Source organism: Bos mutus, chromosome 12 (genome assembly GCF_027580195.1).
Source record: "Bos mutus isolate GX-2022 chromosome 12, NWIPB_WYAK_1.1, whole genome shotgun sequence".
In the NCBI taxonomy this organism is placed as follows: domain Eukaryota; kingdom Metazoa; phylum Chordata; class Mammalia; order Artiodactyla; family Bovidae; genus Bos; species Bos mutus.
This window is the reverse complement of record NC_091628.1, coordinates 69,864,833-70,153,190: the sequence shown is the minus strand read 5'-3', so window position 1 is coordinate 70,153,190 and position 288,358 is coordinate 69,864,833. Positions and strand designations below refer to the sequence as shown.

Genomic DNA, 288,358 nt, shown 5'->3' with positions numbered 1-288,358 from the left:
CAGGATTACATAGGAATCAGGCACTGAGGGGTAGAGGGGGACTACAGTCTCATTTATGATCTGGAGATCTTGAACCACACACCAGATTCCCTCCTTTTTCTTTACAGGGAAGATCGAGGTGTTACATGCTGAATTGGTGGGGACCAATAGCCCACAGGCAAGGAATTTATTTATTAGAGGCTGTAGTCCTTCCTGAGCTTCTCTTCTGAGGGGGTATTGTTTCTGATTTGGAAACTGAGTGGGGTCTCAGGACAATGACAACCAGTCCAGCTCAGTGAGCTCGTCCAGGAGTCTCCTGATCCCACACCTAGGGGTTAATTTTGTCCTCTCAAAGATTTTTTGCCCAATTGGAGAGGCTATAATGGGTTCCTCAGCAGTAATCAGGAGCTGCAGAGCCCTAGGGGCTGAAAACTTCGAATCATAAATATGGTTCCTAGCTTGATGAGTATATCTCTTCCCAATAAGGGGGTAGGGCACTCAGGGACCACCAGAAACTAATGGGAAAACATTTATCCACCCCAGCAACAAAGAAGTGCTCAGATGAATCTTTTTGTAATTGTTTTTCCCATAGCACTCAAAATGATAGAGGTTTGGGAGGAGAAGGCTCCAGAGTAGGAGGTCAGGACAGAGGAGGTAGCCTCTGTGTCAACCCAGAAATTCTTGGACCTACCTGTCACATCCACTTGCACTCTTGGCTCCAGCCCCATGATGGTTATATGTGACAGATGGGCTGGCTGGAGAGGCCTGCTTCAGTCCTATTGAACCATCGTGAGGGAAGGTTTGGTACTTGACTTTTAGGCTCTTGGGTCCCCAGGGCAGAGTGCCACCCAGTGTCCTGACTGATGGCATTTGTGGCAAGCTGTTTTAGGAGGCTTGTCATGATTTTGACAATTTGGCCCAATGTCCTGCCAGGACAGATTAGGCATTTGTTTCATGCCCTGTCATTTAAGGATTCAGGGTTTGCCATAGGGCTTCCCTGAAGGGTGGCCAGGGTCTAGGCATGCTTTATCTCTTTACTTCTCTCCCTTTCCTGGGTCTTGGCTTTCCTCTCCTGTTCTCTGTTATAAAAGGTGTTGGTGGCTGTCTGGACCATCTTGTCTAAAGAGGCAGTAAGGCTCTGTTGCTATAGCTGGTTACTTTTTATTGGGCTGTCTTTAATCCTGAAAGTGAAAGTGAAGTGAAAGTGAACGTTTCTCAGTCGTCTCCTACTCTTTGCGACCTCATAGACTATACAGTCAATAGAAATCTCCAGGCCAGAACACAGGAGTGAGTAGCTGTTCCTTTCTCCAGGGGATCTTCCCAACCCAGGGATCGAACTCAGGTCTCCTGCACTGCAGGTGAATTCTTTACCAGCTGAGCTACCGGGGAAGCCCATCTTTAGTCTTGCCTTTACACAAATCAGAAAATGTTCCTTTTCCCAGATATGCTCAGGGTCATTAAGAGTTTCAGCTGGGATCTGAGGAAGGAACTGCAGTTTACCCCTTGACATGTAAAGTCCTGTAGCATGTTTTTGGGCTTCTTTAAAGACCCTAGTGTCCTTGGGGTCAGATAAAGTTTGGTCAAATAAAACCATGATGTTCACATCAAGTCAGAGGCCAAAGTCATGTGGTAGCATGTGTCTATATATTTGCCTGGGTCATCTATATAGCTTCCCAGTTCTTCCTTGAGTTGTCTTAATTCTAAGAGGGAGAAGGGCTTATGGACCTGGGTTGGTCTGAATTTCCCTCTGGTTTCAACTAAGGATGTACTCAGGCTGGCTCTTGTGGTCGGAATTCTCCTCCAGTTTCAATCAAGGGACATACTTGGGCTGGCTCTTGTGGAGGGAGTGCACCAGGGTATCGGGGCAATTTTGGATATAAGGGAAAAGGAGCACCAGAAGACTCAAGCCTTGAGATAAGCCTTCATGGGGGACTTCTTCCCTTGGTTGTCTGTGACTAACACCATTTGCCTAGTAGGCTAGCTTTTAGGCATACATCAATCCCACACTTAAGACAGAGTCCCTTCATGTCCCTTAGCTGAGAGAAAATTTGGACATAGGGGATCTCTGTCCATTTCCCTTGCTTTTTGCAGAGAAAGTTTAGTTGCAGGATGGTATTGTAATTTAAACTCCAATCCTCAGGTCAGTGTTCCCCATCCCCCAGTGAATATAGTGGCTATGCAGTGTGTGTGTTTTTTTTTTTCTTTTTAAATCTTTTTGCCTCTATATCTTTTTAAAATAATATTAATTAATTTATTTTAATTGGAGGCTAATTACTTTACAATATTTGGTGGTTTTTGCAATACATTGACATGAATCAGCCATGGGTATACATCCTGAAACCCTTCCCACCTCTCTCCCCATCCCATCCCTCAGGATCATCCCAGTGCACTGGTTTTGTGCCCTGTTTCATGCATTGAACTTGGACAGGTGATCTATTTCACATATGGTAATATACATGTTTTAGTGCTATTCTCTCAAACCATCCCACTCTCATCGTCTCCCACAGAGTCCAAAAGTCTGTTTTTTTGTATGTGTGTCTCTTTGCTCTCTCGCATATAGAGTCATCATTACCATCTTTCTAAATTCCATTTATATGCGTTAATATACTGTATTGGTGTTTTTCATTCTGACTTACTTTACTCTGTATAATAGTCTCCAGTTTCATCCACTTCATTACAAATGATTCAAATGTGTTTTTTAATAGTTGAGTAATATTCCATTATGTATATATACCACAGCTTTCTTATCCATTCATCTTCTGATGGACATCTAGGTTGCTTCCATGTCCCAGCTATTGTAAAAAGTGCTGCGATGAACATTGGGATACACTCGTCTCTTTCAATTCTGGTTTCCTTGGTGTGTGTGCCCAGCAGTGGGATTGCTTGGTTGAATGGCAGTTCTATTTCCAGTTTTTTAAAGGAATCTCCACACTGTTCTCCATAGTGGCTGTACTAGTTTGCATTCCCATCAACAGTGTAAGAGGGTTCTCGTTTTTCCACATCCTTTCCAGCATTTATTGTTTGTAGACTTTTTGATGGCAGCCATTCTGACTAGCATGAGATGATACCTCATAGTGGTTTTGATTTCCATTTCTCTGAAAATGAATGATCTTGGGCATCTTTTCATGGGTTTGTTGGCCATCTGTATGTCTTCTATGGAGAAATGTCTGTTTAGTTCTTTGGCCCATTTTTTGATTGGGTCGTTTATTTTTCTGGAATTGAGCTGTAGTAGTTGCTTGTATATTTTTGAGATTAGTTATTTGTCAGTTGCTTCATTTGCTATTATTTTCTCCCATTCTGAAGGCTGTCTTTTCGCCTTGCTTATAGTTTCCTTTGTTGTGCAGAAGCTTTTAAGTTTAATTAGGTCCCATTTGTTTATTTTTGCTTTTATTTCCAATATTCTGGGAGGTGGGTCATAGAGGATCCTGCTGTGATGCATGTCGGAGAGTGTTTTGTCTATGTTCTCCTCTAGGAGTTTTCTAGTTTCTGGTCTTACGTTTAGATCATTCATCCATTTTGAGTTTATTTTTGTGTATGGTGTTAGAAAGTGTTCTAGTTTCATTCTTTTACAAGTGGTTGACCAGTTTTCCCAGAACCACTTGTTAAAGAGATTGTCTTTTCTCCATTGTATATTCTTGCCTACTTTGTCAAAGATAAAGTGTCCATAGGTGCATGGATTTATCTCTGGGCTTTCTATTTTGTTCCATTGATCTATATTTCTGTCTTTGTGCCAGTACCATACTGTCTTGATGACTGTGGCTTTGTAGTAGAGCCTGAAGTCAGGCAGGTTGATTCCTCCAGTTCCATTCTTTTTTCTCAAGATTGCTTTGGCTATTTGAGGTTTTTTGTATTCCCATACAATTTGTGAAATTATTTATTCTAGCTCTGTGAAAAATACCAAGGGTAGCTTGATAGGGTAGTATACTTTGGGTAGTATACTCATTTTCACTATATTCATTCTTCCGATCCATGAACATAGTATATTTCTTAATCTATTTGTGTCCTCTTAGATTTCTTTCACCAGTGTTTTATAGTTTTCTTATATAGGTCTTTGGTTTCTTTAGGTAGATTTATTCCTAAGTATTTTATTCTTTTCATTGCAATGGTGAATGGGATTGTTTCCTTAATTTCTCTATTTTCTCATTATTAGTGTATAGGAATGCAAGGGATTTCTGTGTGTTGATTTTATATCCTGAAACTTTACTACATTCATTGATTAGCTCTAGTAATTTTCTGGTGGAGTCTTTAGGGTTTTCTATGTAGAGGATCATGTCATCTGTAAACAGTGAGAGTTTTACTTCTTCTTTTCCAATCTGGATTCGTTTTCTTTCTTTTTCTGCTGTGACTGCTGTGGCCAAAACTTCCAAAACTGTGTTGAATAGTAGTGGTGAAAGTGGACACCCTTGTCTTGTTCCTGACTTTAGGAGAAATGCTTTCAATTTTTCACCATTGAGGAAAATGTTTGCTGTGGGTTTGTCATATATAGCTTTTATAATGTTGAGGTATGTTCCTTCTATTCCTGCTTTCTGGAGAGTTTTTATCATAAATGGATGTTGAATTTTGTCAAAGGCTTTCTCTGCATCTATTGAGATATTCGTATGACTTTTATTTTTCAATTAGTTAATGTGGTGTATTACCACATTGATTGATTGATTTGTGGATATTGAAGAATCCTTGCATCCCCGGGATAAAGCCCGCTTGGTCAGGTGTATGATCTTTTTAATGTGTTGTTGGATTCTGATTGCTAGAATTTTGTTAAGGATTTTTGCATCTATGTTCGTCAGTGATATTGGCCTGTAGTTTTCTTTTTTTGTGGCATCTTTGTCAGGTTTTGGTATTAGGGTGATGGTGGCCTCATAGAATGAGTTTGGAATTTTACCTTCCTCTGCAATTTTCTGGAAGAGTTTGGGTAGGATAGGTGTTAGCTCTTCCCTAAATTTTTGGTAGAATTCATCTGTGAAGCCGTCTGGACCTGGGCTTTTGTTTGCTGAAAGATTTCTGATTATAGTTTCAATTTCCATGCTTGTGATGGGTCTGTTAAGATTTTCTATTTCTTTCTGGTTCAGTTTTGGAAAGTTGTACTTTTCTAAGAATTTGTCCATTTCTTCCAAGTTGTCCATTTTATTGGCACATAATTGCTGATACTAGTCTCTTATGATCCTTTGCATTTCTGTGTCTTCTGTTGTGATCTCTCCATTTTCATTTCTAATTTTATTGATTTGATTTTTTCTCCCTTTGTTTCTTGATGAGTCTGGCTGATTATTTGTCAATTTTATTTATCCTTTTAAAGAACCAGCTTTTGGCTTTGTTGATTTTTGCTATGGTCTCTTTTGTTTCTTTTGCATTTATTTCTGCCATAATTTTAAAGATTTCTTTGCTTCTACTAACCCTGGGGTTCTTCATTTCTTCCTTTTCTAGTTGCTTTAGGTGTAGAGTTAGGTTATTTATTTGACTTTTGTTTGTTTCTTGATATATGCCTGTATTGCTATGAACTTTCTCCTTAGCACTGCTTTTACAGTGTCCCACAGGTTTTGGGTTGTTGTATTTTCACTTTCATTCATTTCTGTGCATTTTTTTATTTTTGATTTCTTCTGTGATTTGTTGGTTATTCAGCAGCATGTTGTTCAGCCTCCCTTTGTTGGAATTTTTAATAGTTTTTCTCCTGTAATTGAGATCTAATCTTTCTGCATTGTGGTCAGAAAAGATGCTTGGAAAGATTTAAACTTTTTTGAATTTATCAAGGCTAGATTTGTGTCCCAGGATGTGATCTATCCTGGAGAAGGTTCCGTGTGCACTTGAGAAAAAGGTGAAATTCACTGTTTGGGTGAAATGTCCTATAGATATCAATTAGGTCTAACTGGCCTATTGTACCATTTAAAATTTGTGTTTCTTTGTTAATTTTATGTTCAGTTGATCTTTCCATAGTTGTGAGTGGGGTATTAAAGTCTCCCACTATTATTGTGTTATTGTTAATTTCCCCTTTCATACTTGTTAGCATTTGTCTACATATTGTGGTGCTCCTATGTTGGGCATATATATATTTATAATTGTTATATCTTCTTGGATTGATCCTGTGATCATTATGTAGTGTCCTTCTTCGTCTCTTTTCACAGCCTTTGTTTTAAAGTCTATTTTATCTGATATGAGTATTGCTACTCCTGCTTTCTTTTGGTCTCTATTTGCATGGAATATCTTTTTCCAGCCCTTCACTTTCAGTCTTTATGTGTCACCTGTTTTGAAGTGGGTGTCTTGTAGACAACATATATAGGGGTCTTGTTTTTGTATCCATTCAGCCAGTCTTTGTCTTTTGGTTCGGGCATTCAACCCATTTATCTTTAAGATAATTACTGGAGATCAGTGGAGAAATAACTCCAGAAAGAATGAAGGGATAGAGCGAAAGCAAAAACAATACCCAGTTGTGGATATGACTGGTGATAGAAGCAAAGGCCAATGCTGTAAAGAGCAATAATAGGAAACTGGAATGTCAGGTCCAGGAATCAAGGCAAATTGGAAGTGGTCAAACAAGAGATGGTAAGAATGAATGTCAACATTTAGGAATCAGCGAGCTAAAATGGACTGGAATGGGTGAATTTTACTCAGATGACCTTTATATCTACTACTGTGGGCAGGAATCCCTTAGAAGAAAGGGAGTAGTCATTATGGTCCACAAAAGAGTCTGAAATGCAGTCCTTGGATGCAGTCTAAAAATGACAGAATGATCTCTGTTTGTTTCCAAGGCAAACCATTCAATATCACAGTAATCCAAGTCTATGCCCCAACCAGTAATGCTGAAGAAGCCGAAGTTGAATGGTTCTATGAAGACCTACAAGACCTTTTAGAACAAACGCCCAAAAAAGATGTCCTTTTCATTATGGGGTACTGGAATGCAAAAGTAGGAAGTCGAGAAACGCCTGGGGTAACAGGCAAATTTGGCCTTGGAATACAGAATGAAGCAGGGCAAAGACTAATAGAGTTTTGCTAAGAAAATGCACTTGTCATAGCAAACACCCTCTTCCAATAACACAAGAGGAGACTCTACACAAGACATCACCAAATGGTCAACACTGAATTCAGATTGATTATATTCTTTGCAGCCAAAGATGGAGAAGCTCTATACAGTCACCAAAAACAAGACCAGAAGCTGACTGTGGCTCAGATCATGAACTCCTTATTGCCAGATTCAGACTTAAATTGAAGAAAGTAGGGAAAACCACTAGACCATTCAGGTATGACCTAAGTCAAATCCCTAATATATACAGTGGAAGTGAGAAATAGATTTAAGGGACTTGATCTGATAGACAGAGTGCCTGATGAACTATGGACTGAGGTTCGTGTCATTGTACAGGAGACAGGGATCAAGAGCATCCCCATGGAAAAGAAATGCAAAAAAACAAAATGGCTGTCTGAGGAGGCCTTAAAAATAGCTGTGAAAAGAAGAGAAAACAAAAGCAAAGGAGAAACGGAAAGATATAAGCATCTGAATGCAGAATTCCAAAGAATAGCAAAAGAGATAAAAAAGCATCCCTCAATGATCAATGCAAAGAAATAGAGGAAAACAACAGAATAGGAAAGACTAGAGATCTCTTCACGAAAATTAGATACCAAGGGAACATTTCATGCAAAGATGGGCTTGATAAAAGACAAAATGGTAGGGACCTAACAGAAGCAGTAGATATTAAGAAGAGGTAACAGGAATACACAGAACTGTACAAAAATGATCTTCACAACCAAGATAATCATGATGATGTGATCACTCACCTAGAGCCAGACATTCTGGAATGTGAAGTCAAATGGGCATGAGAAAACATCACTATGAACAAAGCTAGTGGAGGTGATGGAATTCCAGTTGAGCTATTTCAAATCCTGAAAGATGAGGCTGTGAAAGTGCTGCACTCAATATGCCAGCAAATTTGGAAAACTCAGCAGTGGCCACAGGACTGGAAAAGTCAGTTTTCATTCCAATCCCAAAGAAAGGCAATGCCAAAGAATGCTCGAACTACCGCACAATTGCACTCATCTCATACGCTAGTAAAGTAATGCTCAAAATTCTCCAAGCCAGGCTTCAGCAATACGTGAATTATGAACTTCCTGATGTTCAAGCTGGTTTTAGAAAAGGCAGAGGAACCAGAAATCAAATTGCCAACATCTGCTGGATCACGGAAAAAGCAAGAGAGTTCCAGAAAAACATCTATTTCTGCTTTATTGACTATGCCAAAGCCTTTGACTGTGTGAATCGCAAGAAACTGTGGAAAATTCTGAAAGAGATGGGAATACCAGAACACATTACCTGCCTCTTGTGAAACCTATATGCAGGTCAGGAAGCAACAGTCAGAACTGGACATGGAACAACAGACTGGTCCAAATAGAAAAAGGAGTACATCAAGGCTGTATATTGTCACCCTGCTTATTTAACTTCTATGCAGAGTACATCATGAGAGGCGCTGGGCTGGAGGAAGCACATTCTGCAATCAAGATTGCTGGGAGAAATATCAATAACCTCAGATATGCAGATAACACCACCCTTATGGCAGAAAGTGAAGAGGAACTAAAATACCTCTTGATGAAATTGAAAGAGGAGACCAAAAATGTTGGCTTAAAGCTCAACATTCAGAAAATGAAGATCATGGCATCTGGTCCCATAATTTCATGGGAAATAGATGGGGAAACAGTGGACACAGTGTCAAACTTTATTTTTTTGGGCTCCAAAATCACTGCAGATGGTGACCGCAGCCATGAAATTAAAAGGCCCTTACTCCTTTGAAGAAAAGTTATGACCAACCTAGATAGCATATTGAAAAGCAGAGACATTACTTTGCCCACAAAGGTCTATATAGTCAAGGCTATGGTTTTTCTAGTGGTCATATATGGATGTGAGAGTTGGACTGTGAAGAAAGCTGAGCACCGAAGAATTGATGCTTTTGAACTGTGGTGTTGGAGAAGACTCTTGAGAGTCCCTTGGATTGCAAGGAGATCCAACCAGTCCATTCTGAAGGAGATCAGCCCTGGGATTTCTTTGGAAGGAATGATGTTAAAGGTAAAACTCCAGTACTTTGGCCACCTCATGCGAAGAGTTGACTCTGGAAAAGATTCTGATGCTGGGAAGGATTGGGGGCAGGAGGTGAAGGGGGCAACAGAGGATGTGATGGCTGGATGGCCTCACTGACTTGATGGACGTGAGTCTGAAAGAACTCCGGGAGTTGGTGATGGACAGGGAGGCCTGGCGAGCTGCAGTTCATGGGGTCACAAAGAGGCGGATACGACTGAGTGACTGAACTGAACTGAACTGAACTGATGATCCCGTTGCCATTTACTTTATTGTTTTGGGTTCGAGTTTATACACCCTTTTTGTGTTTCCTGTCTAGAGAATATCCTTTAGCATTTGTTGGAGAGCTGGTTTGGTGGTGCTGAATTCTCTGAGCTTTTGCTTTTCTGTAAAGCTTTTGATTTCTCCTTCATATTTGTGAGATCCTTGGTGGGTACAGTATTCTGGGCTGTAGGTTATTTTCACTCATCACTTTAAGTATGTCTTGCCATTCCCTCCTGGCCTGAATAGTTTTTATTGAAAGATCAGCTGATATCCTTATGGGAATCCCCTTGTGTGTTTTTTGTTGTTTTTCCCTTGCTGCTTTTAATATTTGTTCTTTGTGTTTGATCTTTGTTAATTTGATTAAAATGTGTCTTGGGGTGTTTCACCTTGGGTTTATCCTGTTTGGGACTCTCTGGGTTTCTTGGACTTGGGTGATTATTTCCTTCGCCATTCTAGGGAAGTTTTCAACTATTGTCTCCTCAAGTATTTTCTCATGGTCTTTCTTTTTGTCTTCTTCTTCTGGGACTCCTTTGATTCAGATGTTGTCCTTTTATATTTATATTTAAATATAAATATTTATATTTAAATATAAACATAAATATAAAAATAGTTATTATAAATATTTATATTTAATATTGTCCTGGAGTTCTCTGACATTGTCCTCATTTCTTTTAATTGGTTTTTCTTTTTTCCTCTCTGATTCATTTATTTTTACCATTCTATTTTCTACTTCACTAATCCTATCTTCTGCCTCCATTATTCTACTATTTGTTGCCTCCAGAGTGTTTTTTGTCTCATTTATTGCATTATTCATTATATATTGACTCTTTTTTATTTCTTCTAGGTCCTTGTTAAACCTTCCTTGCATTTTCTCAATCCTTATCTCCAGGTTATTTATCTGTGATTCCATTTTGATTTCAAATTTTTGGATCATTTTCACTATCATTATTTGGAATTCTTTATCAGGTAGATTCCATATCTCTTCCTCTTTTGTTTGGTTTGGGTGGCATTTATCCTGTTCATTTACCTGCTGGGTATTCCTCTGTCTCTTCATCTTGTTTATATTGCTGAGTTTGGGGTGGCCTTTCTGTATTCTGGCAGGTTTTGGAGTTTTCTTTATTGTGGAGTTTCCTTGCTGTGGGTGGGGTTGTACGGGTGGCTTGTTAAGGTTTCCTAGTTAGGAAGCTTGTGTAGGTGTTCTGGTGGGTGGAGCTGGATTTCTTCTCTCTGGAGTACAATGAAGTGTCCAGTAATGAGTTATGAGAGGTCAGTGGGTTTGGAGTAACTTTGAGCAGCCTGTATATTGAAGCTCAGGGCTGTGTTCTTGTGTTGCTGGAGAATTTGCATGGTATGTCTTGCTCTGGAACTTGCTGGCCTTTGGGTGGTGCTTGGTTTTAGTGTAGGTATGGAGGCGTTTGATGAGCTCCATTCAATTAATGTTCCCTGGAGTCAGGAGTTCTCTGGTGTTCTCAGGATTTGGATTTAAGCCTCCTGCTTCTGGTTTTCAGTCTTATTTTTACAGTAGCCTCAAGACTTCTCCATCTATACAGCACTGTTGACAAAATATCTATGTTAAAGATGAAAAGTTTCTCCACAGTGAGGGACACCCAGAGAGGTTCACAGAGTTTCATGGAGAAGAGAAGAGGGAGGAGGGAGATAGAGGTGACCACTATGAGATGAGGTGGAATAAAAAGAGGACAGAGCAAGCTATCCAGTAATCAATTCCTTATGTCCTGCTCCACAGTCTGAACCACTCAGAGATGTTCACGAAGTTATACACAGAAGAGAAGAGGGAGGAAGGGGACAGAAGTGGCCAGGAGGATAAAGGGGGAAATCAAAAGGAGAGAGACGGATTCAGCCAGTAATCAGTTCCCTAAGTGTTCTCCACCGTCTGGAACACACAAAGCGATTCACAGAGTTGGGTAGAGAAGAGAAGGGGGAGGAGGGAGATAGAGGCGACCTGGTGGAGAAAAAGGAGAGTCCAAAGTGGGGAGAGAGCAGTCAAGCCAGTAATTTCACTCCCAAGTAAAAATTTGTACTAAAGATTGGGTTCTTAAAGGTACAAATTGATAACAAATACAAAAAAGCAAAGATTAAAAATCTAGAGTAGGGGTTGGATTTTCAAAAATACAATATTAAAGAAAAGAAGAAAAAACATAAGAAAACAAAACAAAGTCACAAAATTATAAAAAAATATATATATGCATATATGAAGTTTGCTTTAAAAAATAGGGTTTTTTTTTTTTTTTTTGTAAAGTACTAGTAGGTTATAAAAATGAAAAAGGAGTAATAGAGGACTTAAAAATTTAAAAAAAATTAAAAAAAAGAATGATCATGAAAATAGTAAAAATATATCTAGGACTATCTCTGGTGTTGTGGGCAGTGTGGGGTCAGTTCATTTTTGTATAGTTCCTTGGTCCAGGTTATATTTCTCAAGATCTATAGGCCCCTTCCTATGTAGTTGGTACTAACGCCAGGGTTTTAATCTATTGCACCTATCACTTCCAAGCTGGTTCCCAATATTTTAGCTTCTTCTGTTTGCTGGTCTCTTCAGTTTCTGATTTCCACCCTGACACAATGGGGGCGGTGTGGACACTTTTTTTAGGCTCACTTGTTCAGTCGCGCTGTGGGGAGGGAGGGACGCTGCAAACAAATAACACTGGCGTGTGCTCGCAGTGTCTCAGCCACACTGGGCCTGCTCACAGTGCATGTGCCCTCCCTGCCCACACTGCTGAGGCTCTAGTTTGCTCCGCCGGGAACCGTCCAAGGCCTGGCCTGGGCTGCATGCACCTCCCAAGTCTAAGCTGCTCAAGTTCAGACACTCAGGAAGTCCTCAGAGGCGCAGACTCGGTTGGGCCTGCGTTTTGTGCCCTTCCCAGATCCGAGCAGCTCAGGTGATGAGGTGTTTGGCGAGTGCAGTTGCTGAGACTTATCGCCTCCTCCATCCCTGCCACTTGGTTTTTTGGGTGTACAACCGGCACACCTTCTCAGGCGGATGTTGACTGTCCAGAACCCCAAGAAGTCTTAGTTAGCAAAGAAGCCTGCTTGTGGTTTGGTAGATAATGTCTCTCTGGGGCTGTGATTGTCCCCTTCCGGCTCTGGCTGCCTGTCACCGGAGGATGGTCTGCAGCCGAGTAACTCTGTATAGTCCTTTGTTCTGTGAGCAGGTCTGGTGGTGTATTATGTTAGGGCTTTTTGCGTGGTAGCTATCCCACAGTCTGGTTTGCTAGCCCAAGTTAGTTCCCTCAGATTGCTCCTGGGGCATTCAGGCCTGGTCCTTACTCTAAACAATGCAGCCCGTGCCTCCCTGCCCAGCCCCCGCTTGCTAGTGGGGGGGAGGTGCAGGCGTCTGCGCTGATTCTCCACTGGGGGAGTTACCTTTGGGCATGTAATCTGTGGGTTTTAATTATTTATTTATTTTTCCTCCCAGTTATGTTGCCCTCTGTAGTTCTAAGGCTCGCCACAGACTCGGCAGTGAGAGTGTTTCCTGGTGTTTGGAAACTTCTCTTTTTTTAAGACTCCCTTCCTGGGATGCAACTCTGTCCCTACCTCTTTTGTCTCTTTTTTTGTCTTTTATATCTTTTCCTACCTTTCTAATGTATTTCTTTTCTTTAAGTTTCATCCATTGAGACAATGGACTGCTTTTCTGGGTGCCTGATGTCCTCTGCTGGCATTCAGAAATGGTTGTTTTTTTGTGGAATTTACTCAGCATTTAAATGTTCTTTTTGATGAATTTGTGGGGAGAAAGTGGTCTCCCCATCCTATTCCTCCTCCATCTTAGGACCAACCCCTGTTTGTATTTTTAATTTATTTTTGCTTTTATTTCCAATATTCTGGGAGGTGTTTTTTCCCTGTAGTTGACATCTAATCTTACTGCATTATGATCAGAAAAGATGCCTGAAATGATTTCAGTTTTTTTGAATTTACCAAGGCTAGACTTATGGACCAGGATGTGGTCTATCCTGCAGAATGTTTCGTGTGCACTTGAGGAAAAATAAATTGCTTTGGGTAGTATACTCATTTTCACTATATTGAAATGAACATGGTATATTTCTCCATTGTGAAATTCATTGTTTTGGGGTGAAACGTCCTATAGATATTAATTATGTATAAATGGTCCACTGTACAATTTAAAGTTTGTGTTTCCTTGCTAATTTTCTGTTTGGTTGATTTATCCATAGGTGTGAGTAGGGTATTAAAGTCTCCCACTATCATTGTGTTACTGTTAATTTCCCTTTTCATCCTTGTTAATATTTGCCTTATGTATTGAGGTACTCCTATGTTGGGTGCATATATATTTATAATTGTTATATCTTCTTGGATTGATCCTTTGATCATTATGTTGTATCCTTCTTTGTCTCTTTTCATGGCCTTTATTTCAAAGTCTATTTTATCTGATATGAGTATGGCTACTCCTGTTTTCTTTTGGTCTCAATTGCATGAAATATCTTTTTCTAGTCCTTCACTTTCAGTCTGTATATGTCCCTTGGTTTGAGGTGGGTCTCTTGTAGACAGCACATATAGGGGGTCTTTCTTCGTATCCATTTGGCCAGTCTTTGTCTTTTGGTTGGGGCATTCAACCCATTTACATTAAGGTAATTATTGGTAAGTATGATCCCATTGCCATTTACTTTGTTGTTTTGGGTTCAAGTTTATAAACCTTTTCTGTGATTCCTATCTAGAGAAGTTCCTTTAGCATTTTGTTGAAGAGATGGTTTTGTGGTGCTGAATTCTCAGCTTTTGCTTGTCTGTAAAACTTTTGATTTCTTCATCATATTTGAATGAGATCCTTGCTGGGTACAGTAATCTGGATTGTAGATTTTTCTCTTTCATCATTTTAAGTATGTCCTGCCATTCCCTTCTGGCCTGAAGAGTTTCTATTGAAAGATCAGCTATTATCCTAACGGGGATGTTACTTGTTGTTTTTCCTTTGCTGCTTTTAATATTTGCTCTTCGTGTTTGATCTTCATTAGTTTGATTAATATGTGTGAACTGGGATCTTTATCCTTGGGTTTATCCTGTTTGGGACTCTCTGGGTTTCTTGGATTTGGGTGGCTATTTCCTTCCCCATTTCAGGCAAGTTTTCAACTATTATCTCCTCAAGTATTTTCTCACAGCCTTTCTTTTTGTCTTCTTCTTCTGGGATGCCTATGATTTGAATGTTGGAATGTTTAACATTGTCCCAGAGGTCTCTGAGATTGTCCTCATTTCTTGTGATTCTTTTTTTCTTTTTTCCTCTCTGCTTCATTGATTTCCACTATTCTGTCTTCCACCTCACCTATCCTATCTTCTGCCTCAGTTATTCTACTGTTGGTTTCTTCCAGAGTACTTTTGATCTCCGTTATTGCATTATTCATTATTCTATGTCTTTGTTAAACATTTCTTGCATCTTCTCAATCCTTGTCTCTAGTCTATTTATCTGTAACTCTATTTTGTTTTCAAGATTTTGGATCATCTTTAGTATCATTATTCTGAATTCTTTTTCAGGTAGACTCCCTGTCTCCTCTTTTTTTGTTTGGCTTGGTGGGCATTCATCATGTTCCTTTACATGCTGTATATTTCTCTGCCTTTTAATTTTATTTAGATTGCTGTGTTTGGGGTGGTCTTTCTGTAGGCTGGAAGTTTATGGTTCCTCTTTATTGTGGAGCTTGCTCTCTGTGGGTGGGGAGGACTAGTGCCTTGTCAAGGTTTCCTAGTTAGGGGAGCTTGTTTCTGTGTTCTGGTGGGTGTAGCTCTGTCTCTTCTCTTCTCTATGAAGTGCAATGGAGTGTCCAGTAGTGATTTCTGGGGTGTCTATGGGCTTGGTATGGCTTTGGGCATCCTGTCTTTTAGTGCTCAGTGTTGTGTTCTTGCTTTGCTGGATAATTAGTATGGTATATCTTGCTCTGGAACTTGTTGACCCTTTGTTGGAGCTTGGTTTCAGTGTAGGTATGGAGGCTTTTGGATGAGCTCTTGTCTATTAATGTTCCCTGGAATCAGGAGTTCTCTGATGTTCTCAAGTTTTGGAGTTAAGCCTCCTGCCTTTGGCTTTCAGTCTTATTCTTACTGTAGCCTCAAGGCTCATTTTGAAGGGAACAGGCTGCCTTTCTGGGTGCCTGGTGTCCTCCACCAGTGTTCAGAAGTTGTTTCGTGGAAGTTGTTCAGCATTCAAATGATCTTTTGATGAATTTGTGGGGGAGAAGGTGGTCTCTTGGTCCTATTCCTCTGCCATTTTGGGACTACCCCCTGCAGCTATGCAGTTTTACAAAATAATCTCAAGCATCTTAGCCTTAGAGTCTTAGGGTCGAAGAGCTTCCAGTTATCAAGGATGTATCTCAAGGGCATCTGTGGGAAGTGGATTTTTTTTCCCATCTAAAGTAATCACAGGAAAAGCTAATAGGATCCCATGGGTGGACTTCTCTGGGCTGACGCTTATCCTTCCCAGCACTGGGGCAACCTGAGAGCTGAGCGTCCTTGTGTCAAGATGCAGATCCCTGGGCAGGTGAAGGGAGGTCAACCTCCTGGGATCCCAGAGGTGGAGTTAGGCATTCCCAAGGTCTCCAGCATGACTAGTGCTGAGTAGGATTAAGACATTGTGTTCTGAGAGCCAAGCATCCCTCAGTCAGGACATGGATGCCAAGGGAGCTTGAGAGACTTCTTGGGATCCCCTTTACTGGAATTGGGTGTCCCCAGGGTTTCCAGAGAGGAGTGTCACATGGACCTGAATGGGAGAAGTGGTCAGACTTGTTGTCAGTTTGTCCACCTCAGTTGGAAATAAATAGCATGATGAAGAGCAATCCAAGCCTATGCCCTGAAACTGGGAACTTGACGAAATAGCTGCAAATCTAATTTTGTATTGTCCTGAGGGATGTAGTCATTGATTTTTCAATTTTTAAGAAAAATTTTCTGAGTCAACCAGTTAGAGCCTTGGAATGGAGAAATCCCCCAAGGTAACCCAGAAGTGCTAGACATAGATAACTGGCCACAAACCCAACAATTCGATTGATTTTTTAAATTAGCATAGGATCACGTCTATGATAGAAAAATATTTGATTTAAATGCAAAGATCTAAGAAATCAAGAAATCATTATAAAAAAAACATGATGAATCATATGAATCAAGGCTCTTGAATGAGTTGTCCTACTTCTGATGTCATCTTTTTATCCTCGTGTGAGTGAAATTTTTCCCTCTGTTTGAGCATTGTTTTAAGGTGATTTTGAGGTTGCAGTTCTCTCTATAGGCCATTCCAGTGCAGGGACCCTTTGTCAGTGGAAGCTAACCCTAGAGTTAATTTTCTTTTAGTTTCACTGTACGTGAGCCAGTTAATACCTGATAAGGGTCATTCTGTCCAGGTTGGTAATAGTCCTTTGCATTGTGTCTTTTCCAGAACCTATAATCCTCTGTTGTAGGCCACAGGGCATCTGATTGCCCTCCAAAGACATTACTGAGATAAGCTTTAGAAACAAATTTAGAGTATCTCTTAATAACTCAATTAAAGTTTTTAGTAATATGAGAAAACAGAAAAGGAAGAGCTGGGAAGTGAGCCTTGGCAAACATAGACCTTAATTAACAAAATTAGAATTTAATATTTAGTGAAACATAAAGAAAATTTTCCTTCATAAGGACAGATTAACTCTGCAGCCAGGGAGGCTTTATCCCATCAAATAAAAATGAGATATGTTACACGGCTGGGGAAAGCCAAGTGACCATCTTGTGTTTCCCACAACCCAACTTGATTTATAGTTAGTTTACCCATTTTAATTTCCCCAATTTAGGAGTAGACTGTTGCCATGTTTTAAGGACATTAGGATAGCAGGCATCTGACAATGAGGGATTAATTTTTGTAAAAGCAAAATAAAGATCATGGTCAGTTCAGTTAGTCAGTTCAGTCGCTCAGTCGTGTCTGACTCTTTGCGACCCCATGAACTGCAGCTTGCCAGGCCTCCCTGTCCATCACCAACTCCCGGAGTTCACTCAGACTCACGTCCATCGAATGGGTGATGCCATCCAGCCATTTCATCCTCTGTTGCCCCCTTCTCCTCCTACCCCCAATCCCTCCCAGCATCAGAGTCTTTTCCAATGAGTCAATTCTTTGCATGAGGTGGCCAAAGTACTGGAGTTTTACCTTTAACATCATTCCTTCCAAAGAAATCCCAGGGCTGATCTCCTTCAGAATGGACTGGTTGGATCTCCTTGCAGTCCAAGGGACTCTCAAGAGCCTTCTCCAACACCACAGTTCAAAAGCATCAATTCTTCGGCGCTCAGCCTTCTTCACAGTCCAACTCTCACATCCATACATGACCACAGGAAAAACCATAGCCTTGACTAGACGGACCTTTGTTGGCAAAGTAATGTCTCTGCTTTTGAATATGCTATATAGGTTGGTTATAACTTTCCTTCCAAGGAGTAAGCATCTTTTAAATTCATAGCTGCAGACACCATATGCAGTGATATTGGAGCCCAGAAAAATAAAGTCTGACACTGTTTCCACTGTTTCCCCATCTATTTCCCATGAAGTGATGGGACCAGATGCCATGATCTTAGTTTTCTGAATGTTGAGCTTTAAGCCAACTTTTTCACTCTCCTCTTTTACTTTCATCAAGAGGCTTTTGAGTTCCTCTTCAATTTCTGCCATAAGGCTGGTGTAATCTGCATATCTAAGGTTATTGAGATTTCTCCCGGCAATCCTGATTCCAGCTTGTGCTTCTTCCAGTCCAGCGTTTCTCATGATGTTCTCTGCATAGAAGTTAAATAAGCAGAGTGACAATATAAAGCACTGATGCACTCCTTTTCCTATTTGGAACCAGTCTGTTGTTCCATGTCCAGTTCTAACTGTTGCTTCCTGACCTGCATACAGATTTCTCAAGAGGCAGGTCAGGTGGTCTGGTATTCCCATCTCTTTCAGAATTTTCCACAGTTTCTTGTGATCCACACAGTCAAAGGCTTTGGCATAGTCAATAAAGCAGAAATGGATGTTTTTCTGGAACTCTCTTGCTTTTTCCATGATCCAGCAGATGTTGGCAATTTGATCTCTGGTTCCTCTGCCCTTTCTAAAACCAGCTTGAACATCTGGAATTTCACGGTTCACGTATTGCTGAAGCCTGGCTTGGAGAATTTTGAGCATTACTTTACTAGCGTATGAGATGAGTGCGATTGTGCGGTAGTTTGAGCATTCTTTGGCATTGCCTTTCTTTGGGATTGGAATGAAAACTGACCTTTTCCAGTCCTGTGGCCACTGCTGAGTTTTCCAAATTTGCTGGCATATTGAGTGCAGCACTTTCACAGCCTCATCTTTCAGGATTTGAAATAGCTCAACTGGAATTCCATCACCTCCGCTAGCTTTGTTCGTAGTCATGCTTTCTAAGGCCCAATTGACTTCACATTCCAGGATGTCTGGCTCTATGCCAATGATCACATCATCATGATTATTTGGGTCGTCAAGATCTTTTTCATACAGTTCTTCTGTGTATTCTTGCCACCTCTTCTTAATATCTTCTGCTTCTGTTAGGTCCATACCGTTTCTTTCTTTTATCGAGTCCATCTTTGCATGAAATATTCCCTTGGTATCTCTAATTTTCTTGAAGAGACCTCTAATCTTTCCCATTGTATTGTTTTCCTCTATTTCTTTGCATTGATCGCTGAGGAAGGCTTTCTTATCTCTTCTTGCTATTCTTTGGAACTCTGCATTCAGATGGTACATGTAAATAAAGCTCAGCCTTATTTACTTTACCAGAGTAAGAAAAGCTTTTAAAAACAAATATAAATCAGTTAAAAGCAAAGAAATTCACACTGTCTGTTATTAAATACCGCATTCCTAGATAACTTTGTTTTCTTAACAGAAAGGAAAAAAAAAAAAAAAAAACAGTCTGGCACCAGGTTACTATTAATTATAAAATTTGTTTATCTGGTTAATCTTAAAAAATGTTTACCATAAACCTTAAAGAAGCAGTGGTATTTTTGCAAAAGCATCAGAAATGAACCACAGAAGACATATTTAGAATCTGATTACATTGCAGTTGACAAAGCAACCTGGTTATTGCTGTGTCATGTAACACTTTAATATGATAATTAGAATTATAACTGACAATATTTTTGCAGGACATATCAGATCTTTATGAATTTCACATAATTTTTAGACTACCTGCATTAGTGTCATTTACCATATAATATAGCCTGAAAAGATTTGTTAGTTATTGACAGTACTTCCCATGTACCTTTAACATATTAAATGAACCTAATTAGTTTAATATCCTTCTTTGGGATGTGTCAGGGACCCTCAGAAACACCTCAAGGTTAGCTAGAAGTCAAAACAACTTCTGGAGAAGGCAATGGCACCCCACTCCAGTACTCTTGCCTGGAAAATCCCATGGATGGAGGAGCCTGGTGGGCTGCAGTCCATGGGGTCGCTAAGAGTCAGACATGACTGACCACTTTTCACTTTCATTATTGGAAGGAAATGGCAACCCGCTCCAGTGTTCTTGCCTGGAAAACCCAGGGGCGGGAGAGCCTGGCGGGCTGCCATCTATGGGGTCGCACTGAGTCCTACATGACTGAGGCGACTTAGCAGCAGCAGCACCAGCAGCAAAACAACTCCATTCGACTTTAAGGAAGTTTTTCCAAAAATATGTAAAAGGTTTATAACATTCAGTGAGATAGGATCATGCAGTTCACTGTGAAACAACAGTTATTCACTTAGCAATAGTAACAAGAGATTTCAAAGGTAAACACAGAACAGATCATTTAAAAGGAAAATAAACAATATCCATTATCAAAAGCAATTTAACATTTTAAGAAAACTTGTACCATGCACCCTACATCTCTTAAGAAACCATGAAATATCCTTTATATCAGTACAGTACTCTATAGATTGGTAAATATAAATCACTTAAAGCTCTTACCTCATTTGCATTTTCTTTCCTTTAAAGTTTCTTTGCATCGTCACTTTCTTTGCTGACAATTTGCAACAGATATAAACCTATGCACAATAAAAGTATTACACAATGTCAATGACTCAAGACACGTCTCTGTTAATTAGATCAGCAAACAAACACAAACAGTTCACATGAACCTGAAATTCATTTAGTTTAATTTTTTTGAATTTAGAATTATTTGATTTGTAAGCACTTACTTTTCTTTAGGCCAACTAAATTAGAGCTCATTTATAAATTAGCCTCAGTAATATTATCCAAAGACAAAGATACACACTGAAACATACATATATATCCAGATAGAGACTTTATAATTTTTTTGTTTGATCAGAAGAACCTGACAGGGTAAAGAAACTGGGTAGGGGAAGGAGTGAGGGAATCTGGGCTCTCCTTCCCCCTGAGAGATAGGAGAATTTAGATGGGAATTCTTTATGATGTTAGGAGAGTTTTCTGATTTTTTAGGCTATGGATTATAGGAGAAAGTCCTAGTATTTTAACAGAGGATTTTTGAACACAGAGTAAGGTGGGAGATTGTTCTTCCCAAGTAGAGTGGGTGAGAAAATCCAAGGAAAAAGTAAAAAGCAGAGCACACTGGATGGTGAGATGGTACAAGGACTAGCAAGCTGCTCAGGGAAGAAAGATTCTGGGAGGCAGCAGGACCTGGGGGAGGTAAATTTTTTTTTTTTTTAATCTCAGGAAAACAAGTTTGTCATTCAGTAGTGCAAATTTGTTGCAGGTAGCAGGGCGCCAAGTTCCAACTCCCAGCGCATTGTTTGCCCTGTTGAGAAAAACACAATCCTAGTGCATAAGGCATACTGGGGATTGTAGTTTAGGCAGAGTGAGAGAAAGAGGGAGAAAAGTCAGAAGTCTCCAGCCGAGGTTTGGGCGAGACCTGCAGTTTACCTTACATCTGAGGCATGGCACCAAATTGTCAGGTGTGGTTCTTTTTCCTCCATCTTTGTCTTGTTGTAGTAAAAAAAATAAAATTACAGATCAGGAAAGCTCATGCAGGCAGAATTTATTAAACAAGTGACACGAAACACACTCTTGAGTTGTGAGAGCAGACTGACCTCTGTAAGAGTGGTCCCAGCCTGTCTTAGGCTTTCTTTTAATGTCCTTTGTTCCGTCTCCTAAGAAGTCCCTGGAGTCTGATTTGTTCTGCCACATGTCAAACAGCTAGTTGTGATTTTGGTGTTCTTGTAGAAAATGAGCACATGTCCTTCTATTCTGCCATCTTAAAGATATTACTAGCAATATCACAAGGTTGCCAGGGGAAGTGTCAATAACCTTAGATACACAGATGTCACTACTCTAATGGCAGAAAGCAAAGAAGAACTAAAGAGCCTCTTGATGAAGGTGAAAGAGGAGAGTGAAAAAGCTGGTTTAAAACTCAACATTTAAAACACGAAAATCATGGCATCTTGTCCCATCACTTCATGGCAAATAGATGGGGAAACAATGGAAACAGAGACAGACTTTATTTTCTTGGGCTCCAAAATCACTGTAGATAGTGACTGCAGCCATTAAATTAAAAGATGCTTGTTTCTTGGAAGAAAAGCTATGACAAACCTAGACAGCATATGAAAAAGCAGAGACGTCACTGCCAACAAAGGTTCATATAGTCAAAGCTATGGTTTTTCCAGTAATCATGTCTGGATGTGAGATTTGGACTATAAAGAAGGCTGAGCACCAAAGAATTGATGCTTTCAAACTGTGGTGCTGGAGAAGACTCTTGAGAGTCCCTTGGACTGCAAGGAGATCAAACCAGTCAATCCTAAAGGAAATCAATCCTGAATATTCATTGGAAGGACTGATGTTGAAACTGAAGCTCCAATAGTATGGTCACCTGATGTGAAAAAGCCAATTCATTGGAAAAGACCCTGATGCTGGGAAAAATAGAGGCCAGGAGGAGAAGGGGATGACAGAGGATGAGATGGTTGGATGGCATCATGCATTAAATGGACATGAGTTTGAGCAAGCTCTGAGAGATGATGAAGGACAGGGAAGCCTGGTGTGCTGCAGTCCATGGGGTTGCAATGAGTCAGAAAGGACTGAGTGACTGAAGAACAACAGCAGTGTCAATCAGGGTTTGTACCTGAGACCAACCAGGGAAGGGGTCATGTTGGGTGTGTTTTTCCCACCAATGATTTTTACTCCAGGCTGCAGAGTTTTCCTTTGTTTTATTTTACTCAGGCTTTTTTATTTCTTTGTTTGCCTTTTAGTTGCCACTTTTTAACTGCCATTTTGGACTCCTTTCTCAAACCACCTAACATTTCCTTATATCTGTAGAAACACAGATTAAGGACTGGTAGTATTTTAGACAAAACCTCAAAATTATAACCCATATGTATCAGTTTGTGTGAATGTGTGTGTTCAGTGAAGTCCGACACTTTTGCAACCCCATGGACTGTAGCCTGCCAGATTCCTCTGTCCATCAAATTTTCCAGGGAAGAATACTGGAGTGGGTTCCCATTTTCTACTCCAGGGGATCTTCCCGACTCAGGATTGAACCCACATCTCCTGCCTGGACATTCATTAGTTTACTCAATGTTATAGAATTAATCATTTTTACTAGCATTTTCATGAAGTGAGAAATTCCATTAAAATTTAAATATCTTACCTGGTTCAGCAGCATGATATAAAAGTTTTAAGAAACCTGTTCTTGTCAGAAGTCCTTCCTGTGACTCTTCTTAAAGATGGAGCAATTTGGAAAGCCTCAGCTTTAACTGTCTATAGATGATTAAAGACTTAAAAAAGCAAAGTTAGAGATCTGATTACAGTGTTTTTTGACAAGGAAGTTTAACCAAGTTGTTGGGACATCTTGTATTTTAAGATAACAACTAGAATTATGACTGATACAATTATACCAGTACATATCCAAATTTCAGAAACTTTAACTTTTACCATGTCTATGTTTGGAGAAGGCGATGGCACCCCACTCCAGTACTCTTGCCTGGAAAATCCCATGGACGGAGGAGCCTGTTAGGCTGCAGTCCATGGGGTCACAAAGAGTCGGACACGACTGACTGACTTCACTTTCACTTTTCATTCATGCATTGGAGAAGGAAATGGCAACCCACTCCAGTGTTCTTGCCTGGAGAATCCCAGGATGGGGAGCCTGGTGGGCTGCCCTCTGTGGGGTCACACAGAGTTGGACACGACTGAAGCGACTTAGTGATAGAGATGTCTGTGTTAATAACATTCATTCATAAAGTATACTCTAAGTAGCTTTATCACTCATATGATAATGCTCTCCAGTAATTTTATGTACCAAATAATACTAGTTAAGAATTTCTCTTAGATGCATCAGGGGCTCTCTAAAGCATTTTAAAGCTGTCTGGAAATCAAAAGAACTTTAATGAAAATTGTATATTTGGAAAGTTTGTGAAAATTTTTCAAAACACTTGGTCAAATAAGGTCATAGATCACTGTGAAACATTACTTTTTTCTTAACCAAAGTGAGAAGACATCTCAAACGCAAATACAGATCACTTCAAGGCACAGAAGTTCACACAATCTGTTATCAAAGTCAGCATTCCAGGAGAACTTTGTCCTTCTAACAGAAAGAGAAAACCAAATCTAGTCTTGTACCAGTTTGCTTTTAATAATAAAAGTCATTTACTTAATTAAATTCAGTATAAACTTAGCCCATCTGTACCATGCACAAAAGTTCTTTTTCAGTGTTGCCTTTCTACAAACCTTTCATCATTTTCTGTATCTATGTTATTTTGTTCTTAAATTATCCCATGTTGAAACAACTGCATAAACTTCCATCATTTAACTTGATTTAGCACAACTCTAAAATTTTACATTACCAAATATCTGTAGAGATCATTTATATCTAAAAGGCACAAAAAGAGAAATGCAAATTTCTCTTCTAACTCATTATACAAAACTCAATCATCTTGGCTATTTTCAGGAAATTTTTTTCTCCAGTTCTCAAATATCCATTTAAGTTTTAAAAAACAGATAATAGTAATAGACAGTAATGTATATCATTTGCTCACATTCACATGGCTCACTTTAAGCAAAACCAGAAAGAGGGAACAGGATTTGGACTCAGGCAGGAAGACAACACAGACAGCCACACACATATCCTCCAATATAAGCCAAATTGCAAAAGGCCCATTTTGATACAAAAGCAGAGCCATTATGGGTCATTGTTCTCCAGATCTTAGAGAATATTGAGCATACACAGTGTTACAATAAAAATACAGTTTTCTTTCATTTACATGAACAAAGCTGAAGATCTCCCAGTTTTGTAACATATACCCTAGCAGAACTGTAAGATGGAACAGAGCTCTGATCATCCATTATTCATGGCTGGTGTCATCAAATATCAAGCAAACAACAATTCAAAATGTTCTCTCAGTATCACAGTTCCCTAGCCCCAAACAGGGAGATTCCAAAACCATGTCCCTTTAGTCAAAATGGGGAGAACCTCAACCAACATCCCATCAGAAATAAAACTGAATGAATGACCAAGGCTAGTCCAAAAACGAAAATGCTAACAGTGCTGCACCACAGGCAAAGCCCAACTCAATGCATCATCACACATGAGCTGCACTATTCACCAAAGACATCTCAGTTGGCCAGTGCAAGTACTGACACACATATAAACAACAAACGTATGGTCCCACACACAAAGAATCAGCCCAGGTATAGCCCCCAAATTCCACCTCCATTTCCAGATGGAGGCAGCAGAGTGACCTGGCTCCCAAAAGAGAATGGACACAAATGACTCACCCCAAAATGATACAAAAGCATATGAAATATGGTTGCACAGACAGAAATTCAGAGGAGGTGTAAAAATGTTTATATCCATACCCAGATAGAGGTCTCTAAACAGATTGGCCCAGCTCTCTAAAGAGAACAGACCCAGAGTGGCTCACTTCCTGTAAGGGAAGCAGCCTAAATGGAGTAGAGAGAGTTCCCAGCCTACACAAGTTGGAATGACTTACCTTCCAAGCAACACTGAATATGGGCTGCAGCTCTGGACATTTCTTTGCTCCAAACAGTCTTGTGCCATGAGGCAGTTGGTACATCTCAAGGACAGTGCCTCCCAGTTCCCTGGAGCAAATGAGCTCCAGCAGCCTCTGGGGACTCAGAGAAGGGGCTTTCTGTGGCTGGAGTTGACCTACTGTGGGCACAGACTCTTGGCTGCCTTGCCAAAATTGTAACTGAAAGCAAGTTCACGTGCCTGATGTACAGTGAGGCCAAACAATAAGGAAATGTCAGAGTTTGGAGCAGAGCAAGGTTTATTGTAGGGCAATGCAAGGAAATGGGTGGCTCATGGTGCCAAAACTCCAAAATCCCCAAAGGATTCCAGGAAGGTATTTTTAAAGGCTAGATAAGCGCAGGCGGCTGCGACGGGTGCGCTAAGCGCGGCTGAGAGGAGCCACCCCGTGTCCGAGGTCAGGGGCAGAAGCCCGAAGGACCCCATGCCCGAAGGGCAGCGGCCAAGAGGAGTTACCCCACGTCCGAGGTCAGGGGCAGAGGCCAAGAGTACCAGACTGCGACGGCACAGGAATGGCAGAGAGGAGCTACCCCGTGTCCGAGGTCATGGCGGGCGGCCGAGAGGAGATACCCATCGTCCGAGATCGGGGCAGCGATGAGAGGAGTTACCCCGCGTCCGAAGTCAGGGGCAGCGGCCGGGAGAAGATGACCCACGCCCCAAGCCCGAGGCCAGGGGCGGCGGGTAGGAGGAGCTACCCCACGCCCCTAAGCCCAAGGCCAAGGGCGACGGCTGGGAGGACCAACCCCACGTCCAAAGAGCCATGGCTGCGTGGGCGCAGGAGGGCCTAGAAGAGCTATTCCACATTGAAGGTCAGGAAGGGCGGCAGTGAGGAGATACCCCTCATCCAAGAAAGGAGCAATGGCTGTGCTTTGCTGGAGCAGCTGTGAAGAGATACCCCACACGCAAGGTAAGAGAAACCCAAGTAAGATGGTAGGTGTTGCAAGAGGGCATCAGATGGCAGACACACTGAAACCATACTCACAGAAAACTAGTCAATCTAATCACACTAGGACCACAGCCTTGTCTAACTCAATGAAACTAAGCCATGCCCGTGGTGCAACCCAAGATGGGCGGGTCATGGTGGAGAGATCTGACAGAATGTGGTCCACTGGAGAAGGGAATGGCAAACCACTTCAGTATTCTTGCCTTGAGAACCCCATGAACAGTATGAAAATGCAAAATGATAGGATACTGAAAGAGAAACTCCCCAGGTCAATAGGTGCCCAATATGCTACAGGAGATCAGTGGAGAAATAACTCCAGAAAGAATGAAGGGATGGAGCCAAAGCAAAAAGAATACCCAGCTGTGGATGTGACTGGTGATAGAAGCAAGGTCTGATGCTGTAAAGAGCAATATTGCATAGGAACCTGGAATGTCAGGTCCATGAATCAAGGCAAATTGGAAGTGGTCAAACAAGAGATGGCAAGACTGAATGTTGACATTCTAGGAATCAGTGAACTGAAATGGACTAGAATGGGTGAATTTAACTCAGATAACCATTATATCTACTACTGAGGGCAGGAATTCATCAAAGAAATGGAGTAGCCATCATGGTCAACAAGAGAGTCTGAAATGAAGTACTTGGATGCAATCTCAAAAACGACAGAATGATCTCTGTTTGTTTCCAAGGCAAACCATTCAATATCACAGTAATCCAAGTCTATGCCCCAACAAGTAACGCTGAAGAAGCTGAAGTTGAACGGTTCTGTGAAGACCTACAAGACCTTTTAGAACTAACACCCAAAAAAGATGTCCTTTTCATTATAGGGGACTGGGATGCAAAAGTAGAATTCAAGAAACACCTGGAGTAACAGGCAAATTTGGCCTTGGAATATGGAATGAAGCAGGGCAAACACTAATAGAGTTTTGCCAAGAAAATGCACTGGTCATAGCAAACAGCCTCTTCCAACAACACAAGAGAAGACTCTATACATGGACATCACCAGATGGTCAACACTGAAATCAGATTGATTGTATTCTTTGCAGCCAAAGATGGAGAAGCTCTATAGAGTCAGCAACAACAAGACCAGGAGCTGACTGTGGCTCAGACCATGAACTCCTTATTGCCAAATTCAGACATAAATTGAAGAAAGTAGGAAAAACCACGAGACCATTCAGGTATGACTTAAATCAAATCCCTTATGATTATACAGTAGAAGTGAGAAATAGATTTAAGGGCCTAGATCTGATAGATAGAGTGCCTTATGAACTATGGAATGAGGTTCATGACATTGTACAGGAGACAGGAATCAAGACCGTTCCCATGGAAAAGAAATGAAAAAAAGCAAAATGGCTGTCTGGCGAGGCCTTACAAATAGCTGTGAAAAGAAGAGAAGCGAAAAGCAAAGGAGAAGAGGAAAAATATAAACATCTGAATGCAGAGTTCAAAGAATAGCAAGAAGAGATAAGAAAGCCTTCTTCAGTGATCAATGCAAAGAAATAGAGGAAAACAACAGAATGGGAAAGACTAGGGATCTCTTCAAGAAAATCAGAGATACTAAAGGAACATTTCATGCAAAGATGGGCTCAATAAAGGACAGAAATGGTATGGACCTAACAGAAGCAGAAGATATTATAAAGAATACACAGAAGAACTGTACAAAAAAGATCTTCATGACCCAGATAATCACGATGGTGTGATCACTGACCTAGAGCCAGACATCCTGGAATGTGAAGTCAAGTGGGCCTTAGAAAGCATCACTTCGAACAAAGCTAGTGAAGGCGATGGGATTTCAGTTGAGCTATTCCAAATCCTGAAAGATGATGCAGTGAAAGTGCTGCACTCAATATGCCAGCAAATTTGGAAAACTCAGCAGTGGCCACAGGACTGGAAAAGGTCAGTTTTCATTCCAATCTCAAAGAAAGGCAATGCCAAAGAATGCTCAAACTACCGCACAATTGCACTCATCTCACACGCTAGTGAAGTAATGCTCAAAATTCTCCAAGCCAGGCTTCAGCAATACGTGAACCGTGAACTTCCTGATGTTCAAGCTGGTTTTAGAAAGGGCAGAGGAACCAGAGATCAAATTGCCAACATCCGCTGGATCATGGAAAAAGCAAGAGAGTTCCAGAAAAACATCCATTTCTGCTTTATTGACTATGCCAAAGCCTTTGACTGTGTGGATCACAAGAAACTGTGGAAAATTCTGAAAGAGATGGGAATACCAGACCACCTGACCTGCCTCTTGAGAAATCTGTATGCAGGTCAGGAAGCAACAGTTAGAACTGGACATGGAACAACAGACTGGTTCCAAATAGGAAAAGGAGTACGTCAAGGCTGTATATTGTCACCCTGCTTATTTAACTTCTATGCAGAGTACATCATGAGAAACGCTGGACTGGAAGAAGCACAAGCTGGAATCAGGATTGCCGGGAGAAATATCAATAACCTCAGATATGCAGATGACACCACCCTTAAGGCAGAAAGTGAAGAGGAACTAAAAAGCCTCTTGATGAAAGTGAAAGAGGAGAGTGAAAAAGTTGGCTTAAAGCTCAACATTCAGAAAATGAAGATCATGGCATCCGGTCCCATCACTTCATGGGAAATAGATGGAGAAGCAGTGGAAACAGTGTCAGACTTTATTTTTCTGGGCTCAAAATCACTACAGATGGTGACTGCAGCCATGAAATTTAAAGACGCTTACTCCTTGGAAGGAAAGTTATGACCATCCAGATAGCATATTCAAAAGCAGAGACATTAGTTTGCCAACAAAGGTTCATCTAGTCAAGGCTATGGTTTTTCCTGTGGTCATGTATGGATGTGAGAGTTGGACTGTGAACAAGGCTGAGCGCCGAAGAATTGATGCTTTTGAACTGTGGTGTTGGAGAAGACTCTTGAGAGTCCCTTGGATTGCAAGGACATCCAACCAGTCCATTCTGAAGGAGATCAGCCCTGGGATTTCTTTGGAAGGAATGCTGCTAAAGCTGAAACTCCAGTACTTTGGCCACCTCATGTGAAGAGTTGACTCATTGGAAAAGACTCTGATGCTACGAAGGGTTGGGGGCAAGAGGAGAAGGGGACAAAAGAAAATGAGATGGCTGGATGGCATCACTGACTCCATGGACGTGAGTCTGAGTGAACTCCGGGAGTTGGTGATGGACAGGGAGGCCTGGCGTGCTGCGATTCATGGGGTTGCAAAGGGTCAGACACCACTGAGCGACTGTTCTGATCTGATCTGATCTGAAGGGAGAGGGGTCACAGGGTATGTGATCAGCTCATGTACAATTCTCTGGATTGGTTGATGGTGAGGTAAAAGGACAGTGTCACAGGGGTTAACGTTATCAATCCTTAGGCTTCAAGGGACCTGAGAGCTATATGCTCATGGTCATCAAGTAGTTAACATCTTCCTTTAGGTCGGGTTTTTCACATCTGTAAAGCAACTCAGGAAATATGATTCAAATACTGTCATTTGGTGCTTCAGAGAGGAGTTAAAAGAGAGGATGTGGGGAAGGGATCTGTCTTGGGAAGACCCCATAGGGTCCTGATCAGTTACAGATAAAGGCCTATGAAGGACTGGGGTGGATGCAGAGTGGGAGGATAAAGGTAGGTGTGTCAGTGAGTATTCAGGAACAAGATGGAAACCAACCTGGCTGTGAGAAAAGATTCCTGTTGGGACAGAGGGATATGTGATGGGAAAAGCAGGTTGGGGCTATTGCAAATATGCAGGCACTCACATTGGTCCTGATTGTACTGAGGCAGGAGGCTTGGCTTTGCAAGCTGCATAAGATGACATATCTCCTAAATTCACCTAAATGCACTGATGTTTATTTCTCAGGGACTGATAAACTTTGAGCAATCTGTTAAAGCACCAAGATAACTCACAAGATTTTATCAGTTCTTTGGTCTTGAGTTGTGTCCTTTAATTAAGAAAATATGAATTGCATGTTCATGTGCATTTAATTCAGGTTCTGGAATGATTATTTGATCCAAGTAAAGTAGTTTCTTTCTTATGCTTTGGTTTCTCAAATCCCAGTGAGTGGCATCAAAGGCTTGCTTGGGTAGGCAGATATACTCCATACTTTCAGGAAGGATACCTGGAACTTGGAAGCAAGAGCTCTGTCATTCCTCATGGGGAAGAATTTTAATAGTTTAGTAGAAAGTGGTTGATTGGAACAGATACTAAAGACCAAATATTCTGTGGTGAGTTAGAACTAGGCACTCAGAAGGACTTTGGTGATGAGTGAGTCCTGTACCTAGTGGTGGCCACACCTGTTTCATGCAGGAGGGCATCACCTGCTCGTTGCTTACTGGTTCCAATCAGCAGTACTTTAATCCCATCACAATGCTGGGAGTTGGTCAGCAAGAACAGTATTTTAGTTGTGACTCCTCATTTTTTGCTCTCACTGTTACTGAATTTTTGCAAATATATCAAATGTGTGTGTCTTTTTTTTCTTAAAGAAGAGGATTTAAAACAGTTATCTGTGTGTAATAGTAGATTCTTGGTGTTAGCTGTAGTGTGGGAAAAAGTGTTGAGAATATGTGTGTTGATAAGACAAGGGACACTGTGAAGAAGTAAAGTCTTTGATTACCTGATAGGAAAGAAGGGAGACAAAAGGCCAGGCATGAAGCAGAAAAGGCCCAGAAGTTCTGAGGCAGGAAGTCTCTGCAGTGCCCACAGCCTGGTGGACCCCAGGGCAGAGGGTATGGAGAAAACTGGAGAGCCTTGGGGAGGGTGGGGCATGCAGCCTGCACTGCTGCTTCAATTATTTTGAAGTGGAAAGAACAGAGAGTTGATGAAAGGGGAAGGGATGAGAAAATGGATTTTGAGCAAGTTTTAGGAACCAAGGCAGAGGAAAGGAGAGAAGATTCTAGCTTGAGCATTGACACTCATGACTAATTGGATTTGGCTTGGGTCACTCTGAGAAAGCCAGGGTGGTGCCCCATAGCTCAACAGCAATGTGGGTGTTCTGATATCCTCCTGGATGGGTTCCAGTGACATCTGTGCTAGGCACTGTGCTTGGTCATGGAGATTCCATGTAGTATGTAAGTAGTCATTGCCCTGAAGGATTGTGGTCTCTGGTGGGACAGTTAGTGGGAAATACTGCTGCTGGATGAAGAGTTGTAGGAGGAGAGGGAAGGAGAAAGGATCATGGTGGAGAGGATAATTCTTGGAGTGGAACTGGGTTGGGGGATAGCTCATTCAGCATTGGTTGAATTGTTGAGTATATGCCCTCAGGGATAAATTGGAATTAAGGAGTCAGATCCAGGTCTGCAGGTCCAAATCCTTATTTAGGTGGTGACATGTGATTTAGGTTCCTGTCAGTCCTCTAAAGGAGGTGAAAATCTTCATCCCTTGATGGTATCCAGAGGGCTCTGTCTGGCATTTTGAGATTTGGCAGCAAAGGAATTTGTGAAAGTTCTTAAATCAAGAGCCATGGGGAAAGAAATTTGCCTAATTGAGCAAATTAATTTCTTTTCTGCATGGGATTACTCAAGAGTGGTGTCCTGGTGACAGCTGTCTGACTTTGTCTGACAGAGCAACATTGTCCTTTCAATAACAACATTGATCCTTTCAAGTTTAAAAATAAAATAAAATTAAAAAAAAATAAATCAACAGCCCAGGTGGGTGTTATTATCTCCAGGTGTTCTCCCCACTTTCCAGAGACTGATACTGAAAGGTTACTTGACTAGTTCAAGGTCATACAACAAGAGAATGGTAAAACCTAGACTCTAACACAGGAAGATTTCCGCCTGAGGTACAACAAGTACAATTTTTTTTCTCTTTAAATTTTAAAAAATAGTGGTAAAATGCAAAAACCATAAATTTACCATCTTAACTACTTTTAAGCATTTGATTCAGGGTTGTTATGTACATTCACATTATAATACAACCTATTTTCAGAACCCTTTTCATCCTGCATTAGTGTGTCATTAAACACTAACTCCCCAGTCCCTTTCCAGCTGCTGGGAATCACAGGGCCACTTTGTTTCTCTCTAAATTTGACTGCTCTGAGTACCTTCATGTAAGTAGAATCATACAGTATTTTTCCTGTGTCCATTTTACACCCCCTCCCTCACCATCAGTGTGTAACGGCCCAGTTTCTTCACATCCTTGCTAAACCTTCTCTTTTCTTCTTTGTTTTCCCCATATTAGTTCCTCTAAAATGTGTGAGGTAGTGTCTCATTTCCCTGATGGTTAGTGATGTTGAACATCTTTCCTGCTCAAGCAGAATTTTACAGAGGACCTCTCAGGCAGGATGTCATTATCTGGGTAAGTCCCAGTGCTAATTTCCTGAGTGATTTCTGTGGGGAATAACTGTAGGATAAATGACCCAACATCTTTTAAGCAAGTTTGATAATAAAACTCATAGATTTATACTTTTGTTTTGGAAGGAAATTGAGACCTAGAAATATTAAGGGTCATGAATGTACTGAACTGGAATGGAGTAGGGGAGCAGTGGGGAGGTGGACCTTTAAGGCCCTGGGTCCTCATTACCACTGCTGGGAGTAGAATCCAGTCTTCTGACTCCTGGACCAGGGTCCTTTAGGCATGCCAGGCAGGGTTTGCACAATCTGAAGCTCAGTCTCTTATTGCTTATTTAATAATTCATAGACATTCATTTATTTAACATATAATTATTGAGCATCTTCTCTGCACTATATATTGTGCTAGAAATAAAGCAATAGGTATAAGAAATCTGATCTCCACTTTTACAGGTTACTATTATTTCACCTTGAAAATTTCCTAACCCTGGCAAAATCAGTAAATTGATCTTAGTCTTTGGGCTATCTCTGCATATTAATTATTATCACTTACACAGTGCATACTGGATTTGAATGGGGTTTTGTGGGGTGATCTTCTATTTAGTTACTGTTTTCTCCTGTTAAAATTAATAAATAATTTGCAGAGAAATAATTTGAGATTATATAAATATCATACTCCACATCAAACTTTTACCCATTAGTTTTAAGTTCCATGGATAATTTTCTAACTCCATTGTTGCTTCTATGTTTGTTTGCATTCTAGAATGGAAAAGCTTTCCCTTCTCTCTTGTTTATGTTACAGTAAGGATTGGTGGATTCATTCATTATTTAATGAGTTATGATTCATTGCCATATATTTTATTTTTTTTTTTTCTAAAGGCAAGATTGTTTCTTTATTATTTCTGGCTGTGCTGAGTCTCTATTGCTGTGTGTGGGCTTTCCTTGTGAAGAACAGGGGCTACTTTCTAGTTGTGGTTTGTGAGCAGTGGTCTCTCTTGTTTCAGAGCATGGGCCCTAGAGTGAGTGAGCTTCAGTAGTTTCAGTTCTTGGGCTCAGCAGTTGCATCTTAGGGCTCTAGAGTGCTGGCTGAGTGGTTATCCTGTGACATGTGGGATCCTCCTGGACCAGGGATCAAAGCTGTCTTGCCTGCATTGGCAGGCAGATTCTTTAACACTGAGCCACCAAGGAAGCCCCATTTATTTATTTCTGTGCTTGAAGTATCCCAGGTTTGTCTAGTGAGAGCCCTGCAAGTTGACTTCTCTGTCCTTTCTACACATCCTCATGATTCTGTTGAAAAAAATCTGCACAACATGAAAGTTGGGAATTACAATTTATTTGCCAGCAAATTTGGAAAACTCAGCAATGGACACAGGACTGGAAAAGGTCAGTTTTCATTTCAGTCCCAAAGAAAGGCAATGCCAAAGAATGCTCAAATGACTGCACAATTGTACCCATCTCACACGCTAGTAAATTAATGCTCAAAATTCTCCAAGCCAGGCTTCAGCAATACATGAACCATGAACTCCCAGATGTTCAAGCTGGTATAGAAAAAGCAGAGGAACCAAAGATCAAATTGCCAACATCCGCTGGATCATGTAAAAAGCAAGAGAGTTCCAGAAAAACATCTATTTCTGCTTTATTGACTATCCCAAAGCCTTTGACTGTGTGAATCACAATAAACTGTGGAATATTCTTAAAGAGAGGCGAACACCAGATCGCCTGACCTGCCTCTTGAGAAACCTATATGCAGGTCAGGAAGCAACAGAACTGGACTTGAAACAAGAGACTGGTTCCAGATAGGAAAAGGAGTACATCAAGGCTGTATATTGTCACCTGTTTATTTAAAGTATATGCAGAGTACATCATGAGAAATGCTGGGCTGGAAGAAGCACAAGCTGGAAACAAGATAGCTGGGAATATCAATAACCTCAGATATGCAGATAACACCACCCTTATGGCAGAAAGTGAAGAGGAGGTAAAAAACCTCTTGATGAAAGCATATTAAAAATTAGAGACATTACTTTGCCAACAAAGGTCCATCTAGTTAAGGCTATGGTTTTTCCAGTGGTCATGTATGGATGTGAGAGTTGGACTGTGAAGAAAGCTGAGCGCTGAAGAGTTGATGCTTTTGAACTGTGGTGTTGGAGAAGACTCTTGAGAATTCCTTGGACTGCAAAGAGATCCAATCAGTCCATTCTAAGGGAGATCAGTCCTGGGTGTTCTTTGGAAGGACTGATGCTGAAGCTGAAACTCTAATACTTTGGCCACCTCATGGGAAGAGTTGACTCACTGGAAAAGACCCTGATGCTGGGAGGGACTGGGGGCAGGAGGAGAAGGGGACAACAGGGGATGAGATGGCTGGATGGCATCACCAACTCGATGGACATGAGTTTGAGTAGACTCCAGGAGTTGATGATGGACAGGGAGGCCTGGCGTGCTGCAATTAATGGGGTCACAAAGAGTCTGACATGACTGAGCGACTGAACTGAACTGAACTGAACTGATCTGAATTGAGGCAAAATGAGGACTGTGGCCCGGGAGACAGCTTTCAAGAAATGGCTCAACGGAGGCAAGAGGAGGAGCTAGGATATATAGGAGTTTTGAAACAAAGGGCAAGTAGCCAGGAACATCAAAAGATTATTGTAAATTAAAGTAAATCCAATATCCCAAGTTAAGGAATTTAGTGCTTTTATATATATGGGAAGACAAGAGTCTGGGCTCACTGAACTTATTTCTTTGATATGTATCTCTGTTATCTGGAGCCAGTATCCTGTGTTTTCATGTGCTGAGTTTCCTTAGGGCTCATCACAGGGAATGGCTGCAGAGAGTGGCTGAGGTCTAATGGCTACTAGGTGGCAGGTATTCTTTTCCTTCTGAATTTCCTCAGGGCTCACCAGTTCCTGCTGATGTTTGTGACATCCTTGTTTACTGATATTGCAGGAAATATTTAATTTCTTAAAATAATTTCATCTTTCAATTCCTTGCTTCCTTATTTTATGGTGCAAGGTGTTCCAGGCCCAGCTTGTACTTTCTCTGGCTGTTGTTTTTCACCTACTGATAGTGGTTCTGCTACTGGAAATGCCTGGGACTTTGCTCACCTGAGTTCATACTAGTTATAGTAGCACCCACAGATGTTCCTTTTTGGAACCAGTCTTGTGACCTGACCTGTACTTGAGTTCTTAGGATTGTGAGATGAGTCTCAGCAAGAACCATTAGGGAACTTTGAAAAGGCAAGGTTTATCACTCACATGTACACGTTGGGTGACAGAGTGATGTCCTGGATGAAAGAGAGAGAGTTCAGTTCAGTTCAGTTTACTCAGTCAAGTCCGAGTCTCTGTGACCCCGTGGACAGCACACCAGGCTTCCCAGTCCATCACCAACTCCCAGAGCTCACTCAAACTCATGTCCATCGAGTTGGTGATGCCATCCAACCATTTCATCCTCTGTCATCCCCTCCTCCTACCACCTTCAATTGTTCCTAGCATCAGGGTCTTTTCCAAAGAGTCAGTTCTTTGCGTCAGGTGGCCAAAGTATTGGAGTTTCAGCTTTAGCGTCAGTCCTTCCAATCAATATTTAGGACTGATTCCTTTAGTATGAATTGGTTGTATCTCCTTGCAGTCCAAGGGACTCTCAAAAGTCTTCTCCAACACCACAGTTCAAAAACATCACTTCTTTGGCACTCAGGCTTTCTTTATAGTCCAACTCTCACATCCATACATGACTAATGGAAAAACCATAGCTTTGACAAGATGAGCCTTTGTCAGCAAAGTAATGTCTCTACTTTTTAATATGCTATCTAGGTTTGTCATAGCTTTTCTTCCAAGGAGCAAGCATCTTTTATTTACAGATGGCTGCAGTCACCATCTGTAGTAATTTTGAGCCCAAGAAAATAAATTTTGTCACTGTTTTCATTGTTTCCCCAACTATTTGCCCATGAAGTGATGGGACTGGATGCCATGATCTTTGTTTTCTGAATGTTGAGTTTTAAGCCCGCTTTTTCACTCTCCTCTTTCACATTCATCAAGAGGCTCTTTAGTTCCTCTTGACTTTCTGCCATAAGGATGGTGTCATCTGCATATCTGAGTTTATTGATATTTCTCCCAATAATCTTGATTTCAGCTTGTGCTTCATCCAACCTAGCAATTCTCATGATGTACTCTGCATATAAGTTAAATAAGCAGGGTGACAATATATAGCCTTGACGTACTTTTTTCCCAATTTGGAACCATTTTGTTGTTCCATGTCTGGTTCTAATTGTTGTTCTTGACCTGCATACAGATTTCTAAGGAGGCAGGTAAGTTGGTCTGGTATTCCCATCTCTTGAATAATTTTCCACAGTTTGTTGTGATCCACACAATTAAAGGCTTTAGCATAGTCCAGGGAGAGAGTATTTGGATCTGGGTTTCTGCCTCTTTGGGGTTGAGAGTGTGGTGTCTAGTATTCAACAGGTTCACTCTTTAATGGTTAATTAAAACATGAGAGTGGGACTTAAAAAAACAGGAAGGGAGGAGCAAGCAGGCAGTGAGATAGTCTGTTATCATGTCAACCTGAGTTTTCTACAAAAGGAACTTCGTGGGTAAGCTGGCCTGGCTCTTTATCTAGTCGTGTAGCTGGCATGTGTTCATTGGAGGTGAATGTTTTTGAAATGGATGTCTCCATAGCTTGATGTTAGGAAATTACATTATAATCAAAACAGCTAATTGTCAGGTGTTTGCACACAGTCTCCCAACCTTGGAGTTAGCCATTGCTTCAAGGAGCCTGGTTCCTTTTAGGAAAAAATGTATTAAAAACCAGGATCTAGGTGAAGAGGAACAAAAGGCACAAAATTCCAGTTACAAATAAATCATGAAGACTTAATGTCCAGGTTAGTAACTGTAGTTAATAATACTGTATTGCAGACTTTCCTGGTGGTCCAGTCATAAAGAATCCATCTGCCAATACAGGGAACACAGTTTCAGTCCCTGGTCTGGGAATACCTCACATGCTGTAGGGCAACTATGCTCCCGAATAAGGAAAGCCATCACAATGAGAAGCCTGAATACCACAACTATGGAGTAGCTCCTACTCAACACAACTCAAGAAAGCCCATTCATAGCAATGAAGACCCAGTGCAACCATAAATAAATAAAGTTAAAATTACCTCCCCCAAACTACTAATACATTGAAAAATTACTATATTGCATATTTGAAAGCACTGGCACCCCACTCTGGTACTCTTGCTTGGAACTCCCATGGACAGAGGAGCCTGGTGGGCTGCAGTCCATGGGGTCGCTAAGAGTCGGACACGACTGGGCGAATTCCCTTTCACTTTTCACTTTCATGCACTGGAGAAGGAAATGGCAATCCACTCCAGTATTCTTGCCTGGAGAATCCCAGGGACAGAGGAGTCTAGTGGGCTGCTGTCTATGGGGTCGCACAGAGTCAGACACGACTGAAGCGACTTACCAGCAACAGCAGCAAAGTGCCTAAGGGAGAAGGCAACGGTAACCCACTCCAGTACTCTTGCCTGTAAAATCCCATGGGTGGAGGAGTCTGGGAGGCTACGGTCCATGAGGTCGTGAAGAGTCGGACACGACTGAGCGATTTCACTTTCACTTTTCACTTTTATGCATTGGAGAAGGAAATGGCAACCCACTCCAGTGTTCTTGTCTGGAGAATCCCAGGGACGGGGGAGCCTGGTGGGCTGCCGTCTATGGGGTCACACTGAGTCGGACATGACTGAAGCTACTTAGCAGCATCAACAACAGCAAAGTACCTAAGAGAGTCGATTGAGAAAAAATTGCAGAGCCTAAATATTGACAGTTATGTTTTATTCAGTAGATATTCTTAAGACTTCAAGTCTAGAAGGAAGTATCTCACGTAACCCTGAGAAAAGTGCTCTGAGGAGGTGAGGGTGTAGAGCCCAGTTATATAGGAGTTTTCCCCTAAAGGACAGGTAGTCTGAACGTCAAAATATTCTTAATGAAAGAAAACCAGATATCTCAAATTAAAGAATGTAGTGCTTTTCTTTGAATGGGAAGATGCAGGAATCTGGGCTCATGGAAATTATTCCTTTGATATGTACCTCAGTTACCTGGGGCCAGTATCTTGTGTTTTGTCATCCTGTGCTCCCTCTGGGATCATTATTGGGGGTTGCTGCAGTTTGACTGTTGCTGGGAAGGATTGAGGGCAGGAGGAGGAGGGGCAACAGAGGATGAAATGGTTATATGGCATCATTAGCTCAATGGGTATGAGTTTGAGCAAACTCTGGGAGATCGTGAAGAGCAGGAAACCATGGCGTACTGCAGTCCATGGGGTCACAATGAGTCACACATGACTGAGCAACTGAACAGCAACAACATATTGCAGGGTTTTTTGTTTGTTTGTTTGTTTCCTTCCTGTGTTCCCAAAGAACTCACCATTTCACTCACTCAGAGGGAGGTGGCTGCAATCATTGATGACTCTGATATCCTTTGTTTACTGGTATGGGAAGCAGTATTTTATTTCTCAACTGTGAAAGTTCTCATCACGAGAAAAATATTTTGTAATTGTGTAGGTTAAAGAAACAAAACCCCTAACATTTGGGAGCTGGAATGTTCTTTGCAACTGGTGTGTCTTTGCTTTTAGGACCCCTTCAGTGTGTAGAGCTAGGGCATATATATGAATGTATTGTTGTTTAGTCATTAAGTTGTGTCTGACTCTTTTGTGATGCCATGCACGTTAACCTGACAGGCTCCTCTGTGCCCGGGATTTCCGAGGCAAGATGCTGGAGGGGGTTACCATTTCCTTCTCCAGGGGATCTTTCTGACCCAGGGATCGAATCCATGTCTTCTGCATTGGCAGGTGGATTCTTTACCACTGAGCCACCAGGGATGCCCATATATTCCCCCCAGTCATATATCTATATATTTAAAATGTAGAATTTTCTTTTTAATAAAGCCCATTAATATAGGGTTATAATTAGAGATTGTTACCAAGTCCAAGCTCACTATGCTCACCTCACAATAGGCTGATGAATCTGACAGATGAGCTGCTGAGGCAAGGTACAGACTTTAATTGGGGAACTGACAGAGAAGATGGTGGGCTCAGTTCAGTTCAATGGCTCAGTTATGTCTGACTCTTTGTGACCCCCTGAACCACAGAATGCCACGCCTCCCTGTCTATCACCAACACCTGAAGTTTACCCAAACTCATGTCCATTGAGTCAGTGATATCATCCAACCATTTCATCCTCTGTCGTCCCCTTCTCCTCCTGCCCTCAAATTTCCCAGAATCAGGATCTTTTCAAACGAGTCAGCTCTTCACACATCAGGTGGCCAAAGTATTGGAGTTTCAGCTTCAACATCATTCCTTCCAATGAACACCCAGGACTAATCTCCTTTAGGATGGACTGGTTGGATTTTCTTGCAGTCCAGGGGAACTTCAAAAGTCTTCTCCAACACCGCATTTCAAAAGCATCAGTTCTTCAGCACTCAGGTTTCTTTATAGTCCAACTCTCACATCCATACATGGCTACTGGAGAAACCATAGCCTTGACTAGATGGACCTTTGTTGACAAAGTAATGTCTCTGCTTTTCAATATGCTGTATACGTTGGTCATAACTTTCCTTCCAAGGAGTAAGCTTTCTTTTAGTTTCATTACTGCAATCACCATCTATAGTGATTTTGAAGTCCCAAAAAATAAAGTCAGCCACTGTTTCCACTGTTTCCCCATCTATTTGCCATAAAGTGACAGGACCAGATGCCATGATATTAGTTTTCTAAATGTTGAGCTTTAAGCCAAGTTTTTCACTCCCCTCTTTCACTTTCATCAAGAGACTCTTTAGTTCTTCAATATCTGTCATAAGAGTGGTGTCATCTGCATATCTGAGGTTATTGATATTTCTCTCACTATCTTGATTCCAGCTTGTGCTTCTTCCAGCCCAACGTTTCTCATGATGTACTCTGAATATAAGTTAAATAAGCAGGGTGACAATATACAGCCTTGATGTAGTCCTTTTCCTGTCTGGAACCAGTCTGTTTTTCCATGTCCAGTTCTAACTGTTGCTTCCTGACCTGCATACAGATTTCTCAAGAGGCAGGTCAGGTGGTCTGGGATTCCCATCTCTTTCAGAATTTTCCAGTTTATTGTGATCCACACAGTCAAAGGCTTTGGCATGGTGAGTAAAGCAGGAATAGATGTTTTTCTAGAACTCTTGCTTTTTCAATGATCCAGCAGATGTTGGCAATTTGATCTCTGGTTCCTCTGCCTTTTCTAAAACCAGCTTGAACATCTGGAAGTTCATGGTTCATGTACTGCTGAAGCCTGGCTTGGTGAATTTTGAGCATTACTTTACTAGCGTGTGAGATGAGTGCAATTGTGTGGTAGTTTGAGCATTCTTTGGCATTGTCTTTCTTTGAGACTGGAATGAAAACTGACTTTTCCAGTCCTGTGGCCACTGCTGAGATTTTCAAATTTGCTGGAATATTGAATGCAGCACTTTCACAGCATCATCTTTCAGGATTTGAAATAACTCAACTGGAATTCCATTACCTCCACTAGCTTTGTTTGTAGTGATGCTTCCTAAGGCCCACTTGACTTCACATTCCAGGATGTCTGGCTCTAGTTGAGTGAACACACCATCGTGATTATCTGGATTGTGGAAATCTTTTTTTTTTTTTTTAATTTAAATTTATTTATTTTCATTGGAGGCTACTTACTTTACAATATTATATTGGTTTTGCCATACATCAACATGGCTCCTCCAGGGGTGTTCCCCATCCTGAACCCCCCTCCCACCTCTCTCCCTGTACCATCCCTCTGGGTCATCCCAGTGCAGCAGCCGCAAGTATCCTGTATCCTGCATCAAACCTGGACTGGTGATTAGCTTCTTATATGATATTATACACGTTTCAATGCCATTCTCCCAAATCCTACCACCCTCTCTCTGTCCCACAGAGTCTAAAAGACTGTTCTATACATCTGTGTCTCTTTTGCTATCTTGCATACAGGGTTATCATTACCATCTTTCTAAATTCCATATATATGCATTAGTATACCGTATTGGTGTTTTTTGTTCTGGCTTACTTCACTCTGTGTAACAGGCTCCAGTTTCATCCACGTCATTAGAACTGATTCAAATGTATTCTTTTTAATGGTTGAGTAATACTCCATTGTGTATGTGTACCACAGCTTTCTTATCCATTTGTCTGCCGATGGACATCTAAGTTGCTTCCATGTCCTGGCTATTATAAACAGTGCTGTGATGAACATTGTGGTACACATCTCCTTCAATTCTGGTTTCCTCAGTGTGGGATTGCTGGGTCATAAGGCAGTTCTATTTCCAGTTTTTAAGAAATCTCCACACTGTTCTCCATAGTGGCTGTACTAGTTTGCATTCCCACCAACAGTGTAAGAGTGTTCCCTGTTCTCCACACCCTCTCCAGCATTTATTGCTTGTAGACTTTTGGATCACAGCCATTCTGACTGGCATGAAATAGTACCTCATTGTGGTTTTGATTTGCATTTCTCTGATAATGAGTCATGTTGAGCATCTTTTCATGTGTTTGTTAGTCATCTGTATGTCTTCTTTGGAGAAGTGTCTAGTTCCTTGGCCCATTTTTTGATTGGGTTGTTTATTTTTGTGGAATTGAGCTGTAGGAGTTGCTTGTATATTTTTGAGATTCGTTGTTTGTCATTTGCTTCATTTGCTATTATTTTCTCCCATTCTGAAGGCTGTCTTTTCACCTTGCTTATAGTTTCCTTTGTTGTGCAGAAACTTTTACGTTTAATTAGGTCCCATTTGTTTATTTTTGCTTTTATTTCCAATATTCTGGGAGGTGGGTCATAGAGGATCCTGCTGTGATTTATGTCAGAGAGTGTTTTGCCTATGTTCTCCTCTAGGAGTTTTATAGTTTCTGGTCTTACGTTTAGATCTTTAACCCATTTTGAGTTTATATTTGTGTATGGTGTTAGAAAGTGTTCTAGTTTCATTCTTTTACAAATGGTTGACCAGTTTTCCCAGCACCACTTGTTAAAGAGATTGTTTTTAATCCATTGTATATTCTTGCCTACTTTGTCAAAGATAAGGTGTCCATAGGTGTGTGGAATTATCCCTGGGCTTTCTATTTTGTTCCATTGACCTGTATTTCTGTCTTTGTGCCAGTACCATACTGTCTTGATGACCTTGGCTTTATAGTAGAGCCTGAAGTCAGGCAGGTTGATTCATCCAGTTCCATTCTTCTTTCTCAAGATTGCTTTGGGTATTTGACTTTTTTTTTGTATTTCCATACAAATTGTGAAATTATTTGTTTGAGCTCTGTGAAAAATACCATTGATAGCTTGATAGGGATTGCATTGAATCTATAGATTGCTTTGGGTAGTATACTCATTTTCACTATATTGATTTTTCCGATCCATGAACATGGTATATTTCTCCATCTATTAGTGTCCTCTTTGATTTCTTTCACCAGTGTTTTATAGTTTTCTATATATAGGTCTTTAGTTTCTTTAGGTAGATATATTCCTAAGTATTTTATTCTTTTCATTGCAATGGTGAATGGAATTGTTTCCTTAATTTCTCTTTCTATTTTCTCATTATTAGTGTATAGGAATGCAAGGGATTTATGTGTGTTGATTTTATATCCTGCAACTTTACTATATGCATTGATGAGCTCTAGTAATTTTCCGGTGGAGTCTTTAGGGTTTTCTACGTAGAGGATCATGTCATCTGCAAGCACTGTGAGTTTTACTTCTTCTCTTCCAATCTGGATTCCTTTTCTTTCTTTTTCTGCTCTGATTGCTGTGGCCAAAACTTCCAAAAATATGTTGAATAGTATTGGTGAAAGTGGGCACCCTTGTCTTGTTCCTGACTTTAGGGGAAATGCTTTCAATTTTTCACCATTGAGGATAATGTTTGCTGTGGGTTTGTATATATAGCTTTTATTATGTTGAGGTATGTTCCTTCTATTCCTGCTTCTGGAGAGTTTTTTTTTTTTTTTTTTTTTATCATAAATGGATGTTGAATTTTGTCAAAGGCTTTCTCTGCATCTATTGAGATAATCATATGGCTTTTATTGTTCAATTTGTTAATGTGGTGTATTACATTGATTGATTTGTGGATATTGAAGAATCCTTGCATCCCTGGGATAAAGCCCACTTGGTCATAGTGTATGATCTTTTTAATGTGTTGTTGGATTCTGATTGCTAGAATTTTGTTAAGGATTTTTGCATCTATGTTCATCAGCGATATTGGCCTGTTGTTTTCTTTTTTGTGTCATTTTTGTCAGGTTTTGGATTAGGGTGATGGTGGTCTCATAGAATGAGGTTGGAAGTTTACCTTCCTCTGCAATTTTCTGGAAGAGTTTGAGTAGGATAAGTGTTAGCTCTTCTCTAAATTTTTGGTAGAATTCAGCTGTGAAGCCGTCTGGACCTGGGCTTTTGTTTGCTGGAAGATTTCTGATTACGGTTCCAATTTCCGTGCTTGTGATGCGTCTGTTAAGATTTTCTATTTCTTCCTGGTCCAGTTTTGTAAAGTTGTACTTTTCTAAGAATTTGTCCATTTCTTCCACGTTGTCCATTTTATTGGCAAATAATTGCTGATAGTAGTCTCTTATGATCCTTTGTGTTTGTGTGTTGTCTGTTGTGATCTCTCCACTTTCATTTCTAATTTTATTGATTTGATTTTTCTCCCTTTGTTTCTTGATGAGTCTGGCTGATGGTTTGTCAATTTTATTTATCCTTTCAAAGAACCAGCTTTTGGCTTGGTTGATTTTTGCTATGGTCTCCATTGTTTCTTTTGCATTTATTCCGCCATAATTTTTAAGATTTCTTTCCTTCTACTAACCCTGGGATTCTTCATTTCTTCCTTTTCTAGTTGCTTTAGGTGTAGAGTTAGCTTGTTTATTTGACTTTTTTCTTGTTTCTTGATGTATACCTGTATTGCTATGAACTTTCCCCTTAGTACTGCTTTTACAGTGTCCCATAGGTTTTGGGTTGTTGTGTTTTCATTTTCATCCGTTTCTATGCAAGTTTTTATTTCTCTTTTGATTTCTTCTGTGATTTGTTGGTTATCAGCAGCGTGTTGTTCAGCATCCATATGTTGGAATTTTTAATAGTTTTTCTCCTGTAATTGAGATCTAATCTTAGTGCATTGTGGTCAGAAAAGATGCTTGGAATGATTTCAATTTTTTTGAATTTACCAATGCTAGATTTATGGCCCAGGATGTGATCTATCCTGGAGAAGGTTCCATGTGTGCTTGAGAAAAAGGTGAAATTCATTGTTTAGGGTGAAATGTCCTATAGATATCAATTAGATCTAACTGGTCTATTGTATCATTTAAAGTTTGTGTTTTCTTGTTAATTTTCTGTTTAATTGATCTGTCCACAGTTGTGAGTGGGGTATTAAAGTCTCCCACTATTATTGTGTTATTGTTAATTTCCCCTTTCATTCTTGTTAGCATTTGTCTTACATATTGTGGTGCCTCTGCGTTGGGTGCACATATATTTATAATTGTTATATCTTCTTCTTGGATGGATCCTTTGATCATTATGTAGTGACCTTCTTCGTCTCTTTTCACAGCCTTTGTTTGAAAGTCTATTTTATCTGATATGAGTATTGCTACTACTGCTTACTTTTGATCTCTATTTGCATGGAATATCTTTTTCCAGCCCTACACTTTCAGTGTGTATGTGTCCCCTGTTTTGAGGTGGGTCTCTTGTAGACAACATATATAGGGTCTTGTTTTTTATCCGTTCTGCCAGTCTTTGTCTTTTGGTTGGGCATTCAACCCATTTATGTTTAAGGTAATTATTGATAAGTATAATCCCGTTGCCATTTACTTTATTGTTTTGGGTTCAAGTTTATGCACCATTTTTGTGTCTCCTCTCTAGAGAATATCCTTTAGCATTTGTTGGAGAGCTGGTTTGGTGGTGCTGAATTCTCTCAGCTTTGGCTTGTGTGTAAAGCTTTTGATTTCTCCTTCATATTTGAATGAGATCCTTGCTGGGTACAGTAATCTGGGCTGTAGGTTATTTTCTTTCTTCACTTTAAGTATGTCTTGCCATTCCCTCCTGGCCTAAAGAGTTTGTATTGAAAGATCAGCTGTCATCCTTATGGGAATCCCCCTTGTGTGTTTTTTGTTGTTTTTCCCTTGCTGCTTTTAATATTTGTTCTTTTTATTTGATCTTTGTTAATTTGATTAATATGTGTCTTGAGGTGTTTTTCCTTGGGTTTATCCTGTTTGGGACTCTCTGGGTTTCTTGGACTTGGGTGATTATTTCCTTCCCCATTTTAGGGAATTTTTCAACTATTGTCTCCTCAAGTATTTTCTCATGGTCTTTCTTTTTGTGTTCTTCTTTTGGGACTCCTATGATTCGAATGTTGGACCATTTAATACTGTCCTGGAGGTCTCTGAAGTTGTCCTCATTTCTTTTCATTTGTTTTTCTTTTTTCCTCTCTGATTCATGTATTTCTACCATTCTATCTTCTACTTCAGTAATGCTACCTTCTGCCTGTGTTATTCTATTATTTGTTGCCTCCAGAGTGTTTTTGCTCTCATTTATTTGATTATTCATTATATATTAACTCTTTTTTTTTTTTTTCTTCTAGGTCCTTGTTAAACCTTTCTTACATTTTCTCAATCCTTGTCTCCAGGCTATTTATCTATGATTCTATTTTTATTTCAACATTTTGGATCATTTTCACTAGCATTATTCAGAATTTTTTATCAGGTAGATCCCCTATCTCTTCCTCTTTTTTTTTTTTTTTGGTTTAGTGTGCATTTATCCTGTTCCTTTACCTGCTGGGTATTCCTCTGTCTCTTCATCTTGTTTATATTGCTGAGTTTGGGGTGTCCTTTTGGTATTCTGGAGTTTGTGGAGTTCTCTTTATATGGAGTTTCCTCACTGTGGGTGGGGTTGTACGGGTGGCTTGTCAAGGTTTCTTGGTTAGGTAAGCTTGTGTCAGTGTTCTGGTGAGTGGAGCTGAATTTCTTCTCTCTGGAGTGCAATGAAGTGTCCAGTAATGTGTTATGAGATGTCATTGGTTTTGGAGTAACTTTGGGCAGCCTGTATATTGAAGCTTAGGGCTGTGTTCCTGTGTTGCTGGAGAATTTGCATGGTATGTCTTGCTCTGAAACTTGTTGGCCCTTGGGTAGTTCTTGGTTTCAGTGTAGGTATGGAGGCGTTTGATGAGCTCCAATTGATTAATGTTCCCTGGAGTCAGGAGTTCTATGATGTTCTCAGGATTTGGACTTAAGCCTCCTGCTTCTGGTTTTCAGTCTTATTTTTACAGTAGTCTCAAGACTTCTCCTTCTATACAGCACCACTGATAAAACATCTAGGTAAAAGATGAAAAGTTTCTCCACAGTGAGGGACACCCAGAGAGGTTCACAGAGTTTCATGGAGAAGAGAAGAGGGAGGAGGGAGTTAGAGGTGACCCGAATGAGATGAGGTGGAATCAAAAGAGGAGAGAGCAAGCTAGCTAGTAATCACTTCCTTATGTGCACTCCACAACTGGACCACTCAGAGATGTTCACGGAGTTATACAGAGAAGAGAAGAGGGAGGAAGGAGACAGAGGTGGCCAGGAGGGTAAAGAGGGAGAATCAAAAGGAGAGAGACAGATCCAGCCAGTAATCAGTTCCCTAAGTGTTTTCCACCGTCTGGACACACTGGTGATTCACAGAGTTGGGTAGAGAAGAGAAGGGGGAGGGAGGTGACCTGGTGGAGAAAAAGGAGAGTCCAAAGAGGGAGAGAGCAGTCAAGCCAGTAATCTTGCTCCCAAGTAAAAATGGGGAGTGAAGATTGGTTGCTTAAAAGTACAAAATTGATAACAAATACCAAAAAGCAGCGATTGAAAATCTAGAGTAAAGGTTGGATTTTCAAAAATACAATACTAAAGACAAGAAGAAAAACGAAACAAAACAAAGTCACAAAAATTATATGCAATTTATAGATTCAATGCAATCCCTATCAAGCTACCAACGGTATTCTTCACAGAGCTAGAACAAATAATTTCACAATTTGTATGGAAATACCTAAAATAGCCAAAGCAATTTTGAGAAAGAAGAATGGAACTGGTGGAACCAACCTGCCTGACTTCAGGCCCTACTATAAAGCCACAGTCATCAAGACAGTATGGTACTGGCACAAAGACAGAAATATAGATCAATGAAACAAAATAGAAAGCCCAAAGGTAAACCCACGCACCTATGGACACCTTATCTTTGACAAAGGAGGCAAGAATATACAATGGAGAAAAGACAATCTCTTTAACAAGTGGTGCTGGGAAAACTGGTCAACCACTTGTAAAAGAATGAAACTAGAACACTTTCTAACACCACACACAAAAATATACTCAAAATGAATTAAAGATCTAAGCGTAAGACCAGAAACTAGAAAACTCTTAGAAGAGAACATAGGCAAAACACTCTCTGACATAAATCACAGCAGGATCCTCTATGACCCACCTCCCAGAATATTGGAAATAAAAGCAAAAATAAACAAATGGGACCTAATTAAACTTAAAAGCTTCTGCACAACAAAGGAAACTATAAGCAAGGTGAAAAGACAGCCTTCAGAATGGGAGAAAATAATAGCAAATGAAGCAACTGACAACCAACTAATCTCAAAAATATACAAGCAACTCCTACAGCTCAATTCTAGAAAAATAAACGACCCAATCAAAAAGTGGGCCAAAGAACTAAATAGACATTTCTCCAAAGAAGACATACAGATGGCTAACAAAGACATGAAAAGATGCTCAACATCACTCATTATCAGAGAAATGCAAATCAAAACCACAATGAGGTACCATTTCACGCCAGTCAGCATGGCTGCAATCCAAAAGTCTACAAGCAATAAATGCTGGAGAGGGTGTGGAGAACAGGGTACCCTCTTACACTGTTGGTGGGAATGCAAACTAGTACAGCTACTATGGAGAACAGTGTGGAGATTCCTTAAAAAACTGGAAATAGAACTGTCTTATGACCCAGCAACCCCACTGCTGGGCATACACATTGAGGAAACCAGAATTGAAAGAGATGTGTACCCCAATGTTCATCGAAGCATTGTTTATAATAGCCAGGACATGGAAGCAACCTAGATGTCTGTCAGCAGATAAATGGATAAGAAAGCTGTGGTACATATACACAATGAAGTATTACTCAGCCATTAATAAGAATACATTTGAATCAGTTCTAATGAGGTGGATGAACCTGGAGCCTATTATACAGAGTGAAGTAAGCCAGAAAAAAAACACCAATACAGTATACTAATGTATATATATGGAATTTAGAATTATGGTAACAATAACACTGTATTCGAGACAGCAAAAGAGACACTGATGTATAGAACAGTCTTTTGGACTCTGTGGGAGAGGGAGGGGGTGGTATGATTTGGGAGAATGGCATTGAAACATGTATAATATCATATATGAAATGAGTCGCCAGCCCAGGTTCAATGCACAATACTGGATGCTTGGGGTTGGTGCACTGGGACGACCCAGAGAGATGGTACGGGAGCGAGGAGGGAGGAGGGTTCAGGATGGGGAACACGTGTATACCTGTGGCAGATTCATGTTGATATATTTCAAAACCAATACAATATTGTAAAGTTTAAAAAAAAAGGCAGAGAAGAACAACAATAACAAATATATATATATATATATATATATATATATATTTTTATATATGAAGTTTTTAATAGTTCTTTTGTGTATTCTTGCCACCTCTTCTTAATATCTTCTGCTTCTGTTAGGTCCATACCATTTCTGTCCTTTATTGAGCCCATCTTTGCATGAAATGTTCCCTTGGTATCTTTAATTTTCTTGAAGAGATCTCTTGTCTTTCCCATTCTATTGTTTTCCTCTATTTCTTTGCATTGGTCGCTGAGGAAGGCTTTCTCATCTCTTCTTGCTATTTTTTTGGAACTCAGCATTCAAATGGGTATATCTTTCCTTTCTTCCTTTGCTTTTCGCTTCTCTTCTTTTCACAGCTATTAGTAAGGCCTCCTCAGACAGCCATTTGGCTTTTTTGCATTTCTTTTTCTTGGGGATGGTCTTGATCCCTGTCTCCTGTGCAATGTCACGCTAATGCCTCAAAATAACCATCTTATTTGGGTCTGGATACCAGATTCTTTTATAGATCACAGAGAGAAAAACAATAAGTAGCTAAAGGCAAAAGGCAAAATAGAGAGGGAGAGGCAGTAAAGTAAAAGGGTCTTCAGTCTTGCAAAACATCTCCATGGGGATGGCCAGCCTTTGAAGGGGTGTGTTAAGCTCTTCTACTCACAGGTAGGGAGGGACAAACTATCTCTCCATGAGCTGAACAAAGGCACTGTAGTTTACAGTCAAGCAGAAGGGCAAGGGTTCTTTTAGGAGGCCATTGTGTATGATTTTACTAATAAAAGCAAGTCAAAGAAACAGTTTTCAACATGGAGTCAGAATTGGCTTCTTCTCTGCAACAAGATGTGTAGTTTGAATTTACATCTCTCTTCTTTTCTCTTAATTTTTAACAGGTGGATAAATCCCTTGTTTAAAATTGGTCACAAACGGAGATTAGAAGAAGATGACATGTACTCGGTGCTTCCAGAAGATCGCTCCCAGCACCTTGGAGAAGAACTGCAAGGGTAAGCACAGGCAGCAGGGAGAAGGGGAGGAAGAGTGAGAATTTCCACATGGGGCTAAAGGTGTGTGTGTGGGGCTTTGCCTTCCTCTGGGTTCTTCTGAGCCTCCTCCCCTGACCTCGCATGCTCACCCATCTCAGGCTAACCCTGGTCTTAGCCCACTTTGGAGGTTCAGGGAATCTATGTTCCCTGTGCATCTGTGCAAGTGGAGGGAGCCCACAGTCGAGGCGTTGGAGGCTGAGCTCTGTCCTGGGAGGTGGGGTCCCTGGAGTGTTACTGAGTCCAAGCTCACTCTGCTCACCACATGACGGACCAATGAATCTGAGAGACAAGGTATTGAGGAAAGGAATATAACTTTATTCAGAAAGCTGGCTTACCCAGAAATGGCAGACTGGTGACTCAGAGTAACCATCTTGTGGAGGTCTGGATGCCAGGTTCTTTTGTAGAGTCAGAGAGAAGGAAGCAATGAGGAACTAAAGTCAAAATGCAGAGTAGAGAGGGAGAGGCAATGGGGAAGAAAAGTGAAAGGATTTTCAGTCCTATAACACATCTCCAAGGGAATGGCCAGCCTTTGGAAGGGGAGTGTTAATCTCTTCTATTCACAGATGGGGAGGTCAGATTATCTAGTAACTGAACAAAGGCACTTTAGTTTACAGTCAGGCAGAGTGGCAGTGTCCTTGAGGCAGGCCATTATGTATGACTGTAATAACAAAAGCAAAAAAAGCAAGTCAGAGAAACAGTTTCAAACATGTAGTCAGAATTAGCTTTTTTTTGCAGCAGGAGGAGGAAGGTGTTTGCCCTCTTGAGCTGTTCATGGTGCTGTGAATCCAGCAAAGTTTGGCAGGAACTCATTTCCTGAGACTAGGACTTTTCCCTTGAAGGCTTATTGAAGGGAAACAGGCCTGGTGCTTCAGGGTCTGCACCTTTTATCTTTGCTCACAGAAGCCCTGTGGGCAGTTAGCCAGCATCTATAGGGTAGCCACAGGGTGCCCTGTAGTGAAGGCTCATCTTCCACTCCGCCCCTCCCCTGTTTTCCCTTTGTGGACAAGCTGTTTTTACTGTGCTTTGTTTCTTACCACAGGTACTGGGATCAAGAAGTTAAGAGAGCTGAGAAAGATGCACGGGAGCCTTCTTTAATGAAAGCAATCATAAAGTGTTACTGGAAATCCTATTTGCCTTTTGCAATTTTTAAGCTTTTTGAGGTAAAAGCTTTTATATACAGTGCATTACTGTATACATGCAGATCAGTACTGAGATGGATGCAGCTGGTAGGGAAAGAGGCCAGAGGTTTAACATCAGAGGATAAAATGTCTAGGAAACATGATGTAGCTCAATGGCTGTATTTATCTTTACAATACAAAGATATTTAAAGGACTGGATCTCTGGGGGATTACTCTTTTCCTTTTAACTGATTAAAATGTAGTATTCTGGAAAGAAGGACTGAAAAGAAAAGACATTTTATTCCAAGTTAGGATATTGTTCAGTTCAATTCAGTCGCTCAGCTGTGTCATACTCTTTGTGACCCCATCAACTGCAGCATGCCAGGCCTCCCTGTCCATTACTAACTCCTGGAGTTTACCCAAACTCATGTCCATTGAGTCGGTGATGCCACCCAACCATCTAATCCTCTGTCGTCCCCTTCTATTCCTGCCTTCAATCTTTCTGAGCATCAGGGTCTTTTCAAATGAGTCTGCTCTTCGATTCAGGTGGCCAAAGTATTGGCTGAAGTATTCAGCTTCAACATCAGTCCTTCCAGTGAACACCCAGGACTGATCTCCTTTAGGAGGGACTGGTTGGATCTCCTTGCAGTCCAAGGGACTCTCAAGAGTCTTCTCCACCATCACAGTTCAAAGCATCAATTCTTCAGTGCTCAGCTTTCTTCATAGTCCAACTCTCACATCCATACATGACTACTGGAAAAACTATAGCCTTGACTAGACGGATCTTTGTTGGCAAGGTAATGTCTCTGCTTTTCAATATGCTGTCTAGGTTGGTCATAACTTTCCTTCCAAGGAGTAATCTTTCTTTTAATTTCATGGCTGCAATCACCATCTGCAGTGATTTTGGGGCCCCCAAAAATAAAGTCAGCCACTGTTTCCACTGTTTTCCCATCTATTTCCCATGAAGTGATGGGACCAGATGCCATGATCTTAGTTTTCTGAATGTTGAGCTTTAAGCCAACCTTTTTGCTCTCCTCTTTTACTTTCATCAAGAGGCTCTTTAGTTCTTCTTCATTTTCTGCCATAACGGTGGTGTTATCTGCATATCTGAGGTTATTGATACTTCTCCTGGCAATCTTGACTACAGCTTGTGCTTCTTCCAGCCCAGCGTTTCTCATGATGTACTCTGCATATAAGTTAAATAAGCAGGGTGACAATATACAGCCTTGACGTATAACTTTTCCTATTTGGAACCAGTCTGTTCCATGTCCAGTTCTAACTGTTGCTTCCTGACCTGCAGACAGGTTTCTCAAGAGGTGGGTCAGGTGGTCTGGTATTCTCATCTCTTTCAGAATTTTCCAGTTTATTGTGATCCACACAGTCAAAGGCTTTGGTATAGTCAATAAAGCAGAAATAGGTGTTTTTGGAACTCTCTTGCTTTTTACATAATCCAGCAGATGTTGGCAATTTTTCTATGGTTCCTCTGCCTTTTCTAAAACAAGCTTGAACATCTGGAAGTTCACTGTTCCTGTATTGCTGAAGCCTGACTTGGGGAATTTTGAGCATTACTTTACTAGAGTGTGAAATGAGTGCAGTTGTGCAGTAGTTTGAGCATTCTTTGGCATTGCCTTTCTTTGGGATTGGAATGAAAACTGACCTTTTCCAGTCCTGTGGCCACTGCTGAATTTTCCAAATTTGCTGGCATATTGAGTGCAGTACTTTCACAGCATCATCTTTCAGGATTTGAAATAGCTAAACTGAAATTCCATTACCTCCACTAGCTTTGTTTGAAGTGCTGCTTTCTAAGGCCCACTTGACTTCACATTCCAGGATGTCTGGCTCTAGGTCAGTGATCACACCATCGTGATTATCAGGGTTGTGAAGATCTTTTTTGTACAGTTCTTCTGTGTATTCTTGCCATCTCTTCTTAATATCTTTTGCTTCTGTTAGGTCCATACCATTTCTGTCCTTTATCGAGCCCATCTTTGCATGAAATGTTCCCTTGGTATCTCTAATTTTCTTGAAGAGATCTCTAGTCCTTCCCATTCTGTTGTTTTCCTCTATTTCTTTGCATTGATCGCTGAGGAAGGCTTTCTTATCTCTCCTTGCTCTTCTTTGGAACTCTGCATTCAGATGCTTATATCTTTCCTTTTCTCCTTTGCTTTTCACTTCTCTTCTTCTCACAGTTATTTGTAAGGTCTCCCCAGATAGCCATTTTGATTTTTTGCATTTATTTTCCATGGGGATGGTCTTGATCCCTGTCTCCTCTACAGTGTCATGAACCTCAGTCCGTAGTTCATCAGGCACTCTATCTATCAGATCTAGTCCCTTAAATCCACTTCTCACTTGCACTGTATAATCATAAGGTATTTGATTTAGGTCTCATACCTGAATGGTCTAGTGGTTTTTCCTACTTTCTTCAATTTAAGTCTGAATTTGCCAATAAGGAGCTCATGATCTGAGCCACAGTCAGCTCCCGCTCTTGTTTTTGCTGACTGTATAGAGCATGTCCATCTTTGGCTGCCAAGAATATAATCAATCTGATTTCTGTTGACCATTTGGTGATGTCCATGTATAGTCTTCTCTTGTGTTGTTGGAAGAGGGTGTTTGCTATAACCAGTGCATTCTCTTGGCAAAACTTTATGAGCCTTTGCCCTACTTCATTCCATATTCCAAGGCCAAATTTGCCTGTTACTCCAGGTGATTCTTGACTTCCTACTTTTGCATCCCAGTCCCCTATAATGAAAAGGAGATCTTTTTGGGTGTTAGTTCTAAAAGGTCTTGTAGGTCTTCATAGAACCGTTCAACTTCAGCTTCTTCAGCATTACTGGTTGGGGCATAGACTTGGATTACTGTGATATTGAATGGTTTGCCTTGGAAACGAACAGAGATCATTCTGTCATTTTTGAGATTGCATCCAAGTACTGCATTTTGGACTCTTTTGTGGACCATGATGGCTACTCCATTTCTTCTGAGGGATTTCTTCCCACAGTAGTAAATACAATGGTCATCTGAATTAAATTCACCCATTCCAGTCCATTTTATTTCACTGATTCCTAGAATGTCGACGTTCACTCTTTCCATCTCTTGTTTGACCACTTCCAATTTGCCTTGATTCATGGACCTGACATTCCAGGTTCCTATGCAATATTGCTCTTTACAGCATCCGACCTTGCTTCTATCACCAGTCACATCCACAACTGGGTATTCTTTTTGCTTTGGCCCCATCACTTCATTCTTTCAATGAAGTTATTTCTCCACTGATCTCCAGTAGCATATTGGGCGCCTACTGACCTGGGGAGTTTCTCTTTCAGTATCCTATCATTTTGCCTTTTCATACTGTTCGTGGGGTTCTCAAGGCAAGAATATTGAAGTGGTTTGCCATTCCCTTCTCCAGTGGACCACATTCTGTCAGACCTCTTCACCATGATCTGCCTGTCTTGGGTGGCCCCACAAGGCATGGCTTAGTTTCATTGAGTTAGACAAGCCTGTGGTCCTAGGGTGATTAGATTGACTAGTTTTCTGTGATTATGGTTTCAGTGTGTCTGCCCTCTGATGCCCTCTTGCAAAACCTGCCTTCTTACTTTGGTTTCTCTTACCTTGGACATGGGGTATCTCTTCCCGGCTGCTCCAGCAAAGCCCAGCAGCTGCTCCTTACCTTGAACGAGGGTTATCTCCTCACCACTGCCCCTCCTGACCTTGAATGTGGAGTAGCTCCTCTAGGCCCTCCTGCACCTGTGCAGCCACCAGTCCTTGGACATGGGATATCTCCTCCTGGCAGCCGCCCTTGGCCTTGGATGTGGGTTAGCTCCTCTGGGCCACGCTTGTGCTCCTTTGCAGCTGCCCGCACTTGTGCCATATCTAGGCTCATGTGTCATAAGCCTAGATATTTAAACAGTGGACATTTATCAATAGGCCTGTTGTCATACCCTGATAAACATAATGGGATTTATGACTTTGTTCTGTTACAGAGATAATTAGCACATTCTTTTAGGTGACTGGAGAGTCTAGGTACAAATCCTGAGGCTCCTTCCTCCTGGGGGTCTGGTTTTCCATTGGTATGTTGTTTCCATAGATACTGGGCATGTAGCTCAAAGTCCACAGTCCAGCCCAAGATGGAGTCCTGCTTTCAAGATGGAGCCTGTTCTATTTCCTCCTTCAATAAATGAAGGTTATCTTTTCAATCCACTTTAGTCTTCTTTTTAAAAGCATGTATAAGTTTTTATTATAGCATTAAAAATTAAAAAAATGAAGTATAATTGACTTACAACATTGTATTAGTTTCAGGTGTGCCACATAGGTTTTCAAGAATATTTCAAAAATACAAAAACAGTATAGGATTACAGGGCAGCATGTCACCCCAGAACATGCATCTTTGAATTGTTTTGAGCTGATTTTTTTTTTTTTTTTTTTTTTTGAGACTAGACACAGAAGAATCTCTGAAGACAGAGTATAAACTAACCTTCTGTGAGGGACATTTACATTGATAAAGGAAATTCCATTTGTAAGGGTGTCTCTCTCTTTGTACCAGAAAGATGGCTCTAAATCACCTAAGAATCCTGTCAATGGAAAAGTCTTCCAGAAGCCTTAAATCTGCATGACACACCCAGTCCCACCATGTTGCTTTTCCTATTAATCTCTTATAAGTACTACCTCACTTTTCTGTTTGTCTTGAGCTCAAGATGGTATTTAAGGTAGTGAATTGAGCCAGGAGATACCTGAGTATCTCCCAGGTATATAGGAGGTCTGAATATTAATAAACTTCTGTTTCTTTTTCCCTTGTTATTCTGTCTTTTATTACAGGGAGTGTTAGCTAAAAACTCAGATGGTAGAGGGAAAATAAGCCTCTATGTCATCATAAGTCAGCTTCAATAGTTCCCAACTCATGAGCAGTCTTGAATCATCTGAACCTCTACTCTCACTTCCCCAAATTATTTTGAAGCAGTAACTAGATATCACATCATTTTTATTCTGTAAATATTTTAGTCTGTATCTTTAAAATATGTAGAATTGTCCCTTTATATAATTCTATTCCCATTATTATGCCTAAACATTAACTTTCAGTTCAGTTCAGTTCAGTCACTCAGTCGTGTCCGACTCTTTGTGACCCCAAGAATCGCAGCACGCCAGGCCTTCCTGTCCATCACCATCTCTTGGAGTTCACTCAAACTCATGTCCATAGAATCGGTGATGCCATCCAGCCATCTCATCCTCTGTCATCCCCTTTTCCTCCTGCCCCCAATCCCTCCCAGCATCAGAGTCTTTTCCAGTGAGTCAACTCTTCACATGAGGCGGCCAAAGTACTGGAGTTTCAGCTTTAGCATCATTCCTTCCAAAGAAATCCCAAGGCTGATCTCGTTTATTTATTTATTTTTTATTTTTTTATTAAGTTTATTAATCCCAGCGCTCAGCCCCAAGCATCCAGCATCGTTTAGAATGGACTGAACCTGGACTGGCATCTCGTTTCATACATGACATTTCACATGTTTCAAATGACATTCTCCCAAATCTTCCCACCCTCTCCCACAGAGTCCATAAGACTGTTCTATACATCAGTGTCTCTTTTGCTGTCTCACACACAGGGTTATTCTACCATCTTTCTAAATTCCATATACATGTCGTTAGTATACTGTATTTATGTTTTTCCTTCTGGCTTACTTCACTCTGTATAATAGTCTCCAGTTTCATCCACCTCATTAGAACTGATTCAAATGTATTCTTTTTAATGGCTGAGTAATACTCCATTGTGTATATGTACCACAGCTTTCTTATCCATTCATCTGCTGATGGACATCTAGGTTGCTTCCATGTCCTGGCTATTATAAACAGCGCCACATGAACATTGGGGTACACGTGTCTCTTTCCCCTCTGGTTTCCTCAGTGTGTATGCCCAGCAGTGGGATTGCTGGATCATAAGGCAGTTCTATTTCCAGTTTTTAAGGAATCTCCACACTGTTCTCCATAGTGGCTGCACTAATTTGCATTCCCACCAACAGTGCAAGAGGGTTCCTTTCTCCACACCCTCTCCAGCATTTATTATTTGTAGACTTTTGGATCGCAGCCATTCTGACTGGTGTGAAATGGTACCTCATAGTGGTTTTGATTTGCATTTCTCTGATAAAGAGTGATGTTGAACATCTTTTCAAGTGTTTGTTAGCCATCTGTATGTCTTCTTTGGAGAAATGTCTATTTAGATCTTTGGCCCATTTTTTGATTGGGTCATTTATTTTTCTGGAGTTGAGCTGTAGGAGTTGCTTGTATATTTTTGAGATTAGTTGTTTGTCAGTTGCTTCATTTGCTATTATTTTCTCCCATTCTGAAGGCTGTCTTTTCACCTTGCTAATAGTTTCCTTTGATGTGCAGAAGCTTTTAAGTTTAATTAGGTCCCATTTGTTTATTTTTGCTTTTATTTCCAATATTCTGGGAGGTGGGTCATAGAGGATCCTGCTGTGATGTATGTCAGAGAGTGTTTTGCCTATGTTCTCCTCTAGGAGTTTTATAGTTTCTGGTCTTATGTTTAGATCTTTAATCCATTTTGAGTTTATTTTTGTATATGGTGTTAGAAAGTGTTCTAGTTTCATTCTTTTACAAGTGGTTGACCAGATTTCCAGCACCACTTGTTAAAGAGATTGTCTTTAATCCACTGTATATTCTTGCCTCCTTTGTCAAAGATAAGGTGTCCATATAAAAAATTTATCTCTGGGCTTTCTATTTTGTTCCATTGATCTATATTTCTGTCTTTGTGCCAGTACCATACTGTCTTGATAACTGTGGCTTTGTAGTAGAGCCTTCAGGTAGGTTGATTCCTCCAGTTCCATTTTTCTTTCTCAAGATCGCTTTGGCTATTTGAGGTTTTTTGTATTTCAATACAAATTGTGAAATTATTTGTTCTAGCTCTGTGAAGAATACTGTTGGTAGCTTGATAGGGATTACATTGAATCTATAAATTGCTTTGGGTAGTATACTCATTTTCACTATATTGATTCTTCCAATCCATGAACATGGTATATTTCTCCATCTATTAGAGTCCTCTTTGATTTCTTTCACCAGTGTTTTATAGTTTTCTATATATAGGTCTTTAGTTTCTTTAGGTAGATATATTCCTAAGTATTTTATTCTTTCTGTTGCAATGGTGAATGGAATTGTTTCCTTAATTTCTCTTTCTGTTTTCTCATTATTAGTGTATAGGAATGCAAGGAATTTCTGTGTGTTGATTTTATATCCTGCAACTTTACTATAGTCATTGATTAGTTCTAGTAATTTTTTGGTGGAGTCTTTAGGGTTTTTTATGTAGAGAATCATGTCATCTGCAAATAGTGAGAGTTTGACTTCTTCTTTTCCAATTTGGATTCCTTTTATTTCTTTTTCTGCTCTGATTGCTGTGGCTAAAACTTCCAAAACTATGTTGAATAGTAATGGTGAAAGTGGGCACCCTTGTCTTGTTCCTGACTTTAGAGGAAATGCTTTCAATTTTTCACCATTGAGGATAATGTTTGCTGTGGGTTTGTCATATATAGCTTTTATTATGTTGAGGTATGTTCCTTCTATTCCTACTTTCTGGAGAGTTTTTATCATAAATGGGTGTTGAATTTTGTCAAAGGCTTTCTCTGCATCTATTGAGATAATCATATGGTTTTTATTTTTCAATTTGTTAATGTGGTGTATTACATTCATTGATTTGTGGATACTGAAGAATCCTTGTATCCCTGGGATAAAGCCCACTTGGTCATGGTGTATGATCTTTTTAATGTGTTGTTGGATTCTGATTGCTAGAATTTTGTTAAGGATTTTTGCATCTATGTTCATCAGTGATATTGGCCTGTAATTTTCTTTTTTTGTGGGATCTTTGTCAGGTTTTGGTATTAGGGTGATGGTGGCCTCATAGAATGCGTTTGGAAGTTTACCTTCTTCTGCAATTTTCTGGAAGAGTTTGAGCAGGATAGGTATTAGCTCTTCTCTAAATTTTTGGTAGAATTCAGCTGTGAAGCCCTCTGGACCGGTCTGTTAAGATTTTCTATTTCTTCCTGGTCGAGTTTTGGAAAGTTGTACTTTTCTAAGAATTTGTCCATTTCTTCCACGTTGTCCATTTTATTGGCATATAATTGCTGATAGTAGTCTCTTATGATCTTTTGAATTTCTGTGTTGTCTATTGTGATCTCTCCATTTTCATTTCTAATTTTATTGATTTGATTTTTCTCCCTTTGTTTCTTGATGAGTCTGGCTAATGGTTTGTCAATTTTATTTATCCTTTCAAAGAACCAGCTTTTGGCATTGTTGATTTCTGCTATGGTCTCTTTTGTTTCTTTTGCATTTATTTCTGCTCTAATTTTAAAGATTTCTTTCCTTCCACTAACCCTGGGGTTCTTCATTTCTTCCTTTTCTAGTTGCTTTAGGTGTAGAGTTAGGTTATTTATTTGACTTTTTTCTTGTTTCTTTAGGTGTGCCTTAGGACTGCTTTTACCATGTCCCACAGGTTTTGGGTTGTTGTGTTTTCATTTTCATTTGTTTCTATGCAAATTTTGATTTCTTTTTTGATTTCTTCTGTGATTTGTTTGTTATTCAGCAGCGTGTTGTTTAGCCTCCATATGTTGGAATTTTTAATTGTTTTTCTCCTGTAATTGAGATCTAATCTTACTGCATTATGGTCAGAAAAGATGCTTGGAATGATTTCTATTTTTTTGAATTTACCAAGGCTATGATCTATCCTGGAGAAGGTTCCATGTGCGCTTGAGAAAAAGGTGAAATTCATTGTTTTAGGATGAAATGTCCTATAGATATCAATTAGGTCTAACTGGTCTATTGTATCATTTAAAGTTTGTGTTTCCTTGTTAATTTTCTGTTTAGTTGATCTATCCATAGGTGTGAGTGGGGTATTAAAGTCTCCCACTATTATTGTGTTATTGTTAATTTCTCCTTTCATACTTGTTAGCATTTGTCTTACATACTGCGGTGCTCCCGTGTTGGATGCATATATATTTATAATTGTTATATCATCTTCTTGGATTGATCCTTTGATCATTATGCAGTGACCTTCTTTGTCTCTTTTCACAGCCTTTGTTTTAAAGTCTATTTTATCTGATATGAATATTGCTACTCCTGCTTTCTTTTGGTCCCTATTTGCTTGGAAAATCTTTTTCCAGCCCTTCACTTTCAGTCTGTATGTGTCCCCTGTTTTGAGGTGGGTCTCTTGTAAACAACATATGTAGGGGTCTTGTTTTTGTATCCATTCAGCCAGTCTTTGTCTTTTGGTTGGGGCATTCAACCCACTTACGTTTAAGGTAATTACTGATAAGTATGATCCCGTTGCCATTTACTTCATTGTTTTGGGTTCGAATTTATACACCGTTTTTGTGTTTCCTGTCTAGAGAATATCCTTTAGTATTTGTTGGAGAGCTGGTTTGGTGGTGCAGAATTCTCTCAGCTTGTGCTTGTCTGAAAAGCTTTTGATTTCTCCTTCATACTTGAATGAGATCCTTGCTGGGTACAATAATCTGGGCTGTAGGTTATTTTCTTTCATCACTTTAAGTATGTCTTGCCATTCCCTCCTGGCTTGAAGAGTTTCTATTGAAAGATCAGCTGTTATCCTTATGGGAATTCCCTTGTGTGTTATTTGTTGTTTTTCCCTTGCTGCTTTTAATATTTGTTCTTTGTGTTTGATCTTTGTTAATTTGATTAATATGTGTCTTGGGGTGTTTCGCCTTGGGTTTATCCTGTTTGGGACTCTCTGGGTTTCTTGAACTTGGGTGATTATTTCCTTCCCCATTTTAGGGAAGTTTTCAACTATTATCTCCTCAAGTATTTTCTCATGGTCTTTCTTTTTGTCTCTTCTTCTGGAACCCCTATGTCAATGTTGTAGCGTTTAATATTGTCCTGGAGGTCTCTGAGATTGTCCTCATTTCTTTTAATTCGTTTTTCTTTTATCCTCTCTGATTCATTTATTTCTACCATTCTATCTTCTAATTCACTAATCCTATCTTCTGTCTCTGTTATTCTGCTATTTGTTGCCTCCAGAGTGTTTTTAATTTCATTTATTGCATTATTCATTATATATTGACTCTTTTTTATTTCTTCTAGGTCCTTGTTAAACCTTTCTTGCATCTTCTCAATCCTTGTCTCCAGGCTGTTTATCTGTGATTCCATTTTAATTTCAAGATTTTGGATCAATTTTACTATCATTATTTGGAATTCTTTATCAGGTAGATTCCCTATCTCTTCCTCATTTGTTTGGATTGGTGGGCATTTATCCTGTTACTTTATCTGTTGGGTATTCCTCTGTCTCTTCATCTTGTTTAAATTGCTGATTTTGGGGTGTCCTTTCTATATTTTGGCAGTTTGTGGAGTTCTCTTTATTGTGGCTTTTCCTCACTGTGTGTGGGTTTGTACAGGTGGCTTGTCAAGGTTTCCTGGTTAGGGAAGCTTCTGTCAGTGTTCTGATGGGTGGAGCTGTATTTCTTCTCTCTGTTGCAATGAAATGTCAGTAATGAGTTATGAGGTGTCTATGGTTTTGGGGTGACTTTGGGCAGCTTGTATCTTGGGTCTGCCAGGGCTGTGCTCCTTTGTTGCTGGAGAATTTGCTTGGTATGTCTTGCTCCTGAACTTGTTGGCCCTGGTGTGGTGCTTAGTTTCCCAGTGTCGGTATGGAGGCGTTTGATGAGCTCCTGTCAATTAATGTTCCTTGAGTCAGGAGTCCCTGGGAGTCAGGGTTTGGACTTAAGCCTCCTGCTTCCAGTTATCGGTCTTATTTTTACAGTAGTTTCAAAACTTCTCCTTCTATACAGCACCATTGATAAAACATCTACGTTAAAGATGAAAAGTTTCCAGACCCCAAGTGAGGGTCACCCAGAGAGGTTCACAGCGTTTCATGGAGAAGAGAAGAGGGAGGAGGGAGTTAGAGGTGACCCAAATGAGATGAGGTGGAATCAATAGTGGAGAGAGTGGGGTAGCCAGTAGTCACTTCCTTGTGTGCATTCCACAACTGGACCACTCAGAGATAATCACGGGGTTATACAGAGAAGAGAAGAAGGAGAAAGGAGACAGAGGTGGCAAAAGAGATAAAAGGGGGGGATGAAAAGGAGGGAGACAGATCCAGCCAGTAATCAGTTCCCTAAGTGTTCTCCACCATCTGGAACACACATAAACTCACAGAGTTGGGTAGAGTAGAGAGGGGTTAGGGAGGAGACACAGGCGACCTGGTGGAGAAAAAGGAGAGTCCAAAGGGAGAGAGAGCAGTCAAGCCAGTAATCTCGCTCCCTAGTGAAAAATGGGTCCTGAAGATTGGGTTCTTAAAGGTACAAAATTGGTAACAAATACATAAATTAATTTCCAAAATTAAAAATCTAGAGTAGAGTTTGGAATTTCAAAAATACAATGTTAAAAAAAAAGCCTGAAGAAGAAACATAAAGAGAGAAAAAAACAAACAAAAAACAATATTGCAAAATTATAAAGAAAATACAGGTACAAATTTGATATCAAATACAAAAAAGCATAAATTAAAAATCTAGAGTAGAGTTTGGAATTTCAGATATACAATGTTATATAAAAAGAAGAAGAGAATGAAACAGAAAAAAGAAAAAGTCACAGAAATTATAAAAAAAACTGTAGGTACAAAATTGATAACATATACCAAAAAGCTAAAATTAAAAAAACCATAGCTAGAGTAGAGTTTGGAATTTCAAAAATACAATGTTAAAGAAAAACAAGAAGAAAAAAAATATCAAAAAATTATAAAATATGTATATATGAAGTTTGCTGAAGAAGAAAAAAAATAGGGTTTTTTTTTTTTTTTTTGAAAGTGCAATAGGTTATAAAAGTGAAAATTAAAGGAACAATAGAGGACTTAAAAAATTTTTTTAATTTTTAAAAAAATTTCTCTTTGAAAGAAATTTTAATTATTAATGATTATTTAAAAATAGTAAAAATATATATAGGACTTTCTCTGGTTTTGTTGTATTGTGGGTTCAGTTCATTTTTGGCTAGTTCCTTGAACCGACTTATATTTCTCCAGATCTATAGGCCCCTTCTATGTAGTCCCACTGCACTAACCACGGGTTTTAATCTATTGCCTGTAGCTTCCATTTATTTCCCTCTGGTATAACTTCTTCTGTTTCCTGGTCTCTTCAGTGTCTGACTTCTCCCCTGACACAAAGGGGTCGGTGAAACTTTTTTTTTAGGCTCACTTGTTCAGTCTTGCATAACAACAACCCTGTGGGGAGGGAGGGAGGATGCTGCAAACAAATAACACTGGCGTTTGTCCTGGAGTGCCTCAGCCACACTGGGTCTGCCCCACTTGGCGCTGTCCCTGTCCCCTGCCCACACTGCTCGGGCTCTGGTTGTTCCGTTCAATCCGGGGCCAGCCCTGGGCTGAACATGATTCCCAGGTCCAAGCTGCTCAGGTTCAGGCACTCGGGTAGTCCTCAGAGGCGATCCAACTCAGTTGGGCCTGCATTTTGTGCTCCTTTATATCCGAGCAGCTCAGGTGATGAGGTGTTTGGCGAACTCCAATATAAACTAGATAAAGTCCCGCCACTTTTTATCTGGGTGTAAAACTTTTCATGACCTTCTCAGGCAGATGTTGACCGTTAGAAAATGTTGACATTTTAGTTAGCAAAGAACCCTTTTTACAGTTTTATAAAATAAAGTCTCTCTGGGGCTGCGTTAACCCCTTCCTGCTCTAGCTGCCTGTCACCAGATGGGGAAGGTCTGCAGGGAAAATTCTATTTTTTAACAAAACTTTGTTCCCCGTGGGCCTTATTTTGTCTTAGGTTGGGGCTGGCTTTTTCCCGACCAGGTCAGTATCCCATATTCCGTCTGGTTTGCTAGCCCAAATTATTTCACCAGTGCTCAGGGTATTCAGGCCAGATTTTTTTACTTTTTTTTTCTTAATATATGCTGGTTGTCCTGCCCAGCCCCCACTTGCAATGTTTGTGATGTACAGTGCTGATTCAATCCGCTGGGGAAGTACTAGTATGGCTTGCAATCTGTGTTTTACTTGTTTATTTTTTCTCCCTGTTATGTTGCCCTCTGTGCTTCCAAAGCTCGGCACAGATTTGGCAGTGAAAAGGTTTCCTGGTGTTTGGAAACTTCTCTCTTTTTAGACTCTTTCCTGGGATGGAACTCCAGTCCCTCCCTCTTTTTCTCTTTTTTTGTCTTTTATATTTTTATACATCCTTTGCAAGAGTTGGGTTGCTTTTCTGGGTGCCTGATGTTCTCTGCCAGCATTCAGAAGATGTTTTATAGAATTTACTAAACCTTTGTTGCTTAAATGCTCTTTTTATTTTTTTGTGGGGAGAAATGTTCTAGCATTCTATCCATATCTTGGCTCAAACAGTCCAGTTATTTTTTAAAAAGTTCATGTTTTGTTCAATAGAGATATATCTAAAGCTCTGGAGAAAAAAAAGCAATACCTATACATTTGTATTTTTTGAAAAATTCCAAGATAATTCTGATATGCATCTGGATTTGGAAAATACAAACTAAAGGAAAATTGGGGCTGGTGCACTGGGATGACCCAGGGGATGGTTGGAGAGGGAAGTAAAAGGCAGGGGTTCAGGGTGGGGAACACATGTACACCCATAGTGAATATCTGTTGATGTAAAGCAAATCAATACAATTTGTAAAGTTTTTAAAAAAATAATAATAAAATTAAAAACAAAACAAAATCAAAAAAAAGTGGTAACAAGTTTTTTCTATTAAATTGTAGTTTTCATGATATAGAGTATTATTTTTCTGTTGACCAATCATGACAAAATGGTATTAAGTGAGTGAGGTGAAGTGAAGTGAAGTCGCTCAATCATGTCCGACTTTTTGCGACCCCATGGACTGTAGTCTACCAGGCTCCCCTGTCCATGGGATTTTCCAGGCAATAGTCCTGGAGTGCATTGCCATTTCCTTCTCCAGGGGATCTTCCCAACCCAGGGCTGGAACCCGGGTCTTGCTTTGTCTTTGGATGTGGGGTATCTTTCTTTTTTTTTTTTGGTATGTTCCAGCATCCTCCTGTCAATAGTTGTTCAGCAGTGAGTTGCAATTTTGGTGCTCTTGCAGGGGAAGATGAGTGCATGTCCTTCTATTCTGCCATCTTGAACTGCCTGTTTTTACATTTTAAAAACTAGTTTTCAAAATAGTGAGTTGCTTCTCCTCTGGGGATAATGAATTTTGTTGCTGTTGTTATTTTTTTTGTTTGTTTTGTCAAGCCCCAGAGTATTTAAGCATTTCTGATGTGCTTCAGTTGTTATGATGATTACAGTTGTTATGCTTAAGCCAAACTTTGGCCATCTTTGGCCAGTGGGAATCCATCCAGGTTGGGTCCTAAGTCTTTTGTACATATTCTAGTAGGCTTAGCTAGCCTTTTTCCTTTCTGGTGTGACAAGATATTTCTAGTTCATCTTGTACAGCTTTTCCCCTAGCCCTGGTATCAGAATTTCTTCAAACAAATCTGGCTCCTTTTGGTGGGAAATGATATCTAAAGTTTATAGTCTGAGCACTAGAGTTGCTCCTTGCTGCTTAATTGTTTATTGCTTCTCAGCTTTTTGATTGGAAAAAGAGAGAATACATTTAACAGTTTTTAAATTTGGTTTATTTTTATTTTTGGTTGTGCTGGGTCTTTGTTGCTGTGTGGGCTTTTCTCTGGTTGCTGCGAATGGGGGCTACTCTCTGGTTGTGGTGTGTGGGCTTCTCACTGTGGTGGCTTCTCTTGTTGCAGAGTACAGGCTCTAGGGCACTCAGGCTTCAGTAGTTGTGGCACATGGGCTTAGTTACACTCTGGCATGTGGAATCTTCCTGGGTCAGAAATAGAACCAGAGTCTCCTGTATTTGGCAGGTGAATTTCTAACCACTAGACCACCAGGGAAGCTGTAGAATACATTTTTTTTTTTTTTAATGTAAACATATCATGAGTCTACATGAGTATTTCCAATTCAAATCAGATTCAGGACATTAGTGTTTTTCTTCATCTCATTTTTCTTAAATCTATAATATATCTCTTTTTTCCAGTCATCTATTCTCTGTTGTCCCATATCTAATCCCAGTTTTCAATGATAACAATATAATTATATTCAAGTGTTTTACCTTATGATATGAACACCATCACCCATAATGTGACTTCTCAAAACAGTTTTAGAATTTTTTGCAGTTCATATTCTCTTTAAGTAGATATATCACACAGAGGGTACATTTTCAAATTATTTTGTTTTAAAACCATTTAAAAATAGTTCTTTTTAATATGGCTCTGCCAACCAATTGGATGAGTATATATTTAGTTACTTTTGTTTCATTTTACTCTGAGATTTTAGGAGTTGCTTTTTAAAAAAGTTGTTTTGTAATTATAATTCTGTATAATGGTTTCATGCTTCCAAAGTTAAATCAGCAGAAAAGCTACATTTTTTTTAAAAAAAGGTGATATCCTTGTTCCATTCTAATTCCTTCTCCTTTTAAAGGCAACTTAACAAACCCATTTGGATTCATCTTTTCATTTTGTGAATGTAGTGTTTTCTGAACACTCAATTTTTCCTACTGTGCAGAAAGGTCTTAATTTCATCATTGGAACCTCAAGACTTGGGGTCATAAAGATTTTTCTGGAAGTATGATATGTCATATTGAATTCTGATTAAAACCCTTTGTGGTAGACATCCCTGGTGCTCCAGTGGTTAGGAATCAGCCTGCCAATGCAGGGGACACTGGTTCTATCCTTGGTCTGGAAAGATTCCACATGCTACAAGGTAATTAAACCCCACTGCACCACAACTACTGGGCCTGTGTTCTAGAGGTTGGGAGCCACAACTAAGGAAACCCATGTGCAAGAGCCCATGCTAGGCAACAACAGAAGCCACCACAATGAGAAGCCTGGGCACTATAACTACAGACAGCCCCTGCTTGCTGCAACTAGTGAAAGCTTATTTTCAGTAATGAAGACCAAGCACAGCCAATCAATCAACCAACCAATCAACCCACCTACCAATCCAGTCAGCCTTTGTGGTACTTGTAAGTAGGTCTGTAGCTTTTCCAGGCTCAAATGCCATGACATTGTGGGAGAGGAGGATAGCAGATACTTACATGGGATTAGTTCCTGTACCCAGAATTGTCCATGGAGAGGGAACTCAGGATCCATCCTTAACCAGTTGAACCTAAACCAGATTATGGAGGCAGGTCTCAGTTCTTTGAGTGCTCTTAACTGCATTGTTCCCCTAGGTGATGCTAAGGTGCAGTCAGGATGAAGACCACTTTGTAAAAGAGGAGTGAAAGTATATCTAGGATCCTGATGGTTAAGATTTACCCAGATTCACTGCTTTTCCTCCTTAGTTCTGGATCTTTCTAAACTCTACTCTTGTCACATTTTCCCCATTCTAAAGATTAACTGCCTGTTCATTTTCCCACAAACTCACTCTTTTCTGCCTATGTTTGACTCAAGCAGTCTTTCTTTGCCTGATTTCTTATTTCTATATACTGTGTTTTATTTTTTTTTCTTTCTTTTTAAATCAAAGATCATGGAATTGGGCAAGAAATGTTTCATGGGGAAACACTGAGGAGGCATTGTACCCACTGAGGAAATTCTAGCATCAAACGTGTAAGAAGTTCCCTGAACCAAGACATGGGGTCAAACAGATGATGTTTTTAGAAGGCTGAATACAAAGGACTCCATCAAGAAATGTCTGCCTCAGAGACTCTGAGACTCTCAGAGAACTTTGAATGATGAGCATTGTGGAATTAAATTGGGCTCTTTAAAAAAATCTTGTATGGTTTTACAGTTGTGAAAATATTTGTGAAGGAATAAAACTATTTTTAGTTGGTTTGTGGAAAGAATTTTCATTGGGTCATAGATTCGTGTCAAAATGAAGGATTTATGAGGATGATTTTTGTCCTTGTTCCTACTTATCTGGTTAGTTTCAGGTCTGATAGTGAATATTTTCTCAGCTGTTGTATTTCTTACTAGTTGAGGTTCAGGATCAAGAATAGACAGAGGAGTTCAAGCTATGGGACATGAACTGGCATTGCTCTTTAATAAGACTGTTTTTTTCAACTGGGTTATTAAATGATACCTTTTAGTATAAAAATCCTGACACTTAAGCAGTAATGACATACCTTTATTTGCACTCCCCCCCACCCCCGAATTTGTTTCATCTGTTGGTATGCTCTTTGGTGGGTGATATTGCTCTTACTTTCTTTTATAATTACACCAATATTAGGCTAAATCAAAGAGCTGAGTAACAGGCAACAGTGACTCCCAGAGACAATCATAAGTTTCAGGACAGTTTGGGAAGGCAGGTGTTAGTGCTGGGCTTCTGGTGGAGAGCCCCAGGTTTGCAGACTGCAGCACTGGGCTGTCCTTGGCCATACCTGGGCTGGAACTGTGCCTGTGTCCAGTTTGACATTCTTGCTTCTCTGTGCAAGCCTCCCATTCCATCTCAGTAAACTCTATAAAAAGTGTGTTTTATCATCTATTGTATGAGGGGCTCTTTTAAGCTCTTCATGCCCCTTGGAATGAATGATGAAGCATGCTGGAAAGGTAATAGTGAGCCTTTGTGCTTTTGAGAACTGATCATCTTGCTCTGATTTGATCATCTTACTCATATTTAACTAAGCATTATTTGCTTACTTCTCTATTGTTGCTGTTTAGTTGCTAAGTCGTGCCTGACTTTTGCAATCCCATGGATCGTAGTCTGCCAGGCTTCACTGTCCATGGGATTCTCTAGGCAAGACTACTGGAGTGGGTTTCCATTTCCTTCTCCAGGGGATCTTCCTGACCCAGGGATCAAACCTGCAGCTCCTGCTGCATCTCCTGCATTACGGGCAGATTCTTTAACGCTGAGCCTTTGGGGAAGCCCTACTTCTCTATAGTAGATGAAAACTTCTGTGACCTCTTGGAAAACAAAGCAGTTGATACAGGGTGTGAACATGTGTGTGCAACAAAACAGGAGTGTTGGGGTTCAGTGTCACACCCATCTGAGGGATGAGAATAGCTTTCTGTACATATCCTGATTGGGTACTAGTTGGCTGAGCAGAAAATGCTTGTTAGTTTTGTCTTATGTTTGGTGTTTTGGATTCTACTTTCCCTTCCTCTTGTGCATGGGTTCCCCAACTTCAGATAAAAGAAGAGAATTATCAAAGCAGGCCTGTCAGTTGTTTACCTTTTCTGTGTTAGTAAGGAGATTGCTTAAAGGAAAAATTTATCTCAAAATGGAATTCCAGAAAGATTTCCAAACTTTTGGCATTTTGTCTTTTGATAAGTCTGTGGAGGAAATGATGTTGAGGGCCTAAGTGTTTACTTTTTGTAACTTGAATTCGTGTTGAGAGTTTGATTTTCCTTGCTGGGGAAAAAGGGTATTTTCTCAAGGTGTGACTACAGGGAAGAAGTAGTAGGATGTTTGGTGGAGTGGCTATTTGGCAGGGTGGGCAAGTGTTACTATTTCTTTGGGGAAAGACAATTGTTTTCTGTAAATGTCTTACTCAGGAGTTAAGCCCTAATGCCTCCCAACTTATTGGTTTAGTATTTTAAATTTTTTGCTCTGGGGAAGAAATCATTTTTTCCAAACCAACACCTGCAATGTGTGGCTGATGGAGAACCACAGACATTTTATTTTTAGCTTGTCTTCTGCTGTGTTTAATTTTTAACTCCAAGGAACATCCCAGCTTCTAAGGTCTAGAGATATATTGATGCAGTGCCACCTGGAGCTGAGAGTTTGGGAACCTCCCAAGCCTGGTTTATTTGTGATACTCCAACAAAAGCTAAAGTCTGATATCTTGATTTGCTGACATGTGGAATTCTGGCTGGGAAAGATTGGATCTGTTTTTTTGCCAATGTGTCAGTTCATAAAGGCTCTTAAAGCAAAGGATGATAGCAGGAGTGTGTCATGCCTACATGAGCCATCTTGACTTTTCTGCCAGGCTGGGATGTTGAGACTACAGGGGACAGGGGCAGGCTACCAGCAGGGCTTGTTCATATGGAAGCAAATCTCTTATCCTTCTTCTGTCACCTTTTCCTCATTCATCTTAGGCAAAGACTCACTTGGTGTTTTACTAAATGTGTTCTAAAACACTGGATGTAATATTTATTGAGCATCCACAGTGTACCAAACACAATGTACCAAGGATTTATTACCTTGAAAATGTTGGCTTAAGTTTAAAGCTATTGTCTGCTTGTCTTATAGAAGAGAGTGGATCTGTATATTTTCTTTTAGATTAGCCATGAGTGTAGCATTTTGTGAAAATGCCATTTTAATATGCTAATAATAAAGGTGAAGCTGGTTTGTATATAGAAATGCAAGAGGCTTATGGGTATTGATTTTGTTTCTTGAAAGCTTACTGAATTCATTGATGAGCTTTAGTAGTTTTCTGGTAGCAGCTTTAGCAATTTCTATGTATAGTATCATGTCATTTGCAAACAGTGAAAATTTTACTTCTTTTCCAATTTAGATTCCTTTATTTCTTTTTCTTCTCTGATTGCTGTGGCTAGGACTTTAAAAACTATGTTGAATAAGAGTGGCAAGAATGGACATCCTTTTTTTGTTCCTGATCTTAGAGGAAATACTTTCAGCTTTTCATCATTGAGTATGTTAGCTGTGGGTTTGTGGTATATGGCCTTTATTTTGTTTAGGTAGGTTCCCTCTATGCCCACTTTCTGCAGAGTTTTTATCATAAATGGATGTTTAATTTTGTTGAAAGCTTTTTCTGCATCTATTGAGATGATCATATGGCTTTTATTCTTCAATTTGTTAGTATAATATATCACATAGATTGATTTGCATATACTAAAGAGTCCTTGCATCCCTGAGATAAATCCCACTTGATCATGGTGTATGATCTTTTTAATGTGTTGTTGGATTTTATTTGCTAGTATTTTGTTGAGGATTTTTGTTCCTATGTTCATCAGTGAGATTGGCTTGTAATTTTCTTTTTCTGTGGTATCTTTGTCTGGTCAGCCAGACAAAGGTCCTGGACTGATGGACAAGGCCATCAGGTCCTGGGAAGCTTTTTGGGAAGTTTTTACTCACAGTTTCAATTTCAGTACTTATGATTAGTCTGTTCATATTTTCTATTTCTTCCTGGTTCAGACTTCAATCTTGGAAGGTTTTACTTTTCTAAACACTTGTCCATTTCTTCCAGGTTGTCCACTTTATTGGCATATATTTGCTTGTAATAGTCTCTCATATTTCTTTGTATTTCTTTAGTGCCCATTGTAACTTTTTCTTTTTCATTTCTAACTTTGTTAATTTGAGCCCTCTTCCTTTTTTTCTTGATAAGTCTGGTTAAAGGCTTATAAATTTTGCTTATATTTTTGATGAACCAGCTTTTAGTTTCATTGATCTTTTCTATTGTTTTCTTTGTCTCTTTAATTTCTGCACTGATATTTATAATTTTTTCTCTTCTCCTAACTTTGAATTTTTTTTGTACTTCTTTCTCTGGTTGTTTGAGGTATAAGATTAGGTTGTTTATTTGAGATTTTTCTTGTTTCCTGAGATAAGATTGTATTAGTATAAACTGCCCTCTTAGAACTGCTTTTGCTGTATCCCATAGGTTTAGGATCATTTTGTTTTCATTTATCTCTAGGTATTTTTTGAGTTCCTCTTTGATTATTTCAGTGATGCATTGGTTGCTTAGTAAAGATATTATTTAGCTTTCATATCTGTGTTTTTTTTTTTTTTTTTACAGTTTTTTCCTTGTAGTTGATTTGTAATCCATAATGTTGTGGTTGGATAAGATGATTGATATGATTTCAGTTTTCTTAAATTTATTGAGGGTTGCTTTGTGGCTCAGCATGTTAGCTATCCTGGAGAATGTTCCATGTACACTGGAGGAGAATGTGTATTCTGCTGCATTCAGATAGAATGTCCATATGGTCTAATATGTCATTTAGGCCTCTGTTTCCTTATTGATTGTTCTGTCTGTATGATTTGTCCATTAATGTAAGTGGAGTGCTAAAGTCCCCCACTATTCTTGTTCAAATATTGATTTCTCCTTTTATGAAAAGACAACCCACAGAATGGAAGAAAATATTTGCAAATGAAGTGATTGATAAGGGATTAATCTTCAAAATATATAACAGCTCATGCAGCTCAATAGATAAAAAGAACCCAATCAAAAAATTGGCAAAGGTCTAAATAGACATTTCTCAAAAGAAATATACAGATGGCCAAAAAGCATGTGAAAAGATGCTTAACATTGTTAATTATTAGAGAAATGCAAATCAAACTGCTATGAGTTGTCACCTGACACCAGTCAGAATAACCATCATCAAAAAGTCTGCAAATAATAAATGCTGGAGAAGATGTGGAGAGAAAGGAAACCTCCTACACTGTTGGTGAGAATGTAAATTATACAGTATGGTTCCTCAAAAAAACTAAAAAAATAGAACTACCACATGATCCAGCAATCCCTCTACTGGGCATGTATCCAGAGGAAACCATTATTTTGAAAAGACACATGCACCTCAGTGTTCATTGCATCACTACTTTACAATAGTTTTGAAGCAATATAAAAGTCTATTGACAGAGAAATGGATAAAGAAGATGTGGTATGTATATACAATGAAATATTACTCAGTCACAAAAAAGAATTAAATAATACCATTTGCAACCACATGGATGGGCTTAGAGATTATAATACTGAGTGAAATAAGTCAGATAGAGAAGGACAAATATCATATGGTATCAGTTATATGTGGAATCTAAAAAAATGATATAAATGAACGTTGTTCCAAACAGACTTCAAAAACAAACTTTTGGTTTTCAAAGGGGAAAGGCAGGAGGAGGAATAAATTAGGACTTTAAGGTGAACATATACACACTACTATATATGAAATATATATTAATAATTAACAAGGACCTACTGTATAGCATTGGAGAAGGAAATGGCAACCCACTCCAGTGTTCTTGCCTGGAGAATCCCAGGGACGGGGAAGCCTGGTGGGCTGCCATCTATTGGGTCGCACAGAGTCGGACACGACTGAAGTGACTTAGCAGCAGCAACTGTATAGCGTGGGGCTTCCTACGTGGTTTATTGGTGAAGTATCCACCTGCTAATGCAGGAGATGCAGGAGATGTGGTTTGGATCTCTGGGTCAGGAAGATCCCCTAGAGGAGGAAATGGCAACCCGCTCCAGTATTCTTATCTGGAGAATCCCATGGACAGAGGAACCTGGCAGGCTACAGTCCATAAGGCTGCAAAGCATCAGACAGTGAGCAGAAAGCACTGTGTAGCACAGGGAACTCTACTCAATAATCTGTGATAACCTATATGGGAATATAATCTGAAAAAGAATAGCTATATGCATAACTGAATCACTTTGCTGTACACCTGAAACTAACATAGCATTGTAAATCAACTGTACTTTATTGTGCCAATAAAGGTCCACATAAACAAAGCTTTGGTTTTCCAGTAGTCATGTACAGGTGTGAGAGTTGGACTGTAAAGAAGGTTGAGCACCTGAAACTAACATAGCATTGTAAATCAACTATGCTTTATTGTGCCAATAAAGGTCGACATAATCAATGCTTTGGTTTTTCCAGTAGTCGTGTACAGATGCGAGAGTTGGACCATAAAGAAGGTTGAGCACTGAAGAATTAATGCTTTCAAACTGTGATTCTGAAGAGAGCCCCTTTGACTTTAAGGAGATCAAAGCAGTCAATCCCAAAGGAAATCAGTCCTGAATATTTATTGGAAGGACTGATGCTGAAGCTGAAGCTCCAATCCTTTGGGCAACTGATGCAAAGAGCTAACTCACTTGATGCTGGGAAAGATTGAGGGCACAAGGAGAAGGGGGTGACAGAGGCTGAGATAGTTAAATGGCATCACTGACTCAATAGACATGAGTTTGAGCAAACTCTGAGAGATAGTGAGGGACAGGAAAGCCTGGCATGCTGCAGTCCATGGGGTCACAAAGAATCAGACATGACTTAGCAACTGAACCACAACAAAAATTAAATTTAAAAAAAATTGAAGTTTGTGATAAGAAAAACTGGTATGGCTTATATTTCTAATTAAGGTTTCTTTTCCTTTCCTTTTAGGAAATCTTCAGAGTACTATTACCAACATATTTTGAGGATTTACTTACTCATTTTAAAAACTATGATCCCTCTGATTCTGGGGTTTTGTTCAAAACCTATGGCTACACTGCTGTACTGAATGTCTGCTTTTTCATTTGAACATTCTGGTGCAACTTTTTCTTCTATTACACTCAGCGTATAGGAATGAGATTAAGAGTAGCCATGTGCCATATTATTTACTGCAAGGTAAGTGTCATTTGGTACAAAAGTTTGTACATCCTCTGAAGAATCAGAAACATTTGGGAAAGTTTTCTGTAGATTAAAAATTTTGTTGCTGTGTCATTTACTTCTTACCAGAGATACTTGATATTTGTTTCAAGCCAGTTTGTTGTTGTTTGAGAAAACTTTACCAATATATAATGAAAAGTTTTGTTTGGAGATCAGACCAGGGCTGCATTTGATAACTTTTATGTATAGGCTGGTGCATAATACCCACTAAACTTATACTGAAATCTAATTAAAAATTAGGTATCAAAATTATCAAACTGATTTTCAATGTTTTCTTGCCTAAATTTTATTGTGGTATTCATGGAAATTTTGTTGTTTTTCATTTAAACCTTCATTTACATCAAAGTCATGTTTAAAAGTGAGTTCAGTGATTGGATCTATAACATTAAATTTAGGAGAAAAATATGTTTTTAATAAAATAAATGATTATATTTTAAATAATGCATCTAGTCACATTTAATATAATTGTGCTTATTAAATAAAAATAGAAGTGAAATCTGTGCCAAATTAGATTTACTCATGATCTTCTGTAGTTACTGATTGTTTTTGATAATGTTAAAGAAAATGGTTGTTTTGGGAAAAAAATTGAAATTTTAATTTGTTTTTAGCAATTTTAGAGGGTATTTATGTTGCTATTCATTGAAGTTATTTTCTTAATGCAATATTTGGGGTTTTTTTAGTATGCATTATAGCAGCTTTAATAAAATCTGGTTTGATGTTTCTAGTGTTTTTGTATTGAGAAATGCTATAAAATTATTTTATATTTTACTCTAGTCTTATCTAGTATCAGATCAGATCAGTTAAGTCATGTCCGTGTCTTTACACCCCATGAATGCCAGATACATCAGGCCTCCCTGTCCATCACCAACTAAATGAGTTCACTCAGACTCACTTTCGAGTCAGTGATGCCATCCAAAAATCTCATCCTCTGTCATGTTGTTCTCCTCCTGCTCCCAGTCCCTCCCAGCATCAGAGTCCTTTCCAATGAGTCAAAAAAGATTCACACATGAGATGGCCAAAGTACTGGAGTTTCAGCTTCAGCATCATTCCTTCCAAAGAAATCCCAGGGCTGATCTCTTTCAGAATGGACTGGTTGGATCTCCTTGCCGTCATTAAAAATACTCTCAAGAGTCTTCTCCAACACCACAGTTCAAAATCAAAATTCTTCAGCGCTCAGCACTTCACAGTCCAACTCTCATATCCATACATGACCACAGGAAAAACCATAGCCTTGACTAGACGGACCTTTGTTGGCAAAGTAATTTCTCTGCTTTTTTGATATGCTATCTAGGTTGGTCAGAACTTTCCTTCCAAGGAGTAACATCTTTTTCTTATTTCATGGCTGCAGTCATCATCCGTAGTGATTTTGGAGCCCAGAAAAATAAAATCTGACACTGTTTCCATTGTTTCCCCATCTATTTCCCATGAAGTGGTGGGACTGGATGCCATGATCTTCGTTTTCTGAATGTTGAACTTTAAGCCAACTTTTTCACTCTCCACTTTCACTTTCATCAAGAGGCTTTTGAGTTCCTCTTCACTTTCTGCCATAAGGGAGGTGTCATCTGCATATCTGAGGTTATTGATATTTCTCCCGACAGATATCTTTACAAATGAACTGCCACAAATGTCATGTGCTGGAGAGCTCTTGTTAAATGAGATCTTAGATATCTCTTTGTCCTGGGCTCTTTGATTTTAGAAAATCCTTATTTAACCACGTTGTATACTTCAAATTTTCTGAGAGAGTAGATTATAAATGTTTTCACTGCAGACACAAAAAGATAGCTATACAAGGCAATGGATATGTTAACTGTTTTAACTATAGTAATCATTTCCCAGTGTACATTTATGTCAAACATCTTGTTGTGCACATTAATATATATATATTTCATTAAAAATAAAATCCTCATTGACAGATAAAACCAATCAATTTAAATGAAAACAAGCACTTCTTTTACTTGGTTGCTACTTATCTAGAGCTTCTATTTTTTAGGAATACTTTTCTCAGCCAATTAAAGATATCTTTCTTCATCCTTTTTTGAGCAGAGTCTTGTTAATCTTTGGGCTATGTGAACCTGATTAATGGACCTAACATTCCAGGTTCCTATGCAATATTGCTTTTTACAACATTGGATTTTCCTTTTACCACTAGACACATCCACAATGGGACATTGTTTTCACTTTGGCTCAGCCTCTTCATTCCTTCTGGAGCTATTTCTTCGCTCTTCTCCAGTAGCATGTTGGGCATCTACTGACCTGGGGAGTTCATCTTTTAGTGTCAAATCTTTTTGCCTTTTCATACTGTTCATGGGATTCTCAAGGCAAGAATGCTAAAGTGGTTTGCATTTCCTTCTCCAGTGAACCACGTTTTTCAGCTGAGCTGTTTCAAATCCTAAAAGATGATGCTGTTAAAATGCTGCACTCTGTATGCCAACAAATTTGAAAAACTCAGCAGTGGCCACAGCACTGGAAAAGGTCAGTTTTCATACCAATCCCAAAGAAAGGCAATGCCAAATAATGTTCAAACTATGGCACAATTGCACTCATTTCACATGCTTGCAAAGTAATGCTCAAAACTCTCCAACCTAGGTTTCAACAGTACATGAACCAAAAACTTCCAGATTTTTAAGCTAGATTTAGAAAAGGTAGAGGAACCAGACATCAAATTGCCAACATCCATTGGATCATAGAAAAAGCAAGAGAATTCCAGAAAACATCTAGTTCTGCTTCATTGACTACACAAAAGCCGTTTAATTTGTGGATCACAACAAACTTTGGAAAATTCTTAAAGTGATGGGAATACCAGAACACCATACCTGCCTCCTGAAAAACCTGTATGCAGGTCAAGAAGCAACAGTTAGAACCAGACATGGAACAATGGACTGGTTCCAAATTCGGAAAGGAGTACGTCAAGGCTGTATTTTGTCACCCTTGTTATTTAACTTCTATTCAGAGTGCATCATGCAAAATACCAGGCTGAATGAAGCACCAGATGAAATCAAGACTGCTGGGAGAAATAGCAAAAACCTCAAATATGTAGATGACACCACCCTTATGGCAGAAAGCAAAGAGAAACTAGAAAGACTCTTGACGAAAGTGAAAGAGGGGAGTTAAAAAGCTAGCATAAAACTCAGCATTCAAAAAACAAAGATCATGGCATCCAGTCCCATCACTTCATGGCAAATAGATGGGGAAACAATGGAAACAGTGACAGACTTTATTTTTGGGGGGGCTCCAAAATCACCACAGATGGTGACTACATCCTTGAAATTAAAAGATGCTTGTTCCTTGGAAGAAAAGCTATGACCAACCTAGATAGCATATTAAAAAGCAGAGATGTTACTTTACCAACAGAGGTCTGTCTAGTCGAAGCTATGTTTTTTTTTTTTTTTTTTCCAGTAGGCATGTAGGCATATGAGAGTTGGACCATAAAGAAAGCTGAGCACCAATAATTGATATTTTTGAACTGTGGTGTTGGAAAAGACTCTTGAGAGTCCCTTAGACTGCAAGGATATCAAACCAGTCAATCCTAAAGGAAATCAATCCTGAATATTCATTGGAAGGACTGATGCTAAAGCTGAAACTCCAACACTTTGGCTACCTGATGTGAAGAGCTGACTTATTGGAAAGGACTCTGGTGCTGGCAAAGACTGAGGGCAGGATAAGGGGATGACAGAGGATGAGATGCTTGGATAGCATCACCAACTCGATGGACATGAGTATGAACAAGCTTTGGGAATTGTTGATGAACAGGAGAACCTGGTGTGCTGCAGTCCGTGGGGTTGCAAAGTCGGACATGACTGAGCAATTGAAGAACAGCAACAAGTGTGAAAATGGGGGCCCTGGCATGTCACTGTCAGTCATAGACTGTAGCTGCTGCTGCTGCTGCTGCTACTGCTGCTAAGTCACTTCAGTAGTGTCTGACTCTGTGTGACCCTGTAGATGGCAGCCCACCAGGCTCCTCTGTCCCTGGGATTCTCCAGGCAAGAACACTGGAGTGGGTTGCCATTTCCTTCTCCAATGCATGAAAGTGAAAAGTGAACGTGAAGTCGCTCAGTTGTATCTGACCCTCAGTGACCCCATGGACTGCAGCCTTCCAGGCTCCTCCATCAATGGGATTTTCCAGGCAGGAGTACTGGAGTGGGGTGCCATTAAGTCACATCAAATGTGTCCGACTCTCTGTGACCCCGTAGATGGCAGCCCACCAGGCTTCTCTGTCCCTGGGATTCTCCAGGCAAGAATACTGGAGTGGGTTGCCGTTTCTTTCTACAATGCATGAAAGTGAAAAGTGAAAGTGAAGTCGCTCAGTCGTTTCCAACTCTTCGCGACCCCATGGACTGTAGCCTACCAGGCTTTTCTGTCCATGGGATTTTCCAGGCAAGAGTACTGAGTTGCCATTGCCTTCTCCACATAGACTGTAGAACATAGGCTAATTTGTTCCTAGGTGATGGGGAAATGCAACAATGCCCATATACTCCAGTCAAGCATCTTCCTTGTCCTCCATCATCATTTTTGTTATTCTGTTGCACCTTCTACCATTTAGAAGGTGAATACTCAGGTTTCCCTACAAATTATCTAGAAGTCTGTCTTTGCAGATAATGTTTAACTCCCATAACTAAATAAACAAATAGAAAATTTCACCAGAAGTGCACTATGAAAATCTTATATTAGCTGTGAGGTGGTGTTTTGCTCAAAGTTTACTCTTTGATGCACATGTAAGCCATTGTCCACCTGGTTTTCTTCCTCTTCACACTAGTGTTTGGAGCGTTACCTTTGAGAAATTGAACCCTTCCTGGCATGCCGCTTGAAAGTGAAAGTGACAGTCTTAGTTGCTCAGTCATGTCCAACTCTTTGCGACTCCATGGACTGTAACCTGCCAGGCTCCTCTGTCCATGGAATTCTCCAGGCAAGATTACTGGAGTGGGTTGCCATGCCCTTCTCCAGGGGGCATGTTGCTTACAAGAAAGTAAACATTTTCCAAAGGCATTAATTTGCCTACTTGATTAGCCTTAAGGAATTGTTTCTTTTTCCATCTTTTAGAAATTTTTATATAATATTTAAAGATTACACTCCATTTACAGTTATTATAAGATATTGGCTGTATTCCCTGTGTTGTACTATATGTCATTATAGGCTACCTTACTCCCAATAGTTTGTACCTCCCACTCCCCTATCACTATATGGCTCCCCCACTTCACTGGTAACCACTAGTTTGTTCTCTGTATCTGTGAATCTATTTCTCTTTTGTTTTATTCACCAGTTTCTTATATTTTTAGGCTCCAATTATAAACAATATCATAAAGTATTTATCTCTCTCTCTCTCTGACTTGTTTGATTTAGCATCAGTTCCATTCATTTCAGTCACTTAGTCGTGTCTGACTCTTTGTGACACCATGGACTTCCAGGGCTTCCAAGCACACCAGGCTTCCCTGTCCATTACCAACTCCTGGAGCTGGCTCAGACTCATGTCCATCGAGTCCGTGATGCCATCCAACTATCTCATCCTCTGTCATACCCTTCTCCTCCCACCTTCCATCTTTCCCAGCATCAGGATCTTTTCCAACGAGTCAGTTCTTGGCATCACGTGGCCAAAGTATTGGAGTTAGAGCTTCAGTATCAGTCCTTCTAATGAATATTTAGGATTGATTTCCTTTGAGATTGACTGGTTTGATCTCCTTGTAGTCCAAGGGACTCTCAAGAGTCTTCTCCAACACCACAGTTTAAAAGCGTCAGTTCTTCGGTGCTCAGCTTTCTTTATAGTCCAATTCTCACATCCATACATGACTACTGGAAAAACCATAGCCTTGACTAGATGGACCTTTGTTGGCAAAGTAATATCTCTGCTTTTTAATATGCTGTCTAAGTTGGTCATATCTTTTCTTCCAAGGAGCATGTGTCTTTTAGTTTCATGGCTGCAGTTACCATCTGCAGTGATTTTGCCCACCTGCCCCGCCCCCCCCAAAAGGTATGTGGATGGATACTTAGGTTGCTTGCATATCCTGACAATTGTAAATAATGCTTATATGAACATTGTGGTACATGTATCTTTTTTGAAGTAGTGTTTTTGTTTTTTTGGATATATCACAGGAAGTTGAATTGTTGGGTCATGTGGTAGTTCTGTTTTTAGTTCTTTGACAAGCCTTCATACAGTTCTTCATAGTGGCTGTCCAATTTACATTTTAACCAATAGTGTATGAGTGTTACCTCTCCTCCACATCCTTACCAGCATTTGTTATTTATGGTCTTTTTGATGAAAGGCATTCTGACAGGTCTGAGGTGATATCTCATTGTGGTTTTGATTCACATTTCCTCATTGGAAAAATGTCTATTTAGTTCTTTCTGCCTATTTTTAATAGGGTTGTTTTTTTTTATGAAGTTCTGTTATATAAATTGCTTATATATGTTGGATATTAATCCCATATAGGTCATATCATTTACAAATATTTCCTATGATTTAGTATCTTTTCTTTTCATTTTGTTGATGATTTCTTTCTCCAAGTGAAAAAGTTTTTAAGTTTAGTTCTGTTCTAGTTGTTTATTTTTTTTCATTTCCTTTACTTTGAGAGAACCCCAAAATACACTGCTTTTGTTTATGTCAAAGAGTGTTCTGCCTATATTTCCCTCTAGGAATTTTATAGTATCTGGTCTTACATTCAGGGCTTTAATACATTTTGAGTATATTTTTGTATATGGTATTAGAGAATGCTTTAATTTCATCCTTTTAAATGTAGCTCCAGTTTTCCCAGACCTTTATTGGTAAAGTAATGTGTCTGCTTTTTAATATGCTGTCTAGGTTTGTCATAGCTTTTCTTCCAAGGAGCAAGTTACATTTAAAAATAACCAAACTGATCACTTGAATCACAGCCTTGTCTAACTCAGTGAAACTATGAGCCATGCCATGTAGGGCCACCCAAAATGAATGGGTCATGGTCGAGAGTTCTGACAAAATGTGGTCCACTGGAGAAGGGAATGGAAAAACACTCCAGCATTCTTGCCTTGAGGACTCCATGAAGATATGAAAAGGCAAAAAGACAGGACACTGGAAGATGAACTGTCCGGGTCAGTAGGTGCCCAATATGCTACTGGAGAAGAGTGGAGAAATAGCTCCTGAAGGAATGGAGAGGCTGAGCCAAAATGAAAATGACACCTAGTTGTGGATGTGACTGGTGATGGAAGTAAATTCTGATGCTGTAAAGAATAATATTGCATAGGAACATGGAATGTTCTGTCTATGAATCATGGTAAATTGGAAGTAGTCAAATAGGTTATGGCAAGAATAAACATCAACATTTTAGGAATCAGTGAAATAAAATGAGCTGGAATGTGTGAATTTAATTCAGATGAACATTATATCTACTATTGTGGGCAGGAATCCCTTAGAAGAAATGGAGTAGCCATCATAGTCAATGAAAGAGTCTGAAATGCAGTACTTGGATGCAGCCTCAAAAATGACAGAATGATTTCTGTTCATTTCCAAGGCAAACCATTTAATATCACAGTAATCTAAGTCCACACCCCAAACAGTAATGCTGAAGAAGCTAAAGTTGAATGGTTCTGTGAAGACCTACAAAAACTTCTAGAACTAACACACAAAAAAGATGTCCTCTTCATTATAGAGGATTGGAATGCAAAAGTAGGAAGTCAAGAGATACTTGTAATAACAGGCAAATTTGGCCTTGGAGTACAAAATGAAGCAGGGCAAAGGCTAACAGCATTTTGCCAAGAGAATGCAGTGGTCATAGCAAACACCCTCTTCCAACAACATAATAGACAACTCTACACAAGGACATCACCAGATGGTCAATACCAAAATGAGACTGATTATATTCTTTGCAACTGAAGACGGGTAAGCTCTATACAGTCAGCAAAAATAAGACTGGGAGCTGACTGTGGCTGAGTTCATGAACTCCTTATTGCCAAATTCAGACTTAAATTGAAGAAAGTAGGGAAAACCACTGTGCTATTCAGGTATGATTTAAATCAAATCCCATATGATTATGCAGTAGATGTGGCAAATAGATTCAAGGCATTAGATCTGACAGATACAGTGCCTGAAGAACTATGGATGGAGGTTCATAACGTACAGGAAGTGGTGATCAAAATCATCCTCAAGAAGAAGAAATGCAAAAAGGCAAAATGGTTGTCTGAGGAGACCTTACAAATAGCTGAGAAAAGAAGAGAAGTGAAAGGCAAAGGAGAAAAGGAAAGATGTACCCATTTGAATGCAGAGTTCCAAAGAATAGCAAGGAGAGATAAGAAAGCTTTCCTAAGTGATCAGCTCAGTTTAGTTCAGTTGCTCAGTCGTGTCCAACTCTTTGTGACCCCATGAATCGCAGCACGCCAGGCCTCCCTGTCCATCAGAAACTCCCGGAGTTCACTCAGACTCACGTCCACTGATTCAGTGATGCCATCCAGCCATCTCATCCTCTGTTGTCCCCTTCTCCTGCCCCAAATCCCTCCCAGCATCAGAGTCTTTTCCAATGAGTCAACTCTTTGCATGAGGTGGCCAAAGTTCTGGAGTTTCAGCTTTAGCATCATTCCTTCCAAAGAAATCCCAAGGCTAATCTCCTTCAGAATGGACTGGTTGGATCTCCTTGCAGTCCAAGGGACTCTCAAGAGTCTTGTCCAATACCACAGTTCAAAAGCATCAATTCTTCAGCGCTCAGCTTTCTCACAGTCCAATTCTCACATCCATACATGACCACTGGAAAAACCATAGCCTTGTCTAGACAGACCTTTGTTGGCAAAGTAATGTCTCTGCTTTTGAATATGCTATCTAGATTGGTCATAACTTTCCTTCCAAAGAGTAAGCGTCTTAATTTCATGGCTGCAATCACCATCTGCAGTGATTATAGAACCCCCAAAAATAAAGTCTGACAGTTTCCACTGTCTCCCTATCTATTTTCCATAAGTGATGGGACCAGATGCCATGTTCTTTGTTTTCTGAATGTTGAACTTTAAGCCAATTTTTTCACTCTCCACTTTCACTTTCATCAAGAGGCTTTTGAGTTCCTTTTCACTTTCTGCCATAAGGTTGGTGTCATCTGCTTAACTGAGGTTCTTGATATTTCTCCTGGCAATCTTGATTCCAGCTTATGCTTCTTCCAGTCCATCATTTCTCATGATGTACTCTGCAGATAAGTTAAATAAGCAGGGTGACAATATACAGCCTTGACATACTCCTTTTCCTATTTGGAACCAGTCTATTGTTCCATGTCCAGTTCTAACTGTTGCTTCATGACCTGCATATAGGTTTCTCAAGAGGCAGGTCAGGTGGTCTGGTATTCCCATCTCTCTCAGAATTTTCCTAAGTGATCAGTGCAAAGAAATAGAAGAAAACAATAGAATGGAAAGATAGAGATCTCTTCAAGAAAATTAGAGACACCAAAGTTGGGCATAATAAAGAATAGGAATGGTATGGACCTAACAGAAGCAGAAGATATTAAGAAGAGGTGGCAAGAATACACAGAAGAACTATACAAAAAAGATCTTAATGACCCAGATAATCATGATGGTGTGCTCACTCACCTAGAGCCAGACATCCTGGAGTGTGAAATCAAGTGAGCCTTACTTAGGAAGCATTACTACAAACAAAGCTAGCAGGAGGTGATGGAATTCCAGTTGAGCTACTTCAAATCCTGAAAGATGATGCTGTGAAAGTGCTGTGCTCAATATGCCAGCAAGTTTGAAAAATTCAGCAGTGACCACAGGACTGGGAAAGTCAGTTTTCTTTCCAATCCAAAAGAAAGGCAATGACAAAGGATGTTACAACTACTGCACAATTGCGCTCATTTCACATGTAACCAAAGTATTATTCAAAATTCTCCAAGCTAGGCTTCAGCATATATGAACCAAGAATTTCCAGATGTACAAGCCAGATTTAGAAAAGGCAGAGGAACCAGAGATCAAATCGCCAACATCCGTTGGATCATAGAAAAAGCAAGAGAAACCAGAAAAAACATTTACTTCTGCTTCATTGACTACACTCAAGCCTTTTACTTTGTTGGTCACAACAAACTCTGGAAAATTCTTCAAGAGATGGGAATACCAGACCACCTTACCTGCCTCCTGAGAAACCTGTATGCAGGTCAAGAAGCAACATTTAGAACCAGACATGGAACAGTGGACTGGTTTCAAATTGGGAAAGGAGTGCATCAAGGCTGTACATTGCTACCCTGCTTATTTAACTCATATGCAGAGTACATCATGTGAAATGTTGGGCTGAATGAAGCACAAGCTGTAACCAAGATTGCAGGGAGAAATATCAATAACCTCAGATATGCAGATGACACCACCCTTATGGCAGAAAGCAAAAAGAAACTAAAGAATCTCGATGAAAGTGAAAGAAGAAAGTGTAAAAGTTACCTAAAACTTTCAAAAAACGAAGATCATTGCCTTCAGTCCCATCATTTCATGGCAAATAAATGAGGAAACAATGGAAACAGTGACAGACTTTATTTTCTTGGGCTCCAAAATCACTGCAGATGGTGACTGCAGCCATGAAATTAAAAGATGCTTGCTTCTTGAAAGAAAAGCTATGATCAATCTAGACAGCATATTAAAAAGCAGAGGCAGTACTTTACCAACAAAGGTCCATTTAGTCAACTATCATTTTTCCAGCAGTCATGTATGGATGTGAAAGTTGAACCATAAAGAAAGCTGAGTGCCAAAGTATTGATGCTTTTAAACTGTTGTGTTGGAGAAGACTCTTGAGAGTCCTTTGGACAGCAAGGAGATCAAACCAGTCAATCCTAAAGGAAATCAGTCCTGAATATTCACTGGGAGGACTGATGCTGAAGTTTAAGCTCCAACACTTTGGCCACCTGATGTGAAGAACTGATTTATTGGAAAAGACCCTCATGCTGGGGAAGATTAAAGACAGGAAGAGGAGACAACAGAGGATGAGATGGTTGGATGGCATCACTGACTTGATGGACACGAGTTTAAGCAAGCTCTAGGAGTTGCTGATGGGCTGGGAAGCCTGGTGTGCTGCAGTCCATGGGGTCACAAAGTGTTGGACACAACTGAGTGACTGAACTGTCCAATTTTCCCAGCACCACTTATTGAAGAGACTGTGCTTTCTCCATTGTGTATTCTTGCTTCCTTTGTCTTAAATTAGTTGACCCTAAGTGTGTGGGTTTATTTCTGGGCTCTCTATGCTGCTCCATTGATCTATGTGTCTGTTTGGGTGCCAATATCATACTCTTTTCCCTTGGGCTTCCCTTGTGGCTCAGCTGGTAAAGAATCTGCCTGTAATATGGGAGACTTGGGTTTGATCCCTGGGTTGGGACAATCCCCTGGAGAAGGGAAAGGCCACCCACTCTAGTATTCTGGCCTAGAGAATTCCATGGACTGTATAGTCAATGGGGTCACAAAGAGTTGGACATGGCTGAGTGACTTTCACTTCACTTTCATACTATCATTTTGATTACTATAGCTTTGTACTATGGTTGAAGTCAAGGAATGTGATTCCTCCAGCTTTGTTCTTCTTTTTCAATTTTGTTTTGACTATTTGTGTCATTTGTTTTTCCATACAAATTTTATATTTTTTTGTTCCAGTTCTGTGAAAAATTCCATTGGTAATTTGATAGGCATTGCATTGAATCTGTAGATTGCCTTGGTATGGTCATTTTGACAATACTGATTTTTCCAACCCAAGAACATGATATATCTTTCCATCTGTTTTGTTATCTTCAATTTCTTTCATTAGTGTCTTATAGTTTTGGGGGTACCGGTCTTTTACCTCCTTAGGTAGGTTTATTTCTAGGCATTTTAGCCTTTTTGATGCAGTGGTAAATGGGATTGTTTCCTTAATTTCCCTTTCTTATACTTTGTTAATAATGTATAGAAATGCAGCAGATTTTTGTACATTAAGTTCATATCCTGAAACTTTACTGAATTCACTGATGAACTCTAATAGTTTTCTGGTAGTGTCTTTATGATTTCCTATGTATAGTATCATGTCATCTACAAATAGTGATAGTTTGACTTCTTCCTTTCCAATTTAGATTTTTTGTATTTAAAAGATTGTCTTTTTACAAAGTCAGGAATTGCTGAGGTAAAATCATAGAGGTAATGTGGATTTCCAGAAACATCATTCAGTCGTGTCTAACTCTTTGCGACGCCATGGACTATACAGTCCATGGAATTCCCCAGGCCAGAATACTGGAGTGGGTAGCTGTTCCCTCCTCCTGGGGATCTTCCCAACCCAGGGATTGAACCCAGGTCTCCCCACATTGCAGGCGGATTCTTTACCAGCTGAGCCACCAGGGAAGCCCAAGAATACTGTAGTGGGTAGCCTATCCCTTCTCCAGGAAATCTTCCTGACCCAGGGATTGAATTTGGTCTCCTGAATTGCAGGTGAATTTTTTACCAGCTGAGCTACCAGGGAAGCCCCTCCAGAAACATAGGAGAGAGAGTTCCTCATGCACTTTCATGCATCTAGAATCCTGCTGAGGTGAAGAAATAAGACATTTCTTTTTTGTAGGTTACAGGTGGGCTGATTCTTTAGGGCAAAAGCTGCTGCTGCAGAGCAGCTTTAGAAGGCCCATCTGAATATTGCTGGTTTATGCTGAGGCCCTACTTGCTCTTCCTAGTCCTGGAAAGAAATCAGATTGAGTGATAGAAATGGAATGGCTGCTAAACTTATAGTCATAGTTTGTATTGTTGAATGATCTTGTGGGATGTATGATATATAGAAAATGACTTGTCTTTTAATTACCTTTTAATAACTGTGGTAAAATAACTTTTGGCTTTTGATCATTGATTTTATAAAAAATTGCAACAAAATATACAGAACAAAATTTACAGTTTTAACTCTTTTTAAGTGCAGCATTTATTTCCAGTTTTTTTAAGGAATCTCCACACTGTTCTCCATAGTGACTGTACTAGTTTGCATTCCCACCAACAGTGTAAGAGGGTTCCCTTTTCTCCACACCCTCTCCAGCATTTACTGCTTGTAGACTTTTGGATCGCAGCCATTCTGACTGGTGTGAAATGGTACCTTATAGTGGTTTTGATTTGCATTTCTCTGATAATGAGTCATGTTGAGCATCTTTTCATGTGTTTGTTAGCCATCTGTATGTCTTCTTTGGAGAAATATCTATTTAGTTCTTTGGCCCATTTTTTGATTGGGTCATTTATTTTTCTGGAGTATGGGGCCATGGTGGTTAAAAGATTTACAGTTAACCCAAAAGGACAAGATTCACTTCTTTTCTTTGTAGATTTCCAATCCTCTGATATTCCAAGTCACCTTTTATTAGCCCCTCAATATGACTCAATAAGACAAAAGTTTTTCTTATGAGAATTCAGGCTTCTAGAGTTTTTCTTTTTTCTATGTTTATAGAGCAAGTACTTTGTATGTCTTTTGGCATTTGGGAATTTTCTCTTCATTTCCTTATTTTTTTCTTTGGGAGTATTAATGTGTCTCTAATTGCCATATAAGAGCTCTTTATGTGTGTAGGATATTATACTTGTTTGACACAGCATTCAAGTATTTTTTCCAAGTTTCTCATTTGCTGTTTATTTTGGTTCACACACTTTTTGAAATACAATAATTTGATATCTTTTTTTTTTTTTTTGCAGACAAAGATATAAATCTTTTTCTTTTGCCTAATTTCTTATTCGACATTCTCCTGAAGAGCTTCAGGATGTCCATGAATCTTTCAGAAATGTATCTTAAATTAGATGTACATATAAGAGTATAAAATATACAAATAAAGTAGGTTCAATTTCCCTTTTATGGATTCTTATATACTTTGGTGTGTAGTTTTCTTTTCCAGTATAGTATAAGTTGGGTAGTAAGATAATCCTTCTCTACGTAAACATTTCCAAGCTGTTTTAAAGAGCACTGGCAATTACAAAGAAGTTACAGATTTGAATTGCAGAATTAGAGTGCAAGCAACTAATTAATAAAAAAGATTTAGAAGATAAAAAAAAATAAGTGCAGCATTTAGTGACATCAGGTACATTCACATTGTTGGGGAGTTATCACCATTATGCATCTCCAGAACATTTTTATCTTCCCCAAATCTACAACCATTAAAAAATAAGTTTCTACTCCCCTCCCTTCACCACCATCACCATTCTACTTCTCTTTCTGAATGTCACTACTCCAGATGCCTCATATATATAAGTGAAAACATATAATGTCCGGATTATGTCACCTAGATTAGTGTTTTCAAGGTTTATCCATGTTGTATCAGGTGTAAGAATTTAATTCCTTTTTAAGACTGAATGATATTTAATGATAGGTATGTACAAATAGCTGTGAAAAGAAGAGAAGTGAAAAGTAAAGGAGAGATATAAGCATCTGAGTGCAGAGTTCCAAAGAATAGCAAGGAGAGATAAGGAAGCCTTCCTTAGTGATCAATGCAAAGAAATAGAGGAAAACAACAGAATGGGAAAGACTAGAGATCACTTCAAGAAAATTAGAGATATCACGGGAACATTTCATGCAAAGATGGGCTCGATAAAGGACAGAAATGGTATGGACATAACAGAAGCACAAGATATTAAGAAGAGGTGCCAAGAATACACAGAAGAACTGCACAAAAAAGGTCTTCATGACCAAGATAATCACGATGCTGTGATCACTCACCTAGAGCCAGACATCCTGGAATGTGAAGTCAAGTGGGCCTTAGAAAGCATCACTACGAACAAAGCTAGTGGAGGTGATGGGATTTCAGTTGAGCTATTTCAAATCCTGAAAGATGATGCTGTGAAAGTGCTGCACTCAATATGCCAGCAAGTTTGGAAAATTCAGCAGTGACCACAGTACTGGGAAAGGTCAGTTTTCATTCCAGTTCCAAAGAAAGGCAATGCCAAAGAATGCTCAAACTACCGCACAATTGTACTCATCTCACACGCTAGTAAAGTAATGCTCAAAATTCTCCAAGCCAGGCTTCAGCAATACATGAACCGTGAACTTCCACATGTTCAAGCTGGTTTTAGAAAAGGCAGAGGAACCAGAGACCAAATTGCCAACATTCACTGGATCATGGAAAAACCAAGAGAGTTCCAGAAAAACATCTATTTCTGCTTTATTGGTTATGCCAAAGCCTTTGACTGTGTGGATCACAATAAACTGTGGAAAATTCTGAAAGAGATGGGAATACCAGACCACCTGATCTGCCTCTTGAGAAATTTGTATGCAGGTCAGGAAGCAACAGTTAGAACTGGACATGGAACAACAGACTGGCTCCAAATAGGAAAAGGAGTATGTCAAGGCTGTATATTGTCACCTGCTTATTTAACATATGCAGAGTACATCATGAGAAACGCTGGACTGGAAGAAACACAAGCTGGAATCAAAATTGCCAGGAGAAATATCAATAACCTTAGATATGCAGATGACACCACCGTTATGGCAGAAAGTGAAGAGGAACTTAAAAGCCTCTTGGTGAAAGTGAAAGAGGAGAGTGAAAAAGTTGGCTTAAAGCTCAACATTCAGAAAACCAAGATCATGGCATCTGGTCCCATCACTTCATGGGAAATAGATGGGGAAACAGTGGAAACAGTGTCAGACTTTATTTTTCTGGGCTCCAAAATCACTGCAGATGGTGATTGCAGCCATGAAATTAAAAGACGCTTACTCCTAGGAAGGAAAGTTATGACCAACCTAGATAGCATATTCAAAAGCAGAGACATTACTTTGCCAACAAAGGTCTGTCTAGTCAAGGCTATGGTTTTTCCCGTAGTCATGTATGGATGTGAGAGTTGGACTGTGAAGAAAACTGAGCACTGAAGAATTGATGCTTTTGAACTGTGGTATTGGAGAAGACTTTTGAGAGTCCTTTGGACTGCAAGGAGATCCAACCAGTCCATTCTAAAGGAGATCAGTCCTGGGTAATCTTTGGAAGGAATGATGCTAAAGCTGAAACTCCAGTACTTTGGCCACCTCATGGAAAGAGTTGACTCATTGGAAAAGACTGTGATGCTGAGAGGGATTGGGGGCAGGAGGAGAAGGGGACGACAGAGGATGAGATGGCTGGATGGCATCACCGACTCGCTGGACGTGAATTTTAGTGAACTCCGGGAGGTGGTGATTAACAGGGAGGCCTGGTGTGCTGCAATTCATGAGGTCACAAAGAGTCGGGCACGACTGAGCAACTGAACTGAACTGAACTGAACTGATGTACAATATTTTGTGTATTCATCTGTTAATAAACATATGGGTTGTTTTCATCTTATATCTATTGTGAATAGTGCTGCAATGAACATAGGTAAACAAATATCTGTTCAAGGTTGTGCTTTCAGTTCTTTTGTGTACATTCCCAGTAGTGGAAATGTTGTGCTATATACTAATCTTATTTTTAATTTTTTGAGAAACTACCATACCGTCTTCCATCATGGCTACATAATTTTATATTTTCTACTTGATCACTGATTTTTCTCTTTAACTTGAGAACTAAATGAAAACTTTTCATGAATTCTGACATTTTGTTTGGATCCGTGGCTCCAGTTGGTGGTCCACTGAAACATCTCACAGTGGTCACTTCAGATTTCTGATCTCTAGGGCATATTTTGGAACTTTTTTTTTTTGCCAAATAAAGGAATCATGTAAAACAGGCTATTTTTTGTAAAGTCAGGCATTAAAGGACATAAATTCCTCACCAGAATATTATTTTGAACATTATTCTCTGCTCATTTTATTGTATATTATTTTAAAACATTTTTAAAAGAATTTAATAAGTATTTATTTTTGTCTGTGCTGGGTCTTTGTTGCTTCGTATGGGCTTTCTCTTGTTGTTTCTCTTCTTGAGGGCTGCTCTCTAATTGCAATGTGCAGATGGTTTCTCTTATTGTGGAGATGGCTTCTCTTATTGCAGAACACAGGCTGTAGGGTACTCAGGCCCAGTAATTGTGGTGCACAGGCTTAGTTGCCCTGAAGCATGTGGGATCTTTCCAGATAAGGAATCAAAGCTGTGTCCCCTGCACTGGCAGCAGATGCTTTACCATGGAACCACCAGGGAAGTCCTCCGCTTATATTGGGATGAGGAAACTAAGGTCAAAGTTCTTAAATGATTTCTCATATGGTATTAATGATTGATTCCAAATTCCCTAATTTATAGTTCAAGTCCTCTAATTTCTTGCTTTAAGGCAGTTTCTCCACTCTCATCTAGTTAGGCTCAAATTTACTTTATTTTGCTCTTAAGTCTAAACCTCGGAGAAGGCAATGGCACCCCACTCCAGTACTTTTGCCTAGAAAATCCCATGGATGGAGCAGCCTGGTAGGCTGCAGCCCATGGGGTCGCTAGAGTAGGACACGACCGAGCGACTTCACTTTCACTTTTCACTTTCATGCATTGGAGAAGGAAATGGCAACCCACTCCAGTGTTCTTGCCTGGAGAATCCCAGGGACGGGAAGCCTGGTGGGCTGCTGTCTATGGGTCACACAGAGTCGGACACGATTGAAGCGACTTAGCAGTAGCAGCAAGTCTAAAACTATATCCTTTACACTTTGGGCAGAAACAGGGTGAGGGATTTTGTTTCTACCTCCTACTCCTCCCTTTGCTGTCCTTGTGGGTGGGGCTTCTGCCACATTAAGGAGATAAAGGGTGAACATGAGTCCCTAGAGCCCTGCTGTCATGGGTTATCCTGCTCATCCTGATACCATGCATGACCCCAAGAAAGTGTGATCCACTTTGCTATGTTTTAAGTATGAATTTGTATCAACACAGGAATCCAATTCTCTGTTTCCCTCTTATTTCAGACACTTCGCCTGAGTAACTTGGCCATAGGGAAGACCACCACAGGCCAGATAGTCAACCTGGTGTCCAACGATGTGAATAGGTTTGACTGGGTAAGTGCCCAGGGATCCTCTTTCATTTCTCACTGGGTTCAGCCTTTTTGGGAGCCAAGTGCCAGGGTTTGGTGTCAGCCAGGGTTCTGTTGAGAACCTAAGATAAGGGTTGTCATTATCCAGGTTTCATCTCTTCTATGTGCAACTTACATGTAAAAATATGTATTGTCCTGTGGATTAGAATTTTGTTTTTCTAATACTAGATAGGCAGCAGTGTTCTATCCCAGCTCGGTTAGCTTTAGTTTCCCTAAAGGTCCTCCTGGTGTAGTCCTTCTTGGCACATGCTGTCAGTGTTGCTGAACTGTCTTCCTCCTCCTCTGGATGATGAAGGCTTGGTGGGCAGGGATTGTTATTTCCCCTGTGCCCTGTTCAGTGCTGCTGCACAGGGAGCCTGTGAGGAATATGCCAAGTAGGTGGTCTCCAGACAGACTCAACTTCCTCTCAGCTGTCCATCCCCCACTCTTTCTTTTTTTTTTTTTTACATGTACCTTATGACTATTCAGTATTTGTTTCTACTGTTTCCCCATCAATTTGCCATGAAGTGATGGGACCAGATGCCAAGATCTTAGTTTTCTGAATGTTGAGTTTTAAGCCAAATTTTTCACTTTCATCAAGAGGCTCTTTAGTTCTTGTTTGCTTTCTCCTTAATTGTGGTATCATCTGCATATCTGAGGTTATTGATATTTCTCCTGGAAATCTTGATTCAAGCTTGTGCTTCATCCAATCCAGCATTTGTCATGAGGTACTCTATATATTTTTGGGCTCCAAAATCACTGCAGATGGTGACTGCAACCATGAAATTAAAAGGTGCTTGTTCTTTGAAATAAAAGTTATGACCAAACTAGACAGCATATTAAAAGGCAGAGACATTATTTTGCCAACAAAGGTCCATCTAGTCAAGGCTATGGTTTTTCCAGTAGTCATTTATAGATGTGAGAGTTGGACTATAAAGAAAGCTGAGTGCCAAAGAATTGATGCTTTTGAATTGTGGTGATTGAGAAGACTCTTGAGAGTCCCATGGACCACAAGGAGATCCAACCAGTCCATCCTAAAGGAAATCAGTCCTGAATATTCACTGGAAGGACTGATGCTGAAATTCTAATACTTTGGCCACCTGATGGGAAGAACAAACTCATTTGAAAAGACCATGATGCTGGGAAAGATTGAAGGCAGGAGGAGAAGGGGACAACAGAGGATGAGATGGTTGGATGGCATCACCGACTCAATGGAGATGAGTGTGAGAAAACTCCAGGAGTTGATGATGGACAGGGAGGCCTGGCCTTCTGCAGTGCATGGGGTTGCAAAGAGCTGGACATGACTGAGTGACTGAACTGAACTGAATGTAGTACTAGGATGCAATCTCAAAAACGACAGAATGATCTCCATTCATTTCCAAGGCAAACCATTCAATATCACAGTAATCCAAGTCTATGCCCCGACCAGTAATGCTGAAGAAGCTGAAGCTGAATGGTTCTATGAAGACACAAAAATTTCTAGAACTAACATCCAAAAAAGGTGTCCTTTTCTTTTTTTTTTTTTTTTTTTTCAGGTTTTAAATTTTATTTTATTTTTAAACTTTACAATATTGTATTAGTTTTGCCAAATATCAAAATGAATCCGCCACAGGTATACCTGCGTTCCCCATCCTGAACCCTCCTCCCTCCTCCCTCCCCTACCCTCCCTCTGGGTGTCCTTTTCATTATAGGAGACTAGAATGCAAGAGTAGGAAGTCAAGAAACACCTGGAGTAACAGGCAAATTTCGCCTTGGAGTACAAAATGAAGCAGGGCAAAGGCTAATAGAGTTTTGCCAAGACAACACACTGGTCATAGCAAACACCCTCTTTCAACAATGCAAGAGAAGATTCTACACATGGACATCACCAGATGGTCAATACCGAAATCAGATTGATTATATTCTATGCAGCTAAAGATGGAGAAGCTCTATACAGTCAGCAAAAACAAGGCCAGGAGCTGACTGTGGCTCAGATCATGAACTCCTTGTTGCCAAATTCAGACTTAAATTGAAAAAAGTGGGGAAAACGACTAGGCCATTCAGGTGTGACCTAAATCTAATCCCTTATGATTATATAGTGGAAGTGACAAATAGATTCAAAGGGTTAGATCTGATAGAGTGCCTGAAGAACTGTGGACAGAGGTTTGTGACATTATACAGGAGGCAGTGAAGACCATCTGCAAGAAAAAGAAGTGCAAAAATGCAGAATGGTTGTCTGATGAGGCCTTACAAATAGCTGAGAAAAAGAAAAGAAGCTAAAGGCAAAGGAGAAAAGGAAAGATATACCCATATGAATGCAGAGATCCAAAGAAGAGAAAGGAGAGATAAGAAAGCCTGCCTCAGCAGTCAATGCAAGGAAATAGAGGAAAACAGTATAGACTGGGAAAGACTATAGATCTCTTCAAGAAAATTAGAGATCCCAAGGGAACATTTCATGCAAAGATGGGCACAATAAAGGACAGAAATGGTATGGACTTAACAGAAACAGAAGATATTAAGAAGAGATGACAGGAATACACAGAAGAACTATACAAAAAGATCTTCATGATCCAGTTAACCACGATGGTGTGATCACTCACCTAGAGCCAGACATCCTGGAATGTGAAGCCAAGTGGACCTTATGAAGAATCACTACAAACAAAGCTAGTGGAGGTGATGGAATTCCAGTTGAGCTATTTTAAATCCTAAAAGCTGATGCTGTGAAAGTGTTGCTTTCAATATGCCAGCAAATATGGAAAACTGAGAAGTGGCCACAGGACTGAAAAAGGGTTTTCATTCCAATCCCAAAGAAAGGCAATGGCAAAAAATGTTCCAGCTACTGCACAATTGCAATCATCTCACACCCTAGCAAAGTAATGTTCAAAATTCTCCAAACCAAGCTCCAACAGTACGTGAACCATGAATTTCCAGATGTTTAAGATGAATTCAGAAAAGGCAGATGAACCAGAGATCAAATTGCCAACATCCGTTGGATCATAGAAAAAGGATGAGATTTCCAGGAAAATATCTACTTTTGCTTTATTAACTATGCCAAAGCCTTTCACTGTTTGGATAACAACAAATTGTGGAAAATTCTTAAAGAGATAGGAATACCAGACCACCTTACCTGCCTCCTGAGAAATCTCTGTGCAGGTCAAAAAGCAACAGTTCAAACTGGACATGAAACAACAGATTGGTTCCAACTGGGAAAGGAGTACGTCAAGGCTGTATATTGTCACCCTGGTTATTTAACTTATATGCAGAGTACATCAGGCAAAATGCCAGGCTGGATGAAGCACAAGTTGAAATCAAGATTTCAGGGAGAAATATCAATAACCTCAAATATGCAGATGATAGCACCCTTATGGCAGAAAGTGAAGAAGAACTAAAGAGCCTCTCAATGAAAGTGAGAGAGTGAAAAAGTTGCCTTAAAACTCAACATTCAAAAAACAAAGATCATGATATCCTGTCCCATCACTTCATGGCAAATAGACGGGGTAACAATGGAAACAGTGACAGACTTTATTTTCTTGGGCTCCAAAATCACTGCAGATTGTGACTGCAGCCATAAAATTAAAAAAAACACTTGCTCCTTGGAAGAAAAGCTATAACCAACCTAAACAGCTTATTAAAAAGCAGAGACATTACTTTACCAACAAAGGACAGTCTAGTCAAAGCTATGGTTTTTCCAGCAGTCATGTATGGATGTGAGAGTTGGACTATCAAAAAGCTGAGCCCCGAAGAATTGATGCTTTTGAACTGTGGTGTTGGAGAAGACTTTTGAGAGTCCCTCGGACTGCGAGGAGATCCAACCAGTCAATCCTAAAGGAAATCAGTCCTGAATATTCATTAGAACTGCTGATGCTGAAGCTGAAACTCCAGTTTTTTGGCTACCTGATGGGAAGAACTGACTCATTTGAAAAGACTGTGATGCTGGAAAAGATTGAAGGTGGGAGGAGAAGGGGATGTCAGAGGATGGGATGGTTGGAGGCATCACAGACTCAATGAACATGAGCTTGAGCAAGCTCTCATATTTGCTAATGGACATGGAAGCCTGGCATGCTTCAGTCCATGGGGTTGCAGAGTCAGACATGACTGAGTGACTGAACTGAATGAAGATGATGATGACCTCCTTCAAAAGGTCCTGTGTATGAACTGCCACAGTCGGTGTCTCCAATCCTGTAGCAGGGCACAGCCAACCCATGCCTCTGCCAGAGACTTTTGGACACTCATGGGCAAGTCTGGGTCAGTCTCTTGTGGGGTCACTGCTTTTTTTTCCTTGGTCCTTGTGCACACAAGGGTTTTTTTTTTTTTTTTCCCTCTTGCCCTTCAAGAGTCTGTTTCCCTAGTCCTGTGTAAATTTTGGTGGCCTTATGGTGGGGTTAATGGCAACCTCCTCCAAGAGGGCTTATGCCATACCCAGGTCTGCTGCACCCAGAGCCCCTGCCCCTGTGGCAGGCCACTGCTGACCTGTACCTCCACAGAAGACATTCAAACAGGCAGGTCTGGCTGGTCTGGCTCAGTCTCTGTAGGATCTCCTGGTGTGCACAAGATTTTGATGGCCATAGTACTGGAAAAGGTCAATTTTCATTCCAATCCCAAAGAAACTCAATACCAAAAAATGTTCAAACTATCACACAGTTGCACTCATCTCACACACTAACAAACTAATGTTCAAAATTCTCCAAGCCATGCTTCAACAGTATGTGAACAGTTAACTTCCAGAAGTTCAAGCTGGATTTAGAAAAGGCAGAGGAACCAAATTGCCAACATCCGTTGGATCATAGAAAATGCAAGAGAAACATCTACTTCTGCCTTATTGACTATCCCAAAGCCTTTGACTGTGTGAATCACAACAAACTGTGGAAAGTTCTTCAGGAGATGGGAATACCAGACCACCTGACCTGCCTCCTGAGAAATTTATATGCAAGTCAAAAAGAAAGTTAGAACTGGACATGGAACAATAGACTGGTTCCAAATAGGGAAAGGAGTGTGTCAAGGCTGTATGTTGTCACCCTGCTTATTTAACTTATATGCAGAGTACATCAAGCGAAATGCTGGGCTGGATGAAGCACAAGCTGGAATCAATCTCCTGTTGCCAGGAGAAACAGCAATAACCTCAGATATGCAGATGACACCACCCTTATGGCAGAAAGTGAAGAAGAACTAAAGAGCCTCTTGATGAAAGTGAAAGAGGAGAGTGAAAAAGTTGCCTTAAAACACAACATTCATAAAATGAAGATCATGACACCTGGTCCCATCACTTCATGGCAAATAGACAGGGTAACAATGGAAACGTTGACAGACTTTATTTTCTTGGTCTCCCAAATCACTGCAGATGGTGACTGCAGCCATTAAATTAAAAGACACTTGCTCCTTGGAAGAAAAGCTATGACCAACCAAGACAGTGTATTAAAAAGCAGAGACATCAAAGGACCTTTTCTGACAAAGGTCCTTGTAGTCAAAGCTATGGATTTTCCAGTAGTCATGTATGGATGTGAGAATTGGACTATGAAGAAAGCTGAGTGCAAAGAATTAATGTTTTCAAACTGTAGTGCTGGAGAAAACTTCTTAGAATCCCTTGAATAGCAAGGAGATAAAGCCAGTCAATCCTAAAGGAAATCAGTCCTGAATACTCATTGGAAGGACTGATATTGAAGCTGAAACTCCAATACTTTGGCCACCTGATGGGAAGAACTGAATCATTGGAAAAGACACTGATGCTGGGAAAGATTGAAGGTGGGAGGAGAAGGGGATGACAGAGGATGAGAAGGTTGGATGGCATCACCGACTCAACAGACATGAATTTGAGTAAACCCGGGAGTTGGTGATGGACAGGGAGGCCTGGCAAGCTGCAGTCCATGGGGTCGCAAAGAGTGGGACACCACTGAACGACTGAACTGGACAGAGATCTCTTCAAGAAAATTGGAAATACCAAGGGAACATTTCACGGAAAGATGAGCACAATAATCGATAGAAATGGCATGGACCTAACAGAAGCAAAACATATTAAGAAGTGGTGGCAAGAATACACACAGAAGAACTGTAAAAAGATCTCCACGACCCAGATAAACATGATAGCATGATCACTTACCTCGAGCCAGACATCCTGGAGTACGAAGTCAAGTGTGCCTTAGGAAGTATTACTACCAACAAAGCTAGTGGGCATGATGGAATTCCAGTTGAGCTATTTTAAATCCTAAAAAATGATGCTGTTAAAGTACTCCACACAAAATGCCAGCAAACTTGGAAAACTAATCGTGACCACAGGACTGGAAAAGGTCAGTTTTCATCCCAATCCCAAAGAAAGGCAGTGTCAAAGAATGTTCCAAGTACCACACAATTGCACTCATTTCACATGCTAGCAAGGTAATGCTCAAAATCTTTTAAACTAGGCTCCAACAGTATGGGAACAGAGAAATTCCAGATGTATAAGCTGGATTTAGAAAAGGCAGAGGAATCATAGATCAAATTGCCAACATTCCTTGGGTCATAGAAAAAGGAAGGGAATTCCAGAAGAACATCTACTTCTGCTTCATTAACTATGCTAAAGCCTTTCACTGTGTGGATCACAATAAAATGTGGGAAATTCTTTAAAAGATGGGAATACTAGACCACCTACCTGCCTCCCAAGAAACCTGTAGGCAGGTCAAGAAGGAAGAGTTAGAACTGTACATAGAATAACAGACTGTTTCCAAATGAGGAAAGGAATGTGTCAGGGCTGTATATTGTCACCCTGATTATTCAGCTTTCATACAGAGTACATCATGCAGAATCCTGGGCTGGGTGAAGCTCAAGCTGGAATCAAGATTGCTGGGAGAAATATCAATAACCTGAGATGTGCAAATGACACCACTCTAATGGCTGAAAGCAAAGAGGAAATAAAAAGCCTCTTGATGAAGGTGAAAGAGGAGAGTTAAAAAGCTGACTTAAAATTCAACATTCAACAGACTAAGATCATGGCATCCAGTCCCATCAGTTCATGGCAAATAGATGGGAAAACAATGGAAACAGTGGCTCACTTTATTTTCTTGGGCACCCAAATCACTGTAGATGGTAACTGTAGCCATGAAATTAAAAGATGCTTTTTCCTTGGGAAAAAAATGTTATAACAAACCTAGATAGCCTATTAACAAGGAGAGACATCACTTTTCTGACAAAGATCCATGTAGTGAAAGCTATGGTTTTTTTCACTAGTCTTATATAGATATGAGAGTTGGACCATATCATGAAGTCTGAGCGCCAAAGAATTAATGCTATCAAACTGTGGTGCTGGATAAAACTCCTGAGAGTCCCTTGGATAGGAAGGAGATCAAACCAGTCAATCCTAAAGGAAATCAACCATGAACATTCATTGAATTGACTGATGGTGAAGCCAAAGCTTTAATCCTTTGGCCACATGATGTGAAGAGTTGACTCACTGGAAAAGACCCTGATGCTGGGAAAGATTGAGGGGCAGGAGCAGAAGTGGACAAGAGAGGATGAGATGGTTGGATGGCATCACTGTCTCAATGTACATGAGTTTGAGCAAGCTCCTGGAGATGGTGAATGACAGGGAAGCCTGGTGTGCTGCAGTCCATGGGGTCACAAAGAGTCGGAAATGACTAAGTGATGAACAACAGCAACTTCTCTTTCAGTTACTCATCCATCAGACATGAAGTCAGGTACCTCTTCAGTTTCAGGGATAAATAAGGCTTAATTTCTTCCCTAGAGAAGTCAAAGCCCATCAGGGAGGTAAATACACAACTCATTACTGGAGGGAGTGGTAGGTACCATAATGTAGACTTTCCTGGGGTTGCAGGGAGCCCCAGGGAAAAAGGCGTCTAAATTTTGGAATGGAGAGAGAGTTTAGGGATACCCTGAGATCATCTTCATTGTTGACAAAATCAACATTTTCCTTCCAGTGTGCCTGTCTGCTTCTCCCTGGACATCCCTGAACCCAGCCTTGTGCTGCCCCAGAACAGCATCATCTGGGGAGGATGCTTCGATTTCTGCTTCAGCAGGTTTAAAACCCACTGAGATCATTTCTCGGAGAAGGCAATGGCACCCCACTCCAGTACTGTTGCCTGGAAAATCCCATGGATGGAGCAGCCTGGTAGGCTGTAGTCCATGGGGTCGCTAAGAGTCAGACATGACTGAGCGACTTCCCTTTCACTTTTCACTTTCATGCATTGGAGAAGGAAATGGCAACCCACTCCAGTGTTCTTGCCTGGAGAATCCCAGGGAGGGGGGAGCCTGGTGGGCTTCCGTCTATGGGGTCGCACAGAGTTGGACAGGACTGAAGCGACTTAGCAGCAGCAGCAGCAGCAGAGATCATTTGTATTTAGGTTCCTGTCTCTTCCTTCAGAGCAGATTGTTTCTAAATTGTGTGTTTATGGTTTTGCCTTTATACAGTTCTAAGAAGACTTTGTCTTTTTCTTTTAAGGTAACAATATGCTTGCACAGCCTGTGGATTGGGCCACTTATGGCTATCACAGTAATCATCCTGCTCTGGATGGAAATAGGAATATCATCTCTTGCCGGGATGGCACTCCTTATTATTTTGATGCTTTTGCAAAGCTTCTCTGGGAAGTTGTTTTTATCACTCCGGTAAGAGAAACACTGGTTTAAAAAAACAGATGATATGTACTTGGTGAATCCACAGTCTACTCTATGCTTTTGTTAAAACAACAACAACCACCTTCTCTGATCTCTTTTTTTGCATGTGTTATAGACCCTTCAGGCTTAGCTACTGGAGACTCCATCCTTAAAACAAAGACTGATCTTGAAAGGGGGAAAGGTGAAGCCATTTTCTGGCTCTTCCTGGAATTGCACTTGAATAAGTATAGTGTCTGTAAGCAGAATTTACCTAAGTCCAGGTTATTTAAACATTATTAAATAGTAATCATCCTATAGGCCCAATTCAAGCTGTGTATATTTTTGGTATGTTTGTTTTAGGATCATTTTCAGTTATTTAAGTTCATGTCTTGTTTTTAATTCACTGTTTGCATTAAGTTATCAGAACTCCAAGGGCATAAAGACATAAATTTATAAAGCCCCACAGTTTGTTTGTTCCCCACAGTACAGCAGCTCATGTGATAAAAGAGTATCTAGTGATGAAGGGTCTAATGGTGATGAATTAGACTTGAAATATATGTCAGGGATTGGAGCTGTGTTGTTGTTCAGATTGTCAGGTGATGGAGATGTTGTACTGTTTGAAGCACATTGAGCTCTTTTCCTTTCTTTTTTTGGTGACTTTATGCATGTTATTTTTCTCTACTTGGAATTTCATTTCTTATCTTTACCACAGAAAGATGTTCCTTATCCTTTGAAGCCCTGTTTGAGTGCTACTAGGTCTCTGAAGCTTTTCTTGCTCTCCTTTCCCAGTGGAATTCACAGCCCCATCTTTTCTGATCCTCAGCACTTTAATCCTATTTTATTAAAGCACTATGTCTTTCCATTAGATTTGGGTGTCTTCTGCCTTCCCTACCTGACCACAACCTCCTGGGCAGGTGGTTTGTACCTGACTTACTTCAGGTCTTCCTTAGCCAATACTGCAAGTTCTCCAAGTTACTTGTTGAATTGGGCTGAATGGTTGACTTCCTAACTGAAGTCTTTCTCCATTTGTACTTTGAGTAGGACCTGCCTGCATTGTCAGCTTAGGAGAGCTGTAGGAAATCATTTGATCCCTGGTCTCTGACTGTGCCAATGCTGCTGTCAGGAAGGAAATTTTGGCTGTGATCACTAAGGCTCATCTCTCATGTTTGTTCCCATAGGAGTAAGATTGCAGCTTTCACAGACACCAGGCTCAGGACCATGAATGAAGTTATAACTGGCATCAGAACAATAAAAATGTATGCTTGGGAAAAGTCATTTGCAGAGCTTATTACCAGATTGAGAAGGTAACTTTCTGTATATGTCAAACCACAGTTTGTACCTTTTTATTTCCTGTTTTTACTGAATGGTTTAAAAGTATTACTGTTTTTTTATTTACCATCCTCCTAAAAGAAAAATATATACACTTCTTTCTTATATAGAAATGAAATTTCACATATTAATACCCAAAACTCAAGAAAGCAATGATCTTAAGACGTTAGTATTTGAGTTGATGACATTTAAACTAAAACTACAATGTATGTTAACATAGAACAAAAGGGAAGATTGTAGAGATTGGGTATATTTGTATTGGGCCAAACTTTATGAATCAGTATTTTTTATTCCAAACAGAGCCATGAAAATACCATTCCTTTTGAATTTGCTTTAGGTTTATAGAAATTTTGTCCATCTTTCATTTAAATATCTGATGAGTGTTTATACTCCAGCACAAGGTATTCATAATTCTCTGGATGCATCCTGTTACCTTTCACCTTTGCACCTTTGTAAGGGCCCCTCCCTCTGCTGGGAATACACTCTCTCATCCTTCTTTCTTCTCTGGCTTCCACCAGCCCTGACTGACTCCCACTCATCTTCTCAGGGTCCATGTATTTGTGAATTGCCTGACTTTACTGCTCTGGGTTACACATCTCTGCTTTGTGCTCCCATGGGGGCCATGCTGGCTGCCTCTCTCTAATGTCTTGGTGGACATGTGAAATTTTAGTTCCCTGACTGGGGATCAAACCATGGATGCTGTGTTAAAAGCACAGAGTCTTAACCACTGGGTAACCCATCTTCTTTTTAAGTTCATGAACTCCTGGAAGGGACAAGTTCTCTCTCTCTGTCATCCTCAAGGTACCCTCCACAGGACTTGTGATTATGAATGCTTGTTGAATGAATGTTCAAACTCAAGTGTTATTGACCCAAAATGTTTAAAAGTGTGACATTAAGCCTCCATTTAGTTGGGAGAGTGAAGTGGTAATGAAATGTGTGGTCCTTGGGTCAGGGCAGAGCCCCAAGTGTGCATTGTATAGTGTCTCCATGATGTGAGGGATGGTTTATCTTAATCTGTGTCTACTCCCTAGAAAGGGGCCACTCACACAGGGCATTTGAATTCATAGCTTGGATGTTGATGCTTCTTTTAAAATCTATTTCCTTCTCTCTTTTACAGGAAGGAAATTTCCAAGATTCTGAGAAGTTCCTACCTTTATGGAATGCATTTTATATTCTTTGACACTGCAATCAAAGTCATCCTTTTTGTCACCTTTACCACCTATGTGCTTCTTGGCAACACAATCACAGTTAACCAAGTGTTTTTGGCCATAACACTGTACCAAGTTGTGCAGTTTACAGGCATCCTCCTCTTCCCCACAGCCATCGAGAATGTAGCAGAAACAGTCGCTAGTGTCCAAAGAATCAAGGTATGGTGACAGATAACTTTTTAAAGTTTTAGGTAGATTTTAGGTAAAATGGTTCCTTTTATTTGGTGTCACTGTGTGCCAGTTAGATGAGATTTAATGCTTTTGGGTATAACTGGTAGATGTTCCAAAATGTCATACATATTCCCCTCTCTTCTTTGGTAGAATAAATTACAAATAATGTAAGATCACTGCTCATTTATGAGCAGCAGTAGCAGAGGCACAGGGTTCTTGATGTACAAGTGATGGCTGCAGGGCAACTAAAATGTCTAAAAGCAAAAGAAGTAAACAGATTGCATCTCTGTGTTAACTTTAATGACTAGCAACTGTGTTCAGTCCTGGGGTGAATTGGATTCCTCTCTGAGTCTGGAGGGAAAGAACTTTGATGAGAGGTCTTGCTCCTTGGACAGGAAGAGTGGCCTCAGATTCACTTAATTCATTGTTTAAAAATGGTTTCTTTCCTCCACAGATGGTTTGCTTGTTGATTTCTAAACATGTCTTTTGGATCTGACTTGTCCTCTTTACCCTTACTCTTTAATCCTATCTCTAATTGGCTTCTTCCTTTCAGATTTGTGATTTCCACCATATCCACTGTCTCCTTTTTTTCTGTCTCTGTATTGCCAAGGGCAAATAATTTACATCACCAAAATAAGAGCCTGGCATACAGTAGGCTCTAAAGTACTTGCATGTTTATGAGTAGGTCTAAAATGAAGGTAAACTGGCTCTGTGAGCCAGCCTGGGCATGACTGAATATCTGGGCTTTATAAAATATTTAATTGCTTTTGTCCTTCTCCTCAGTGATGGACAGACAGTAACAGATCTATAGTGAAGTTAGATAGGTTTGGGTGCGATTTTATTTTATTTTTGGGTCTTATCATAAAAGTTGTATTTTTTTATGATGAAGTTTCTATATACTATAAAAAAATGATTACTCACAAAGCAGATCAGTCATACAGGGTTAGTTCTGGTCCCCTGAGTTTTATCATTCTTTCTGCCTGGGGCTTCTAGCAACACTGTTAAGGGATGGTCCATTCAGTTCAACAATTTTTTTTTTTTTTTAACTTTTGCATCTTGAAAGAAAACACTTAGGAATATTCCTGGACCATAGTCACATTGTCAATGACAGGGTAATGTGTCCAGATGGAGGCTTCATACATGTGCTGTACTGCTGTGATTTTGTTACAGCGCTGTGATTTTGACACAGCCACTATCTTTGATCGCTGTTGCCAGGGCTCACTGTGTGGTCTGGGTACATGCAAAGTCTTACAGGGTTTCTCATTTAATCCTGACAGCAATTGAATGAGATTAGCATGTGTCCCTGCTTTATAACTAAGGAAACAGTTTTCTGTATCAGGTGAAACAATACACCATCCTCAAATAGCCTGTAAATGACATTCTAGGATTCTACCCAAAGCCTGGTTTCTTAGCCATTGTTACAGTATTGTCTTCTTTGTACCTTCTGCTAAGTGGAGTAACTCCTTAAGTGTGATTTACATCAACTAGTCTCACTCTGAAAATATGCAAAGGTTCCCTGCTTCCTGAAAAATTAAACATTTTAACTGTTAGCTCCATTGGCCATTCTGTTTGTTTCCCAGCACTTTGACAAGTGAGGAGGGAGGGAGGTGGTGAGGTTGTCTCTGTGACTGCCACAGTCACCCCCACTTTGGGGTCTTGGCTTACTCTGTTGGGCCCCTGGGTTGCCTTCTCTTCTTTCATTGATTTAAGCAAATACTGCTGAGTCTCCAGCAGCCCCACGAGCCTCTTCAGCACTTTCATTCACACTGATCCAGGGCTTCCATTTATGTACAGCCAGTCCTGCGCCACCTAGCATCATGTCGGGTGGGCTGATGTTGACTCCCTGGTAGTGTTCCAAGCCCTGTGACAGCTGACTGTGTCTGGTAGACTGTGTCTGATTCTTTAATGTAGTGCCTGGACCATACTGGACATATCATGGGCATCAAATACATACTGGATTGATTGAAACAACAATTACAGGAAATGGCTGGGAGCCTACAGAGGCCCAGGGTGGCTCAACCTGCACTAGAAGCTGGAGAAATGCAGAGGGAGGGAGCAGACTGGGGTTGGCATTCCTGGAAGATTGATCTTTGGTGTGTATGTGGTGGTAGTGTGTTTCAACTTAGGGGAGCTGGATCTTATCAAGAGTGGAAATAGATCTGACTCTTCCCTTTGTTTTCTGTGTCTGTCTGTGCATCAAACCAGCCCAACTGGACTCAGTGGGCCTGCTCTCTAAAGAGAGGAGTTGTGGCTAGCACAGCCTGGTGTTCAATGAGACTCTGCTGGCCTGGCTCCTGGTCTGGGCTCTTGAGTCTTGTAGATAAATTAGGAACACTCAGTCTTGATTAACAAACTTAGTCTGAAAGTCTTGCCAGCCATCATGAGATAAAAAGATTAAAACCATCAGACTTTATGCTAAAATGTATCTGGAGTCCAAAGATGATCATGACACAGAATTTCCTCCTGTTTGGAGTTGGGCAGTCTTTTTTCTCTCTTTTTCTTATTTTCATTTTATTTATTTTTAATTGGAGGATAATTGCTTTACAATGTTGTTGATTTCTGCTGTAGATCATGAATCAGTCATAATTATACATATATACCCCTCTTAAACCTCTGACTCTTTTCAATCCCATGGACTGTAGTCCACCAGGCTCCTCTGTCTGTGGAATTCTCCAGGCAAGAATACTGGTGTTGGTTGCCATTTCCTTTTCTGGCAGTTCTTCCCAACCCAGGGATCGAACCCAGGTCTCCTGCAATGTAGGCAGATTCTTTACCATCTGAGCTACCAGGGAAGCCCTATTTTCATTTATTTATTTATTTTTAATTGGAGGATAATTACTTTACAATGTTATGTTGATTTCTGCCATGCAATGTCATGAATCAGTCATAATTATACATATATATCATCTCCCTCTTAAACCTCCCCCCCTCCACATCCCACCCCTCTAGGTTGTCACAGAACACCAGGTGGAGCTCCCTGTGTTGCACAGCAACTTCTCTCTAGCTAACTTGCTCAGTCATGTCCAACTCTTTGCAACCCCCTGGACTGTAGCCCACTAGGCTCCTCTGTCCATGGGACTCTTCAGGCAAAAATACTGGAGTGGGTTGCCATTTCCTACTCCAGGGGATCTTCCCAACCCAGGGATTGAACCTGTCTCCTGCATTGGCAAGTTGATTCTTTACTACTGAGCCAGCTCTGTTTTACACTTGATAGTGTATATATGTCAGTGCTATTTTTCTCTCTCAACCTATGTCCCACCCTCTCCTTCCCCTGCTGTGTCCACAAGTCTGTTCTCTACATCTGCTTCTCCATTCCTTCCATGCAAATAGATTAATCAAAATCATTTTTCTAGATTCCATATATATTAATTTATGATATTTGTTTTTCTTTTTCTGACTTACTTCTCTGTATATAACAGGCTGTAGTTTCATCCACCTCACTATAACTGACTCAAATTCATTCCTTTTTATGGCATTGCCAAATTTCTTGGATCTTACAGAAAGCAAGGCGATTCCAGAAAAACATTTATTTCTGCTTTATTGACTATGCCAAAGCCTATGACTGTATGGATCACAACAAACTGGAAAATTCTTAAAGAATTGGGAATACCAGACAATCTTACCTGTCTCCTGAGAAACCTGTATGCAGGTCAAGAAACAACAGTTAGAACTGGACACAGAACAATGGACTGGTTCAAAATTGGGAAAGGAATACAACAAGGCTGTATATTGTCACCATGTTTATTTAACTTAAATGCAGAGTACATTATGATAAATGCCAGACTGGCATTTGTGAGTTATAAACAGGAATCAAGAATGCTGGGAGAAATATCATCAACCTCAGATATGTAGATTATACTAGTCTAATGGCACAAAGCAAAGAAGAACTAAATAGCCTCTTAATGAGGGTGAAAAAGTAGAGTGAAAAAGCTGGTTTAAAACTCAGTATTAAAAAACTAAGATCATGGCATCTGATCCCATCACTTCATGATAAATAGAAGAGGAAAAGTTTTAAACAGTGACAGATTTTCTCTTCTTGAGCTTTAAAACACTGCAGATGGTGAATGCAACCTTGAAATTAGAAGCTTGTTTCTTGGAAGGAAAGCTATGACAAACCTAGACAGCCTATTAAAAAGGAAAGACACCATCTTGCTAACAAGATGTAAGGTCTGTATAGTCAAAGTTATGGTCCTTCTAGTAGTCTTGTATGGATATGAGAGCTGGACCATAAAGAAGGCTGAGCACCAAAGAATTGATGCTTTCAAACTGTGGTGCTGGAGAAGACACATGAAAGTTCCTTGGACAGCATGGAGATCAAACCAGTCAATCCTAAAGGAAATCAACCCTGGATATTCATAGGAAGGACTGATGTTGAAGCTGCAGCTTCAATAATTTGGCCACCTGATATGAAGAGCTAACTCAATGGAAAAGACTCTGAGGCTGGGAAAGATTGAGGACAGGAGATTAAGAGGGCAACAGAGGATAAGATGGTTGGATGACATCACTGATTCAATGGACTTGAACTTGGGCAAACTCTGGGAGATGATGAAGGACAAGAGAGCCTGGTGTGCTGCAGTCCATGGGGTTGCAAAGAGTCAGACATGACTTAGTGATGGAAAAACAACAAAAATATCCCATTGTATATATATACCACAATTTCTTCATCCATTCATCTGTCATTGAATATCTAGATTGCTTCCATGTCCTGGCTATTGTAAATAGTGATACAGGGAACATTGAGGTACATGTGCCTTTTTGAATTATGGTTTTTCTCAAGGTGAATGCTCAGTTGTGAATGCTGGGTCATACAGTAGTTTTATTCCTAGAACTTTAAGGACTTCCATATTCTTCTCCATAGTGGCTGTATGGATTTACATTCCCACCAACAGTGTAAGAGGGTCCCCCTTTCTCCACATCCTCTCCAGCATTTATTGTTTGAAGGTTTTTTGATGATGGCCAATCTGAGTGGTATGAGGTGGTACCTCATTTAGTTTTGATTTGCATCTTGAAAGGAAATGCAAAAAAACAAAATGGTTGTCTGGGGAGGCCTTACAAATAGCTGTGAAAAGAAGAGAAGCGAAAAGCAAAGGAGAAAAGGAAGATATAAGCATCTGAATGCAGAGTTCCAAAGAATAGCAAGAAGAGATAAGAAAGCCTTCCTCAGTGGTCAATGCAAAGAAATAGAGGAAAACAACAGAATGGGAAAGACTAGAGATGTCTTCAAGAAAATTAGAGATACCAAGGAACATTTCATGCAAAGATGGGCCCGATAAAGGACAGAAATGGTATGAATCTAACAGAAGCAGAAGTTATTAAGAAGAGGTGGCAAGAATACACAGAAGAACTGTACAAAAAAGATCTTCATGACTCAGATAATCATGATGGTTTGATCACTAATCTAGAACCAGACATCCTGGAATGTGAGAGTCAAGTGGGCCTTAGAAAGCATCATTACGAACAAAGCTAGTGGAGGTGATGGAATTCCAGTTGAGCTCTTTCAAATCCTGAAAGATGATGCTGTGAAAGTGCTGCACTCAACATGCCAACAAATTTGGAAAACTCAGCAGTGGCCACAGGACTGGAAAAGGTCAGTTTTGATTCCAATCCCAAAGAAAGGCAATTCCCGAGAATGCTCAAACTATCGCACAATTGCACTCATCTCACATGCTAGTAAAGTAATGCTCAAAATTCTCCAAGCTAGGCTTCAGCAACACATGAACCGTGAACTTCCTGATGTTCAAGCTGGTTTTAGAAAAGGCAGAGGGACCAGAGATCAAATTGCCAACATCCGCTGGATCATGGAAAAAGCAAGAGAGTTCCAGAAAAACATATACTTCTGCTTTATTGACTATGCCAAAGTCTTTGACTGTGGATCACAATAGACTGTGGAAAATTCTTCAAGAGAAGGGAATACCAGACCACCTGATCTGCCTCTTGAGAAATCTGTATGCAGGTCAGGAAGCAACAGTTAGAACTGGACATGGAACAACAGACTGGTTCCAAATAGGAAAAGGAGTACGTCAAGGCTGTATATTGTCACCCTGCTTATTTAACTTATATGCAGAGTACATCATGAGAAACGCTGGACTGGAAGAAACACAAGCTGGAATCAAGATTGCTGGGAGAAATATCAATAACCTCAGATATGCAGATGACACCACCCTTATGGCAGAAAGTGAAGAGGAACTAAAAAGCCTCTTGATGAAAGTGAAAGAGGAGAGTGAGAAAGTTGGCTTAAAGCTCAACATTCAGAAAATGAAGATCATGGCATCTGGTCTCATCACTTCATGGGAAATAGATGGGGAAACAGTGGAAACAGTGTCAGACTTTATTTTTCTGGGCTCCAAAATCACTGCAGATGGTGACTGCAGCCATGAAATTAAAACATGCTTACTCCTTGGAAGGAAAGTTTTGACCAACCTAGATAGCATATTCAAAAGCAGAGACATTACTTTGCCAACAAAGGTCCGTCTAGTCAAGGCTATGGTTTTTCCTGTGTTCATGTATGGATGTGAGAGTTGGACTGTGAAGAAGGCTGAGCACCGAAGAATTGATGCTTTTGAACTGCAGTATTGGAGAAGACTCTTGAGAGTCCCTTGGACTGCAAAAAGATCCAATCAGTCCATTCTGAAGGAGATCAGCCCTGCAATTTCTTTGGAAAGAATGATGCTAAAGCTGAAACTCCAGTACTTTGGCCACCTCATGCGAAGAGTTGACTCATTGGAAAAGACTGTGATGCTGGGAGGGATTGGGGGCAGGAGGAGAAGGGGACGACAGAGGATGAGATGGCTGGATGGCATCACTGACTCGATGGACGTGAGTCTGAGTGAACTCCGGGAGTTGGTGATGGACAGGGAGGCCTGGCGTGCTGCCATTCATGGGGTCGCAAAGAGTCGGACACGACTGAGTGACTGAACTGAACTGAACTGAACTGAGGTGGCCTCCACTGAACATAGAGTTGCCTATTCACTGGGCTGTCCAGGTTATTTCTGTAGGTACAATTTTTTTTTTTTTAACTTATTTATTTTTAAGTGAAGGATACTTGCTTTACAGTATTGCATTGGTTTCTACCAAATATCAACATGAATCAGCCATAGGTTTACCCATGCTTCTCCCACCTGAACATCTCTCCTACATCCCTCCCAATATCACCCCTCTAGGTTGTTACCCAGCCCCTGATTAGAGTTCCCTAAGTCAGACAGCAAATTCCCATTGGCTATCTCTTTTATATATGGTAATGTATGTTTCCATTTTACTCTCTCCATACATCCCCCTCCTTCCTCCCCCACTAGCCTTGTCCATAAGTCTGTTCTCTATGTTTGTGTCTTTATTGCTGCTCTGCAAATAGGTTAATCTGTATTATCTTTCTAGATTCCACATATGTGCATTAGTATTTGATATTTGTTTTTCTCTTTCTGACATAATTCATTCTGTATAATAGGCTCTAGTTCATCCACCTCATTAAAGGGAAAGGGAAGTCACTCAGTCATGTCTGACTTTTGTGACCCCATGGGCTGTAGACTACCAGGCTCCTCCATCCATGGAGTTTTCCAGGCAAGAGTACTGGAGAGGGGTGCCATTTTCTTCTCCAGGGAATCTTGCCTGACCCAGGGATTGAACCTGGGTCTCCCACATTGCAGGCAGACACTTTACCATCTGAGCCACCAGGGAATCCCATCCAACTCGTTAGGGCTGACTCAAATGCATTCCTTTAATGGCTGAGTAATATTTCATTGTATATATATACCACCACTTCTTTTTCTTTTTAGTTAATTTATTTATTTTAATTGGAGGCTAATTACTTTATAATATTTTAGTGGTTTTTGCCATACATTGACATGAATCAGCCATGGGTGTACATGTGTTCTCCATCCTGAACCCTCCTCCTACCTCCCTCCCATCCCATCCCTCAGGGTCATCCCAGTGCACCAGCCCTGAGCACCCTGCCTCATGCATTGAACTTGGAATGTTGATCTGTTTCACATGTGGTAATATACGTTTCATTGCTATTCTCTCAAATCATCCCACCTTCACCTTCTCCCACAGAGTCCAAAAATCTGTTCTTTATCTCTGTGTCTCTTTTGGTGTCTCAAATACAGGGTCATCATTACCATCTTTCCAAATATCATATATATGTATTAGTATACTGTATTGGTGTTTTTCTTTCTGACTACTTCACTGTGTATAATAGTCTCCAGTTTCATCCAACTCATTAGAACAGATTCAAATGCATTCTTTTTAATGGCTGAATAATATCCCATTGTATATACCTACCATGGCTTTCTTATCCATTTGTCTGCTGATAGACATCTAGGTTGTTTCCATGTCCTGCCTATTGTAAACAGTGCTGTGATGAACATTTGGGTACATGTGTCTCTTTCAATTCTGGTTTATTCTAGTTCTGTGAAAAATACCATTGGTAGCTTGATAGGGATTGCATTGAATCTGTAGATCGCTTTGGATAGAATACTCATTTTCACTATATTGATTCTTCTGATCCACAAACATTGTATATTTCTCTGTCTATTTGTGTCATCTTTGATTTCTTTCATCAGTGTTTTATAGTTTTCTATATACAGACCTTAGTTTCTTTTGGTAGATTTATTCCTAAGTATTTTATTCTTTTCATCGTAATGATGAATGGAATTTTTGCCTTAATTTCTTTTTCTGTTTTATCATTGTTAGTGTATAGGAATGCAAGGATTTCTCTGTGTTAATTTTATATCCTGCAACTTTACCATATTCATTGATTAGCTCTAGTAATTTTCTGGTGGTGTCTTTAGGGTTTTCTATGTAGAGGATCATATCATCTGCAGTGAGAGTTTTTCTTCTTTTCCAATCTGGATTCCTTTTATTTCTTTTTCTTCTCTGATTGCTGTGGCTAAAACTTCCAAAACAATGTTGAATAGTAGTGATGAGAGTGGGCACCCTTGTCTTGTTCTTGACTTTAGGGCAAATGCTTTCAATTTTTCACCATTTAAGATAATGTTTGCTGTGGGTTTATTAGATATGGGTTTTATTATTTTGTGGTTTGTTCCTTCTATGCCTGGTTTCTGCAGGTTTTTTTTTTTTTAATCATAAATAAATGTTGAATTTTATCAAAGGCTTTCTCTGCATCTATTGAAATAATTATATGTTTTTTATCTTTAGTTTGTTAATGTGGTGTATCACATTGATTGATTGTGAATATTAAAGAACCTTGCATCCCTGGGATAAAGCCCACTGGGTCATGATATATGATCTTTTTAATATGTTGTTGGATTCTGTTTGCTAGAACTTTGTTGAGGATTTTTGCATCTATGTTTGTCAGTGATATTGGCCTGTAGTTTTCTTTTTTGTGGCATCTTTGTCTGGTTTTGGTATTAGGGTGATGGTGGCCTTATAGAATGAGTTTGGAAGTTTTACCTTCCTCTTTAATTTTCTGGAAGAGTTTGAGTAGACTAGGTGTTAGCTCTTTTCTAAATTTTTGGTAGAATTCACCTGTGAAGTCATCTGGTCCTAGGCTTTTGTTTGCTGGAAGATTTTTTTATTTCAGTTTCAATTTCTGTGCTTGTGATGGGTCTGTTAAGATTTTCTATTTCTTCCTGGTTCAGTTTTGGGAAGTTATACTTTTCTAAGAATTTGCCCATTTCTTCCAAGTTGCCCATTTTATTGTCATATTGTTGCTGATAGTAGTCTCTTATGATCCTTTGTATTTCTGTGTTGTCTGTTGTGATTTATCCGTTTTAATTTTTAATTTTGTTAATTTGATTCTTCTCCCTTTTTTCCTTGATAAGTCTGGCTAATGGTTTGTCTATTTTATTTATCTTCTCAAAGAACTAGCTTTTAGTTTTGTTGATTTTTGCTATAGTGTCCTTTGTTTCTTTTTAATTTATTTCTGCCCTAATTTTTATGATTTATTTCCTTCTACTAACCCTGGGGTTCTTCATTGTTTCTTTTTCTAGTTGCTTTAGGTGTAAAGTTAGGTTATTTATTTGATTTTTCTCTTGTTTCTTGAGGTAAGCTTGCATTGCTGTGAACCTTCCCTTTTGCACTGCTTTTACTGAATCCCATGGGTTTTGGGTTGTGGTGTTTTCATTTTCATTTGTTTCTATGAATATTTTTATTTCTTTTTTTAATTTCTTCCATGATTTGTTATTCAGAAGCATGTTGTTTAGCCTCCATATATTTGTATTTTTAATAGTTTTTTTTTTTTTCCCCTGTAGTTGACATCTAATCTTACTGCATTGTGATAGAAAAGGATGCTTGAAATGATTTGAATTTTTTTTTTTTTTTTTTGAATTTACCAAGGCTATATTTATGGCCCAGGATGTGATCTATCCTGGAGAATGTTCTGTGTGCTCTTGAGAAAAACATGAAATTCATTGTTTTGGGGTGAAATGTCCTAAAGATATCAATTAGGTCTAACTGGCCCATTGTATCATTTAAAGTTTGTGTTTCCTTGCTAATTTTCTGTTTGGTTGATCTAACCATAGGTGTGAATGGGGTATTAAAACTCCCACTATTATTGTGTTACTGTTAATTTCCCCTTTATTCCTTGTTAGCATTTGTCTTACATATTGTGGTGCTCCTATGTTGGGTGTATATATATTTATAATTGTTATATCTTTTCCTTGGACTGATCCTTTATCATTATGTAGTATCCTTCTTTGTCTCTTTTCACGGCCTTTATTTCAAAGTCTATTTTATCTGATATGAATATTGCTACTCCTGCTTTCTTTTTGTCTCCATTTGCATGAAATATCTTTTTCCAGCCCTTCACATTCAGTCTGTATGTGTCCCTTGGTTTGAGGTGGGTCTCTTGTAGACAGCATATATATAGGGGTCTTTTTTTTGTATCCATTCAGCCAGTCTTTGTCTTTTTGTTGGGGCTTTCAACCTATCTACATTTAAGGTAATTATTGATAAGTATGATCCCACTGCCATTTATTTTGTTGTTTTGGGTTCGAGTTTATAAACCTTTTCTGTGTTTCCTATATAGAGAATATTCTTTAGCAGTTATTGGAGAGACGGTTTGGTGGTGCTGAATTCCCAGCTTTTGCTTGTCTGTAAAGCTTTTGAATTCTCCTTCATATTTTAATGAGATCCTTGATGAGTATAGCAATCTTGATTGTAGGTTTTTCTCTTTCATCACTTTAAGTATGTCCTGCCACTCCCTTCTGGCCTGAAGAGTTTCTATTGAAAGATTAGTTGTTATCCTAATGGGGATGTTATTTGTTGCTTTTTCCTTGCTGCTTTTAATATTTACTCTTTGTGTCTGATCTTCATTAGCTTGATTAATATGTGTCTTGGGGTCTTTATCCTTGGGTTTATCCTGTTTGGGACTCTCTGGGTTTTTTGACTTGGCTGGCTATTTCCTTCCCCATTTTAGGGAAATTTTCAACTATTATCTCCTCGAGTATTTTCTCTTGGCCTTTTTTTTTTTTTCTTCTTCTGGGACTCCTATGGTTCAAATGTTGGGCATTTAATATTGTCCCAGAGGTCTTTGAGGTTGTGCTCATTTCTTGTAGTTCTTTTTTTCCTCTCTGCTTCATTGATTTCCATCATTCTATCCTCCACCTCACCTATCCTATCTTCTGCCTCAGTTATTCTACTGTTGGTTTCTTCCAGAATGCTTTTGATCTCAGTTATTGCATTATTCAATATTGATTGACTCTTCTTTATTTCTTCTAGGTCTTTGTTAAACATTTCTTGCATCTTCTCAATCCTTGTCTCTAGTCTATTTATCTGTAACTCCATTTTGTTTTCAAGATGTTGGACCATCTTTACTTATTCATTATTGTCCAGGTATTCTCCCTATCTCCACCTCTTTTGTTTGGTTTGATGGGCATTTATCATGTTCCTTTACCTGCTGTATATTTCTCTGCCTTTTCATTTTGTTTAGATTGCTGTGTTTGGGTTGGCCTTTCTGTAGGCTGGAAGTTTGTGGTTCCTCTTTTTGTGAAGCTAGCTCCCTGTGGGTGGGGTTGGACAAGTGGTTTGTCAAGGTTTCCTGGTTAGGTGCTGGGACCAGCCCAACAACAAACTGACATGATGGAGTGGTGCTGCAGAAGAATAAAGAAAACTAAGACTCAGAAATAAGGTGAGGATCAGGGGGCTGATGCCATTTGTAGGCAAAAGCCAAGATCCTGATCCTTGCAGGCTTTTTATTGCTAACATCTACTTTCTTGTGTGTGCTCTAAAGATATCTGTTTTTTACAATTTCAGATTGGGGATAAATGATATACAATGCACAGTCCTCAATGTCAAACCTTCAGGCATTTCATGACTATGTTTAGCCCTTCAGCTAGTGACGACCTTTTTCAGCAACTCCCTCAAGGCTCTGGTCAGGAGAACAGTCACTAATATTTTTCCATCAATCACATCACTACTTCAGCATCTTGTTTTCAAGATGTTTTCCCACGATTTACTTTTTACTGCTCCCAGCCCTTTGCCTGGGGGTGATGAGAAACTCATTCTTATTTTTCAAAGAAGCCTTGTTAATTATAGTATAAGCCTGTGCATTTGCCTGCAAGAATATAATCAATCTGATTTTGTGTTGATCATCTGGTGATGTCCATGTATAGAGTCTTCTCTTGTGTTGTTGGAAGAGGGTGCATATTCCCTACATATCCCCCTTTTTAGAAGCTTATTTTTAATGATTATTGTTGATCATAGAAGCCAAAGTGATAGTCACTAATTGCTGTTGTTGTCCATCGACTTTCTTGGTAATTCACTGCCAGACTATGAAGAAACAGAAAAAAAGACATATAAAAATTAACATAAAACCAGCCATTTATCCTCTGATAGTTGTCAAGTATGGAATGGGATTTAATTGAGAAATCCCATTTGCTGCTGCTTCTAGCAGATTAGATCCTTGCAAAAGGTGTAGTTTCTGAGAGAAAGTTTCCATAATCTCTTGTTGTAAATTATTAATATCCAGAGATATATTACCTTGATTTAAGAGGTGTTGTTTAACTTTGTCTCAATGAAGTGAAGATTCATTATATTTGTGAGGAGTGACACAAAAAGAAGTTATGTGCCAATCACACTTAAGACGAATCTGTTTTTGCATACTATTTACTCAATCACCTAGTATAACAACCTTTGTAAATCAGCCATTTGTGCAGTGAATTTTCCATCTGTTTTTCTCTAGGTAGACCAAAGAACATCAGAGTCTTTATGCCATTCTTGCACAAAGTGTGCAGTCTGTTCACTCTGAAGTAATGCCACTCCTGCTACAGCTGCTCTAGTAGCTATAGCAATAATTCCTAAAATGGCAGCAATTAACAGTCCAATAAACCGTTTAGTGCGTTTTAACACTTTCTTAAGGATTTCTTCTGCAATATAGACTGTGGGGGTATCCTGCCATGGTCTATTCATTTTTACAGGAAGCCATACTCCAGATCTGATTTTTAGAACATATAGAGAATAGTCATTCTGAAACTGGAGAGAATAATTGATACAAGTGTAAAAGGAACAACTTTGACAAGTAAGTAACCCAGAAGAGACATTATAAAAAGTAGGTCTTATCAAAAATACAAAAGGTAAATGAACAGATGCTTTAATCCAATGGGTTGAATTTTTATCAAACTGTAAGGAATGACCAGATACTATTGAATTAAATTGCCCCTTCCATGCTGTTATGAGTTGGAAGGCAGCTGATATTTTCCACAATTCTGAATGTAAAGGCATATAAGGTAATTTAGGCAAGGGAGGGGAGAAGCTCCCTCCATGCCAATATATAGAGCTAATAACAATGTTATTGATGGAATCTAAAGCTGAAACTCCAGTACTTTGGCCACCTCATGCAAAGAGTTGACTCATTGGAAAAGACTCTGATTCTGGAAAGGATTGGGGGCAGGAGGAGAAGGGAACGACAGAGGATGAGATGGCTGGATGGCATCACTGACTCAATGGACGTGAGTTTCAGTGAACTCCAGGAATTGGTGATGGACAGGGAGGCCTGACGTGCTGCAATTCATGGGGTCTCAAAGAGTCAGACACGACTGAGCGACTGAACTGAACTGAATGTATTGTTTAATGATACAGGTAAATCCAAATTATTATTTTTGTCGAAAGGATCTCCTTTGGGACTCCAATCAGTAATTTCTCCATCAGTCTTCTTGGCACCACATGTCCAGTATTAGCATTACATAATTTCATTGTACCCAATGCTCTTCTTCCAACTCCAGATTTTATCAAAATAAAACAGTTAGGTAGATGGAATGGAAACATTTGTAGTAGTTTTTCTCCTGTGATATTAAAGGAAATGTTTCTAACAAAAAAAAATGAGTTTTGTTCCTTTGAAGTTCTTTAACTATAGATAACCAACTTTGTAATCCTCTTTTAAGACAGTGAGTTTCCACTCCCATACATATAGGGGTAAGATCTGGTCCCACAGTATAATTGACAGTAACATTTGAAAGTTGTCGGGCCTCTTCTTCTAGTTTTAAATGTTGAGCTTTAATATAGACTGTGAGGTGGGTCAAAAGAGCCACGTAACCAAGAAGAGTCATTTATGAAAATTGGAACAGAAGAATCCTCCCACATAATTGGCCTTAATAGGGGAGGATTGGGCACAGATGGAGAAACAGTGGAAACAGTGTCAGACTTTATTTTTTTCGGCTCCAAAATCACTGCAGATGGTGATTGCAGCCATGGAATTAAAAACAGGGTGACAATACTCATTGGAAGGAAAGTTATTTTTCAAACTAGATAGCATATTCAACATCCAACATTATTTTGCCAACAAAGGTCCATCTAGTCAAGGCTATGGTTTTTCCATGTGGTCATGTATGGATGTAATGTTGGACTGTATTAGAAGGCTTTCCATAATTTCCAATTGATGCTTTTCTACTGTCCAGTTTTAGAAGACTCTTGAGAGTCCCTTGGACTGCAAGGAGATCCAACCAGTCCATTCTGAAAGAGATCAGCCCTGGGATTTCTTTGGAATAATAAAAATGAAACTTGGTACTTTGGCCACTTCATAAGAGTTGACTCATTTTGAAAAGACTCTGATGCTGGGAGATGCTGGGAGGGATTTGGGGCAGGAGGAGAAAGGGACAACTGAGGATGAGATGGCTGGATGGCATCACTGACTGAAATGGACGTGAGTCTGATTTTAACTCCGGGCTCAGGTAAAAGGACATGGAACCTGGAGAGTGATTTATGAAAATTGAAAAAAAGAGTCAGACACAACTGAGCTGACTGAACTGAGAACATATGCCCAATAAGTATGATTGGCACCTACCATGGTAGTTACCACAGATAACATAGCCAAGAACATGGTAGCTGAGGTCAAAGGCTGTCCCTGTTCTTTGACCAATTTTTCCTATTCAATGATCAATTTCTTCAATTGACCCCAAGTGGGTGGTTTGGCTTTGTTGGTCCATGGAGCTGGTTCAGGGCAGTTGCTGATCATCAGTCTTGTTATCCCCATCACTGGTGGCTCTCCAGAGGATTGATGTCAAACCATGTCCTCTTCTTTCCTTACTTTGACATGCCTTCCTGGTATCCAATGGTGTTGTCCATCATCTGAAATGACAAGAGTGTAACCTTGTCCTTTCTTAAGTCTAAAGCCCTTACAACAATTGTTCATAGCATTTTCCAACCATACAGGAGTATTATCTGCAATCATTTGACCAGGAATATAATTTTCACTAAGAATGGTATTCTGAAAATGCACTGTTACTGCTGATGTTGTATGATCCAATTGTAAATCCAAAAATTTAAAGTAAATTAGCTTGGACTAATTTCTCTTTTGGTGTCATCAATATGCCATACTTTTCTCCCCCTTTCTGTTTAAAAAGCATATTTTTTAGAGTATGATGAGTGTGTTCAAGACCACAATGAGTGGTCTTGAGAATTATATGGAATACCTGTAGAATGAGAAATATTCCAATCAGATAAAATTTTTGCAAAACCATGACTCACATATGCAGGGCCATTATCAGTTTTAACATGTTTTGGTAGGCCCATGTAAGAAAAGGCCTTCAAAAAACGTGAGATAACATGAGCAGATGTTTCTTCAGAATGAGCAGAAGCATAAATCATGCATGAATATGTATCCACAGAAACATGAACAGCTCCCAAATGTCCAAAAGAAGGGACATGAGTAACATCAGTCTGCCAAATCATTGGGATAAAGGCCTCTGGGATTAACCCCTGTAGTTGTAGGAATGTGGTAAGTAAGAATATATGTAGGGCAGGCAGAAACAATATTTCTGGCCTCTTGTCTGGATAATTGAAATTTATTCATCAAGCCATGTATATTTATATATGTGAGTTGATGAAATTCATAATGAGTAAAAAAGCAATTAACAAAGAGTTGATGGAATCATTGCCCTTTGCCAATGGTCTGAGCAATATAGAATGAGATCTGATATGTATAATGTAAAAAGGGCAGAATGAAGCCTTAATATATTTTGTAATTGAGATAACATTGTAATAATAGATGATTTAGAAGAAGCCTTTTGTAGAGATATGGTTTCAATGATTTGTGTTATCTGTATAGCATCTTGAGAATCTGATATAATATTTAAAGCTGTAGAAACATTCTGTAATAAGGTAGCAATAACCTTTAATTCATCTTGTTGAACAGAGGCTAGGGTAGATTGACAAACCTTTGTTGTGATACAGTATAATCAGCTTTGAGAGTTTTATTTATGTCAGTAAAATACATGGGGCATTAGCAAGAAGAATTGTTTTAGTAATAATAGGAATTATCCACTTGTGTTTAGCAGCAATAGTAATCAAAGGTGACTTTGGAAAATGGTTATGAACCTCACCTATGAAATCAGCAATGGCAATTTGCCAATCCATACTGGTAACAAATAATCTATGGATTTGTTTATTAGTGAAAGGAAAAACAATTCATATGGATCATAATCAGAAAGTTGTATACATCTGGATCTCATTTTTGAAATAAGAAAGGAAATAAACATTATATAAGTAGTCATTATTTTCTTAGAAGTGTGGGATAAAATTTCCCATTCCAGGATACCCTGCAGTTGTCATAATATTCCTGTAGGGAAATCTAAAGCAGGAAGAATAAGTAAAGAAATTGGAACAGTCAGATCTACTTGTTTAAGTTGTCTTTGTTGTATAGCTTGATTTACAAGATTCAATTTCTGTTTAGCCTGTTCTGTTAGTATATGGGGTTTGTTTAAATCAAATTCTCCTTGCAGGATTTGAAATATATGTGTTAAGGAATGATTGGGAATTCCTAAAGATGGTTGTAACCAATTTATATCTCCTAAATAATTTCTTAAAATCATTTAAAATTTTCAAGGAATCAGTTTGAATTTATATTTTTTTGTGGTTTAATAATATTTATTTGCAATATATATCCTAAATAGGTATATGGTTCCTGCTTTTGTGATTTATCAACAGCAATATATAACCCATATTCTTTTAATTTAATTTCTGTATTTAAGAAAATGCGTTGAAGTTCCTCAGCAAAAGGAAAAGCTAAAATAATATCATTCATATAGTGGATAATATAAGCATGAGGGAATTGTTTTCTAATAAATTTAAGTGGTTGGGAGATGTATAATTGACATAATGTAGGACTATTAAGCATTCCTTGTGGCAATACCTTCCAGTAATACCGAGACACTGGTTTTTTTTTTTTTATTATTAAATTGATGGTATAGTAAAAGCAAAATGGAGAGCATTAAATTCTTGTAGAGGAATAGTATAAAAACAATCTTTAAGATCAATGATTTTTATTTTCCAATTTCGTGGTATCATAGAAGGTGACAGAATGCCTGGTTGTAAAGCACCCGTAGGTTTGATTATAGCATTAATTTTTCTTAAATCAGTTAACATTCTCCATTTCCCAGATTTCTTCTTAATAACAAAGACAGGAGAATTCCAAGGACTAGTAGTTGAGGCAATATGATTAAGAGATAATTGTTCCTCTACTAGCTGTTCAAGAGCCTGTAACTTTTCATGTGATAGGGGCCACTGGTCTGTCCAAGTAGGCTCATCAGATTTCCATGTCAACTTAAGTGCTGTTTTTGTTGTTTGCCAGTTCAGTTAAGTTCAGTAAAAAACCAGTTGTGTATTTTGAACAGGAGTTGCATCCCAGGCCTATTTATCACCAATTTTTTTAGTTCACTCAGACTCATGTCCATCGTAGGAAGTGATTACATCCAGCCATCCATTGCCTCTGTCTAGATCCCACCCCATAAATTAATAGGGATCCCAGCATCAAAGAGTCTTTTGTTGTTTGGGGCCTGAGTCAAAATCTTAGTACTTTTTGAATAAAGAAAATTCCAGATGCTGGGAAAGATTGAGGGCAGTAGGAGAATGGACTGAGGATGAGATGGCTGGATGACAGTCCAAGGACTCTCACATGAATCTTCTGAACACCACAGTTGGTGATGGACAGGGAGGCCTGGTGTCAGCTGTGATTCATGGGGTCCAACTGCAGATCCATTGGACATGACCACTGAAAACCTGAACTAAATAATGAATGATGTTGAACATCTTTTCAGTTGTAAACTAATAGTCATCTGTATTTTTCTTTATGCTGTATAATGTCTGGTTATAACTCTTTTGCCCAAGGATTAAGCATTTTTTTTTCTGGTATTGATTTGTATCTGCAGTGATTTTGGATTTTTGAAATTAACCCTTTGTCACTTGTTTCATTTTGTTTATTATTTTTTCCCATTCTGATGGGTTGTCTTTTGATCTTTGTTTATAGTTTGAGTTTTACTTTTTCAAAATCTTCTTTCAATTTCATCAAGTCCCTTTTTAATTTATTTTTTTTCTTTCTATAACTGTAGGATCTGGGTATCTGAGGTTCTTGATGATTTATCCCGCCATCTTGATTCCAGCTATGTTTTCCTCTAAGATTCTAGTGTTTATCTTATATTTAGATCTTTAATCCATTTTAAATTTATCTTTGTGACAATGTTACAGCCTTGATTTTAATTTCATTTTTTTATTTGGAACCAGTCCAGTTTTCCATGTCCAGTTCTTGAGGAAATTATCTTTGCCTGCATTGTATATTCTTGCATCCTTTGTCAAAAATAAGTCAGGTATTCCCATTTTGTTAGTGCCCTTTCCACAAAGATTGTGTCCACACAGTCAAAGGCTTTTGCTTACTAAAGCTTCAATGTACTGTAATAGATGTTGTTTTTAATGAATATTTTGGCAGAATGATCCATCATTTTTCAGGCCTCAGGTAAAAAGTATTATAATTTGAATCCTGACTGTGTTTATATTTTCAGTAATTTGTTTAGTCATGTCCAACTAGTTGTTGTTACATAAATTGTCCATTGCATCAATAGATCTGTCCATCATCAATTAATAGGGATTCTGCAACTCAAACTCATAAAGTCCATGTTGTTGTTTGATGCCATCCATCCATTTTATCCTTTTTGAATATTTTCCTGCCCCCAATCCTGATGCTGGGAAAGATTGAGAACAGGAGTCTTTTCCAATGAGTCAATGAGATGCCTGGATGGCATCAAATACTGGAGTTTCAGAGTTTGGGTGAATTCCTTCCAAAGAACACCCAGGACTGATCTCTTTAGAATGGACTGCATTGGGGTTGCAGTCCAAGGGACTCTCAAGAGTCTTCTCCAACACCACAGTTCAAAATCAATGATTCAGCGCTCATCTTTTCATGTAATTATTAGCCATCTATATCTTTTTTGGACAATGTCTGCTGGAAAAACCATTTGCCTTGACTTTTTGACCTTTGTTTTTCAAATTGATTTGTCTCTGCTGCTTTAAATTTTGAAATTAGTTTGGTCATCAGTTTCCTTCCAAGGAGTATCATTTTTTTATTCTGAGGGCTGTCAATCACCATCTGCAGTGATTTTGTGAAAAGCCAAAAAAAACTCTGCCCATTGTTAATTTATTTTTTTTTATTTGCTGTAGGAGGTGGGTCATAGGATCTTGATGTGATTTATCTTAGTTTTCAATGTTGAGCTTTAAGATTCTATAGTTTATGGTCTTATATTTAGATCTTTAATCAATTTTGAGTTTATCCATTTTGAGTTACATTCTTTTTCTGCCATAAGGGTTTCCCCATCTGCATATCTGAGGTTACCATCTTTCTCCCCATTGTTAATTCTTGCCTCCTTTGTCAAAAATAAGCCCAGCAGTGATTTTGATATACTCTGCATATAAGTTAAATAAGCAGGGTGACAATTTACTACAAGCTACTTGTAGTGGATACGTTAATTTATGCTGACAGATTTTTTATAATTAAATTTTTTCATCACAAGAATTTGTAAATAATGAAATTTCAAGGTTTATACTGTAGTGACAATGAATCAAATTACAAGATCATTTGATATTAACTAAACACAAGAATTTTAAAATTGATTTTGATATTATGACTGTACTGACAAAATTACCAAAAGTTTAAAGATAAAATAAAATTTAAAAAATAAAAGCTTTAAAAGTCATAATAATTTGAATGGTATAGTTATTACTACTATTTTAGAGAAGCAGAGATAATGTTTAATTTTCAAAGTTTGATCAACAATCATCCATTAGTTTGATAAGTTGAGTAACAGTAAACTGTACTTGTTTTTCAAACCATTTACAAACTGTAAAAAAGCAGCTGGTCACAAAATGTACAACCATTAAACTGCAGTTCTATTGACAATCCTTGGCTTGACAGGGCTGTAGGGACAGTCACCACTGGGAATTCTGCCAAATTTACAGTCTGTGTAAAAATATCACCCTGGGCAATTTATGTTCTGTTGTCTTCTTTGATGCACTTTGTGTATGGCACTGCCTCACTCAAGGTAGTAGAAGTTAGGAAAACATTTACTCCAGAGTTAAAAACATTCACAAAATCATTAGTAATGAGTCATCTCACTTTCTCTGCTTTGATAAAATAGTTCTCATAATTTTCTTTTAATAAGAAAGTTTCCTGAGAGGATTCTTCCCCACACCAAATCATTGAACTCTTCTTGTTTAGTTGCAGTTGCATGGCTTCAGTAGACACATCAATGTTAAATCAGTGACCATATTCTAACCTATCAAATCTTGCCATATTTGATGCCACTTCTGATGTACACAGTACATGGTAGCAGACAACTGAAAACTGGTTGGGGCAGGGACACTTCATTTACTTTGGCCCCCTCAGACTAAAAGAGATTAGCAGCTTTGGACCAAAAGATTGTACTTCACTTGACAATTCTGGTATAAGATATTCCTTTGGAATTCCTATACATCGTTTGCTCACATCTGTTAAACTGGGAAGCATAAATGGTTTTAACAGGATCTTGAATTTTGGTAGAATCTTAGAGATCCTGCCCAGCTAGTATACTCAACACAATGGTGCATCATCCACACCTCTAGTTAAGATTCTGGGCACATCATTGAATTCACCAGGGGAATGAGGCCATGACAAGAAACTAAGTCATAGCTGGATTTTAAACCAACAGCCTCATAGTGGGCAGCTGGATTGCTGGTTGATCCTCTGGAATCTGGTCCTAAAGCAGGGAAGCAAGTGAATGCTGACACAGCCACTGCACTCCCTCCTGAGCTTCCTCCAGTTATAAGCCAATTTGAATCCTTATTTTCACCTTGAGACTTCTGCTTCCTCTTTTCTCTATATTGTTTGAATAACTCCATGGGTTTTTAACTGGTCCAAAAATTCCATCTGTGCTTCTGTATCCCATAGCAGACTCATCTAAGTTTGTTTTTACCATTAACAAAGCTCCCTGATCCAACAACCTCTGTGGAATTTAAGGTGATACTTAACTTTTCAGTATGTTTGATGCACATGTTGTCTCAATGCCAGATGTGCTAAAGTTGTCTTTTACTGCAATAGGGATTTCATCTAAATCCCAGTGAGTGACCTTATATCTTTTCTCTGATTCTTCAACTTGCTTTAAGACCACCTCTTCTGATACAGTAACTTGGTCTTCTTGATAAAGGAGAGCTATCTTTGGCAGAGCTCAGCTGGAGTAACCTGGCCTTGTTCTAGTGCCACAGAAACTTCTTGGAAGGTCCAACCCAACATGGTCCTTGTGCCCTGCCTGCCACCACCAGGGCCTGGTGACAAAGGAGGAAGAGGAACAGTTGTTCTTTTGAAGTAGAAGGTGTTTATCAAATTTGTAGCTTTATGGCACAATAGATAAGGGTGTCAAGGTCTTGAAGGCTATTTATGAGGTTTAGGATAGTAGGTTACTATTCACGACCATTTTCTTTTTTGGAACATCATCACATGTTTGTTTCAATTGCCCCCTGTGTTGGTTAAAATTCTGTGCCTATAGGTCCTAGAATTATGCATGGTAAAGCCACTTTTCACAGAAATATAGTTTGTTTTTCACTCATGCAAGAAACCTTGTAAAGCTTTGTATCTGTTTTCTGGGCTGCCATGACCAAGTACTACAAACCAGATGGTTAAAACAATAGAAATTTATTGTTTCCCAGTTGTGGAGGTTGGAAGTTTGAAATCAAGGTGTCAGCAGGGTCACTGATCCCTCTGAATTCTGGTCACAGGGAGAATCTTTCTTTGCCTCTTCTAGATTTTGGTGGTTGCAGACAAACCTTGGGTTCCTTGGTTTTTAACTGCCACCACTCCAGTTTATGTTTTCTTCAGGTGGCTGTTTTCTGCCTGTGTTTGTCTCTGGGTATCCTTATAAGGACATCAGTCATCTTGGATTTAGGGCCAACCTGACTCCAGTATGATTGCATCTTAATCAGACCCTAATTCCAAATAAAGTCATGTTTTGATGTAACTGGAGTTCCTAGATAGGACTTCAGCCTATCATTTGGGAGAGGGATATAATTTAACCTGTAACAAGCTCCATGGCTAGTATGATCCTCCATGATGTCAAATGCATTGACCTTGACCATGCTGGCAGCCTCCAAGGCCCAGGCCATGGGGTGGAGAAAGAGCCTGGTTGTTGTCACCCTCCACTGACCTGGATTTAGCCATGTGGCTGCTCCTATTTGCTCAGAAGGCTGGAGAGAGAGAGGGCCTCTTTTCAGGTTGTCATGTGCAGCTAAAACCCAAGGTTTTGTTAGCATGGAAGAAAGAGAGCAAGAAAGAGAGGACAGCCAGTAGTCTCTGCCACATGTTCATAGTACTTGGGGTTGGGGGTGGGAGTGGTCTCTGTTGTTCATTTTCTTTCCCACTGTGTCTTTTCTCATTGAATTATTTTTAGCATTTAAAGATTAAGAGGGAGTTTCCTGTATATGATTATATTAGATTTCTAATGATTTTCAAGACTTTATTTTATTCAGCTAAATTGCATTGAATAATTCCTATTAATAATTGTTGTGGAAAATAGCAAGAAGTGGAAGATGTGATCATTCTGTTGAGGAGGAGAGGACTTTGACTAAGGATCAGAGACAAGTGTTTGTCAAAACATGCTTGTGAAAAGTAAGAAAGAGTTAGAGATTTAATAGCATTATCTTTTAAGATGATGATTTTAATGATAGTTAATGACAAGCAGTGATAGGGATTTGATACTCAGGAGGAGGAAAGCAGAGTAAGGCTTTCATTCAGAGTTTCTTCCAAAGGTCTTATGTTCCCAGCCTGTCCTTTTCCACCTGACTGCTGAAGGCCTGGGAATGACCTTCCTCTCTGTGTTCCCAGCAGTGTTGCATGGTGCTTGGAACCTGGTGGGATTCAGTAAATATTTATGGAAATCATTTTCTGTCAAAACCTGTGTGTATTATTAATGAAACAATAAATGTCCCAGTTCTTGATGTGTTCAAATTTGGAGACATATTTGTTTTTAAAGGGGAGCCAGTATACTTGTTAAAAAAGTTACAAAGATAGTTCCATGGCCTGGAACTATTTTGTGTGTGTGTGTGTGTGTGTGTGTATATACACACCATGTGTGTATACATACTATACACACTGCTATAATACTTTATACTACAGATTATTTAGTATACTGGATTGTACTAGATACATCTGTCTATATGGTTCTATAAAAGGAAATAGTTTATAAAATCAACATGGTATTATTTAAAGTACATGACTAATGATCTAACATAATGAAATACAGTTTATAAAATATATTGCAAATTTCATGGAAGCAATTATTTTGCTTGTGCTTTGTTCCTACAGTTTAAACAATTTGTGTTTTTTCTTTTTCTGTAGAACTTTCTGTTACTTGATGAGCTACCACAGTGTGATCATCAGCTGCCATCAGATGGTAAAACAGTTGTGAACATGCAAGATTTCACTGCTTTTTGGGATAAGGTAACAAATTCTTAATTTCATGATTGTGACTGCTAAAGGACAACTGTGACATAGATTTATTGGAGGGTTTTGAGATTTTACACATGATACAAAATGTGACTAGCCCATTTACTATGGAAGTATGTTATAAAAATTCTGAATCAGGAATGAGGTTTACAATTAACAGAGATTAAAAATAAAGATGGTTGTTTTGAGGCACTAGCCTGTAGTCTTCCTGGTCTACCAGCTCCCCAATTAAGGTCTTTTCCTTGCCTCAAAACCTTGTCTCTCATTTCCTTACCTGTCATGCAGTGAGCAGAGCAAGGTTGGACTTGGTAAAAATTTGGCTTATTCAGCCAGGAGCCTTGCTGCTTGTGGCTAGCCAGCACCAATCAGGGAATATTGGAGCAAGACCCTAGCAGCTGCTGGGTTCATTTGTCCTGAGGTTCTTTCCTTCAAGATTCCCTGAATGGGTACTGGCTTCCCTCAGCTTGACAATTGAGACAAAGAACTGACAAACTTCTAGAGTCAACAGACTTGATTTTGGTTGTAGGGTAAGTCTACCCAATTTGATAGCTGATTCAACCTGTTCACTTGTTTTGTGTGTCGTTTTGTGTTAAGAGCTGACAGGCTTGATTTCAAAGGGTAAGTTACTCCAATGTGCACACTGGGAACATTTTTTCCCCTCAATCTGGGCTTTTCCTTTACAGGACAAGCTAATTTGGTTGGGTACCTGTTTACAGAGGGGAGGTGTTGTTGGACTCTACCCTGAACCAGTTCATTGGGAACTAGTTCTCATGGGACAAGCCCACCATAGCTCATATGTAGGGTAAATTTATTTACCTGATTTGGGAACTGGTGCAGTTGGAATCAGTTCATTTGGGAGCTAGTTCTTGTGGGAGTGGGTAACCTAGATAGAATTAGTCCATTTGTTTTATAAGGTACATTTATTTACCCTGTTGGTGGTCAGTTCATCTGTGTGCATTGATGCTGGAATCTGTCTTGTACCATTTTTTGTTGGAAATTGTCTGCATCTTTTGTGTTTTGGTGCTTTGTGTTTTGCAAAAATGGGAAAAATATTTCATCTGTCCTGAAGGAAAGATCTTTGGGATGCATATTGGATATGTTAAGATCAAAAGAGCAATGGCCTCTGTATGGCTCACAATTAAACAATCTGGCACTCAGAAGTGCTTTACAAAGAACTTCTTTGTAAAGAAAAAAATTCCTCTGTTTACAAGGAGAGGAATGCTCTGGTAATGAACATGCCTGGAGGGGCCCTTGGACTTGAGGTGTCCAATTGTAATTTCCCCTACAGGGTCACCAAAGAAAGAAATGGCAAACCACTGTGGTATTCTTGGTTGGAGAATTTCATGGACAGAAGGACCTAGCCGGCTACAATCCATGGGATCACAAAGAGTCAGACACGACTGAGAAACTAACACTTGCTAACACTAAAAATAAAGTCAGCCTGAGGCATTTGACATATTATTATTTATCTCACTTTCAAGAGAACTTTCAAAGCGTTATCATATTTTGAACTTGAAGTAAATGCATTTATAATATTAGAATTTGTAGGATTGGAGATACAAAATGCTGCAGTATAGAAAGGGTTAACTAACAAATACAAAATCAGCTGTTAGAGACCAGAGACTTTGGATACAATCAGTGTATGTTTTTTGCCTTAATGTTATCAAATATCTTATTACATAGTGTGAGTGATTTGCATCTTTGCTGTGGGTAGGGTGGGGCTCCTCTATCCTAAGCTTCTGGATGGTTCTGGCTACTTTGGTGGCATCCAGGGGCAGGAGGAGAGAGCAGGTGGGCATAGTAAGTACCAGTTATTCCAAGTTGAAGGGTTGTACTGTGTGACAAGCTGACAGGGAGAACTGGTGATATCACAAAGATTTTCCCAGGACTTGGTTTATTTCTGAAATTTAGCAAATAGGAAAAACAATAGGAACCATTCTCCAAAAGTTCTCAAGTTTACACTCCCAGTGCAGCCCCATTACAGACAACTGAAAGTCTCCTCCCGCCTCCAGCTTTATAGTTCTTTGTGCACATCCTCCTGTATCAGTGTGGATTAATCAGGAGACCCAAACCTGCAGCAGGAGAGAGGGGATTCCATGCAGGAAATTAGTTACATAGGAGATGAAAGAACAAAAAAGGGCAAAGCAGTGGTGGATGAGGCAGCTCAGTGATTAGCAAAGGCAGGAAGCTGCTCCCACCCCAGGACTGGAAGGACTCAGGGAGGAGACACCTCTACCAGAGGGTCCACCCTCCAGAGCAGAGTCCGGGAGCCTGGCTAGTGTCAGAGTAGGGACCACAGAGCAAATATCCAGGCTCTGTAGACTCCTCCTGTCTTTCATGACAGTGACAATGTTGTGCCACCTGAATTGTGTTCACCTACTTCTGACCCTAACCTTTCATCTCCACCAGCAAGACAGTAATATGTTCTACATAAATATATAGAACAAATATATACAACCACATCCCTACACCTTTTGCATACAGGAAGTCATACAAGGTGACTGACCTACCCTACCTTAATAGAGTAGATTTGCCTCCTGCTTGATATTTCTTGTCATAATCCACTTGAAGCACTTATGGAAAGCACCACTAAAATTCCATTATGATGTTAACTTTATGTGGATGCTGACACATACTTACCTTGGGCGTGGGGTATCTCTTCATGGCTACTCCAGCAAAGCGCAGCCATTGCTCCTTACCTTGGACGAGGGGTATCTCCTCACCCCTGCCCTTCCTGACCTTCATTGTGGGATAGCTCCTCTAGGTCCTCCTGCACCCACGGAGCCACACCCAAGGTAAGAGAAACCCGAGTAAAACGGTAGGTGTTGCAAGAGGGCATCAGACGGCAAAAGCACTGAAACCATACTCATAGAAAAATAGTCAATCTAATCACACTAGGACCACAGCCTTGTCTAACTTAATGAAACTAAGCCATGCCCGTGGGGCAACCCAAGATGGGCGGGTCATGGTGGAGAGATCTGACAGAATGTGGTCCACTGGAGAAGGAAATGGCAAACCACTTCAGTATGCTTGCCTTGAGAACCCCATGAACAGTATGAAAAGGCAAAATGATAGGATACTGAAAGAGAAACTCCCCAGGTCAATAGGTGCCCAATATGCTACTAGAGATCAGTGGAGAAATAACTCCAGAAAGAATGAAGGGATGGAGCCAAAGCAAAAAGAATACCCAGTTGTGGATGTGACTGGTGATAGAAGCAAGGTCCGATGCTGTAAAGAGCAATATTGCATAGGAACCTGGAATGTCAGGTCCATGAATCAAGGCAAATTGATAGTGGTCAAACAAGAGATGGCAAGAGTGAACATCGACATTCTAGGAATCAGCAAACTGAAATGGACTGGAATGGGTGAATTTAACTCAGATGACCATTATATCTACTACTGCGGGCAGGAATCCCTCAGAAGAAATGGAGTAGCCATCATGGTCAACAAAAGAGTCTGAAATGCAGTACTTGGATGCAATCTCAAACACGACAGAATGACCTCTGCTCATTTCCAAGGCAAACCATTCAATATCACAGTAATCTAAGTCTATGCCCCAACCAGTAACGCTGAAGAAGCTGAAGTTGAACGGTTCTATGAAGACCTACAAGACCTTTTAAAACTAACACCCAAAAAAGATGTCCTTTTCATTAGAGGGGACTGGAATGCAAAAGTAGGAAGTTAAGAAACACCTGGAGTAACAGGCAAATTTGGCCTTGGAATACGGAATGAAGCAGGGCAAAGACTAATAGAGTTTTGCCAAGAAAATGCACTGGTCATAGCAAACACCCTCTTCCAACAACACAAACGAAGACTCTATATACATGGACATCACCAGATGGTCACCACCAAAATCAGATTGATTATATTCTTTGCAGCCAAAGATGGAGAAGTTCCATACAGTCAGCAAAAACAAGACCAGGAGCTGACTGTGGCTCAGACCATGAACTCCTTATTGCCAAATTCAGACTTAAATTGAAGAAAGTAGGGAAAACCACTAGACCATTCAGGTATGACCTAAATCAAATCCCTTATGATTATACAGTGGAAGTGAGAAATAGATTTAAGGGCCTAGATCTGATCGATAGAGTGCCTGATGAACTATGGAATGGGGTTCGTGACATTGTACAGGAGACAGGGATCAAGACCTGTTCCATGGAAAATAAATGCAAAATGGCTGTCTGGGGAGGCCTCACAAATAGCTGTGAAAAGAAGAGAAGCGAAAAGCAAAGGAGAAGAAGAAAGATATAAACATCTGAATGCAGAGTCCCAAAGAATAGCAAGAAGAGATAAAAAAGCTTTCTTCAGTGATCAATGCAAAGAAATAGAGGAAAACAACAGAATGGGAAAGACTAGAGATCTCTTCAAGAAAATCAGAGATACCAAAGGAACATTTCATGCAAAGATGGGCTCGATAAAGGACAGAAATGGTATGGACCTAACAGAAGCAGAAGATATTAAGAAGAGATGGCAAGAATACACAGAAGAACTGTACAAAAAAGATCTTCATGACCCAGATAATCACGATGGTGTGATCACTGACCTAGAGTCAAACATCCTGGAATGTGAAGTCAAATGGGCCTTAGAAAGCATCGCTACGAACAAAGCTAGTGGAGGTGATGGAATTCCAGTTGAGCTATTCCAAATCCTGAAACATGATGCTGTGAAAGTGCTGCACTCAACGTGCCAGCAAATTTGGAAAACTCAGCAGTGGCCACAGGACTGGAAAAGGTCAGTTTTGATTCCAATCCCAAAGAAAGGCAACGCCAAAGAATGCTCAAACTACCGCACAATTGCACCCTTCTCACATGTTAGTAAAGTAATGCTCAAAATTCTCCAAGCCAGGCTTCAGCAACATGTGAACCGTGAACTTCCAGATGTTCAAGCTGGTTTTAGAAAAGGCAGAGGAACCAGAGATCAAATTGCCAACATCCGCTGGATCACTGAAAACGCAAGAAAGTTCCAGAAAAACATCTATTTATGCCTTATTGACTATGCCAAAGCCTTTGAGTGTGTGGATCACAAGAAACTGTGGAAAATTCTTCAAGAGATGGGAATACCAGATCACCTGACCTGCCTCTTGAGAAACCTATATGCAGGTCAGGAAGCAACAGTTAGAACTGGATATGGAACAATAAACTGGTCCCAAATAGGAAAAGCAGTACATCAAGGCTGTATATTGTCACCCTGCTTATTTAACTTATATGCAGAGTACACCATGAGAAACGCTGGGCTGGAGGAAGTACAGCTGGAATCAAGATTGCCGGGAGAAATATCAATAACCTCAGATATGCAGATGACACCACCCTTATGGCAGAAAGTGAAGAGGAACTCAAAAACCTCTTGATGAAAGTGAAAGAGGAGAGTGAAAAAGTTGGCTTAAAGCTCAACATTCAGAAAATGAAGATAAGGGCATCCTGTCCCATCACTTCATGGAAAATAGATGGGGAAACAGTGGAAATAGTGGCTGACTTTATTTTGAGGGGTTCCAAAATCACTGCAGATGGTGACTACAGCCATGAAATTAAAAGACGCTTACTCCTTGGAAGGAAAGTTATGACCAAATTAGATAGCATATTAGAAAGCAAAGACATTACTTTGCCAAAAAAGGTCCGTCTAGTCAAGGCTATCGTTTTTCCAGTGGTCATGTATGGCTGTGAGAGTTGGACTGTGAAGAAAGCTGAGTGCCAAAAAATTGATGCTTTTGAACTGTGGTGTTGAAGACCATTGAGAGTCCCTTGGAGTGCAAAGATATCCAACCAGTCCATCCTAAAGGAGATCAGTCCTGGGTGTTCATTGGAAGGATTGATGTTGAAGCTGAAACTGCAATACTTTGGCCACCTCATGTGAAGAGTTGACTCATTGGAAAAGACTCTGATGCTTGAAGATGCTGGGAGGGATTGGGGGTAGGAGGAGAAGGGGACGACAGAGGATGAGATGGCTGGATGACATCACCGACTCGATGGACATGAGTTTGAGTGAACTCCGAGAGTTGGTGATGGACAGGGAGGCCTGGCGTGCTCTGATTCATGGGGTTGCAAAGAATCGGACACGAGTGAGTGACTGAACTGAACTGAACTGAACTGTTGACCATGTAAATATCATTAACTTCTAGGAAAAGTAGTGTGTAGTGATCACTTTTTTGTTTTTCATGAAAGTTCCTCCTACCCTTCTGAAATTTATCCATTTTTAATTTGATTAGTTTATGTATATAAGGCCATCAATAATTCATCTTTCCTCTTTCAGCTGCTTGTCAGTACTATTTTCCATGTGGCCAAAGGGCATGGGTAGTCTTCCTAATATTGCTTTTCCTGGAGCCCTTTCTCAGAGTTCTTATCACTCTGGTTGATTGTCACCAAGAACTTCATTGAACAACATATTCACTGTTTTGTTCCACTACCTTCTGCCATTTTCCAGGGAACTGCATAATTCCATCTTTTCAAAATTTTTTAATTTTTTGAGCAAAGAACTGTTCCAGATACCTTTTACAGTTTTACAGGGAATTGAATTTTTTCCATTAAGAGAATTTTGTAAAGACTGAAATAAATGGAAGTCCAAAAGTACAATGTCTGGTACAATACAGGGGATCAGTCAGAACTTCCCAGCCAATCTGTAACAGTTTTTTGCCTGGTCATCAAAGAAACATGCAGTCTTTTGCGTTATCCTGATGGGAGATTATACATTTTCTGTTGACTAATTCTGGATGCTTTTCATAGATAGCTGCTTTTGTTTGGTCTAATGGGAGCAGTATTTGTTGGAATTAATCATTTGATTTTCCTGAAGGAGCTCATAATAGAGGATTCCATTGCAATGCCACCATATACACAACATCACCTTCTTTGGATGAGGACTGGCTTTTGGTGTGGTTGGTGCTGGTGCATTTCACTTGCCCACAATCTATTCTGTTCCACAATATTGTATAGTATCCATTTTTCATCACCTGTCACAATTTGTTTTAAAAATGGAACATTTCTGTTACGTTTAAGTGGAGAACTGCATGCAGAAATATGATCAAGAAGGGTTTTTTTGCTTAACTTCTGTGAAACTCAAATATCAAGGTGATTAACATATCCAAGCTAGTGCAAACAATTTCCATTCAATACTTTGAATGAAATATTTGAATATTTTGAGTATGTCAGCTGTCTCCTGCATGGTATAGCATTGTTTGTTCTGAATGTCTTGATGTGATCTCTATCAACTTCAACTGGCATACCTAACAGTAGAGCATCGTCCGACAAGAAATACCCAGCACAAAACTTTGCAAGCACTTTTCATACATTTGATCAGTCACAGCACATTCTCCATACACTGCACAAATCTTTTTCTGCATTTCAGTTGCATTTTTACCTCTCTTGAAATAGTAAAGCAAAAAAAAAAAAAAAAAAAAGAAAAGAAAGAAAGAAGAAAATAGTAAAACATAATGTGCCAAAAATGTTGCTTTTTAATTTTAATATTAAAATGGCTACACAAAAATTCACCAATTTTAAAAAGTTTTTTTTAAATGCATGCTGATATGACAGCTGTCATAAACAATCTTAACAACATTGTTTTGAATAAAGTTAAAGACAACTTAGTACTACTAGATGCCGGGGTCCTGCCCTGGCTGATCCAGGGTATTCGAAGCGGGGATGGCGTCGGCGACCTATTTATTTAAATATTTTATCAAAGATATACAGAGTAATAGGATGAGGATAGCTCAGTAGGAAAATTCAGTGGAGAAAAGAGGCTGAGTAGCTTGGTTTACGCGGGAGACCAATAAAACTTCAAGACAAGAAGTTTGCACCACTTACGTAGGCCGCAGGCGTCCTTCCGTTCCCCCGAAGGAGAGGAGACACTGAGGCCTCCCCGGTCGGATCTTAGAAGCCCAGGCATAATTAGTAAGCATGGCGGGTTCCGCGCTCCAGATGGAGACTCAACCAGAGTGAGAGAGAGAGCGACATGGGGAGACCAGTATTTTGAGAAACTGATCCCAATTCTTTATTTTCCAGAGTCTGTTTTTATACACTGAGATGTTATACAAAAGTCACGTGGGGACAGCAGTCCTGACTTTTATCAAAGTCAGGTGCTTCACACAAATGCATACAGAGGTCTTGGGGGTGTTACATCATCTTCTGGCCAGGGGGCCTGCTGACAATTTATGACCCTCTCCTTGTGACAACGGTCAGTCAACCAGGACACTTATTTCTCCAGGGGTGATTATTCTTAAAACAGACGCCACCCAAATAAAGTTACATTCCTATAGGGTGAGGGTGTAGTGGGTTTTAGTTAAGGAAAGTATTTACTTAGCCTAAGGTCTAACGTGATTAATATCAAAGGTTAATACTTATTTCTTCTATATATTCATTAATGTGTGTAAGGGCAGGGGATGTGGAGACTTAGCAACAAACATTGGCTCAACAAATGAAAAACCCTTCACCAATACAATTTCTAATCAGCCCATTATACTTATACTAATAGTTTTCTAACTTTTCTAAGGAACCTGTTTTTAGAAGGTTTAAAGCATCTCATGCCTCTCACGGTTGGGAGGCTGTGAGCAATCACATGTGGCCGGACAAGCCTGTCAGGCAGGCTAGAGAAACTTCAGAGGAGTTTGTAGGTTAAAACACTCTTATCACGCCCAGGAATTATTATTAACTGGAGCTCTAAGTTAACTCCTTCTCCGAAAGAGGTGGTGGGGGACAGCCCCCCGTAAAGTCAGAGATGTAGGTGAGAGCACAAAGTACTAAAGTAAGCAGGCTCTGGTTATGGGGGTAGATGCTTGAAGATTTCCAGGGGGACTCCTGAGGCTCGATCCCACCTTTGCGTATGTCGAGCCTCCTTCCTCATGAACTTTGTCACGGGCAGAGTACCTCACTCTGGCCCCCAACAACTAGAGCCATCTTACAGAAAAAACTGAACAGACTTTTTGGCCAACCCATATTGAGAATGACTTCTTTATATAAAGTGCTCCTTTGCTTGCTGAGCATTACTGAGATTCTTTCTTTATCAAGTGAAAATGGAGAGATTAGTGGAGATTCAAATTATTTAAAGGGCCAGGTCTGCCATATACCTATGTAGCTCTCTTGTGGAGATTAATGAGATATAGTCAGTTAAAGCCAAGGGTCATAGCGAAAACTTATAAATGATTAAAAAACTTCACATACTGGATACTCTATGAAGTATATTATTTTAATAAGTTAATATGCATCATGAAGTTTTCACTTCATGTGGGTGCCTTGTCATTTCACCTACTTAAAATCTGTGGGTGTCTAAAGGCAACTAAAACTGATTGAAACTCCCGAAGAGATATGATTGGATGAAAAGGCCTCCAGGACAGGATGTCTTAAAACAGGCAGGAGAAGAATGTGGGTTAATTTGCATATCAATGAATATTATATTATTTTCTCCATTTTCTGTAGCATTTGGCATACTTTATTGAAATGGGTATGTTTTTATAAACTTTAATTTGCAGGAATTAAGAACCCCAGCTCTACAAGGCCTTTCCTTTACTGTCAGACCTGGTGAACTGCTAGCTGTGGTCGGACCTGTGGGCGCAGGAAAGGTAAGTTGTGGTGCCTTTTGGCAGCTTGATGCAACACTACAGTCCCTATTAAATTCTCAGAGTTGAGCCCAAAGCTGTGTGTACAATGTTTTTTTTTTTTTTTTTTTTTAACATGATAGTTTATTGAAATTGAATAATAGTAAAATAATTACAGTGAAACCCATCTCTGCATTGCCTCAGTTTTGGTCCCACACATCCATCTTGATTCTCAGAAAGTTTTACATGTACACAGTGTATTGATTCCTTATAATTTATAACGTCATATAAGAGATATTTGGTAAGGATTTCAGTGATTTCCATGAAACTTGCTGAGAAGAGCATGGAGAGGCCTGGCATAGTTTTCTCATGGGCACAGGCGTACTGGACAGTCATTGGAGGACCAGGGACCTTCTGAGCCAAAGTGTAAGTTCATTCCACAGAGGGATATATAAAGATTTACCCTCTTGAGATGTTGTTGTTGATCGTCACACTTGTGAAATCTCCATGATGATTATAGTCCATATCTTTCATTAAAAATGCTATTGTTCTAGGTTTACATTGTTTTAATAAGTCATCCATGCTCATTCTTTTTTTAAATTTATTTTTCAATTGGAACATAATTGCTTCACAATGTTGTGTTAGTTTCTGCTGTACAACAATATGACTCAGCTGTAAGTATGTGTATGTATATATATATATATATCCCCTCGCTCTTGAGCCTCCCACCCACCCTCCCCCATCTAACCCTTCCAGGTCATCACAGAGCACTGAGTTGAGCTCCTGTGCTGAGCTGTGCTTAGTCACTCAGTTGTGTCCAGCTCTTTGCTACCCCCATGGACTGTAGTTTGCCAGGCTCCTCAGTCCATGGGGATTCTCCAGCAGGAATACTGGAGTGGATTGCCATGCTCTCCTCCAGGGGATCGAACCGAGGTCTCCCTCCTAAAACAAGAACAAGGTGATGTTAGGAAGTATTCTAATTTCATTATTTTACATGTAGCTGTCCAGTTTTCTCAGCAGCACTTATTGAAGAGGCTATCTGTTCTCCAATGTATATTCTTGCCTCCTTTGTCAAAGATAAGGTGTCCATAGGTGCATGGGTTTATCTCTGGGCTTACCATACTGTTCCATTGATCTGTATTTCTGTTTTTTTTTTTTTTTGTGCCAGCCCCATACTGTCTTGATTACTATAGCTTTGTAGTATAGTCTGAAGTCAGAGAGCTTGATTCTTCCAGCTCTGTTTGTTTGTTTTTTTTTTCCTTCTCAAGATTACTTTGGCTATTTGGGGTCTTTTGTGTTTCCAAACAAATTGTAAAAATTTTTGTTCCAGTTCTGTGAAAAATGCTATGGTAATTTGACAGGGTTTGCATTGAATCTGTATATTGCTTTGGGTAGTATAGTCATTTTCACAATATTGATTCCTACAGTCCAAGAACACGGTGTATCTGTTCATGTCATCTTTGATTTCTTTCATCAGTGTCTTACAGTTTTCTTCATTGTGGTTTTTTGTCTCCTAGGTAATTTTTTCCCTAAGCATTTTATTCTTTTTGATACAATGATGAATGGGATTATTTCCTTAATTTCTCCTTCTGGCTTTTTGTTGCTAGTAACACAAATTTTTTTTTCCCTTTGAGAAAGATCTTTATTAGTTTTATGGACAAGAAGACAGAACTTTCCTTCAGCATCCATTGCAAGAATGTCTGCCTCTGGTTTACTTCTTCTTCTTCTTCTTCTTCTTTTTTTTTTTTGCTGCACCTATGAGGTATGTGGGATCTTCATTTCCAAACCAGGGGTAAAAACCATGCACCCCACAGTGGAAACGCAGAGTGTCAACCACTGTACCACCAGGGAAATCCTGCCAGTGGTTTTTTATTGGGGAAGGACTTTCCTTTGACTTTTTATGCTGCTATAAGGAAAACAGTTCTAATTAGATGTATCTAGAACAGCATTTCTCTAGGTGTGTTCTATGGAATTTTTATTTTACAAGATGGTTTCATGGCTTCCCTGGTGGCTCAGATGGTAAAGCATCTGCCTACAATGTGGGAGATCCAGGTTCGATCCCTGGGTCGGGAAGATCCTCTGGAGAAGGAAATGGCAACCCACTCCAGTACTCTTGCCTGGAAAATCCTATGGATGGAGGAGCCTGGTAGGCTACAGTCTATGGGGTTGCAAAGAGACACGACTGAGCGACTTCAGTGTTACTTTCACTTTCATGGCCACACAAATCTGGGTAAATGCACCTTATGTTTTCCTTCTTGGTGCTTCATGTTGTACAGTTGGAAACAGCTTGTTGGGAATTTGGACATCTCATTAAACGAAATTATTTATGTGACAGCTGTTCAGGATGGACAGAGACATGTGGACTTCCTTTTCATTACAGTGGCCTCTCCATGAAGTCTGGAGGTTGCAAAGGCTCTTCCAGGAAGCTCTGAGTGTTTTCTCATGTGACTTGACTTGGTCACATCAGTGTAGTAAAGGTGCAGCCATGTGCTGGAGCAAAAGATTTGGACGTGAGGCAGACCCTGATGCCTCTGCCCTCCAGAGGCAACCAGGTTCCTGGGTGAGACCAATACACAGGCAGATTATTTCAGCTTAGTGTGATGTGGACACACACATAACACATCTATGTGTTGTTAAAGATTTGAAGTAAATATTCAGCTGTCAGTTCAGTTAAGTTCAGTTGCTCAGTTGTGTCTGACTCTTTGCGACCCCATAGACTGCAGCATGCCAGGCCTCCCTGTCCATCACCAACTTCCAGAGTCCATTCAAACTCATGTCCATTGAGTCGGTGATGCCATCCAACAATATCATCCTCTGTTGTCCCCTTCTCCTCCTTCAATCTTTCCCAGCATCAGGGTCTTTTCAAAAGAGTCAGTTCTTAGCATCAGGTGGCCAAAGTATTGGAGCTTCAGCTTCAGCATCAGTCCTTCCAATAAATATTCAGGACTGATCTCCTTTATGATGGACTAGTTGGATCTCCTTGCAGTCCAAGGGACTCTCAAGTGTCTTGTTCAACACCACAGTTCAAAAGCATCAATTCTTTGGTGCTCAGCTTTCTTTATAGTCCAACTTTCATATCCATACATGACTACTGGAAAAACCATAGCTTTGACTAGATGGACTTTGTTGGCAAAGTAATGTCTCTGCTTTTTAATAAGCTTTCTAGGTTGGTCATAATTTTATTCCAAGGAGGAAGCGTCTTTTAATTTCATGGCTGCAGTCACCATCTGCAGTGATTTGGGAGCCCCCCAAAATAGTCTGTCATTGTTTCCACTGTTTCCCCATCTATTTGCCATGAAGTGATGGGACCAGAAGCCATGATCTTAATTTTCTGAATGTTGAGTTTTAAGCCAAATTTTTCAGTCTCCTTTTTCACTTTCATTAAGAGGCTCTTTAGTTCTTCTCTTTCTGCCATAAGGGTATGTCATCTGCATATCTGCAGTTATTGATATTTCTCCTGGTAATCTTGATTCCAGCTTGTGCTTCATCCAGTCCAGCATTTCTCATGATGCACTATGTATATAAATTAAATAAGCAGGGTGACAATATACAGCCTTGACATACTCCTTTCCCTATTTGGAACCAGAGCTGTACTTGGTCTGAAACAACAAAACATGGAAATCTAGATGTGAGATGTGCACACAAGAGAGTGATGATTTTCCCTTTAGGATGGACTTTTGCTCTTTGGACACAACTCACTTCAGAGTTTTTTAATAATAATCTTTGGATATATTCTTCACATGTAGGTTTTTAATAATAAGTGTTTGTCAAGTAAAGGATACCTGGATGCAGAAACAACTACCCGAAACATTGGATACATGAAATACACATCCTGCTACACTGCCCTGCTAGTTAAGAATGTTTAACATTCTTAGCTAGTCTTTTCTGAGTATAATTTTTTATTTGGGGGAAATTCTGAGCAGTGTAAGTTGTTGTAGTATTATACTGATGTTTCTTATCAACCATTAGTAGTACATGGACCAATGGGGTTCTTTTCTCTCTTTTTTTTCGCACTATTGCCAGGGATCTACTTCATCCTGTTCTAAATGAAAGGGTTCTATAGTGTATCAAGTGCAACGGTGGGGTCTGCTGTACTACGGATCTTGTTCTATCCTGAGTGTTGCCTGTTCATGTGTGTCTGTTGCCATCTGTTTCAGTCCTCACTGTTAAGTGCTGTGCTGGGAGAGCTGCCCCAAGCCAGGGACAGGTCAGTGTGCACGGGAGGATTGTGTATGTGTCTCAGAAGCCCTGGCTGTTCTCAGGAACTGTGAGGAATAACATTTTATTTGGGAAGAAATATGAAGAAGAACGGTATGAAAAAGTAATAAAGGCTTGTGCTTTGGAAGAGGTGAGTAATGACTTTTGAGTTGCATATACTTAAATTTCAAATAATGATAGTGTTGGTTTAAACTACAGAGTTTATTAAAGTTTTGTTTCAAATTTTGAAAGCTTTCTGGGTAAATATACACATGTAACCCAGCTGTTTCAATGGCCAATGTGATAGCAGCACTTACAGAAATGCCTTTAGAAAGTAGTGGGTGGTTGTTTAATTGTATAAGGTTTTATTCACTTTTTAATTTCTTTCTTTAATGAATGATTACAAAAATTTACAGAAATAGTGTAGTATAATGAACTCTCATGTACCACCCCCAGCTTTAGCCAAGATCAGCTGGTGGCCAGTTTTGCTGCATCTCTACCCCTGCCCCCTGCCAGCCCCACCCCCACCCCAAAGTATTCTGAAGCAGATCCTAGACATCAGATTTGTTCATCTGTAAACATATCATTAGTTTTCTCTACAAGATAGGATAGACTTTGGGAAAAAAATCACCATATTATTTCACCTGAAAAATAGCTCAAATTCTTGAATATCATCAAACTTGTAGTTTGTGTGTTTTTTTAATTAATTAACTTATTTTAATTAGAGGCTAATTATTTTACAATCGGAGAAGGTGATGGCACCCTACTCCAGTACTCTTGCCTGGAAAATCCCGTGGACGGAGGAGCCTGGTAGGCTGCAGTCTACGGGGCCGCTTAGAGTCGGACATGACTGAGTGACTTCCCTTTCACTTTCATGCTTTGGAGAAGGAAATGGCAACCCAGTCCTGTGTTCTTGCCTGGAGAATCCCAGGGACAGGGGAGCCTGGTGGGCTGCCGTCTATGGGGTCACACGGAGTCGGGCACGACTGAAGTGACTTAGCAGCAGCAGCATTTTACAATAGTGTAGTGTTTTTGCCATACATTGACATGAATAAGCCATGGGTGTACATGTGTTTCCCATTGTGACCCTCCCCATCCCATCCCTCAGGGTCATCCCAGTGCATTAGCCCTGAGCACCCTGTATTATAAATCGAACTTGGACTGGCGATTTGTTTCACATATGATAATTTACATGTTTCAATGCTATTCTCCCATATCATCCCACTCTCGCCCTCTCCCACAGAGTCCAAAAGACTGTTCAGTACATCTGTGTCTCTTTTGCTGTCTCACATGCAGGGTTATAGTTACCATCTTTCTTAATTCCATATATATGCATTAGTATACTGTATTGGTGTTTTTCTTTCTGGCTTACTTCACTCTGTATAATAGGTTCCAGTTTCATCCACCTCATTAGAACTGATTCAAGTGTATTCTTTTTAATGGCTGAGTAATATTCCATTGTGTATATGTACCACAGCTTTCTTATCTATTCATCTGCCGGTGGATGTCTAGGTTGCTTCTATGTCCTGGCTATTGTAAACAGTGCTGTGATGAACATTGGGGTACACGTGTCTCTTTCCCTTCTAGTTTCCTCAGTGTGTATGCCCAGCAATGGGATTTCTGGGTCACATGGCAGTTCTATTTCCAGTTTTTTAAGGAATCTCCACACTGTTCTCCATAGTGGCTCTACTAGTTTGCATTCCCACCAACAGTGTTAAGAGGGTTCCCTTTTCTCTGCACCCTCTTCAGCATTTATTGTTTGTAGACTTTTTGATAGCAATCATTCTGACTGGCATGAGATGGTACCTCACTGTGGTTTTGATTTGCATTTCTCTGATAATGAGTGATGTTGAACATCTTTTCATGTGTGTTAGCCATCTGTATGTCTTCTTTGGAGAAATATCTGTTTAGTTCTTTGGCCCATTTTTTGATTGAGTCGTTTATTTTTCTGGTATTGAGTTGCATGAGCTGCTTGTATATTTTTTAGATTAGTTCTTTGTCAGTTGCTTCGTTTGCTGTAATTTTCTCCTAATCTATGTTTACATGTTGTTAATCATATAATTGAGAAATCTCCTTCACCATTGTTGAAATCAGACTCTGTATGAGGTCTGTCCATTGCACTTGGTTGATGCCTTCTTGCTCCATTTCAGTCTCTAGGTTTCCCTCTCCACTTCATTTTTGACTTGTGGTTTAATCTTTAAAGAAAATGGAATGCTTTAACATTTCTTTTTAATACTGTATCTTTTACTATGGAGAGGTTGTTTTCAGGAATGGCACTGAGTTTCACAGGAAATGGCAAGATGAAATGTTTAACTGTACATTGGGATATAAATTAGTGAATAATGAAAAGTAAACCTACCTGATAGGAGAATATAATTTGGCAAAAAGAAAGAAAAAATTAAATACTGATAAATACTATATTACTCTCTTGGGTTAGAAAAATCAGTGAATAACACAGTTAAAGGGCTTCCCCTGGGGTCTATTTAGTGCAGTTTGGACATCTGATTTCTTTTATACCGTGAAGAAAAGGTTGGGACAGACTTTCAAAGGTGTGGGGTTGAAGGCTCCAGACCCACTTTCTGAGGAAATAGTAATTTTGCTTGAACAATGGCTTAAATTTCATAGATTGTATCAGGTGAGTCCCATTTTATGATGATGTGGACAAACAAAATTGCTTATTTAACTGTCTTATTCTTTCTCCTGGGTTATTATTAGTGGATGATTGTGCTTTTGCAGAAATGATGTTGTTAGCAGTAATTAACTAGATTTTTATTAAATGACATACATACTGTGTAAGAAAATAAGAGGGAAAGCAAATGTAAGACAGTGAGACAATAGCTCTCATTTATTGGGTCCATGTGCCAATCTGTTTTCTGTGTATCACTCACACATGCACACATGTACACAGATAAAAAAAAATATGAGTTATGAATCTTTTACCAGTGTCTTTGATGTTACCACCTCATTTTATAGTTGGTAAAACTGAGTCTTGGTGAGAAGAAATGACTCACCTCAACTGGCAGCTCAGGTTCAGAGCTGTTTCAGCAGCACTCTAGACTCCACAGTGCCATGCTACCCTTCAATTGAGGAAGTTTATAGGAACAACTTATTAAAAAATTGGGTGATTTATGAAAGTGGGATGGGAACTAAATAGATTTCAGGCATTTCATAAGAAATAGGTTAATAATTACCTTAATCAAGTTGAGTTTTTGATGTCCAGATCAGGCTCCAAAGACCCAGGCCACTGTGTGGCTGTTTCTTTTATGACCTTGCCTTTCTGGTAAAACTCAGCATTATCTTTTGCCCCAAACTTGAGCATCTCTGAAGAAGAGCAGGTACTGGGACAGTGGCTGTCATTCAGTATTTTCCCATGGGAGCTGATGCTTTGCTGCAGCCACATGCCACGACTGGGTGTCCTGGCTGGACCAGTAATGTGTGCAGTGTCCTGGGGGGAAGGGGACCCAGCCTTTCTGAAATGTCATGTGATTAGCAAGCACAGACCCTGGTGGAGAATCTTTTTGAATCCCTATATCAGGGACCTGATAGGACCAGCCTGTAGTTAATGATTCTTCTGAAAAGGCTATTTTGAGAGAAACAAGTGATCTTCTGTATGTGATGTGGTGTTTATAAACATGGACTGCTCTGCTGTTTTCTGCATGTTTGGGTCATGGAGTTGGGGCCCCTTGTGTCCATTTCCTCCCTTGGCAGGAAGGGAGGCATCAGAGAGCAGAGTCTTGTCCCCAGCTTTGTCACTTGCTCACTGTCACTCTGGTCATGTCCTGTTACCTGCCTGGACCTCTGATGTATCTGCAGCAAAACAAGGACTCTGGATCAGAGGGTATCCAGGAGGTTTTGTTACTGCTCTGAAATGTCATCTGTGACTATGATTAGCAAGAGGTCAGCAAGGTTTTTACACCTGGGAACCACCTAATGAGATTCTTTACTTATCTTTTTTTGAATCCCTATGTCAGTGGATGGGCATAATACTTTCATAGATAATAGGGGTTTCTAGAACTATTTTGACCTGTAGTTACAGAAACTGTATGTGTAGTAGAAAAGGCTTGGCTTTTGGAGAGAATCAATCTTAGTTATTAACTCTGGATGTTTATCTCAATTTCTTTTCTTACTGAATGCAAGGAGAGATGGGATTATTGTAAAGGCTACAGGCCATGCATGTGGAATGCAAACATGCCAGTGTTTCAGTAAATGGTAGCTATTTTTACTATTATAGCCCTTTCTCTACAAATATACATACATATAAATGAAGATGTCTCCTCACTGTTTTCCCTAACCCCACTGCCCCCAAATCCTGGAAGAAAAAAAACAGTAAAAAGAGCAAATTTTCTTGTATTACATATGTTAATTACAACATGATATATTATACTAGATTTAATTGAAGTAAACATTTAAGTTCATTGAGCTGAAAACATTTCTATTAATATGATAAAATAGGGAGAAATGAAGTAATCACAGTGGCAAGATCAATTCAGACTGATGACATCAACTTCAAAGAGTCAGAGGCTCAGGAATTGAGTCTGTTTCTCTGTTCACTAGGTGCATGATTCTTCATCTGTAAAATAGAGATAATAATACTATTAACCTCATAATGTTGTTTTGAGGATGAAATGCAGGAATGATTTTAAAGCACCTGATTGCTAGGGACATAACAGTCACTTTATAAATGTTAGAATAATTTTGAAAAAAATTTAGCTCTTAATTTTAAGCTCAGTAAGTTTTTGGTAAAACACATCCATAAAATATGACATGTAAGAAAGAAGATATTTGAATATTTAACTTCCATTATTTAAGTTTATATTTATGTAGGTGCTCTGTACATAGTACATTATGTAAAGGCATTCCTCAGAGCACTGATGTGACCTCACTTAGTCTCAGTTTCCTCATCTGTGAAATGGGGCCAGTACTTCCTGTATAGCTTGTTGTGAGGATTAGAGATAAACAGCATTGTGGTCCACCACAGATCTTACCCTCCAGGAGCTGAGAGACACCTTGTGCATGTGTACAAATGATGGACCAAATAAGACAGTCCTTCATGAGAGATGAGAGATGTAAACAGAACATTAGGAAATCAGCAGGAAGAGATGAATCCAGGATGGGTTCATGGGAGAGTGTGTTTTGGCTGAGCCTGGAAAGATGGGCAGGATATTGACAGGATGTGAGAGGAAGGGCGATTCCAAGTGGAAGAAAAGCTGTAAGAAAGGCAAGATGTCCGCTGTTTGGAACCCAGCCTCTGGAACCCAGCCTTCCTCTGTCAGGGCCTCATTAATGGTTTCAACAGTCTACTGTGTGGTGTTTCTACACTAAGTCTCCACCATCATTGAAGGCCTCTTCATGTTCTTCTGGATGGATGGCATCAAGAATCAGCATCACCATTTCCTAGTTTGCCTCTAGTGTCTGCAGTTCAGTGAGAATTGGTTAAATTTAACTTAGAGGAAAATAACGTGAATAAGAACACCTTCCTGTCAGTGGGAGGAACTGTAATATATGCTCAACTCAGGCTTTTCCCTTTAACCTAATCCAAAAATGGTGGCTGGGAATTAACCTGACTTGGATTTTACTTCAAATCCTTTGAAATTGTTTTCCCATCTTGGTTTGTCCATGAATAATTGTCAGAGTAATTGTCATTCTAGCAAAGTAATGTTCAAAATTCTCCAAGCCAGGCTTCAACAGTATGTGAGCTGTGAACTTCCAGATGTTCCAACTTGATTTAGAAATGGTAGAAGAACCAAAGATCAAATGGCCAACATCCATTGGATCATCAAAAAAGCAAGAGAGTTCCAGAAAAACACCTACTTCTGCTTTATTGACTATGCCTATTGACTATTGACTATGGAACACAACAAACTGTGGAAAATTCTTCAAAAGACCACCTTACCTGCCTCCTGAGAAATCTGTATGCAGGTCAAGAAGCAACAGTCAGAACTGGACATGGAATAATAGACTGGTTCCAAATTGGGAAAGAAGTACATCAAAGCTGCATATTTGTCACCCTGCTTATTTAACTTATATGCAGAGTATATCATGAGAAATGCTGGGCTGGATGAAGCATAAGCTGGAATCAAGATTGCTGGGAGAAATATCAATAACCTCAGATATGCAGATGACATCACCCTTATGGCAGAAATCCCAGAGGAACCAAAGAGCCTCTTGACAAAGGTGAAAGAGGAGAGTGAAAAAGTTGGCTTAAAACTCAACATTCAAAAAAAGAAGATTATGGCATCTGGTCCCATCACTTTTTGGCAAATAGATGGGGAAACAGTGAGTAACTTTATCTTTTGGGGCTCCAAAATCACTGCTGATAGTGATTGCAGCCATGAAATTAAAAGACACTTGCTCCTTGGAAGAAAAGCTATGACCAACCTAGATGGCATATTAAAAAGCAGAGACATTATTTTGCCGACAAAGGTCCATCTAGCCAAGGCTATGGTTTTTCCAGTAGTCATGTATGGATGTGAGAGTTGGGCCATAAAGAAAGATGAGTGCCAAAGAATTGATGCTTTTGAACTGTGGTGTTGGAGAAGACTCTTGAGAGTCCCTTGGACTGCAAGGAGATCCAACTAGTCCATCCTAAAGGAGATCATTCCTGGGTGTTCACTGGAAGGACTGATGTTGGAGCTGAAACTGCAATACGTAGGTCACCTGATGTAAAGAGCTGACTCATTTGAAAAGACCCTGATGCTGGGAAAGATTGAAGGCAGGAAGAGAGGGGACGACAGAGGATGAGATGGTTGGATGACATCACCAACTAAACGGACATGAGTTTGGGCAAGCTCTGGGAGTTGGTGAGAACTGAACTGAATTGTCAGAGTCAAGAAGGCACTCAAAGTCCTCCCACCAGACCTGGAGAGAGAGTGCTTGCATCTTATGCTTTGACTGTGCTAAATGAAGGAGTGGATTCAGGTGCCTTTTCTAGAGCATGTTTGAGATTGCTGTGCTACAATGTGGTGCTGTTTTGAGAAAGAAATGAAAACAACATAAAATCAAAGCATAAAAGCTAAGTGGAACAGTTTGTGAAGACTGTCAACAGTGAAACAGAAGCCAGGTAAACAGTTGTGTGTGTGTGTGTGTGTGTGTGTGTGGGAAACCTATCTTAAAATGTCCTGTTGTTTTTCATTAAAGCCAAAAGCATGAGATGATAATTTCTGAGCTCCACAAAGAAAGAAGGTAAAATAATGAATTTCCACAACAGAGCTATTGCTGCCTTTCATTGGATGCACTCCAGTTTAAGCTTTGAATGAGCAGGGAACCTGTGTGCCTGTATGTCTTTGTGGCTGTCAGGGAGGGTTATGATGGAGACAACCTTTCTTTTTCTTGTGGTCACATGCTTTACATATTGTGATCCAAACTATGAGCAGGGTCCCATTGTTGGCTTGATGTGAAAATAGGCCTCAGTCACCAATAGGAAGTTACAATCAATTCATGTCCTTTTTTTTATTTATGGAGGGTGTTCATATGTGTGTTTTGATTCTCACAGCATCATTGAGTTTAGTGACTCTTGTTTCTGCAGCACATTCTGTAGAAGATGAAAGTGAGACTTAGGGAGATCAGAAAACTTCTTATCCTGGAGACCCTACTGTGCCATGTGCTTTCTCCCCAAATTTGCTAAATTCTCCCCAAATTTTGCCTGGAAAATCCCAATGGAGTGGTTGGCTGCAGTCCAGACAAAAGAGGGCACTTTCATGCATTGGAGAAGGAAATGGCAACTCACTCCTGTGTTCTTGCCTGGAGAATCCCAGGGATGGGGGAGCCTGGTGGGCTGCCATCTATGGGGTCTCACAGAGTCAGACATGACATAGATTGATGCCTGATGGGTTTAGTAGATAACAAACTCCCCCAAACTCTGTTTGTCTGTGCCAGGATCTGTCCAGTGGTAATTACAGGCAATCTAAGATTTGTAATATAATGCTGTGTAACATAAACTTTGGTTGTTATCTTGTCATTTGGGGATGTTCTTATTATCTCCCCTCCCACCCCCACCAGATACTCTGATTTGTCTATTTAGTTCTTAAATAATGTTAAATTATAACTTTTGATAGATTTCCAGATTCTCAAGTTGAAACTTCATATCCTTCTTAGCTTTGAGTTTTTCCTGCTTCCATGAACAAGAATCTACTTAGTCCAGCAGTTTTTCTTGGTGTCCCTTGAGCACACTGTTTCTTTCCCTTTGATTTTTCATGTCAGACTGTTCCATCTTTTTTTTTTTATGCTTTATTTTATAGCAGTTTTAGGTTTATAGAAAAATTGAGCAGGCACTGCAGAGTTCCCATACACTCCATCTTCTGATTACCCCTCCCCAGTTTTTGCTATTATCATCTGCATTAGTGTGGTATATTTGTTACAATAGATGAACCCAAAACAATTTATTATTATTAACTAAAATCCACACTTTACATTAAAGTTCATTTTTTATTGTACATTTCTATGGGTTTTGACAAATACATAATGTCATACATTCAGTAGTACATTATCATACAGAGGTTTTACTGTCCTAAAAATCTGTGCTCTGCATCTTCATCTTTCCTCCTCACTCAACCATTAGTGATCACTGATCTTTTTCATGTATTTATAGTTTGCCTTTTTCATAGTGTTTTAGAGTTAGAATCAAATGAAGCATTTTCAGACTGGCTTCTTTAATTTAGTCAAATGCATTTAAGATTTCTCCACATGGCCTGATAACTCATTTATTTTTATTGCTAAATAATATCCCATGGTATGGTTGCACCTCAGTTTGTTTCTAAATGGAGCTAGTGAATGCCATCTTTCTTGCTTCTAGTTCTTAGAAATTATGAAAGATATTGATATGAGTATTGAGGTACAGGTTCCTGTGTGGACATAAATTTTCAATTCATATGGGCAAATATCTAGGAGAATGATTACTAGATCATGTAGTAAGCCCCATGTTAAACTTTGTAAAAAAAAGTGCCAAAATATCTTCCACAATGGCTGTGCCATTTCAAATCCCATTAGTAATGAATTATAGTTCCTGTTGCTCCACACCCTCTTCAACATTTGGTGTTTTCAATGTTTTGAATTTTAGCCAGTCTAATAGATATATAGTAGTATCTTGTTGTTTTGATTTGTAATTTCCTAATGACATTTTGGTCAAATATCTTTTCATATGCTTATTTTTTTTTGCTTCCATTTCTTGTACTGATCTTGTCAGTCTACCACTTGCCTTAAGTATCACTGTGGAAGACACAGGTCAGGTATTATCTCTTCAGAGAGCATGGGAAGCTGAGGCTGAGATCAGTAAAATGTTTTGTTTAAGACACATTTACTCCTTGATAAAGTAAGACCTGTGCCTTCACCATGGCACCCCACTCCAGTACTCTTGCCTGGAAAATCCCATGGATGGAAGAGCCTGGTAGGCTGCAGTCCATGGGGTCCCTAAGAGTCAGACACAACTGAGCGACTTCACTTTCACTTTTCACTTTGATGCATTGGAGAAGGAAATGGCAACCCACTCCAGTGTTCTTGCCTGGAGAATCCCAGGGATGGGGAGCCTGCATGTGACTGAAGCGACTTAGCAGCAGCAGCAGCAGCAGCAGCAGCAGCAGCAGCAGTAGCAGCAGTGCCTTCACCTCCTGGGCCACCAGCTCTCACACCTGTGTCTCTAGCACAGACCTTCACACCTGCATGCCCAGCTGCACTGTGACACCACTGGGAGGTCATCTTAGCTTGTCCACAAGAGAAGTCTCCTAAACCTGCCTCCACCATCTTCCCCAACTCAGTAAATGGAGACCCTGTCCTTCCCCTTCCTCACCCCAGACACCACAGTCCTTTCTCTTACAGCCCACACCTGTCCCGTCAGCAGGTCTTCCAGACTCCACATTCCAAGTGTGTCTGGAGTGTGATCCCCTCTCTCCATTCCTGCTGCTTCCACTCTGGTCCTGGCCACTGTCATCTCTCACCTAGATTATTCCAGTAGCCTCCTCACTTGTATCTGCCCTCACCTTTCTCCCATTATTGTCTGTTTTCCACAAAGGACAGGACTGATTTCTTAAAAATCTCAGACCATGTCAATACTCCCTTTACTTCTTTATTGGAGTGACCCCAGGCTCCTCCTGCTCTGTCTCCACCCTCACTCCCCTCATTCTTACTCTGCTTTGCTCTCCTGGCCTCCTTGCTTGTCTTGAACCCCTTGGGCATCTCCCCGTGGCCCCTGCACTTGCCCCTCCCTTTGTGTGGAGCAGCCTCTCCAGGTCTGCCTGAGCCCCCCCCCACCCCAGATCTGCTCACACCCTCTCTGAGCAGAGCCCTCACACCCCAATGTGGACTCACTTCTCCCCCTTTACTTTCCATCTGCCTGATCTGGCTTCCTTTTCCTTCTTGTCCTCAGTACTTGTGCTCAGGTTAATTTTCTATATCATCCGTCTCCCACCATGGAAAGAAATTCTGAGCATTTGATTCCTCATGGCTGAATTCTTGTGCCCAGAATGATGCCTGCTGTATAGTTGATGCTCAATAAATACCTGTTATAATGGTTAAATGCATAAATGCTGTGAAAAAAATATAGAATGAAAACACATTAAAAGCCCTGAGAAGTTTTTTTTTTTTTTTTTTTTTAATGTTCAAAGTTACAATTTAGTTGCTATGAAAATAAGCACACTGCTGCTGATCAAACACTTGTATGAATTACTAATGCTGAAGGGCTAAGATGGCAGGAGGACAACACATTTTAATTCTTTGTTTTTTCCCCTTTTCTCTCTGTATGTAGGATTTACAGTTTCTGGAGAATGGAGATCTAACTGTCGTAGGAGACCAGGAACCACACTGAGGGGGGGGCAGAAAGCCCGGGTCAGCCTCGCCAGGTAAATGGCATTTCAGTTGTCATCCTGCCCCTCCTTCTCCATGGCTCCTAGTGGACATGAGCACACAGACCCTGCTCACCGGGTGGGCCTGTGTCAAGCAGGGTCTTGGCTCTTTCCCTAGGCTCTTGGAATGAACATAAAGAGTTTTTGAACACTGTCACGATTTAGAGATGAGACTCAGGGAGTGTAAAGTGTCCTCTCCTGATGTCTCTCTACGTTTTCTAGAGCCCTGTATCAGGAATGCAGACATCTACCTTCTGGATGATCCACTCAGTGCTGTGGATGCAGAAATCAGCAGGCACTTGTTCAAACAGTGAGTTTGCTCCTGTTGTCTATCATTTCTGCTTTCCAGGAACTCTGTACAGACCAGGAAAGAGAGCTCAGGAAAGCCTTTGTACTTTGGGAGACTCAGCTCACTCTGCCTGGTGTCTCTCTTTCCCCTCCCTTCCCCTCACAGAAGATCCATCATAGAGAAATTTTGCATCATGCTGAGGTCAGGACAGGAAAATAGAGCAGGTGCTTCCACTGTGTGGAGGACAGTGGGGTCTGTGCTTTAGGCAGTGAGTGATAGATGGCAGATTTCCCCCTGCTATTTGTAGTTGCTGAATCCAGACCCCAGGGATAAGAAGGACAATGAATAGGGTGGTCTGGTGGTCTAGTGTTTAAGAATCTGCCTTGCAATGCAGTGGACATGGGTTTTATCCCTGTTGGAGAACTAAGATCTCTTATGCCATGGAGTAACTAAGCCCCTGGGTTACAAATGTTGAGCCTGAATGCTCCAGAGCCTGCACACACAGCTTGAGAGTCTGCATTGAAATAAAAGATGCTGCATAAAATAACTAAGACCTGATGCAGCTCAATAAATAAATAAATATTTAAAAAGAAGAAAGATGATGCATGCTTTTTTTTTTTCTTCTTCTTTTTTTTTTTTTATTTTGATTTATGTGTCAGGGGGAAATGTTCTGCATAATCTTGAGTCTAGAGTGACCTTGTGAAATTACAGGAGGCTCACCCTGCCTCTGGCATCACATGTTCTATACGCACAGCCCTGTGGTTTAGACATAGCCTTTTCTTAAAGTTGTCCAGGGCACAAGACCTCAGACTTCCCCCAGTCATCCATGCTGGTCCCAAACTCACCTCCAGTGCTTGGCTCATGCTGTCCCCTCTGCCTGACATCTCTTTTCTCCTCTCCTCACCTTCTAGTTCTTTTTTTTTTCCTCTGTGTAAGACTTTAGAGGTTTTTTTTTTTTTTTTTTATTTTTTTTAATTGGAAACTAATTACTTTACAATATTGTATTGGTTTTGCCATACATTGACATGAGTCCACCACAGGTGTACATGTGTTCCCCATCCTGAACCCCCTCTCCCACCTCCCTCCCTCCCCATCCCATCCCTCACTGGGATTGACCCAGAGGGATACATGCCTTTTAAATTGGAGAATGGGACTAAATGACCTACTACTTGGCTGCCAGTTCTTTTCCTCCATCATTTGTTTAAGGCCCATTAGAAGCCAAGTTTTTAGTACTGGCATGTGACTTCTGTGGAAAGGCCTTGTTGGTTTATTTTGCTTGTCATTCCATTGGTTTGAAATTCTTACTAAAATCAAGAATTTCAAAGTGATTTATTCCTCACCAGCATATGGCCTCAAACATTAAAATTGCTTCATTGATGCTTAGTAGAATGAATACTTAGACCCACAATGTAGGGTTAACTTGAATTTGAAACTAGGTATCTAGAATCTGACTCTTAATTTGTGTCTGGAATTTTTGTTGGTAGTTCTTGTTTGACCACTGAATCCCTGAGGTGAAAGACTCTGATGCTTTTCTGTGTATAATGTGTCCTAATACATGCTGACCGAGACCTCTGGTGGAGTCTAGATGGGTCTTTTGAAAGTCTCCCAAACTTTCTTTTTCTGAAGCAGCATTCACATCTACTCCATCTTGCTGTTGTTCACCTTGGTGAAGCCAACAAGTCCTTCCAGCTGCACTTATTAAAGCCCTGCTGTGTGCCCTGAGATCGATGCCCTTAGAGATGTCATTGCACAAAACCTCTTAGTTTACAAAGCAAGATGGTCAGCCAGAGAAGGGAAGGACCTACACTGGTCAGTATTAAGGGAGACCAGGATGCTCAGCTCTCATTCCTGCCTGTAAGGAACCTGTCTCTACATGGAGCTTGTTAAGACAGAGGGCTGGGAAAAGGTCAGCAGCTCAGTTCAGTTCAGTCACTGAGTCATGTTCGACTCTTTGTGACCCCATGGGCTGCAACATGCCAGGCCTCCCTGTCTATCACCAAATCCCAGAGTTTACTCAAACTCATGTCCATTGAGTTCATGATGCCATCCAACCATCTCATCCTCTGTCATTCCCGTCTACTCCTGCCTTCAATCTTTCCCAACATCAGGGTCTTTTCAAATGAGTCAGTTCTTTGCATCAGGTGGCCAAAGTATTGGAGTTTCAGCTCCAACATAAGTCCCTCCAATGAATATTCAGGACTGATTTCCTTTATGATGAACTGGTTGGATCTCCTTACAGTCCAAGGGACTCTCAAGAGTCTTCTCCAATACCACAGTTCAAAAGCATCAATTCTTCGGTGCTCAGCTTTCTTTATAGTCCAACTCTCACATCCGTATATGACTACTGGAAAAACCATAGCTTTGATTACCTGGACGTTTGTTGGCAAAGTAACATCTCTGTTTTTTAAGAAGCTGTCTAGGTTAGTCATAACTTTTCTTTCAAGGAGTGAGCATCTTTTAATTTCATGGCTGCAGTCACCATCTGCAGTGATTTTGGAGCTCCCCAAAATGAAGTCTGTCACTATTTCCACTGTTTTCCCATCTATTTCCCATGAAGTGATGGGACCAGATGCCATGATCTTCTTTTTCCAAATGTTGAGTTTTAAGCCAACTTTTTCACTCTCCTCTTTCACTTTTGTCAAGTCAACTCTTTCACTCTCCTCTTTCACTTATCCATTCATTGTCAAGAGGTTGTCTAGTTCTTCTTTGCTTTCTGCCGTAAGGGTGATGTCATCTGCATATCTGAGGTTATTGATATTTCTCTGCAATCTTGATTCCAGCTTGTGCTTCATCCAGCCCAGCATTTTTCATGATGCCCACTGCATACAAGTTAAATAAGCAAGGTGACAATAAACAGCCTTGACATACTCCTTTCCTGATTTGGAACCAGTCTGTTGTTCCATGTCCAGTTCTAACTATTGCTTCTTGACATTTAGAGGGTTTTAATACAGAATAGTAAGTGCTGAGTGAAAGCAGAAGTGGCAGCTGGAGGCTTTCACTGAAGTTGGAAAGTTCCCTGTGCCCAGGGCTGGGCAGGAAATGCCCTGGGGGCCTGCAGGCTGGGCTGGTGTGTGGAGCCTGAGAAGAGGACCCAGTTCTTTTTTTTTAAATTAATTAGTTAATTTATTTTACTTTACAATAGTGTATTGGTTTTACCATACATTGACTTGAATCTACCATGGCTGTACATGTGTTCCCCATCCTGCATCCCCCTCCCAATCCCTCCCCATCCCATCCCTCTGGGTCATCCCAGTGCACCAGCCCTGAGCACCTTGTATTATAAATCAAACCTGGACTGGCAATTTGTTTCACATATGATAATTTACATGTATTAATGCCATTCTCCCATATAATCCCTCCCTCGCCCTCTCCCACAGAATCCAAAAGACTGTTCAATACATCTGTGTCTCTTTTGCTGTTGCATACAGGGTTATCGTTACCATCTTTCTAAATACCATATATATGCATTAGTATACTGTATTGGTGTTTTTCTTTCTGGCTTACTACACTCTGTATAGTAAGCTCCAGTTTCATCCACTTCATTATAACTGATTCAAATGTATTCTTTTTAATGGCTGAGTAATATTCCATTGTGTATATGTACCACACGTTCTTATCCATTCATCTACTGATGGACATCTAGGTTGCTCCCATGTCCTGGCTATTATAAATAGTGCTGCAATGAACACTGGGGTACACATGTGTCTTTCAATTCTGGTTTTCTCAGTGTGTATGCCCAGCAGTGGGATTGCTGGGTCATAAGGCAGTTCTATTTCCAGTTTTTAAAGGAATCTCCACACTGTTCTCCATAGTGGCTGTACTAGTTTGCATTCCCACCAACATTGTAAGAGGGTTGCCTTTTCTCCACACCCTCTCCAGCATTTATTTTTGTAGACTTTTGGATAGCAGCCATTCTGACTGGCGTAAGTTGGTACCTCACTGTGGTGTTAATTTGCATTTCTGTGATAATGAGTGATGTTGAGCATCTTTTCATGTGTTTGTTAGCCATCTGTATGTCTTCTTTAGAGAAATGTCTATTTAGTTCTTTGGTCCACTTTTTGATTGGGTCGTTTATTTTTCTGGAATTGAGCTGCACGAGTTGCTTGTTTATTTTTGAGATTAATTCTTTGTCTGTTGCTTTGTTTGCTATTATTTTCTCCCATTCTGAAGGCTGTCTTTTCACCTTGCTTATAATTTCCTTTGTTGTGCAGAAGCTTTTAATTTTAATTAGGTCTGTTTGTTTATTTTTGCTTTTATTTCCAGTATTCTGGGAGGTGGGTCATAGAGGATCCTGCTGTGATTTATGTTGGAGAGTGTTTTGCCTATGTTGTCCTCTAGGAGTTTAATAGTTTCTGGTCTTACGTTTAGATCTTTAATCCATTTTGCATTTATTTTTGTGTATGGTGTTAGAAAGTGTTCTAGTTTCATTTTTTTACAAGTGGGGTTTTACCAGTTTTCCCAGCACCATTTGTTAAAGAGATTGTCTTTTCTCCATTGTATATTCCTTCCTCATTTGTCAAAGACAAGTGTCCATAGGTGCGTGGATTTATCTCTGGGCTTTCTATTTTGTTCCACTGATTTATATTTCTGTCTTTGTGCCAGTACCATACTGTCTTGATGATGGTGGCTTTGTAGTAGAGCCTGAAGTTAGGCAGGTTGATTCCTCCAGTTCCATTCTTCTTTCTCAAGATTGCTTTGGCTATTTGAGGCGTTTTGTATTTCCATATAAATTGTGAAATTATTTGTTTTAGTTGTCTGAAAAATACCCTTAGTAGCTTGATAGGGATTGCATTGAATCTATAGATTGCTTTGTGTAGTATACTCATTTTCACTATATTGATTCTTATAATCCATGAACACGGTATATTTCTCCATCTATTTGTGTCCTCTTTGATTTCCTTCACCAGTGTTTTATAGTTTTCTCTATATAGGTCTTTTGTTTCTTTAGGTAGATATATTCCTAAGTATTTTATTCTTTTCATTGCAATGGTGAATGGAATTGTTTCCTTAATTTCTCTTTCTGTTTTCTCATTGTTCATGTATAGGAATGCAAGGGATTTCTCTGTGTTGATTTTATATCCTGCAACTTGATTATATTCATTGATTAGCTCTAGTAATTTTCTGGTGTAGTCTTTAGGGTTTTCTATGTAGAGAATCATGTCATCTGCAAACAGTGAGAGTTTTACTTCTTCTTTTCCAATTTGTATTCCTTTTATTTCTTTTTCTGCTCTTATTGCTGTGGCCAAAACTTCCAAAACTATGTTGAATAGTAGTGGTGAGAGTGGGCACCCTTGTCTTGTTCCAGACTTTAGGGGAAATTCTTTCAATTTTTCACCATTGAAGATAATGTTTGCTGAGGGTTTGTCATCTATAGCTTTTATTATGTTGAGGTATGTTCCTTCTATTCCTGCTTTCTGGAGAGTTTTTATCATAAATGGATGTTGAATTTTGTCAAAGGCGTTCTCTGCATCTATTGAGATAATCATATGGTTTTTATTTTTCAATTTGTTAATGTGGTATATTACATTGATTGAGTTGTGGATATTGAAGAATCCTTGCATTCCTGGGATAAAGCCTACTTGGTCATGATGTATGATCTGTTTAATATGTTGTTGGATTCTGTTTGCTAGAATTTTGTTAAGGATTTTTGCACTTATGTTCATCAATGATATTGGCCTATAGTTATATATTTTTGTGGCATCTTTGTCAGGTTTTGGTATTAGGATGATGGTGGCCTTATAGAATGAGTTTGGAAGTTTACCTTCCTCTGCAATTTATCTGGAAGAGTTTTAGTAGGCTAGGTGTTAGTTCCCTAAATTTTTGCTAGAATTCAGCTGTGAAGCCGTCTGGTCCTGGGCTTCTGTTTGTTGGAAGATTTCTGATTACAGTTTCAATTTTCATGCTTGTGATAGGTCTATTAAGATTTCTATTTCTTCCTGGTTCAATTTTAGAAAGTTGTACTTTTCTAAAAATTTGTCCATTTCTTCCAAGTTGTCCATTTTATTTGCATATAGTTGCTGATAGTAGTCTCTTATGATCCTTTGTATTTCTGTGTTGTCTGTTGTGATCTCTCCATTTCCATTTCTAATTTTGTTGATTTGATTATTCTCCCTTGTTTCTTGATGAGTCTGCCTAATGGTTTGTCAATTTTATTTATCTTCTCAAGAACCAGCTTTTGGTTTTGTTGATTTTTGTCTCTTTTGTTTCTTTTGCATTTATCTCTGCCATAATTTTTGAGATTTCTTTCCTTCTACTAACCCTGGGATTCATAGTTTCTTCCTTTTCAAGTTGCTTTAGATGTAGATTTAGGTTATTTATTTGACTTTTTTCTTGTTTCTTGAGGTAAGCCTGTATTGCTATGACTGTTCCCCTTAGCACTGCTTTTACAGTGTTCCACAGGTTTTGGGTTGTTGTGTTTTCATTTTCATTCATTTCTATGCATATTTTGATTTCTTCTGTGATTTGTTGGCTATTCAGCAGCATGTTGTTCAGCCTCCATATGTTGGAATTTTTAATAGTTTTTCTCCTGTAATTGAGATCTAATATTACTGCATTGTAGTTAGAAAAGATGCTTGGAATGATTTCAATTTTTTTGAATTTACCAAGCCTAGATTTATGGGCCAGGATGTGATCTATCCTGGAGAAGCTTCTGTGTGCACTTGAGAAAAAGGTGAAATTCATTGTTTTAGGGTGAAATGCCCTATAGGTATTAATTAGGTCTAACTTGTCTATTGTATCATTTAAAGTTTGTGTTTCCTTGTTAATTTTCTGTTTAGTTGATCTATCCATAGGTGTGAGTGGGGTCTTAAAGTCTCCCACTATTACTGTGTTATTGTTAATTTTCCCTTTCACACTTGTTAGCATTTGTCTTACATATTGTGGTGCTCCTATATTGGGTGCATATATATTTATGATTGTTATATATTCTTGTATTGTTCCTTTGATCATTATGTAGTGTCCTTCTTTGTCTCTTTTCACAGCCTTTGATTTAAAGTCTATTTTATCTGATATAAGTATGGCTATTCCTGCTTTCTTTTTGTTTCTATTTGCATGGAATATCTTTTTCCATTCCTTCACTTTCAGTCTGTATGTGTCCCCTGTTTTAAGGTGGGTCTCTTGTAGACAACATATATAGGGGCCTTGTTTTTGTATCCATTCAGCCAGTCTTTGTCTTTTGGTTGGGGCATTCAACCCATTTACATTTAAGGTAATTATTGATAAGTATGATCCATTGCCATTTATTTTACTGTTTTGGGTTCGAGTTTATATACCCTTTCTGTGTTTCCTGTCTAGAGAAGATCCTTTAGCATTTGTTGGAGAGCTGGTTTGGTGGTTCTGAATTCTCTCAGCTTTTGCTTGTCTGTAAAACTTTTGATTTCTCCTTTATATTTGAGTGAGATCCTTGCTGGGTACAGTAATCTGGGCTGTAGGTTATTTTCTTTCATCACTTTAAGTATGTCTTGCCATTCCCCCCTGGCCTGAAGGGTTTCTATTGAAAGATCAGCTGTTATCCTTATGGGAATCCCCTTGTGTGTTATTTGTTGTTTTTCCCTTGCTGCTTTTAATATTTGTTCTTTGTTAATTTGATTAATATGTTTCTTGGGGTGTTTCTCCTTGGGTTTATCCTGTTTGGGACTCTCTGGGTTTCTTGGACTTGGGTGATTATTTCCTTCCCCATTTTAGGGAAGTTTTCAACTATTATCTCCTCAAGTATTTTTTCATGGTCTGTCTTTTTGTCTTCTTCTTCTAGGACTCCTATGATTCTATGTTGGGGTGTTTAACATTGTCCCAGGGCTCTCTGAGGTTGTCCTCATTTCTTTTAATTCCTTTTTCTGATTCCTCTCTGATTCATTTATTTCTACCATTCTATCTTATACCTCATTTCTGCCTCCATTATTCTCCTGTTGGTTCCCTCCAGAGTGTTTTTTATCTCATTTATTGCATTATTCGTTATATATTGACTCTTTTTTATTTCTTCTAGGTCCTTGTTAAACCTTTTTTGCATCTTCTCGATCCTTGTCTCCAGGTTATTTATCTGTAATTCCAATTTGTTTTCAAGATTTTGAATCATTTTCATTATCATTATTCAGAATTCTTTATCAGGTAGATTCCCTATCTCTTCCTCTTTTGTTTGGTTTGGTCCCTATCTCTTCCTCTTTTGTTTGGTTTAGTGGGCGTTTATCCTGTTCCTTTACCTGCTGGGTATTTCTCTGCCTTTTCATCTTGTTTATATTGCTGTGTTTGAGGTGGCCTTTCTGTACTCTGGCAGTTGGTGGTTCCTCTTTATTGTGGAGGTTCCTTGCTGTGGGTGGGGTTGTACGGGTGGCTTGTCAAGGTTTCCTGGTTAGGGAAGCTTGTGTCGGTGTTCTGGTGGGTGGAGCTGAATGTCTTCTCTCTGGAGTGCAATGAAGTGTCCAGTAATGAGGTTTTAGATGTCAGTGTGTTTGGTGTGACTTGGGCAGCCTGTATATTGAGGCTCAGGATTATATTCCCGTGTTGCTGGAGAATTTGCGTGGTATGTCTCTCTCTGGAGCTTGTTGGCCCTTGGGTGGTGCTTGGTTTCAGTGTAGGTATGAAGGTGTTTGATGCGCTCCTATCAGTTAATGTTCCCTGGAGTCAGGAGTTCTCTTGTGCTCTCAGGATTTGGATTAAGCCTCCTGCCTCTGGTTTTCAGTCTTATTCTTACAGTAGCCTCAAGACTTCTCCATCTATACATCACCAATGATAAAACATCTAGGGTAATGATGAAAAGTTTCTCCACAGTGAGGAACACCTGGAGAGGTACACAGAGTTACATGGAGAAGAGAAGAGGGAGGAGGGAGAAAGAGGTGACCAGGAGGAGAAGAGGGGGAATCAAAAGGGGAGAGAGCAAGTGAGCCAGTAATCACTTTCCTATGTGCTCTCCACAGTCTCGATCCCTCAGAGATGTTCACAGACTTAAACAGAGAAGAGAAGAGTGAGGAAGGAGACAGAGGTGGCCAGGAGGATAAAAGGGGGAATCAAAAGGAGAAAGACAGATCCAGGCAGTAATCAGTTCCCTAAGTGTTCTCCACAGCCCAGAACACACAAAGAGATTCGAGTTGGGTAGAGAAGAAAAGGGGGAGGGGGAAGATAGAGGCGACCTGTTGGAGAAAAAGGAGAGTCAGAAGGGGGAGAGAGCAATCAGGCCAGTGATCTCGCTCCCAAAGTTAAAGACTGGGTTCTTAAAGGTACAAAGTTGATAACAAATACCAAAAAGCAAAGATTAAAAATCTAGACTAGAGGTTAGATTCTCAAAATTACAATATTAAAAAAGTCACAAAAATTATAATATATATATACAAAGTTTGCTTTAAAAAATAGGGTCTTTTTTTTTTCAAGGTAATAGTAGGTTATAAAAATGACAATTAAAGCTGTAATGGGGACTTAAAAATCAAAAAAATAAATAAAATAATTTTTAAATTAAAAAATGACAATAGTTAAAATATATCTAAGACTTTCTCTGGAGCTATTGCGGTCAGTGTGGGTTCAGTTCATTCTCAGATAGATCCTTGGTCCAGCTTGTACTTCTCAAGGGCCATAGGCCCTTTCCTATGTAGTCGGTGCTAACTGTAGGATTTTAATTGACTGCACCTGTCACTTCCAGAGCAGTTCCCTCTGTTTATTTTAGCTTCTTCTATTTGCTGGTCTCTTCAGTGTCTAATCTCCGCCCTGACACAAGGGGCGTGATGGTGGTCACTTTTTTTTAGGCTTGCTTATTCAGTCGTGCTTTGGGGAGGGAGGAACACTGCAAACAAATATCACTAGCATGTGCTCATAGTGATTCAGCCACACTGGGTTTGTCCCCGCTCACAGTGTGTGTGCTTTTCCAGTCTGCTCAGACTCTAGGTTGCTCTTCTGGGAACTGTCTGATGCGGGCCCTGGTTTGCATGCACTTCCCAGGTCTAAGCTGCTCAGGTTCAGGTTCTCAGATACTCCACAAAGGTGCAGACTTGGTTGGGCGTGTGTTTTGCTCCCGTCCCAGGTCTGAGCAGCTCAGGTGACTGGGTGCTTGGCGCGCATAGTCTTCCCCAGTTGAAGGCTGTGGCTTATCCCCTCCCCCATCCCAGCCGCTCGGTTTTCTGGGTGTACAATGGGCGTGCCTTCTCAGGTGTGCTGTGTGTCGCTTCTGGGGAGCTAATCTCTGGCTGCGACCCTCCTGGCAGATGTCGACCATCCAGAATCCCAAGAAGTATTGGTTAGCAAAAAAGTCTGCTTGCAGTTTGGTATAGGATGCCTCTCTTGAGCTGTGATTGCACCCTTCTGGCTCTGGCTGCCATCGCCTGCCTTTCTCCGGTGGGGGATGGGCTGGTCCACAGCCAGCTAGCTCTGCTCAGTCCTTTGTTCTGTGAGCATGCCTGGCAGTGTCTTAGGTTAGGGCTTTTCACGGGGTAGCTATCCCACAGTCGGGCAGGTCATGGTGGAGAGGTCTGACAGAATGTGGTCCACTGGAGAAGGGAATGGCAAACCACTTCAGTATTCTTGCCTTGAAAACCCCATGAACAGTATGAAAAGGCAAAATGATAGGATACTGAAAGAGAAACTCCCCAGGTCAGTAGGTGCCCAATATGTTACTGGAGATTAGTAGAGAAATAACTCCAGAAAGAATGAAGGGATGGAGCCAAAGCAAAAACAATACCCAGCTGTGGATGTGACTGGTGATAGAAGCAAGGTCCGATGCTGTAAAGAGCAATATTGCATAGGAACCTGGAATGTCAAGTCCATGAATAAAGGCAAATTGGAAGTGGTCAAACAAGAGATGGCAAGAGTGAATGTCGACATTCTAGGAATCAGCGAACTGAAATGGACTGGAATGGGTGAATTTAACTCAGACGACCATTGTATCTACTACTGCGGGTAGGAATCCCTCAGAAAAAAAGGGAGTAGCCATCATGGTCAACAAAAGAGTCCGAAATGCAGTACTTGGATGCAATCTCAAAAACGACAGAATGATCTCTGTTCATTTCCAAGGCAAACCATTCACTATCACAGTAATCCAAGTCTATGCCCCAACCAGTAATGCTGAAGAAGCTGAAGTTGAACGGTTCTATGAAGACCTACAAGACCTTTTAGAACTAACTCCCAAAAGAGATATCCTTTTCATTATAGGGGACTGGAATGCAAAAGTAGAAAGTCAAGAAACACCTGGAGTATCAGGCAAATTTGGCCTTGGAATACAGAATGAAGCAGGGCAAAGACTAATAGAGTTTTGCCAAGAGAATGCACTGGTCATAACAAACACCCTCTTCCAACAACACAAGAGAAGACTCTATACATGGACATCACCAGATGGTCAACACCAAAATCAGATTGAGTATATTCTTTGCAGCCAAAGATGGAGAAGTTCTATACAGTCAGCAAAAACAAGACCAGGAGCTGACTGTGGCTCAGATCATGAACTCCTTATTGCCAAATTCAGACGTAAATTGAAGACAGTAGGGAAAACCACTAGACCATTCAGGTATGACCTAAATCAAATCCCTTATGATTATACAGTGGATGTGAGAAATAGATTTAAGGACCTAGATCTGATAGATAGAGTGCCTGATGAACTATGGAATGAGGTTCGTGACACTGTACAGGAGACAGGGATCAAGACCATCCCCATGGAACAGAAATGCAAAAAAGCAAAATGGCTGTCTGGGGAGGCCTTACAAATGGCTATGAAAAGAAGAGAAGTGAAAAGCAAAGGAGAAAAGGGAAGATATAAGCATCTGAATGCAGAGTTCCAAAGAATAGCAAGAAGAGATAAGAAAGCCTTCCTCAGCAATCAATGCAAGGAAATAGAGGAAAACAACAGAATGGGAAAGATTAGAGATCTCTTCAAGAAAAATAGAGATACCAAGGGAACATTTCAAGCAAAGATGAGCTCGATAAAGGACAGAAATGGGATGGACCTAACAGAAGCAGAAGATATTAAGAAGAGGTGGCAAGAATACACAGAAGAACTGTACAAAAAAAGATCTTCATGACCCAAATAATCATCATGGTGTGATCCCTCAACTAGAGCTAGATATCCTGGAATGTGAAGTCAAGTTGGCCTTAGAAAGCATCACTACGAACAAAGCTAGTGGAGGTGATGGAATTCCAGTTGAGCTATTCCAAATCCTGAAAGATCATGCCGTGAAAGTGCTGCATTCAATATGCCAGCAAATTTGGAAAACTCAGCAGTGGCCACAGGACTGGAAAAGGTTAGTTTTCATTCCAATCTCAAAGAAAGGCAATGCCAAAGAATCCTCAAACTACTGCACAATTGCACTCCTCTCACATGCTAGTAAAGTAATGCTCAAAATTCTCCAAGCCAGGCTTCATCAGTACGTGAATCATGAACTTCCAGATGTTCAAACTGGTTTTAGAAAAGGCAGAGGAACCAGAGACCAAATTGCCAACATCTGCTAGATCATGGAAAAAGCAAGAGAGTTCCAGAAAAACATCTATTTCTGTTTTATTGACTATGTCAAAGCCTTTGACTGTGTGAATCACAATAAACTGTGAAAATTCTGAAAGAGATGGCAATACCAGATCACCTGATCTGCCTCTTAAGAAACCTGTATGCAGGTCAGGAAGCTGGCATATGAGAGGAAGGGACTCACTGCAAAGGGGTACAAGGAATTTTGGGGGGATGATGAAAATATTCCAATCCATGACTCTGATGATGGTAAGCTACTGCATAACTTTTTAAACTTATTGATTTGTATAATGAAGTGCTGAATTTTATTTTTCATTTAATATTCTTCAATAAAAGTGATTAATATTTAAAAAAAAAAAAAAAAAAAAGAAACCTGTATGCAGGTCAGGAAGCAACAGTTAGAACTGGAAATGAAACAACAGACTGGTTCCAAATAGGAAAAGGAGTACGTCCCAGCTTATTTAACTTATATGCAGAATACATCATGAGAAACACTGGGCTGGAAGAAACACAAGCTGGAATCAAGATTGCTGGGAGAAATATCAATAACCTCAGATATGCAGATCACACCACCGTTATTGCAGAAAATGAAGAGGAACTAAAAAGCCTCTTGATGAAGGTGAAATTGGAGAGTGAAAAAGTTGGCTTAAAACTCAACATTCAGAAAATGAAGATCATGGCATCTTGTCCCATCACTTCATGGGAAATAGATGGGGAAACACTGGAAACAGTGTCAGACTATTTTTTGGGCTCCAAAATCACTGCAGATGGTGACTGCAGACATGAAAATAAAAGATGCTTACTCCCTGGAAGAAAAGTTATGACCAACCTAGATACAATATTGAAAAGCAGAGAAATTACTTTGCTAACAAAGGTCTGTCTACTCAAGGCTATGGTTTTTCCAGTGGTCATGTATGGAGGTGAGAGTTGGACTATGAAGAAACTAAGCGCCAAAGAATTGATGCTTTTGAACTGTGGTGTTGGAGAAGACTCTTGAGAGTCCCTTGAACTTCAAAAAGGTCAAACAAGTCAGTTCTAAAAGAAATCAGTCCTGAATATTCATTGGAAGGACAGATACTGAAGCTGAAACTCCAATCCTTTGGCCACCTGATGCAAAGAGCCAACTCATTGGAAAAGACCCTGACACTGGGAAAGATTGAAGGCAAAAGGAGAAGGGGGCAGCAGAGGATGAGATGGTTAGATACCATCATTGACTTAATAGACATGAATTTGAGCAAACTGTGGAGACAGTGGAGGACAGGGAAGCCTGGTGTGCTGCAGTCCATGGGGTCAAAGAGAGTTGGACATGACTTATGGACTGATTGACAACAATTCCATGAAAAACTTTAATACAAAAGCTGAACTAAGACATGTCAAAAGGTAAAAATAAATCTGTTTGGAATTAATGAAATGATGCTGAATGTGTCTGCATCCCAGGGTCTTTTTTCTGATCACAGACCCTGTGTCCAGAGTGTCCCCTCAGAGTTTTTCTATTCTGAGTCCAAAGCATATGACCACTTGTGGTTAGGGAGGAGTGGGGAAGGGAGCTGGCATTTACTGAGCAGATGGGTGGTTAGATTTCTCAGAACATGTGATTGTCATTGATGTTGTTCTGAGATGCAGAAACTGAGGCTTAGTGGCTTGTCTGATGGAACTGAGCTGCAGTCTACTGCCTCCAGGTTCTCCATCTGACTCATTCAGCAGGCTGAGCTCTGGCCCATGTTCCTGAGATTTGCTTTGTGAGGGTGCAGGGCACTCAGAGTACCTGCCTGGAGCCCTGCCCATGTTCACTGGGGCCTTGGACCTGGCTACTCACTTCTCTGAAGGGGTTGTGGACCTTGTAGGAAGAGACTGGGGCTGAGTTCCTTGGGGTCTGCGTTTAAAATGTAGGGGCAGTTTGAGGGGGTTGCTGTGAAAAAAAAAACTTAAGTTTGGATAGTTTGGGGGGGGTCTTGGCTAAGAGAATTGTGTGTCTTGAGCTGTTGGATTATTTCCTCTAATTTGAGCCATTTGGACTCTCATCTTTCATTTTCATATTCAGAAAGTTTTTGGTTCAAATGAAAAGTTTAATTCCTGGTTGGGATGGAATGTTGCAGAGATGTATGGAGGCCACATTAGCATTCATTTTCTGTCTAATGCTATTTGGGAAGAAGTGTCTAGAAAATGCACTCTGGCAAAGGTTACCAAGAGTCTATTAATTTGTTGTTGTTACTATGTACATTATAAATCATAAACAATCACTTAGAAAACTGCCTGAGAAAAATGTAAAGAGTTTTAAATGACATAGATTCCTCTTCTCCCATTCCTGTATAGTGATGAAATAGTATTTTAGTTCAGTTAGTTGTTCAGTATTGGTCAGTTGTTTATTATCATCAAATGTGTAAATAATTGATGAGTTTTTTGAGGAAAAAAAAAAAAAAAGCTGTTGGTGCCTCCTTCACTGGACTGGTTTTTAGAATTTTTGAACAGAGCTGGATTCAGGTTTGCTGCTGATGAATTTGAGGACTTAGTCAGATTTATTGATTTATATTGGTACTTAATTTGTATTATGTATTTGATATTTAAACCATGGATCTTCAACTCCTGTGTTGTCTTTGTCTCATTATGTTTTCAAAATATGTGTTTTCAATTGGAAGCACCCCCATTCATGTTTTTACATACTGTACCTTTTACGTTTGTAGGTGTATTTGCCAAGTCTTGCATGAGAAGATCACAATCTTAGTGACTCATCAGTGGCAGTACCTGAAAGATGCAAGTCAGATTCTGCTATTGGAAAAGGTAAGTAATTTCTAGAAGTCTGTGGAACTTGCTGACACTCAGGTGTGTTGAAGGTCAGACCTCCCAACAGGTCACTCTCTTTGGATTAATGGTAAATGCCCTCTTCTCCCTCAGTTGTACACTCCCTTCTTCTCAGAGCTGGTGGTATTCTTACATTTGAGGATGAATCCAAAGGCCTGTAGAAATGTCACTATTACACTGTAAGCCACATAAAGCTTAAAGTGTATAGAAGCACAACCACAAGGCTACTGAATCATCACTGTTCTAGTAAAATTGTTAAGGATACTGATGGCAATGTTTTTTAAAACTTTTTGTTTTCCTTTTCCAGGATTTAAGCCAAGTTGTATTGTTTGGAAATTAGAGATACTAAGACCTGTTTGTAGTCACATGATTGTCATGCAGTTTGCCTGAAGAGCATCTTCCATTAGTACAGGAAGCAAGGTTGGGTAGCCAAGCACCTGGGTCAGAGACACCTTCTCTGCTGGTGTTGCCAGTCGCTGGTCTCCCTGCCCAGGTCTCTATGTGCCCAATACATGTGAGAGCCTGTGCAGCAGGAGGACAAGGCCCTGCCCTCACGGGGCTCCTGTTCTTATGGGGACAGATATGACAAAGAAGGTGACATCCTGGCTGCCTCCCTGAGGAGCTGGTGCCTCACAGGTCTGAGTGACATGAAGGTGGGGACTGTGCTGTCACCTGGGAGGGGGAATCTGAGGCAGGGAGTCTTAAGGAAGGAGCTGACCTGGCAGGTTGGAGGAACATCAGGAAGACCAGCATGTCTGAGGAGACTGAGCAGGGGATGTGGAGGGAGCTGGTCTCTGAGCAGTGGGCAGTGAGCCCAGAAGTGAGATGGAAGCCTTGGATGGTCCAGAGCAGAGGAGGATGTGGTCTGATTTTTAAAAGATTCCTCTGATGGTCACTGGAGAGGTGACAGCAGAAGCAGTTACAAGGCTTAGTAAAGCTGAGAAGACAGAAGTGTGGGCTCAGGCTAGAGTATCAGTTTCTAGCTGCTGTAACAAAGTACTGCAAACTGGGTGACTTCAAACAACAGAAATTTATTTTATTTTCTTGAAATATAGTTGATTTTCAATATTGTATTAAATTCTGCTGTACAGTAAAGTGATTCAGTTATACATATACATATATTTATTTTTAAATATTCTTTTCCATTATGGTTTATTATAGGATACTGAATATAATTCTTTGTGTGCTACACAGTAGGACCTTGTTGTTTATCCATTCCATTTATAATGCTTACATCTGCTAATCTGAAACCTCATACTCAAAGTCTCCCCAGCTCCTTCCCTGTTGGGAAACTATAGGTCTGTTCTTTCTGTCCTAAAAACAACAGAGATTTATTGTCTCCCTGGTCTGGAGGCTACAGACCAGGCCACAGCCCTGCTAGTCCAGGTGCTGGCAGGGCTGTGTTCTCCCTGAAGGCTGCAGGAGAGAATCCTTCCTTCCTGCCACTGGTGTGTGCCCAGTTTTCCTTGTGTTCTTTGGCTTCCAGCTGCAGTATTGTGGTCTCTGCTTCTGATACCACGTGGCCATTATCCCTTGTTTGTCTGAGTCTCTTCTGTTCTCATAAGGACATCAGTCATTTTAGATTTAGGGTCTTCCTGCTCCAGTATGACCTCATCTTAGCTTGATTGCATCTGCAAAGACCCTGCTTCCAAATAAGGTCAATTTACAGGTATCATGTTTAGGGCTTGAACATACCTTTTTAAGGGGCTACCATTCAGTGCACAATACATCACATGATTGGGAGTGGGTTGGAGATTAGTGAGAATTTTTCAGACTTGGTAATTGTTTGATGTTTCACCCCTTAGTTTGTCTGTGTCTGTGCCTCAGCACCTCTGTTGTTAACCCTTGTCTCTTTCAACAGACCCATGGCCAAATCTCTCACTTATCAAATGAATTTCTGCTCTAAGAAAGATTATTAAAACATAGCATCTCTACCTCTCAAAGCAATTCCATATGTAGACTGTTCTCTACTCCTCCAGGAATGTGGAGCTCAGATTTCTTAAGCTTGAGACCAGTTAACTTCACATGCAAAGCAGATGATGTGCTGTGCTTGGTAACTCAGTCATGTCCAACTCTTTGTTACCCCAGACTCCTCTGTCCATGGGGATTCTCCAGGCAAGAATACTGGAGTGTGTTGCCATTCCATCCTTCAGGGGATCTTCCCATCCCAGGGATTGAACCCAGGTCTTTTGCATTGCAGGCAGATTCTTTACCATCTAGGCCACCAGAGAAGTCCAAGAATACTGGAGTTGGTAGCCTATCCCTTCTCCAGGGGATACTCCTAACCCAGGGATTGAACCAGGGTCTCCTGCATTGCAGGTGGATTCTTTACCTGCTGAGCTACCAGGGAAGCCCACAGAGCAGGTGATACTAGTATGTAAAACCCTGCATTGGCAGTATTGAGTACAGAATGGTGAGAGGCACAATAACATATTTAGCCAGTCCCTAGATGTTTTGGGGCCCCCTTATTGATTCTTTTGAGAATACCATCCTCAATTTTAGAACAACAATTTGTCCACTAGTGAGCACCCCTGGATGAGTTGGGGTCCATCCTTTCTATTTGTCTGATCTCTCTCACACCAGAGGGGGATGGCATGCCTCCTTGTCCCCTTGGAATTGTTAGGGCTTGGCTGCTGAGTGAAATTACTGTCTTTGTACCACTAGTAATTTCCTTGTGCAGCTTACAGATACTAAGTAGAAAGTGGTAATTTCATTAAATAAGGTGTATGTATTTTGTCTCTCAAGTGGCACAAGACACAATATATCTTGAATAAAATTCTAATTCTTCAGTATCAAATGGTTCCCAAAGGTTTCATAGGGTTTCTTCCAGGGGACCACCTCAGGAGATAGGATGAGAGGGGTCAAAGGTAGGGTCATGGGACACTTTCTTCTACTTGATCCACCTTAACCAGATTCCCTCTTTTGATTGGTTTTGCATCCTGAAATTTTGGCCTCATATTTTGTTTGCCACTGAGTGAATTAGCTGTGTCTTGTTTCATGGGGTTAGAAAACAGTGAAAGCACCTGCATATGGGAGTTCCAAAGAACAGCAACGAGAAATAAGAAAACCTTCCTCAGTGATCAATGCAAAGAAACAGAGGAAAACAATAGAATGGGGAAGACTAAGGATCTCTTCAAGAAAATTAAAGATACCAAGGGAACATTTCATGCAGAGATGGGCACAATAAATGACAGAAATGGTATGTACCGAACAGAAGCAGAAGATATTAAGAAGAGATGGCAAGAGTACACAGAAGAACTGTAGAAAAAAGATCTTAATGATTCAGATAACCACAATGGTGTGATCACTCACCTAGAGACAGACAGACTGGAGTGTGAAGTCAAGTGGGCCTTAGAAAGCCTCACTATATAAAAAAAAATAAAATTAAAAAATTAAAAAACAAAACAAAAAAAGAGAAAGCCTCACTATGAACAAAGCTAGTGGCAGTGATGGAATTCCAGGTGAGCTGTTTTAAACCTTAAAAGATGATGTTGTGAAAGTGCTGCACTCAATATGCCAGCAAATTTGGAAAACTCAGCAGTGGCCACAGGACTGGAAAGGGTCAGTTATCATTCCAATCCCAAAGAAAGGCAATGCAAAGAATATTCAAACTACCACACAGTTGCACTTATCTCACACTCTAGCAAAGTAATGCTCAAAATTCTCCAAGCTAGGCTTCAACAGTACATGAACTGAGAACTTTCAGATGTTCATGTTGTATTTAGAAAAGGCAGAGGAACCAGAGATCAAATTGCCAACATCCATTGGATCATTGAAAAAGCAAGAGAGTTCCAGAAAAACATTTACTTCTGCTTTATTGACTCTGCTAAAGCCTTTGTCTGTAGATCACAACAAACTGTGGAAAATTCTTCAAGAGATGGAAATACCAGACTACCTGACCTGCCTCCTGAGAAATCTGTATGCAGGTCAAGAAGAAACAGTTAGAACCAGACACAAAACAGAAGACTGATTCCAAATGAGGAATGGAGCATGTCAAGACTTTATATTGTCACCTTATATATTTAACTTCTATGCAGAGTACATCATGTTAAATACTGGGCTGGATGAAGCACAAGCTGGAATCAAGATTGCCAGGAGATTATCAATAACTTCAGATATGCAGATAGCATCACCCATAAGGCAGAAAGCAAAGAAGAACTAAAGAGACAGTCTCTTGATGAAAGTGAAAGAGGAGAGTGAACAATCTGGCTTAAAACTCAACATTCAAAAAATGAAGATCATGGCATCTGATCCCATCACTTTATGGCAAATAGACAGGGAAACAAAGGAAACAGTGACAGACTTTATATTTTTTGGCTCCAAAATCACTGCAGATGGTGATTGCAGCCATGAAATTAAAAGATGCTTGCTCTTTGGAAGAAAAGCTATGACCAACCTAGATAGCATTTTAAAAAGCAGAGACATTACTTTGCCAACAAATGTCCATCTAGTCAAAGCTATGGTTTTTCCATTAGTCATGTATGGATGTGAGAGTTGGATCATAAAGAAAGCTGAGCATGGAAGAATTGATGCTTTTGAACTATGGTGTTAGAGAAGACTCTTGAGAGTCCTTTGAACCACAAGGAGATCCAACCAGTCAATCCTCAAGGAAATCAGTCCTGAATGTTCATTGGAAGGAATGATGCTGAAGCTGAAGCTCCAGTATTTTGGCCTCCGGATATGAAGAACTGACTCATTGGAAAAGGCCCTGATTCTGATAAAGATTGAAGGCGGGAAGAGAAGGTGACAACAGAGGATGCAATGGTTGGATGGCATCACTGACTCAGTGGACATGAGTTTGAGTAAACTCCAGGAGTTGGTGATGGACAGGGAGGCCTGGTGTCCTGCAGTCCATGGGGTCTCAGAGAGTCAGACACGACCAAGCAACTGAACTGAATTGAACTGGAGGGAGGGAAACTGAAGTAAAATATCATGTATTTTCAAAAAACTTGATTAGATTGGCAGTAGCTTAAGCAGTTACCTGATCTGAGGAGGCCTGGTTATCTGCTTGTGATTGGTTGTTTTTAAGTTTTCCTCTCAAATTTGAAGAATCTCCACTGATTCTGGGTTAGGTTTTGGTTTGCTGCCAAGGCTTTAGAACCACTCTAGTGTCATGGCCTTCTTTTTAATGACTTGAACAGAAAGAATATTAAATTTGCAGTTGGGAACTTTCTGAGTTTGTGGGGAAGTTATAAAGACAGTGAAGACACAGATAATGGATTCTCTGTCCAGAGCTACTTTTTACAGGTCTTGTCCCAGCTGAACACATGGCTTCTGTGATAGTGACATGGTCAGCAAAGATTTGATGAATGATTCTTACCTATGCAGATGTGCTTGTGCCCATCTCTGTGACAGTCTCAAATTTGTTTCCTGGAATATCTTTTCCAATTGACTTTTTTAAAAATTCTGTTTGTCACATGAAATTTATCTGAATTGTCTAAAAAAACTCTTTTGATACTTCTACTGGCATCTATAGTTTTTGCTTCCCTAAGTGCCCACAGTAGTTATCTCAATGGCCTCCATTTTTAACACATAAGCACACATTTCTTTCATATCTGCCAGCATCTTACACAGTATTTGGTTTGGCAGAGGACAGAAGGCTTATACTGAAATAGATTTGTGAACTATAATTCCAGACCTAAAAATATTTTCTTAAAAAAGTTATAGTTTAATACCAGTTAACATTTCTTGATTAGTATTTAAATTAGATTATATTATCTAATGCAAGTACATTTATCTCAAGTTTAAAATTTTTATTTTAGGGTGAAATGGTGCAAAAAGGGACTTATGCTGAGTTACTGAAATCTGGGATAGATTTTGCTTCCCTTTTAAAGAAGGAGAATGAGGAGGCTGAACCATCTCCAGTTCCTGAATCTCCCACTATGAGGACTCAGACCTCTTCTGAGTCTTCAGTTCAGTCTCAACAGTCTTCCACACCCTTGTTGAAAGATGCAGCTGCAGAAGACCAAGATGTGAGTTTCTCATTCTGCAACATCCTGGTCTGTCTGCTTTTGATGGCTGTTCAGTCTTCTCCTCTCATGACATCTTGTCTCAAATTAAAAAAGTTTTCAGGGCCTTATTCCATGGAATTGGTAGAATTAAATTGCTCTCTGACCAGGGTTCTCCTCTGGGTATAGGATGATGAATCTTATCAAGATCAGTAGTGGGTACACTGCTATGAATTTCTGGGTGTATGTTTATAATGGCTTCCAGCTTCCCTTTTACATCCAGAGGCTTACTATGAAGACCCTCTCCTATCAAATCCTGCTGTGACCACATTAAATCAGCTATTTTTTCCTACATATTGGAATGTTCTGGCACTGCAGATGACTGATTGTCATATTCTGTCTTGGTGTCAGAAGGTTTGTGATAGACCAGAGATAACGTGTGCTAAGGACCTGACACACAGCAGACAATGATTAGTCCTCACATTCCACACTCAGGAATCACTGAAATTCAGGAACCACATAGATTCAAATCATATGCTGTCCTCCTGCTATCCAAACTCACCTTACTCCAACTTGTTGTGTGAACTCAGCTTATTGTATTTGAATAGTATTTTGAGGCCCAGCTATGTTTTATGTTTTCATCATTGAATGACACAAGTCATCTAGAAGGATACATTAGCTACATATCATTTTGTGTGTTATTTTGGAACAAACTTCTGCATTCATATTTGAATTGGATATGTTTTGCATGTGCTGAAAGTCATAATATCCTATTTTATTCTTTAGTCATATAATTTATTTTTTAATTGGAGTATAACTGCTTTACAATGTTGTGTTGCTTTCCATTGTGCAATGAGGTGAATCTGCTCTATGTATACATATATCCCCTCCCTCTTGGACTCCCTTTCCCCCCTACACCCCTGTCCCAAACATCTAGATCATCACAGAGCACTGCTACTTTAAGCAAAGCCACACAACAATGAATAACCTTGTGCAAATGATATTTCCTTATTTCTGATAGATAACTAGAAGTAGTATGGCTGGGTCCAAGAGCCAATGCATATATGGTTTGGTTAGATATTTTCATACCTTCTCCATAGGAGATGGACCATCTTGCACTCCTACCAGCATGTGAGGTGTGTCTGTTTTCACCACAGAATTGCAATTTAGGGCATTGTTGAACTTTTGTAGTTTTGTAGTTCATTATTTAAAATTTTGTCTTTCACTACCATTTTTCCCTCCAAGACTGAGAATATACAGGATACACTATCTGAGGAGAGACGTTTAGAAGGAAAAGTTGGTTTTAAGACCTATAAGAATTACTTCAGAGCTGGTGCTCACTGGTCTGTCATCATTTTCCTTATTCTAGTAAACATAGCAGCTCAGGTAAGTAAGGAAATTTGTTTTGGTGTGTTCCCTTAGCTTGATGTGCACATACTATTTATACTGTACCTATATTTAATTATTATTATGTTTCTGAAGAGATTTATTTAAAAAAAAAAAACTGGCTCATGAAGCTGTGGGATCTACCTGGGTGAATCTGAAAGCAGAAGAGCAGGCCTGCAGGCTGGAACCTCAGGCAGGAGCTGCAGTCTTAAGGCAGAATTTCTTCCTCCTCCAGGAAGCTTCAGGTTGTGCTCTTACAGCCTTCGACTGACTGGATGAGGCCCACCACATTGTTGATGGTTATTTTTACTTAAGGTGACTAATTATAGATATGAACCACAATCCACAAAATATACCTTCACATTAATATCTACAGGAGTGTTTGATTAAGTGACCAGAGACTAGAATGGCCAAGATGACACAGAAAACTGACCATCACAGTACTGTAAAGAGTCTTCCTTCAAAACACTGAGCATTTACACTCCTACTTTTTTTTTGACATGTACTTGGATTTGCACTCAAATATGCTATCTTTGGGTAACAAAATAAGTGAGGCTTATTGGTGTGTGTTTGTGACAGAGTCTAGGAAAAAAAAAAAAAGAATGCCTTTTAGAGATATTAAAATATAACATACCCTCCCCTGACCTCTCATCATCTGGGATGTGGGGCTTGACACAGACCTGAGTCGGAAGGACCATCTCCCTGTTCTCAAACCTTTCCGTCCCCCATCCTAGTGAGTGGGGTGTGAGGGCTCAGTAATGTCAGTGTGTGAGTGACTGTTGTTTCCTGTTCTAGGTTGCCTATATCTTGCAAGATTGGTGGCTTTTAAACTGGTGAGTGATTCCTGCTCTGGTCCAAAGTACTGTGAAGTCTACACAGAGCCTCACTTTCCCACAGGGTCAGGGGGAGGGGTGGGGATTGTTCAGCCTCCTCTTCTGACCCTCATGTAGTTTCCCTGAAGAAAAATCATAGTTCCTGCTGGACTGTGACCCTCCCATGGTCTCTCTCCATGTCTCACTCTCAGAAGCTTCCTCACAGACATTTTTGAGAATTGAAAGCTGTGATTCAAGTGGTATCTCTATAAGGTAGAGAGACATAGGGCCCTTAGAGCTGGGAACCATTTTCTAGCATTAAATTCATCTCCTAAATCAAGGTTAATTTTTTTCTGGTATATATGTATATTCTATCTATAGCATAATATTTTTTTCTTCCCTGTTCCATAGGGCAAATGAACAGGATACTCTTAATATCACGGCACATGAAAAAGGAAATATAACAGAGATGATTGATCTGGACTGGTACTTAGGAATTTTTTCAGGTAAAGCTGAATCATCTGGTCTATTATACTAGAGTTTGAGGTGCTTACAAGGAGCCTGTGTGAGCAACTAGGGCTTCCAGGAGAAATTCAGAAATACATCAACAAATAAGAGTCTGACTCGCATATTTACTCTATTAATTAATTGGAATAATTATTTAAAAAATCTACTAGAAGAAGATGAATGAAGACTCTTAATTTGCTCTGTATTGGATTTTGAACTTAAACTAGAATTGAACATCCAGAAAATCAGCCACTGGAAACGTGCTACTGTCTATTCTGATAGGTTGCTTTATCTAAATCTTATTATATGGATGGACAAGGGGATTAGAAATGGATCCCCACCCAGTGGTTTGAATTTTTCCAGTTCTGTCTGAATAAACCCTGTCTTTTATTGAACTTAGATGAATTCCTCTGGCAGCAAGGGCCCCCAAGCAAAAGCACTATTTTCTTGCAGGTATGCAAACTCCCCTTTGCCACACTGCTCATCTCATGGGCTTCACCAATTACTTAAGAGAGAAGCTAAGTAGGGAGAAATCCAGTGTCTGGGAATTAATTAGGATTCCTTCTCTTTCTTACCTTGAGATCACAATGTTATTGCACCTCCAATTGTATGATTAATTTAACATCTGGCTTGCCAGACTAATATTAATTAATATGGCTCTGTTTTCACAAGAGTGCCTAAAATATGTGTAGCATTGCATACTTTCAAAAGGAAATCCTCATCTAAAATTTTAAATTATTTGACAAGAAACATGCATACTAACTTTCTGCAAAGATACAGTGAATTAGATCTTTGTAAGAACTCACTCATTGAAATTTGGTATTTCTTTTGTTGATCACTTGCTAAGAAACCTAAATCCGTTAGTTGTTTACCTTCTGAATTGGTGGACTGTGGGGGCTTAAAGGAAGAAGGAAAAGATTCTGTTGTATATTCATTTAGGATAGTCAGCTAAGGCAGATACCTGTTGATGGAATTCAGGCATTTGAACAGCTTTCAGAGTTGGAATAACAGTGATGTGAAAAGCTGAAGGAGAAAAAATATTTGATGGAATATTTATAACAGAAGTTATTTCCAGTTTCCTTAGTATCATGGGTTCAAGAGATGTTTGAAGGGCTATTTTAATTTTTATATGCATAGTAAACACTTATTTATGTCATAAATAAAACAAATTTCAATAATTATGTGCATTTACAAATGCTTTTTGTTTCTATAAAACAATGAGAATAGATGCTCTTTTAGGTTAATTATCTTGTGTTAAGATATAATTTGTATTTTCTTGCAATTCAACTATTTAAGACATTTTCTACTTGTAACTTAGTATGGTATTTTCCTATTTTTAAAGCTACTGGGTATTTTGTACAATGAAATGAAATAATTTCTCCTGTTTCCCGTTAATTCACATGCTGGTACCAAAGCATACCACAATTTCACATTATGGAAAATTTTGTAAATAGATTTGAAACATGGAGAAAGAACGATTAACTACTTTTTATAATTAATTTTTCTGCTGAGTTTTTATTCAGTTCAGTTCAGTTCAGTAGCTCAGTCGTGTCGGACTCCTTGCGACCCCATGAATTGCAGCATGCCAGGCCTCCCTGTCCATCACCAACTCCTGGAGTTCACCCAAACTCATGTCCAAAAGATTCGGTGGCATCCAGCCATCTCATCCTCTGTTGTTTCCATTCTCCTCCTGCCCCAATCCCTCCCAGCATCAGAGTCTTTTATATGAATCAACTCTTCACATTAATGGCCAAAGTATTGGAGTTTCAACTTTACAATCAGTCCTTCCAAAGAACACCCAGGACTGATCTCCTTCAGAATGGACTGGTTGGATCTCCTTGCAGTCCAAGGGACTCTCAAGAGACTTCTCCAACACCACAGTTCAAAAGCATCAATTCTTCGATGCTCAGCTTTCTTCACAGTCCAACTCTCACATCCATACATAACTACTGGAAAAACCATAGCCTTGACTAGATAGACCTTAGTTGGAAAAGTAATGTCTCTGCTTTTGAATAGTTTTTATTAGAACTTGCAGATTGAGTTTGGAAAGCCTAGAATGAAATTGTAGTTTACACTTCACTTTTTCTTCACATGTGGTTTCTGTTTAATGAAAGTAAAATACTGATTTTCATATTCTTTTTAATGTCTCTTGTGAATGCATTAAACTCTTACAGAATCCATTCTATATATGTATCTAAACTTATTTATTTCAAATTCTATATATAAAATTTATATGTAAATTCTTTTTATAGTGGAAAATACATAATATCTTTATAAACTGCTTGCTGTACTTCAGTATCGTTGAAGAAAAGACAGAGATTTTATGTTATAAGTGACATTTCTTTATTTCAGGTTTAACTGCATCTAGTCTCCTTTTTGGTGTCACAAGATCTCTCTTGGCATTGTACATCCTTGTTAATTCTTCACAAACTTTGCACAACAAAATGTTGAAGTCCATTTTGAGAGTTCCGGTATTGTTCTTTGATAGAAATCCAGCGGGTAAGTCAGACACCAGTTTTCTCAGTAAATATATCTTAACACATTTAGTGCTTTGCCATGTTCTGGTATTTGAAAATGGAAGAGATGCTTGGAAGAAATCACTGTGTGTGTCGATTCATTTTCTACAAAAATCTTCACTGATATATTTCCTCTTACTAGAGAAAATTTGAATATAGGCGCATATAAGCTTTTCATTTATGTGTGTGGGGGAAGGTAAATCAGTGTTCACTTAGCAGAATGATTTAGAAATCCATTTGTTGTATGGCTTATGAAACACCATATATTTGTTTTAAAAATGTATTTATTTTAATTGGAGGGTAATTAATTTATAATATTGTGGTGGTCTTGCCATACATCATCATGAATCAGCCATGGGTGCACAATTGTCCCTTCATCCTGAACCCTCCTCCCACCTCCCTCCACCTCATCCCCCAGGATTGTCCCAGAGTACCAGCTTGAGTGCCCTGCTTCATTCATTGAACTTGCATTGGTCATCTATTTTACATATGGTAATATACATGTTTCAATTCTATTTTCTCAGATCATCCCACCCTTGCCTTCTCCCACATAGTCCAAAAGCCTGTTCTTTACAGGCTCTGTGTCTCTTTTGCTGCCTTGCATATAGGATCGTCATTACCGTCTTTCTAAATTCCATATATATGCGTTAATATTCTGTATTAGTGTTTGTCCTTCTGACTTACTTCACTCTGTATAATAGACTCCAGTTTCATCCACCTCATTTGAACTTACTAAAATGATTTTTTTTCGAGCTGAGTAATATTCCATTGTGTATATGTATCATAACTTCCTTATCCATTTGTCTGTTGATGAACATCTAGGTTGCTTTCATGTCCTAGGTATTGTAAACAGTGCTGTAAAGGACATTGAGGTGCATGTGTCTCTTTCAATTCTGGTTTCCTCAGTGTTTATGCCTAGCAGTGGGATTGTTGGGTCATATGGCAATTCTATAGCCAGTTTTTTAAGGAATCTCCACACCATTTTCCATAGTGGCTGTACTAGTTAGTGTTTCCACCAACAGTGTAGGAGGGAAATACCCTATATTTGATGTAAACATATTTAAATGTCCTAGACTAGTTGCTAAAACATGGACTCTTAAATAGCATTAAGTTAGGTTGTCCCATATGAAGAACCTTCTTACAAGTAATCTCCCTATAGGACACAGGCTATATATTTCTTTCTTTCATTGCCCTTTCATTCCTGGAATCACACAGCTCTGGCATGTTCTCCAGCTATGAGGTTTTCCTAATAAGGTAATGACTTCCAATTACATATAAGAGGCTTTGTATTATCTAACAGGTGAATCTTCAATAGTAAGTTTCGAATATGAGTGTCCCTGGAGGTTTACCAGTGGTTGATGCCTCCACCTTGAGGCCTTTCACCTGTCTTTGGAAGGTATCCTCCTAACTTGGGTTTCTATGAAGAGTTAGTTCATCAGTTAATTGGACACGTTCAGTCTGCCAGTTAATTAGACTTGTGCTGAGGCCCAGGGCAGCTTTGTTTTTGCAGGTGATGATTGACAGGACCTACTGAGGTACAGAGGTGGGCTGGAGGGAGGATGGAAGTAGTCTTGGACTGGCCATCAACTAGTCGTGTGATGAAGCCCAAAGCAAGTGCATACTACTTGGGCAGCCAAATATCAAGGCATGATATTATCATGATATAAGTATGGACTGTGGAGCCACCTTCCTAGGTTCAGTCCCAGTGCTAGTTCCTAATTGTGATAGCTGATTGTAGTTATGTTAATACTTATGTGTTAATTTCTCTGTGTCATAGTTTTCTCACCTGTAAAATAGAGATGCTGTTCATATCTACCATGTCACAATAACATGAAAATTAAACAGGTTAATATATTCAGAGGGCTTAGCACATGGTTAGTGCCTAATGAACCTTAGTGATGATGATGACATCATCACAAAGTCTGGGAACTTTGTCTTCTGTGGGATGGGAATAATGGCTGCCCTCCTTGTTTCATAAGACTTTTGTGAGAATTAAATAAGACTGTTTAGGGTAGTATCCTGTGAAAATTTATTCAGCACTTGTTTAGTTCAGGCACTGGATAAAACACAGGATAATAACCTGCAAAAGCCCACACAAATCTCATCTTACTATGAAACTGTAGACAGAAAGTGATTGGAGAAGTCTATGCTATTATGGCTGTGAACTTGTTCCACTTTGTCAGTTAATGCAAAAACTACAGTCATAAAGTTTGAAGCATTAAGTGGGACTGGATTTATTTCATCACAGCTTCTGAGTGCTCATGACCACAGTTAACCAGGTTCTTCATGTTCAAGACCTGTAGGCTTCTCCACATGCTGATTCATTTATTTTTCAAGGATTTGGGACCAAGTTTAAATTTTTGAGGTTGCTTATCTTAGAGCAGCTGGCACACTAGTGTTTATCTTGCTTCCTTTTCCTTGTATCTCTTAGCAGGACTTGATTGTTTCAAGAAAATAGAAGTCCAGATAAGTACTGCAAAGACAGGCCTAGTTTGCTCAAAAGGTTTAGGGGCAGAAAATTATTTATTTTCTCTTTTAATGATGTGTTAAATTAAACTCCTGTTTATAGTTTATTTTCAAAGTAGAATTTGTAATAAATTGTTTGTGGTGGGCTTTCTTTCTTGTATGTGATGGCATGAAGAGCAAACCACATATAGTGATTCTTTGGAACTTCTTTGGAAGTTCATAGATCCAGACTATTCAAGCTTCCAAGTTCTGTTGTCTGTCAATCAAGGAACTGAAACTGTTAAACAACTAATACATTTCCCTGGGGTTTATTTATGCTTTAAAAAAGTTTTGTGGGTTAAATATTTGATATCTGATAGTAGCTTTACCTCACAAACTTAGGCCTTTATGAAGTAAAGAGGAGGAATTATTTTTCACAGAGCTAGAACAAATAATTTCACAATTTTTATGGAAATACAAAAAACCTCAAATAGCCATGATCTTGAGAAAGAAGAATGGAACTGGAGGAATCAAATTTGGACTTCAAACTCTACAAAGCCACAGTTATCAAACAGTATGGTACTGGCACAAAGACAGAAATATAGATCAATGGAACAAAATAGAAATGCCAAGAGATAAATCCATTGCATATGGACACCTTATCTTTGACAAAGGAGGCAAGAATATACAATGGATTAAAGACAATCTCTTTAACAAGTGGTGCTGGGAAAACTGGTCAACCACTTGTAAAAGAATGAAACTAGAACACTTTCTAACACCATACACAAAAATAAACAAAAAATGGATTAAAGATCTAAACATAAGACCAGAAACTATAAAAAAAGCCTAGAGGAGAACATAGGCAAAACACTCTCTGACATACATCACAGCAGGATCCTCTATGACCCACCTCCCAGAATATTGGAAATAAAAGCAAAAATAAACAAATGGGACCTAATTAACCTTAAAAGCTTCTGCACATCAAAGGAAACTATCAGCAAGGTGAAAAAGACAGCCTTCAGAATGGGAGAAAAATAATAGCAAATGAAGCAACTGACAAACAACTAATCTCAAAAATATACAAGCAACTCCTACAGCTCAACTCCAGAAAAATAAATGACCCAATCAAAAAATGGGCCAAAGAACTAAATAGACATTTCTCCAAAGAAGACATACAGATGGCTAACAAACACATGAAAAGATGCTCAACATCAGTAATTATCAGAGAAATGCAAATCAAAACCACTATGAGGTACCATTTCACACCAGTCAGAATGGCTGCGATCCAAAAGTCTACAAATAATAAATGCTGGAGAGGATGTGGAGAAAAGGCAACCCTCTTACAATGTTGGTGGGAATGCAAACTAGTACAGCCTCTATGGAGAACAGTGTGGAGATTCCTTAAAAAACTGGAAATAGAACTGCCTTATGATCCAGCAATCCCACTGCTGGGCATACACACTGAGGAAACCAGAAGGGAAAGAGACACGTGTACCCCAGTGTTCATCGCCAGCAAATTTATAATAGCCAGGACATGGAAGCAACCTAGATGTCCATCAGCAGATGAATGGATAAGAAAGCTATGGTACATATACACAATGGACTATTACTCAGCCATTAAAAAGAATTCATTTGAATCAGTTCTAATGAGGTGGATGAAACTGGAGCCTATTACACAGAGTGAAGTAAGCCAGAAGGAAAAACACCAATACAGTATACTAATGCATATATATGGAATTTAGAAAGATGATAACAATAACTCTGTGTCCCTTGACAGCAACAGAGAGATCTGATGTATAGAACAGTCTTATGGACTCTGTGGGAGAGGGAGAGGATGGGAAGATTTGGGAGAATGACATTGAAACATGTAAAATATCATGTATGAAACGAGATGCCAGTCTAGGTTCGATGCACGATACTGGATGCTTGGGGCTAGTGCACTGGGATGCCCAGAGGGATGGTATGGGGAGGGAGGAGGGAGGAGGGTTCAGGATGGGGAACACATGATACCTGGATGGATTCATTTTGATATTTGAAAACTAATATAATTATGTAAAGTTTAAAAATAAAATAAAATAAATTTCTAAAATAAATAAATAAATAAATCACAAATAGATCCACTAGTCAATTGTTAAAATCAATAAATGATAAACTAGTACTTTAAAAAAAAATCAGTAGACATTTAAAATCTATTATTGGACAGAGAGTTGGGATGTAGGTGAAGATGCTATGACATCCCAGTTCTACTGAAACATAGCTTTGGAACAGCTGTGCCAGTCACTTTTCTTCTCTTGGCCTCAGGTTTTAACATGTAAGAAGTGGGGACCTTTTCACTCTATTGGTCTTCTACTAGTTGTTATTTGTGGACCCAAGCACTAGAGAAAAAGTCCCTGTCTTCAAGGTATTTGAAAACATAAATAATTGCAGACAATGGATTGATTTTTTTTTAATGTCATGTCAATATTCTTTGATTCCGTATGGAAAAGATACAGATCCAAAATTTAATATAGCTGTAGATTGGAGATCTCAATTCATACGTACACACAACATAGACACTTATAAGCATAGTCCTGTGGTGTATTTCTTTTTCATAGTCAATTACATAAGTTGTTGCCCTTATTTAAAAAAAATTTCTAAAAACTGTTCTGGAACTTAAAGATGAACGTTTTCAAAATGAAATCACACCAGTGGGAATGTGAGAGGAATTTAGGAAACAAAACTGATTAAAAAAAAAACAAAACAAAACAAAACAAAACTATCATCTCTAAGCTTACAGCAAACTCAGCTCAGTATCCAGACTCTTGATGATACTGAAATGCTTTCTTGAGCCACCAGGGACAATCTAGGTGCTAAAGCTAATCTCAGAAAGTGTGTTAGGGAAAGAAGAGGGAAGCCAGCACTTTCACTGTTGCCCTTGGTAATCTCTACACACACTTGTCTCTGGGCCTTTTAGAAGCATGTTACAAATGTTTTGACAGTAGGCTGAACATAAGCAATGATGTTTCCTTCATAAATACTGTCATGAAACTAACTGTGATCTGTTGAATGTTTTTTTTCATTCTTGGTAACTAGGATTAATTTTCAGAAATTTCTCCCTCAGGTGAAACTCTAATATATAGGAAAAAAGATGACAAACTTCCAAGTACACTTTGAGTGGAAATTTATTAAGAGATTGTTGAGTACAAAGCTATTATAAAATCAAAGTCTGTGTTCTGGAAATATTTTCCTTTCCTTTCTTTTTTGCAACTGCATTTTAATAGATTGTATCCCATGGGATTAGTTTTCATTCCAATCCCAAAGAAGGGCAATGCTAAAGAATGTTCAAACTACGGTATTATTGCACTCATTTCATATTCTAGCAAGGATATGCTCAAATCCTTTGAGCTAGAACAACTGACTAAGAATTAATCTCCAAAATATACAAGCAGCTCATGTAGCTCAATACCAAAAAAGCAAACAACCTAATAAAAAAGTGGACTGACTGAAGAACTGAACAGACATTTCTCAAAAGAAGATTTATAAATGGCTAATAAACACATGGGAAAATGCTCACCCTCGGTCATTATTAGAGAAATGCAAATCAAAACCAAAATGAGGTGTCATCTCAAGTTGGTCAGAATGGCCATCATCCAAAAGTCCACAAACAATAAATGCTGGAGAGGGTGTGGAGAAAAGGGAACCCTGTTGCACTGTTGGTGCGAATGTAAACTGATACAGCCATTATGGAAGACAGTATTTTTGTTGCTGTTCAGTCATTCACTCGTGTCTGACTCTTTGTGACCCCATAGACCACAGCACACCAGGCTTCCTGTCCATCATCAATTCCCAGAGCTTACACAAACACATGTCCGTCGAGTTGGTGATGCCATCCAACCATCTCATCCTCTGTTGTCCCCTTCTTCTGCCTTCAATCTTTCCCAGCATCAGGGTCTTTTCCAATGAGTCAGTTCTTCACATCAGGTGGCCAAAGTTTTGGAATTTCAGCTTCAGCATCAGTCGTTCCAATGAATATTCAGGACTGATTTCCTTTAGGATTGACTGGTTTGATCTTGCAGTCCAAGGGACTCTCGAGAGTCTTCTCCAACACCACAGTTGAAAAGCATCAGTTCTTCAGCACTCAGCCTTCTTTATGCTCCCAACACTCACATCCATACATAACTATGGAAAAACCATAGTTTTGGCTAGGCAGACATTTGTTGTCAAAGTTATGTGTCTTCTTTTTAATACACTGTCTAGGTATATCATAGCTTTTCTTCCAAGGAGCAAGCGTCTTTTAATTTCATGGCTGCAGTCACTGTCCATGGTGATTTTGGAGCCCCCCAAAATAAAGTGTGTCACTGTTTCCATTGTCTCCCATCTATTTGCCATAAAGTGATGGGACCAGGTGTCATGATCTTTGTTTTTTGAATCTTGAGTTTTAAGCCTTGAGTTTAAGTGAAAAAGTTTTAATTTTTTCTTCTCCTCTTTCACCTTTATCAAGAGGCTCTTTAGTTCCTTTTTATTTTCTGCCATAAGGGTGGTGTTATCTACATATCTGAGGTTATTGATATTTCTCCCAGCAATCTTGATTCCATCTTGTGCTTCATCCAGCCTGGCATTTCACATGATGTACTCTGAATATAGGTAAATAAGCAGGGTGATGATATACAGTCTTGAGGCACTCCTTTCCCAATTTGGAAACAGTCCCTTGTTCTGTGTCCAGTTCTAACTATGGTTTCTTGACCTCCATACAGGTTTCTCAGGAGGCAGGTAAGATGGTCTGGCATTCCCATCTCTTGAAGAATTTTCCAGAGTTTGTTGTGATCCACACAATCAAAGGCTTTGGTATAGTCAATGAAGCAGAAGTAGATGTTTTTCTGGAATTCTTTTGCTTTTTCTATGATCCACTGGATGTTGGCCATTTGATCTCTGGTTCCGCTGCCTTTTCTAAATATAGCTTGTACATCTGAAAGTTCCTGGTTCATGTACTATTGAAGTGTAGCTTGAAGTATTTTGAGTATTACCTTGCTAGCATGTGAAATGAATGCAGTTGTGCAGTAATTTCAACATTCTTTGGCATTGCCCTTCTTTGAGACTGGAATGATACCTGACCTTTTCCAGTCCTGTGGTCACTGTTGAGTTTTCCAAATTTGCTGACATATTGAGTGCACCACTTTCACAGCATCATCTTTTAAGATTTGAAACAGCTTAGCTGGAATTCCATCAAATCCAGCAGTTTTGTTCATAGTAGTGCTTACTAAGGCCCATGTGACTTCACACTCCAGGGTATCTGGCTCCAGGTGAGTGATCACACCATCGTACTTATCTGGGTTGTGAAGATCTTTTCTGTACAGTTCTTCTGTGTATTCTTGCCACCTCTTCTTAATATCTTCTGCTTCTGTTATGTCCCTACCGTTTCTGTCATTTACTGTGCCCATCTTTGCATGAAATGTTCCCTTGGTATCTCTAATTTTCTTGAAGTGATCCCTAATATTTCCCATTCTATTGTTTTTCCTCTGTTTCTTTGAACTGTTCACTTCATAAGACTTTTTATCTTTTCTTGCTATTCTTTGGAGCTCTGCATTCAGATGCATGTATCTTTTCTTGGCTCCTTTAGCTTTTTGCCTTCTATTCTTTTCCCAGCTATTTGTCAGGCCTCCTTAGACAGCCATTTTGCCTTGTTGTGTTTCCTTTTCTTGGGGGTCATTTTAGTCACCACCTCCTGTACAGTGTTATGAACCTCTGTCTATAGTTTTTCATGCACTCTTTCTATCAGAGATAATCCTTGAATCTATTTGTCACTTGTACTGTATAATCATTAAAGGATTTGATTTAGGTCATACCTGAATGGTCTAGTGGTTTTCCCTACTTTCTTCAATTTAAGTCTGAATTTTGCAATAAAGAGCTCATGATATGAGCCACAATAAGTTCTTGGTCTTGCTTTTGTTGACTATATAGAGCTTCTCCTGCACAAAAAGAGCTGGCTGCAAAGGATATAATCAATCTGATTTCAGTATTGGCCATCTGGTGATGTCCATGTATAGAGTCACAGTCTATGGGGTCTGAAAGACATGGACATAACTTATGGACTAACAGTCCCATAGGGAAATGGGGAAATGTTTCAACTTCTTGAACACTTGGAAAGTCTATTTTAGACTTGTTATATGTTTAAAAATCTCTATCTATATGTTATTACAAACAGTCATGCTTCTCATGATGGGAAAATCCTGCCTCCAAACCTGCCATTGAGAGAAGGCAGTGTTATATAGCAGAATGTTGTTAACAATTAAGTAGAAAACAGAGCAACGGCCCTGGGTGATTTTCTGTCTAAGTCCCTGATTTGGGGATTTTTAAGTGAACAATTAGTTAATTATTTCTTTCTGAACTTTAAGTGAATGTTTCTGGAAGTGTTCTTTTGATTCAGTGAGTAATCTTATCCTTCGCTCTGTTTGATTGAAGCATGTAAGCAAAAAGAAGAGAATCTTGAAGGTGTCATAAGAAAAAAATAATGCGGTCATTTCTTGCCATCCTACACAAAGAAAGATATTTGAACAGGTATTGCAGTGTATGTGGACTAGTACTTAAATACATTTTCTCACATAAATAATTCTATGTATCTAAATAAGCAGCAGTGCTTTGAATTATAGGCAGAATCATGGATTAATTGTTTTTTATTACCTTTATTTATTTTTAATATAAATTTATTTATTTTATTTGGAGGCTAATTACTTTACAACATTGTATTGGTTTTGCCATACATCAACATGAGTCCGCCACGGGTATACACGTGTTCCCCATCCTGAACACCCCTCCAACCTCCCTCCCCATACCACCCCTCTGGGTCATCCCAATGCACCAGCCCCAAGCATTCTGTATTATGCATGGAACCTGGACTGGCAATTTGTTTCATATATGATATTATACATGTTTCAATGCCATTCTCCCAAATCATCCCACCATCTCCCTCTCCCACAGAGTCCAAAAGACTGCTCTGTACATCTGTGTCTCTTTTGCTGTCTCGCATATGGGGTTATCGTTACCATCTTTCTAAATTCCGTATATATGCATTAGTATACTGTATTGGTATTTTTCTTTCTGGCTTACTTCACTCTGTATAATAGGCTCCAGTTTCATCCACTTCATTATAACTGATTCAAATGTATTCTTTTTAATGGCTGAGTAATACTCTGTTGTGTATATATACCACAGCTTTCTTAACCATTCATCTGCTGATAGACATCTAGGTTGCTTCCATGTCCTGGCTATTATAAACAGTGCTGTGATGAACATTGGGGTACATGTGTCTCTTTCAATTCTGGTTTCTTCAGTGTGTATGCCCAGTAGTGTGATTGCTGGGTCATAAGGCAGTTCTATTTCTAGTTTTTAAAGGAACCTCCACACTGTTCTCCATAGTGTACTAGTTTGTACTAGTTTGCATTCCCACCAACAGTGTAAGAGGGTTCCCTTTTCTCCACACCCTGTCCAGCTTTTATTGCTTGTAGATATTTTTTGGATAGCAGCCATTCTGACTGGCATGAAATGGTACCTCATTGTGGTTTTGATTTGCATTTCTCTGATCATGAGTGATGTTGAGCATCTTTTCATGTTTGTTAGCCATCTGTATGTCTTCTTTGGAGAAATGTCTGTTTAGTTCTTTGGCCCATTTTTTGATTGGGTCGTTTATTTTTCTGGAATTGAGCTGCAGGAGTTGCTTGTACATTTTTGAGGTTAGTTGTTTGTCAGTTGCTTCATTTGCTATTATTTTCTCCCATTCTGAAGGTTGTTTATTCACCTTGCTTATAGTTTCCTTTGTTGTCCAGAAGCTTTTAATTTTAATTAGGCCCCATTTCTTTTTTTTTTTTTTCATTCTTTTTTTTTTTTTTTTTTTTTTTCTTCTAATTTTATTTTTAAACTTTACATAATTGTATTAGTTTTGCCAAATATCAAAATGAATCCGCCACAGGTATACATGTGTTCCCCATCCAGAACCCTCCTCCCTCCTCCCTCCCCATACCATCCCTCTGGGCCGTCCCAGTGCACCAGCCCCAAGCATCCAGCATCGTGCATCGAACCTGGACTGGCAACTCGTTTCCTACATGATATTTTACACGTTTCAATGCCATTCTCCCAAATCTTCCCACCCTCTCCCTCTCCCACAGAGTCCGTAAGACTGTTCTATACATCAGTGTCTCTTTTGCTGTCTCGTATACAGAGTTATTGTTACCATCTTTCTAAATTCCATATATATGCGTTAGTATACTGTATTTATATTTTTCCTTCTGGCTTACTTCACTCTGTATAATAGGCTCCAGTTTCATCCACCTCATTAGACCTGATTCAAATGTATTCTTTTTAATGGCTGAGTAATACTGCGTTGTGTATATGTACCACAGCTTTCTTATCCATTCATCTGCTGATGGACATCTAGGTTGCTTCCATGTCTTGGCTATTATAAACAGTGCTGCGATGAACATTGGGGTACACGTGTCTCTTTCCCTTCTGGTTTCCTCAGTGTGTATGCCCAGCAGTGGGATTGCTGGATCATAAGGCAGTTCTATTTCCAGTTTTTTAAGGAATCTCCACACTGTTCTCCATAGTGGCTGCACTAGGTTGCATTCCCACCAAGAGTGTAAGAGGGTTCCCTTTTCTCCACACCCTCTCCAGCATTTATTATTTGTAGACTTTTGGATCGCAGCCATTCTGACTGGTGTGAAATGGTACCTCATAGTGGTTTTGATTTGCATTTCTCTGATAATGAGTGATGTTGAGCATCTTTTCATGTGTTTGTTAGCCATCTGTATGTCTTCTTTGGAGAAATGTCTATTTAGTTCTTTGGCCCATTTTTTGATTGGGTCGTTTATTTTTCTGGAGTTGAGCTATAGGAGTTGCTTGTATATTTTTGAGATTAGTTGTTTGTAGGTTGCTTCATTTGCTATTATTTTCTCCCATTCTGAAGGCTGTCTTTTCACCTTGCTAATAGTTTCCTTTGATGTGCAGAAGCTTTTAAGGTTAATTAGGTCCCATTTGTTTATTTTTGCTTTTATTTCCAATATTCTGGGAGGTGGGTCATAGAGGATCCTGCTGTGATGTATGTCGAAGAGTGTTTTGCCTATGTTCTCCTCTATGAGTTTTATAGTTTCTGGTCTTACGTTTAGATCTTTAATCCATTTTGAGTTTATTTTTGTGTATGGTGTTAGAAAGTGGTCCAGTTTCATTCTTTTACAAGTGGTTGACCAGATTTCCCAGCACCACTTGTTAAAGAGATTGTCTTTAATCCATTGTATATTCTTGCCTCCTTTGTCAAAGATAAGGTGTCCATATGTGCGTGGATTTATCTCTGGGCTTTCTATTTTATTCCATTGATCAATATTTCTGTCTTTGTGCCAGTACCATACTGTCTTGATAACTGTGGCTTTGTAGTAGAGCCTGAAGTCAGGTAGGTTGATTCCTCCAGTTCCATTCTTCTTTCTCAAGATCGCTTTGGCTATTTGAGGTTTTTTGTATTTCCATACAAATTGTGAAATTATTTGTTCTAGCTCTGTGAAGAATACTGTTGGTAGCTTGATAGGGATTGCGTTCAATCTATAAATTGCTTTGGGTAGTATACTCATTTTCACTATATTGATTCTTCCAATCCATGAACATGGTATATTTCTCCATCTATTAGTTTATTTTTGCTTTTATTCCCAATATTCTGGGAGGTGGGTCATAGAGGATCCTGCTGTGATTTATGTTGGAGAATGTTTTGTCTATGTTCTCCTCTAGGCGTTTTATAGTTTCTGCTCTTACATTTAGATCTTTCATCCATTTTGAGTTTATTTTTGTGTATGGTGTTAGAAAGTGTTCTAGTTTCATTCTTTTACAAGTGGTTGACAAGTTTTCCCAGCACCACTTGTTAAAGAGATTTTCACTTTTCCATTGCATATTCTTGCCTCCTTTGTCAAAGATAAGGTGTCCATATGTATGTGGATTTAATCTCTGTGCTTTCTATTTTGTTCCATTGATCTATATTTCTGTCTTTGTGCCAGTACCATACTGTCTTGATGACTGGGGCTTTGTAGTAGAGCCTGAAGTCAGGTAGGTTGATTCCTCCAGTTCCATTCTTATTTCTCAAGATTGCCTTGGCTATTTGATTTTTTTTTTGTTTGTATTTCCATACAAATGTATTTGTTCTACCTCTGTGAAAAATACTGTTGGTAACTTGATAGGGGTTGCATTGCATCTATAGATCACTTTGGGTAGTATACTCATTTTCACTATATTGATTCTTCCTATCCATGAACATGGTATATTTCTCCATCTATTAGTGTTCTCTTTGATTTCTTTCACCAGTGTTTTACAGAGGGATTGGGGGCAAGAGGAGAAGGGGACGACAGAGGATGAGATGGCTGGATGGCATCACTGACTCGATGGACGTGGGTCTCAGTGAACTACTGGAGTTGGTGATGTACAGGGAGGCCTGGCATGCTGCGATTCATAGGGTCGCAAAGAGTCGGACACGACTAAGCGACTGATCTTATCTGATGTGATATATAGGTCTTTAGTTTCTTCAGGTAGATATATTCCTAAGTATTTTATTCTTTTCATTGCAATGGTGAATGGAATTGTTTCCTTCATTTCTCTATTTTCTCATTATTAGTGTATAGGAATGCAAGGGATTTCTGTGTGTTGATCTTATATCCTGAAACTTTCATTGTATTATTGTATTCATTGATTAGTTCTAGTAATTTTCTAGTGGAGTCTTTAGGGTTTTCTTTGTAAAGGATAATGTCATCTGCAAACAGTGAGAGTTTTACTTCTTTTCCAATTTGGATTCCTTTTATTTCTTTTTCTGCTCTGATTGCTGTGGCCAAAACTTCCAAAACTACATAGAATAGTAGTGGTGAAAGTGGGCACCCTTGTCTTGTTCCTGACTTTAGGGGAAATGGTTTCAACTTTTCACTGTTGAGAATAATGTTTGCTATGGGTTTGTCATATATAGCTTTTATTATGTTGAAGTATGTTCCTTCTATACCTGCTTTCTGGAGAGTTTTTATCCTAAATGGATGTTGAATTTTGTCAAAGGCTTTCTCTGCATCTATCGAGATAATCATATTGCTTTTATTTTTCAATTTGTTAATGTGGTATATTACACTGATTTGCCGATATTGAAGAATCCTACATCCCTGGGATAAAGCCCACTTGGTCATGGTTTATGATCTTTTTAATATGTTGTTGGATTCTGATTGCTAGAATTTTGTTAAGGATTTTTGCATCTATGTGCATCAGTGATATTGGCCTGTAGTTTTCTTTTTTTGTGGCATCTTTGTCAGGTTTTGGTATTAAGGTGATGGTGGCCTCATAGAATGAGTTTGGAAGTTTACCTTCCTCTTCAATTTTGTGGAAGAGTTTGAGTAGGATAGGTGTTAGCTCTTCTCTAAATTTTTGGTAGAATTCAACTGTGAAGCCATTTGTACCTGGGCTTTTGTTTGCTGGAAGATTTCTGATGACAGTTTCAATTTCCGTATTTGTGATGGGTCTGTTAAGATTTTCTATTTCTTCCTGGTTCAGTTTTGGAAAGTTGTACTTTTCTAAGAATTTGTCCATTTCTTCTACGTTTTCCATTTTATTGGCACATAATTGCTGATAGTAGTCTCTTATGATCCTTGGTATTTCTGTGTCTTCTGTTGTGATCTCTCCATTTTCATTTCTAATTTTATTGATTTGATTTTTCTCCCTTTGTTTCTTGATGAGTCTGACTAATGGTTTGTCAATTTTATTTATCCTCTCAAAGAACCAGCTTTTGGCTTTGTTGATTTTTACTATGGTCTCTTTTGTTTCTTTTGCATTTATTTCTGCCCTGATTTTTAAGATTTCTTTCCTTCTGCTAACCCTGGGGTTCTTCATTTCTTCCTTTTCTAGTTGCTTTAGGTGTAGAGTTAGGTTATTTAATTGACTTTTTTCTTATTTCTTGAGGTATGCCTTTATTGCTATGAACCTTCCCCTTAGCACTGCTTTTACAGTGTCCCATAGGTTCTGGGTTGTTGTGTTTTCATTTTCATTAGTTTCTATGTGTATTTTGATTTCTTTTTTGATTTCTTCTGTGATTTGTTGGTTATTCAGTAGCGTGTTGTTCAGCCTCCATATGTTGGAATTTTTAATAGTTTTCCTCCTGTAGTTGAGAACTAATCTTACTGCATTGAAGTCAGAAAAGATGCTTGGAATGATTTCAATTTTTTTGAATTTACCAAGGCTAGATTTATGACCCAGGATGTGCGCTATCCTGGAGAAGGTTCCGTGTGCACTTGAGAAAAAGGTGAAATTCATTGTTTTGGGGTGAACTGTCTGATAGATATTAATTAGGTCTAACTTGTCTATTGTATCATTTAAAGTTTTTGTTTCCTTGTTAATTTTCTGTATAGTTGATCTATCCATAGATGTGAGTGGGGTATTCAAGTCTCCCACTATAATTGTGTTATTGTTACTTTCCCTTTCATACTTATTAGCATTTGTCTTACATATTTCAGTACTCCTATGTTGGGTTCATATATATTTATAATTGTTATATCTTCTTCTTGGATTGCTCCTTTGTTCATTATGTAGTGATCTTCTTCCTCTTTTTTCACAGCCTTTGTTTTAAAGTCTATTTTATCTGATATGAGCATTGCTACTCCTGCTTTCTTTTGGTCTCTATTTGTGTGGAATATCTTTTTCCAGCCCTTCACTTTCAGTGTGTATGTGTCCCCTGTTTTGAGGTGGGTCTCCTGTAGACAACATATATAGGGGTCTTGTTTTTGTATCCATTCAGCCAGTCTTTGTCTTTTGGTTGCGGCATTCAACAAATTTACATTTAAGGTAATTATTGATAAGTATGATCCCATTGCCATTTATTTTATTGTTTTGGGTTCAAGTTTATTCACCCTTTCTGTGTTTCCTGTCTAGAGAAGATCCTTTAGCATTTGTTGGAGAGCTGGATTGGTGGTGCTGAATTCTCTCAGCTTTTGCTTGTCTGTAAAGCTGTTGATTTCGACTTCATATTTGAATTAGATCCTTGCTGGGTACAGTAATCTGGGCTGTAGGTTATTTTCTTTCATCACTTTAAATATGTCCTGCCATTCCTTCCTGGCCTGAAGAGTTTCTATTGAAAGATCAGATGTTATCTTTATGGGAATCCCCTTGTGTGTTATTTGTTGTTTTTCCCTTGATGCTTTTAATATTTGTTCTTTGTGTTTGATCTTTGTTAATTTGATCAATATGTTTCTTGAGGTGTTTTGCCTTGGGTTTATCCTGTTTGGGACCCTCTGGGTTTCTTGGAGTTGGGTGATTATTTCCTTCCCCATTTTCGGGAACTTTCCAACTATTATCTCCTCAAGTATTTTCTCATGGTCTTTCTGTTTGTCTTCTTGTTCTGGGACTCCTATGATTCGAGTGTTGGGGCGTTTATCATTGCCCTGGAGGTCTCTGAGGTTGTCCTCATTTCTTTTAATTCGTTTTTATTTTTTCCTGATTCATTTATTTCTACTATTCTATCTTCTACTTCACTAATTCTATTTTTTGCCTCAGTTATTCTGCTATTTGTTCCCTCCAGAGTGTTTTTGATCTCATTTATTGCATTATTCATTACATATTGGACTCTTTTTTATTTCTTCTAGGTCCTTGTTAAACCTTTCTTGCATCTTCTTAATCCTTGTCTCCAGGCTGTTTATCTGTGATTCCATTTTGATTTCAAGATTTTGGATCATTTTCACTATCATTATTCGGAATTCTTTATCAGGTAGATTCCCTATCTCTTCCTCTTTTGTTTGGTTTGGTGGGCATTTATCCTGTTCCTTTACCTGCTGTGTATTCCTCTGTCTCTTCATCCTGTTTATATTGCTGTGTTTGGGATGTCCTTTCTGCATTCTGGCAGCCCTTTCTGTATTCTGGTAGTTTGTGGAATTCTCTTTATTGTGGAGTGTCCTCACTGTGGACGGGGTTGTATGGGTGGCTTGTCAAGGTTTCCTGGTTAGGGAAGCTTGTGTTGGTGTTCTAGTGGGTGGAGCTGGATTTATTCTCTCTGGAGTACAATTAAGTGTCCAGTAATGAGTTATAAAATGTCAATGGGTTTGTAATGACTTTGGGCAGCCTGTATATTGAAGCTCAGGGCTATGTTCCTGTGTTACTGGAGAGTTTGCATGGTATTTCTTGCTTTGGAACTTGTTGGCCCTTGGGTGGTGCTTGGTTTCAGTGTAGGTATGGAGGTCTGGAAGAAACACAAGCTTGAATCAAGATTGCCGGGAGAAATCTCAATAACCTCAGATATGCAGATGACACCACCCTTATGGCAGAAAGTGAAGAGGAACTCAAAAGCCTCTTGATGAAAGTGAAAGTGGAGAGTGAAAAAGTTGGCTTAAAGCTCAACATTCAGAAAACGAAGATCATGGCATCCGGTCCCAACACTTCATGGGAAATAGATGGGTAAACAGTGGAAACAGTGTCAGACTTTATTTTTCTGGGCTCCAAAATCACTGCAGATGGTGACTGCAGCCATGAAATTAAGACTCTTACTACTTGGAAGGAAAGCTATGACCAACCTGGATAGCATATTCAAAAGCAGAGACATTACTTTGCCAACAAAGGTTCGTCTAGTCAAGGCTATGGTTTTTCCTGTGGTCATGTGTGGATGTGAGAGTTGGACTGTGAAGAAGGCTGAGTGCTGAAGTATTGATGATTTTGAACTGTGGTGTTGCAGAAGACTTTTGAGAGTCCCTTGGACTGCAAGGAGATCCAACCAGTCCATTCTGAAGGAGATCAGCCCTGGGATTTCTTTGGAAGGAATGATGCTAAAGCTGAAACTCCAGTCCTTTGGCCACCTCATGTGAAGAGTTGACTCATTGGCAAAGACTCTGATGCTGGGAGGGATTGGGAGCAGGAGGAGAAGGGGACGACAGAGGGTGAGATGGCTGGATGGCATCACTGACTCGGTGGACGTGAGTCTCAGTAAACTCTGGGAGTTAGTGATGGACAAGGAGGCCTGGCATTCTGCGATTCATGGGGTTGCAAAGAGTTGGACACGACTGAGCGACTGATCTGATCTGATCTGATGGAGGCATTTGATGAACTCCTGTTGATTAATGTTCCCTGGAGTCAGGAGTTTTCTGGTGTTCTCATGATTTGGACTTAAGCCTCCTGCTTCTGGTTTTCAGTCTTATTTTTAAAGTAGCATCAAGACTTCTCCATCTATACAGCACCAGTGATAAAACATCTAGGTTAAAGATGAAAAGTTTCTCCACAGTAGGGGACTCCCAGAAAGGTTCACAGAGTTACATGGAGATAAGAGAAGAGGGAGGGGGGAGATAGAGGTGACCCAAATGACATGAGGTGGAATCAAAAGAGGAGAGAGCAAGCTTGCCAGTAATCACTCCCTGTGTGCATTCCACAGTCTGGGCCACTCAGAGATGTTCACGGAGTTATACAGAGAAGAGAAGAGGGAGGAAGGAGGCAGAGGTGGCCAGGAGGATAAAGCAGGAGGAATCAAAGGGAGAAAAACAGATCCAGCCAGTAATCTGCTCCCTAAGTGTTCTCCACTGTCTGGGTCACAGAAAGAGATTCACAGAGTACAGTAGAGAAGAGAAGGTGGATGGAGGAGATAGAGGAGACCTGGTGGAGAAAAAGGAGAGTCCAAAGAGGGAGAGAGCAATCAAGCCAGTAATCTCGCTCCTAAGTAAAAATGGGTACTGAAGATTGGGTTCTTAAAGGTACAAAATTGAAAACAAATACCAAAAAGCAAAGATTAAAAATCAAGAGTAGAGGTTGAATTTTGAAAAATACAATATTAAAGAAAAGAAAAAAAGAAAAGAAAAAAAAAGAAAAAAAAAAAAATAAACAAAGTCACAAAATTACATTATATATATATATATATATATATATATATATATATATATATATATATATATGAATGAAGTCTGCTTTAAAAATAGGGTCTTTTTTTTTTTGCAAAGTAATAATAGGTTATAAAAATGAAAATTAAAGGAGTAATAGAGGACTTAAAAATTTAAAAAAATTTAAAAAATGATAGTAAAAATAGTAAAAATATATCTAGAACTTTCTCTGGTGTTGTGGGTAGTGTGGGGTCAGTTCATTTTCAGCTGGTTCCTTGGTCCGGCTTATATTTCTCAAGATCTATAGGCCCCTTCCTATGTAGTCAGTACTAACACCAGGATTTTAATCTATTGCACCTGTCACTTCCAAGGCAGTTCCCTCTGTTTTAGCTTCTTCTGTTTGCTGGTCTCTTCAGTGTCTGATTTTCACCCTGACTGAAGGGGATGGTGGTGGACACTTTTTTAGGCTCACTTGTTCAGTCGTGCTGTGGGGAGGGAGGGATGCTGCAAACAAATAACAGTGGCATGTGCTTGCAGTGTCTCAGCCACACTGGGCCTGCCCCTGTTCACGGCACGTGTGCCCTCCCTGCCCCCACTGCTAAGGCTCTAGGTTGTTCCGCCGGGGACTGTCGGAGGTTGGCCTGGGCTGCATGCATATCCCGGGTCTAAGCTGATCAGGTTCAGGCACTCGGGTAGTCCTCAGAGGCGCAGACTCGGTTGGGCCTGTGTTTTGTGCCCTTTGCAGGTCCGAGCAGCTCAGGTGATATGGTGTTTGGAGAGCGCAGTTGCTGCAACTTATCGCCTCCCTTGTCCCTGCCATTTGGTTTTCTGGGTGTACAACTGGCAAGCCTTCTCAGGCGGAAGTTGACCATCCAGAACCCCAAGAAGTCTTAGTTAGCAATGAAACCTGCTTGCAGTTTGGTAGATAATGCCTCTCTGGGGCTGAGATTGCCCCTTTTGAATCTGGCTGCCTGTCGCCAGAGGGGGATGGTCTGCAGCTGGCTATCTCTGCTCAGTCCTTTGTTCTGTGAGCAGGCCTGGCGGTTTCTTAGGTTAGGGCTTTTCTCGTAGTAGCTATCCCACAGTCTGGTTTGTTAGCCCAAGTTAGTTCCCTCAGATTGCCCTCGGGGCATTCAGGCCTGGTCCTTACTCTAAGCAATTCAGCCCACGCCTCCCTGCCCAGCCCCTGCTTGCTAGTAGCGGATGCAGGCGTCTGTGCTGCTTCTCCACTGGGGGAGTTACTGTTGGGCACATAATCTGTGAGTTTTAATTGTTTATTTACTTTTCTCCCAGTTATGTTGCCCTCTGTGATTCCAAGGCTCACCACAGACTTGGCAGTGAGAGTGTTTCCTGATGTTTGGAACTTCTCTCTTTTTAAGACTCCCTTCCCCTATGGAGCTCTGTCCCTACCTCTTTTGTCTCCCTTTTTGTCTTTTATATTTTTTCCTACCTCCTTTCAAAGACAATGGGCTGCTTTTCTGGGTGCCTGATGTCCTCTGCCAGCATTCGGAAGTTGTTTTGTGGAATTTACTCAGCGTTCAAATGTTCTTTTGATGAATTTGTTGTGGAGAAAGTCTCCCCATCCTATTCCTCTGCCATCTTAGGACCGCCCCCCTTTTTATTGACTTTTAATATTTAGTTAGTTCAGTTGCTCAGTTGTGTCTGACTCTTTGAGACCCCATGAATCAGAGCATGTTAGGCCTCCCTGTCCATCACGAATTCCTGGGGTTTACTCAAACTCAAGTCCATCAATTTGGTGATGCAATACAGCCATCTCAACCTCTGTTGTTCCCTTCTCCTCCTGCCCCTAATCCCTCCCAGCATCAGGGTCTCTTCCAATGAGTCAACTGTTTGCATGAGGTGGCCAAAGTATTGGAGTTTCAGCTTCAGCATCAGTCCTTCCACTGAACACCCAGGACTGATCTCCTTTAGGATGGACTGGTTGGATCTCTTTGCAGTCCAAGGGACTCTCAAGAGTCTTCTCCAACACTACAATCCAAAAGCATAAGTACTTCAGCGCTCAGCTTTCTTCATAGTCCAACTCCCACATCCATACATGACCACTGGAAAAATCATAGCCTTGACTAGATGGACCTTTGTTGGCAAATTAATGGCTCTGCCTTTTAATATGGAACTTTGCTTCCAAGGAGTAAGCGTCTTTTAATTTAATGGCTGAAATCACCATTTGCAGTGATTTTGGAGCCCAGAAAAATAAAGTCAGCCAGTTTCCACTGTTTCCTCATGGATTTGCCATGAAGTGTTGGGACCGGATGCCATGATCTTAGTTTTCTGAATGTTGAGCTTTAAGCCAACTTTCACTCTCCTCTTTCATATTCATCAAGAGGCTCTTTAGTTCCTCTTCACTTTCTGCCTTAAGTGTGGTGTCATCTGCATATCTGAGGTTATTGATATATCTCCTGGCAATCTTAATTCCAGCTTGTGCTTCCTCCAGCACAGCGTTTCTCATGATATACTCTGCATATAAGTTAAATAAGCAGGGTGACAATATACAGCCTTGATGTACTCCTTTTCCTATTTGGAACCAGTCTGTTGTTCCATGTCCAGTTCTAACTGTTGCTTCCTGGCCTGCATATAGGTTTCTCAAGAGGCAGGTCAGGTGGTCTTTCCAGAAGAAGAAAGGTCAGAACTTTCCACAGTTTATTGTGATCCACACAGTCAAAGGCTTTGGCATAGTCAATAAAGCAGAAATAGATGTTTTTCTGGAACTCTCTTGCTTTTTCCATGATCCAGCGGATGCTGGCAATTTGATCTCTGGTTCCTCTGCCTTTTCTAAAACCAGCTTGAACATCTGGAAGTTCTCAGTCATGTATTGCTGAAGCCTGGCTTGGAGAATTTTGAGCATTACTTTACTAGCGTGTGAGATGAGTACAATTGTGTGGTAGTTTGAGCATTCTTTGGCATTGCCTTTCTTTGGGATTGGGAGGAAAACTGAACTTTTCCAGTCCTGTGGCCACTGCTGAGTTTTCCAAATTTTTGGCATATTAAGTGCAGCACTTTCACAGTCTCATCTTTCAGGATTTGAAATACCTCAACTGGTATTCCATCACCTCCACTAGCTTTGTTCATAGTGATGCTTCCTAAGGCCCACTTGACTTCACATTCCAGGATGTCTGGCTCTAGGTCAGTGATCACACCATCGTGATTATCTGGGTCATGAAGATCTTGTTTGTACAGTTCTTCTGTGTATTCTTGCCACCTCTTCTTAATATCTTCTGCTTCTGTTAGGTCCATACCATTTATGTCCTTTATCGAGCCCATCTTTGCATGAAATATTCCTTTGGTATCTCTAATTATCTTGAAGAGGTCTCTAGTCTTTCCTATTCTATTGTTTTCCTCTATGTCGTTGCATTGATCAATGAGAAAGGCTTTCTTATCTCTCCTTGCTATTCTTTGGAACTCGGCATTCATATGGGTATATCTTTCCTTTTCTCCTTTGCTTTTCACTTCCTTTCTTTTCACAGCTATTTGTAACGCCTCCTGAGACAGCCATTTTGTTTTTTTGCATTTCTTTTTCTTGGGGATGGTGTTGATCCCTGTCTACTGTAAAATTTCATGAACCTCCATCCATAGTTGATCAGGCACTCTGTCTATCAGATCTAGTCCTTTAAATCTATTTCCCACTTCTACTGTATAGTCATAAGGGATTTGATTTAGGTCATACTTGAATGGTCTAGTGTTTTCTCCACTTTGTTCAATTTCAGTCTGTATTTGGCAATAGGAGATCATAATCTGAGCCACAGTCAGCTCCAGGTCTTGTTTTTACTGACTGTATAGAGCTTCTTCATCTTCAGATGCAAAGAATATAATCAATCTGATTTTGTTGTTGACCATCTGGTGATGTCCATGTATAGAGTCTTCTCTTGTGTTGTTGGAAGAGGGTGTTTGCTATGACCAGTGCATTCTCTTGGCAGAACTCTATCAGCCTTTGCCCTGCTTCATTCTGTACTCCAAGGCCTAATTTGCCTGTTACTCCAGGTGTTTCTTGACTTCCTACTTCTGCATTCCTGTCCCCTATAATGAAAGATCAGATCAGATCAGTCGCTCAGTCGTTTCCGACTCTTTGCGACCCCATGAATCACAGCACGCCAGGCCTCCCTGTCCATCACCAATTCCCGGAGTTCACTCAGACTCACGTCCATTGAGTCAGTGATGCCATCCAGCCATCTCATCCTCTGTCGTCCCTTTCTCCTCTTCCCCCCAATCCCTCCCAGCATCAGAGTCTTTTCCAATGAGTCAACTCTTTGCATGAGATGGCCAAAGTACTGGAGTTTCAGCTTTAGCATCATTCCTTCCAAAGAAATCCCAGGGCTGATCTCCTTCAGAATGGACTGGTTGGATCTCCTTGAAGTCCAAGGAAGTCTCAAGAGTCTTCTCCAACACCACAGTTCAAAAGCATCAATTCTTCGGCACTCAGCCTTCTTCACAGTCCAACTCTCACATCCATACATGACCACTGGAAAAACCATAGCGTTGACGAGACAAACCTTTGTTGGCAAAGTAATGTTTCTGCTTTTGAATATGCTATCCAGGTTGGTCATAACTTTCCTTCCAAGGAGTAAGCGTCTTTTAATTTGATGACTGCAGTCACCATCTGCAGTGATTTTGGAGCCCAGAAAAATAAAGTCTGACACTGTTTCCACTGTTTCCCCATCTATTTCACATGAAGTGATGGCACCGTATGCCATGATCTTCGTTTTCTGAATGTTGAGCTTTAAGCCAACTTTTTCACTCTCCACTTTCACTTTCATCAAGAGGCTTTTGAGTTCCTCTTCACTTTCTGCCATAAGGGTGGTGTCATCTGCATATCTGAGGGTATTGATATTTCTCTGAGCAATCTTTCAGCCCAGCATTTCTTATGATGTAGTCTGCATATAAGTTAAATAAACAGAGTGACAATATACAGCCTTGACGTATTCCTTTTCCTATTTGGAACCAGTCTGTTGTTCCGTGTCCAGTTCTAACTGTTGCTTCCTGACCTGCATACAAATTTCTCAAGAGGCAGATCACATGGTCTGCTATTCCCATCTCTTTCAGAACTTTCCACAGTTTATTGTGATCCACACAGTCGTCAATAAATCAGAACTATAATGAAAAGGACATCTTTTTTGGGTGTTAGTTCTAAAAGGTCTTGTAGGTCATCATAAAACTGTTCAACTTCAGCTTCCACAGTGTTTCTGGGTAAAAGAGTATTTAGTAATTTGAAATTTTAACTTTACAAAAATCTATCCTTTCCCCAACTAATTTTAGAAAGCAAGTTTAAGAAGTTGGACCTGGATTGTTGTGGGTCAAATTTAAAGGAACCTGCCATTTCTTCTCTCTCTCTCTCTCTCGTTTTTTCTTCAATTTTCCTTCCCTGATAGCTCAGATGTTAAAAAATCTGCCTGCAGATTACAGTCCATGGGGTCACAAAGAGTAGGACAGGACTGAGTGACTAACACACAACACTTTCATAGTTGATTTACAATGTATCAAATGTATAGTGGAGTGATTCAGTTATGTCTACATATATAAAATATGTACATGTATGTATCTTTTTAAGATTCTTTTCCATTATATGTTATTAGAAGTTATTGAATATAGATCCCTGTGCTATATAGAGTAGGTCCTTTCTGTTTACCTATTTTATGTACAGTACTTTGTATCTGTTAATGTCAGATTCCCAATTTATTCCTTCCTTCCCTTTTCCCTTTGGGAACCATAAATTTGTTTCCGATGTTTGTTAGTCTGTCCTGTTTTTTAAATAAATTCATTTGTGTCATATTTTAGATTCCACATGTAAGTGGTACCATAAAGTATTCATTTTCTCTGTATGATTTACTTCACTAAGTTCACTTAGTTCATCTATGTTGCTGCAAATGGCATTATTTCATTGTTCTTTATGGTTGGGTAATATTCCATTTTGTGTATGCACTGCATCTTCTTTATCCATTCATTTGTCAGTGAACAATTAGGTTGTTTCTATGTCTTGGCTTTTGTAAATAGTGTCACATCACATATCTTTTAGAGTTATTGAATTTTCTGGATATATGCCCAGGAATGGGATTGCTAGATCATATGGTAGTTTTATTCCTAGTTTTTAAAGAAATCTCCATACTGTGGATTTCAGATCCACTGTGGATCACAGATTTCAAAGTGGCTGTATCAATTTACATTCCCACCAACAGTGTAAGAGGGTTCCCTTTTCATCACACCCTCTCCAGAATTTATTTATAGGCTTTTTGATGATGACCATTTTGATGGGTGTGACATAATACATTACTGTAGTTTTGATATGCATTTGTGTAATAATTAGTGATGTTGAGCATCTTTTCATGTGTCTGTTGACCAATATATGTCTTCTTTGGAGAAATGTCTATTTAGGTCATCTGCCCATTTTTTTATTGGGCTTTTTAAAAATTTATACTGAGATGTATGAGCTATAAAATATAATTATGTACAATTGATTTATATTCTGGAAATTACTTTTTCATCAATCTCATCATTTGCAAATACTTTGTCCTATTCAGTAGGCTGCTTTTTAATTTTGTTGATGATTTCCTTTGCTGTGAAAAAGGCTTTAATTAGATTCCATTTTTTTATTTTTGGTCTTGTTTTCATTACTCTAGAAGATGGATCTAAAATATATTGATGAATTTATGTCAAAAAGTGTTCTGCCTGAGGTATCCTCTAAGAGTTTTATGTTAGCAATATTGATCCTTCCAATTCAAGAATACAGTGTATCTTTTTGTCTGTGTGGTTTTCAGTTTCTTTTATCAGTGTCTTATAGGTTTTGATTCCTTAGGTAGATTTATTCCCAGGTTTTTGGATATTGTTTTGATCCTATGGTATATGGAATTGTTTCCTTAATTTTTCTTTCTGAAACTTTGTTATTAGTGTATATAAATATAGAAGATTTCTGTATCTTAATTTTGTATCCTGGAACTTTAAAAATTCATTGATTGGCTCTAATAGTTTCCTAGTCATCATTATGATTTTTGTTGTTATCTGCAAATGATTAACAGTTTTACTTCTTCCTTTCCAATTTGGGTTCTTTTATTTTTTCTTTTTCTTTCCTGATTGCTTGGCTAGGCCTTCTAAAACTGTGTTGAATAAGAGTAGTGAGAGTGAACATCCTTGTCTTGTTCCTGATCTTAGAGAAAATACTTTCAATTTTTTACCATTGAATATGATATTAGATGTGGGTTTGTTATATATGGCCTTTATTATGTTGAGGTGTGTTCCTTCTATGCCCACTTTCTGGGGAGTTTTTTTTTTTTTTTTTATCATGAATGGGTGTTTAGTTTTATCAAAAGCTTTCCCTACATGTATTGAGATGATCATATGGTTTTTATTATTTAATTTGTTAATATGATGTATTACACCATATTGATTTATAACTATTGAAAAATTCTTGCATGCCTGAGATAAATCCCACTTGATTATGTTGTATAATCTTTTTAATGGATTATTGGAGCTAATTTGCTAGCAATTTTTTTTTTTTTTGAATTAGTGTTTTTGTTTTCTTAAAAAACTATTCTGTATTGAGGTATAGCTGATTAACAATGTGATAGTTTCAGCTAAACATTATCTGCTAGAATTTTGTTGAGGATTTTTGCATCTATGTTTATGAGTGATATTTGGAGAAGGCAATGGCAACCCACTCCAGTACTCTTGCCTGGAAAATCCCATGGATGGAGGAGCCTGGTGGGCCTTTTCAGTTTTTTCTGGACTAGTTTCAGACAAGACTCAGCTACTTCATTTGTTACTTTTTGTCTTTCACTTAATCATGCATTGGAAAAGTTTTAAAATGGCAACCACCTCCAGTGTTCTTGCCTGGAGAATCTTTTCTATTTGGGGGTTCCTGGTGGGCTGCCGTCTTTCTAAGAGGTCATTTTATTGAGAGTTGCGGAGACAACTTTATGACTTAGCATAGCATTATGAGTGATATTGGCTTGTAATTTTCTTTTTTGTGATATCTTTGTCTAGTTTTAGTATCAGGGTGATGGTGGCCTCATAGAACAAATTCAGAATTGTTTTTTACTTTGCAGTTTTTTTCTGGACTAGTTTCAGAAAGATGGGTGTTTATTCATCTTTAAATATTTGTTAGAATTTGCCTGTGAAGCAGCTGATCCTGGACTTTTGTTTGTAGGAGTTTTAAAATTACTGATTCACCTTCAGTATTGGTAATTAGTCTGTTCATATTTTCTATTTCTTTCTGGTTCCGTTTTGGGAAATTGTACCTATCTAAGATTTTATCTACTTTATTGATGTATAGTTGTTTGTAGTAGTTTTAGGATCCTTTGTATTTCTGTGGCATCAGTTACAATTTCTCCTTTTTCATTTCTGATTAATTTGAGCTTTTTTTCTTGTTGAGTCTGGCCAAAGTCTTGCCAATTTTGTTTGAGTCTTACCAGTTTTGAGTCTTGAGTCTTTTAATTTTTAAAAAAATTTTTTAAAAAGATTTTTGGTTTTATTTTTAAACTTTACAATATTGTGTTAGTTTTGCCAAATAATCCTAGAAATGAATCCACCACAGGTATAATGTGTTTCCCATCCTGAACCCTCCTCCTCCTCCTCCCTCCCCATACCATCCCTCTGGGTCGTCCCAGTGCACCAGCCCCAAGCATCCAGTATCATGTATTGAACCTGGACTGGTGACTCGTTTCATACATATTATACATGCTTCAATGCCATTCTCCCAAATCTTCCCACCCTCAGAGTTTTACCAATTTTGTTTATCTTAAAAATAAACATCAGCTTTTGGTTTCATTGATCTTTTCTATTTCTTTTTAATCTTGATTTCATTCATTTCTGCTTTGATATTTGTGATTTCTTTGCTTCTAATAAGAAAGAGTTATCATTTGGGTTTTGTTTGTTCTTCTTTGTCTAGTTGCTTTAGGTGTAAGTTTAGTTTATTTATTTGAGATGTTTCCTATTTCCTGAGGTAAGGTTGTATCACTATAAACTTCCCTCTTAGAACTGCTTTTGCTATGTCCCAGAAGTTTGTATTGTCATTTTTGGCTATGGTTTGTTTTTGTTTATATTAGTATTTGTCTCCAGTTATTTTTTGATTTCCTCCTTTATTTCTTCAATGATCCATTGTTAGTTTAGTAGCATATTATTTACCTTCCACTTGTTTGTGGTTTTTAATAATTTTATTTTTCTTGTAGTTGATTTCTAATCTCATAATGTTATGGTCAGAAAAGATGGTTGGTATGATTTCAGTTTTCTTAAATTTACTAAGGCTTGCTTTGTGGCTCAACAAGTGATCAATCCTAGAGAATATTTCATGTGCACTTGAGAAGAATGTGCATTCTGTTGCTTTTGGATGGAATACTCGGTAAACTTCCATTATAAAATGAGTCAGTTATGGGGATGTAATGTGCAGTCTGGTGATTATAGTTAATCCTACGTTTCTGAATATTTGAAAGCTGGCCACCTCATGCGAAGAGTTGACTCATTGGAAAAGACTCTGATGCTGGGAGGGATTGCGGGCAGGAGGAGAAGGGGACGACAGAGGATGAGATGGCTGGATGGCATCACTGATATTATATGGACGTGAGTTTGAGTGAACTCTGGGAGTTGGTGATGGACAGGGAGGCCTGGTGTGACTGATCTATACATTCATGGGGTCTCGCAAAGAGTTATTGGACCATCTTTCTAAATGACTGATCTGATCTGATCTGATCTTTAACTTTCTCCCCTCACTTTCATCTGGTATGTCCATCTCTTAGATCTGATTCAAATGTATTTTTTTTATAGTCAGCATATATATAGGTATTGTTTTTGTATCCAGCAAGCCAGTCTTTGTCTTTTGGTTGAAGGATTTAGTCTGTTTACATTTAAAGTAATTATCAATATGTTTCTTATTGCTATTTTATTATTTGGAGTTTGCTTTTGTAGATCTTTCCCACCCTTTCTTCTTTTGTTCTCTTCTCTTGTGAGTTTATGACTATCGTTACCATTATGTTTGGATTCCTTTTCCTTTTTTGTGGACATATCTATTACAGACTTTTGTTTATTGTAAATTAAAATATATACAAATACTATAAACTTTTCTTCTTTACTGGTGAGATTTTTCATTCTGTAATTTTCTTGTTTCTAGTTGTGATCTTCTTTTGCCTAGAGAAGTTCCTTTGACATTTATTGTAAAGCTGGTTTGTTGGTACTGAATTCTTTTATCTTTTGCTTGTCTATAAAGCTTTTGATTTCTCCATCAATTTTGAATGAGAGCCTTGTTGGGTGAAGTATTCTTGATTGTAGGTTTTCCCTTTCATCACTCTAAAGACACTGTGCCACTCCCTTCTTGCTACAGGATTTCTGATGAAAAATCAGCTGATAGCCTATGGGAATTCCCTTATATGTTATTTGTTGCTTTTAATAATCTCTCTTTATCTTTTTGTTGTTTTGATTACAATGTGTCTTGGAATGTTCCTCTTTGGGTTAATCCTGTATGGGACTCTCTGGGCTTCCTGGGTTTGGGTAACTATTTCCTTTCTCAGGTTAGGGAGATTTTCACCTATTATCTCTTCAAATATTTTCTTGGGCTGTGTTTCTTTCTCTTCTCCTCTGACATTCCTATGATGCAAATACTAATGTTGTATTGGCCTGTCAGTGACCAGAGCCAGGGCCTAGCTGATCCCAAGGTAGGATCTGTTTTACATTGTTGGGATTGTAGTTTTCTTGCTTCTAGTGTCTGTTCCCTGGTGGGTGAGGATGCTCTAGAGGCTTGTGCAGGTTTCCAGGTAGGAGGGCCATGTCTGTCTACTGGTGGTTGGAATTGGGTCTTGGCCCTCTGAGGGCTGGGCCATGTTTAGACACATGTCCAGAGGTGGCTGTGAGCTCTCTAGTCTTTAGGCAGCCTATCTTCTGATGGGTGGGCCCATGTCCTGTCCAGTTAGTTGTTTGGCCTATGGTGTCCCTACACTGGTGTCTATAGGCTGTTCAGTGGGACCAAGTCTTGGCTCTAATGTTCTAAGATTTCAGCCTGCAGAAGTGTTCATGTGGCTGAATGTTCCCTATTTCTTCCACCAGTATCTATACCCGTAGGGTGAGCTGCAGCCACCCTCCATCTCTCTAGAAGACTTTCAAAACCAGCAGGTACATCTGCCCCAGGCTTCTATTAAATTATTGCTTTTGCCCTGAGTCCTGGTGCATGTGAGATTTTTGTGTATGCCCTGTAAGAGTGAAGTGTCTATTTCTTCCAGCCCTTTTGGAACTCCTGTAGTTAAATCCCACTGGCATTCAAAACCAAATGTTCTGGGGCTTGTCTTTCCAGTGCCAGAACCCTGGGCAGTGGAGCCTGATGTTGGGCTCAGGTTTCACTCCCATGGGAGAACCTCTGCAGTATAATTATTTTCCAGTTTTAGGTTGCCCAGCCAGGGGCATATGGGATTTGATTATATCGTGAGTCTGTCCCTCCTCCCATCTTGATGTGGTTCCTTCTTTGTCTTTAGTTTATAGAAGATATTTTCTGGTAAGTACTGGTCTTTTTCACTGATGGTTGTTCTTCAGATAGTTGTGATTTTGGTGTGCTCTTGAAGTGAGGTGGGATGAAGGGCTTTCTACTCCACCATTTTGGCTGATCTCTCTGCTCAGTTTGGATGTGTTTGGAGTTTAAGATATTCTGTAGGACAGCCACATGCCCAAGAAAGAGATTAGGAGTGGAGATATGATTTGGGATGCATAAGCAAATAGGAAATCATAATAATAAAAGTGAGCGAAGTTTAGAAAGAGCACCAGGAAAAGGAGAAATGGTCAATGGAACTATCCTCAGAAAGAAATGAGGCAGTAAAGGATATTGCAGGAAGTTGTGCTACATAGTAGGGTTTCCTTGCCTCCTTTCTGTGCAGAGTGGAAATTCCAGGATGACTGTAGGGAAGCCCTTGACGTTAGCACCCACCCCATAATGAAATGTTATTGCATCACCCTGAGCAAGATTGGACCTTGTCTCTTATATCACTGGAAGCTTGGTTTACAAAGGGATTTGGACATTTCTCTTAGCTGCAGAAACCTTTCTTCAAAGGCCATTACTATGTGAACATCCAGATATATGTAAGGGACTCTGTTTGAGGAGGATGGGCAATAAGGGAGACATCCAGATGGTGTGCCTGGAACTGGGCAAACTTGGCTGTTGCTCCCTCTTTTTGCATCATTCTCTGAGGCACCTCTGTTGCATATCATATGTTTCACAGGACAAAATTTGGAAATTACTATCCCTGATGATCTTTCATGTCCCTTAAAGCCCTAAAATCTCAAGGGATAATATGAATAATATCTTGCATGCATGTGTTTCTTTACAGTTTAGGAAGAAACTGACTAAGCATGATGTTTTATCCTGTGAATGTTATCTCACCTTTAAAAATAAGGTATTTACCTCTCAGTGGAGTTTGGATGAGTTGCCTAAATGCTTAAATGAGTTGCTACAGTGCATTAGAGGAGGCCCAGAACCTTGTGTTTTTCCACTGATGGTTTCCTAATTCCTGTTCTATTAGGTTGGTGCATTTGAATAGTGCATTTTATTTATTTATTTATTTTTATGTTGGTGCATTTTAATAGTGAGTTTTAAATCATTTTAAATTTAAGTTTAAATAGTGATATTTAAATCATTATAACTAGGCTCAAACACATCTTTAATTAATTAAAGTAGGAACCATTTCAATCAACACATTTTTGCCAACAAGAAAAAATTTTTATTCCTGTAGGAAAAAAAAAAAATCTGTGCTTTGGAATTTGATGAATTATTGGAAAGTACTTTTTGCATCCTGCTGGTTGTGGAATCATATCCTCTGCAAAGAGTTGTTGAGATTCTTGAAGTGGTAGTTTGTTGGTGAGAGGTCAAGTGAATAAGGTGAATGAGGCAAATCTTTGTAGATAGGGAAAAAGATGGCGAGAAATAGGTAGACATGGAGTACATGTCTCTCTATGGAAATGTCAGGAATACACCTTCAGACACCACTGCTTGGAGAACACCAGCTAAGAGCCAACAGGAGTACCTGACCACTGGAAAAGAATATATAGAACCACATAAAACTGAATAGGATGAAGGAATTAGGGGGAAAAACAGGAGTGTTAGTAGGACTGGACCTACCCTTGGTGGGTGAGGGAATTGAAGCAGGGGTCAAATCCCCACATTGGGACAGTAGTCTGGGTCAGAAGAAAAACATTTAAGGCTGAGAGTGAAACAGCTGATTTGTGGCAGCCTAAATGGAATGAGAATTAGACAGTACATATTGTAACCATATGTACCCCAGAGAGGGATTCAGATCCCCTAGAAGATGCAGCAACTGGGAGCTGGAGCGTAGGGATTATGGAGCAATCCCAGGGTGAGCGCTGCTGTTGACTGTGGAGAGATGGAGTGAGGGGACATGAGGGAGGAGATTGTGGTGGGAAATGTCTGTGGAAGAAAGCCAGGCAGGCATGGAAACAAGGCGATACTGCTGAGACATGTGTAGGGGGTGGAGCCATTACGGTAGCTTTTCCTGCCACACAGGCAGCATCAGCAACAGAACAAAAGAGAGGCTGGCCTATCAAATGGCTGACGCACTGAACTACAGAGTAGGACCCCACCCAGGGTGCTCCTTTAAGTGACTGGTTCACCAGACTACAGAGTAGAACCCCATCCAAGGTGCCACTTTAACTGCCTGATGCATGGATCTACAGAGTAGGACCCCAGTCTGGGGGGCTCCTCTATGTGCCTGATCTCCTGAACAACAGAGAAGGACCCCAGGCAAGGGAGCCCTCTAAGTGCCTGAATGGGCAGAATTATGGAGATAGAACTAGCCAAAGAGGTCTTCTGATCACCAGCTACCAGAGGCTTGAAAAAAGATGCTGATAGGGCCATAACTCCTGTGGCAGAGACAGTCCATGTCCCTGCACAATTAGCGCCACCAGGTACCCACAGCCCAAGCAGCTGCACCACCTTAATGCTCAACTCTCACTGGGGCAGAGCTGCCACAGGCAAAAAAAGTCTTGAGTCTATGCACGTAGGGTCACTTAAGTCGTGTTGGACTCTGTAACCCTGTGGACTGTGGCCTGTGAGGTTTCTCTGTCAGAAGGGTTCTCCAGGCTAGAATACTGGAGTGTATTGGCCAATACTGGTTGCCATACCCTTCTACAGCAGTATATTTCCTGCTGCCCTAGCCACCAACTCCCCTGAGTACCTGGTGCTGCCAGAACCCCCGTGACCCAAGCAGCTGCAACATCTCCACATGTGGCCCTCACTGGGGCAGACCCAAGTCCTCCAGGGCAGCCTCAGGAGCAAACCCCTGGGGATGACCCACATGCAGAGGTGGAAATAAAACCACAATTGAAACCCGGGGACAGTGTGGCTAAGGAAGAAGACACAAAACCTTCCCACCAGCTATACAAGCTGCAGATTAAATCCATATGATGAACTAGGCAGACTCTGTGTCTATATAAAAGGACACTGAGAGCTCCACAAAAGAAAACACACTAGTTCTGATAGTTGTGTACATTGGAGGCAAGAACACACAGAAATAGGACCAGATTAGAGTCTGAGCTACCCCCACAGCAGGTCCAGAGACCAGCACAGTGTTGGAGGGCATCCTAGGGAGGTAAGGTGGACTATGACTCCCAGCGAGGGAAAGGATGCTGACAGCAGAGGCTCAAGAAAAACATTTATTATTCTTATCTTTGACTTGTTCTGTAGTTTATTTTGGATCCCCCTTGTAGTTGTTGATTTTATTAGCACTGTGAAATCTAATTAAGCTTTTGAGGGTTTCTTTTTTAAATTTTCCTTCAATCACACTTTTTATTGCTCTTACAAAACTCTGCCTGTATGTTGGCCTTTTTAAGTTCTGTGGAGTTTTCATTTTTTTTCTTCTACTTTTTATCCCCTCTCTTTTTAATTTTAATTTTTAAATTTTTAAAATCTATTATTATTTTTTCTACATTTATTTTTTGTTTGTTTTTTGTTTTTTGTTTTTCTACTTTTATTTCTCCCATGCAATTGATCTTTAATATATATAAATCTTCTTTATATACCTTTAACTCTGTATTTCTATTCTTTCTTCTTTCTTTTTCTCACCATATATCTTAGTTTTGTTTTCACTGCTTTATTCCCCATTTGGCACCTTGCTTTAGTTTTGTTTTCCAGTTTTGTTTTTAATTTGTTGATATTAGTTAGTTTTGTTCTTAACTGGCATATATCATTTTTTGCTTTTGGTCTGTTTTGATTTGCTGAGGGTGTATATACTGTATTTTATTTTTGTTGGTCTGTTTTGATTTTGTGACTTATTTGTATATGTATATCTTTGTATTCTTGTTTATTTTAATTATTATTTACCTGATTTTGTAAAATTCAGCCATTTGTCTAGACATTCATCTTTGGTTTCCTGTTTTGGGGTATTTATTTTAAAACCACAGACAAAACCAAAACAAACCACCTGAGGAATTAACATCCTGGCCACAGATCAAAAAAAAAAAAGCCTTTGGAATCTGGGAGTGAGGCTGACTCAAACCAGACTAACCAGAGAACTAACCCAAAAGGAATAAATAATCAAACTCAGTGAGAAAAAGAGATCCCAAACAAAGGCAAAGTCAGAGAAATAATGTACAAATGAAGACCTGGCATCACCCAGGATGCCTCATCAAAACAACAAACAAAGCAAAAATACAAACCTAATCATCAGCAGACAGGATTAACACCTCACTCTGCCCATCAGAGGAAAAAAACAACAACAACTCAGCACAAATCTCACCCTACATGAGGCTTACACAAACCACTGGACCAGCCTTAGGAGGGAAGAAACCAAAAGGAATAAATAATTCAAACTTGAAGCCTGGGAAAAGGAGACCTCAAACACAGTAAGTTAAAAAAATAGATAATGAAAAGGTAGAGAAATACTGCACAAATGAAGGAACAGACTAGTAATACACAAGCCCAAATAAATGAAGAGGAAATAGGCAAACTGCCTGAAAAAGAATTCAGAATAATGATAGTGAAGATAATCAAAAACCTTGAAAATAGAATGGAGAAAATGCAACAATCAATTAAAAAAGACTTAAAAGAATTAAAGAATAAACATATAAAGACAAATAGCACATTAATAAAATTAAAAATACTCTAGAAGGAATCAGTAGCAGAATATTTGAAGCAGAGGAACAGATCAATGAGCTGGAAGATAAAATGGTGGAAATAACTGCTTAAGAGTAGAATAAAGTAGAGAGTGAAAAGAACTGAGGTTAGTCTCAGAGATTTCTGGGACAATATTAAATGCACCAACATTCAAATAATAGGGGTCCTAGAAAAAGAAGGTAAAAATAAAAGTTGAGAAAAAATTTGAAGAAATTATAGTTGAAAATTTCCCCAACATGGAAAAGGAAATAGTCAATCAAGTCAAAGAGGCACAAAGAGTCCCATATAGGATAAACCCATGGAGAAACACACTAAGACATACTAATCAAACTAACAAAGATTAAACACACAACGAATATTAAAAGCAGCAAGGGAAAAGCAACAAGTAACGTACAAAGGAAATCCCATTTACTTAACAGCTGATCTTTCAGCAGAAACTGCAGGTCAGAAGGGAATGGCAGGATATATTTAAAGTACTGAAAGGGAAAAATCTACAACTAAGATAACTCTACCTGGCAAGGATCTCATTCAAAATTGATGGAGAAATCGAAAGCTTTTCAGACAAGCAAAAGTTAATAGAATTCAGTACCACCAAACCAGCTTTACAACAAATGTTAAAGGGAATTATATAGTCAGGAAATACAAAAGAAGAAAAAGATCTACAAAAGCAAACCCAAAGCAATTAAGAAAATGGCAATAGGAACCTATATATCAACAATTACTTCAAATATAAATGGATTAAATGCTCCAAGCAAAAGATACAGACTGGCTGAATGGATATAAAACAAGACCCATATATATGCTGTCTACAAGAAACCCATTTCAGACCTAAAGACATATATAGACTGAAAGTGAGAGGATGGAAAAATATATTCCATGGAAACGGAAAGCAAAAGAAAACTGAAGTGGCAATTCTCATATTAGACAAAATAGATGTTACAATAAAGAAGATTACAAGAGATAAGGAAGGACACTACAAATGATCAAGGGATCAATCCAAAAAAGACATAACAATTTTGAATATCTATGCATCCAACACAGGAGCACCTCAATACATAAGACAAATACTAACAGACATAAAAGGAGAAATGACAGTAGCACAATAATAGGAGGAGAGTTTAACATCCCACTTACACCAACAGACAGGTCATCAAAATAGAAAATTAATAAGGAAACGCAAGTCTTAAACCATCATTAGATGAGATGGATCTCATTGATACCTTCAGGACATTCCATCCAAATGCAAAAGAATACACCTTCTTCTCAAGTGCACATGGAACATTCTCCAGGAGAGAGCACATCTTGGATCATGAATCAAACCTCAGTAAATTTTAAAAAAGTTGAAATTGTATCAAGCATCTTTTCTGATGACAATGCTATAAGACTAGATATCAATTACAAGAAAAAAAATCTGTAAAAAAACACAAACAAATGGAGATTAAAAAATATGTTTATAAATAATGAACTGGTTACTGAAGAAATCAAAAGGGAAATAAAATTCCTAGAAACAAATGACAATGAAAACATGACAAGTCAAAACATATGGGATGCAACAAAAGTGGTTCTAAGAGGGAAGTTTATAGCAATACAATCCTACCTCAAGGAACAAGAAAAGTGTCAAATAGATAACCTAACTTTACACCTAAAACAAACTGGAAAAAGAAGAAGAAAAAAGAAATCCCAAAATTATCAGAAAGAAAGAAATAAAAAAGATCAGAGCAGAAATAAATGAAAAAGAAATGAAAGAAACAATAACAAGAATTAATAAAACCAAAAGATGGTTCTTTGAGAAGATAAACAAAATTGACTAACCTTTATCCAGACTTATCAAGAACAAAAGAGAGAAGAATCAAATCAACAAAATTAGAAATGAAAAAGGAGAGGTTACAACAGACAATACAGAAATACAATGATTATAAGAGACTATTACAAACAACTACATGGCAATAAAATGGATAACCTGAAAGAGATGGACAGATTCTTAGAAAAGTTTGATCTTCCATTACTGAACCAGGAAGAAATAAAGATTATGAATGACCCAATTACAAGTACTGAAATCAAAGCTGTGATAAAAAGTCTCCCAAAAAACAAGCCTAGGACCAGATAACTTCACAGGTGAATTCTGTCAAACATTTAGAGAAGAGCTAATGCCTATCCTTCTAAAACTCTTTCAAAAAATTGCAGAGGAAGGAACACTTCTAAACTCATTCTATGAGGCCACCATCACCCTGATACCCAAACCAAAGACAACACAAAAAAAGAAAGCTACAGGCCAATATCACTGATGAACATAGATGCAAAAATTCTCAACAAAATTCTAGCAAACAGAATTCAACAACACATTAAAAAGCTCATACATCATGATCAAATTGGGTTTACTCCAGGGGTACAAGGATTCTTCAATATATGCAAATCAATTAATGTGATGCATCATATTAACAAATTGAAAGATAAAAACCATATGATAATCTCAACAGATGCAGAAAAAGCCTTTGACAAAACTTGGCACCCATTTATAATTGAAATTATTCAGAAAATAGGAAATAAAGGAACCTACCTCAACATAGTAAAGGCTATATATGTGCCGGGGTCCAGCCTCAGCAGAGGCCAGGGATACCCTCAGGATGAACAGCGTCAGTGAGAGAGATGAAAGTAAAGGAGAGAGAAAGAGGCTGATATTCCTTGGTTTACACAGAAAGCCAATAAAGCCCCTGACATGGGACTTGCTCTGTTCACAGAGGCCTCAGGCGCCCTCTCGATGGGGTCTTAGAAGCTTGGGCAGGAAAGTGAACTCAGAGAGCCTCAGGATCAGCCTGAAAAAAAGAGAAGGAGAGAGAGTGAGTGAGAAAGAGAGAAAGAAAGACACGGGGAGACCAAGCTTAGGTGGAACGGGTCTGCAATTTTATTTTCAAAAGGAGCTTTTATACCCTGAGTTACACATTTACAGAAGTGAAAGATGCAGAGTCATGCAGAGTCAGCTCAACATTCCATCAGATTTAACCTTTATCGAAACCAGGCTGTTTTTCACATACCTTTCCACTTACAAGGGTCTTCTGTTGTGTACATTATCTCCTGGCCCTGTGGCCTGTTAACATTTTATCTCTTTCCTGATAAAGGTTGGTCAACCAGAAAACTTGTTTTCCTTAAAATGCTTTTTCTTTATTTTTCCAATCTGCGTCCCCCTCAGAAAATAAAGTTACATTCTTATGGAGCAAAGGTGCAGTGGGTTACAACAAAGAAAGAACTTATTAACTCAAAGGTCTTATGTTGCTAATGCCAAGGCTACTACTTGTTTTTCCTACATTCTAACTATATCAACTAATGCACTCCCAGGCACACAGTGGGTAAGCAAGCATTGGCTCAACAATGCAGTGTTATTCTTTTTTTTTTTTTTTTATTTTATTTTATTATTTAATTTTATTTTTTAACTTTACAATATTGTATTGGTTTTGCCATACATCAACATGCATCTGCCACAGGTATACACGTGTTCCCCATCCTGAACCCTCCTCCCTCTCCATACCATCCCTCTGGGTCATCCCAGTGCACCAGCCCCAAGCATCCAGTATCGTGCATCAAACCTGGACTGGTGACTTGTTTCATATATGATATTATATATGTTTCAATGCCGTTCTCCCAAATCATCCCACCCTCTCCCTCTCCCACAGAGTCCAAAAGACTGATCTATACATCTGTGTCTCTTTTACTGTCTCGTATACAGGGTTATTGTTACCATCTTTCTAAATTCCATGTATATGCGTTAGTATACTGTATTGGTGTTTTTCTTTCTGGCTTGCTTCACTCTGTATAGTAGGCTCCAGTTTCATCCACCTCATTAGAACTGATTCAAATGTATTCTTTTTAATGGTTGAGTAATACTCCGTTGTGTATACATACCACAACTTTTTCACCGCTCGAAGGTCATGGTTGGGATGTTGTGAACAATCATGTGCGTTAGTTGCAAGAGTATGGATAAACCTGACAAGGAATCTAAAATGCCAACAGAGGGGTTTGAATTGAAATACTCCATTCATGCCCAGGAGACTTATTAATTAGAGCCTTAAGTTGATCTCCTTCAGAGAAAGGTGGTCAGGGAGAGCCCCCTGTTACATCCTGGAATGTGAAGTCAAGTGGGCCTTTCCTGAAAGATGATGTTGTGAAAGTGCTTCACTCAATATGAAAGCAAATTTGGAAAACTTAGCACTGGCCACAGGACTGGAAAAGGTCAGTTTTCATTCCAATCCCAAAGAAAGGCAATGGCAAAGAATACTCAAACTACCGCACAATTGCACTCATCTCACACTCTAGTAAAGTAATGCTCAAAATTCTCCAAGCCAGGCTTCAGCAATATGTGAATCGTGAACTTCCTGATGTTCAAGCTGGTTTTAGAAAAGGCAGAGGAACCAGAGATCAAATTGCCAATATCTGCTCGATCATGGAAAAAGCAAGAGAGTTCCAGAAAAACATCTATTTTTGCTTTATTGACTATGCCAATGCCTTTGACTGTGTGGATCACAATAAGCTGTGGAAAATTCTGAAAGATATGGGAATACCAGACCACTTGACCTGCCTCTTAAGAAACCTATATGCAGGTCAGGAAACAACAGTTAGAACTGGAAATGGAACAACAGATTGGTTCCAAATAGGAAAAGGAGTACATCAAGGCTGTATATTGTCACCCTGTTTATTTAACTTATATGCAGAGTATGTCATGAGAAACGCTGGACTGGAAGAAACAAAAGCTGGAACCAAAATTGCCAGGAGAAATATCAATAACCTCAGATATGCAGATGATACCACCCTTATGGCAGAAAGTGAAGAGGAACTAAAAAGCCTCTTGATGAAAGTGAAAGTGGAGAGTGAAACAGTTGGCTTAAAGCTCAATATTCAGAAAACGAAGATCATGGCATCCGGTCCCATCACTTAATGGGAAATAGATGGGGAAACAGTGGAAACTGTGTCAGACTTTATTTTTCTGGGCTCCAAAATCACTGCAGATGGTGATTGCAGCCATGAAATTAAAAGACGCTTACTCCTTGGAAGGAAAGTTATGACCAACCTAGATAGCATATTCAAAAGCAGAGACATTACTTTTCTAACAAAGATTCATCTAGTCAAGGCTATGATTTTTCCTGTGGTCACGTATGGATGTGAGAATTGGACTGTGAAGAAGGCTGAGCGCTGAAGAATTGATGCTTTTGAACTGTGGTGTTGGGGAAGACTCTTGAGAGTCCCTTGGACTGCAAGGCGATCCAACCAGTCCATTCTGAAGGAGACCAGGCCTGGGATTTCTTTGGAAGGAATGATGCTAAAGCTGAAACTCCAGTACTTTGGCCACCTCATGTGAAGTGTTGACTCATTGGAAAAGACTCTGATGCTGGGAGGGATTGGGGGCAAGAGGGAAAGGGGACGACAGAGGATGAGATGGCTGGAAGGCATCACTGACTCGATGGACTTCAGTCTGAGTGAACTCTGGGAGTTGGTGATGGACAGCAGGGAGGCCTGGTGTGCTGCCATTCATGGGGTTGCAAAGAGTCGGACAAGACTGAGCAACTGATCTAATCTGAATGTCAAAAGAGTTGGTGAAAGGCATAATATAGTAAACAGTAGACAGACAGACTTTGGTTTCAGGGTAGATGCTCGAGCAGGTCCAGGGTGTCCTTTGAGTCCTGATCCTCCTTGCCTGTCAGTTCTCCTCTGCATGACCTTGCTATGGGTGGGATCTCCTGTGCTGGCTCCCGACATATATGATAAGCCCACAACCTATGTTATTCTTAATGGTGAAAAACTGCAAGCATTTCTCCTAAGATGAGGAACAAGACAAGGGTGTCCACTCTCACCACTGCTATTCAACATAGATTTGGAAGTCCTAGCTACATCAATCAGAGAAGTAAAATAAGTAAAAAAAAAAAAAAATCCAGATCAGAAAAGCAGAAACAAAGCTCTCACTGTTTGCAGATGGCATGATACTATACATAGAAAACCCTAAAGATACTATCAGAAAATTACTGGAGCTAATCAGTGAATTTAGCAAAGTCACAGGCACAGGATACAAAAATCAATACACAGAAATCACTTGTATTCCTATATACCAACAATGAAAAATCAGAAAGAGACATTAAGGAATCACTCCCCATTCGCCATTGCAACAAAAAGAATTAAATATCTAGGAATAAACCTACCTAACAAGAAAAAAAGACCTGTACACAGAAAATTATAAGACTCTGATGAAAGAAATCAAAGATGGCATAAACAGATGGAGATATTCCATGTACCTGGGTAGGAAGAACCAATATTGTGAAAATGACTATACTACCAAATGCAATCTACAGATTCAATGCAATTCCTATCAAATTACCAATGGAATTTTTTCACAGAACTAGAACAAAAAATCTCAAAACTCTTTTGGAAACACAGAAGACCCCAAATAGCCAAAGCAGTATTGGGAAAGAAGAATGGAACTGGAGCAATCCACCTTCTTGACTTCAGATTATACTACAAAGCTACAGTTATCAAGACAGTATGGAACTGGCACAAAAACAGAAATATAGGCAAATGGAACAAGATAGAAAGCCAAGAAATAAACCCATGCATCTATGGGTATCTTATTTTTGACAAAGGAGGCAAGAATATACAATGGAGCAAAGACAGCCTCTTCAATAAGTGGTGCTGGGAAAACTGGACAGCTACATGTAAAAGAATGAAATTAGAACACTTCCTAACACCATACACAAAAATAAATTCAAAATGGATTAAAGACCTAAATATAAGATCAGATACTATAAAACTCTTTGAGGAAAACATGGGCAGAGCACTCGATGACATAAAATAAAGCAAGATCCTCCATGATCCACCTCCTAGAATAATGGAAATAAAAACAAAAGCAAACAAATGGTACCCAATTAAACTTAAAAGCTTTTGCACAGCAAAGGAAACTGTAAACCCAGTGAAAAGACAACCCTCAAAATGGAAGAAAATAATAGCAAATGAAACAACTGACAAAGGATTAATTTCCAAAATATACAAGCAGCTCATATGGCACCCCACTCCAGTGCTCTTGCCTGGGAAATCCCATGGATGGAGGAGCCTGAAAGGCACAGTCCATGGGGTCTCTGAGGGTCGGACATGACTGAGGGACTTCACTTTCACTTTTCACTTTCATGCATTGGAGAAGGAAATGGCAACCCACTCCAGTGTTCTTGCCTGGAGAATTCCAGGGACGAGGGAGCCTGGTGGGCTGCCATCTATGGGGTTGCACAGAGTCAGACACGACTGACGTGATTTAGCAGCAGTAGCAGCATACAACTCAATACCAGAAGAAAAAAACAACCCAATCAAAAAGTGGGAAAACTACCTAAACAGATGTTTCTCCAAAGAAGACTACAGATGACTAACAAACACATGAAAAGATGCTCAATATTGCTCATTATTGCTCCTGCTGCTGCTGCTAAGTTGCTTCAGTCATGTCCGACTCTGTGCGACCCCATAGACGGCTGCCCACCTGGCTCCCCTGTCCCTGGGATTCTCCAGGCAAGAACACTGGAGTGGGTTGCCATTTCCTTCTCCAATGCATGAAAGTGAAAAGTGAAAGTGAAGTCCCTCAGTCGTGTCCAACTCTTAGCGACCCCATGGACTGCAGCCCTCCAGGCTCCTCCGTCCATGGGATTTTCCAGGCAAGAGTACTGGAGTGGGGTGCCATTGCCTTCTCCGATTGCTCATTAATAGAGAAATGCAAATGAAAACCACAATAAGATGTCACTTCACACCAGTCAGAATCAATTCAGTCAATTCAGTTGCTCAGTTGTGTCTGGTTCTTTGCAACCCCATGAACCACAGCACGCCAGGCCTCCCTGTACATCACCAACTCCTGGAGTCCACCCAAATCCATGTCCATTGAGTCGGTGATACCATCCAACCATCTCAGCCTTTGTTGTCCCCTTCTCCTCCCATCTTCAATCTCTCCCAGTATCAAGGTCTTTTCAAATGAGTCAGCTCTTTACATCAGGAGGCCAAAGTATTGGAGTTTCAGCTTCAACATCAGTCCTTCAAATGAACACCCAGGACTGACCTCCTTTAGGATGGATTCGTTGGATCTCCTTGCAGTCCAAGGGACTCTCAAGAGTCTTCTCCAACATCATAGTTCAAAAGCATCAATTCTTTGGTGCTCAGCTTTCTTCACAGTACAACTCTCACATCCATACATGACCACAGGAAAAACGATAGCCTTGACTAGATGAACCTTTGTTGGCAAAGTAGTGTCTCTGCTTTTTAATATGCTGTCTAGGTTGGTCACAACTTTGCTTCCAAGGAGCCAAGTTGTTTTAGTTTCATGGCTTCAGTCACCATCTGCAGTGATTTTGGAGCCCAGAAAAATAAAGTCAGCCAGTGTTTCCACTGTTTCCCCATCTATTTGACATGAAGTGATGGGACCAGATGCCGTGATCTTAGTTTTCTGAATGTTGAGCTTTAAGCCAACTTTTTCACTCCCCTATTCCACATTCATCAAGAGGCTGTTTACTTCTTCTTCACTTTCTGCCATAAGGGTGGTGTCATCTGCATATCTGAGGTTATTGATATTTCTCATGGCAATCTTGATTCCAACTAGTGCTTCCTCCAGCCCAGTGTTTTTCATGATGTACTCTGTTTATAAGTTAAGCAAGCAGGGTGACAATATATAGCCTTGACGTACTCCTTTTCCTATTTGGGTGCAGTCTGTTGTTCCATGTCCAGTTCTAACTGTTGCTTCCTGACCTGTATACAGGTTTCTCAAGAGGAAGATCAGGTGGTCTGGTATTCCCATCTCCTTCAGAATTTTCCACAGTTTATTGTGATCCACACAGTCAAAGGCTTCGGTATAGTCAATAAAGCAGAAATTGATGTTTTTCTGGAACTCTCTTGCTTTTTCTATGATCCAGCAGATGTTGGCAATTTGATCTCTGGTTTCTCTGCCTTTTCTAAAACCAGTTTGAACATCTGGAAGTTCATGGTTCATGTATTGCTGAAGCCTGGCTTGAAGAATTTTAAGGATCTCTTTACTAGCATGTGAGCTGAGTGCAATTGTGTGGTAGTTTGAACATTCTTTGAAATTGCCTTTCTTTGGGGTTGGAATGAAAACTGACCTTTTCCAGTCCTGTGGCCACTGCTGAGTTTTCCAAATTTGCTGACATACTGAGTGCAGAACTTTCACAGCATCATCTTTCAGGATTTGAAATAGCTCAACTGGAATTCCATCACCCCCACTAGCTTTGTTCTTAGTGATGCTTCCTAAAGCCCACTTGCCTTCACACCCCAGGATGTCTGGCTCTAGGTGAGTGATCACAGCATCGTGATTATCTGGGTCACGAAGATCTTGTTTGTACAGTTCTTCTGTGTAATCTTGCCACCTCTTCTTAATATCTTCTGCTTCTTTTAGGTCCATACCATTTCTGTCCTTTATTGAGCCCATCTTTGCATGAAATGTTCTCTTTGTATCTCTAATTTTCTTGAAGAGATCTCTAGTCTTTCCCGTTCTATTGTTTTCCTTGATTTCTTTGCTTTGCTTGCTGAGGAAGGCTATCTTTTCTCTCCTTGCTATTCTTTGGAACTCTGCATTCAGATGGCCAGTGAGCATGGCCATCATCAAGAAGTCTACAAACAATAAATGCTGGACAGGATGTGGAGAAAAGGGAGCCCTCTTGCACTGTTGGTGGGAATGTAAATTGGTACAGTCAGTATAGAAGATGGTATGGAGATTCCTTAGAAAACTAGTAATAAAACCACCATAAGACCCAGCATTCTTTGACATTGCCTTTCTTAGGGCTTGGAATGAAAAGTCACTTTTACAGTCCCTGTGGCCACTGCTGAGTTTTCCAAATTTGCTGGCATAGTGAATGCGCCACTTTACAGCATCACCATTTAGGATTTGAAATTGTTCAACTCAAATTCCTTTGCCTCCACTGGCTTTGTTTGTAGTGATGCTTCCTAAACCCACTTGACTTCACATTCCAGGGTGTTTGGCTCTAGGTGAATGATCACACCATTGTGATTTTCTGGGTTGTGAAGATCTTTTTTGTACAGTTCTTCTGTGAACTTCCAGATGTTCAAGCTGGATTTAGAAAAGGCAGAGGAACCAGAGATCAAATTTTCAACATTCACTGGATAATTGAAAAAGCAAGGGAGTTCCAGAAAAAAACATTTATTTCTGCTTTATTGACTATGCCAAAGCCTTTGACTGTGTGGATCATAAGAAACTGTGGAAAATTCTGAAAGACATGGGAATGAATGCCTTTCCCAAGAGGCAGGTCAGAGGCAGACCACCTGACCTGCCTCTTGAGAAACCTGTATGCAGGTCAGGAAGCAACAATTAGAAATGGACATGGAACAACAGACTGCTTCCAAATAGGAAAAGGAGTATGTCAAGGCTGTATATTGTCACCTTGCTTATTTAACTTATATGCAGAGTACATCATGAAAAACACTGGGCTGGATGAAGCACAACCTGGAATCCAGATTGCCTTGAGAAATATCAGTAACCTCAGATATGAAGATGACACCATGAAACTTAAAGAGGAGAGTGAAAAAGGTGGCTTAACGCTCAACATACAGAAAACTGAGATCATGGCATCCAGTCCCATCACTTCATGGCATTGATGGAGAAACAGTGAAAACAATGAGAGACTTTATTTTTTGGGGGTTCCAAAATCACTGCAGATGGTGACTGCAGCCATGAAATTAAAAGACACTTACTCCTTGGGAGGATAGTCATGACCAACCTAAACAGCATATTAAAAAGCAGAGACGTTGCTTTGCCAACAAAGGTCCATCTAGTCAAGGCTTAATTTTTCCAGTGGTCATGTATGGATGTGAGAGTTGGACTGTTAAGAAAGCTGAACGCCAAAGAATTGATGCTTTTGAACTGTGGTGTTGGAGAAGACTCTTGAGAGTCCCTTGGACTGCAATGAAATCCAACCAGTCCATTCTGAAGGAGATCAGCCCTGGGATTTCTTTGGAAGGAATGATGCTAAAGCTGCAACTCCAGTACTTTGGCCACCTCATGTGAAGAGTTGACTCATTGGAAAAGACTCTGATGCTGGGAGGGATTGGGGGCAGGAAGAGAAGGGGATGACAGAGAATGAGATGACTGGATGGCATCACCGACTCGATGGACGTGAGTCTGAGTGAACTCTGGGAGATGGTGATGGACAGGGAGGCCTGGCATGCTGCGATTCATGGGGTCGCAAAGAGTCGGAGATGACTGAGCAACTGACCTGAACTGAATTACTTTACAATATTGTGTGTGTGTGTGTGTGGGGGGTTTGCCATTCATTCACACGAATCAGCCGTGGATGTACATGTGTTCCCCATCCTGACCCACCCTCCCACCTACCTCCCCATCCCATCCCTCAGGGTCATCCCAGTGCACCAGCCCTAAGCACCCTGCCTCATGCATGGAACCTGGATTGGCGATCTGTTTCACATATGATAATATACATGTTTCAATGCTATTCTCTCAAATCATCCCACCGTCACCTTCTCCCACACAGTCCAAAAGTCTGTTCTTTACATCTGTGTCTCTGCTATCTCACATATAGGGTCATCGTTATCATCTTTCTAAATTCCATCTGTATGCGTTAATATACTATATTGGTGTTTTTCTTTCTGACTGACTTTGTTCTGTATAATAGGATTCAGTTTCATCCACCTCATCAGAACTGATTCAAATACATTCTTTTTAATAGCTGCGTAATATTCCATTGTGTATATGTAGCACAGCTTTCTTATCCATTCATCTGCCGATGGGCATCTAGGTTGCTTCCTTGTCCTGGCTATTGTAGACAGTGCTGAGATGAACATTGCGGTACACGTGTCTCTTTCAGTTCTCATTTCCTCGGTGTGTGTATGCCCAGCAGTGGGGTTGCTGGGTCATATGGCAGTTCTATTTCCAGTTTTTTAAGGAAATCTCCACACTGTTATCCATAGTGGCTGTACAAGTTTGCATTCCCACCAACAGTGTAAGAGGGTTCCTTTTTCTCTTCACCCTGTCCAACATTTATTTTGTAGACTTTTTGATAGCAGCCATCCTGGAGATCCAACCAGTCCATTCTGAAGGAGATCAGTCCTGGGTGCTCTTTGGAAGGAATGATGCTAAAGCTGAAACTCCAGTACTTTGGCCACCTCATGCGAAGAGTTGACTCATTGGCAAAGACTCTGATGCTGGGAGGGATTGGGAACAGGGGGAGGAGGGGACGACAGAGGATGAGATGGCTGGATGGCATCACTGACTCGATGGAAGTGAGTCTGAGTGAACTTCTGGAGTTGGTAATGGACAGGGAGGCCTGGCGTGCTGCGATTCATGGGGTCACAAAGAGTCGGACACGACTGAGTGACTGAACTGAACTGAATTCTGACCGGCGTGAGATGGTACCTTATTGTGGTTCTGATTTGCATTTCTCTGATAATGAGTGATGTTAAGCATCTTTTCATGTGTTTGTTACCCATCTGTATATCTTCTTTGGAGAAATGTCTGTTTAGTCATTTATTTTTCTGGAATTAAGCTGCAGGGGTTGCTTGTACATTTTTGAGATTAATTCTTTGTTGCTTCATTTGCTATTATTTTCTCCGATTCTGAAGGCTGTCTTTTCACCTTGCTTATGGTTTCCTTCATTGTGCAAAAGCTTTTAAGTTTAATTAAGTCCCATTTTTTATTTTTGCTTTTATTTCCATTACTCTGGGAGGTAGGTCATAGAGGATCCTGCTATAATTTACATCAGAGAGTGTTTTGCCTGTGTTTTCCTCTAGGAGTTTTATAGTTTCTGGCCTTACATTTAGATCTTTAATCCATTTTGAGTTTATTTTTGTGTATGGTGTTAGAAAGTGTTCTAGTTTCATTCTTTTACAAGTGGTTGACAAGTTTTACCAGCACCACTTGTTAAAGAGATTGTCTTTTCTCCATTGTATATTCTTGCCTCCTTTGTCAAAGATAAGGTGTCAATAGGTGCGTGGATTTATCTCTGGGCTTTCTATTTTGTTCCATTGATCTATGTATCTGTCTTTGTGCTGGTACCATACTGTCTTGATGACTGTGGCTTTGCAGTAGAGCCTGAAGTCAGGCAGGTTGATTCCTCCAGTTCCATTCTTCTTCTCAAGATTGCTTTGGCTATTTGAGGCGTTTTGTATTTCCATACAAATTGTGAAATTATTTGTTCTAGTTCTCTGAAAAATACCATTGGTAGCTTGATAGGGATTACATTGAATCTGTAGATTGCTTTGGGTAGTATACTCATTTTCACTATATTGATTCTTTTGATATCCATAAACATGGTATATTTCTCCATCTATTTGTGTCCTTTTTGATTTCTTTCACCAGTGTTTTATAGTTTTCTCTATATAGGTCTTTTGTTTCTTTAGGTAGATATATTCCTAAGTATTTTATTCTTTTCGTTGCAATGGTGAATGGAATTGTTTCCTTAATTTTTCTTTCTGTTTTCTAATTACTAGTATATAGGAATGCAAGGGATTTTTGTGTGTTGATTTTTATATCCTGCAACTTTACTATATTAATTGATTAGCTCTAGTAATTTTCTGGTGGTGTCTTTAGCATTTTCTATATAGAGGATCATGTCATCTGCAAATATTGAGAATTGTACTTCTTCTTTCCAATCTGTATTCCTTTTATTTCTTTTTCTTCTCTGATTGCTGTGGCTAAAACTTCCAAAACTATGTTGAATAGTAATGGTGAGAGTGGGCATCCTTGTCTTGTTCCTGACTTTAGGGGAAATGCTTTCAATTTTTCACCTTTGAGGATAATGTTTGCTGTGGGTTTATCATTATCTGTTCTCTTAATGTTTCTTAGTGCAAGAAGTAACTGTTAAACTTTCTGACCTCACATTTTCTTCACTCAGCTCATTGCTGATTAGAGTTTAGTTTTTTTTTAAATGATATTTGATATTTAGTTCAGTTTTTGTAGTTGCTATGTGGGAGATGGTTTTTCTCATTGGTTTTTTTTTTTTCTTTTCCTTGTATTCTACAAACTTTGCTAATCCTCAGTCTCAGACCTTAAGTCACCCACATCTGGTAAAAAAAGGGGTGTTTTCATGTACTGTTCATCTCTGGGTAGCCTTTTCATCTTTAAAAAAATTCCATCATTACCTTATACACTTTTTAAGCTGAATTGTATTTATAGTGTTTCCAAATTCTGCCTATGTTAAATAGTTGTACTCTTCCACTGATTAAATCATATGCATGTAAACTATATCTTTAACATTTTTTGACATATATTTTCCTTATTTTGGTATTATTACTTTGAGAAGTTAAAAAATGACCATTCAGGGCTTCCCTGGTGGTCTAGTGATTAAGAATCCATCCTGACAATGCAGGGATAACTGGTTTGATCCTTGGTCTGGGAAGATTCCACATGCCATAGGGCAGCTAAGTCAATGCACCACAAATGCCTGAAGCCTGTGTGCCTAAGGCCCATGCTCAGCAACAAGAGAAACCACCACGCTGCAACTGGAGAAAGCCCATGTGCATCAATGGAGATCCAGCACAGCCAAAAATGAAATAAATAAATAAATCTTAAAAAAAAAAAAAAAAAAAAAAAGACTATGTAGATCACAAAATTATCTAGAATATTTGAAAAATAACCCATTTGATTTTAATGTTCCTAAAGCAGAACTGATTAAATAACCCAACCTCTTGCCCCTCGAAGTGTGTGTGTGGAAACAGCAGAAAGGGTGTCATGTGGCAGCTTGGTGGAAATGCAGACTCTCTGGCTCCCCTAGCCCTCCTGAGTCAGAATCTGCATTTTACCAGTTGGACCTCCTGCATCGCCTGGTGGACTTTCCCAGGGGATGTGATGCTGCAGAACCTGGGGGTCAGAATCATCATCTCACCTTGGTGGTTGAGTGCCTGGTAACTTACCTGGCATTGTGACTGGGTTCTTTCACCTGCAAGAGCCTATTTAATCCTGAGAATCACCCTCTAAAACAGGCATTCTTACAATATCAGAAGAGTTGTCACCAGATCTGCCAAAGGTATCACTAAAAGACAGTTTTTGCATCTGTATTTCCTAAGTCTGAGTAGGGAAATTTGAGGCCCAGTCTGTAATGCTGGCCTGGCCAAGGGTGAAAGCCTCCAGTGACTCCAGTTCCTGGTGTGGGCACACCCTGTGCTTCCAGTGAGCCAGACACCCTGTGGACAACAGAAGAGCCTCACATCCCAGCAGCAGTGGAAACTCAGCCCCAACCACTGCTCATTCACAGTCCTGTTGTGGGTTGATGTGAAGGGCCTTGGGAGGAAGTCATCTGTGACTGAGGTCAGGAAGAGCAGATAGAGGTCCCACATCTCATCTGCAGGCTGGCTTCCTGAAGCTTCAATTACAAATGAAGCTCAGAGGGGTAGATAAACACATTTCTCAGGGTAGATAAACACATTTCCCTGGATACAACAAAATTGATTGTGTGTATGTATGTATTTGTGTAGCTTCAGGGTTGTTTGAATTAAATCATTAAAAGCAGTGGATATTAGAAATTCTCATCTTCCAAATCTGCAGCATTTAGGATATACTGTTTTAGTGAATTTTGAGAAGGCAAATAAAATCAAAGATAAGAAGCACTTGGAATGAAGCCTTAGATGGGATGGATCTAAAAGGAGGGAAAATTCTAAAATCCATCAACCCTTCCAAAAGATTCCCTGCCCTCAGCCCACCATTCTTTTAAAAACCAAGGGCTAATTTCAATCCCACCAACTTCTATTTGGTGGTATTTTTGTTTCTTTTTAGGTATTATCCTATTTTCTCCTTCTTTACCACTGACATCAGCTTATTTCATATGATTCTGAAATATATTAAATAAATATGCATTTAAAATATTATTTTATTTGATTATGAATTGTTTGTCTTAAAGGGCCTGTCTGGGTAAGAGAGTAATTTCTCATATCCTGTTCTTACAGGAAGAATTTTAAATCGTTTCTCCAAAGACATTGGGTATATGGATGATGTGCTGCCTTCATCATTTCAAGAGTTCTTCCAGGTAATGTATCAGTCCTGTCAGAGTTCTCACAGGGAAGAACAGAGAGCCTGTTTCTCAAGGCCTTTTCACAGGGGTTGAGGGTGGGCCTTTCAGCCTGGTGATGTGTCCTTTAATCTTAAATAAATGCCATGTTTGTGAGAGAAAGGTGTGCTGTGTGATTGGGAGGCTGAGTTAACATTAGTAACACCTGGGACAGAAATGGCTACTCTGTCATGTCAGGGTTGGTCTGAAGCAGCACATGCTGGGTAAGTGGTTCTCCCTCTGCCTCCCAGGTGTCTGGTGTGGATTCCCTTTACTGTAAGCATATTTCATAATAGAAACAAGCACCTCTCATGAAAAGATAGCCAAGATGAACTAAATTGTGTATTGTATTACCATAAAAGACAAATATATACTTCACCTTTTTTTTTTAATAAAGCATGTGTTACAAAGAAAAGATTAATAATAATAAGGTAACCAATAATACTTGAACAAAAACAATCATTGTTGTTCACTCGCTAAGTTGTGTCTGACTCTTTGCAACCCCATGGACTGCAGCACACCAGACTTTCCTTGTCCTTCACTATCTCCCATAGTTTGCTCAAGCTTATGTCCATTGAGTTGGTGATACCTTCAAACCATCTCATCTTCTGTCACCCCTTCTCCTCCTGTCTTCAATCTTTCCCAGCATCAGGATCTTTTCCAATGAGTTGGCTCTTTGCATTAGGTGGCTAAAGTTTTTGAGCTTCAGCTTCAGCATCAGTCCTTCCAATGAACATTCAGGGTTGATTTCCTTTAAGATTGACTAATTTGATCCCCTTGCAGTCCAAAGGACTCTCAAGAGCCTTCTCCAATGCTGCAATTCAAAGGCATCAATTCTTCAATGCTCAGGCTGCTTTATGGTCCAACTCTCACATCCATCCATGACTACTGGAAAAACATAGATTTGACTATATAGATCTTTGTCGGCAAAGTGATGTCTTTGCTTTTAATGTGCTGTCTAGGTTAGTCATAGCTTTTCTTCCAAGGAGCAAACATCTTTTAATTTTGTTGCTGCAATCACTGTCTGCAGTGATTTTGGAGCCCAAGAAAATAAAGTCTTGTTACTGCTTCCTTTTTTCCCCCTTCTATTTGCCATGAAGTGTTAGGACTGGATTCCATGGTTGTTTTTTGAATTTTGAGTTTTAAGACATCTTTTTCACTCTCCTCTTTCACATTCATCAAGAGGCTCTTTAGTTTCTCTTCTGTTTATGCCATTAGGGTGGTATCATCTGCATATCTGAGGTTGTTGATATTTCTCCTGCAATCTTGATTCCAGCTTGTATAGAGTCTTAACTTTCCTATTAATATTCAAGAATGTTAACACTAAACCCCATCTCAGCACAATATCAGGCTAATGGAATTTCTCCTCTAGGTGTATTTATCATATTCTGCAAATTAAATAATTATCTGAATTGTGAAAAATCACCATGTACTCTCAAGTGAAAGAGTCATCCAAAAAATTATTTCTATTTATTCATGTGGATTCATGATTTCTGATAGAATTCCCAACTGATGTGCTCCCAATGGGAAATAAACATATCAAAATAATGATTCCCCTTATTTCCTGGAGCATCAGGACTTGGATCACTTCTTCTGGGTCAACATGTTTCTTGTTGTACACATATCATTGTCTTTGTGCCATGGTGAGACAGAAGTACAGAAGCACTGGCCATGGTAATATGGGCCATCAGATGGGTCTGAAATCCAATCAGATGGGGAGAATTGTGTGTGTAGCTAGGATTAGGCTCATTGAAATTCCTGAGAATGTGGAAGAAAAGAAATGAGACTGGCTTCAAGGAAGGGATCTCTGTCTCACACAGAAATCTGCTCCCTCCCTCTTCAGAGTGTTGACTTTTTGCTTGGATACTATTTTTGTCTTCTACAGCTTCTGTTAACAGTTTGAGACAGCTGGTAATAAAAGATTCATAAATTCATAAATAAATTTAAATATAAACTCTTGCATTGTATATATGTTAATATAATATAATATGTAAAATCCACTATGAAAGTGAATGTTTCTCAGTTGTGTCCAATTCTTTGTGACCTGTGGACTATACAGTTAATGGAATTCTCCAGGCTAGAATACTGGAGTGGGTAGCCTTTCCCTTCTCCAGAGAATCTTCCCAACCCAGGACTGAACCCAGGTCTCCCACATTGCAGGCAGATTCTTTACCAGCTGAACCACAAGGAAAGTCCAATATCCACTATAAGGCTGGATAGGGTATGACCTGTAAATAGAAATAAAACTCTTATAAAAGTCTATTTGAATTGCTTCAGAATTAAGGAGCATGAAATCTGAAGGACCTAATTTAAGAACTTTTGAGAGCAACAGTTACAGGTTTTTAATAGGGACTCAAGGAAAAAGTATTGGTACAGCTCAAGTGGAGCCCTTCATTTTGATCTAACTCTTCTTCCTAGGTTATCTGCCATGCTGGGTTGGTCATAAAAGGCCCTCACCTGGGAAGAGCCAGGCTATTGAAACTGGTGAATATTGTCCAATAAAATAATGTGTCTACTAAAAAGCTGTAATTTGAATTTTTTATAATTGGCATTTCAGATCTTTTTTTCCTGACAACTACTGATGGCAAACCTAGTGACTTTACTTAAGATCACACACAGAAGGAAGGACCCCTCCCCATGAGAAAAAGGTATAGCAAGGTGGGATGTATTAGTTAATCCTATGGCTGTAAGAAATTGTTCAACTGAAAATATAATAGAAGGGAGGTTAGACAGACCTATATTTTCCACTTATGATTGAAATTTGTTCCTTCAGATTCTATGATTTTCATTCTGAATTTTATATTGATACCACAGCAGATGGGAAGAAACAGGAAAAGCAAATGTCTCCATCCAAATAATGCAGTTTGATTCACAAGGGCTCCTGGACACAGAATCACAGTTCTGGACATTTCCTTCTCCTTTCAGGCTCCCCTGCAAACAACTATGTCTCTGGGATTCCCAGAGTACAGATTCTTCCTGTCTTTCTTCATGACCTGCAGTACCTTCCTAGGAAAACTTAAGACAAACACTTACCCTCCTAGCTTATCATTTTCTTACCTATAAATGGAAATGAAAGTTCTTGCTTTTCTCATTCACAAATGGTTGTGAAGATCATCTGAGAAAACTTATCTGTAAGAGCTGTGAAATGATAACCCAAGTCTCTGTGATATAGGCATTACTCTGCTAATGCATCCTCCAAAGATGTGCTAGGAACAACTGCCCTGGACAACAAAGTGTGGAGGCCCTGGGTTGGTGAACAGGGGTGCTGGTTCTAAGAGGACACAGAACACCTGGTGCTAACTTGGATAAGCTATTTGATCTTCCCAGCCCAGCTCCCTTTTGGTCAAAATTTCCAGGAATTGTGATTGCTACCCCAAATTATTCATGTTGTTCTCTGTTTCTCTGGCCTGTGAAATTCAGTTGTTAATCTCTTCTTCAAAGTTTCAATAAAGGATTCCCATGTTCTTCCCTGTGTTTCCCCAGTGCCTTGTGCAGATCACCATGGAACTGTATCCATCTGAGATCATAAACTCTGGAGGCATTGGCCCAAACTCTGTGAATCTGCATATCCTCAACTTTTGACCTCCTTTCATAGCAGGCTAGATACTAAGATAGATACTACACATAGATACTAAGTGCTGGTTGCATTCCTATCACCTGAAACTTTTCACCAGGGTATCATACTTTTCCTGATAAATAAATATGGATGTCTAAATCAGCATCAATCAATGATTTGGGCTTCTATTGTACCTGCTGTGTTTTTAGACCAAGATCATTTCCCAAGATAAAATCACCTCATGGAATGATGTGATGCTCAAGTGAATGATTATGGAACTCTTATCACAGTGCTGTGCATAGAGTAAACACCTGGTAAATGGCACCCCCTGTTGTTATAATCACTACTCCTTAAAATAGTCATTTTTATCATAATGTTAAAAAATTTAATGTATATCCAGAGGATAAAATAAACAAACAAACAAACAAAAAATATATTCATGATTTAAAGTTGTTTATTATTAAAATTCTTCCCCTGATTTCTAGGAAATACCAAAAACTGGTTTTATCACATTTCTATTTTTGTCTGTTCTTTATAAGGCATGCTGATGAGCTCTGAAATTCCTTAAATAAGGTATTTAGAAGAAAAATTTAAGATAAATTAGGAGGCTCAAATAAGTAAAAATAATTTTCCTGGACAATAAATATTTGGTGTATGTTGGGAACAAGTTTAAGTATGTCCTAATGGTTCATGATGTAGACTCTGGCTCCATGGCTCAGGCTTTGTTTTTCCATCAAGCTCCTTTTCCCTTTCCCTGTGCCTCAGTGTTTCCATCTGTAAAATGAGATAAGACTATTACTTGATTGGGCTATTGTGAGGGTAATAAATTAATACATGTCAAGTATTAAATGTGTAGCCCTGTACAGAGTCAGCACTCAGTAAATGTTAACTATGGATAGAAAACCAGCAAAGAAAAATTTCCACTTTAAAAGTCACATTTGCATCTTTTCCTCCTTTACTGGACACTAACTTTGTAATTAACCACTTCTTTATCCTTACCTGGGTAACTGAGGCTTCCGGTTTCCTTATCTGTGATGCCTGCTCATTCATCTCTAGTAATACCTACTGACTCATGATATTTTAGGGTTCAAGTCCTAGTCTCTCTGAACGTAAAATATTCTCTCATCTATTAAAATTAGTAATTCCAGTGTCACCTTTATTTTTTTGGGCAAAAATCACTGTGGTGATTAAAAGAGCTAAAAGTACCTAGAAGATTCTTGGAAGGTTTGGGCAACCTAGATAGCAATCATGTAATAAATTACTTCCCAGGTGGCTAGTAAAGGTATAGAATTTTCCTGTGGCAATGTAGGGATGATTGGAGGTGAAGGCCATTTGATTCTTAGGTGGGGAAGATCCCTGGTCCGTGGACTGCAATTCCAACCCATCTCCAGTATTCTTGCCTGGGTGTTCATTGAAAGGACAGATGCCTGGAGGAAACTGCAATACTTTAGCCACCTCATGCAATCACAAATTGTCAAAAGACCCTGATGCTGGGAGGGGATTGGGGCAACTGAGCACACAGAGGATAATCTTGGCTGGATAAATACTCATTAGGACCACCTTGATAACTTTATTTGGATGGACAAAGGGATCGTCTACTATTTCAATACATCTTTCAGGAAAAGAAGTTTAATCACAACAAAATAGTCTATTAAAGTTTATTTTTCAAAAGAGTCTCTCTGACAAATATTCTCTCATCTATTAAAATTATTTTTCACTCTTCTAGACATTCTACTAAGTGTATTAAAAGTGATTGGTGTGAAGGTTCTTAAGGTGGTGGTGGTGAATCATAGAATAGAGCTTCCCAGGTGGCTAGTGATAAAGAATTCACCTGCCAGTGTAGGAGATGCAGGAGGCATGGATTTAATTCTTTGGTCACGAAGATCCCCTGGAGGAGGAGATGGAAACCCACCCCTGGAATGTTCAAGTGAGTACTGGGAAATGCCTGGTTGGGATGTGCAATGGAGGTTGGCTGCATTTATAAAGATAATTAACCACACCCTGAAAACCTACACAAAATCTTTTTAAAAAATTAGAACCACCTATAATTTTATTTGTTTGGATGGCAAAGCTTGCTGTACTATTTCAATACATCTTTTAAGAAAAGAAGTTTAATCCCAACAAAATAGTCCATGTTTCTGGGTTTATTCTTGCAAAAGAATACTGGATAAAGGGTTGTCATCTGTTTTCAATGCTTGAACATTTCTACAAGTGATTGGTGTGGTGGTTGTGGTGGTGGTGGTGATTCCTTGGATTGCTATACCTGGCTGATTGCCCTTGGGATTTTTTCTTAATTCTGGAATATTTCTTAGATTGACATCTCCGAGATGACAGTCTACCTGGAATGTTCAAGTGAGTACTGGGACTCTCAGGCTGGGATGGCAATGCCCACCAGGCTGCCCCGTATACCATAATTATTCTCCCCTGCAAAATACTGGAGAATATATCTTTTCCTTTCTCCTAAGTCAGCATTAGGTATTTGTATATTATGGGACCTGGGAGTCAGTGTGACCCTTAAGCCAAGTTGAGCTGGTGACAGGTCACCTGCAGCTTTGCATTTTAACACAAGGACAAATGTGGACCATGGGGCCATTTCTGTCTTGTTCATGACATCCTTCTGAACACAGAACAGCCACCCAGTAAACAGTGTTCCAAAAAATAATATGTTTCATCATGTTGGTACTATTGTAGAAGGAAAATAGGGAATTTTTCTTCCCTTAGAGTTACTAGAAATGACGAGGAAAGGCAAATATTAAGAAAAGAAAAGGAAGCATCAGGAAATGTACTCATACGTCAGAGGTGATAGTTTTAGAAAATACATTCTTTCACATACTCCTAAGATGGTAATTAAATTGTAGTTGTTAAATGTATTGAAAAGATAAGCCCTGTTATTTCCAGGTTTGCTCTTTATCATCACCAGTATTTGAGCTGATGTCACACTGTGGTCAGCCCTCCCCAAGGCTGTTCATATAAATGGTGCTGGAAATAATCCCTTCAGGAGGACCCAAGATGAGGATCTGTTTAGTAGACTTTTAGTTTATAACTCCATTCAGCTTCCTAGTTTTAGAATAATGAGGAACATTATTTTATGATTAATCATTCTATTCTTCAGGTTATCAGTTCAGTTCAGTCACTCAGTCATGTCCGACTCTTGCGACCCCATGAATTACAGCACACCAGGCCTCCCAGTCCATCACCAACTCCCGGAGTTCACTCAAACTCACGTCCATCGAGTCGGTGATGCCATCCAGCCATCTCATCCTCTGTCATCCCCTTCTTCTTCTGCCCCCAATCCCTCCCAGCATCAGAGTCTTTTCCAATGAGTCAACTCTTCGCATGAGGTGGCCAAAGTATTGGAGTTTCAGCTTTAGCATCATTCCTTCCAAAGAACACCCAGGACTGATCTCCCTTAGAATGGACTGGTTGGATCTCCTTGCAGTCCAAGGGACTCTCAAGAGTTTTTTTCCAACACCACAGTTCAAAAGCATCAATTCTTCGGTGCTCAGCTTTCTTCACAGTCCAACTCTCACATCCATACATGACCACTGGAAAAACAGCCTTGGCTAGATTGACCTTTGTTGGCAAAGTAATGTCCCCGCTTTTGAATATGCTATCTAGGTTGGTCATAACTTTCCTTCCAAGGAGTAAGCGTCTTTTAATTTCATGGCTACAATCACCATCTACAGTGATTTTGGAGCCCCAAAAATAAAGTCTGACACTGTTTCCACTGTTTCCCCATCTATTTCTCATGAAGTGATGGGGCCAGATGACATGATCTTCGTTTTCTGAATGTTGAGCTTTATGCCAACATTTTCACTCTCCTCTTTCAGTTTCATCAAGAAGCTTTTTAGTTCCTATTCACTTTCTGCCATAAGGGTGGTATCATCTGCATATCTGAGGTTATTGATATTTCTCCCAGCAATCTTGATTCCAGCTTGTGCTTCATCCAGCCCAGCACTTCTCATGATGTACTCTGCATATAAGTTAAATAAGCAGGGTGACAATATTCAGCCTTGATGTACTCCTTTTCCTATTTGGAACCAGTCTGTTGTTCCATGTCCAGTTCTAACTGTTGCTTCCTGACCTGCATACAGGTTTCTCAAGAGGCAGATCAGGAGGTCTGGTATTCCCATTTCTTTCAGAATTTTCCACAGTTTATTGTGATCCACACAGTCAAAGGCTTTGGCATAATCAATAAAACAGAAATAGATGTTTTTCTGGAATTCTCTTGCTTTTTCGATGATCCAGCAGATGTTGGCAATTTGACCTCTGGTTCCTCTGCCTTTTCTAAAACCAGCTTGAACATCTGGAAGTTCACAGTTCACATATTGCTGAAGCCTAGCTTGAAGAATTTTGAGCATTACTTTACTAGTGTGTGAGATGAGTGCAATTGTGTGGTAGTTTGAGCATTCTTTGGCATTGCCTTTCTTTGGGATTGGAAGGAAAACTGACCTTTTCCAGTCCTATGGCCACTGCTGAGTTTTCCGAATTTGCTGGCATATTGAGTGCAACATTTTCACAGCATCATCTTTCAGGATTTGAAATACCTCAACTGGAATTCCATCACCTCCACTAGCTTTGTTCATAGTGATGCTTTCTAAGGCCCACTTGACTTCACATCCCAGAGTGTCTGGCTCTAGGTGAGTGATCACAGCATTGTGATTATCTTGGTCGTGAAGAGCTTTTTTTGTACAGTTCTTCTGTGTATTCTTGTCACCTCTTCTTAATATCTTCTGCTTCTGTTAGGTCCATACCATTTCTGTCCTTTATCAAACCCATCTTTGCATGAAATGTTCCCTTGGTATCTCTAATTTTCTTGAAGAGATCTCTAGTCTTTTCCATTCTGCTGTTTTCCTCTATTTCTTTGCATTGATCGCCGAGGAAGACTTTCTTATCTCTCCTTGCTATTCTTTGGAACTCTGCATTCAGACGCTTATATCTTTCCTTTTCTCCTTTGCTTTTTGCTTCTCTTCTTTTCACAGCTATTTGTAAGCCCTCCCCAGACAGCTATTTTGCTTTTTTGCATTTCTTTTCCATGGGGATGGTCTTGGTGTACTGTCTCCTGTACAATGTCAGGAACGTCATTCCATAGCTCATCAGGCACTCTATCAGATCTAGTCCCTTAAATCTGTTTCTCATGTCCACTGTATAATCATAAGGGATTTGATATAGGTCATACCTGAATGGTCTAGTGGTTTTCCCTACTTTCTTCAATTTAAGTCTGAATTTGGCAGTAAGGAGTTCATGATCTGAGCCACAGTCAGCTCCTGGTCTTCTTTAATGTTGACTGTATCTCATCATTGATGCACAGATGTATTTCATCAATATTAAAACAAATAATTATAATGAAAGTAGAAATGTTAAATATTTTTAAAGAAGGTATAAGGACAGAAAATAAAGGAAGATGTTTGTGTCAGAAACCTTAACTATGGATATTTATTGTAATTTAATACCAACTTAACTCTAGAAACCAAGCCAAGAAGAAAAACATATTGAGTCTCATTGTTCTCTGTATCTACTAAGTGGAAAAATCTAAGTTAATCAAGACAAAGGACTTTTGGTGGTGAAATGTGTGTGTTTCATTTTAAATAATAAACTCTTGAGAGGCATTCATCCTGTGTATTTGTATAAAGTACAGTTGGTGTCATAAATGCTATAGAAAAAATTTTCAGTCAAGAGAACCAGCTAAACTCCCATGAGGTCTGGGTTTTGGGAGGTGTTTGATTGGATTATGGAGCAATAGAGCTAAATGTGTGTGATATTTTGCTGATGTGATTTGGTAGGATGGTAGGACCTGGGAAAACAGAATAGAAGTGATGAGCTCCATTCAGTCTTTTGTGTAGACAGGACTTCAATCATTTTATGATTTGAAGTCAGTCATCAAATGGAGTCATTCAACAGTCTTGTTCAAAGGAGGTTGTTCCATTCAAAGAGGAATTGTTCCAGAAGGAATGTTTTTCAGAAATTTTTGCCTGGAACATGGGTCACTTCCCATCCACATGAAAGTGGAGAAAAGGGCACCTTCTGAGGCCTTTTTCAAAAACAGTGCAGGATTTCACCTGGAAAGTCTGAGAACTTTTTGGCCCCATCCCTGTGGAGTATTTGGATTTTTTGCAACCTCATAGGCTGCAACAATGTTAGACAGTAAATTCAATCCAAATACCCCTCTTCCACATCCCAGGTAACCAAATGAGATGGCCTGTTGATTAGAACATTTATGTTCTCTCTCCAGGTTGTTGGTCTGTGCCATAAATAATGATACCACTTTTTTTTTCTATGCAGTGACTAATCGTATATCTTAAGGCCACTGCTGGAGCCACCAGCAAAAAGACATCTGATCACTATAACCAGAAGGCATAAGCCTACTTCATTCCTGTGTTCTGAAAAACTGCTAAAATGCTGAGGTTTATATTCAGATCCAACTGCCTACCTTTGTGGAGCATTATGTTGAATTTTGTCCTCTTAGTGACAAATCTGCAGCTGATCATAATGGTTTTTATTTTTATAGAACTGAGCATAACTATAATTCAAAACCAGGATGGCATTTGGTTGCATTTCTCTAGCCAAACCTATTCATTTGGCAGTGCCTGAATTATGAATCTGTATCAAATCCTATCTATAAAGATTCCATGATCAACTAGCAATGTCTGCCAGGGACATTGCAAAGGGAGGTTTAGCACATATGCCACATTTATTCAGACCACGGATCCTCAAGTCTGCTGTTTTAAGGCATTCTCATGCCGGATTCCCTGGGACTTTATTCAACCTAAGGTGCTTAGCATGATGTATGGTAATGGCTAGGGCTGTTGGATGTTAGCTAAGTAAGATTTGAGGGTTTTCTGAAGGTAAACAAAGTCTGGAGAAAAGTGCATTTAGTCACACATGGACATCCTTAAACCTGATTATTCTCCCTCTGAGACACTGCTGTTGTGATTAAAGCACAGCCTTGGAAATAAGACAGAATTGGGTCTGACACTCAGCTCTACCACTTAGGTGAGTTAATTTACTTAATCTTGGGCAGGAAGTGCTCTTAATTCCTCAGTCTGGTTTTTCCTCTGTCACAGGTATACTAATACCTGCCTTCTGGGGCTCTCAGGATTTCTTGAATTGAAGCTTGTAAAATACTTGCTGTGCTGGATGTTAGCTCAGTCATATTGATTTGAGGGACTTTCTGAAGCGCCTCTGTCCAAAGTCAAAATACTGGAGTGGGTTGCCATGCCCTCCTACGGGGGATCTTCCCAACCCAGGGACTGAATCAAGGTTTCCTGCCTTGCAGGTGGATTCTTTACCATTTGAGCCACCAGAGAAGCCCATGAATGCTTGAATGGGTAGCCTATCCCTTCTCCAGGGGATCTTCACAACCCAAGAATTAAACCATGGTCTCTTGCATTGCAGGCAAATTCTTTATCAGCTGAGCTGCCAGGGAAGCCCCAAAGTATTTGGTAGTGACTACCAAAGGCACCAGAACTTTGAACATGAGGGTATTTAAATTTTTTTATTTATTTGTTTTTGGTTGTGCTACGTCTTCGTTGGTATGTGGGCTTTTCTCTAGTTGTGGTATGGGGGCTTCTTACTGTGATGGCTTCTTTTGTTGAGGGGACACAGGCTCTATGAGGCTTGGGCTTCTAGCTTGTGAGCTCAGTATTTGTGGCTCTCAGGCTCGAGAGCACAGTCTCAATAATAATTGTGCATGAGTTTATTTGCTTTTTGGCATGTGGGATCTTCCCAGATCAGGGATTGAGCCCTTGTCTCCTGCACTGGCAGCAAGATTCTCATCCACAGAGCCACCAGGGAAGTCCAAATGTGAAGGAATTAAGAACATAGTAACAACTGGCAGTTCTCACATAGGTGAATGATAACCTGCAGCAAGGCTGCCACCCTGGGGTTTTTTCATGTGGTTCCCTGCCCCCGCCCCCAGCCCAGGGAAGATCTGCAGTCCAGGTGGAATGTGTCCCCAAGTGTCCTCAGGGTTGTGGAGACACAGCCGTATGTCATGTAAACTGTAGGGTTACATGTGTCTATGACTTCTGACTGATGTCATGGCTGCTTTATAGTCTGCTTCAGGATCGTGGGCTCGGTCTTTGTGGGGGAAAGGGTGTTATGTTGGGCAAGGTAAGACCAGAGCCTTGACATCCCCTCTCCTCATGTACTAGTTAATTTTCTTTGCAGACCCTCCGGTTCCCTCATTCTGGCATCCTGCTCACCCCTAGTGGGGTTTGAAAGAAACAGGATAGATTTTCACAGGTCAGCATTCCCTCTGGCCCACTGTAACTCGGGTATGAGGTGAGGTAGGTGATGGAGTGTTTTCTTCCCTGGTGTTCAAGGCTGAGATGACATCTAGTTTCTAAAATCAACCCCATCCTCCATCCCTGCTGGAGAGAATCAGCTGCACTTTGATCTCCTGGTGAGGGAGGCCATGCTGAAGAGTTCATTCCAGGACTCTCCCTGGGGGGACAGGCATGCCTGCCTCCTGCTCAGAAGCCTTGTTTGTGATGAATAGTGTTGATGTCACATTTGCTCTGGAAATCACGGCCTGGTTCTAGTGAGTTTTCTGTGTTCTCTGGAGTTGGACTCTTGACATCCTCCTGACAGTGTGATGGGCCCGGAATTCACCTGTGTCATCGCTGTGAGCCCCCTGCTTCCAGAATAATTGAGTTCTGGGGTCTGGTTGGGACGCCTACTGGGAATGCAGAAAAGGCCTGAAGAGAGTTCTTAGCCTTTGTTATTTGGAGCATAAGCTCAGCCTTAAAAGTGCTGTTAAAAGTTTATATTGCTATTTTAAAAGTGTAAAGTTAAAGCTAAAATAAATACAATTAAATGTTACTCAATAGAATAAGGGTTTCCCAGGTGGTGCTAGTGGTAACAAACTCACCTACCAATGCAGGAGACTAAAGAGATGCCGGTTTGATCCCTGGGTTGGGAAGATCCCCTGGAGGAGGGCACAGCAATCCTCTCCAGTATTCTTGCCTGGGGAATCCCATGGACAGAGAAGCCTGGTGAACTGCAGTCTATAGGATTGCAGAGTCAGACATGATTGAAGCAACTTGCCATGCAATAGAATGAAGAGAGAGAACAGTGTGGATGCTGAAGTAAGACCACAGACATGCCCTTGGAAGGTCAGAGACACCATTGAACCACTTTAGGCTCTTTGCCTGAATTAGACACAAAGGGAAATGTTATATCATGTCCTGTTTCAAAGAAGGTTTTTTCCTTACAGCAATATTACAGCTGAGGGTCCCTAACAGTTAGGGTTCCTGATCAGATGTCCCAGGTAGAAAGAGCCACAGGGCTGAGTGGATGGTCAGCTAGGACCCAGCCCAGGCTGTCCTCCCCCCAGCACAGAGCTTCCCACCCTCTCTGAGCTCCAGTGTCTCAGAGGAGGAAGCCTGCTCCTTCCTTTCTTATATGATAGATCCAGGAATAATAAACACAAGAGGAGTTCTGTGTCTTTGCCCATTTATACCCTGCCCCCCTACAGCCACTCCACGCCCGTGGAGCCTGTGTGTATGTCGATAATGACTGAACTGTCACCCAGACAGGCATTTGGATGCCAGGCTAAGGAGTGAAAACCTGAAAATAATTTGGAGTTTCTCCCCTTTGATTCTTTCCCCATCATTTTATATAATTTTTGAGGCCTCCTGCAAGATAAGCGACCTTAACTTCCCCTAAATGCCCAGATTTTATTAACAGGTCTTTTTAGGAGATGTACAAGTAAGAAAGTGATGTCAGCATTTCCTGCTGATACAGCACAAGTTATTACTCACCCCAGACAGAGATCACAGGCTCACTATCTGCCTCTAACAGCAGCAGGTTACAGCCTCATTCATGGTGGAAATGAGAACTGTAAGGGTCCTCCCTGGCTGGCAGCCTGCAGCCCACCTATTCCCTGATGGGCAGGTGCCTAACCCTGGTGCTTGTGGTCAATGGCCTCTTAGAGAAGATGGCAGGAAATGAATGGTCAGTGAAGGGACACCAGACCCCAAACCCACATGAAGTCACTCAAAGAGAATGATCACTAAGGGCACAGTTAGGTTTTATAAGGTATGTGAGTATCACATGCCACAGTGACCTCCAAATGCCAGAAAAAGCATTGAGCAGGTAGTTTTAAAAACCTGGATTAGATTCCCAGAGCAGAAGTCAAGACCATTCAGAGACACCTGGCTACAAGTCCTGTGGGCACAAGAGCGGTGCAGTACCAGGTGTTCTGTGACCCGTGCAGAGACACCTGGTGCAGGTGCAGGGAGAGTCCCAGGATGGGGGAGATGGCAGACTGTCTGCTCCTCTTACTCATCTTGCTCCTGTCCTATGTCTGGCTCTGGTTCAGCATAGGGATGTACTGGCTCTATCCTGGCTCTTAGGTTACTCATCTAAATTGGAGACAGCACACAGATAGCTCACCAAAATTCAGTGTGGTAAGAACTCTCAAAGAGAATTAAATTTAAAAATGTTATTGAATTGGGACTACCCTGCTCATCCAGCATTTAAGAATCTGCCTTCCAATGCAGGGGACTTAGTCTTGATCCCTGATTGGTGAACTAGGATCACCTGTCACAGGGAAATCCTGCAGAAAGAGAGCCCATGTGAACTAGTTGAGCTCTAGAGCCTTTGATCTTAATGGAAGCAGGCACTCAGTCTTAAAACGTGCTGCCGCAATGAAGACCCAGTGCAGTCAAAGAAAATGCTATTGAATCAAAAGTTTGTGAACAGTTTCCACCCAGAGAGATGTCAGTGAAGAATTTGGAGAGAGGCCATGTTTGAGGATTGTGATGAATGAGCTAGTAAAGAGTTCCAGTATCTAAATCTAGGTCAGGTTTGAATTTGGTTAAAGATAGATTCAAGCTTCCCTGGTGGCTCAGCGGTAAAGAATCAGCCAGCACTGCAGGAGCCACAAGAGACACGGGTTCAATTCCTGGGTTGGGAAGATCCCCTGGAAAAGGGTATGGCAACCCACTCCAGTATTCTTGCCTAGAGAAACCTCTGTACAGAGGAGCCTGGTGGGCAAGTCCATAGGGTCGTGAAGAGTCAGACACAACTGAAAAGACTTAACATGCATGCACAAAGATAGATTTAAAGAGAATCTTTCATTTCTAGGTTGTTAAGGTAAAGCTTGACGTGAGCAGGAGTTTGAGCGGCACATGGAGAATTCTCTCAGAAAGGGCATCATCCCTTCTTCCCCAGGCAGCCCAACCAAGAATTCTAGTGCACTGTTTGGCAGAACGTGCAATCACAGCACACGGGAGGCTATGGGTTTCTTTGCATCCAGCCTCCTTGACGTTCTCTGTCGTGTGTCTGTCTCTGCTTCCCCAGCACAGAGCCCAGTGTTTTCCCACTTAGCATCTTCTCTCCAAGGACTCTGGACCATCCGGGCATACAAAGCTGAGCAGAGGTTTCAGGAACTGTTCGACTCACACCAGGACTTGCATTCAGGTCTGTGAGTTTCTGGAGATGATTTCAAAGGATGAGATGTGCTGTCGTCTGAGGCCTGACCTCCCTCTCAGGTGGTCTTGCTGGCCAGCACCTCTCTCTGTGCCACCCCATGTTCCCCTTTGCACACCTGCCTCCCCCACCCCTTCCTCTCAGAATCCCCTCTGTGTGCCTGTCTTCCCCCTTCTCCCCAGACCGACTTCCATTGTCCTTCCATCACGGTGTCCTATAGCTTTCTGTCCCTTTAGGACAGAAGTCAGTATACTTTTTTTTTTCAAACAATAGATAGTAAATATTTTAGATGTTGTGTGCCATTCTATCTCTGTTGTAACTTATCAACTTTGCTGTTGTAACACAAAAACAGGCAAAGATAATACATCAGCAAAAGCACATGACTGTGTTCCAATAAAACTTTATTTACAAAAGCAGGTGATGGCCATTCTTGGCCCACAGGCTATCATTTGTCAACTCTCTTTTCAGGGCATGCAGGGCAGCAGATTTGGTTGAGGTAAATCATTACCTAATTAACAGATTTTTAACTCACTTGGTTTATATTATTCTGAATATTGGTAATATTTTTCCCTAAGTAGAAATTTCAGAATTCCCTCTAGATCTGTAAAATCCTGGCCCAACTCTCCAATCTTTATTGTATCTTAAAGATAAAATGGCATTTTGAAAGTCACATGCAGATCCAGTTAGCTCATGGTTGTATAGACGCTGGCTCCTAAGAATAAACACTGTGCAGGGCCCTGTAGTAAGTGTGGAGGTGCTGAAAACAGCATGTGAGCTGTGCTCTCTGCTGTCACAAAGCTGGGAACAGTTGGCCCTGAGAGAGGATGAGCCTCACGTCGAGGCCTAGCACTGTAGGAAATGCACCAATGAGACCATTTTTCCATTTTCTCCATTGTGATCATATTACTGTTTATAACCTGTGAGTTGAATTTTTTTCTTATTGAAGTACAGTTGATAAACAGTAGTATGTTAGTTTCAGATGTACAGCAAAATGATTCAGTTTTATATGTGTATTTTTTCAGATAATTTTCTATCATAAATTATTACAAACTATTAAATATAGTTCCACAGAGCCCCTGGCTTGATTCTTCTGTGTCCCATATTATCTGGTATCAAAACAGCTTTTTGGAACCTTCATGTTCCTTGGGTGTATAACTTTGCCATCCTACTTTGTGTAAAAATATCTTTTGTAGCTCAACTGAGAAAAATGTTTTCTTGTTCAAAGCAGTTAACATGGTTTTTCTAATTTATTCATTTTGCTTATTATGGTTCACAAATCCAGAGGCCTGGTTCTTGCTTTTGACTATAACCCGATGGTTCTCTTTGCGTCTGGATATCATCTATTTTATCTTCATTTGTCTTGTTGACTTTGGGTCCCTGCTTCTTTCACAAAGTAAGTATGGGTGTAAATAACTATTTATGGTGTGATTAAAATTTATAGCTGTATTTATAGTTATTATATTAAACTCTTGCCACCTTGTCTAACAAGTACAGTTTGATTCTAATGAATTGTATTAAAGCATTTGCAGCATGTGATTCCACAGTGTGGCCCATGTAGAGGGTTATTTGGTCTTGATGGGACCTTTTATTCTTTTCTCTTTGTTTGAATGAGTTGATGTCTACTCAGCGATAGCAAGCTGACCTTAGAAATTTTCCTGGTAGTGTTTAGTAGTTGGATGGAGAGAACCAAATTTGCCACAAAGATTTTTGTCCAACTTAGGACTTTAGATTTTGGCTTTAGGGCTACTGTGGTCTCTTGGTTGTAGGTGCTTGGTGCACTGGGATGAGAAATATTCTCTGTAGCAAAGGACACCATCCTCATCACTGTTTGGGTACCAGATGAGCAGGTCTTGGTGTAAATGTCATGAATTTACCAGCCCTAAATATTCTATAAGAACAATATTGAATCACAGTATTTAATATGGAACAATGAGAATTTTATTTTAGTTTTAAAAGCACTGGCTTTTAGAAACCATTGCCTTGTTTTTCATGGTTTCCAACTATGGCTGCATTGGACATAGAAAGTGACATTGCTTGATTGTTCTTGAAACCACAATGACAAAAGTCTTAATAATAACATTATTCCTCATTGTCTACTGTATATTGACAATGTTGAGATTAAGTTCATTTAATAGTCTTTCTGAATTCATAATGGTTTTAATTTTTTGGGAGGGAGGTTTTAATTGTATTGTGGACTCAATCAAATGATAGTAAAAGTATAAGTAATATTGTCATTATATGTTAATGATTTAAATATTATAAAGGAGTTATCTTAATAAAGTGATAGAAGGAACTGGCCTCAAGGTCAAAAACAGGACTGACTTTTTTCCCCCCTCTTCTTCCTCATTTAGTTTTGAATTTTGGGCAGGTTGGCCTGATACTGTCCTATGCCCTCAACGTCATGGTGGTGTTCCCATGGTGCATCAGGCTAAGTGTTGAAGTTGAGAATATGGTGATGTTTATCTTAACATTCTTAACCTTGTACTACTTCTTGCCATTAAAAAGTGTAAAAGGAATTCTTATGTAAAATATTAAAACTTGTTTTTACATCTAGCTCACAGAGTTTTTATATCATCCTCCATCTGTTTAAAGCTAATGTAAAAAAATATATCTTTTACTCAGTCTTATGTGTGCCATGTCAGCAGGTTTTTATTCATCACAAACTGTCTTCAAATGTAATAAATGTCTCTGTAGGAGGGAGGTTCTATAATCTTGGAGAGAATATAAACCAGTTTGGGGAGAGGTTGTTTATTATTGTTTCTTAACTGGTAATTCCTCATTATTGGTAAATGAAGAATTCAATATTTTGTAGTTCTTTGTTTAATTGATAGATATCTGTCCCTGCCTCATTTTAGCATTTATTCTTGTTTGTATTAAACACCTGAATGTATGCTGCTATCCCTCCTTTTTGGTAGAATAAGCCACCTTTCTGAATGTGCTGTCAAAGATAAGTTATTTTTGTTTAGGAGGCCTTGGTCAGTATTTAAATTATATTCTCCTTTGAGTATTGCATATTGTCCCAAAGAGAGAAAAACAATAAAAATGCAATATTTGCATTTCTCTCTTCTAATAGAGTAGAAAGTGAGAAATTATTAAAATGAGGTTTGATGACCATCCAGTTCTACTCCTCTGTAACACGTGGCCCTTTTATAACCACTGATTAGTGTTCATATATATTCTTTTCTTTGACAAAATTCTTTTTATTTAGATATGGAAAGTGAATAAATAAAATCTTTGCATTCATTTATCTAATTCTTTTAGTTTTAATAAAATGCTGAAGGAAGCAGCCCTAAGTGAAACTGTTATAGGATGATTAATAAGTTTGCAAATCATCAAAGGAGTCATCACACTCCTACTTCAGTCCTTCACAGATACTAAGACCTGGAATATTCTTAACCATATAAAAAGCAGATATAAAGATATAAAAACAGAACACCTTATTTACAGTCTCTGAACATCCATAAATAAAACCTTCTGCTCCTAACCAACATGATGTCATATATGTTTCAGATGATTTCAGTAGAAAGAGTGATAGAATATACAGAGCTTGAGCAAGAAGCACCCTGGGAACTCGAGTTTCGTCCACCACCAGACTGGCCCAACAATGGAATGATTGCCTTGAGCGATGTGAACTTCAAGTACAGCTCAGATGGGCCTCTGGTATTGAAGGATCTGACAACAGACATTAAACCAGGAGAAAAGGTTTGTTTAAGCCATTTGCCTTTTTAAAATTCAGCTGAAGATTTAGTGCCACATCTGCTGTTGACTTTCTTGTGTGTGTTGGGGGGACTCTTTGTTCTTCATGGGTGCAGATTAGATCAGTGACACCACAGGTGAATCTCTCTTGAAAACTGACCAGGGATGGGGATCCCAGTATTTCTTTCCCTGTGTTGTGAACTCCCTCATGGTGGTTGGTGGGTCCTGAGCTCCTGAACTATAATTTAGCCTGACCCAGGACACTATATTGACACCTGATTATTCATGTGGATTCTGAGAAGTCAGTCTTGACTCACTGTCTCTAACTCTCCAATATCTCCTTTTTCCCCATCCATTCTTCTTTGTATTTCTGAAATCTTTTTCTTCCTCTGATGCCCTTCAGCTATGGCCTCCTCCTCTGTTCTTTGAGCCTTCCCGTAGACTTGTCCTCCATTAACCCACACTCGACTGTCATCCTCCTGCCTTGCCCCACAGACTGCTTCTTTCTTAAGCACAGATCTGATCCTTACTGGACTGGGCAAGCTGCTGCTGGAACCATAGGGCAGCCCTAGATCCATTCTAGCATGGGATTGTGTGGCCAGCTCAGAGCCAGTAGAGAAGAGCCAGAATCAGTTCAGTCAGGGTGAAAAACCAGAGCCCTCCATGGAGGCAGAGTTCGGAGACTCAATCAGAGTTGATGAAAGCAAACCAAGAAGATCAGGGAAGATTCCAGGTGGAAGATGGCAGAAAGACTTGTGACCTGGTCCTGTCAGCACCCATGTTTGCAAGTGATGTCCCTTTCCCATGCATCTTGAGGCCCTCAGCTGGGACCAGGGCAGAGTCTTGAAAAACAGACTAATCCAGAACAGACAAGGCAGTAGGCATCTCTTCCCCACCTACCTCTCCAGCCTCAAGTCCTCATGTTCACACACCCCCAACACTCTGGTTGTGTGTAGATTCTCCTAAAGTACTGCACATCCTCCCTGCTTCCCAAGTGTGCACACACGGCCCTCTCTCCTTCAGAGACCCTTCCCCTCTGTCATCTTCTAGTTAAAGCCTCCTCATTTTCTGAGTTAATTCTAATGTGTCTGCTTCCCAATTCCTCCTAATGTTGTATACCCTTAAGACAGCATTTATTGTACATGTGTGTATAAGTATCCTTCAACAGATGAATAGATAAATAAAATGTTACTCACTCACTCTCCCAGCCAGCAGCCCCTCAGCACCCTCCCTGTGCCCTGCAGAATGCCATTTTCTGAGGTAACAGAGCTAAAAATAAGATTCTCCCTGATCCATACAATGTAATATTATTCAGCCTTAAAAAGAAGGAATTTCTGACCCATGGATAAACCTTGAGTACATCATATTAAATGAAATATGCCAGACACAAAAGAAAAAATACTATATAATTCTACTTTTATGGTGTTCCTAGAATAGTCAAATTCTTAAACACAGAAAGTAGAATGATGGTCACCAAGGACAGGGGATGGGAAGTAGGGAGTTATTGTTTAATGAGTATAGAATTTAAGTTCTACAAGACAAAGAATAAAAGGCAAAAAATATTCTGGAGGTTTGTTGCATGACAATATGAAAACTTAAGACTAAACTGTCAATTTAAATATAGTTAAATTGGCAAAGTGTATGTTATATGTGTTTTACCACAATTAAAATAAAGAGAGCATCTTCACATGTTTGTAATTTTGAGTCTATATCCCAGAATACCCTAAGGCTTCTAAAGATCAGGGAACATCTTATTTTTAGCTCTGTTCCCCAGAAAGTGTTCTGCAGGGCACACAGAGTGCTGAGGGACTGCTGGCTGCAAGGTTGAGTGAATAATACATGGATAAGTGTAACCAGTAACCAAAACATACACACAGGGCAACTCATTGTAAGTAACCAGTTTCCTAGATGTGTTAAATACTTTAGGAACTGCTGTTTAAAACCCACTATGTGGGTCTACCTCAGACCCACCTAGTGGACCATAGCCATATTTAATGAATGATACCCTTGTGACTCTGTGTGACGCTGTGGACTGCAGCCCTCCAGGCTCCTCTGGTGATTGGATTTTCCAGGCAAAAATAGTAGAATGGGTTGCCATTTCCTTCTCCAGGGCGTCTTCCCAACCCAGGGATTGAACAGAGGTCTCTTACCTCTACTTGCATTGGCAGGTGGATTCTCTACCACTAGCGCCACCTGGGAAGCCCTTGTGACATGAAAGAATATTAAATTTAATGCCCAAATGATATTCAGGGCCTGGAGGAGGACATGGCAACCTAGTTCAGTATTCTTGCCAGGAAAATCCCCATGTACAGAGGAACCTGGCGGGCTACAGTCCAGAGAGCAGCTTCAGTTAGTTACATGGCAAAAGCTTGCTCCTAAGTATTTCCAGTTTCAGTGTAGGTTGGGAAAATAGTAATTGTACCTCATGATGCAATCCTGTCCTTAAAATCACCATAGGTGATGTTTGCTTACTAGCAGTTAAGTATGTCCATCAGATTTCTCATCATAAACATAATTCTGTCAATTTGCTCCTGTCTTAAATTTTGCCCAAAGACATCAAATATGAATTATCTATATCTTAGGGACATAACATATTTGTATTCTTCTACCTTAAAATTCTCAAATCATAGGACTATCTGAGCTTCTAAAATGTTTGAGGGATGATTTAATCTGGAGACTGAATCAATAACTTCAGTTACTTGACTTTTGATTTGTGTCATGGTCCACTCACAGTATCACCATTAGTTTCATTTCTGTGTTTAAAGATTATAACAGGCAGCATGTTCATGAAGTGATTTTCACACCACCTGTGTACATCCTCAGGTTTCCTCTCCTGCTCACTTGTTCCAGGCCCTGTCACTCCTGGATACCCTTTTATGTTGGATTTGATTGACTGAGGTTGCTGGGAGTGAGCCAGACCAGCAGAAATGGTGCTTTATTCTCTCCTTCATTTCCTCTGCTGTCCCAATTCCTGGAAGTTAGGGTAAATGGGAAAAATTAATAGGTATTATGCTGGTTTCTAATTTATAGAAGAAATAGCAAGCAAAAAATGAGGTAAATAGCACCTTAGGCTTCCTGCCTAGATATTGAACATGGGTTGAGTTTTTCATTTAGATGATTTGATGGTTTATTTGATCATTTTAGAGAGTCTAGGCTATTTTAAAGCATTTTTCAGCTCTACAGGTAGATTGATGTTGGTTTGTTATATTTTTTTCTGCTCAGAGTTATTACTTGGATAATACATTTTAATAGATGCTTACTAGACCTTGATATAATGTACAAATATGCTGTTTTCCTACATTTTCTCCTTGTTTTTTCCTCAGCAACCCTCTCCCCACTCCCAAATTGTCCCACTTTCTCTTTACTAGCTTCCTAATTCCTCATGACTCAGACTGTGGTGCCAGGGTCAACAGCACCTCCATCTCCTGGAGCTTCTTAGAGATGAAGAAACCCATTCTCATCCAGACTTCTTGACTCAGCATCAAATTTGAACAAGACCTCCTACTAAAGAGCTTTCTCTCCCATAGACAGTGTTTGATGACTCATAACCCATGATTTCCATGAAACATTCTTTGACAGTTTGAAATTGAGCTCATGAATCACCCAAACCCCTCTTGTGTCTGAGCATGAGACTCTAGAAAGTTCTGTATCACCTACCACCCTACAGATTCATATTTATATTCTGCAAATCATGCCTTTACATTATAATCTAAGACTGTGTGATTCCATTGCATTTCTTTGCATCTTTTCAGTGAGTCTGTCTTCATCACAGGCAGTTTTCATCCTGCTCCAGCCTTCCCCACACCAGCCTCCTGCAAAGACTGGAGAGATTTCCCACAGGCTCAGTCCTGCCTGGACCTAGAATCAGAGACAGTCCCACACAGCAGTGTATGTGCAGCTCTTTCACCACCTAATGGGATAAAAAATGAGTCTTGCTGCCCCAAGCAGTGCCAGAAGTCTGTTTGGCCTGTTTCCTGGGAAACCTTATGTCCCACTTAGCTGCAGGGTTCTTCCCCAGCCCACCTGTAGGTGCTGGTTTTTCCTGCTGACAGCCTGCCCACCTGATCTCAGTTCTGCTCTGTGTTCAGAGATTTTTGTCCTTCTTGTCCCACCCACTACTTTATACTCTTCCGTGTCCACATCTTGCTTAAACTCTTTGGCCATAGGGTCTCCATGTTAGGTCTGTTCCTTTAACTGTAGCTACACCTCTCCCCACTTTCTCTGTTCTAGTTAGCCAGAGGGACATAATAGGGAGTCAAGCCAACCAGGTGATAAAGAGGCCATCAGCAGAATGGAAAAGAACCTGACATATATGGAATGAGTCCCATCCTGGCACTTAAAAACTTTATTATTTCAGGCAGATTAGTTAATCTAACTAAGCTTTGACCTTCTCTTTTGCAAAATGGAGGTGACAGGACCTAATCTCTAAGGTAGTTGTACAACTTAAACAACATAAGATACATAAAACACCCAGCATGGAGATTAGCATGCAGTACATGCTTGGACAAAGATAGCTGTCATTTTCATAAGGTGTAAAATGACCATAATCACTTATACTTTGTTTACTTATAAACTGTCTATCTCATGAAAATGAGAAGCTTAGCCATTTGCAATTGTATTTATGGCTATAGAATCCATCTGTTGTGTCTGTTTTCTGTCCAGCTTATCACATTTCTAAACAATATAGTAATAGATCTTTCATCCATTTCTCCAGCCTGAGTTAAAAACCTCAGCTCCCTACAGAAGCCTCTTTTGCACAGGACACCATAGGTAATAATACAAAGGCAAATCCAATGCAGATCCTACTGTCAACATATACAGTCCAGTTGAAGAATAAGAAAAAGGCTGTATTAACTTTGTAAGAACTTTTATGGAAGTTTATTAAAATATGATGGTATAACATCTGTTAGGGTTGAAACAAGCCCCCATGAGGGGAGAAATGAAGAATTTCCAAGGAATTACATAGGTAAGAGAGGCTTTAGTGACTTGTGGTTAGAATTTTAGCAGGTGGAAATGTATGTGAAAGTCATTCCAGTAAGTGGGACATAAGCAAAACATGATGCTCTGATTCTGTAAATGAAGACCTGACTGCTGCTAAGGTTTCAGTCATGTCCGATTTTAGACCCCAGGTGGGCAAATGTCCCTGGGATTCTCCAGGCAAGAACACTGGAGTCATTTCTCCAATGCATAAAGTGAAAAGGACATAAGTCTTGTCCGAAACATGATGTGGGATTTTCCAGGCAAGAGTGCTGATTCTGTTCTCCGAATGAAGACTTAGGCACCTAGTATTCAGTTAAGTGAACTATCAGATGTATAACACACTTTCATGTTCAACTCCACAACTACCTAGTGACCCCAAGGAAACTGACTCATGGACGTGAAGGATGGAGAGGTCAGATATCCTGGGGTGGAGTGATGGGCACAGAACTGGCCTTTGTGAGGTTAATCTGAGAAGTGAGAGCATGTGCACCAGAGTGGGCAGACGTGAGAGTCAGGGAGCCAGAAACTCTTGTGCCTCTAGGAAGATGTCCTGGGATTCCACATTTTGAAATCAAACTGATGTAAATTAAAACTAAGTTATAACACATGGGTTTGTGAATGTGCAGGGAAACAGCTGAAAGTAGAAATTGCTATCATATTTCTGGAGGTAGTTTGGCAGTACTTAAGAGTCTACTTTAAAAATGTTCATACCTGTTTCTTGGCAATTCCACATATGAGAACTTATCTTAAAATAATGACAGTTGTTTGCAAAGATTTGGCTTCAAGGATATTTAACACACAGTTATTTATAATAGCAAAATATTAGAGACTGCCTAAATATTCACCAATAGGGGGTTTATTAAATAAATTATCACATACTATAGTATTATATAGTCATTAAAATAAATATTTTAGTGAATATTAAATGAAAACAAATTGCAATATGTTCATATCTCTTTTTGTTTAAATGAGTTTTTGTCTTCAACATACACACACATAGATACACACACATCCAGAAAGAAAATACATCAATATCTTAGGAATGGATTTATTGGTGTGCAGGGGTGATGACTAGTATTTATTTACTTTCTAGATTTATTTGCATTGATTATGATTAATAAAAAGATTTGTTTGGTTTTTTAAAAGCTAACACAGCCTGTTATCACATAATGATTATGGTCATTAAAATAAGGGATTGAGTCATGAAACATTGCAGGTATAGAATCTGTAGGCCTTGGTACCATGCTGGAATCAGGGAAAACTGGAAAAAAGTGGACAGTTGAGCCTGGGAAAGAAGTAATGAGATTAAAGTAGGAAAGTCAGAAGAAGTGGCTGTTTTGTGGGGGCATTTGATGTTAATCATGTGGAGTTCAATGTATCAGTATGGAAATAGATCCAGGGGTGGATGTCAACAAGTTGGTGTGGTTGTCAGAGACCAACCTTGGCCTGGTTGGAAAAACAAAAAGGAGCAGTTGTAAAGCTGAGGTAAGACTGTTTCCAAGTACCTTTGGATTTAGGAATGTAAAATTACTGATATTGGTGACATTCCCCACAGGCACTTAGCAAAACCCTTTGGTGACCTGGGAAAGACTTCCAAACATAGCTTTGAAAACTGAATGGTAGAAATAGCCTGGGCCAGATTTTCTTTGAGTTGCCTTTTTCTTATTCTTCTTTTTGGAATTTATAGTTTATAGTCCTGCTCACAAACATTCTTACAACACAGTTCTCACCTATGTCCTGATGTGTTTTGATTCACATATGAGAACACCCAGAAATACAGGGATACCTGGTTTTCTTGTGATTGACTGATACTGCATTTTTTGCAAATTGAACATTTGTGGCAACCCTGCCTCAAACATGTGGATCAGTACCATTTTCCCTACAGAATTTGCTAATTTCATGTCTTTGGGTCACATTTTGATAATTCTCACACTATTTCAAACTTATTATATAAATTTGTTGTGATCTGTGATCAATGATCTTTTATGTTACTGCTATAATTTGCCAGAGGCTCAGTTGATAGTTAGCATTTTTAAACAATAAAGTTTTTTTTTTTAAATTAAGATACTAATACTGTTTTTTAAGATGTAACACTATTGCTCACATGACAGACTGTAGTATAGCATACCATGACTGAGTGACTGAACTGAACTGAACTGAACTTTTATATAGATGGGAAAACTAAAAAAGTGTGATTTGTTTTATTGCAATACTTATTTTATTGCAGTGGTCTGGAACTGAACCTACCATGTTGCCCAGATCAGCCTGTACAGAGAACATATGAGCTATTCATGTATGCAGAAGAACCTGCCTACATGCAGAAAATGACCCATCAGTGTTAAAAAATTAAGATAGAAAATTGGCTACAAAGATAAATCAACTAAAGCTACTTTTCTTACATGTAATCTCTGTAAAGATAAATTCCTTTTTGAAGTGCCATTATTGATCTTATAGATTAAGCTTTGGAACTTTGAAGATATTCAAATGAGAAAATATGTAAGGTTCCCAGAATATAATCAGTGCTCAGAAAGATTTAATTCTTCTCTGTTTAAAGCTGTGAATTTTAAAAATTTACTAACTGAATTAATTTCAGGATGGGGACAAATGATTGAATGTTGATATATGGCATTTTTGTAAAGTTAAAAAAAAAAAAAAAAAATTTACAACTGAATTAATTTACAAATGATTGAAAGCAAATTCAATAAAATTCAAATAGAGAGAAAATCATCTTTTGAGAAGCTCTTACTAGGGAATCTGCAGTTATGCAAACTCATTGCTATAAAAAAACCAGTTTCTGCATACATGCTTTTATTTATTTTTATTGAAGTATAGTTGATTTATAATGTTGTATTACTTTCAGGTGTATAGCAAAGGGATTCAGATGTATAGATTCTTTTTCCATATAGATTATTACAAAATACTGAGTATAGTTCCTTGTGCTATATGGTGAAGTGAAGTTGCTCAGTCATGTCCTACTCTTTGTGACTCCATGAACTGTAGCCCACCAGGCTCCTCCATCCATGGGATTTTTCCAGGCAAGGGTACTGGAGTGGATTGCCATTTCCTTCTCCAGGGGATCTTCTTGACCCAGGGATTGAATCCAGGTCTCCCACATTGTAGCCAGATGCTTTACCATCTGAACCACCAGGGAAGCTATAGGGTAGGACCTTTTTATTTTATATATGGTAATGTGTATGTGCTGTGCTATATTTAGTCACTCAGTTGTGTCTGACTCTGAGATCCCATGATCTGTAGCCTGCCAGGCTCCTCTGTCCATGGGGATTCTCCAGGCAGGAGAAGAAGTGTGTATATGTTACTCCAAAATTCCTAATTTATTCCCCCACCACTTTCCCCTTTGGTAACCATAAATTTGTTTTCTATGTCTGTGAGTCTGTTTCTGTTTTGTAAATAAGTTCATTTGTATCATTTTTTTTAAGATTCCACATGTAAGTGATAACATGATATTTTCTTTGCCTTTGTCTGATTTACTTCACTTACTATAATCTCTTGGTCCATCCATGTTGCTGCAAATGGTAACATTTCATGACTTTTTATGGCTGAGTAGTATTCCCTTTGGAGAAGGAAATGGCAACCCACCGCAGTGTTCTTGCCTGGAGAATCCCAGGGACGGGGGAGCCTGGTGGGCTGCCGTCTATGGGGTCGCACAGAGTCGGACACGACTGAAGCGACTTAGCAGCAGTAGCAGTATTCCCTTTATATATGTATCACATCTTCTTTATCGATTCCTCTGTTAATGGACATTTAGTTTGCTCCCATGTCTAGGCTACTTTATATTGTGCTCTGCATGCATGTTTATAGCACACAGTGAAAAGCCAACTTTTATTTTTTTATTTTTTTTTAATTAATTTTATTTTATTTTTAAACCTTACATAATTGTATTAGTTTTGCCAAATATCAAAATGAATCCACCACAGGTATACATGTGTTCCCCATCCTGGACCCTCCTCCCTCCTCCCTCCCCATACCATCCCTCTGGGTCGTCCCAGTGCACCAGCCCCAAGCATCTATTAAAAAGAATACATTTGAATCAGTTCTAATGAGGTGGATGAAACTGGAGCCTATTATACAGAGTGAAGTAAGCCAGAAGGAAAAACACCAATACATTATACTAAAGCCAACTTTTATAATACAGTTTCATTCCTAATCAGCATTTTACCTGCATTATTGTGATTCTTTGATCTTATTTTTAATGTACTAATTTCTTTATGCCTTGGTTTTAAATTACCAGACTGATTCTTGACATATATCTTTCCAAGGCTTAACTATAAGTATTAATTGGTTTGTAAAATGCCTTTTGAACTGTTCAGATGAAAGGTTCCATATAAATAGCAAATGTTTTTGTGTTGTTGTTGATTTTATTATATGTGTTTTGCGTACTGGCTACTGTCTTTTAAGACACTGAGATGAGTATTTTGCAATTTTAAAATGATTCCTTTCAAGACAGACCATAACCAAGGCATTTAATACCTTGAGTGATTTGTTTTCTCTACCAGAGAATGTATGTGTGCTCAGTTGCTCAGTCGTTTCTGACTCTTTGCAACCCTATGGACTTTAGCCTGCCATTCTCCTCTGTCCATGGGATTCTCCAGGCAAGAATACTGGAATGGGTTGCCATTTCCTACTCCAGGGAATTTTTCCAACCTAAGGATTGAACCACTACATCGTTGACGTCTCCTGCATTGGCAAGCAGGTTCTTTACCACCAGCGCTACCTGGGAAGCCCAGAGAATAAGCCCTTTTAAATAAGAGAACTCTGGGAAAATGTATACTTATTTATATGTAACAGTTCTGATTTGATTTGTTGATATCTCTATGAAATTATCCATAAAATTCTCAAGGTTCAAAATATGCAGACAGTAGAAATAAAAACTAAAGATTTATTTCTTATGGAACACTTAGGCAACTTCTGATTTTTTGTTGCTAGTAGATTGATTCTGTTATTTTTAACTCTTCTTTGGACCAGGGATCTCAACCCGAAGACATTTGTCAACGTCTGACATTTTTGGTTGACAGTTTAGGTGTGCTTCTGGCCTCTAGTGGGTAGAGTCCATGACTACTACTAAACATCCTACAATACACAGGACAGCCTCCCACCCCATAACAATGAAGTATTTAAACAAAAATGTCAATAGTGCCATGGTTGAAAAATGTATAGACTATATTCAATATAGAGCTTTTAAAATTTATCTTCAACCACCAGGGTTTCTCCCAGGTTTGTTGCATGTTGTTAGTTCTTAATCCCTCCTGGATCTCTTCACAGGTTGGCATCATGGGAAGAACAGGAGCTGGAAAAAGTTCTTTCATTGCTGCCCTCTTTAGATTGTCAGAGCCTGAAGGTAGAGTTTGGATTGATAAGATCTTGACAACCAAAATTGGACTTCATGATTTAAGGAAGAAAATGTCAATCATACCTCAAGTATGTACATCAGAATATTCTCACATGTTCTTTTAATCCAGTATCTAAGTTTAATTGCTTTTAATTTGATTGATTTTAAAAAATGAATGAAAGGGTTAATATTTCCCCCCACAGTAGAGAATATTTTTAACAACAGGTATTTTCAACAGATACTTTAATCAGAAACCAGGTTTTGTTGTTTGTTCTTTTGGTTTGTATATATGTGATTTAATAACTTATCCAGATAGATTTCTAGACTCAAAATTTTGCCAGATGCCACAATCTTATCCACTGATAACACACAATTCTGAGAACAATATGAAGATTTAGCATGATTCTATGGAAACACAGGTTGTGTCTTACTGATGGAATTTTGCTATGGGAAATAAAGTTAACTTTTTAAAGGTGATTATCTCAAAATGGATTAAAGATCTAAATGTAAGACCAAAAACTATAAAATTCCTAGAGGAAAACATAGGCAAAACACTCTCCCATATATATCACAGCAGGATCATCTATGACCCACCTCCCAGAATATTGGAAATAAAAGCAAAAATAAACAAATGTGACTTAATTAAAATTAAAAGCTTCGGCACAACAAAGGAAACTATAAGCAAGGTGAAAAAACAGCTTTCAGAATGGGAGAAAATAATAGCAAATGAAGCAATGGACAAACAACTAATCACAAAAATATACAAGCAACTCCTACAGCTCAATTCCAGAAAAATAAATGAACTCAAACAAAAAATGGGCCAAAGAACTAAATAGACATTTCTCCAAAGAAGACATACAGATGGCTAACAAACACATGAAAAGATGCTCAACATCAGTAATTATCAGAGAAATGCAAATCAAAACCACAATGGGACACCATTGCATGCCAGTCAGAATGGCTGAGATCCAAAAGTCTACAAGCAGTAAATGGTGGAGAGGGTGTGGAGAAAAGGGAACACTCTTACACTGTTGGTGGGAATGCAAACTAGTACAGCCACTATGGAGAACAATGTGGAGATTCCTTAAAAAACTGGAAATAGAATTGCATATGACCCAGAAATCACACTGCTGGAAATACACTCTGAGGAAATCAGAATTGAAAGAGACACGTGTACCCCAATGTTCATCGCAGCACTGTTTATAATAGCCAGGACATGGAAGCAACCTAGATGTCCATCAGCAGATGAATGGATAAGAAAGCTGTGGTACACATACACAATGGAGTATTACTCAGCCATTAAAAAGAATACATACATTTGAGTCAGTTTTAATGAGGTGGATGAAACCGGAGCCTATTATACAGAGTGAAGTAAGCCAGAAAGAGAAACACCAATACAGTATACTAATGCACATATATGGAATTTAGAAAGGTGGTAACAATAACCCTGTATGCGAGACAGGAAAAGAGACACAGATGTATAGAACAGTCTTTTGGACTCTGTGGGAGAGGGAGAGGGTGGGATGATTTGGGAGAATGACATTGAAACATGTATAATATCATATAAGAAATGAATCACCAGTCCAGGTTTGGTGTAGGATACAGGATGATTGGTGCTGGTGCACTGGGATGACCCAGAGGGATGATATGGGGAGGGATTGGGAGGGGGGTTCAGGATGGGGAACATGTGTATACCCATGGCGGATTCATGTTGATGTAGGTCAAAACCAATACAATATTGTAATTAGCCTCCAATTAAAATAAATTTAAATTAAAAATAAATAAATAAAGGTGATTATCTCCCTGCAGGGCTTTTTGTGAAACTGTGGGGTTTTAAGAATTACAGAGTGTATGGATGCTTTGGGGAGATTTTAATAAATGAGTGATTAATAAAAGATTTAATGAGGCAAGCAAATCATTTCAGCATTTTTGTGTTGAGAACCCAATGAACAGTATGAAAAGGCAAAAATATATGACACTGAAAGATGAACCCCTCAGGTCAGTAGATTTCCAACATGCTACTGGAGAAGAGTGGAAAAATATCTCCAGAAGGAATAAAGAGGCTGAACTAAAGTGGAAGCAACACCCAGTTGTGGATGTGTCTGGTGGTAAAAGTAAAGTCTGATGCTGTAAAGAACAGTATTGCATAGGAACCTGGAATGTTAGGTTCATGAATCAAGATAAATTGGAAGTGGTCAAACAGGAGATGGCAAGAGTGAACATCGACATTTTAGAAATCAGTGAACTAAAATGGATGGGAATAGGTGAATTTAATTCAAATGACCATTATATCTACTACTGTGGTCAAGAATCTCTTAGAAGACATGGAGTAGCCTTCATAATCAACAAAAGAGTCTGAAATACAGTACTTGGTTGCAATCTCAAAAATGACAGAATGCTCTTGGTTTGTTTCCCAGGCAAACCATTCTACATCACAGTAATCCAAGTCTATGCCCCAATCACTAATGCTGAAGAAGGTGAAGCTGAATGGTTCTATGAAGACCTACAAGACTTTCTAGAACTAACACCAAAAAAAAAAGTCCTTTTCATCAAAATCATTGCAGATGGTGGCTGCAGCCATGAAATTAAAAGACACTTGCTCCTTGGAAGAAAAACAATGACAAAACCAGACAGCATATTAAAAAGCAGAGACATCACTTTGCTGACAAAGGTCTGTATAGACAAAGCTATGGTTTTTCTAGTAGTCATGCACAGATGTGAAAGTTGGAACCATAAAGAAGGATGAGCACTGAAGATTTGATGCTTTCAAACTGTGGTGCTGGAGAAGATGCTTGAGAGTCTCTTCAACAACAAGAGATCAAGCCAGTCAATCCTAAAGGAAATAAACTCTGAATATTCATTGGAAGGACCAATGCCAAAATTGAAGCTCCAATACTTTGGCCATTTGATGTGAAGAACTGACTCTTTAGAAAAGACTTTGATGCTGGGAAAGACTGCAGGAAGGAGGAAAAGGGGTGACAGAGGATGAGATGGTTGGATAGCATCATTGACCCAATGGACATGAGTTTGAGCAAACTCTGGGAGATAGTGAAGATAGTGAAAGCCTGGCATGCTGCAGTCTATGGGGTCACAAAGAGTCAGACACAACTTAGTGACTGAACAACAACAGCAACAAGCAGGCAAGCAGTAGAGAATAGTGAAGAAGAATATGGGATATAATTTTGATCTCTGTGCACCTCAATTTTCTCTCCCTTACAAGGCAGCTAACAAGTACCAACTCCTTGAACTATTGTGAGGACTTAATAGGTCTGTGTATAGAATGCTTCATATAAAACCAGTATCTGGCTGCTGTGATCATGCAAAGTTGAATTGACCATTTCTTATTGGTCTCTGATTCTGTTTTCCTTTGTTCACCTTCTTAAATCAAAGAGGACACTAATAGATGGAGAAATATACCATGTTCATGGATTGGAAGAATCAATATAGTGAAAATGACTATACTACCCAAAGCAATTTATAGATTCAATGCAATCCCTATCAAGCTACCAACAGTATTCTTCACAGAGCTAGAACAAATAATTTCTTCAATTTGTATGGAAATACAAAAACCTCTCGAATAGCCAAAGCAACCTTGAGAAAGAAGAATGGAACTGGAGGAATCAACCTACCTGGCTTCAGGCTCTACTACAAAGCCACAGTTATCAAGACAGTATGGTACTGGCACAAAGACAGAAATATAGATCAATGGAACAAAATAGAAAGCCCAGAGATAAATCCACACACATATGGACACCTTATCTTTGACAAAGGAGGCAAGAATATACAATGGGTTAAAGACAATCTCTTTAACAAGTGGTGCTGGGAATCTGGTCAACCACTTGTAAAAGAATGAAACTAGAACACTTTCTAACACCATACACAAAAATAAACTCAAAATGGATTAAAGATCTCAACGTAAGACCAGAAACTATAAAACTCCTAGAGGAGAACATAGCAAAAACACTCTCTGACATACATCACAGCAGGATCCTCTATGACCCACCTCCCAGAATATTGGAAATAAAAGCAAAAATAAACAAATGGGACCTAATTAAACTTAAAAGCTTTAGCACATCAAAGGAAACTATTAGCAAGGTGAAAAGACAGCCTTCAGAATGGGAGAAAATAATAGCAAATGAAGCAACTGACAAACAACTAATCTCAAAAATATACAAGCAACTCCTACAGCTCAACTCCAGAAAAATAAAGGACCCAATCAAAAAATGGGCCAAACTAAATAGACATTTCTCCAAAGAAGACATACAGATGGCTAACAAACACATGAAAAGATGCTCAACATCACTCATTATCGGAGAAATGCAAATCAAAACCACTATGAGGTACCATTTCACACCAGTCAGAATGGCTGCGATCCAAAAGTCTACAAATAATAAATGCTGGAGAGGGTGTGGAGAAAAGGGAACCCTCTTACACTGTTGGTGGGAATGCAAACTAGTACAGCCACTATGGAGAACAGTGTGGAGATTCCTTAAAAAGCTGGAAATAGAACTGCCTTATGATCCAGCAATCCCACTGCTGGGCATACACACTGAGGAAACCAGAAGGGAAAGAGACACGTGTACCCCAATGTTCATCGCAGCACTGTTTATAATAGCCAGGACATGGAAGCAACCTAGATGTCCATCAGCAGATGAATGGATAAGAAAGCGGTGGTACATATACACAATGGAGTATTACTCAGCCATTAAAAAGAATACATTTGAATCAGTTCTAATGAGGTGGATGAAACTGGAGCCTATTATACAGAGTGAAGTAAGCCAGAAGGAAAAACATCAATACAGTATACTAACGCATATATATGGAATTTAGAATGATGATAACAATAACCCTGTGTACGAGACAGCAACAGAGACACTGATGTATAGAACAGTCTTATGGACTCTGTGGGAGAGGGAGAGGGTGGGAAGATTTGGGAGAATGACATTGAAACATGTAAAATATCATGTATGAAACGAGATGCCAGTCCAGGTTCAATGCACGATACTGGATGCTTGGGGCTAGTGCACTGGGACAACCCAGAGGGATGGTATGGGGAAGGAGGAGGGAGGAGGGTTCAGGATGGGGAACACATGTATACCTGTGGCAGATTCATTTTGATATTTGACAAAACTAATACAATTATGTAAAGTTTAAAAATAAAATTTAAAAAAGGAAGAATGATCATAAAAATAGTAAAAATATATCTAGGACTTTCTCTGGTGTTATTGTTGGTATTGTGGGGTCAGTTCATTTTCAGCTAGTTCCTTGGTCTGGCTTATATTTCTCAAGATCTACAGGCCCCTTCCTTCCTATGTAGTCGGTACTAACAACAGGGTTTTAATCTATTGCACCTGTCGCTTCCAAGGCGTTTCCCTCTGTTTTAGCTTCTTCTGTTTGCTGGTCTCTTCAGTGTCTGATTTCCACCCTAACACAAAGGGGGTGGTGGTGGACACTTTTTTTTTTTTTTTTTAGGCTCACTTGTTCAGTCATGCTTTGTGGAGGGAGGGATGCTGCAAACAAATAACACTGGCGTGTGCTTGCAGTGCCTCAGCCACACTGGGCCTGCCCCCGCTCATGGTGCGTGTACCCTCCCTGTCCACGCTGCTCAGGCTCTAGGTTGTTCTGCCGGGAACCATCCGAGGCTGGCCCTGGGCTGCATGCACCTCCCAGGTCTAAGCTGCTCAGGTTCAGGCACTCAGGTAGTCCTCAGAGGTGCAGACTCGGTTGGGCCTGTGTTTTGTGCCCTTCCCAGGTCTGAGCAGCTCAGTTGATGAGGTGTTTGGTGAGCGCGGTTGCTGCAACTTATCGCCTCCCTGCCGCTCGGTTTTCTGGGTGTACAACCGGCGCACCTTCTCAGGTGGATGTTGACCATCCAGAGCCCCAAGAAGTCTTAGTTAGCAAAGAAGCCTGCTTACAGTTTTGTAGATAATGTCTCTCTGGGGCTGTGATTGCCTCCTTCCAGCTCTGGCTACCTGTCACAGGAGGGGGATGGTCTGTAGCCTGCTATCTCTGTTTAGTCCTTTGTTGTGTACGCGGGCCTGGCGGTGTCTTAGGTTAGGGTTGGCTTTTTGCGTGGTAGTTATCCCACAGTCTGGTTTGCTAGCCCAAGTTAGTTCGCTCAGATAGTGCTCGGGGCATTCAGGCCAGATCCTTACTGTAAGCGATGCAGCCCGCGCCTCCCTATCCAGCCCCTGCTTGCTAGTGCAGGCGTCTGCATTGCTCCTCCACTGGGGAAGTTACCATTGGGCTCGTAATCTGTGGGTTTTAATTGTTTATTTATTTTTCCTCCCTGTTATGTTGCCCTCTGTTGAGAACAAAGACTCAGCAGTGAGTATTTCCTGGTGTTTGGAAACTTCTCTCTTTTTAAGACTCCCTTCCCGGGACGGAGCTCTGTCCCTCCCTCTTTTGTCTCTTTTTTTTGTCTTTTATATTTTTTCCTACCTCCTTTCTAAGACAATGGGCTGCTTTTCTGGGTGCCTGATGTTCTCTGCTGGCATTCAGAAGTCGTTTTGTGGAATTTACTCGGCGTTTAAATGTTCTTTTGATGAATTTGTGGGGGAGAAAGTGGTCTCCCCATCCTATTCCTCCGCCATCCTGTTTCTCCCCCCTATTCTTTCTTCTGGATATGGATGATGATCAGTTCATTTAGAGGCTGCTGCTGCTAAGTGTCTTCAGTTGTGTCTGACTCTTTGTGACCTCATGGACTGTAGCCTGCCAGGCTCCTCTTCCATGGGATTCTCCAGGCAAGAATACTGGAGTGCCATTTCCTCCTCCAGGGGATCTTCCTGAGCCAGGGATTAAACTTGTTTAGAGGCTACAGGATTACAAAAAAAAAAAAGAAGAAGAAGAAAACTAAGATTTTAAACAACTCTGAGTCCTTATTCTTGAAACAGGGAGATGAGCTGCACCTTAAATATTCTTAGATTAGAAATGAGGACAGAGCTTTTAGGACTCAAGGAAGCAGCAGCTATCGTTATGCTACATAAACATTAGTGGAGGACAGTTTCCTGGTTTGGGACTGAAATCATTAAAACTGTTGTTCTGTATCTGCCCCATTTGTAACCACTTGTATGATGTTTGTCTTGGTCCCAGGCTGTTTTAAGCATCAGATTAGTGGGTAGGGCTTCTTTGTAAGATAATGAGAGTCTTATCTTCCAGGAGCATATAAAAAGGTCTAGTAAGACTGAGGTTTTCAGGCTTGCAGTTGTATTGAGATATTATCAGTTTGCTACACTAAATGCTCTGATTCAGAGTGGCGATTTTTGTGTTACATGTCTAATATGAACTTACAGTAGTAACAAGGGAAAAATTACTACTAAATATGGTATGAAGGGTTACATTTTAAAAGTATCAACTTTATACCATGATGAAAAACAGGTTTGAAACTAGTACTCCATTTAAAATGCTATATTGACAAACAGCATTTGTTTTTCTGACTCTGCTGTGCCAGCTAACTCTTATTGTTGTTGTTCAGTTGTTATGTCCAACACTTTGCAACGTCATGGACTGTAGCACACCAGGCTCCTTTAACTGTTTAATTCTTATTAAATGAGATTTAATTGTGTACCTTCAGAAAGAATATACTTAGGCCAACAAATTTAGTATATATATAAGAAGTTTTTATGTTCTACTGTAAATCTCTACACTGAAGTGTTCTGCCTGTACACATCTTTATAATGATTATTTATAAGATAAGTTATTTACTTCATTGCCTAGAGGTACTGTAGTACCTGATACTGTAATAATAATATGTTTTTATTACTTTGATCCTTATCTGCCCTTGCATATGTGTCTACTGTGAGCACTTTTACAGTCAGTTCCACAATTCATGTTTTAATAGATAATTCTTTTTATTCAATAAGCTTTGATGAAAATTTTAATGATTTTGAGATATATATTTGGCATGTCAAACAAACTGAAATACTCTTATTTACTAAACTCTGTTCTTCCATCTACTACAGCTAAATGAACATGCATAATCTCTCAATATATCCTTTTAAACTGGCAGTATAGATGTAAGTGTGTGCCCAAATTGCAATGGGAAATGCTTAAATTTAATTTTTAGTTTTAGTTGCTCAGTATCAGAAAGGAGAGATAAGAAAGGCTTCCTCAGTGAGCAGTGCAAAGAAATAGAGGAAAACAATAGAATGGGAAAGACTAGCGATCTCTTCAAGAAAATTAGAGATACTGAGGGAACATTTCATGCAAAGATGGACACAATAAAGGACAGAAATGGTAGGGACCTAACAGAAACAGAAGATATTAAGAAGAGGTGGCAAGAATACACAGAAGAACTATACAAAAAATATTCTCATGACCCAAATAATCACAATGGTGTGATCTCCCACCTATAGCCAGACATCCTGGTGTGAAGTTAGGTGGACCTTAGGAAGCATCATTATGAACGAAGTTAGTGGAGGTGATGGATGGAATTCCAGTTGAGCTATTTCAAATACTAAAAGGTGATGCTATTAGAGTGCTGCACTCAATATGCCAACAAATTTGGAAAACTCAGCAGTGGCCACAGGACTGGAAAAGGTCAGTTTTCATTCAAATTCAAAGAAAGACAATGCCAAAGAATGTTCATACTACTGCACAATTGCACTCATCTCACATGCTAGCAAAGTAATGCTCAAAATTCTCCAAGCCAGGCTTCGACAGTAAGTGAACTGTGAAATTCTAGATGTTCAAGCTGGATTTAGAAAAGGCAGAGGAACCAGAGATCAAATTGCCAGCATCTGTTGGATCACTGAAAAAGCAAAAGAGTTCCAGAAAAACATCTACTTCTGCTTTATTGACTATGCCAAAACCTTTCATTGTGTGGATCAGAACAAACTCTGGAAAATTCTTAAAGAAATGGGAATACCAGGCCACCATACTTGCCTCCAGAGAAATCTGTATGCAGGTCAAGAAGCAACAGTTAGAACTGGATATGGAACAACAGATTGGTTCCAAATCAGAAAAGGAGTATGTTAGGGTTATATATTGTCACCCTGCTTATTTAATTTATATGCAGAGTATATCATGAAAAATGCCAGGCTGGATGAAGCACAAGCTGGAATCAAGATTGCCAGGAGAAATATCAATAACCTCAGATATGCAGATGACACCACCCTTAGGGCAGAAAGCAAAGAAGAGCTAAAGCAGCCCTTGATGAAAGTGAAAAAGAAGAGTGAAAAAGTTGGCTTAAAACTCAACATTCAGAAAACTAAGATCATGACATCCAATCCTATCACTTCATGACAAATAGATGGGGAAACAATGAAAACAGTGAGAGACTTTATTTTTTCGGCTCCAGAATCATTGCAGATGGTGATTACAGCCATGAAATTAAAAGACACTTGCTCCTTGAAAGAAAAGCTATGACCAACCTATTCAGCATATTAAAAAGCAGAGACATGACTTTGCCAACAAAGGTCTGTCTAGTCAAAGCTATGTTTTTTCCAGTAATTATGCATAGATATTAAAGTTGGAGTATAAAGAAATCTGAACACAAAAGAATTGATGCTTTTGAACTGTGGTGTTGGAGAAGACTCTTGAGAGTCCCTTGGACTGCAAGGAGATCAAACCAGTCCATCCTAAAGGAAATCAGTCCTGGATGTTCATTGGAAGGACTGATGCTGAAGCTGGAACTCCAATACTTTGGCTACCTGATGCGAAGAGTTGACTCATTTGAAAAGACCCTGATGCTGCAAAAGATTGAAGGCGGGAAGTGAAGGGGATGACAGAGGATGAGATGGTTGGATTGCATCACTGACTCGATGGACATGAGTTTGAGTAAGCTCTGGGAGTTGGTGAAAGGCAGGGCAGCCTGGTGTTTTGCAGTAGTCCATGAGGTCACAGAGTTGGACATGACTGAGTGATTGAACTAAATTGAACTGATTTGCAACCTTACTATTAATGATTGTAGTAAACTTTGTTTGTTTTCTTTTTTTGCATTTTAAATCTGGTCTCTAAAAATTGGAGTGAAATGAAAAGAGACTGCAGTAATAACATTCTCTATTTTGTTGTATTTAGGACCCTATTGTGTTCACTGGAACAGTGAGGAAAAATCTGGATCCCTTTAATAAGCATACAGATGAGGAACTATGGAATGTCTTAGAAGAGGTAATTTATTAAATATGATAAACTTGTTAGCATCAATATCTCATGTGTGTACATTTAAAAGCATTGTAGGTAATTAAGGGCTTAATAGTTTAATTGACTTCATTTATCTCCTAGGAGAACATTGATGACATGGATGTACTTAAAATGTGTGTATGATGAAATGAATAAATATGAAAACCAACAGTATAATTCATGTTTTCATTTTACCTTTTTCCCTAGAACCCAAAGCAATTAGATACATTACATTTCTTGCCCTTCAGTGCAGTTCAGTTCAGTCACTCAGTCATGTCTGACTCTTTGCGAACCCATGAATCGCAGCATGCCAGGCCTCCCTGTCCATCACCAACTCCCAGAGTTCACTCAAACTCATGTCCATTGAGTCGGTGATGCCATCCAGCCATCTCATCCTCTGTCGTCCCCTTCTCCTCCTGCCCCCAATCCCTCCCAGCATCAGGGTCTTTTCCAATGAGTCAACTCTTCCATGAGGTGGCCAAAGTACTGGAGTTTCAGCTTTAGCATCAGTCCTTCCAAAGAACACCCAGGACTGATCTCCTTTAGGATGGACTGGTTGGATCTCCTTGCACTCCAAGGGACTCTCAAGAGTCTTCTCAATACCACAGTTCAAAAGCATCAATTCTTCGGCGCTCAGCCTTCTTCACAGTCCAACTCTCACATCCATACATGACCACTGGAAAAACCATAACCTTGACCAGACGGACTTTTATTGGCAAAGTAATGTCTCTGCTTTTGAATATGCTATCTAGCTTGGTCATACTTTCCTTCCAAGGAGTAAGCGTCTTTTAATTTCATGGCTGTAATCACCATCTGCAGTGATTTTGGAGCCCCCCAAAATAAAGTCTGACACTCTTTCCACTGTTTCCCCATCTATTTCCCATGAAGTGATGGAGCCGGATGCCATGATCTTAGTTTTCTGAATGTTGAGCTTTAAGCCAACTTTTTCACTCTCCTCTTTCTTTGTCCTTAGTAGAACATTAAACTAGAAGGTAAAATTATGTGTTAAAATTCTACTAGTGACCTAGTGAATTAATTACCTTAATTTGCAAAATTCATTTTTATTCTTTTGATCTTAGGAAATATCTACTATGTGGAGATATCAGTTGTTTTTCATTATTAACAGAAAGATAAATGAGATCATGCCAGTAACATGGTATGAAATTTCATAAGAAAGAGTTTATTAAAGGTATATTATCCATTTGAAAAGTTATAATTATTTATTAGCAGCTTCATCATTCAATGCTGCAGAGCATATGCTGTTCACAGAACTCTGGAGCTTTTGCTGAGGCTTTGTACTAAGTTCATTTCTAGAGGATTTTCTATTATTTATGTCATATTTCTCTTTGACCCACTACTTTGAACCTCCTCAGTCTTGCATGAAAAGGATTTTGACTGTTAAGGTGCTCTTTTTTTTTTTAATGTTAATTATTTTTGTGGATTTTCCCTAGTTTTGCAAATTTATTCTAAGGTACTGATGGCAGAAACTCTACCTAGACTTCTAAATAATAGGCAGACTTCTAGGCTCTTATAGAAAATACCTAGCCAGGTCTTTTACCTTGAAAAAGTATGTGTTGCACAAATAGGCAGTGAATATTTACTTTCTCTTATTTTAGAGAATTGTATCTTATTTTTTTGTCAAAAATACCAGAAAGCAATTGCTCACATTGTTGTTTAGAATCAGTGTTTTCATCTTTTGGTGTCACTCTTCCAGAGATAGCACTGAGATGTGTAATTCATAGAGGGCCTTTGACTATGAGTCAGCAGATTTGGAGGTCTGAGAATTTCCTGCCAGTAATTCTGGGTTCTGAAGGTTGTCAGCACTGGGTCTTTACATACCCACCCTGCCATCCAGCAATTGTGGGAATTTTATTTTCCTAAATCAGGCTGTTACTTCACCTTATCCTAATTGGAAAACAGTGGGCCTCTGCTTTCACTTAAGTTTGTAAGTCTTTCTACAGTGAAATTCTAGAAGAAAAGAGGTGGGGAGAACAATAAACCATTAAGTGTAAATAAAGGTAGGATGATAGACTGCTCTTGAGGTCATAGGAGGCATTTACTGGTGAATTTGGGACACATTTTAAACTGGAAGCCCTGGTATATCCCCGTTTATTTCTGAGCTTGAGATCTCTCTTCAGAGATTCTCAGAAAAATTACTTTAAAATTTTAGAAAACATTATTCCATGGGCAGAAAAGAAATGTTGGTTGGAGACAAATCCTGTTAAAAACTCTCTTAGAACTTGGCCTTACCTTGTTAATTAATCTGAAGGAGCTAAAATTAAAATAAAATTTAGTAGCCTCTCAATTCTAAAATGATGAGTGGTACATGATACTAAGATCTACATTTATTTAGACTACATTTGGAACTTTCCATAAACAGAAATAAATATGAGTTTATGTCACAAAGTAAAGTGTGTGGTTTCTGTTATTGCTTCTGAAATTAACCCTATTATTTTAGTGATATATCTTAAAGTGAGAAATCATCCCATCATTGTGTTCCTCTGGGAGTTATTTCTTTATGTCCTTTGTACATATTGTTTACGGATCTTCACTGGAAAACATGTAAATCTCATAAAGAAATAATTCCTAGAGGAACACCATGATGGGATGATTTCTCAGTCTAAGTAATGAGGTCAGTTTTTAGGTGGATTAAAAACCCCAGTCATTGCTTTATAAATAAAGCCAAAGTGAAACTGTCAATCAAAACTAATACAGTTGACCTGAGAGTAAGGGGGCACCCATTTTACTCTTGTGGTGGATGCATGTTGATGTATGGCAAAACCAATGCAAAATTGTAAAGTAAAAATAATAATAATAATAAATTTAAAAAAAAGAACTTTAACTAAAAGGAAAAGATGCTTTTAAAATTTTTTTAAAGTCCTCTATTTCTGCCTCCTCATTCTCTCCTGTTAGAGATGAACATCCATAAGGGAGATAGCCCTATGGATGCTGTCCCTCTCATCATGGTTATTTTTCAAAATATGTTAAAAATATGTTTTTCAATTTCTGAAAAATAGCCAACTTACTATACACTGAAGAATGTTCATTAGAAGTTAGAGCACCTAAAAAAACAACAGCAGCTCTACAAATATATAGAGTAGTGCTTAAAGATGAAGCACTTTATCACTCAAAGATTAAAAGAGCACAGTAGATAAAACTCTGGAAAGGAATCAGCAGTGTGTTGCTTCCACTGAAAAAAACAAAACAGTTTTGATCCAGGAGTTTACAATTGAGAATATAGTATGTCATGTCAAAACTGTGCAGAAAACATCCAGTTATATGAACCGTTGATAGTATCTCTGTTAAAATACAAGTATGTCTCATCACACAGGAAGCCAAGATACAAAAATCTGGGCATCAGCAACCTGTACACGCACGGTTCAGTCCTTGCTATGGCGACAGGTCACAGGCCCATTTCCCAGGGCCTTGTATTTAGGTGAACAAGCTCCCCCTTTACTTAATTTACTGCTGGCTCTGCTCTGGTAATAGCTCTTCCCCATTTGCTGATTGCATTTCACTGTCTCTTTCCAGCCTACACCAGCCTTTCATTTTGAAAAGTAAGGGTTCACAAAATGTAGAAACCATCTTACATCTGTGTTAACCTTCTGTGAGGGACATTGACACCTGGTTGAGAAAGATGATTTATTTACTAGGTTATTTGAAAGTGTTTATGATGATAGAACTGAGGTGTCCTATAAGTTCAGCTTATTATTTTCAGTTTTGCTGTAGTTTATTATTTTCCCAAGCTCAAAAATGATCTGAACTATTCTATACAAGATATGTAATTTCAAATAGTTCTATTTTCTCTGTTTTTCTTAAATTACCAACTTTTTAAAAAAAAGTTTCCATAGTTTAAAGTTAGATATTATGATATCTTGGGGCCAGTTAATTGTTGTTATAAGGAATATATTTCTTTTACAATGATATTTAATGAGAAAATAGTATTATATAAAATTATGTATGGATTTATTTCCTATCTTATAGAAACAGGTTATGTCACAAGATAAGATGCACTTGTTGCTTCATTCATACTTCCAACAAATGTGTATTGAGAGTTTTTTGGATAGGTAGTGTTGCAGATTCTGGGGCTATCACAGTTACCAGAAGAGACAAAATCTCTATCCTTTTGGAGTTTATCTTCTTATAGAGAAGGTAAAAGAAAACCACCAAACCACCAATGTGTGTGAAATAAAGTCTCAGTATTGAAACATGCAGGGAGAAGAATAAAGTAGAACATGAGGAGAGGATAGCTGACAGCACTATTAACAATGGACAATATCTGTTTATCTCTTCTTATCAACCTCTGTTGTAGATTCTACACATACTGACTCACATTATACTCTAAAAATGTTAGGAGGAAGGAAGGAATACTACAATATTATAGTCTTATTTAGAGTTTAGGAAAAAAAATAAATAAATAAAAGTAGAGTTTAGGAAGCTAAGATAGATTAAGCTTAGGAAATTGCCCAATTGGCAGACCAGGCAGGACTTATGCCTAGTCTGTCTAGGTTCAAGGTCTCAATTTTCTGTTTTAAAACTTTCAAATCACAGGAATATGCAAGGAATGGTATGATGAATACATATATAACTTCACCAAAATTCACCATATAGTCTTTGTTTGTCAATACAAATGGTTTAGGATTTACATCATCTTCTGGCTTAGAAGGCCTATTAACATTTTATGACTCTTGACAAAGGTTTGTCAACTGTAAGACTTATTTTCTCTAAGAGTAATTATTTTAAGGTTTGGTTGATTTTTTTTTTTTGTATTTGCTTTCTCTCTTCTATCATCTATATTTTGCTGAACTGTTTGAAAGTAAGTTGCAGAAATTTTTTTTTAAGTTGCAACTCATCCTAAATATGTAAACATACACTTTTTAAAAACAAGAACATTCTCCTACATAACATTATACTAATATCTCACTCAAGAAATTTGATAGTAATATTACACTATTGGGCTTCCCTGATAGCTCAGTTAGTAAAGAATTTGCCTGCAATGCAGGAGACCTCAGTTGGATTCCTTGGTCTGGAAGATCTGCTGGAGAAGGGATAGGCTACCCACTCCAGTATTTTTTGGGCTTCCCTGTGGCTCAGCTGGTGAAGAATCCACCTGCAATGCGGGAGACCTGGGTTCGATCCCTGAGTTGGGAAGATCCCCTGGAGAAGGGAAAGTTTACCTACTCCAGTATTCTGGCCTGGAGAATTCTATAGACTGTTGTCCATGGGGTCTCAAAGAGTTGGATATGACTGAGCGACTTTCACTTCACTTCGCTGCATTACACTATTATCTGATATGTTTTCAGATTCTCCAGTTGTAACTCCTAGTTATTGTTTACTGTCTCTTTTGTCTTTTTTTCCATTTAAATAATTATAACTTGTTTATATGATTACACTACAAAAGGTCTTATATTTATAGTATTGTCAACCATCTCTGATCCATAAATGAAATTAGAGTCTCAGAAAACCATGTGTTCTGGAAAACATTTTCACCTCACAACAGCTTATTCCTTGTCAGGCATATGTAGACAACTTGAAGGAAAGTAAAAAAAACAGATTAGTGGTGAGATATCACCTGAGTCACCAATAGGTTTGAGGTTATTTCCTCACAGTCATGATGTCAGTCTTAAGAAAGACCAGTTTGCATTTACAAGGATTTCCAAAGTCAACTAAGAAGGAAAATTGAGAAAGTCTTGCCAGTGTTACACTCTATCAGTCCCATCACTTGAGTTTAGATTTATGGAATATGTTTCATAGAATATTCAGTAAAGCCTCTTCCTTGTAATGAGGTGGCGGAGGTGGGGGTGATTAAGCTGACTTTCATTTGATAATTTTCAATGCAGCCATTTATCTCATAATCCATATCTTATCCTTCAGATTTTGCATATCTTTCAAGCTATCACTAAATACTAATACCATGTTTAATCCTTACTCAGAATTCCCATTTCTATGGATTAGACTTTCATAAGGAACACAATTCAGGATAACATCCATGGAAGTACTCCAGCATTTAGGATACCATGAAAACATTGCCCACTCACTCTGGTGTTTTGTAATTTGCCTTTGTAATTCTGTGTACACTAATTGGCCATCACTCATCAATCTTTAATCCTTTAATTTGAAGTGTATTTACTCTCTGTTCTCTAATTTCAAGCACAGTCTGAATTTTGTTCTTAATCTATAATATTTCTCCAAAACAAATATTCAAGAGTTGATTTTAAGGTTTGGTGCCATCCTCCAAAGGTGTTAGATAAAAACTCCTTCCTAGGGCAGAGGTGTAATGGTTTTACAGATTATCTTTGGGTCAAAGTTAAAAAGGCCATTTTTTTTTTCTTACAATTTTGATTTTATTCAGGATAGATTAAATGTGGACAAAAGCACTCACAATGAAATCTTTTACTAGTTTTATTCTGACAGTTTCAGTCTGGGGTAAATAACTTCTTGTGTTGTGGTCTTGTTTTCCTGAATTTTCACTGAAAAACATTTATGAAATTATTCAAAGAAGACATACAGATGGCCAATAGACACATGAAAAGATGCTCAGCATTATTAATTATTAGAAAAATGCAAATCAAAACCACAATGAGGTACAAACTCATACCAGTCAGAATGGCTATCATCAAAAAGTTTATAAATAATAAATGCTAGAGAAGATGTAGGAAAAAAGGAACTCCAACACACTGCTGTGTGTGTGTATGCTCAGTCATGTTTGACTTTTGGCATCCCTATGAACTGTAGCCTGCCAGACTCTTCTGTCCACAGGATTTTCCAGGCAGGAATACTGGAGTGGGTTGTTATTTCCTTCTCCAGAGGATCTTCCTGACCCAGGATCAAACCCACATTTCTTTCATCTCCTGCATTGGTAGCTGGATTTTTTACCATTGAGCCACTTGGGAAATCCCCAAGACACTGTTGGTGGGAATGTAAATTGATGTGTGGAAAACAGTATGGAGGTTCCTTAAAAAACTAAAAATAGAGCTACCACATGATCCAGCAATTATACTCCTGTGTATATATCTGGGGAAAATGGAAATACTAATTTGAAAAGAACATGCACCCCAGGGTTCATTGCTGCACTATTTGCAATAGCCAAGATATAGAAGGAACTCAAGTTTCTGTCAACAGACAAGACAACATCTTTTGAAGATATGGCAACATACACACATAAATATATAAAACACACATATTTTATATGTGTATATGTATGCATATTGTGTTATACAGACATAAAAAGCAATGAAATATTGCCATTTGCAGCAACATGGATAGACCTAGAAAATCATCCTAAGTGAAGTCAGAGAAAGACAAATATTATATGATATCACTTATATGTGGATTCTAAAAAATAAAGCAAACTAATATATATATATATAAAGAAACAGACTCACAGACATAGAAAATAAACTTATGGTTACCAAAGGGGAAAGAGAGGGATTAATCAGGAATATGAAATTCACAGATACAAACTACTATACATAAAATAGAGAAGCAACAAGGATTTACTGTATAGCACAGGGAACTAGAGTACCTTACAGTAAGGGATTAGATCTGATAGACAGAGTGCCTGAAGAACTATGGATGGAGGTTCATGACATTGTACAGGAGGCGGTGATCAAAACCATCCCTAATAAAAAGAAATACAAAAAGGCAAAATTGTTGCCTGAGGAGGCCTTACAAATAGCTGAGAAAAAGTGAAAGGCTAAGGAGAAAAGGAAATGTATACTCATCTGAATGAAGAGTTCCAAAGAATAACAAGGAGAGATAAGGAAGTCTTCTAAGTGAAAAATGGAGAAGGAAATGGCAACCCACTCCAGTATTCTTGCCTGGAGAATCCCATGGATGGAGGACCTTGGTGGGCTACAGTCCATGGGTCACAAAGAGTCAGACAGGACTGAGTGACTTCACTTTCACTTCACTTAAGTGAAAAATGAAAAGAAAAAAGTAAAACAATAGAATGGGAAAGACTAGAGATTGCTTCAAGAAAATTGAAGATACAAAGGGAACATTTCATCAAAGATGGGCACAATAAAGGACAGAAATGGTATGGACCTAACAGAAGTAGAAGATATTAAGGAAAGGTGGCAAGAATACACAGAAGAACTATACAAGAACTATAGAAGATCTTAATGACCCAGATAACCATGATGGTGTGATCCCTCACCTAGAGCCAGACATCCTGGACTGTGAAGTCAAATGGGCCTTAGGATGCATCACTATGAACAAAGGTAGTGGAGGTGATGGAATTCCAGTTGAACTATTTCAAATCCTAAAAGATGATGCTGTTAAAGTGCTGCACTCAATTTGCCAACAAATTTGTAAAACTTAGTAGTGGCCACAGGACTGGGAAAGGTCAGTTTTCATTCAAATCCCAAAGAAAGGCAATGCCAAAGAATGTCCAAACTACTTCACAGTTGCACTCATCTTACATGCTAGTAAAGTAATCCTCAAAATTCTCCAAACCAGGCTTCAACAGTAAGTGAACTGTAAACTTCCAGATGTTCAAGCTGGATTTAAAAAGGCAGAGGGACCACAGATCAAATTGCCAACATCTGTTGGATCATTGAAAAAGCAAGAGAGTTTCAGAAAAATGTCTACTTTTGCTTTATTGACTATGCCAGAGCCTTTGATTTTGTGGATCACAACAAACTGTGGAAAATTCTGAAAGAGATGGGAATACCAGACCACCTGACCTGCCTCCTGAGAAATCTGTATTCAGGTCAAGAAGGAACAGTTAGACCCAGACATGGAAAAATGGACTGGTTCCAAATTGGGAAAAGAGTATGTCAAGACTGTATATTGTCACCCTGCTAATTTACTTACATGCAGAGTACATCATGTGAGATGCTGGGCTGGATGAAGCACACATTGGAATCAAGATTTCTAGGAGAAATATCAATAATCTCAGATATACAGATGACACCACCCTTAAAGCAGAAAGTGAAGAAGAACAAAAGCACCTCTTGATGAAAGTGAAAAAGGAGAGTGAAAAAGCTGTCTTACAACTCAACATTCAAAAAACAAAGATCATGGCATCTGGTCCCATCACTTCATGACAAATAGATGTGGAAACAATGAAAACAGTGACAGACTTTATTTTTTAGGCTACAAAATCACTGCAGATGGTGACTGCAGCCATGAAATTAAAAGACAATTTGCTCCTTGAAAGAAAAACTATGACCAACCTAGACAGCATATTAAAAAGCAGAGACATTACTTTGCTGACAAAGATCTGTCTAGTCAAAGCTATGGTTTTTCCAGCAGTCATGTATGGATGTAAGAGTTGGACCATAAAGAAAACTGAGCCCCAAAGAATTGATGTTTTTGTACTGTGGTGTTGGAGAAGACTCTTGAGAGTCCCTTGGACTGCAAGGAGATCCAACCAGGCCATCCTAAAGGAAATCAGTCCTGGGTGTTCATTGGAAGGACTGATGCTGAAGCTGAAACTCTAATACTTTGGCCACCTGATGTGAAGGGCTGACTCATTTGAAATGACCCTGATTCTGGGAAAGATTGAAGGCAGGAGGAGGAGATGAGGACAGAGGATGAGGTGGTTGGATGGCATCACCAACTTGATGGACATGAGTTTGAGCAGGCTTGGGGAGTTGGTGATGGACACTGATGATGGAAGCCTGGTGCACTGCAATCCATGGGGTGGCAAAGAGTCATACAGGACTGAGGAACTAAACTGAACTGACTGATAGTAAATTACAGTGGAAAATAATCTGAAGGAAATATATATATATATATATATATATATATATATATATAAACTGATTCACTTTGCTGTATACCTGAAACTAAAATAATATAGTAAATAAATTACAGTTAAAAAAAAACTTTTCAAAATTATAACATTGAAGAAAACACACTTGACTTGTTCACAATTATAGGATTAAACATGAGAAAGAATCATCACCAAAATAGCTCTGGTTTTACAGATCTATGAGGTACAATTTGCCATTATTTGAATTTATTTTTTTAGACATTTGGACTTTCCAAAATGGTAAAGTGCTGATAAGATTATATATTTAGAGAACCATACTTCATACAATTAATATATATATGTTTTTATTTATTTATATATTTAATTTTGCCTGGAAAATCCCAAGGACAGAGGAGCCTTTATGGGGTGTAAAGCAACTCACTTTCACTTTCAAAATTGGAGAAGGAAATGGCAACCCACTCTATTTTTGGGACAGAGGAGCCTAGTGGGCTGTCTCATGGGGTCTCACAGAGTCAGACACGACTGAAGCGACTTAGCAGCAGCAGCAGTGTAGTAGAAAGTGAAGTTGCTCAAATAATACTGAGAGAAATGGACTGTAGCCTACCATGCCCCTCCGTCCGTGGGAGTTTTTTGGCAAGAATACTTTCTTTTTCTTCTCCAGGAGATCTAATCAGGGATCGAACCCAGGTCTCCGGTTGTGACGACATCTGAACTACCAGGGAGCTCAACCTTTTTTGTCAAATCTATTTTTGGGAAATTTGACTCATCCATAGAGTCCTTTAAACTTTTCTGTTCAAATCGTACTGAGAGAAATAGCTTAGTTTTTTGACTTTCTTTGGAAAGACCTTCTCCTTCCTCTTTGGAAAGAGTTCTCCCCATTACTGGCTGTACATGTAAGATACATAAGAAGTCCTGAGGACATCAAAGCTCTAATGTCTAAGAGGCTTGTCTACTTCAGTATTTGTTTGTTTAAGAAAATGTCATTCTTCTTTCTATATGCACAGGTTCAACTTAAAGAAATCATCGAAGAGCTTCCTGATAAAATGGATACTGAATTAGTAGAATCTGGATCGAACTTAAGTGTTGGGCAAAAACAACTGGTGTGCCTTGCCAGGAATATTCTGAAAAAATCAGATATTGATTATTGATGAAGCCACAGCACATGTGGATCCAAGGTATGGAGCTGAGATTCATGAAACATGGAATCTGAATTTTAAATATAGTAAATGGGAAATATTTAATGATGTTGAGAAATGTTTTTTATGTGCTCTATTTGCCCCAAAGACATCTCCTGATAACAATAATTCCAGAAAACAAAGGAAGAAATCAAAATGTGGTAATAATGTTATTATCAGGCATCCTGAGAGAGCTAGATTTGTAAATCCAGCTCCTGATAGTTTCAAGTAATTTGGCAGGAAGACAACTTTCCATTGTTTTATGAAAAATAGTAAGTTTCCAAGTAGACTTTCCCCTGGGTTGGGAAGATTTCATGGAGCAGGAAATGGCAACCCACTCCAGTATTTTTGCCTGGGAAATCCCATGGACAGAAGAGCCTGGTGGGCTATAATCCATGAGGTTGCAAAAGAGTCAGACACAATTTAGCAACTAAACAACAACAATAAAGACTTTTTATACTTAGTGTTTCAAGAGCAGGATTATGTCTTAACTATTGATTATTAAAAGCATAAAAATATCATGTGATATTTTCAAGTCTTAAGTCTGCTTTTCCTGTCTTTACTTAACAAAATGCAATTCTTTGATTCCAGCACTGATGAGTTAATACAAAAAAAGATCCGTGAGAAATTTGCACAGTGTACTGTGCTAACCATCGCACACAGGTTGAGCACCATTATTGACAGTGACAGGATAATGGTAAGGCCCTCACCTATGGGATTTCCATTGTCTCCATTTACCTTCAATTTTAAAATTTATTCTTCCTTGTAAAACTTGATTAAAACTTCTAATTAATTAATTATTTTTTTTTTCATCCTTGACAATAACTCAAGTACTTAAGTGTAGTTTCAGAATGTACTATTAAATAATACATTCAGTAATGTTTAGGAATAGGAAACAGTAATTTCTTATTTAAAAGTTTATTTGAATTTCTGTTTTTTTTTTTTTTTTTAAGGTATCCAACCATGAAAATATTCCAAACTCACAATGCGACTTCAGATTTCAGAGTGGTGCAGCAAAGTCATTTTTACTGTGTCACAGTTCTTTCAGCATTTTTGTATTCCCTTAATAAAAACAGCATTTCATTACACTGCCAGGCAGTTGTTAGGTGAAGTTGAAGAATTTCCCAATTGATGGGACATTCACAATATGTGCTCTCAGAGAGGAGGCATTGAGGAGAAAAGGCCTAATGAGAAAAAGTATTTAAACAGAAAGGATTTAATAAAGAAAATTTGTTATGTAGGAAATGGAGGACTGGAAAAATGAATCACTGGGGTAATAATTTTAGGAAGAAATGACTATGTCCTAAGACAGATCTCCAGACCTAAGACTCAGAGAAGAAGTCTTATGAGTCAGTGCTGAGACCTCCAGTTCAGTTCAGTTCAGTACAGAAATTAAAAGATGCTTACTCCTTGGAAGGAAAGTTATGACCAAACTAGATAGCATATTCAAAAGCAAAGACATTACTTTGCCAACAAAGGTCTGTCTAGTCAAGGCTATGGTTTTTCCAGTGGTCATGTAGGGATGTGAGAGTTGGACTGTGAAGAAAGCTGAGTGCGGAAGAATTGATGCTTTTGAACTGTGGTATTGGAGAAGACTCTTGAGAGTCCCTTTGACTGTAAGGAGATCCAACCAATCCATTCTAAAGGAGATCAGTCCTGGGTGTTCATTGAAAGGACTGATGCTAAAGATGAAACTCCAATACTTAGGCCACCTCATGCGAAGAGTTGACTCATTGGAAAAGACTCTGATGCTGGGAGGGATTAGGGGCAGGAGGAGAAGGGGATGACAAAGGATGAGATGGCTGGATGGCATCACTGACTAGATGGACGTGAGTTTGAGTGAACTCCGGGAGTTGGTGATGGACAGGGAGGCCTGGTGTGCTGTAATTCATGGGGTCGCAAAGAGTCGGACATGACTGAGCAACCTCCAAGGGGAGGTCATTGTCTAACTACTGATCATATTTGTGAGTAAGCATGATGAGGCTAGTTCTCCATGTGCTGATAGAAGCTGGGGTTATGTTGCAGAAGTAGCAGAAAGGAGGGAGACCATTTGCTCTGTTTCCCACCTTCCTCCTCCCTCTAGTGCCCCCTACTGGCAGAACCTCACAAAGGGCCAGCAGGCCAAAGAGCCTCTGAAATAGGATTTGCAGAGACAACTTCTGCATCACAGATGAAAGTGTAGAAAGAAAGGCAGATGGAGATTGAGTGACTGTAGATGAACAACTAGCAAGTCTCTCTCTCTTTTTTTTTTTTTTACTAGCAAGTCTCTTATACAATGTATCCAGGCATTGCAGACACAGCAAGCTCCAAACTTTGGTCTCTGGATGTCTGTCTAGTGTCTTTCTTTCAGGTTTGTTTGGCTCTTTCTTCCTTAGTAATTTAATATTTTCTTCCTTAGTTTTATCTCCTCCATTTCTTTCTCCCTTCATTTTCTCTCTTTTTCTTTCTATTCTCTCTCTTTTGTTCTTCCCTTCTGTTGCTTGCTGAGTTTCAATAGATTTTAGGTTGTGGCTTATTAAATGACAAGGAAATCATCCCTCAAAGGAAAAACCTTTGGCAACAAATAAGCCCAAAAGAAGCAAGGTATTTTCAGCCTAACCTAGTCTGGTCAATGAGCTTATTTCACCCACTGTATAAATACTAGTCATCACAAGACTCCAGAGTATACAATTGATGCTGATTAGTGATGAAGTAAATAGATAAAGAAGGCCTGCACAATGCACAAGAGGCAGCAGATGGAGTTAACCAGTGATTTTGATGTTCCACACTAAACAGGTAATAATCAGGAATAAATGGTCAGTAATACCTCAAATTCCTTATGTCCAATGATATAATGGAGCTTTTGACTTCTTAGGTAGTTTCTAGAAAATCACCTCCCACCCTCCTCCCCATGCATTGTCAGGTGGGATCATCAGTGGGGACACTGAATAGATACCAGACTGTCAGCACTGAGGCAGTGCCTGTAGCCTCACTCCCCTGATCTGAATATGCACAGAAGTGAGCTCTGTGGAAGCAGATGACAGGAGTCGGGGATTGCCAACCAAAGGGATGCTCTAGGCTCCAAGCAGTGCAGCTGGTCACAGGACAAGAACATCTCAGTAAGAAGTAGGCTTCTCCTGCAGAGTTTGTGAGGGACCGGGTGACAATCCAAGATTGTAGAACAGTGACTCTTAGAATCCAGAGATGTTTAGCATGGAGCATCTTTAGTCACTCATTTTGTGTTCTTGAATGCTAATGGGAAAAGTAACCTTTTCCTTCTACTCTTTACCTGTCACTTTGTTATTTCTTATCTCTCAGCATTGCATTTCTATACTGTTCTCACTTCTTCCACAGTAAGTGAATGATGCTGTGAACTTTACCTGTTTCAAGCCCTTTTTCAGGTTTTTCTTTCACCCTGTCCTTGCCTTCCACCTCTCCCTGCAGCCACCCCATTGTCATTGAAGGCATCCTACCAATAAAAATGAATTAAATTATCTTGCATTGGGTCCATTTAGGTTTTATGTCTAGGACAACTAGCTGGAATATCAGCAGATACAGAAGCCAGATAAACACATCTTTATTGCATTTATATAACTGAATTAGATAATATAATGTATTTTTCCTAAACCTACTAGAGAGTGACAAGCAATTTGAGGTTGGTATTCATTGGGGTTGAGAGTTGAGGGATTCTTGTCACACTAAATTGAATGTGTGGTTTACTTTATAGTTTAACTTGAGTTAAGGGAAGAATGGAGATATACCTGGAGATTACAGGAGACTTTTAATTTCAAGATTAAAGGGTTTTAAAATTAAAAAAGTTAATACTATACATATTTTTTCTGTACACAAAGAAAAAAATTATAGTTGTTTATGTCAATTTGTTCTGAAATATCTAGAATCTTTGATCAAAGCTGTAAATGTAAAGGCTAAGTTGGTAAAATTCTGTTCCTGGCATTTTTCAGTCTGGGTCCCATCTCAGCTCTTGTTGCCTGACATGAGTCTGAGCTGCACTAAACTCTTGCTCCTTTCAACTCTCCCTCCTCTCTGACTGTCCTTTTTCTTTCTTTTATTCCGATATTTGATGTAAATGAGTTTCAGTCCTCAACCCTGCTTTGTCCCTCCCTCATTTCCCCTCTCACTCTCCCTCTTGGCCACAGTCATCAATCTGGGGCATGTCGTCCTCCAGGTCCACATTGCTATTCCCCATGCCAGCTGGACTCATTCTCCAAAGCTCCTGATCTCATCCTATAGCCTTGACAGATTATACCATCGGGTAGTCACTCATTCATGTCCTGAATTTAGTTTCCTTTCATTTAACTTCCAATGAGCATGTATTAAGTGCCTGTTACCTGTCATGTACAATGCCAGGGGCCTGAGATGCAACACCAAACAAGGGAGATTGCATACCCTGCACTTAAGGAGATGCCAGTCTCACCTCTAGCCCTCTTGACTTAGGTTATTCCCTGTGTCTGGAATGACCATTGTCCACCCACCCACCCCCACTTCTGCATGTTCACGTCTATCCATTCTTCAAGGCCCAGTTCATTGCCCGATCTCCTCCTTGAAGTTCATACTCAGAACCTCTGACAGAAGTCATCTTTTCTGTTACTAAACTCCTTTTTATTTTTTTCTCTTGCATTGTAGACATTTGAGGATTTCCTTCTCTCTCTCCTCTCAGGACAGGCTCCCTGAAGGCAGGGGCTGTGACTCACTTGTGTTTGGCTCTTCCACATCATCTAGCATAGTGACAGGAATACAATTAAATGTGTAATAAATATTTGCTGAATAATTCAGAAATTAATGAAAAATTTTCTTGTGTTCTTCAAATGTGTTTTGCCTATGTGTTACTTAACTCTTTATTAATCTTGAAAGCTAAATCAGATTTGTTTTATTTTTATGTGAATATATAAGAGGTACAGAGTAAATAATTTGAGCCTGAGTGTAATAAAATTGCAGTAGAAAGTAGGGGAAATATTTATGCTTATGGGCATATTTGTTTAATTTATATATAAAGCTAGTATAAAGTCTTCAGTTCAGTCTCTCAGTCATGTCTGATCTTTGCAACCCCATGAACCACAGCACTCCAGGCCTCTTTGTCCATCACCAACTCCTGGAATTTACCCAAACTTATGTCCATTGAGTCAATGATGCCACCCAAACACCTCATCCACTGTCGTCCCCTTCTCTTCCTGCCCTCAATCTTTCCCAGCATCAGAGTCTTTTCAAATAAGTCAGCTCTTCACATCAGGTGGCCAAAATATTGGAGTTTCAGCTTCAGCATCAGTCCTTCCAATGAATATTCAGCACTGATTTCCTTTAGGATGGACTGGTTGGATCTCCTTGCAGTCCAAGGGACTCTCAAGAGTCTTCTCCAACACCACAATTCAAAAGCAATTCTTTGGTGCTCAGCTTTCTTTATAGTCCAACTCTCACATGCATACATGACTACTGGAAAAATTGCTTCTTTAGTCTTACTCAAAGAGAAAATTGGATTTCTAGATATTTCTTCAATGCAGAGAGATTATACTAAAACTGCTTATGTAGCAACTCTTTTTTGTCAGGCTTTCACTCTCAGGATAATAAACTACAACCAAAACCAACTTTCAGAAGCACTTTAACCTCACTGACAAGGGATTCAGCCCCAAAGAGGTGACAAATCTGGGAAACATTCAGCCCCAAAGAGCTGTCAGACTGTTGTCTGATTTATAATCTGGCAAGCATTTACTTTTTTAAGAGTCCACAACTGTTTTGCTCAGTGTTTTTAAACCAACTTGACAGTTAATTTGCTGTCAAGTCACTGTTGTCTGATTTATATGATACCACTGTACTTTTTAGATAAATTGAATTTGATTTTCTTGAATTAAGAAATTTCCCAGCTCTGAATGTCTGTATAAACAACCCTCAAATCTCAGAGTCTGAAAGCTAAAAATACTAATCATAACAACCCCAAATGCCTTTGACAGAATATAAATGATATAGATTGCTAAGTGCCTGTAATCATAGTCTAAAACTTTGATTTTCTTCTATTCCTATAACATTATAATAGTAAAACATTAGGTTAGGGCTTGATCTACTAGTAACCTCAGGTAATCAAACTATTTAAATAGCAGCCAGTCTTACCACCCAAATAGATTCTCTGTATTCTCCCTGTCCTGCCCCTTTCTGAAATATTGTTGGAGTTATTATAAGTTACTGTGAAACATTGTTTACTAACAGATTTCTTTGTGCTGCTTAACAGGTTTTGGATTCAGGAAAACTGGAAGAATATGGTGAGCCATGTGTTTTGCTGCAAAATAGAGACGGCCTGTTTTACAAGATGGTGCAACAACAGGGCAAGGCCAAGGCCGCTGCCCTCACTGAAACAGCAAAACAGGTGAGCCCACTGTGGGGAGTTGTAATTAAAATTTATCTGCACAGTTCACTCTTCACAATTTGGTAGCAGGGTTCCAGTAACAAGCTCTCTGTGTCCTTTTCAATCATACGCCTCCAGAGACAAAACTTCATGAATGGATCTTTACATGTTGCAGGTGGAAGCCAGGTCTGCTGGGACTCTGCAGAAGCAGTGGGGATGGGGTCAGGATGTGTGCATGCACGTGCACCTGAGAGAGATTTTGGATTGGACTTGGCACACATTTAGACTCTGGGTTCAGATTCTCACAGAGCACAGGACACCCATTTTGCAGACCTTTCACATTCATTCTGATTGGTGCTCAGCACATTTGTGATACAAATTCTGTCAAAGAATATCCAGGAAATTTGAGAGTTTAAGGGAACAAATTTGGAGTATTTTGATTATAGGAAAATCTTTCAGGGAAAGGTGTAGGTCTCTTCTGTGTTCTGATCTGTAAATAAAACTCCTACCTGATACTGTCACTTTCTCTCTAATTCTTTGTTATTTTGAATTAGGTGCATTTGCCCCCCATGCTTTCTCTAGCTTACGGAAAATGAAATTGTCATCAGGACAAATCAAGAACTCACAACACCTTCACACTGTAGTCTGAATGGTGCCTGAAGGTTTACAGAGCACTTTCTCAGAGATGAGGTGTGTGAAGCACTAAGCACTGTGTGTGGTGTGAGGAAGGGGCTCGATGGGCAACACTCAGGTCATGTGGTTTTGTACTGAAAAATTTAGTCTTTGTTTCCAATGCTGAATGAGAATAATGAAGACAAATTTCAAAGATTAAAGGAAAGAAATTTGTTAATTTGCTAGCAAATGAGTAGGATAGCAGACTAATTTTTTAAGAACTATCATCCTGCCTTCTAAGAGACAGCAGGTGTATTTAAAGAAAAGTTTTAGGGTGCCTATATGATGGGTGTCACATATAGTTGATTTTTTTTTTAGGATAGCTATTTCCATGATGTTATCCCTGGTCATTTTGGTCCCCTGGTCCCAGTCAAAATGTTCCTGTTTTGATATTTTTTGCTTTGCTGACTTCATGGCCTTGGGTTTCTGTGGTTATGACAAGAGGAACAAGCAGAAATGGAAAGAATGCCTGCACAGAGGTCTGGTTTAAGGAACTTAGTCATTGTCATGAAGCTGCCTGAAATTATTTCTGGAACAAGGTGAGAGTGGGGTTGATGGAAGGATGGAAGGAGGGAATGATGGTCTGGTGGTTCTTGCCCCTTGAGATGCATGGCTTGAGGTGGGATGAGGCTTCTAACTGTGTGTGGTGAGGCGTCCCCATTGAAACTAAATATCTGATCATTAAATTATAGGTGCATTTTTATTTCTTCATACTTCATACTTTGCATTTCCCAGATTTTTCACTTGTAAAGAATAAATTTATTTGTGTAATATTTTAAATATCTTAACATATTCCAAGTATCTCACAGTATTTGTTAGGTATACTGTGGAAAATTCTTCAAGAGATGGGAATACCAGACCACCTTACTTACCTCCTGAGAAATCTGTATGCAGGTCAGGAAGCAACAGTTAGAACTGGAAAAGGAACAACAGACTGGTTCCAAACTGAGACAGAAGTATGTCAAGGCTGTATATTGTCACTCTGCTTATTTAACTTATATGCAGAGTACCTCATGTGAAATGCTGGGCTGGATGAAGCACAAGCTGGAATCAAGATTGCTAGGAGAAATATCAATAACCTCAGATACGCAGATGACACCACCCTTATAGCAGAAAGCAAAGAAGAACTAAAGAGCATCTTGATGAAAGTGAAAGAGGAAAAAAAGGCTGGCTTAAATCTCAACATTCAGAAAACTAAGATCATGGTATCTGGTCCCATCACTTCATGACAAATAGATGAGGGAAACAATGGAAACAGTGAAAGACTATTTTCTTGGGCTCCGAAATCACTGAAAATGGTGACTTCAGCCATGAAATTAAAAGACGCTTGCTCCTTGGAAGAAAAGCTATGACAAACTTAGACAGCATATTAAAACAGAGACATGACTTTGCTGACAAAGGTCCATCTAGTCAAAGCATGGTTTTTCCAGTAGTCATGTATGGATGTGAGAGTTGGACTATAATGAAAGCTGAGCACCAAAGAATTGATTTTTTTGAACTGTATTGTTGGAGAAGACTCTTGAGTCCCTTGGACTGCAAGCAAATCCAATCAGTCAATCCTAAAGGAAATCAGTCCTGAATATTCATTGGAAGCACATGCTGAAGCTGAAACTCCAATACTTTGGCCACCTGATGTGAAGAACTGACTCATTTGAAATGACCCTGATGCTGGGAAAGATTGAAGGCAGGAGGAGAAGGGGATGACAGAAGATGAGATGGTTGGATGGCATCGACATGAGTTTGAGCAAGCTCCAGGAGTTGGTGATGGATATGGAAGCCTGGCATGCTGCAGCAATGGGGTCACAAAGAGTTGGACATGGCTGAGTGACTGAACTGAACTGAACAGTATTTCTATGTGAGATTTATCTAACATGTAGCTCAAATTTCCTCTGTCACCATTTCACCTCATTCCTTCTCCTTAGAAATGAAGAGTAGTACCTTCCACTTTTCACAGGGTGGGAAGTTGCACAGCATCATCGAGCTGGCTGAAGAGTTGGCAGCATCAGAATTCAATTCTTGGTATAGGG

General features: G+C 39.5%; 1 non-coding gene and 1 pseudogene across 1 annotated transcript; one reads left to right on the top strand and one right to left on the bottom strand.

The window, feature by feature from the left end:
• Positions 1 to 49,804: 49,804 nt before the first annotated feature.
• LOC102287322 (ATP-binding cassette sub-family C member 4) lies at positions 49,805 to 286,319 on the top strand. Its single transcript, XR_011466364.1, has 31 exons — positions 49,805 to 49,809; positions 49,889 to 49,999; positions 51,078 to 51,198; positions 74,150 to 74,374; positions 92,127 to 92,216; positions 100,635 to 100,798; positions 101,965 to 102,090; positions 103,233 to 103,482; positions 127,571 to 127,672; positions 137,130 to 137,219; positions 141,353 to 141,543; positions 152,128 to 152,236; positions 152,460 to 152,534; positions 167,622 to 167,718; positions 173,502 to 173,711; positions 174,933 to 175,073; positions 175,869 to 175,906; positions 176,297 to 176,391; positions 178,745 to 178,891; positions 229,198 to 229,276; positions 235,053 to 235,200; positions 244,167 to 244,281; positions 245,573 to 245,683; positions 246,642 to 246,742; positions 247,801 to 247,992; positions 258,247 to 258,402; positions 268,331 to 268,420; positions 279,158 to 279,328; positions 279,920 to 280,025; positions 285,546 to 285,680; positions 286,242 to 286,319. It is a non-coding gene; the product is annotated as an ATP-binding cassette sub-family C member 4 (transcript).
• Positions 123,976 to 125,473, bottom strand: LOC102278970 (glutamyl-tRNA(Gln) amidotransferase subunit A, mitochondrial pseudogene; annotated as a pseudogene).
• Positions 286,320 to 288,358: the final 2,039 nt, after the last annotated feature.